General features: G+C 47.5%; 4 protein-coding genes and 1 non-coding gene across 5 annotated transcripts; 2 read left to right on the top strand and 3 right to left on the bottom strand.

The window, feature by feature from the left end:
• Positions 1 to 60,196: 60,196 nt before the first annotated feature.
• On the bottom strand, positions 60,197 to 60,358 carry LOC126027162 (U1 spliceosomal RNA). Its single transcript, XR_007502216.1, has one exon. It is a non-coding gene; the product is annotated as a U1 spliceosomal RNA (small nuclear RNA).
• Positions 60,359 to 66,763: 6,405 nt separating this feature from the next.
• SPNS3 (SPNS lysolipid transporter 3, sphingosine-1-phosphate (putative)) lies at positions 66,764 to 142,412 on the top strand. The gene is given in 15 exon segments (XM_049787433.1): positions 66,764 to 66,965; positions 73,496 to 73,561; positions 85,149 to 85,285; positions 85,764 to 85,915; positions 86,991 to 87,057; positions 87,727 to 87,875; positions 88,644 to 88,796; positions 90,071 to 90,260; positions 129,771 to 129,836; positions 139,979 to 140,077; positions 140,179 to 140,350; positions 141,567 to 141,670; positions 141,935 to 142,012; positions 142,153 to 142,267; positions 142,339 to 142,412. Coding segments are annotated over 15 exon segments (1,824 nt in total).
• An 8,567-nt stretch (positions 142,413 to 150,979) lies between these two features.
• On the top strand, positions 150,980 to 190,955 carry SPNS2 (SPNS lysolipid transporter 2, sphingosine-1-phosphate). The gene is made up of 13 exons (XM_049782571.1): positions 150,980 to 151,358; positions 165,087 to 165,152; positions 175,552 to 175,688; positions 183,572 to 183,723; positions 183,933 to 183,999; positions 185,423 to 185,565; positions 185,872 to 186,024; positions 186,118 to 186,307; positions 186,600 to 186,665; positions 188,237 to 188,335; positions 188,418 to 188,581; positions 188,993 to 189,039; positions 189,564 to 190,955. Exons 1-12 carry the CDS (start codon positions 150,995 to 150,997, stop codon positions 189,033 to 189,035), a joined length of 1,644 nt encoding a protein of 547 aa, XP_049638528.1. The 5' UTR covers positions 150,980 to 150,994; the 3' UTR covers positions 189,036 to 189,039; positions 189,564 to 190,955.
• A 174-nt stretch (positions 190,956 to 191,129) lies between these two features.
• MYBBP1A (MYB binding protein 1a) lies at positions 191,130 to 203,302 on the bottom strand. The gene is made up of 26 exons (XM_049782059.1): positions 203,094 to 203,302; positions 202,870 to 202,965; positions 202,001 to 202,084; positions 201,842 to 201,916; positions 201,654 to 201,761; positions 201,122 to 201,297; positions 200,834 to 201,001; positions 200,606 to 200,723; positions 199,019 to 199,311; positions 198,633 to 198,743; positions 198,035 to 198,160; positions 197,772 to 197,939; positions 197,564 to 197,681; positions 196,105 to 196,201; positions 195,861 to 196,012; positions 195,514 to 195,606; positions 195,286 to 195,438; positions 195,019 to 195,201; positions 194,782 to 194,942; positions 193,938 to 194,175; positions 193,659 to 193,784; positions 193,514 to 193,582; positions 192,872 to 192,985; positions 192,624 to 192,725; positions 191,917 to 192,065; positions 191,130 to 191,763 (listed from the first exon to the last, which is right to left on the bottom strand). The coding sequence occupies exons 1-26, from the start codon at positions 203,295 to 203,297 to the stop codon at positions 191,178 to 191,180; spliced, it is 4,068 nt and encodes a 1,355-aa protein (XP_049638016.1). The 5' UTR covers positions 203,298 to 203,302; the 3' UTR covers positions 191,130 to 191,177.
• Positions 203,303 to 207,389: 4,087 nt separating this feature from the next.
• GGT6 (gamma-glutamyltransferase 6) lies at positions 207,390 to 210,869 on the bottom strand. The gene is made up of 4 exons (XM_049787349.1): positions 210,733 to 210,869; positions 208,878 to 209,080; positions 208,684 to 208,797; positions 207,390 to 208,405 (listed from the first exon to the last, which is right to left on the bottom strand). The coding sequence occupies exons 1-4, from the start codon at positions 210,867 to 210,869 to the stop codon at positions 207,390 to 207,392; spliced, it is 1,470 nt and encodes a 489-aa protein (XP_049643306.1).
• Positions 210,870 to 225,847: the final 14,978 nt, after the last annotated feature.

The raw sequence follows: 225,847 nt of genomic DNA, 5'->3' as shown, positions 1-225,847 counted from the left end.
CCTGGGTCAGTGGTATACAAGGCAAGTACCCACTGAACTACCACTTTTTATTGAGGGGGGGTCACATCCGCCAGCACTCAGGGGCTACTCCTGGTTCTACACTCAGAAATCATTCCTGGCAGGCTCGGGGAACTATATGGGATGCCGGGGTTTGAACCACCATCCTTCTGCATGCAAGGCAAACACCTCACCTCCGTGCTAGCTATCTGGTCACTGAACTACCACTTTTATAATATCTTTTTTTATAAAAGATATATATTTTTTTTAAGTTTTGTTTTGTTTTGTTGTTTTTTTGGAGCACACCCGGCAGCGCTCAGGGACCACTCCTGGCTCTACGCCCAGAAACTGGTCCTGGCAGGCTCAGCGGACTACATGAATGCTGGGACTCGAACCACCGTTCCTCTGCCTATAAGGCAAATGCCCTGCCTCCATGCTATCTCTTCGGCCCCTATAAAAGATATATTTTATAATATATTTTATATTATATAATATAAATATCCCTATTTTTTAAAAATAATTCTCGGGTCTTTCCCTCAATCCCAGATCTTTCAATAAAAGTCCATGTCAGCATGTTTAGTTATCTAACTCTGAGGCTGGAGAGAGATGGTTTAAGGGGCTGAACACATGCTTTACATATGGAAGTCTGGGCTCCATTCCTGGCATTGGCATCAATTGATCCTGCAGCACTATCAAAAGCAAACCCAGAGCACAGAGCAGGGTTAATTCCCCCTTCTATGCACTACTGAGTGTGACCCCAAAACAAACAAAAGGAAAAAAGGTCTAGAGAGATAGTTCAGGGGAAAAGAAGTTTGCCTTGTATGCAGCTGACCCCAGGTTGATACCAAAGCACAGCCCCTGAACACTACCAGATATATACCTCTCCCCCCACCACAAAAAAAAGAGGGAACCCATAACAAACCAGTTGTATAATTCTGTCTCATTAACTTGACAATTGTTTATTGCCACCTAGTGTGACTTAGAGGTGATTCCATAACCTGGGATCTGAGACCAACTAGATTGATCAGATACTAATATGTAGTGAACAGTCAGCAAAAAACTAAGGAAATATAAGCAAGTTAGCATTGGATAGGGTAAGTGGTATGACAAACAGCATGAGTGAATTTCTGGGGGAGGTAGCTATTCTAGATAAGGTATCCTTTAAAAATGTAAGTACTCTTTATTATTTTATTGAAATCATTTGTGATCTACAAAGTTTTTTATAGATGAATTTCAGATATACAGTGAATCAGGTCCATTCCTATCACCAGTGTCAACCTCCCTCCACCAATGTCCCCAGAGTACATCCTATACCACCATCCTTTGACTCCTGACCTGCCAGTAGACCAGGCCCATTTATAAAAGTTTAAATTGTTAAAGTTTGGATTCTCTTGATTCTATTTTTGATGACTTTGGCTTGGATATTTAGTTCTGTCCTTTTTTTCTCTGCCAATGTACCTGAGACCACTTGGCCCCTGGCCCCATCCTTAAAAAGGTAAGTCCTTTTTTTTGGTGTTTGGTCCTGGATCAGCTGCTTGCAAGGCAAATGCCACTGTGCTATCTCTCAGGGCCAAAGATTTTGTTCTCTTTTTTTTTTTTTTTTTTTTTTTGGTTTTTGGGTCACACCCAGCAGTGCTCAGGGGCCACTCCTGGCTCCACACTCAGAAATCGCTCCTGGCAGGCTCAGGAGACCGTATGGGATGCCGGGATTAGAACCAATGACCTTCTGCATGAAAGGCAAATGCCTTACCTCCATGCTATCTCTCCGGCCCCCAAAAAGGTAAGTCCTCTTTTAAGAGATTATATCTGGAAGCTGGAGTGATAGTACAGTAGATAGGGTATTTGCTTGCACATGAGCAACCTGGGTTGATTCCCAGTATCATATATGGTCCCCCAAGCCCCACCAGGAGTGATTCCTGAGCATATAACAAGGAGTAAGCTTTGAAAACTGCTGAATTTTATCTCCCAAACACACACACACACACACACACACACACACACACACACACACACACACACACACCTATGAGGGAGAGAGAAAAGAGTATGTAGAAAAATTAGAAATTGGGCTGGAGAGATAGCACAGTGGTAGGGAGGGAGGGAGGGAGGGAGAGAGAGAGAGAGAGAGAGAGAGAGAGAGAGAGAGAGAGAGAGAGAGAATATGGAGGAGGGGCCAGAGCGGTGGCACAAGTGGTAGGGCATCTGCCTTGCATGCGCTAACCTAGGACGAACCCAGGCTAGATTCCCTAGTGTCCCAGATAATCTCCCAAGCCTGGGGTGATTTCTGAGTGCATATCCAGGAGTACCGTAGTTATTCAAGTATAACACGCAAAATTTTCTACCAAAAAAAGAAATCAAAGTTTGGGTGCGCGTTATAAGCGAGAGCTGGAGTGGGGGTGGCAGTGGCGGAAGGTCCAATGAGGGCGCAGACCAATTGTGAGTTCGCACTGCGCCTTTTCTGGGCTGCAGCCAGACACTGTACGGGAGGGCGAAGAAAAAAAAAACTCAAGAAAACTGGCCTATCTCTCATAACATCCTGGGTTAAAACATCATGGGAAGACATACCAAAAGAAACGATCATCAAGAGTTTTTTGAAGACAGGCATCAGCAATCAAATGGACGGCACAGAAGACGACCTGCTGTGGAATTCAGACTCAGAAGAAAGTGAAGAAACTGGAGAAACAGATGTTCCTGCCAACTGGGACACTGATGAAAAATTAACTCGAGAAGAATGAAAACAACTCTTTAGTGTATCTGATGATGAATCTGACTTTGAAGCATTTTAAATAAATATTGTTACCAGTCATTTTATTTTGGTTTTGTGTTTATACCAGTTTATGTTGTCAATAAATGATTTTTATCATGGCCGCACGTGTTCTACAACTTTTTTTTTGTCAATTACAATGCTTGGTGTGAAACAAAATTTTATACCAATTTTTAATAGAAAATTAGGGATGTGCGTTATACATGGGTGTGCATTATACTCGAATAAATACGGTAACCCCTAAGTGTCACTGGGTGTGGTGCAAAAATAAAACAAAACAAACAAACAAAACAACAAAAGAAAGGCACTTGCCTTGCATACAATAACCTGAAGTTTTATCTCCAGCACTACATATGGTCCCCCAAGCACCACCAGGAAAAACCAACAAGCAGTTGGGTCTGATCCAAGTCTCCTACCTAAAAGAGCTATTAAGGGTGAATTTTATCTTATTTATTAGACATGTAAGTGTGTCTAATAAAGTTCTAGTAAATAAGAAATATCTAATTATTATATGAAAAGATAAGACCAGAGTTCAATGGAGAGATCAAAGCTATGAAAACAAACTTGAAATCGATATTTGGTTTGCTAGGGAATGTATTGGGGTGTTTTCTCCTCTCTCACCTCAGTAGTTGTGATGTCTGAGGCTCACATTTAGTTGTGATACACCAGGGTTCACACTTGTGGTGGTGCTAGAGCCCATTCCAATGATATCAGGGATAGCACTCAAGGAAGTGACATAGAAACTGAGGCCTCTTGAATGAAAAGCAGATACTCTACCAATAAGCCATATCCCTGTCTATAATGATATTTTCCCCCTCATGTCTGAAAAGGAGCTCAAGGACTAGAGAGATGGTTCAATAAGTTAGAGCACATGCAGGAGCTCAACGTACAAACCCTGACACCTCATGGTTCCCTGAGCACTTCCTGGAGCAACCCCAAACTATGAACACTGCATTTGAACACTGCCAGTGGCACAACAAAAACAACAAACCCCCAAAAAATAGTAGAATGTGGGCTCAAGCAATAGTACAGTGGGTAGGGCATTTATCTGACACCTGGCTGACACAGGTTCAATCCCTGTCATCCCATATGGTTTCCCTAGCCCTGTGAGTAGTAATTCCTGAGTGCAGAGCCAGGAGTAATCCCTGAACACCACTGGGTATAGCCCAAAAGCAAAAAATAGCATTCAGACATTTTGGAAGAGGAGCTAGCCATGGAGGCTAAAATAAATCAACAGAAAGCACAAAATCATGCATATGGCATTAAAAGCTGGTCAGCAACCACTACACACTGCTGAGAGGCAGAGCAAGAGGAGGGCTGAGAAGGACAGTAAATTTGAAACCTGAGAAGCTGTTGTTGAATTTGATAAATTTTGACAGAATAGTGCTTGCTGATGGTCCTCAGAACAGAGTGGGATGAAGGTCGGATGTAAAGTGAGAAAACAGATCTCAGTGTTTTGAGTACTTATTTGAGATTTGTGGTCATGAACTGAAATTGGAACCAGTAGGTTCAGGTTAGCTGTTTTTTCTTTAATTTTAATATTCAGTTGCTCGGGTGCAGGCACAAACAAGACATCCAGCTAAGTACATTCAGAGTTGAGAAATATGGGGTTGGAGTGATAGCACAGCGGTAGAGCATTTGGTTTGAATGTGGCCAACCTGGACAGACCTGGGTTCAATCCCCGACACCCCATATGGTCCTCTGAGCCTGCCAGGAGCAATTTTTGAGTACAGAGCCAGGAGTAACCCCCAGAGTGCCACCGTGTGTGGCCTAAAATCCAAAAACCAAAAAATGAAAAAAAAAAGTTGAGTGGCCGGAGAGATAACATGAAGGTAAGGCATTTACCTTGCATGCAGAAGGTCTGTGGTTCGAATCCCAGCATCCCATATGGCCCCCTGAGCCTGCCAGGAGCGATTTCTGAGCATAGAGCCAGGAGTAACCCCTGAGTGCTGCTGGGTGTGGCCCAAAAAACAAACCAAAAAATGTTGAGAAATAGGTAAATGGCAAGATGAGACAAGACAATTAAGCAAGACTCAGTAGAAACAGAAATAATCATGAAAGGGAGCTGATGATAAATGTCTTGAGATTGAAGAAGGTACAATGCAAGAAAATATAAAGAGATTAGCTGATAAGAGAGTAAAGGAGGAAATCAAAGAAGTGAGGAATGAGTGCAATGAGAAGAACAATTGCTTTTCATGCAGCAATTGGTTAGATCCCCAGAATCCTATATGGCTCACCAAGCTTGCCAGGAGTAATCCCTGAGCATAGAGCTAGAGCTCAGCCCTGAACACTGCCAGGACTAATTCCTTGAGTAATGATGGCCCAAAGCCATACAATAACTAACAAACAACAACCAAAATAAGGTGGTACAGAGATGTGCTACAAGTGGTAGAGCACAGCTTTGCCTATGTAAGGCTCCAGGTTCAATCCCTGCACCACAAGGTCCTGCAGGAAGACACTCCTCCTCCAAAAAAAGAAGTGATGATTGGGGCCAGAGAGATAGCATGGACGTAAGGTGTTTGCCTTGCATGCAGAAGGCCTGTAGTTCGAATCCTGGCATCCCATATAGTCCCTGAGCCTGCCAGGAGTGATTTCTGAGCACAGAGCCAGGAATAACCTCTGAGTACTGCCGGTTGTGACCCAAAAACCAAAAAAAAAAAAAAAAGAAGTGATGATGCATAGGAATACTGGATAGGTCAGGGGTCTCAAACTCACAGCCCACGGGCCATTTGCGGCCCTCCGTACAACATTTTGTGGCCCTGCCCTAGAGGAATCTTTTTTTGTTTTGTTTTGTTTTAGTTGTTTGGGTCACACACCCCTAATATTCAAGGCTTACTACTGACTTTGCACTCAAGGATCATCCCAACTTTGCCTCCTGCAGCCCCCAGGTAAATTGACTTTGAGACTCCTGGGATAGGTCATTCACATGGGCAATTCAGTCTTCAAAAATGTGGACTGAAGGGCCTGGAGAGATAGCACAGCGGCGTTTGCCTTGCAAGCAGCCGATCCAGGACCAAAGGTGGTTGGTTCGAATCCCAGTGTCCCATATGGTCCCCCATGCCTGGCAGGAGCTATTTCTGAGCAGACAGCCAGGAGTAACCCCTGAGCACCGCTGGGTGTGGCCCAAAAACCAAAAAAAAAAAAATGTGGACTGAAGTAGGGTAAAGAGAAAGGCTGAGAACAAAGAACCAGTTACAGGTGGATGATCTATAGAAAGGATAAACTTCTTTATCCTTATGAGAGAATTTCCAAGATCCACATAAATGTCTAAAATAACATCCAGAACACAAAACTTCTCCATATCCTGTGGTGGTGATGGTGGTGTTCTTAGCAAGGTAAAATGCTTTTTAAATACATGTACTTAGTGCAGGAGAAATAGTGTAGCAGGCAGAGTGCTTGCTTGCCTTGCATGTGGCCAAACTAGGTTCGATCACCAGCATTCTACATGGTCCCCTGAGCTTGGTAGGAATAATTATTGAGCACAGAACCAGGAGTAAACCTTGAGCATCACTGGGTATGCACCCCCCAAAAAATACTTAGAAAAATGTGAGGGCAAATGAGAGAGATAAATGTTTGAGAGAAAACACAGGGACACTGGAGATATAGATAGTAAAGGGATTGAGCTGAGCTGGTGTGATAGTACAGTGGGTAAAGTACTGCTTTTTCATACACTTGATGCAGGTTTGATTCTCAGAGCTTGGGGGTTGCTCCAGGCAGTGCTCAGGGGACCCCAAGGTGTCAGTAATGGAACCTTGGGCTTCTCCATGTACTCCACATTGCACAAAAGTTTTGTGATACTGTTTTAATCTTATATCCCCAATTTGATCCAGGCTTAATCAGGTCTCATATGATCCCCAAAGCCTGCCAGGAGTGCTTTCTGAATGCAGAGCCAGGAGAAACCCTTGAACACTGCTGGGTGTCCCACCACCACCAGAAAAAAAGATAGTAAAGGGATTAAGGTGTTTGTCTTGTGACTCTACAGATGCTATGACAGATAAGGTTTAGTTGATTGGGGGGGGCACTGTCACTGGTGTTTAGGGATTATACACACAATGCTCTGTGTGTGTTTCTATTAGGGAGACATGGGAGACTAGGGGGCTGCCAGGGATCAAGACTGGTATTCCTGCAGGAAGACAAAAAAAAAAAAAAAAAAAAGACTGGTCCTGGTCTTCCTGCATGCAAGCTATATGCTCCAGCCCCTTGAGGGATCTCCAGTAACTTTTAATTTATAAATTAGGAATAAATAAATAATAATAAATAATAAAACAAATTATAACCATATGCCATAATAAAAATTATGCGAGTCTCTGTTGTTTAAAAGAAACTTCTTACTGCCGGAGCTATTGCACAGCTGTAAGGCATTTGACTTGCACGCAGCCAACACAGGACAGACAGACCCCCGAGCCTGCCAGGAGTGACTTCTGAGTGCAGTCAGGAGCGCTACCAGGTGTGATCCAAAAACCAAAAAAAGAAAAAAATTCTTATATAATTTCCAGACAATTATTAACAAGTTATTGAAATCTTGGAAAACACAATTTCTTTTTTTTTTTTTTTTTTTTTTTTTTTTGGGCCACACCCGGTGACGCTCAGAAGTCGCTCCTGGCTTGGGGGACCATATGGGACGCCGGGGGATCGAACCGCGGTCCGTCCTAGGCTAGCGCAGGCAAGGCAGGCACCTTACCTCCAGCGCCACCACCCGGCCCCAGGAAAATACAACTTCTAATAAGGGAAACTATTGTTTTTTTTGTTTGGTTTTTGGGCCACACCCGGCAGTGCTCAGGGGTTACTCCTGGCTGTCTGCTCAGAAATAGCTCCTGGCAGGCACGGGGGACCATATGGGACACCGGGATTCGAACCAACCACCTTAGGTCCTGGATCGGCTGCTTGCAAGGCAAACACCGCTGTGCTATCTCTCCGGGCCCTTTGTTTTTTTTGTTTGTTTGTTTATTTGTTTGTTTTTTTGAAACTATTGTTACTACAATACCAATAGAGGAAGGAATGACCTGGGTAGCATTGACCTATCAAAAAAGCATAGTTAGGGGGGCCGGCGAGGTGGCGCTAGAGGTAAGGCGTCTGCCTTAAGGAAAGACTTAGGTTCGATCCCCTGGCGTCCCATATAGTCCCCCCAAGCCAGGGGCAATTTCTGAGCTCTTAGCCAGGAGTAATCCCTGAGCATCAAATGGGTGTGGCCCGAAAAACCAAAAAAATAAAAAATAAAGCATGGTTAGGGAAAGGAAGGAAAGGGAAAGGGCTGGAAGCAGTAATTGAGAACAGAAGAATATTCTTTTTTTTTTTTTCAGCCATACCCAGTGATGCTCAGGGGTTATTCCTGGCTATTAGCTCAGAAATCGCTCCTGTCTTGGGGGACCATATGGGACCCTGGGGATCGAACCAAGGTCCTTTCTGGATCAGTCGTGTGCAAGGCAAATGCCCTACTGCTATGCTAACGCTCTGGCCCCAGAAAAATATGTTAAGTCTGAGGCAGGAGAGAAAGCATGGAGGTGGAATGTTTGCTTCGCATGCAGAAGGACGGTGGTATCCCATATGGTCCCCTGAGCCTGCCAGGAGCGATTTCTGAGCGTAGAGCCAGGAGGAACCCCTGAGTGCTGCCAGGTGTGACCCAAAAACCAAAAAAATAAAATAAATTAAAAAGAATATTCTAACTCTGCTGCTCTTATTGCTGTGAAGTGTCAGAAAACAGTATCATGGTATAAATGTTCTGTCCTTTCTATTGAGAAAATCAGGTTTTGTTTTGTTTTGTTTTGTTGGTATTTGGGTCACACCTGGCAGCACTTAGTGGTTCCTCCTGGCTCTACGCTCAGAAATTGCCCTTGGCAGGCTCGGGGGACCATATGGGATGCTGGAATTCCAACCGCAGTCCTTCTGCATACAAAGCAAACACCTTACCTCCATGCTATCTCTTCAGCCCAGAATCAGGTTTTTTTGTTTGTTTGTTTTTTGGGCCACACCCATTTGTTGCTCAGGGGTTACTCCTGGCTAAGCACTCAGAAATTGCCCCTGGCTTGGAGGGACCATATGGGACGCCAGAGGATTGAACCCTCGGTCCTTCCTTGACTAGTGCTTGCAAGGCAGACACCTTACCTCTAGCACCACCTCACCGATCCCCAGAATCAGGTTTCTGATACTTTTTTTTTTTTATGTTATTCAACTCAGGTCTCAACAGACAGTACTACAACACTAGCTACATCTCTGGTTCCTGAAGATCAGTATTTTTTGGGAGGAGAGGCCACACCCAGTGACTTTTAGGGGTTACTCCTGGCTATGCGCTCAGAAATTGCTCCTGGCTTGGGAGACCACATGGGATGCCAGGGGATCGAACTTCGGTCCATCCTAAGTTAGCGCATGCAAGCAAACAACCTACAGCTTGCGCCACTGCTCCAGCCCCAGAATCAGTATTTTTATTTTGTTTTGTTTAGTTTGGTTTGGTTTTTGGGCCACACCGCTGATGCTCAGGGGTTTCTCCTGGCTATGTGCTCAGAAATTTCTCCTGGCTTGGGGGACCTGGGACCCTGAGGATCGAACCCAGGTCCGCCGTGGGTTGGCCGCATGCAAGGCAAACACAGTACTATTGAGCTATCACTCCAGTCCCCTTGTTTTGTTTTTTTTTTTTTTTTTGGTCACACCCAGCAGTGCTCAGGGGTTCCTCCTGGCTCTATGCTCAGAAATCACTCCTGGCAGGCTCGGGGGCCCATATGGTATGCCGGGATTTGAACCACTGTCCTTCTGCATGCAAGGCAAACGCCCTACCTCCATGCTATCTCTCTGGCCCTCCTTATTTTGTTTTTTAAGAGGGTACTGTTTGGGGTCCAGAGAGATAGCACAGTGGCGTTTGCCTTGCAAGCAGCCGATCTAGGACCAAAGGTGGTTGGTTCCAATCCCGGTGTCCCATATGGTCCCCCATGCCTGCCAGGAGCTATTTCTGAGCAGACAGCCAGGAGTAACCCCTGAGTACCGCCGGGTGTGGCCCAAAAACCAGAAAAAAAAAAAAAAAAGAGGGTACTGTTTGGGGCCGTCGAGGTGGCGCTAGAGGTAAGGTGTCTGCCTTGCAAGCGCCAGTCAAGGAAGGACCGCAGTTCGATCCCCCAGCGTCTCATATGGTCCCCCCAAACCAGGGGCAATTTCTGAGCGCTTAGCCAGGAGTAACCCCTGATCATCAAACGGGTGTTCCCCCCCCCAAAAAAAAAGAGGGTACTGTTTGGCCCTCACCTCTCAGTACTTTTAAATGCCCAGCCAGTGAATTAGAAATTACAGGGACCAGGGTCCTTTGCTTTGCATGCAGCTAACCTGGGTTCGATCCTGGGTTAGATTCCCGACATCCCATATGGTCCCCTGAGTTTGCAAGGAGCCATTTCTGAGTGCAGAGCCAGGAGTAACCCCCGAGCGCTGCCAGGTATAGCCCCAAAACAAACAAAACAAAACAAAAAGATAATGGTGGGGTAGGCTATGCTTCAAGTGGTAAAACATACTTTGCACATTGAGGCCCTTAAGAAACTGGAGGGGCCGGAGAGAAAGCAGAAGCTGTGTTTGCCTTGCAAGCAGCCGGTCCAGGACCTATGTTGGTTGGTTCGAATTCCGGCATCCCATATGGTCCCCCGTGCCTGCCAGGAGCTATTTCTGAGCAGATAGCCAGGAGTAACCCCTGAGCACCGCTGGGTGTGGCCCAAAAACCAAAAACCAAAAACAAAACAAAAAAAAAAGGAAACTTATTGGAAAGAAATGAAAAGTTGAATTAAGATCTGGGCATTTGCTTGACATGTGGGAGACCCTGATTCAATCGCACATGGTCCCTCAACACTACAGAGAGTGACCCCCAACATTAGTCTGGGAATAGCTCTTGAGCACTGCTAAGTGTGGCTCGGAACCAAAAAACTAAGTACAAACAAAAGAAAAACAAATAAACCAGGAGTTCTTCTGGGCAGGGTTGATCTTATCTTGTACTTTCCCTTAAAGCTTAAGAATAGGTTGAACTGGGCCGGGAAGGTGGCACTAGAGATAAGGTGACTGCCTTGTAAGCTCTACCAAGGAACGGACCTCGGTTCGATCCCCCGGTGTCCCATATGGTCCCCCCAAGCCAGGGGCGATTTCTGAGCACATAGCCAGAAGTAACCCCTGAGCGTCAAACGGGTGTGGCCCAAAAACCAAAAAAAAAAAAAAAAAAAAAGAATAGGTTGAACTTGGGCCCGGAGAGATAGCCCAGCGGTGTTTGCCTTGCAAGCAGCCGATCCAGGACCAAAGGTGGTTGGTTCGAATCCCAGTGTCCCATATGGTCCCCCCCAGGAGCTATTTCTGAGCAGACAGCCAGGAGTAACACCTGAGCAACGCTGGGTGTGGCCCAAAAACAAAACAACAACAAAAAATTAGGCTTTGGTTTTAGATAAAATGGAAAGGGCTTCTGGGGATCAGCCCAGGAGAGAATATATAGATAATGCTGGCATACTTCTGTAACCCATTCTTCCTAATATTCTGTTTCCCTGATCTCTTTCTCTATAAAAATACACTTACTGGGGGCCAGAGAGATAGCATGGAGGTAGTGTGTTTGCCTTACATGCAGAAGGATGGTGGTGGTTCGAATCCTGGCATCCCAGATGGTCCCCTGAGACTGCCAGGAGCGATTTCTGAGCGTAGAGCCAGGAGTAACCCAAAAACAAAACAAAACAAAAATACACTTCCTAGGGGCCGGAGGGATATAGCACAGTGGTAGGACATTTGCCTTGCACAGCTGACCAGAATGGACCTGGGTTTGATCCCTGGCATCTCATATGGTCCCCCAAGCCAGGTGCAATTTCTGAGCGCATAGCCAGAACTGACCCTGAGCATCACCGGGTGTGGCCCAAAAACCAAAGAAACAAACAAACAAAAAACCCAAAAAATAAACAAACAAAAACAAAAAACCAACAACAACAAAAAAATCAATAACAAAAAACACTTCCTGGAGTTCCTGGAGTCAGGAAGTATACTCAAAAATACACTTGCAGGGGCCGGACTCAAACCAAAAAAAAAAAAAAAAAAAATACACTTGCAGGGATGATGCGGTAGTGCTAGAGGTAAGGTGTTTGCCTTGCCAGCGCTAGCCTAGGATGGACTGCAGTTCTATCCCTGGCATTCCATATAGTCCCCCAAGCCAGGAGCGACTTCTGAGCGTAGCCAGGAGTAACTCCTGAATGTCACAGGGTGTGGCCCAAAACAAAACAAAAAATACACTTGCCTTGTGTATGTAAGACCATGGGTGTAATTCCTGTACCTGGCACTGCATGACCCACCCAGGAGTAGTCACAAAGACTAACTATGTGAACTCCCCAATTTAAAAATTTAAAAATGCTTCATGTTGAGGCTGGAACGATAGCACAGTAGGAGGGAGTTTGCCTTGCACGTGGAAGACCCAGGATGGACCTGGTTTTGATCCCTGGCATCTCATATAGTCCCGAGAGCCTGCCAGAAGCAGGCTCTGAGAGCAGAGCCAGGAGTGGCCACTGAGCACTGCTGGGTGTGGCCCCCAACTCCCTCCCCCCCAAAAAAAAAGCCAACAACTTTATGTGACCCTTCAGATAAGACTTTCCCCTTTTTTTGTTTTGTTTTGTTTTGTTTTGTTTTCTGTATGGTGATGAAATGGTGCTATAGCTCAGTGCTGCTGGGGCCCAGCAGAATCATCCCTGCTAGTGATCAGGGAACTTACCCCAGCATAAAGATGAGCAAGCTGGGGATCAAATTTAGGGCATGGCTCATGTAAGACATATGCACTAGCCCTCTAGCTATCTCTACCATAATTCTTCTAAGTCTCTATAGTTTTTCACATCACTGACTCCAGCTTATTCTTACCTCTCTTATCCTAAAAGGCAAACTCAATCCAAACCTCAAAACAGATACTTCTCTTTGCTTCCACTCAGTTGTGATGGTCAGATTTCTGGAAAAAGCCGCCTATGGTTAGTCATTCCACACTGCTCTGGCTTCTGTCCACCTACAGTTCCATTCACAGCATGATTCTTTGTTGCTAAGGCTGGCAAACACCTGACACAGATGAAGAAGTAGAATTCAGAGCTGAAGAGGGGTGCTCCTGAGACAGATAAGGATTTCCTGGAGGAAGTTTCATCTTTCCCACAGGTAAGGAGAAGTTAGGGTTTGGGGAAACTAGATCTTAACCAGCTCTGCCCCCCACAGTGTGCTCGATGAGAACAGGAAATGAGAGCTGAGGCCTAGCCGGCCTCTATCTCTGGATGCCTCTCTGACCCTTCCCCTTCTTTGGGTCTCAGTCTCTCAGGCAGGACTGACAAAGATACTATCAAAATGGAGGGTGGGTGAGCTGCTCTAGAGTCTGCACGAAATTTGGAATCTTGGCAATTATTTCTTACTCAAAGATACACACACACACACACACACACACACACACACACACACACACACATATATATATAGGTTTTGGTTTTGGGGCCACACCTGCCAGCACTCAGGGGTTACGCCTGGCTGTGCTCTCCTAGCAGGTTCAGGGGATCATATGGGATGCAGAGGATCGAACCTGGGCCTGTCTTGGGTCGACCACTTGCAAAGCAAATCCCCTACCACCATGCTATTGCTCTGCCCCCCTACTCAAAGATTTTTAAAATGAGCACCTGCTGAAGGTACACTGTCCCATATGCAGAACAAACTCATGGAAAGTAAAAAAGTGGGGGCCAGAAAGATAGCATAGAGGTAAAGCATTTGCCTTGCATGCAGAAGGACAGTGGTTTGAATCCCGGCATCCCATATGGTCCCCCGAGCCTGCCAGGAGAGATCGATTTCTGAGCATAGAGCCAGGAGTGACCTTTGAGCACTGCTGGGTGTGACCCCCCCCAAAAAAAAAAGAAAAGTAAAAAAGTGAAATATCTATTGAGAGCCCAGCTGATTTTGGAAGGAATTCATAGTAATACCCAGTCTATCCAGATGTGTGAGTTTTGTTTTGTTTTTTTTTCCGGCCTTCCAAGAGTTACTCAGATAAACCAGGTGCTACCCCCTGTGATTTCGCCCAACAAGGCTGGTGGTCGGATGTAAGTGCTGTGGTATTGGGGCCTACCTAGGCCATACCTGGATGTACTTTGAAGCTCCAGGGGTACCCCCTAGAAATTTTCAGGGGGTCATGTGGTACCTGGCATTGAAAAGCATTCATCTTGGGGCTGGAGCAAGTACAGCAGGGAGGATGTTTGCCTTGCACATAGCCAATCAGGGCTCGATCCCTGCCATCCCTTATGGTCCTCTGAGCCCCCCAGGAGTGATTACTGAGTGCAGAGCCAGGAGTAACTCCTGAGTACTGCCCGGTATGGCCCAACAAACAAAACAAAACAAAACAAAATAAACAAAACAAAAAAAGTCATTCATCCTGAGCCCTATACTACCTCCTGGCCTTAGATGTGATATTTTTTTTCCACTGAGCACATGCTGAAGGCACACCAACCCACCTCAGTTTATAGATGCTGAACAAACACACAGAGAACAAGAAAATGAACTAGCTTACAAACAAGTAAATGTTTGCTCACTTCCATAGATGCAGACACAGAGAAGATGGGAGAGGGGATGACAGATAATAAGTGAGAAGTGAGCAAGTATTGATACGGGTAAAGGGGTCAAGTAATAGACTAGAGGTTTTTTTTTTTTTTTTATTTCTTAGACTAGAGGTTTTTTAATTATTTTTTTATTATTTTTTTGCTTTGGGGGGCCACACCCAGCAATACTTAGGGTTACTCCTGCCTCTACACTCAGGAATGACTCCTGGCCTTATTCAGGGGACCATATGGAGCACTAGGGATCAAACTTGGATAGGCCTTCTGCTAGGTAAGTACCTAATCTGCTGTGCTATCTCTCCAATTAAATCTCTTCTAATTAAATGAAATTTTTTTTGGTTTTGGATTCCTGTTGTATAAATATAAAATAGAAGTTCAAGTTTTGGGGTGAGGCCTTTCTCAGCACAGTGCCTGTAGCCCCTTGTCCGGTGGGTCTGAAGGCACAAGATAACCATGTAGAAATTTACAAGCGGGGCTGGAGAGATAGCATGGAGGTAAGGCATTTGCCTTGCTTTCAGAAGCATGGTGGTTCGAATCTGGCATCCCTTATGGTCTCTGGAGATTGCCAGGAGCGATTTCTGAGCTTAGAGCCAGGAGTAACCCCTGAGCGCTGCCAGGTGTGACCCAAAAACTGGAAGGAAGGAGGGATAGAAGGAAGGCAGGAAGGAGGGAAGGAAGGAAGGAAGGAAGGAAGGAAGGAAGGAAGGAAGGAAGGAAGGAAGGAGAGAGGGAGGGAGGGAGGAAGGAAGGAAGGAAGGAAGGAAGGAAGGAAAGAAGGAGAGAGGGAGAAAGGGAGGAAGGGAGGGAAGGAGGGAGAGAGGGAGGGAGGAGGAGGAAGGAAGGAAGGAAGGAGGGAGGGAGGGAGGGAGGGAGGGACGGAGGGAGAGAGGGAGGGAGGGAGGAAGGAAGGAAGGAAGGAAGGAAGAAAGAAAGGAAGGAAGAAAGAAAAGAAAGAAGAAAGAAAAAAAGAAAGAAAGAAAGAAGAAAAAGAAAGAAAGAAAGAAAGAAAGAAAGAAAAGAAAGAAAGAAAAGAAGAAGAAAGAAAGAAAGAAAGAAAGAAAGAAAATAAAGAAAGAAGAAAGAAACGAAGAAAGAAAGAAGAAAGAAATAAAAATAAAGAAAGAGATAGAAAGAAAGAAAGAAACAAAAAAGTGAGAAAGAAAGAAAGAAAGAAAGAAAGAGAAAGAAAGAGAAAAAGAAGAAAGAAAGAAAGAGAGAAGAAAGAAAGAAAGAAAGAAAGAAAGAAAAAGAAAGAAAGAAAGAAAGAAGAAAGAAAGAAAGAAGAAAAAAGAAGAAAGAAAGAAAGAAAGAAAGAAAGAAAGAAAGAAAGAAAGAAAGAAGAAGAAAAGAAAGAAAGAAAGAAAGAAAGAAAGAAAGAAAGAAAGAAGAAAGAAAGAAGAAGAAAGAAAGAAAGAAAGAAAGAGAAAAATTCACAATCAGATAAAGTTTCAGGAGTCAACCAGCTTTATTACACAGCCCTAACCACCATGTGAATTTCTCCACATGGCTTCTATGCTAAGCACTTTTTTTTTGTTTTTTGTTTGTTTGTTTGTTTGTTTTTTGGTCACACCCGGCAGTGCTCAGGGGTTACTCCTGGCTGTCTGCTCAGAAATAGCTCCTGGCAGGCACTGGGGACCATATGGGACACCGGGATTCGAACCAACCACCTTTGGTCCTGGATCGGCTGCTTGCAAGGCAAACACCACTGTGCTATCTCTCCGGGCCCTATGCTAAGCTTTTTTAAGCAGCCTCCTTCTTGCTGCCCTCCATGATCCTTTGCTTCTTTTCTTTTTCTTTCTCCTTCCCCTCAGGACACTTTTATTCCAAATCTCAATGGGTGCATGGGTGGTTCAATGGTAGAATTCTAGCCTGCCAAACCTCAGACCCTTCTCAAGTTGTGGGTGGATCTGACCATCCAGATGGGATAAAGAGAAAGTTGGGGGAGGAGATACCCCCAGCTTATTCCTGGCTCTGCATTCAGGGATTACTCCTGGAGAGGCTCGGGTGACCCTGTATACTGGGGTTTGTGACTCGACCTCAAGTTGGCTGCATGCAAGGCAAGCTTGCCATACTAGCTCTTCTAACACCTAGTCTTCCATTAAAAAGTACCCATAAGAGGCCGGGTAGGTGGCGCTGGAGGTAAGGTGTCTGCCTTGCAAGCGCTAGCCAAGGAAGGACCGCGGTTCGATCCCCCGGCGTCCCATATGGTCCCCCCAAGCCAGGGGCGATTTCTGAACACATAGCCAGGAGTAACCCCTGAGCGTCAAACGGGTGTGGCCCAAAAACCAAAAAAAAAAAAAAAAAAAAAAGTACCCATAAAAAAGTACCCATAATATATCAGAAACCTTCTGAATGGCAAAATTCTTCTATATTGACAGCAAAACCCAGACAAGGCTCTTTATATGTAGTTTTGTGGAGGGAACAACACCCAGCAGTGCTCAGAGACTTCCTGGCAGTGTTTGAGGATCAGGCAGTGCTAGGAGAAGAACCCAGCCTCCTTCATGGAAAACATGAAGTAAAAGAAGACTTTTAAAATTCCTCTTAAAACCTTCAAAAAGTGACATTCACTGGTAATTTTTTTTCTCATTGGTCTCCATTTTAAAAACCGTGCGTGGGGGCTAGTACCATATATATTTAAAATAAAAATGAGAGGATGGACTCTCAGGCTGGGAAGAGACCAGTATTCTTTTCCTATTTGTTTACTCTCAGCGGCCTCTTGGCCTCTTCCTTCGTTCATTGTGTAACTGTGGTTGCTACCATACTAGGTTTCTGATTAGTTCCCACTCAAATGCATTTCCCTATATGGAACAGCAGGGAGTCATTTTGCAGACTCCAGAAGGCTAAATCACAGACCAAAGTGGTGTCCAGGATTCAGCACCCCCCTCCCGACTATTTCTAATGACATAAAAGGAACATGCATATCTCCTTTGAATATTGTAGATATATTCCCTCAACTGCTACAACTATTATTGAATATCCCTGTAAATGGTGACAATTGTGTCCACTGTCTTAAGTTGGATTGTTTATTTTCCCCACTTTTTATCTTTTCTTCTCTTTGTGAACTGTTCAATAAGAAATTTTGGTGAAATAGTCCCTCAGTTTAATGCTTATGTTTGAACCAAGTCACGGGAATTGTTGGACTTGTTTTTGCGGCCCCCATATGTGCTAACGCCACATGGCATTATTCCTTGTTGGCATAGGCACATTAAAATGGAAAATACTATACATACAAATAAGTTCTTATCTAATAGAAATAGGAACACACACAAATCTTGTAGTGCAATAGGACCTTACACCCTGAACATTGACATGATGACCTGGCACAGGCCTCAGAAGAATGGGCATTCTCCATTCACCCCTGAACCAGGGAAACCATCTATGAAACATCCAAAGTTGTCTGTGACATCACCTGGAAGCAATCCTCTACCAGGGAAGACCCTACTGCTGCTCTGACATTGATCTACTCAAAAGAGTCTTCCCTTAACACTGAGAAGACTTAAACAACAGCAACGACCTGCTTACTGGACAGGGCTTTCTGCATTGCCCTTTAATTGTGAGTTGAAATTAGAGGACGCTCCCCACCATCCTGACTTTAATGTAGGATATACAGATTCCAGGATCTTCAATAAAGAAACATGATACCAACAACAGAGACTGTGTGAAAAATAAAACTGTATTGGCACTACAGACAATGACATGGATGGGACAAACTAGTTTGCCTGGAGCCTAGAGTTGGTCTTATGCCAGAAAACTTCAGATGTAGGATCTCCTTGTATTTAGGCCAAGGCTTTTCCTTTCCATGTCCCCCCATACTTTGGTGGGTCTATGCAAATGATAATTGCCACTCTAACACCGTTTTTGCTGTGCTCCTTTGACTCTAAATCTTAAAAAAAAAACCACTTAAACTTTTTTTTTTTTTTTTTTTTTGGTTTTTGGGCCACATCCGGCGGTGCTCAGGGGTTACTCCTGGCTGTCTGCTCAGAAATAGCTCCTGGCAGGCACAGGGGACCATATGGGACACCGGGATTCGAACCAACCACCTTTGGTCCTGGATCTGCTGCTTGCAAGGCAAACACCGCTGTGCTATCTCTCCAGGCCCTTAAACTTTTGAGTTTAACTTAAACTAATATGTATGTGCATGGAAATGTAAAAAACTACTATGCCTTCAAGTTTAAGGAGTTACATAAATTTTATGGCTTTAGATTGCTTTGTGTACCGCTAAGAAATGTTATAATGTACTACAATCTGGGGTCTTGAGGGACAAAGTAATTGTACGTGGGTTCTGTTTTATTTTTCTTAATGTTCTTTGATTGTAAGTTCAAAATTAAGGTGTCAATAGGGGGATTTCTTCTGAGAACTCTGTTTTTGGGTGATTGTCCTTCCACTGTAACTTTACCTTGTCCTCTTTCTTTGCATCTTTGTTCACATAATTAAAAAAAAAAAAAAAAACCTTCAAAAAGTGCTGGAGATTCTCCAGTAAGCTGGTGGAGTGGTAGCACAGCAGTAAGGTATTTGCCTTACACGTGGCTGACCCAAGTCGGACACAGGTTAGATCCCCGGCATCCCATATGGTCCCTTGAGCCTGTCAAGAGTGATTTCTTTTTTTTTTTTTTTTTGGTTTTTGGGCCACACCCGGTGACGCTCAGGGGTTACTCCTGGCTATGCGCTCAGAAGTCGCTCCTGGCTTGGGGGACCATATGGGACGCCGGGGGATCGAACCGCGGTCCGTCCAAGGCTAGCGCAGGTAAGGCAGGCACCTTACCTCCAGCGCCACCGCCCGGCCCAAGAGTGATTTCTGAGTGCAGAGCCAGGAGTAACCCCTGAGCACTTCTGGGTGTGGCCCCCAAAATAAAATAAAATAAAAAGTGCTGGAGAGAAAAAGAATACAGGAAACAGGTATTGCATGGCCACAATGACTGACTTCATAGTTCAAATCCTTCATATGCACCTGTATAGGAGAATCAGGGATTCTTCTGATTATAGAACCAGGCATAGCCCTGAACTCTACAGAACGTGATCCTCACCGCGGTTTGATCCCCCAGCGTCCCATATGGTCCCCCCAAGCCAGGGGCCATTTCTGAGCGCTTAGCCAGGAGTAACCCCTGAGCCCGGAAAAAAAAATAAAAACAGAATGTGGTCCTCAAACTAAGACAATAGTGACATTTTGGGGAGGGTTGGAGAATAGGCTAAGCAGACGAAGTATATACTTGGCAGGCAGGAGGCCAAGGTTTACTCTTGGCACTTCATGGTTCCCCAAACTCTGCTGGTAGTAACCCTGACCACCAAGTTAGGAGTAACCCCCAATCATCACCAGGTGAACTCCCCAAATAAAAATGCATATTAGTATGCAAAATTCTAGAAAGTGACAGAAAGGAAGCCAGGGCAGAGGGAGAGAGGAAAAGATTTACAAAGGGCACAAAAACTCCTACTGCTCGTTACTTCACCTTTGGGGAGATGGTTTCGTAGGTATTACATATGACAAAATTATAAAATGGTTTACTTTATTTTAAAATATTGCATTTTTATTTATTTATTTATTTATGTTTGTTTTTTGGATCACACCCAGCAGTGCTCAGGGGTTCCTCCTGGCTCTACACTCAGAAATCGCTCCTGGCAGCCTTGGGGGACCATATGGGATGCCGGGATTCGAACCATCGTCCTTCCACATGCAAGGCAAATGCCTTGCCTCCATGCTATCTCTCCGGCCCCCTAAAATATTGTATTTTTTATTTTTATTTTTGGGTTACCCCTAATGCTTTAGGGTTCTCTATTTAGAGATCACTCCTGGCAGGGTTCAGGGGACTATATATGGTGTCAGGGTTTGAACCCTGATTAGCTGTGTTCAAAGTAACAACCTTACTCTCTGTAATGGGGACTACTAGGACCATTTAAAAAGTGTTCAGGGGCTGCTAGGGCCTCACACATGATGCTTGGGGGCCTCCAAGATTAGACCTGGAGGTGTATAGGGCCATATAGTACCAGGGATCTAACTAAGGTCCTGTACATGCAAGGCATGCATGACCCCTAATCCCTGTACTATATCCCCAGCATTTAATGTAGATGCTTTTTAAATTTTGTTTTGTTTTTGGACACACATAGCAGTGCTTAATGGTTACTTCTGGTTCTCCACTCAGAAATTACTCCTGTAGGCTAGGGGACCATATGGGATGCTGAGGATTAAACCTGGGTGGTCACATGCAAGGCAAGTGCCCTACCCATGCACTGTACTATTGCTTCAGCCCCTGCAGATGCTTTTATTGTATTTTGTTTTTTGGTGGGGAGGGCCACACCTGGTGACACTCAGGGCTTACTCCTGGCTAGGTGCTCAGAAGTCACTCCTGGCTTGGGGGACCAAATGGGATGCCAGGGGATCAAACTGCGGTCTGTCCTAGGTCAGCCACATGCAAGGCATACGCCCTACTGCTGTGCCACTGCTCCAGCCTCTCCAGATGTTTTTGAACATAAAGAACAGAACAGTCAACTTGAAGTGGCATAAGCACATTAATTAATTAATGTGGAAGGCCAGAGGATACAGCTATAGTTTGATCTTAGTCCCATATAGTATATTTTGCTCTATCATGGCTTAAACTCAGTCATTGGAGTGCAAGGCATGTGCCTTAATACCTGTACTATCTCTCTGGCCCAAAGGAATGTATTTAAAGATAGAACTAACTCATACAATCTCTGAGGATAAAGACCTGGGCTTTGAGGTTAGATAGTCAGGAACTACATCCCAGTGTGACTCTAGGCCTGTTATCAGCAGAGCCAGCTTTTTGCCTGCACTGGGCACAGCCAAGAGTGTCCCTACTCTGATGACTGTCATTGTAGCTATCACATTTCATGACTCTCATGCCTAGAGCACCTTGGCTTTTGCGCTGTCCCTGAGGTCCTCTTCCTCCTGTGGCTCTCTGCTGATTCAGCAGCTGCACCTACTGGAAGCACCAAGACACCACACCTGGAATCAATCCCAGGGATCTAGAAAGAAGAATCTAGCCTCTAATACAGGGGTGACGAACAAGTTCAACACAAAGACCCAAAATTTTAAACTGTGGGAGTCAGAGAACCACACCACGCAGTGACCTGCCAAAACAGACAAACACTCACACAAAAGCATATAATTTTAACAATAATTTATTAAACACATATTGCATTTTGCCATTTTGAGTGAGGGTAAAAATCCTGGAGTGATGGTGAGGGTGTGCTGCGTCCTCCACACTAAGAACTAATGGCAAGATGTGACACAACATGTGACACACGGGTCCCCCCCGCTGGTGTGGGACTATGCGCTTGGAGATCTCTCCTCAGAGGTCCCTCCTCAGAAGCAGCATAACAAAATCCAAACTTGGCAAAGAGCCACAGTATACAAAATAATGATAAGAGGTAAAGAGCTGCATTCATTTTGGCTGAGAGCCGCGTGTTCGCCCTCCCTGCTCTAATAGTAAATTGGAGAGGAAGAACTCATATAGAAAAATTGTTGGGGCCGGAATGATAGTACAGCAGGTGGGCATCTGCCTTGCATGTGCCTGACACAGATTTAATCTCTAGTACCCCATATGGTCCTCTGAGTCTGTCAGGAGTAATTCCTAAGTGTAGAGCCAGGAGTAACCCCAAGTATGGCTGGGTGTAGATAACCCCACTTCCACCACCACCAAAAAAGAGAAAATTGTCTTGGCCTGCAGAGGATAGATTTTCAAAAGTCAAAAGTATTGGTGAGGGCCCGGAGAGATGGCACAGCGGTGTTTGCCTTGCAAGCAGCTGATCCAGGACCAAAGGTGGTTGGTTCGAATCCCGGTGTCCCATATGGTCCCCCGTGCCTGCCAGGAGCTATTTCTGAGCACACAGCCAGGAGTAACCCCTGAGCACCACTGGGTGTGACCCAAAAAAACCAAAAAAAAAAAAAAAAAAAGTATTGGTGACCGAAGCATTAAAAAGTTCTACTCGGGAGCCGGAGAGATAGCATGGAGGTAAAGCATTTGCCTTGCATGCAGAAGGACAGTTGTTCGAATCCAGGCATCCCATATGGTCCCCCAAGCCTGCCAGGGGTGATTTCTGAGCGTAGAGCCAGGAGTGAGCACTGCCGGGTGTGACTCAAAAACAAAAACAAAATGAAAAAGAAAAGAAGGGGCCGGGCGGTGGCGCTAAAGGTAAAGTGCCTGCCTTGCCTGCGCTAGCCTTGGACGGACCGCGGTTCGATCCCCCGGTGTCCCATATGGTCCCCCAAGCCAGGAGCAACTTCTGAGCGCATAGCCAGGAGTAACCCCTGAGCGTTACCGGGTGTGGCCCAAAAACCAAAAAAAAAAAAAGAAAAGAAAAGAAAAGAAAGAAAGAGGGGCCAGAGAGATAGCATGGAGGTAAGGTAAGGCGTTTGCCTTTCATGCAGGAGATCATCGGTTCGAATCCCGGCATCCCATATGGTCCCCTGTGCCTGCCAGGAGCAATTTCTGAGTATGGAGCCAGGAATAACCCCTGAGCACTGCTGGGTGTGACCCCAAACCCCCAAAAAACAAAAAAAAAAAAAAAAAAAAAAAGAAAAGAAAACAAAAGAAAGAAAGAAAGAAAGAAAGAAATTGCTCCTGGTAGGCTCAGGGGACCATATGGGATACCAGGGAATCGAATCACGGTCCATCGTAGGTCAGCATGTGCAAAGCAAATGCTCTACCACTTGCACCATTGTTCCAACCCCAAATATGTTTTGTTTTGTTTTGATTTTAATTTTTTAGGCTATACCTGTCAGTGTTCAGTGCTTACTTCTTTTTTTTTTTTTTTTTTTTTTTTTTTTTTTTTTTTTTTATTTTTATTTTTAATTATGAGAACAAGGGTGCAAAGAAAGAGTTACCGTGGAAGGACAATCACCCATAACATAATTCTCAAAAGTCCCCTTGCTGATATCTTAACTTTGAAATTTCAGCCAAAGAAAATTAAGACAAATAAGACAGAATTCATGTACAATTACTTTGTCCCTCAAGTCCCCAGATTGTAACACATTATAATATTTCTTAACTGTACACAAGGTAATTTAAAGCAATAAAACTTATGTAACCCCTTAAACATTACAGGCATAGTATTTTCTTACATTTCCATATACATGCATATTGGCTTAAGTTACCCTCAAATTTTAAGTGAGTTCTTTTTAAGGATTAGAGTCAAAGGAGCACAGTAAAAATGGTGTTAGAGTGGCAATTGTTGTTTGCATAGGCCCACCAAAATATGAGGGACATGGAAAGAAATAACCTTGGCCTAAGTACAAAGAGACCAGACCCCTGAAGTTTCCTGGCACAAGACCAAGTCTAGGCTCCAGGCAAGCTAGATCGTCCAATCCAATACATTGTCTGTAATGCCAACACACTTTTATTTTTCACACAGTCTCTGTGTGATTCTGTATTAAAGTTCCTGGAATCTGCATATCTTACATTGAAGTCAGGATGTGGAACATCCTCTCCTTTCACCTCACAATCATAGGGCAATGCAGGGAGCCCTGTCCTGTAAGCAGGTCGTTGTTGTTGTTAAGTCTTCTCATTGTTAAGGGAAGTCTCTCTTGAGCAGGTCGAAGTCTGAGCAGTGTAGGTCTTCCGTGGTAAAGGATTACTTCCAGGTGATGTTATAGACCAGCCTGGATGTTTCGTAGATGGCTTCCCTGGTTCAGGGGAGGATGGATTATGCTCTTTCTTCTGAGGTCTGTGCCAGGTCGTTATGTCAATGTTCAGGGGGTAAGGTCCCTTTGCACTACAAGATTTGTGTGTTCCAAAATCTATTAGGTAGGATCTTATTTGTATGTATAGTATTTTCCCATTTTGATGTGCCTATGCAAATAAGAAGCAATGCCACGTGGTGTTATTGGCGCATATGGGGGCCATAAGAACAATTCCAATGATTCCCATGACATGGTTCAATCATAAGCATTAAACTGGGGGACTCTTCCACCAAAATTCCTTATTAAGCAGCTCAAAAAGAGAAGATAAAAAGTAGTTAGAATCGTCACTGTATAAGACAACATTTAGTAAGAATCATAGCTGTCAGAGAAAAAATACAACATATTCTAAAGAATATGTGTCCATTTTATGTATCTTGAAATGGTTTGGGGTTGTCACACAAAATGCACAGCTTTGGACTGTGATTAGGATTGTACACTACTGAATTAAAGAGAGTAATGTAGGTTAGTATTATTTCAGAGGGGGTTAGAGAGTTAAGGAGTAAAAAAGAAATTTGTAGGGGTGTGGTAAAGGGCAGAATACAAAATGAACATTCTGTATACGCAAAACATAACTTAAGAATAAGGAATATTCTGAATACACGAAGGACGCGCGGGGGCGTAAGCCCCCGCGCGGTTCTGCAGATTTTGGATGCCTAGGGAGGAATTTCTCACCCCCTCCCCCCAGGGCCGGATTAACCAGGCGTGGCCCTGAAGACCCGCCTGGTGTGGGGGAAGTCATGCTCGCCTGGACTAAGTGGTCAGCCCAGGGGTCCGGTGGCTAGCTGTCCTGCCCAGAGCCCCAACATACCAGTCAAAGGAACCCAGAAATCCTGGCATGCGGAGTGTTCTGGCCCAGCCGTGCCTCTGCAGATTTTGGATGCCTAGGGAGGAATTTCTCACCCCCTCCCCCCAGGGCCGGATTAACCAGGCGTGGCCCTGAAGACCCGCCTGGTGTGGGGGAAGTCATGCTCGCCTGGACTAAGTGGTCAGCCCAGGGGTCCGGTGGCTAGCTGTCCTGCCCAGAGCCCCCAACATACCAGTCAAAGGAACCCAGAAATCCTGGCATGCGGAGTGTTCTGGCCCCAGCCGTGCCTCTGCAGATTTTGGATGCCTAGGGAGGAATTTCTCACCCCCTCCCCCCAGGGCCGGATTAACCAGGCGTGGCCCTGAAGACCCGCCTGGTGTGGGGGAAGTCATGCTCGCCTGGACTAAGTGGTCAGCCCAGGGGTCCGGTGGCTAGCTGTCCTGCCCAGAGCCCCCAACATACCAGTCAAAGGAACCCAGAAATCCTGGCATGCGGAGTGTTCTGGCCCCAGCCGTGCCTCTGCAGATTTTGGATGCCTAGGGAGGAATTTCTCACCCCTCCCCAGGGCCGGATTAATTTTTTTTTTTTTTTTTTTTTTGGTTTTTTTTTTTTTTTTTTTTTAATTTTTTTTTAATTTTTTTTTTTTTTTGGTTTTTGGGCCACACCCGGTGACGCTCAGGGGTTACTCCTGGCTATGCGCTCAGAAGTCGCTCCTGGCTTGGGGGACCATATGGGACGCCGGGGGATCGAACCGTGGACCGTCCTAGGGTAGCGCAGGTAAGGCAGGCACCTTACCTTTAGCGCCACCGCCCGGCCCCCAGTGCTTACTTCTTGCTCTTTATTTGGGGATCAGTCCTGGAAGGATTCAGGTGATCATATGAGAGGCCATGAATCAAATCAAATCAGCTGTGTACAAGACAAGCTCCCTACCCACTGTACTATCACACTGACCCTGATGCCAAAACAGTAGGTTTAAATGTTGGTTAAACAGTAAACCTGCATTTAGACTGAAAATAAAATTTGGGTTGGAATAGTAAGATGCAATAATATAAGCTATGAGTTGAGAGTTGTCCAACCTGGGTAATGTACATAGAGTTTATTATTCTCTTTACTTGGGGATGTTTGAGGCCTTCCATAGCAAAATATTCGCAAGCCATAAAACAATGCACTTCATGGTTTGGAGAAGGGCACCACTAATCCCAGCTTGTACCCAGTCATATATGTCACAATATGTGCCTAAAATAGTCAAAAGCAGAAGGGGCCAGAGCAGTGGCACAAGTGGTAGGACATTTGTCTTGCACACGCTAACGTAGGACAGACCTTTCGATCCCCCAAAGTCCCATATGGTCCCTCAAGCCAGGAGCGATTTCTGAGCATATAGCCAGGAGTAACTCCTGAGTGTCACTGGATGTGGCCCAAGAACAACAATAAAAACAAACTAACAAACAGAAAAGGGGATAAAGCTGAAGAGATAGGACAAAGAATAAAGCACTTGTCTCACAATGCAGTCAAAAGGGGAATGAGCAATAAAACTTGACTAAGTTTGCCCTACATACAGTCCCCTCCCTCCCAGGAGATTCACAATGCATGAGTAACAACTCTTCTGAATTTACCTGGAATAAAATTATGTGGTAAGAATGAGATTGCTTTTGGTAATTTGAGAATTCATTGAATTTCTAATGGCCTTTGTTGATACCTGGCAGTATGCCCTGTCTTAGTTGGGAATCTCCCAGAAGCAAACCCTGAAACAAAGATTTGAATGTGAGTTTTATTTGACAGGTGATCCCAGGAACACCTGTAGAGGAGCAGGGAAATGAAGCAAGGAAACCTATAGAGAGCATTGTAAGCTCCCTCTGTGGGCAATAGCACTAGATTCCAGAAGGGACATCTGAGACCATCATGGAACATAGTCCTCAGGATTTTCCCACCTCCCAGCTCAGCTCCAAGGGCTAATGCACCTGCCTTGAATGCTGAGGACAGGGTTCCACCCTTAGCACTGGATAGTCCCCAGGACACTGCCAAAGACAATGCACAAAAGGCCAAAGTAACCCCTGAACATCACTGGGTTTTATTGAATAATAAAACAACAGCAAAAAAAGTAATATCAGCCCAATCAAAGGTCCTTAATATTTTCCCAAAGTTATAATTTGGGGGGTGAAGGTTTTCTTTTTTTTTTGTTTTGTTTTGTTTTTGGGCCACACCCGGCGGTGCTCAGGGGTTACTCCTGGCTATCTGCTCAGGAATAGCTCCTGGCATGCACGGGGGGACCATATGGGAGGCAGGAATTTGAACCAACCACCTTTGGTCCTGGGAGGGCTGCCAGCAAGGCAAACGCCACTGTGCTATCTCTCCGGCCCCAGGTGAAGGTTTTCTGAAGTAGTACTCAGGCTGTGAAAAGGTCACTTCAGGGAATAATTGGCCAAACTGTGCGGGCCTGACAATGCAATGCTCTAGCCTGGTGAGGAGTGCTGCTGAGGCCACCAAAGAGCACATCTGGTAGAAGTACGCCAGGCAACTACTCCCTGGCCTGCCAAAGTTTTACCTAACAAATTTTGTAACTTTGAGCTTTTTTTTCAAAGTTTTTTCTAATACATTTTTTGGGAGTTTTGAGTCACATCTGGCGGTGCTCAAGGGTTACTTCTGGCTTTGTGCTAAAAAAAATTGCTCCTGGCAGGTTCAGGGGACCATTTGGGATGCCCAGAGCTAACCCAGGTTCATCTCAGGTTGGCCGCGTGCAAGGCAAATGCCCTCCTGCTGTGCTATTGCTCTGGCCCTCTAATACATTTTGTAACTTGAGCTCTATGTTTTCTAAGACTAATAATCAATTTTAATTAATTTTTGTAATTTTTGTGTATAATGTGGGGTAAAGTTTGTTCATCACAGTAATATTTATTGTGTATTTTTTATTCTTTGGGCCATGTGACTTAGTTTTTTTGGTTTCTTTTGGGGGGGGGTTTGGTTTTCGAGTCACATCCGGCAGCACGCAGGGGTCACTCCTGGCTCAACACTCAGAAATCGCTCCTGGCAGGGTTGGGGGACCATATGGGATGCCAGTATTCGAACCACCGACCTTCTGCGTGAAAGGCAAACGCCCCTACCTCCATGCTATCTCTGATGACAATTCTTTGAAATATATATTGTCATGCCATTTTTTGGTTTGTTTTGATTTTGATTTGGTTGTGCCTAGAGCTTACTCCCCTGCTTTGTGCTCAAGAATCACTTCTGTTGGAGTTTAGGGGATCATTTGGGGTGCCAGAGATTGAACCCGTGTTTGACTGATACTTGCAAGGGAAAGGACTCTACTCACTGTACTATCCCTTCAACTTTGTTATGCTCCTCCCTTTTTTTTGGTTTTTGGGCCACACTGTGTGGCACTCAGGGAATTACTTAGTAGTGATCAAGTAGGGTACCTTACGCACTGTGCTATTATTCCACCCCACATACCCAGAGAAGTTCAGAGTTAACTCCTTACTATACATTCAGAATTACTCCTGGTGGTGCTGGGGAGTATGCCATGTATTTTTGATCAGCATTCTTTCCTCTTAGTTTACTTCGCTCAGAAATCGTTCTGGTTTGAGGACCATATAGGATGCCGGGGATTTAACCCAATCAGTCTCGGTCAGCCATGTGCAAGGCATATGCCCTACCACTGAGCTATTGATTTGGCCCCTTGGAGGCACTTTGAGTAAGTACTCAGGGCAAAAAAAAAAAAAAAAAAAAAAAAAAAGTACTCAGGGCTTACTTCTGGCTTTGTACTCAGAATCACTCCTGGAAGTGCTTAATAAACCATATGGGGTGTCGGGGGCTGAACCTGAGTTGGCCATGTACAAGACAAGTATCCTACCCACCGCTATCACTCTGGCAGTGATGGTTTGTAGTTTCTTTGGTAGCAAACAAGCAGACTTAATACAGTTTCTTTGGAGGCAAACAAGAAGACTTAATAAAAAATTTGTTGTTATGGGGCCGGGAAGGTGGCGCTAGAGATAAGGTGTCTGCCTTGTAAGCGCTAGCCAAGGAACGGACCGGGGTTCGATCCCCCGGCGTCCCATATGGTTCCCCCAAGCCAGGGGCAATTTCTGAGCGCTTAGCCAGGAGTATCCCCTGAGCGTCAAACGGGTGTGGCCCAAAAACCAAAAAAAAAAAAAAAAAATTAAAAAAAAAAAAAAAATTTTGTTGTTTTGTTTTTGGATACGTGATGGTGCTCAGGGGTTACTCCTGGCTCTGCACTCAGGAGTCACTCTTGGACAGCTCAGAGGACCTCTGGGATGCTGAGGATCAAAACCTGGCATTGCTGCAAGCAAGACTGGAACCCTACCCATTGTACTATCGCTCCATCCCCAGACTCCAAGAGTTAGACTGGCTTTCTTGACTGAGGGCTGAAACAATGCCCAACCATTGACAGGCCTCCATCTTTCTTTTTGTAGCCTGGGAGCTACTCCTGATGCTGTATTGTGAAGACCATCTAACCCCAGCTTCCACATGCAAAACATACTCTCCAGTTATCTTAGTCATCTCTACAGCCCAGAGGGCCCTTTATTTTTTTTAAATTTTTATTTTTATTATTATTATTATTTTTGGTTTTTGAGTCACACCTGGCAGTGCTCAGGGATTACTCCTGGCTCCATACTCAGAAATCACTCCTGGCAGGCACGGAGGACCATATGGGATGCCGGGATTTGAATCAATGACCTTCTGCATGAAAGGCAAACGCCTTACCTCCATGCTATCTCTCCGGCCCCTAAATTTTAATTAATTTTTTTTAATTTTTAATTGAATCACAGTTACAAAGTTGTTTGTGATTGAGTTTCAGTCATACAATATTCCAACACCCTTCATCTGTGCACATTTCCTGCCACCAATGTCTCCAGTTTTCCTATTCTCACTCAACCCTACTTCTATGGCAGACATTTTTATTCTCTCTCTTTCTCTTATATCCTTTTTTTCTTTTTGGCCCTGTGGTTTGCAATACTGTTACTGAAAAGATGTATCATTTTTCATCCTTTCTGCACTATTTCCAACTACCTTGTAGAGTGGTTCCTTCAGAGCCCTGTTTCTTTCTCTAACAACCACCTGCATCAGAGCCACCTGGGGTTACCTATTATTAACATGCTGCTTTTCTGGGCTGCAGAGTTCAGAAGACAAGTATGTGTGCTTTGCATGCAGGAGACCTAGGCTACCCCTTGCACTAGATGGTCCCTCAAGGACCTATGAGTGCTATCCCCTGAGTGGCGTACATTTTCCTAAACAAAGCCTGTGTGCCCTTGAAAAAGAATAAAAAATAAAAACAGGAACAGTTTTCTGCTGCTTCTTCTTAACTATGGAAAATGAGGCCACCCAAAAGGAAAATGACTTTGTTTGTATGCGGGTCACCTGGGTAGATATCATATAGTCCCCTGAGGACCACTAGGAATAATTTCTGAGTGCAGAGGTAGGAGGGATTCCCCTCCCCCCCCAACAAAACAAAATAACAACAAAGCCCAGAAAAGCCTGGGGTGGGAACAGAGGGAAAGAGGAGCCAGAGTGAGTGTAACTTCGATTCCTGTGAGCCCCCTGTCTATCTCCCAATGACTTCCATCATCTGGAGGAGAAAACCCCCCTACTGGCCCCAGCAGGAGCCTGTGGAGGGAGCTTGTGGGGAGGAGACTTTCTATTAATGTGTCCTCTGAGAGCTAAGATTACCACCCTCACCTGCCAGGGCTGCTCAATAGAGCCACACACATCTCAGGTCTCCCAGCCTCAGCAAAGGCCAGCAGCACAGTCACCCTCTGTTAAAGAGGCAACCTGGGAGCTACAGATAGCAGGGCACGTAGAGTGTTTGCCTTGCACACTCTCTCTAGGCTCTCTCTATGGTTCACCCTATCACCAGGTGTAAGCCTCCCCCCCAACACAAGAGGCTGCTTATCCGGAGGGTGGGCTATGTACTTCCATCTCCAGCTCCTATGAGAACCCTTCTTTTGAATGAACACAGCAGGGTTAGGGAGAAGAGTCAGAAAAGACCAGAAGCCCAGGCAGAGCCTGATGTAATGGGGGAGAGCCAAAGAGAGGTTAGGAGCATAGTGTCAAGAGAATACTACACAGAACTTCTTCAATCTCTAGTTCCCCTCCGTGGCCAGGCAAGGACTGCAGGGGCCAAAGGCAAGGGTGTAGGCAGGGCATGTGAGGGAGAGAAGTTGCCAAGTCCTGGGAACAGACATCTATCCCATCTGGCAGTTCCTCTAGGCTTCCCCTTGGAGGCAGATACAGCTTTGCTCAAGGTCAGATACTTTGGGCCCAGAGAGTGACCCTATCCACCAGGTACTTAGCACTGTGTTGTGCTTTCAGCAGTGCATGCCTGTGTGTGTGTGTGTGTGTGTGTGTGTGTGTGCCACATACTCAGGAATTACTCCAGGTGGGGCTCAGTGTGCTGGGAATTGAACCTGGGTCTTTCTCATACTATCTCTCTAGCATCACATCAATGCCTCTTAATTCTATTATTAGATTTTTGTTCTGAAGTTACACCTGCCTGTGTTCAGGGCTACCTTCTGCACTGCTGTTGTGGAGGGGCTCAAGCCCAGCAGTGCTAGGGTACCATGACATAATGCCAAGGAAGAAAGCAGGACTTTGAAATGTGAAGCATTCGCTCCAGCCTGTTGACTTATCTCATTTCCGTGGTCCTTAATATCGTTACTTTTTTTTTTTTTTTAAAGTACTGGGGATTGGGGCCGGGCGGTGGCGCTCGAGGTAAGGTGCCTGCCTTACCTGCGCTAGCCTAGGAGACGGACCGCGGTTCGATCCCCCGGCGTCCCATATGGTCCCTCAAGCCAGGAGCGACTTCTGAGCGCATAGCCAGGAGTAACCCCTGAGCGTCACCGGGTGTGGCCCAAAAACCAAAAAAAAAAAAAAAAGTACTGGGGATTGAACCCAGGGCCTCACACATGCAAGTCAAGTGCTCTCCCACCGTGTCACATTTCTGGCATTCTCTTTAGAGTCACTACATTAGGACCCATTAGCTTGGCAAGATTTAAAAATAGGCCAGAAATATTCTTCTGGTCAACCTCACATTTTATAGATTGAAAACTAAGGCCTGTGGCAAACAGGACCTTGCCCAGAAACCTATGAGGCTATTTAATACATTCATTACCTTACATGGAACACTAGGATAGGAAAGTTATCTACTCTTTAATATATATATATAATATATAATATATACTGTCTGTATATATTTTCTGATACTTTGGTTAATTTAATGATTTATCATAAAATCTGAAATCAATATATCTACTGCTAACCATGTTCTCCCAGTAAACAATTCTAAGACAAAATTGTCAACTGCTTATTTTTATTTATTTATTTATTTATTTTGTTTTTGTTTTTGGACCACACCCAATAATGTTCAGTGGTTACTCCTGGCTCTGCACTCAGGAATCATGCCTAGCAGTGTTCAGGGGACTCAGGTTAGCCATGCACAAGGCAAATACCTTACCAGCTGTACTATCTCTCCAGCTCTGTTTCTGACTTATCCTTCTAGAAATAGTTTACATAAATAACACTTAACTTTTGCAAAATCACAAGCTATGAAATGAAATAAACAAATAAAATAAAAGAGCAAGAGATAGGGACTGGAGAGTTAGTACAGCTGGTAAGGTGCTTGTTTAACAAGTGCCAACTCAGGTTTAATCCCCAGTACCCATGCAGTCCTTTGTGCCCTACTAGGAGTGAACTCTGAGCACAAAGGTAGGAGTGGTTCCAGAGCACAAGATAGATGTCAGTCCTGAGCATCACGAGGTGTGACCCATAAACAAAAGGGCTAGGAATGTAACCTAGCAAGAGAGCACTTACCTTGCATGTGTATTTGTGAGGTTCAGGGTTAGATCCCTGGCACTTAACACAAACACATACACAATAATAAAATAAAATCACAAGTATTGTTTGCTGAACTCAGTGCTTCACGTTTTGCTTTGCACATAACAAATCTTATTTAAGACTACTTAATCTTAGTATATAGCTGCCTCATTCTTTTTAATTACATTGCTGAAGCACACTTTACAAAACTAGTTTATTTGAATTTCAAACTTTATGAAAACAATAGTCCAATACATGTGGGTGCATCTTTTATGTCTTTGGGCACCTGCACACTTGTAGAACAAACTTCTAAAAGTAAGACAAAGAATTTGTATATTTACCTTTGTTTTGAGGCCACACCCAACTCATGCTCAGGGCTTACCTGTTTGAGTTTGCTTTTGTGGTTTTTGTTGTTTGCCGATCTGATAGGTTAAATAAAAAAGTATCTTGTCGTTTTACTTTACATTTCTTATATTATGAATGAGGTTGAGCATCTAAGATAGAAACCCAGAGGACAGTGTGTAAGGAGAGTAGGGTCTGGCCCTCACCCCAGGCTGAGCCACAGTGCTCCCCCGGCCTAATGCAGGAGACCTGACTGGGCAGCGCTGCCCTCAGCTGTCCTGAGAACGGTCGCCCCACCCCCTTGCCTGGGATGAGTAACAGTTTCTCCTGGGCGACTGGAAGAGGCATGTTTTATTCAGGCACCCTGGTTTGTCCTGCTTTTCTGTCCCTGAGGGCTGGGGCTTGGCCTCTGATGCAAAAGCAGGCGGCTTTGCTGTAGGGAAGTGGCGAGATGAGACCTGTTTTATTAGAAACCAAGCTGGGATTGGCAGCGAAGGGAAGAGACTGAGGGGGTGCACATGAGCACTGAGGAACAGAGTCAAGCTGGGATGGGGTGGGGTGGGGGCAATGCTACAGACTGAGATTGCCAGCCTGCCCTTGCTGGACTATGAGGTGGCAGAGAGAGGCACTAGGGAGAGTTGGGACAGAAGCTGAGGAGTGAGTTGGAGAGGAAATGCCTGTTGGATGACTCTCCTGCCAATGGTCACAGGATGGGAGAGGTCACAGGTGCACTGAGGCCTGGCTCACTTCCTCAGGACAGAGAGTTCATTCCAGCAACGGCCTCTGCGGTGAGTCCTACTCTCTGGCTGACAGCAATGACACAGTCTGGTGTCTCTCGGAGGAAGACAACTAACAGGGAACTGAGGCTTACTTCTGATTAGCAAGGTCATCTGTGGATCTTCTGGCTTCTGAAAGGCTGGTGTGGGAAGTGGGCTGTTGGCTGGACTGGCCCTCGTTAGAGAACAGTGAAATCATATGAGGGCCAGAATGGGATCTGCTAAACGCAGCCCCAATCCAGTCCGCTGGAGGGTGTTTGTGGCTGGCCAGAGAGTAAAGCAGAACGGGCCTGCCTGGAGGTGCCTGAGAACAGAGGAAAAATCCAGGCCCCTGTCCTTTGAGACCCCAGAGCTCAAGGTTTGTACCTCCCTTGTGTAGCTCAACAAATGCAAATCCTCTGCATGTGGATTATTTGTGCCTAATACCCCAATGTTTATTATTGCTTCAGCCCCTGATCATGAGCGATTTTAGTTTTTTTTTTTTTTTTTTTTTACTTTAAAGAAAATGTATCACAAGGACAGAGTGGTAGCACAGCGGTAGGGCATTTGCCTTGCATGCAGCTGACCCAGGATGAACATGGGTTCGATCTTGGCATTCCATATGGTCCCTCAAGCCAGAAGTGATACCTGAGTGCATCGGAGTAACCCCTGAGCACCGCCTGGTGTGGCCCCCAAAAAACAAACAAAAAAAAGAAAATGCAGGGACCGGTGAGGTGGCGCTAGAGGTAAGGTGTCTGCCTTGCAAGCGCTAGCCAAGGAAGGACTGCGGTTCGATCCCCGTCCCATATGGTCTCCCCAAGCCAGGGGCAATTTCTGAGCGCTCAGCCAGGAGTAACCCCTGAGCATCAAACGGGTGTGGCCCGAAAACCAAAAAATAAAACCAAAAAAAAAAAAAAAAAGAAAATGTATCACATAGTTGACCATAATACATTTGTTCCCAGATAAATGCGAGAAAAGTTATCAAAAAAAAAAAAAAAGGGTCAGAGAGATAGTGTGGAGGTAGGGCATTTGTCTTGCATGCAGAAGGACGGTGGTTCAAATCCCGGCATCCCATATAGTCCCCTGAGCTTGCCAGGAGTGATTTCTGAGTGCAGAGCCAGGAGTAACCCCTGAGCACTGCCAGGTGTGACCCAAAAATCAAAACAAACAAACAAACAAAAAAGAAAGGTATAGACTCTATACTCTATACTATAGAGGGTCAGAGTAATAGCACAATAGGTAGGGTGTTTGCCTTGTACGTGGTTGATCTGGGTTTAAACCCTGGCATCCCACCCATATGGTCCCCCAAGCTTGCCAGGAGTGATTTCTGAGCATAAAGCCAGGAATAGCCCACTGAGCACTTCTGAGTGTGCCCCCCAAATGTAATAAAAATAAAAATATAAAAAGGAAAAGGAAGAGAAGAAAGTTAAAAAAAAAAAAGAAAGAACAAAGATGATGTATAGTAGCAAGCGCATTTGTGAAAATTATTGCATCTCCAATGAAGTCATTACAATGAATGAAGTCATTCAACACCAATGAAGTCATACAATAGTAGGTTTAGTAAGCTCTTATTAGTTGATTATGAGTAATTTTTTTTTGAGTCACACCCGGCGGTGTTCAGGGGTTACTCCTGGCTCTGAGTTCAGAAATTGCTCCTGGCAGGCTCGGGGGACCAAATGGGACACCGGGGATTGAACCCAGGTCTGTCCTAGGTCGGCCACATGCAAAGCAAATGCCCTACTGTTGTGCTATCACACTGGCCTTTTCCAGCCCGTAATTTTTTTTTTTTTTTTTGGTTTTTGATTTTTTGGGCCACACCCGGTGACGCTTGGGGGTTACTCCTGGCTATGCGCTCAGAGATTGCTCCTGGTTTGGGGGGACCATATGGGATGCCAGGGCATCGAACCACAGTCCCTCCTAAGCTAGCGCTTGCAAGGCAGATAGATGCCTTACCTCTAGCACCACCACTCCAACCCCAGCCCGTAATTTTTTTTTTTTTTGGTTTTTAGGTCACACCTGGCTGCACTCAGGGGTTACTCCTGGCTCTATGCTCAGAAATCGCTCCTGGCACACTCAAGGGACCATATGAGATGCCAGGATTCGAACCACGGTCCTTCTGCATGCAAGGCAAACACTCTACCTCCATGCTATCTCTCTGCCCCCCCCCAGCCTGTAACTTTTAAGGATAACTATAGCCCCCAAAATTCTTGAAACCTCTTTATGTTGCCAAGGGGAAAACTATCCCGACCAGGCTGAGTAGGGTTCCCAAAGAGGCTTCTGTGAGGTGGGCAGGACAGCCTTGTAATGTGTCTACAACTTCCCTCTCTACCCACCTCAGTCACTGGGCAGGGCCTAGAAATATTGGACAGGTAAAAGTCTGCAGTGGGTTCTGCACAGTGCAGGTCTCATGTCTCACCAGCCCCACAGGGTGGTGGACATATCACACCTGAGTTCCATTTGTTCTGCCTGGTGTGTTAAGTGATCCCTGTCACCAAATTCTCAGAAAGCAGTGGAACCCAGAGTGAGGTTTGCCTTTTTGCAGGAAAAGAAAGCCAGTCCTAAATCTTATGTAGGGTTTCCAAATCTGTTGCCTTCCCTCACAGAAAAAGAATATCAGAAGGTTGGAGCACTTGCTTTTCACATGACCAACCTGGGTTCAATCTGGGCATTCTAGAAGGTCCCCCAAGCCTGCCAGGAGTGATTCCTGAACACAGAAGCATGGTCTCAGAACAAAAACCAAACAAAGGAAACATTTCAGGAGAAGTAAAGTGAAGTAAACAAGATTGGGAAATAAGAGGAGAGAATATGGGGCCAGAGAGATAGCAGAGTGGTTGGGTGTTTGCCTTGCATGTTGCCAACTAGGATGAACCTGGGTTCAACTCCTGACATACCATATGATCCCCAGAGCCTGCCAGGAGCGATTGCTTTCTGAGCTCAGAGCCATGAGTACCCCCTGAGTGCTACTGGGTGTGGCCCAATCCCCCCCCCCAAAAAAAAACAGAAAACAAAAAGAAGAGAGAAATGGAGGGATTTTTCCAAAAGGAAAAAAAAGGACATTTCAGGCAGATGAAAGCCATTTCCCACAGAAATGGTCGCGATGCACCTTGAAGTAACACCTGAAGTCTGCAAGACAGAGAAGCTGACAAATGTGCCCTAAGGTAGAAGAAGGAAGTCTACTTCTCAGGGGGATATGCAGACAAACGCCTATCTTTTCTTCTGCAAAGTTAGTTTCTATAGTTTTCCTAAACTGCCCCTCCCCAAAGTCTGTTGCTAGGGGAGTTTGGAGTGTTGATGGTCTTTTTATATTCTTAGCACGACCTTTGTTCCGGTGGTGAAGCCTCTTCTCCCCGGGGGTCTAGCCAAATTCTGGGCCTTGATTCTGCATCTCAGTGGCTTTCAGGGTTGGACTTCTAAGATGGGTCTTGTGTCACAAAGGCCTTCATGCCACCGGGCTGTTTAAGCTCCAGACAATATTTTTCCTTATATACATTACCAGGGTTCCAATATCTCTGCCTGAAACACTTATATGCTGAAAAGTAAAGTCGCTAACATGAAATTCAACATGAAATTCATCTTTTTGTTTTGTTTTGTTTTTGGGTCACACCTGGCAGCGCTCAGGGATTACTCCTGGCTTCATGCTCAGAAATCGCTCCTGGCAGGCTCAGGGGACCATATGGGGTGCTGGGGTTCAAACCGATGACCTTCCGCATGAAAGGCAAACGCCTACCTCCATGCTATCTCTCCGGCTCGAAATTCATCTTAATTTTCATTTTGTTTTTGGGCCACACCTAGAAGTCCTCTGGGACCACTCCTGGCTCTTAACTCTGGGTTCCTGCCTAGTGCTGCTCAACAACCATGTGTTACTTGGTCTCTTGCATGCAAAAAAAAAAAAAAAAAAAAAAAAAAAAAAAAAACCAGCTGTGCTGTCTCTCTGGCCCCTAGGCATTTTGTGGGTTTTTTGTTTGTTTGTTTGTTCTTGGGTCACACCTGGCAGCGCTCAGGGGATTACTCCTGGCTCTGTGCTCAGAAATCTGCTCCTGGCAGGCTTGGGGGACCATATGGGATGCCGGGAATCAAACCAAGGTCCATCCTGGGGCTGCCTCATCCAAGGCAAACGCTCTCCTGCTGTGCTATCGCTTTGGCCCACATTTTGGTTTTCTGGCTGGGGTTGAGGGCATGAAGAGTTTCAGCCACATCTAATGGTACTAGGGACTACCCTAGTTCTGTGTTCAAGGCTCACTCCTCGTGGTATTTAGAAGACTACGTGGTACAAAGAATGGGTATAGGTCAGCTACATGCTAGGCAAGTGCCTTACCCCCTACATTCTGTCCTGTGGGCTATTCATTTTCTTTTATATTCTTTCTTTTCATTTTGGGTCATACCCGAAGGTATATTCCTGGCTCTGCACTTAGGAATTCCTGAACTCCTGGTGGGCATAGGGGAACCATATGGGATGTCAGGAATGGAACCCAGGTCAGCTGTACGCAAGGTAAATAAATGCTCTATCTGTTGTACTATCGCTCTTAAAATGTTCAGTCTGGCCACCTTGGTGACCTCCCATAACTGGTGGAGCCTCCAGACGACCCATATGTGCAAACAAAAGCCACATTAAGAGAGAAATGGGGGCCCAGAGAGATAGCACAGCGGCATTTGCCTTGCAAACAGCCGATTCAGGACCAAAGGTGGTTGGTTCAAATCCCGGTGTCCCATATGGTCCCCTGTGTCTGCCAGGAGCTATTTCTGAGTAGACAGCCGGGAGTAACCCCTGAGCATCGCCGGATGTGGCCCCCCCTCCAAAAAAAAGAGAAATGGGGTCAGAATGGTGGCGCAAGCGGTAGGGCATTTGCCTTGCATGTGCTAACCTAGGACCTCGGTTCGATCCCCTGGTGTCCCTACATGGTCCTCCAAGCCAAGAGCTATTTCTGAGCACATAGCCGGGGAGTAACCCCTGAGCTTCACCATCACCGGGTGTGGTCCCAAAATAAAAAACAAAAACAAAAAACAAGAGAGAGGAGAGAGAGAGAGAGAGAGAGAGAGAGAGAGAGAGAGAGAGAGAGAGAGAGAGAGAGAGAGAGAGAGAGAGAGAGAGAGAGAGAGAGAGAAGTGGGGGTTTTAGCTTGGTTTCCAGTTAGCTGAGTTACAGCACTCAACAATTGGGCATTGACTCCACTTACCAGGGTTAAGAAAGCTGAAGTGAGAGTGTGAGCGACTTGCCTGAAGATGCACAGTAATTCAGACACAGAGCAAGAATCCCAGCCCCTTACCCTTTGTGACTCCACTGCTTGAGGTTTTTGCCTCCCCCACTGACAATCCTCTCAGTCCAGAATTCACAAGTGATTTTGAAAACCCGCCTTAGTCACAGTGAAAGCTGTGGACATTTGCATCGAGTGTCCTCAGCGATCCGATCCGTTAGGCTGGCAAAGAAAGCAGATGGAAGAAAAGCCGGTTCCAGGCATTTTCTGCGGAGTCTCTGGACAGAGGGAAAGTCAGTGGGGAGCGGGTGGTGGGGATGGTCAGACCCGCTGCGTTGATTCACGCAGTTAGGTGACAGACGGGATGCAAGGTGGTGGGGGAAGTCCAAAGTTGTGGACTCCAGTCCCCCACAGTTACCCTGGTGGGGGTACACAGTGCGTTTCTTACCCCTCCTGCCCACCGTGTTCCAGGGCATTGACTTGCTGTGCTCACAGAGGGGCCCAAATAGGAAGCTGGAGAAGCAGGCTTTGCAGGTAGATTAAGGATAGAGGCCAGGGGAGGTGTTTGGGGACCCCGGCTGGGAGGGAGGGAGGAAGGGAGGGACAGGAGGAAGAGAAGCAGGAGGAGAGAGATTGAATCAAATTGAGACATGTAAATAAAACCGTATTTCCCCCTTGACTCATAAGGATCCTTTATAAAGAAGCCTTGACCTCAAGCTCTCATCTGAAGTTGGCAGAGGCTGCTAAATAAATACTTGAGTTTTGAGTTTTTCTTCCCTTTTCAACATCCCACGTGCAGTTGGAGACCCCGTGGAGATGGGACTTGTGCTTTAAGCTAATAGGGAAGTAAGGAATGCCTGGAAACTATGACAGGAATCTTTGGAATCTTTGTGTAAAATTATAAAGAAATAAGCAGACAAAAATGAATGAACAATAAATGAGACTGGAGATGAGTGTTTGCTTTGTATTCAGCAGAACCCAGTTCCATCTCTGGCATCCTGCATGGTCCACTGAGCACTGACAGAAACGATCCCTGAGCAGGTGTGGCCCCAACACAAAAACAAACAAGCAAGAAGAATAAATGGGAGATGTTGGGTAAGGCTCATGTCCCCACATAATATGTCCTTAATTTTCCTTTGCTTGGCTTTCTGTGCTAAGCCTGTGTATGATTCCAAGGGAAGGTATAGTGGTGTGAACAAAGATGAGAAGAGCAGGCCCCAGAGGATGTGATGATGTAATCAATGTTTTCTTCTTTCTGCTTTATGGATCCCCCTAGTGGGTGCACCTGGCTTTGTGCTTCAGGGTTGCTTCTACCAGTGCTTATGGAATTCTGAGGTGGTGGGGTTTGAACCCAGATTTCCTCAATAAACATCTAATCTGCTTACTGAGAACCAGCTAGTGCCCAGGTTCTACTTCAAATTTTGTTTGCTTTTGTTTTTGAGCCACACCTGGCACTGCCCAGGGCTGACTCCTGATTCTGCTTTCAGGAATCACTCCTGGCAGGCTCGGGGCAATATATGGGATGCTGAGGATCGAACCCTGGTTGGCCACACTCTGCTGTGCTCAGGAGTTACTCCTGGCTCTGTGCTCAGAAATTACTCCTGGCAAACTCAGGGTACCATATGGGATGCCAGGGATCAAATTGGGTGGGCTGCATATAAAGCAAATGCTCTACCCACTGTGCTCTGCTTCAAGAGGCAGTTATTTTAACATTGTAAGTAAGGGACAGCAGGGGGCCAGAGAGATAGACAGTGGTGGGGCATTTGCCTTGCACGCAGAATGGACAGTGGTTTGAATCCCGGCATCCTATATGGTCCCCTGTGCCTGCCAGGAGCAATTTCTGAACACAGAGCCAGGAGTAACCCCTGAGCACTGCTGGGTGTGACCTCCCCAAAAAATAAAGTAAGGGACAGCAAAATAACGTCAATGAAAAGGTACACAGGCCCACATGATATGAGGTATATGCTGGTTTAGGAAGTTATAGCTGTGTCCATATAATGTAGCACATGGTTGTGCACAGACAAATGCCTGTACTTGTCTGCACAGAGATAGGCACCCAGGGACTGGGTACACACTCCAGCACTCATGTGTCTCTGGTCCATGTCTGGGCCTCCTGACACATAGATCCTTCATGAGCTATTGGACCAGCTGATAAAACAAATCATCAGTCCTTGGGGCCTATACAGCACATAGGGCATTTGTCCCGCACACAATCAATTAAGTTCAATCCCGAGCACCATAAATTGTCCCCCAAGTCCACCAGGAGTGGCCCCAGCCTTTTCTGGGGGGTGACACCTGGCAGGATTTGGGCTAATCCAGGAGCAGTGCTTGAGTAGTTTCAGGTACCTTGCTGTGCCAGGGATTAAACTCAGGCCCTGATCATGCAAAGCATGCACTCCAGCCCACTGAGCCAGCTTTCGGCTCCTATCTTCACAATTTATGTCACATGATAATGGATTGTTTGCTTTTGGTGGGAATGTTCACATACCTGGGAATTGGTGAGTCTGTGAGAGTTTCACCAACATGTCTGGTTTGTTCAAGATTTTTTGCACAAAAGAATGTAAAAGAATTACTTTGTTTTTTGTTTTTAGGTCACACTAGGCAATGCTCAAGGGTTACTTACTCTTGGCTCTGTGCTCAGAAATTGCTCCTGGCAGGCTCAGGGGACCATATGGGATGCTGGGATTCAAACCATCACCATCTGTCCTGGGTCGGCCAAGTGCAAGGCAAACACCCCAAGAATTATTTTCTTTTCTAGATTTTTCTTTTTTTGGGGGGGGGGTCACACCCAGCAGCACTCAGGGGTTACTTCTGGCTCTATGCTCAGAAAGCACTTCTGGCAGGCTCAGGGGACCATATGGGATGCCGGGATTCGAACCACCGTTCTTCTGCATGAAAGGCAAACACCCGGGGCCGGGAAGGTGGCGCTAGAGGTAAGGTGTCTGCCTTGCAAGCGCTAGCGTAGGATGGACCGCGGTTCCATTCCCCAGCGTCCCATATGATCCCCCCAAACCAGGGGCGATTTCTGAGCGCATAGCCAGGAGTAACTCCTGAGCGTCAAACGGGTGTGGCCCAAAAACCAAAAAAAAAAAAAAAAAAAAGAAAGGCAAACGCCCTATCTCCATGCTATCTCTCCGGCCCCTCTTTTCTAGATTTCTATTCTTTTTTTTTCCCATACCCTGTAGTGCCCAGAGTTTATTCCTGACTCTGTGTTCAGGAGTGAGAACTGGCAGTACTCAGGGGCACCATATGTTGTGCACAGAAATCAGAATCCACATGCAAAGCAAGTGCTTTAAACCCTGTACTCTCTCTCGGGCTAGATTTCTGTGGATAATCTCAATCTGAGCTGCAAGTGCTTGTTACAGGCAGAAAAAGTGCAGAGGAAAGAGATGGGATTTTCCATCTGTGGGTGGCTGGATTCAGTGGACAAGGTCCCACCTTATTGACCACTATGTACTGTGGCCTCACTGACTGTGACCTTTGTTGCAAACCTCTAATTGTCATGGTCTGACTATCAAGGTCCAGATGGACTTTTATCTGCCTGAAGAAGGTTCTAGATAGAAAATACTATTTGAACCTCAACACTCCACATGATTCCCTGAGTCTACCAGGAATAATCCCTGAGTACAAAGCAAGAGTTAGGCTCTGACCACAGCAGGTGTGGTCCCAAACCACCCCCAAAATAAAAGCTGGTATAGGTGGGGCCGGGCGGTGGCGCTAAAGGTAAGGTGCCTGCCTTGCCTGCGCTAGCCTCGGACGGACCTCGGTTCGATCCCCCGGCGTCCCATATGGTCCCCCAAGCCAGGAGCGACTTCTGAGCGCATAGCCAGGAGTAACCCCTGAGCGTCACAGGGTGTGGCCCAAAAACCAAAAAAAAAAAAAAAAAAAAAGCTGGTATAGGTTCAGTTATACAAAATCAAATAAATATTATTTAAGTTGGAGTTAGAGAGATAGTATAGGGGGTTAAAGCTTTACCTTGCCTGTTTCAATCAAGTTTAATTTCAACCAAGTTCAATCCCTGGTCTCCAAGCACCACAAGATGTGATCCCTGAACACAGAGCCAGGAGTAAGCCAAGTATAACATATATATTACATTATATAATATACAAAACTATATATTATATATGTGTATTATATGTGTATGTATAATATATATATATATATATATATATATATATATATATATATATATATATATATATATTACTTCTGGCTCTGAACTAAGGAATCACTTACTCAGGGGATCATGTGAGGTGCCAGTGATTGAACTCATGTCAGTTTTGTGCAAGGCAAGTGTCTTCCCCACTGTACTGTTGCTCCAGCAACAGTTGGGTGGTGGCAATCACACCTAGCTGAGATCAGGGCTTATTTCTGATTCTATGCTCAGGATGTTCTTGGGGTACTATATGTGGTGCCAGGAATTCATGCAAGGGAAGTACCTTCCCACCTGTAGTATCTTTTTGGACTGAAATATTTGAAAGTGAATAGCGGTGATGGATGAACAACTCTGACTATATTAAGAACCATTGAATTGTATGACCTAAATGGGTCAATTGTATGACATATAAAATATCTTTTTTTTAAAATTTTGGGCCATACCTGGTGGCACTCAGGGGTTACTCCTGGCTATGCGCTCAGAAATCACTCCTAGCAGGCACGGGGGACCATATGGTATGCCAGGATTGAAATCACCATTGGTCCTGGGTTGGCCTCTTGCAAGGCAAATGCCCTACTGCTGTGCTATCTCTCCAGCCCCATTTTGTTTTATTTTTAGAGTGGCACTCAGAATTACTCCTAGTTCTGAACTCAGGAATCACTCCTGTAAGTGCTTGGGGGGACCATATGGGATGCTGGGGATCAAACCCTGGTCAGCTGCATGCAAGGAAACTCTACCTGCTACAAACTCCATATCCAAGAGTTAATAATTTTAAGGGGCTTGAGAGATAGTACAATGGGCGGGGCATTGCATTGCACACGACTGACCCAGGTATAAGCCCCAATAATGCATGTGGTGTCCTGAGCACCTCCAGGAGTAATCCTTAAGCCTTGAGCCAAGACTAAGCATTGAACACAACTGGGTGTGAACCCTAAACAAACACTAAACAATGATCTTTAAAGGACCAGGAGATAGCTCAAATGCATCTATACACAGGACATACACAGGGTACCACATTTGATCCTTGGCCCCATATGACCTCTCAGGTGCCCAGCTGTTGGAGAACTCTCACCAAGCAAAACAGAAAACATGGGGCTGGAGCAGTGGCGCAAGGGGTAAGGCATCTATCTGCCTTTTCCACACTAGCCTAGTATAAACTGCGGTTCAATCCCCGGCATCCCATATGGTCCCCCAAGTCAGGAGCGATTTCTGAATACAGAGCCAGGAATAACCCCTGAGCATTACCGGGTGTAGCCCAAAAACAAACAAACAAAAAAGCCAAGGAAACAAAAATTAATGATTTTAAGGGGACTAAAAGATGACTCAAGGGTTTAATGAGCATGCCTGAAAAATGCAAGGCCAGGAGTCCAAACCCTGGTCTATGCTTTGAGAAGAAACTGCTCAATGGGGCTGGAGAGATAGCATGGAGGTAGAGTATTTGCCTTGCATGCAGAAGGATGGTGGTTCGAATCCCGGTATACCATATGGTCCCCCGTGCCTGCCAGGGGCAATTTTTGAGCATAAAGCATAGAGCCAGGAGTAACCTCTGAGCACTGCCGGGTGTGACCCAAAAAAACCAAAAACCAAAATCCAACAACAAAACTGCTCTATGGATCCTTAATTAGAAGGGCCTGGAAGATGGTTGAGCCACTTAGGAAGTGCAAGTATGAGGCAAGTGTGAGGCCCTGAGTTTAAGCCTCAAGTGCATGTACATGTAGTTCTGACCATCCCAGGAGCTGAGCTCCCCAGAGAGAATATTAAAGAAATAAATAAAATAAGTTGGAGAGAGTACAGTGGGTCGACCCAAGTTTGATCCCGGGCATCCCATATGGTCTGCTAAGCACCAATAGGAGTGAGCAGCTCATGAAGAGCTAGGAGTGAAGGGCCTTTCCCTCACACTCAACTTGCCCAGAAGATGCACCTCCACTAGAACATGAGTATATATCCATATATAGTGAGTATACATCCATAGCAAGAATTGGGAAGAGAAACCTAGAGACAATCCAGAGTCCAATTCCATAACTGTCAGTGGAAACCAGACTAGCTCCTTGATGGCAAATTCTGGCTCCAAATGCATTTGGAGACTCACCTTCGAACTGACCCAAGGTTACTTAGTCCTTCCACTGCAATTTAACCAGAGCGTCCTGCTGTAGTCTGTAGCGCCACCTGGTGGCTCATGAACATCACTGCTCCTACTCGTAGAGATATTCATTGGTTCCCAGAAACAGCAGAGGCAAGGAAGCAAAGAGAAATTAGTTCACCTAATTTCATTTCATTGAGAAGGTTCAGAAGATAGCATATAACTGTCACTAATCACACAGAACTTATTTTTTGGGTCACACCAGGCGGTGCTCAGAGGTTACTGGCTCTGGGCTCAGAAATCACTCCTGACCGGCATGGGGGACCTTATGGGGTGCCGGGATTTGAACCACCGTCTGTCCCAGATGGGCTGCTTGCAAGGCAAACGCCCTACCGCTGTGCTATCTCACCGGCTCCCAAAGAACTTTATTATTCTCTTCATGTGTTTATTTATTTTTTTGGGGGGGACACTCTTGACGGTGCTCAAGGCTTACTGCTGGCTCTGTGCTTAGGGATCACTTCTGTTAAGTTTGGAGGACCATGTGTGGTGCTTTGAACTGAACCCAAGTTGGCCACATGCAAGGCAAACAAGTGTCCTACCCACTGTACTATGGCTCTGATTCTCTTTATTTATTTATTTTTGTTTCTGAATTGCTTTGGTGTGTGTGTGTGTGTGTGTGTGTGTGTGTTTGTGTGTGTGTGTGTGTTTAGACAGAATCAGGTGATGCTGGGATGAAGAACATCACAGGGCCAGGGATGGGACCAGTTTCCTTGTATGCAAACCATGAGCTAGGCCCATTGAGATATCTCTTCAGTTCCAGTTCTTTATTTTATTTTTTTTATTATTTTATTTTATTTTGTTTTTTTTTTTTTTTTTGGTCACACCCGGCAGCGCTCAGGGGGTTACTCCTGGCTCTGCTAAAGAAATCGCTTCTGGCAGGCTCGGGGACCAGACCATATGGGATGCCAGGAATTGAACTCAGGTCTGTCCTGGGTTGGGCACGTGTAAGGCAAATGCCCTACTGCTGTGCTCTCTCTGGCCTCAAGTTCTTCTTCTTCTTTTTTGTTTTTGGTCACACCTGGTGGCGCTCAGGGGTTACTCCTGGCTCTACGCTCACAAATCGCTCCTGGCAGGCTTGGGGGACTATATGGGATGCTGGGATTCGAACCACCAACCTTCTGCATGAAAGGCAAACACCTTCCTCCATGATATCTCTCCGGTCCCAAGTTATTATTTTTTTTTCTTTTTCTTTTTGTTTTTGTGTCACACCCGGCAGCGCTCAAGGGTTACTCCTGGCTCTATGCTCAGAAATCGCCCCCGGCAGGCTCCAGAGACCATATGGGGTGCCAGGATTTGAACCACCTTCTTTACCGCTGTGCTATCTCTCCGGCCCCAAGTTCTTAATTTTTAATTCAAATAAAAGATTTTAATTTTGGTTTGGAGGCACACCTCAGGCTTTTTTTTCTGGCTCTGTGTTCAGGAATCACTTGTAGTGATGCTCAACAGACTATATACAGTGTTGGGGATTGAATATGGGCTAGCTGAGGCAAGGCAAACACCTTACCCACAGCTATCTTTCCCTTCGTTTTTCTTTTTGTTTGGTTAGTTAGTTTTGGTCTTTGGGCCACACCTAGTGGTGCTGATGGCTTACTCCAGCAAGAGAGAGAGAGAGGGAAAGAGAGGAGAGAGAGAGGGAGGGAGGGAGGGAGGGAGAGAGGGAGAGAGAGAGAGAGAGAAAGAGAGAGAGAGAGAGAAAGAGAGAGAGAGAGAGAGAGAGAGAGAGAGAGAGAGAGAGAGAGAGAGAGAGAGAGAGAGAGAGAGAGAGAGAGAGAGAGAGAATGCAGAGTAGAAAAGAGGCTGCTTAGCTTAGAAGCCATGTGGGAAATGCACATGGCGATTAGGGCCATGTAATAAAGCTGGATTTCTCCTGAAATTTCAACAGACTGCCCGTGAAATAATTTCTTTGCCATTATTCTGCTACCTACAGACCCGCCGACTGGAGGGATTGCAGGCACTGGGCAGAGCCAAGAGAGGCCTCACCACAACACTAGGACTTTATATTTAATAATTAATACAACAGCCAGGCTCCAAGGAATTGGTAATAAAGCAACTAGAAAAACACAGCGAGAAGGAAGATATTGAGACAAGCAAACTCTTAGCATCAAGAGGAATAATGCAACATTATATTTTATCAATAGAGCTGGAATGGAGAGGGCTACTTTATGCTGGCGGTCAGAGAGGACCTCTTGGAGGAGGTGACATTTATTCTGGTAGAGGGAATAAAAAGAAGCTAGTTGTGCAGAGCTCTGAAGCAGCAACATTACAGGTGAATTGTTTACGTTTTGGAAGTAAGGAGGAGTTTTCAGGTCTGCAGAGAAGAGCAAGCAGCTGGTTTTCAAAGGGTGAGCAGTATGAGGCTGAAAGAGGTAGATTGAAAGGGCTGGTGAGAACCCTGGACAGAAAGTCTCCTCATTGGGGCCGGAGAGATAGCGTGGAGGTAGGGCGTTTGCCTTGCATGCAGAAGGATGGTGGTTCGAATCCCAGCATCCCATATGGCCCCCTCGAGCCTTCCAGGAGTGATTTCTGAGCGTAGAGCTAGGAGTAACCCCTGAGCACTGCCGGGTGTGACCCCAAAACACAAAACAAAACAAACAAAAAAAAGTCTCCTCATTTCTCACCCCTCTATGCTGAAATGTTGTGAGCATGGCAAGTTTATTTATTTGTTTGTTTTTAGCTGCAGAGTTTTCTGTTGTTTGTAGGCCACACCTGGCGATGCTCAGGAGGTTACTCCTGGCTCTGTGCTCAGAAATCGCTTCTGAAAGAAAAAAAGAAAAAAGAAAAAAGAAAATCGCTTCTGGCAGGCTAAGGGACCATATGGGATGCTGGGGATTGAACCAGGGTCTGTTCCAGGTAGTCTGCATGCAAGGCAAATGCCCTACTGCTGTGCTATCACTTCAGTCTCCTATTTATTTATTTATTTATTTTTATTTTTATTTTTTTTTTGGTCTTTGGGTCACACTCGGCAGTGCTCAGGGATTACTCCTGGCTCTCTGCTAAGAAATCACTCCTGACAGGCTCGGGGGACCATATGGGATGCCGGGATTCAAACCATCATCCTTCTGTATGCAAGGCAAATGCCCCACCTCCATGCTATCTATCCGGCCCCTCTTTTATTTTATTTTATTTTATTTTGGTTTTTGGGTCACACTCGGCAGTGTCCAGGGACTATGCCTGGCTCTACACTCAAAAATCGATCGCCCCTGGCAGGTTCGGGGAATCATATAGGATGCCGGGATTTGAACCATCGTCCTTCTGCATGCAAGGGAAAGGCCCTACCTCCGTGCTATTTCTCCGGCCCCTAATTTATCATTTTTTTTGAGGCAGCATTTTGAAACACTCCTGGTGGTGTTCAGGGGCTACCCTCCCCCCCCCCCTTTTTTTGGTTCTTGGGCCACACTTAGTGGTGCTTACTCCTATCTCTGCACAGAGGCAGATAGGAGATAAATAGGAGGCTTTAGTCTCCTTTATTCATTTTTTTTGGCCACATCCATTTGATGCTCAGGGGTTAGTAGTCTCCTTTAGTACTCAGGAAACTATATGGATTTCTGGGGATGAAACCTAGGTTTGCTGCATGCAAGGCAAGTGCCCTACCTGCTGTACTATCTGGCTCCTGAACTGTCAATCCTTCTGAACAGCGGGATCTAATGTCTATATTACAAAGAATTCCCAGCTGCAGATGGAGACTTACTAAAAGAGGGGCCAGTTAAGCACCAGTCAAAGAAGTGTGGTGATTTAGACCAGGTTGGGAGTGATGGAGACATCAAAATAAGGGTGGATTCATGATCTTGTAGGGCAGTAGGCATGGAGGAACTGGGCGTGGGGAGGGAAGAGAGCAGTAGCTGCAGGGAAATGAAGTTAATCTGGGAAGACTGAGGAGGAATTCTGTTATGGCTACAGTGAATTGGGCAAGGAGGGGTGTTGAGAAGAGGGTTCGAAATGCCAGTCTAAATCTGGGAGATATAGTATGAAGTTAAAGTCTTGCTTTGCAGAGGTTGCCCCTATTTAGATCCCCAGATATGCATAGAGTCCCTGGAGTCCCACGAAGAGTGAAAAGTGACCCCTGAGTACAGAGCCAGGAGTCAACTCTGCATACTACTACTGTGACTCAAAAAATCCTAAATAAATAAAGTGAATTTATGAATGAGGTCAAGGGGTGGATTTGGCCCATGGAGGATTTGGCCCAAGGAGAGCGAGCAGTCAGGCTGAGGGGATTACAGGGACTGGTCAGGCACTGTTTAGCTGTTTAATTGAAAGGAGCAGAGGAAGCCAGTGACAACCCAGAGAGCAGGTGGGCACAGAGATGTGACATTTGTGCTCTGCATGCTCTGGTTTTCTGATTTAACTCCTCAAGCACTGCTGGGAGTGATCTTTGAGCATTGAACAGCTGCTGGGTGCTTGCTGGGGTCACCCTCCAAAATCATACAAAACACAAAAGTAAAAAACAAAACCCCAAAGAAGCCAAGTTTCTCAGCACCTTAGTTTACACATTTCCCAGTAACATCCAGCCTGTGGGTACAGGTGCAAAGTGCAAGATTTGTTCAAGGCTGGGACAGATCAGTCCAAGAAGAGGTGTGTTAGTTAGGTGATCTCGCTGTGAAAGCTGAAGAAGGAGGGAAGGGATGGCCGGAGATCTTGTGAGGGACAAGAAAGACTAGGGAGGAAATTCTAGAGAGGACAGTGGGCAGGAGAATACTTCATATTACAATTTCTTTCGTTTTGGGACCACACTCAGCAGGACTCACAGGCTCTGAGCACTCCTAGCGAGGCTCAGGGGACTGTGTAACCACACATCTTCCTTCCTGTTGTCGTTGCTCAGAAATGGCTTCAGCTAAACAGGACTTTTTCTGTAAAAGGTTTAATAGAACCAAAACAGGTAGGAAGGGGCTCCTCAGAAGCCCAGACAGCCATTATTACAATCGCTAATATCACTCCCACCAATAACCCTCCACCCATCACTCCCTACCAATAGTCTCCCTCAATAATTCTCCACACCCACACAGTATTCTGGCAAGGGTTCTTATGATCCCAGGGTAACTGCTTCTCAATTTTGACACCAGAGTTTCTTTTTTTTTTTTTTTTTTTTGTGGTTTTTGGGTCACACCCGGCAGTGCTCAGGGGTTACTCCTGGCTTCATGCTCAGAAATTGCTCCTGGCAGGCACGGGGGACCATATGGGACGCCGGGATTCGAACCGATGACCTTCTGCATGAAAGGCAAACGCCTTACCTCCATGCTATCTCTCCGGCCCATGACACCAGAGTTTCTACTTGAGAGGACCCTTTGCTTTTAAAGTGACAGACCCGGGGCCCGGAGAGATAGCACAGTGGCGTTTGTCTTGCAAGCAGCCGATCCAGGACCAAAGGTGGTTGGTTCAAATCCCGGTGTCCCATATGGTCCCCCGTGCCTGCCAGGAGCTATTTCTGAGCAGACAGCCAGGAGTAACCCCTGAGCACCACCGGGTGTGGCCCCAAAACAAAAACAAAAACAAAAATAAAAAAATAAAGTGACAGACCCCTTATCAGGATCCATCTCCAAGAGGACTATATGAGGTGACAGGGATTGATCCCTGGTCAGTTGTGAGCAAAACAAGAGCCCTACCCATTTACTATCTCTTGGACTTAAATTCTATTTATTTATTCTATATTATTTTTATTTTTATATTTTTTTGATTTTGGGGTCCCACCTGGCAGTGCTCAGGGGTTACTCCTGGTTCTGCGCTCAGAAATTACTCCTGGCAGGCTTGGGAGACCATATGAGATGCTGGGGATTGTACCTGGGTCTGTCCCAGGTTGGCTGTGTGCAAAGCAAATGCCTTACTCCTGTGCTGTGGCTCTGGCCCCTAACTTCTAGTTATTTTTAATTAAAAAATTTTTTTTTTGCTCTGGAAGTTTCAGACCCAGAGGCCTCAGATGCAAAACCATAAACCAAAAACTAAAACACTGTTCTATAGCTGAAGTACAGTCTCAGCCAAAATCACAATATTACTTTATTACTTAATGATTCATTCGTTTTGGGTCACATATTTTGGTGTTCAGGGGATACAGTACTCCTGGCTCTGATCTTAGGAGTGAGTCCTGGTGGTTGCTGGGGCAGAGATCTTAGACTCGTGTGTGTGTGTGTGTGTGTGTGTGTGTGTGTGTGTGTGTGTGTGTGTGTGTGTGTGTGTGTGTAGGGCTTACTCCTGGCTCTGTGCATTACTCTGGGCAGTGCTCAGGTCACCATATATGGTGATGAGAACAAACCCCAGTCAGTCTCATGCAACACAGGTGTACTTCCTGTTATTTTATTGCTCCATTCCTAACTTAAGTCCGTTTTATATCTCTAGTCCTTTTTTTTACCTTCTCTTTCTTTCTTTCTTTCTTTTTCTTTCTTTCTTTCTTTCTTTCTTTCTTTCTTTCTTTCTTTCTTTCTTTCTTTCTTTCTTTCTTTCTTTCTTTCTTTCTTTCTTTCTTTCTTTCTTTCTTTCTTTCTTTCTTTCTTTCTTTCTCTCTCTCTCTCTCTCTCTCTCTCTCTCTCTCTCTCCCTCCCTCCCTCCCTCCCTCCCTCCCTCCCTCTTTCTCTCTCTCTCTCTTTCTTTCTTTCTTTCTTTCTTTCTTTCTTTCTTTCTTTCTTTCTTTCTTTCTTTCTTTCTTTCTTTCTTTCTTTCTTTCTTTCTTTCTTTCTTTCTTTCTTTCTTTCTTTCTTTCTTTCTTTCTTCTTTGTTTTTGGTGGGGTCCACACCTAACAGATACTGTGGATTACTCTGGACAGTGTTTGGGCGATCATATATGCTGGGAATTGAACCTGATACTCCAGCCTGCTGAGTAGATACCCAGGCCCTATTCCTCTTATTTTGTGCCTCCTTGTCCTGTCCCTTCCCTACTCCTTTCTCTCTGGCTTCTCTGTTCCATCTTTCCTTCAGCTAGGTGGCTTCCCACGAAGGCATTCCCCTCATCACCTACTTGAGCTCATCACTCATCAAGGCTTGAACCCTATGAACAGTCAGTTCCTGTTTAAATGTCCTTTCACACTTTTGTGTATATGCATCATCAATAGTTCTATAACCTGTTTGTTCTATAACCTGATATTCAATATGATCAACACTTCTTAAAGAAATAGAGGGGGATCAGTTCAATAGTATAGCAGGTAGGGCCTCTGCCTTGCAGACACCCCACTGGGACTCCATTGCCTACACCCCATATACGCCCCTGAGCACACCATGAGTAATTGTTATTGTCATGAGTAATTGCATTGTCAGGAGTAACCCCAGAAAATAGATGGGTGTGACCCCAAAACAAAAAACAATAACCCCTAAAACGGCTGCTCAGGGTTTGCTCCTGACTCTGATCCTGGATCACTCTTGGTGAGAGGTAAGTAGACCGTATGTGGTGTTGGGGTCTGAACTGGAGTCGGGCAGGCGCCTTACCCGCTGTCCCATCTTTCCAGTCCTCACAAGGCTTATTTCCCCAATTCATCGCCCATGCACGAGCCTGATTACTCAGAGCTGCGACATCCTGTGATGTGATGCCCCTAGTCACGCGGGAATTTGGAGGCAGGCCTGGACCTTCGAACTCCCAGGGCTGCAGTACTCCTGATCGCCGCACGATGGTGCTGTCGGAACCTAATCTCGTCCTCTCCCAGCTCGTGTTCCGAAGATGCGGCCCGGTTGGCTCTGAAAACCTGCTGAATTCAGCCTGCTCCCCATTGGGAACCTCGGGGCCCTCTGGGCTCAGCAGCCAGTTTCAGGAACCCTGAGTCAGGGCAGTTTCTGTCACCTGCCACCTCCCAGAGCCAGAGCCTTACTTCCCCTTTCTCTTTGGTCATTCTAACTGCACCCCCTTTCTCGTTGGCTTGCTCATTCTTGTAGCTCCAGGGAGCCTTTCAGGTTAGGTAAGGCATGTAGACATCTGTGAAGATGTTGTTTGTTCATCCACTACCTACCCCTTTCTTCTCAATGAGAGCCCTCATGGTATCCAGCTTCCCATTTTCTCTTTTATTTATGTCTGGAGGGCACATCGAGTGGTGCCTGGGGACCATGCAAGACCATGAGGGACCCCTCATGCAAAGCATGTGCTCCTGACCTCTGAGCCATTTCCCCTGATCCCAGCTTCCCTTGGTGCTGGGGTGCAGATGTATGATTCTAATCTGATCTGGGGTCCGGAGGGAATGTGAGCTGTGAGATTTCTAATAAAATTTTTCTTTGCTGATAAATACACATGAAGCCTTTGGGAAAGAAATTCACCTCCCAGATATTTATATATTTGCTTTCTTTTTTGGATTTTGAGTTACATTTGGCTATTGTTCAGGAGCTACTCCCAGCTCAGGGGTCATTCTTTTTTTGTTTGTTTGTTTTTTTTGTTTTTTTTTTTTTTGTTTTTTTTTTTGGACCACACCCGGCGGTGCTCAGGGGTTACTCCTGGCTGTCTGCTCAAAAATAGCTCCTGGCAGGCACGGGGGACCATATGGGACACGGGGATTCCAACCAACCACTTTTGGTCGTGGATCGGCTGCTTGCAATGCAAACGCTGCTGTGCTATCTCTCCGGGCCCCTCAGGGGTCATTCTTGATAATGTTCTGGGACCATTCTATGCCCGGGATGGAACCTGAGTCTCCTGTATGCAAAACATTTGCTTCAGCCCTTTAAATAATTTCTCTGACCCAACTCTGGAGAATGTAATGATATCATGGTACCACTGAGTCAGTCAACCCAGAATTTTTTCTGCTCTTGTCACATAATTAATATATAATTAATGTTTTTGTTTCGCAGTTACTGCTTGCAGTGAAAAACATCCTGGCCAGTCTATCCTCTAGATTCCCTGGGAATTTCTGAAATGTGATTTCTGTCACCTCTTTCTGTGAGGCTATAATTTTCTTTTGTTTAAAGAAGGAGAGGTTGGAGTCAGAGAGATAGTACAGCGGTAGGGCGTTTGCCTTGCACATGGCCAACTCAGGAAAGACCCCAGTTCAATTCCGTCCCTCCCATATGGTACCCCAAGCCTACCAAGAGTGATTTCTGAGCCAAGAGCCAGGAGTAACTCCTGAGCACCACTGGGTGCCCCCCCTAGAAAACACAAAACAAAACAAAACAAAGAGAGGGGAACAGGAAGGAGTAGAGAGATAGTACAGGGATTAGGTCATTTGCCTTGCACGTGGCCAATCCAGTTTGGGTGTCTCAAACATTGCCAGGAGTGATCTCTGAGCACAAAGTCAGAAATGGTTTATGAGTAGTACTGGTTGTGACCCTGAAACCCAAAACAAGCAAACAAAAAATTAAAAAAGGAGAGAACCAAAAAGATAGCTCTCTGGCTGACTTGTTAATTTAATTTAATTTTTTTGGTTTTTGGGCCACACTCGGCAGTGCTCAGGGGTTACTCCTGGCTCTGTGCTCAGAAATTGCTCCTGGCTTGGGGGACCATATGGGATGGCGGGATTTGAAACACCATTCATCTTGGATCAACTGTATGCAAGGCAAATGCCCTACCACTCTGCTATCGCTCTGGTCCCAATTTTATTTTTTTTACTTTATTTATTGATTGATTGGTTTTTGGGCCACACCCAGCAGTGCTCAGGGGTTACCCCTGGCTCTGCACTCAGAAATAGCCCGTCACAGGCTGGGGGACCATACGGGATACCGAAATTGAACCCAAGTTCATCCCAGGTTGGCCACATGCAAGGTCAACATGCTGTTGTTCTGCCCTCCTCTTTTTTGTGCTATCTTTTTCTTTAATGTCATAACACATATATTTTTTATTATGGCAAAAAACATACACACCCACACACAAATAACCTATTAACCATTTTTTTTTTTGTGGTTTTTGGGTCACACCCAGCAGTGCTCAGGGGTGATTCCTGGCTCCAGGCTCAGAAATTGCTCCTGGCAGGCACGGGGGGACCATATGGGATGCCGGGATTTGAACCGATGACCTCCTGCATGAAAGGCAAATGCCTTACCTCCATGCTATCTCTCCGGCCCCACCATTTTCTAATTTACAGCTCAGTGCTGTATTTTTACATTTATTTATTTATTTATTTATTTATTTATTTATTTATTTATTTATTTAGGTTTTGGGGCCACACCCGGCAGCGCTCAGGGATTGCTCCTGGCTCAGCACTCAAAAATAGCTCCTAGCAGGCTCAGGGAACTATATGGGATGCTGGGGAATCAAACCTGGGTTCACCCTGGGTCATCCCAGGTCGGCTGAGTACAAAGCAAATACCCTACTCCCTGTGCGATTGCTCCAGCCCCCAACTCAGTACTGTTTTTGTTTTGTTTTGGGGGGTCACACCCAGCAGCCCTCAGGGGTGCTCTATGCTCTATGCTCAGAAATCGCTCCTGGCAGGCTCGAGGGATCATATGGGATGCCAGGATTCAAACCCCCAACCTTCTGCATGCAAGGCAAACACCTTTCCTCCATACTATCTCTCCAGCCCCCGAGCTCAGTACTGTTAAGAACACTCAGGTTGCAGCTGGATTGATGGCTCAGTGGTAGGGCATTTGCCTTGCACATGGCTGATCTAGGACGGACCCAGTTTGATCCCCCAGCATCCCATATGGTTCCCTGAGCCAGGAGCAATTTCTGAGCATAAAGCCAGGAGGCCCAAAAACAAAAAACAAACAAACAAAAAAAAACAACACTCAGCTTGTTCTTAGCTTGAGAGATGGCCCAATGAACTGAGTACATACTTTGCATTCAGTATACCTCAATTATTAGAAGGGAATATTAAAATGTAAGTTTAGAATGAACTGCTGATTTGCTTAGATAGAAGGAATGCTCGGAGCTAACACAATCTCTGGAACCACGTGATCCTGTCAGGACTCATGAGAGTGACCCCAAGCACTGAGGCAAAAGTTGTTTTTGTGGGGCCGGGCGGTGGCGCTAAAGGTAAGGTGCCTGCCTTGCCTGTGCTAGCCTTGGACGGACCGCGGTTCGATCCCCCCCGTGTCCCATATGGTCCCCAAGCCAGGAGCAACTTCTGAGCACATAGCCAGGAGTAACCCCTGAGCATTACCGGGTGTGGCCCAAAAAACCAAAAAAAAAAAAAAGTTGTTTTTGTTGTACATTCAGGTGTAGACTGAAAACAGCAAAGAAACAAAACTTTCAAAATCCAAACAAAATTCCCTTTGCCTGGCAACCTTTACCACCATTCATCTCCAGCATTCTTTGATCAGTTTAGACTAATATCCATTCAACAATAACCTCATTGTGCTTCCATCCCCGTCTCTGACAGCCACCTTTCTACTTCTATTTTTTTCTTGTTATTGTTCTATGACCTAGAGCAGCACAACTGACTGTAGTACACCAGGGATCACACATTTTCTTCTGGTGCTGAGGGTCCCAAACAGCAGAATTTCCACATACATCTGGAACACTGGGGATCTGAACTTCTGGTCACACAGACTATTCACTCATAAAGGAGAGTAACTTCGTTTTTTGGTTGCACTTAAGTGGTGCCTAGGGGCTACTCTTGCCTCTGTGGTTGGTGGTCCCTCTTGGCCGGCAGACTGTGTAGTACTCCCACATGCGATGCATGTACTCAGCCTCCTGAGTGATCTCTGGGTCCAGGAAAAGGGATTTTGTTATTTCTGTTCTTTGTTTTGACCACAGCAGGCAGTGCTCAGGCCTTACTTCAACTCTGCTCTGGATTCACTCCCAGTGTTGCTCAGGGGATCATGCAGTGCTTGGGATTGAACCTGGGTCTTCACATGTGTACTAATCCTTAGAGCCATCTGTGCAATCCCCAAGGAAAGTGACTTTGAGCATATTATATATTGCAGAAACTTCAGAGTCTGGATATGTTATGGCTGGGAAGAAGGGTGCCTGCCACATGTGATGAATGGTCTTCAGCCAACACAAGTGTAATCTAGCCTTTTCTGTGACTGAGAATGCTAGAACATGAGTAAAGTTTTCTGTCTCAGCTGTTTTCTTCTTCATAAATAGTGTGTCAATGTCCATTGGGTATTGTATGTGTGTATTTGTGTGTGTGTGTGTGTGTGTGTGTGTGTGTGTTTGTTGCTGTAGTCTGAGCCCAGGGCCTCACACATGCCAGGCATGTATCCTACCGATGAACCACTTCATGACCCCTGGAATTTTCTCTCTTCTCTTGAAAGGTAGGGCTTGGGGTCCTGACTCTCAAGCAGGAAGTAAGAAGGCAGTAGCAACTTATCTGATGACACCAGCCTGGAAATATGATTGGGGTTTACTTTCTGGCCCTCGGGGCCAAGGTGGGGAATGTCTTCTTTTTTTTTTCTTTTTTCTTTTTTTTTTGGCTTTTGGGCCACACCCGGCGTTGCTCAGGGTTACTCCTGGCTGTCTGCTCAGAAATAGCTCCTGGCAGGCACAGGGGGGGACCACATGAGACACCGGGACTCGAACCAACCACCTTTGGTCCTGTATCGGCTGCTTGCAAGGCAAACGCCGCTGGGCTATCTCTCCGGGCCCGGGAATGTCTTCTTTTTAAAGCTGAGACAGACTTACAAACTACAAGCTACAAAACTGCACAGACCTCCTGGAATCATCTAATCCCTCCAGATAGGAAAACTGAGGCCTTGTTGGATCCAGTTTAGTATCTGATTAGCTCTGACTGTACCGCCCCCTGCTGGCACTTAATGTTAAACTTGATTCTCAACATCCCCCTGGGGTAAAACTGCTCCATTCATATCGTCTGGGGGATGGGGCGTGTGTGGTTTAAATACTGACTTGAGAGCTATTTAGGAAGCCAAGGAGGCTGAAGCAGTGGCATATTCTCATGCCACCCTCTTAGTTAAGCCTGGTTGAGCAGTCTGGGGAGTTTTCCTCATGGGCTGCCCTTTCTGTCTTGGAAGCCAAGGTAGGTTGGTGTTCTGTCTGGGCCCTCAGTATGGTGACCTTGATTGTTTCTGGGGCAACAGCTGAAGAATGGGCAGTCCTTAGTTCCTGCCACCCACAATACTCTTGTGTCTTTTCTGGAGAGTGTGCTTGTGTGCCCAGGTTTATATTCCCAAACTCATATTTGAGGATGTAGCATCGCCTGTCTCTGAAACCAGAGTTTTCTCTATAGGTGTCAGGAAAAACCTCATCTGATTTACCAAACACACAGGATAGAAACACCAGGAAAATTTCTAAGACTGTCTTTTTTAAATCATGACAATCTCATGAGGAACTCTTTGATCTTTATTTTTGGGTCATACCCAGTAAGGTTTATGGGGTAGCAGTTATCTTCTGGTCCTCCAAGCAGGCATTTGTTACCAGGGCATAGCTTTGTGGGTTTTTTATTTTGGGGAGGGTCATGCCAAGCAGTCCTTAGGAGTTACTTCTGCCTCTGTGCTTAGGGATCTTTCCTGGTGAGGCTCAGGGGATTATATAGGGTGCCTGAAATTGAACCTGGGTTGGCCATGTGCAAGGAAAACGTCTTACTCATTATTGCTCCAGCCTGTTTTCTTTGGGGGAGGGCACATCCAGTGATGCTCAGGACTTATTCTTGGCTCTGTGCTCAAGGATCATAACTGGGAGAGATTGGCTATAGGATACAGGATATAGAATATCACATAGGATACAGGGGTGAAATCCAGTTTGGCCATATGCAAGGCAAGCATCATACCCACTATACTATTTCTTCACTCCCGTTTTGTGCCTTTTTTTTTGGGGGGGGGGCACATTCGGCAGTGCTCAGGGGTTACTCCTGGCTGTCTGCTCAGAAATAGCTCCTGGCAGGCACGGGGGGGGGGGGGGCATATGGGACACCAGGATTCGAACCAACCACCTTTGGTTCTAGATCGGCTGCTTGCAAGGCAAATGCCGCTGTGCTATCTCTCCGGGCCCCGTTTTGTACCTTTTTAACTTCCTTACTGGGGTTCCAGAGGATTAGTTTGTCAGGATTGTAAACTGGAAATATGTCAGCATCATCTTGGTGCAGCACTGGGGTTTCAGCACACAGCTCAACTTTGTCAGACAAGCATTCTAAGCTGTGGAGTCCCACCCTACTCTGAGCTATTGTTAGTGCCTTGTTTTATAGATGGGAAAATGGTGACTTGTCTAGGATCTGGTGGCTAGTGAGTGGTGGGTGTTGGTTGCAGGCTCAAGGGTACAGGACCTGAGTCATGGAGCTGAGGGCCTGCCTGGGCTCCTGTGGGAGGCTCATGCTTGGAAGTTTCCTTTGTTTCACCAAGAGCATTCACATGGTGAATGAATTTACAGGGTGTGTCTGCATGGCAGAGGTTAAGATCTAATCACCACCATCCTCAACATCCACAACATTAGTAGTAGTCTACACTTGGGGCTGGAGCACTTTGCTTTGCTTCTAGTGATCTTAGATTCTATCCACCACACCCCATAATCCCCCCAAACAATGGGAGCCACCCTGAGCACCCCTTGGGAATAATTCCCAAGCACTTCCACAACATTAAAAAAAATGAAAAGTAGCAATCACTCACTGGATGCTGCAATTTATTCTCCAAGTTAACCCCGCAGCATATTCTCAATCATCTAAGAAGACACTGAAAACTCAAAGTAGCAAAAAATTGGAATTGGAACCCAAGTCTGTCAGATAACAAAGTTCTCTTTCTTGTCATATCACCAAATTTTTGTTTGTTTTGTTTTATATTACATATACATATATATAAATATATATATAAAAGTTGAGAGTCGTGAGCGATAGCACAGTTGTTAAAGCTCTTGCTTTGCATGTGTCCAACCTGAATTCAATCACTGGCATCCCATATGGTCTCCTGAGTACCATCAGGAGTGACACCTGAGTGCAGAGCCAGGTGTGACTCAAAAAAAAAAAATTGAGGTCTGGATGATGAGATAATGCAGCAGGTAGGGCATTTGCCTTGCACATGGCTGACCCAGTCTCCGCTCCTGGCACCCCAGACAGTCTCCAGAGTCCTGCCAGGAGTGATCCTGAAGATAGGGCCAGGAGTAAGCTCTGAGCACTTTAGACTGTGGTCCCAAAATAAAATTAAAAAAAGTTGAGGTGAAATTATCAATGTTAACATTCAAAGTATTCCATTCAGTGTTCCCCTCCTCCCAGGGGAGAGCGCAAACGCACCCCCTCCACCGCAAATTATGCAGTCGAGTTTCCCACATTTGGGGAAATCGCAGGGGTCAGCACATCCGGAGTGCAATGGATAAGCCTCGCCCTGGGGAAACCACCTTCGTGATCATGATATCTCCCCTGCCAGGTAAGTATCCACTCAGTAGTTTTGAATCCATTTGCAATGTTGTGCAACTCCCTCCATCTCATTCCCTGACGTTTTCATCCTTCCTGAAGGAGACCTCACCCACCAAACATTTCCTCCTCTCAGTCTCTGTTCCTTAGAGATCTATCTGTGTCCATGGGCTTAACTGACTGAGATAGTTTCCAGAAATAGAATCACACAAACCTGTGTCGTTTTTATTTCCTTGGGCCACACCCGGTGATGCTCAGGGGTTACTTCTGGCTATGCACTCAGAAATCGCTCCTGGCTTGGGGGACCATATGGGCCACCAGGGGATTTAACTGAGGTCCGTCCTAGGTTAGTGCGTGTAAGGCAGATGCCATAAGGCTTTCGCCACTGCTATGGCTCCTTTCTTCTTTTTTTTTTTTTTGGTTTTTGGGTCACACCCGGCGGTGCTCAGGGGTTACTCCTGGCTGCCTGCTCAGAAATAGCTCCTGGCAGGCACGGGGGACCATATGGGACACCGGGATTCGAACCAACCACCTTTGGTCCTGGATCAGCTGCTTGCAAGGCAAACGCCACTGTGCTATCTCTCCCGGCCCTATGGCTCCTTTCATTACCGCTCCAGCCCCACCTGTGTCTTTTTTGAAATTCAGTGGTGGGTGATCTTCATTCTTTTTCAGGCCCAGATAATATTCCATTGCAAGTACAGTTTGTTTATGCATTTGTCTACTGTTGGATATCTTAGGTGTTTCTACCTTTTCTGTTGTTTGTGTAGAAGCACTTTCCTGTTTTCAACCATTTGGGATCTCCACCTAGTATTAGAGTTGAGTCATATGGCAATTCTATTTTTAGCCTTTTGAAAAACTATTATTCTGTTTCCCACAGTGGCTGAACCATTTAATATTCATACCAGTAATGTATAAGGGCTCCAATTTCTCCATATTCTCAACAATACTTGCTTTATTTATTTATTTATTTTTGATTTTTGGGTCATACCCAGCAATGCTCAGATGTTATTCTTGGCTTTGCATTCAGGAATTATTCCTGGCAGTGCTCAGGGGAAAATAGGAGATGGAATGGGTTGAGCATAACTCATTCGTGTGCAAGGCAAATGCCCTACCTCCAGTACTATCTCTCCACCTCTGTATTTGTTTTATTTATTTATTTTTGGTTTTTGGGTTACACCCAGTGACGCTCATGGGTTATTCCTGGCTATGCACTCAGAAATCACTCCTGGCATGGGGGACCATATAGGACACCGGGGGATCCAATGGCGGTCAGTCCTAGGCTCGCACGCAAGGCAGTCAGGGGTTACTCCTGGCTCTATGCTCAGAAATCGCCTCAGCAGGCTGGGGGGACCATATGGGATACTGGGATTCGAATCACAGTCCTTCTGCATGCAAGGCAAATGCCTTACCGCTGTGCTATCTCTCCGGCTCTCATTCACTGTTGATGGGAATGGTCCACCCTTTTTGAAATATGGACACCTTGGGGCCAGTAGCATGGAAGTAAAGCATTTTCCTTGCATGCAGAAGGACTGTGGTTCGAATCTGGGCATCCCATATGGTCCCCCGAGCCTGCCAGGAGCAATTTCTGAGCATAGAGCCAGGAGTAACCCCCGAGAGCTGCTGGGTGTGACCCAAAAAACAAAAAAATAAAATAAAATAAAATAAAAAAAGAAATATGGACACCTCTAAAAAAAATTAGGCATTAAAATTCCATATGATCCAGCATTTCTTCTTCTAGGCACCCAAAAACTCAATTTGGAAAAGAAATCTGTGGGACCAAAGTGAGAGATTGGGAGTTAGCCTTGCATAGTGCTAACCTGGAATTGATCTTGATACCCTATTGTTGGGTTACACCTTATTTTACCTAAAACAAAGTTTATCCCTGGTTTCTTTGTATCTGTTTGTTTACATCTTGGTTTCACCCAAAACAAAGATTGTCTTACTTGTAAACCTGGGTGGTTTACTGCCCCACCCAGAGATGATCTCTGTACTCAATAAAAACAGCAGTTCTAGCAGGGAGCAAGCTTCATACTAGGTAGAAGAATGCCAGACTATTAGTGTTTCACCCTCAGCCTACTCTGGATTGTTTCTTGTGTGACTCTGATTCAGACTTATTTACCTTGTGAATATGGTGCGGGGGGGGGGGGGGCATGAATTTACAACATGGTTCTCCAACCCCTCCAGGAGTGATCCCTGAGCACAGATCTAGAAGTAAGTCCTGAGCATTGCCAGGCATGCCCCCAAAACAAAACAAAAGTACAAAGACATTTGCACTTCTATTTTCATTGCAGCACTATTCACAATAGCCAAAACCTAGAGATAACTCAAGTATCCAAGATCAGATAAATGGATGAAGAAACTGTGGTATATGGTATATGTACATAATGGAATTCTACTTAGCTGTTAAGAAAATAAAAATGAGGGGCTGGAGAGATAGCACAGGGGTAAGACGTTTGCCTTAGGTGCAGAAGAACGGTGGTTTGAATTCCAGCATCCCATATGGTTCCCCAAGCCTGCCAGGAGCAATTTCTGAGCACAGAGCCAGGAGTAACCTCTGAGCGCTGCCGGGTGTAACCCAAAAAAAGAAAAAAAAATGAAATTTGCTGCCATGTGGATAGAGCTGAAGAGTATCATGCTGAGTGAAGTTAGAAGGAGAGGGACACAGAATGATCTCTTTCATAAGCAGGAAATGAAGCAACAAAACGGGAATTGCAAATGTTTAAAGACAAGAGAAACAGAACTTTTCTTCAATAAAAAATATAAACCTTTGTGTGTGTGTGTGTGTGTATGTGTGTGTGTGTGTGTGTGTGTGTGTGTGTGTGTGTGTGGTTTTTGGGTCACACCCGGCAGTGCTCAGGGGTTATTTCTGGCTTCAGGCTCAGAAATTGCTCCTGGCAGGCTCGGGGGACCATATGGGGCGCCGGGATTCGAACCGATGACCTCCTGCATGAAAGGCAAACACCTTACCTCCATGCTATCTCTCCGGCCCCAGAAAATATAAACCATTTTAATAACAGCTTGTATATATACTTTTGTGCTTGTTGTGTTTTGGGGACATACTGGTAGTGCTCAGGGCTTACTTTTGGTTCTACACTTAGGGATCACTCTTGGAGGGGCTTGGGGGTCTATTTGAGATGCTGTGGATTGAACCTCTGTGTACTATCTCTCTGACCCTAATAATAGTTTGTAAAACTATGATGCCCAGGAGCCAGAGAAATGGCACAGAGGTAAGGTGTTTGCCTTGCATGCAGAAGGTCGGTGGTTCGAATCCCGGCATCCCATATGGTCCCCCGAGCCTACCAGGAGCGATTTCTGAGCATAGAGTCAGGAGGAACCCCTGAGCACTGCCGGGTGTGATCCAAAAACCAAAACCAAACCAAAACAAACAAACAAACAAAAAAACCCCCCAAAAAAACAAAAACCCAAAAACCAACAAAATCCCAAAAAACAACAAAATCCCAAAAAACCACCAAAACAGCCAGTGCGGTGGTGCTAGAGGTAAAATGTCTGCCTTGCCAGCGCTAGCCTAGGGCGGACCACGGTTCAATTCCCCCATGTCCCATATGGTCCCCCAAGCCAGGAGCGACTTCTGAGCGCATAGTCAGGAGTAACCCCTGAGCGTCACTGGGTGTGGCCTAAACCCTCCCCCCCCCAAAAAAACCCCACCAAAACAAAACCACAAAAACTATGGTGCCGAAAAAAAATAATTAAAAATTTGAGGTATTAGATATCTAGCTGATTTTATTATCATATAAACATTTATTTATTTATTTAGGTTTTTTTTTTTTTGTGGTTTTTGGGTCACACCCGGCAGTGCTCAGGGGTTACTCCTGGCTCCATGCTCAGAAATTGCTCCTGGCAGGCACGGGGGACCATATGGGACGCCGGGATTCGAACCGATGACCTTCTGCATGAAAGGCAAACGCTTTACCTCCATGCTATCTCTCCGGCCCCGATTTATTTAGGTTTTTGAGCCACACCTGGCACCCTGCGGTGCTCAGGCATTAGTCCTGGCTCTGTGCTCATAATTGGCTCCTGGCAGGCTTGGGGGGACCATATGGGATACTGGGAATCAAACCTGGGTCTGTCCTGAGTTGTCCATGTGCAAGGCTGTGCTATTGCTCCAGCTCCCAAGACTCTATCATCATATAAACACCTTATATCTCATATATGATATGTCATATGTGATTTTATATATCATGTTATCAGCTAAAGTCAATCTGGTTCCTATATAGAACATTATTGTTTTTTATTATTTGTTTGTTTGGGGCCACACCTGGAGGTGCTTGGGGACTACGCCCAGCTCTGCTCAGCAATCACTTCTGGCAATGTTTGGGAGTCCATATTGTTCTAGGGGTACCAGGGACCTTTTAGCTCTCTCTCTGGTCCTAGAACATTCCCTAACAGGCCAAATTACAGAGACAGTAAAAATCAGACGTTGCCAAGAGGGAGAGAGACAGTGGGATGAAGAAGTAGAATTCAGAGCATCTTTAGAGAAGTGAAATTTCATTGTGAACCCATAATAGTGATTGTGTCATTTGTCCATACCCACACAATATTCAACAGGAAGTGTGAAACCTGATGTAAACGATGGGCTCCTGGTGCTAGTGCAGTTCTTGAGTCAATGAAGGCTCATTAGTTAGAAAGAAAGGCACATCAGACTGTCCGTCTGCTCCCTGAATCAAGGGTGCTGATATAAAGGATGGTGTGCAATTGGGGAAAATGGATCTTCTTTGGACCTTCTCTTGGTTTTGATTTGTTTAGGGGGTCATATCATATATATGCTGGGGGCTAATTCCTGCTTGTTACTGGGGTAGGTTGCTCCTGGAATCATGTGGTGCTGGGACAGACCTTGACCTTTTACAAACAAGACGAAGTTCCTAGCTACCTTTAAACCATCTCCTTGGTCCCCATCTAGTGTCTGCTAATCTATAATTCTGTTGAGCAAAGATGTTGAGTTCTAAATCTAAAGCTTAAAAACTGACCATAAAATGAAATCTATGAAAAGTAAGTGTTCCATAACCTGGGTTTCCCTGCTAATCTCATAATTAGATTCAGATCATGATTTCCTTTTCCTTCCTTCCTTCCTTCCTTCCTTCCTTCCTTCCTTCCTTCCTTCCTTCCTTCCTTCCTTCCTTCCTTCCTTCCTTCCTTCCTTCCTTCCTACCTTCTTCCTTCTTCCCTATCTTTCTTCTTCCCTCCCTCCCTTCCCATCTTCCTCCCTCCCTCCTCTTTTTCTTTCTTTCTTTCTTTCTTTCTTTCTTTCTTTCTTTCTTTCTTTCTTTCTTTCTTTCTTTCTTTCTTTCTTTCTTTCTTTCTTTCTTTCTTTCTTTCTTTCTTTCTTTCTTTCTTTCTTTCTTTCTTTCTTTCTTTCTTTCTTTCTTTCTTTCTTTCTTTCTTTCTTTCTTTCTTTCTTTCTCTCTCTCTCTTTCTTTCTCTCTCTCTCTCTTTCTTTCTCTCTTTCTCTCTCTCTTTCTTTCTTTCTTTCTTTCTTTCTTTCTTTCTTTCTTTCTTTCTTTCTTTCTTTCTTTCTTTCTTTCTTTCTTTCTTTCTTTCTTTCTTTCTCTCTCTCTCTTTCTTTCTTTCTCTCTTTCTCTCTTTCTCTCTTTCTCTCTCTTTCTTTCTTTCTTTCTTTCTTTCTTTCTTTCTTTCTTTCTTTCTTTCTTTCTTTCTTTCTTTCTTTCTTTCTTTCTTTCTTTCTTTCTTTCTTTCTTTCTTTCTTTCTTTCTTTCTTTCTTTCTTTCTTTCTTTCTTTCTTTCTTTCTTTCTTTCTTTCTTTCTTTCTTTCTTTCTTTCTTTCTTTCTTTCTTTCTTTCCATAGAACTATTAATTCATGAACTGAGAGTTGCCAGGAGGGTACTCTGTCCTTTGAGCATGGGTTGGGACAATCTTACCCCACCTTCAATATGTTTACCAATTGACCATCTTCCTGATGGCAGACTGCCTGCTGTCTTCATTTCCCCTTAAGGTCCTGAGTTGGAGCAAGATGTACACTTCACTTTTAGCCTAGTGCTGGCCTTCAACTATCTGGGCCATTACCCAGATGCCTTAATTTGATTTCAAGTCCCGTTTTGTCAAAGGCCTTTTCTATGTGACAGCCCACGCAGAATTATGGAACCTCATTTTATCCTCAGAAGTTTCTCTTCCTCCCGGCAGTCCCTACAGTCATTGACCAAGGGATCTAAGTGTTCAGACTCCGGGGTGGGGTACAGGAACCAGGAATCCTCTTCCCCCTCACCAGCCGCAAGTCTGGGGCTGGTGAAATTTCACTGGCAAGGCTGTGGTGGGCTCAACAGGAACCTGTGATAAGAGGCTTTGCAGTTAGAATGGCTGTTTTGAGACTGAGAACCCACAGGAAGTGACTTATGCAGAGTCAGTATCTGTTCCAGCACTGGGACAAAGCTACAGTCAGGCAAGGCTGAGGGCATGTCTGCTGAGTGTCCAGAGCCTGGACCACACCTGCCGTTTCTAGGGTCAGGTGATCATACTAGGACTTCAGAAGCAGATCAATGTTCTCCTCTGATCAAGCCTGGCCCCTGGAGCCTGCCCACCTGGAGAGCTTATGTGGCTGCTGCAATTCTCTGCTATATCAACATGCTGAATTACATGAACTGGTTCATTATTGCAGGTGAGGAAGGGGACAGCATTCTGGGGCATCTACCTGCCTTGCTAGTGGCCAGGAGGGGCATGGGGAGAGGCAATTGAGTTCCCAATCTGCCCCAAATGAAGTGGGTACACATGAGTATGGGGCCATGGTGTGGGGTGGAGGAGAGAGCTGGCCTTGTAGGCAAAGGTTCTGGGTGGAGTGCTGTAATGGACTGTAGAGGACAAGGCAGCTTGGCCCAAGTCCTAAGCAATAAATGACTTGCTGGCTATTTTAGGACTGCAGACTGCAATGCAGGCCTTGCACATTCTGCTTTCCTTCCTACAGGCTCCAAGCCTCAACTTTCTTGGCACTTCCTCATTCATTCATTCATTCATTCATTCTAGATTAGTTTTTTTTTTCTTTTTCTTACCAATTCATTCAAGATTCACTGAGCACTTACTGTGGGAAGTCTGTCTGGTGAGCCATAAGGGAAACAGGCTTATAGAGACCTGGGCCTGTGTCCTGAATTCAGGCTTTGGATCACTGGTTTTGGGCTCACTGTGCAGAGAAGAACTGTGAAGGAAGTGGGACTTGGGGCTGGAGACAGCACCAGTCCCAGGGTTGGTCTTTGAAGAACTTAGAGGAACACAGGACACAAGAAGCTCTAATGCAGGACAGAGGGGTGGGAGGGTGGCTGGGCAACGCAAGTTGGATCACTGAAGAATTCTTGCAGAAGTCAGAGGAAAGTGCATTTGAGTCGGGTCTTGCAGACTGAAGAAATGGGCAAGGCTGGGAATGGGCAAGGAGAAGGAGCATTCAGAAGGGGGTCAGCAGGAGCTAGAACTCATGATCTGATTCAGATACTAATCAGAACTTGATCAGATGATAAGACAGAACTAGGAGCTTGGAGTTTGGATTTTCAACTGTGGCCAAGAGGAACCAGAAAATTCTTTTTTTTTTGTTTTGCTTTGTTTTGTTTTGTTTGGGCCCTACCTGGTGGTACTCAGGGTTTATTCCTGACTCTGTACTCAGTAATCTCTCCTGGAGGTGCTAGAGATACCATATGGAGTGATAGGGATCAAATCCAAATTTGGGATTGCTACATGTGAGGCAAATACCGTATCTACTGCATGCTATCACTCCAGTCCCAGAGAGCAATTTGTTATTGTTGTTGATTTTTGGGCCACATCTGACAATTCTCAGGGGTTACTCCTAGCTCTGGGTTCAGAAAGTATTCCTGACTGGCTTGGAGAACCATGTGGGATGCTGGAGATTGAACCCAGGTAGGCCGTGTACAAGGCAAACACACGACCTGCTGTGCCATTACTCTAGCCCCAAGAGAGCTTTTCTGGGGGGGGGGTGAGGGTGGGGGAGAGGTTGGAGCCACACCCAGTGGCACTCGGGGGTTACTCCTAGCTCTGCATTCAGAAATTGCTCCTGGCAGGCTCAGGAGACCATATGGGATGCTGTGGATTAAACCCGGGCTGGTCCAGGGTTGGTCCAGTGTTGGCTGTCAGCAAGGCAAAGGCCCTACCCACTGTTCTCAATGTTCTATCAAGACAACATTTTTTTTTTTTTTTTTTTTTTGGTTTTTGGGCCACACCCGGTGATGCTCAGGGGTTACTCCTGGCTATGCGCTCAGAAGTCGCTCCTGGCTTGGGGGACCATATGGGACACCGGGGGATTGAACCGCGGTCCATCCAAGGCGAGCGCAGGCAAGGCAGGCACCTTACCTCTAGCGCCACCGCCCGGCCCCAAGACAACATTTTTTTAAAGAAGGGGATTATTTGAGGAGCTGATGGAGACAAGAGGTAAGTGGAGGTTAGGCCAGAGGCTATTTATTGCAAGGGACCAGGTGCAAGCTGAGTTGGAGGCTCAGTTGGAATATGGTCCACAGCAGGAGGAGGGAAGAGGCTGGAGACAAATAGAGTGAACAAATCTGTAGATGTTGCTCCGTGAGCAACCCAGGTGAGCTCCTACTCTGCTCACACTTCCCGGGAAGTCCCCTGGCTAGCCCCTTCCCTTGGGGACTTCCTCTGTCTATAAAGAAGGGCAGGAATACAGGATGAAGAGGATTTGGGGAAGTGAAACCATGCTGAGTGCCTGGCGGGGATGGTAAGAAAGACTGCTATTCTCACAGGAACTAGATTAGCTTGGAGGCAAAAGATTCTGAGTCTACTCTTGGCTGTGGACTTTGCCCAGGGCACCACACAGCTGAAAAGAGTCTGGGGGAAGAATGAGGGGGGGTTCCCTATCCTGAATGATGCAGAGTGAATGAGATCATAGAGCATTTGGGAGCAGCTACTTACTTGCTTACCTATGTTGTCTAGTTTTCCCTCTTCAGTGAATGGCTATAATTAGAACAGGAAAAGTGGGGGAACATATAGTTTGGTGTGCCTGATGTTTGGTCACTGAACCCAAAATAAATGTCAGCAGAAAACCTCTTACTTGGTTTCTATGATTCTTTTATTTATTTATTTATTTATTTATTTATTTATTTATTTATTTATTTATTTATTTATTTATTTTGGTTTTTGGGCCACATCCGGCAGGGATCAGGGGTTACTCCTGGCTCTGTGCTAAGAAATCACTCCTGGCAGGGACCATATGGGATGCCAGCATTCGAACCATCATTTGTCCTGGATCGGCTGCTTGCAAAGCAAACACCCTACCACTGTGCTATCTCTCCGGCCCCTATTTTTTTGTTGTTGTTGTTTGTTTGTTTGTTTTTGGGTCACACCCCGAAGCACTCAGGGGTTACTCCTGGCTCTATGATCAGAAATCATTCCTGGCAGGCTCGGAGGACCATATGGGATGCTAGGATTCAAACCACCATCCTTCTGCATGCAAGGCAAACGCCCTACCTCCACCTGGCTCCTATTTATTTGTTGTCTTTTTTTGTTTTGTTTTGTTTTTGTTTTTGGGTCACACCCGGCGGGCGGTGCTCAGGGGTTACTCCTGGCTGTCTACTCAGAAATAGCTCCTGGCAGGCACGGGGGACCATATGGGACAGCAGATTCGAACTAACCACCTTTGGTCCTGGATTGGCTGCTTGCAAGGCAAATGCCGTTGTGCTATCTCTCCGGGCCCTATTTATTTGTTTTTTAAGCCACATCCAGAAATGCTCAGGGATTACTTCTGGCTCTGGGGGTACCATATGAGATACCAGGAATCAAATCCAATCCATCCCAGGTTGGCCACATGCAAGGCAAACGCCTACTACTGTGCTATCATTCTTGCCCATTTTCATTTATTTTTTTTATCCTTTTATTTTTTATTTTAGGTCACACCCAATGGTCTTCTAAAAATTTCTTGATTCTTTTTTCTTAGAATTGTGTAGATAGATAGATTTTTAAACAGATAGCACAACTTCTCTTTTTTTGGAATTGACCGTACCTAGAATTCCTGTCTCTGCACTCAAGAATCACTCCTGGCAGTGCTGAGGGGACCAAATGGGATGCAGGGGATCAAACCTGGATTGACTGTGTGCAAGATAAACCCTCAACCTCCAGCTCTCTCCAGCTCCCATACTACAACTTCTTTTTTTTTTGTTTGTTTGTTTTTTGTTTTTTGTTTTTGGGCCACACCCGGTATTGCTCAGGGGTTACTCCTAGCTGTCTGCTCAGAAATAGCTCCTGGCAGGCACGGGGGACCATATGGGACACCGGGATTCGGACCAACCACTTTAGGTCCTGGATGGGCTGCTTGCAAGGCAAACACCGCTGTGCTATCTCTCCGGGACCCCACAACTTCTTGATTCATTCACCTGTAGTTGGGCATTTGGGTTGTTTACATATTTTGGCTATTGTACTAAGTACAGTGATGAACATAGGTGTGCATGTGTCCTTTTGAATTAATGTTTTTTGTGTTCCTGGGGATAAATGCCAAGATTTTTTGATCTCTTTTCACCTGCCCACAGGCTTTGGAGATATGTGTGTGGGTCTCTTCCCACTGGGCTTTTCTTGGGGGGGGGGGAGTTATGTGACACAGAATGGCCTCCAGATGGGATTCAAGTCCCAGCTCCTTTATTCTGTTTTGTTTTGTTTTGGGGCCACTCCTGGCTCTGTGCTCAGAAATCTCTTCTGGCAGGCTCCAGGGACCATATGGGATGATGGGGGATAGAACCTGGGTCAGCCGTGTGAAAGTCAAATGCCCTATCCACTGTACTATCACTCTGACCTCCCAGTTCCTTTTTTTTTTTTTGGCTTTGGTTTTGGTCACACCCGGTGGCACTCAGGGGTTACTCCTGGGTCTGCACTCAGAAGTCGCTCCTGGCAGGCATGGGGGACCATATGGGATGCCAAGATTCGAACCATTATCTGTTCAAATCTGCTGCATGCAAGGCAAATGCCTTGCTATTTCTCTGGCCCCCCTTTTTATTCCAGTTGTACAACCAGGGGCAGTGAGTGTCTTTGTTCTCTCATCTGTACAATGGGGACAGTAAGAGTCCCTCCTGTTAGTAGTAGGGCGTGCCCCCCAGGGGGGCATGAGGCTCCATAAAGGGGGGCGCTTTTGACCTCAGCAAACACTGTCATTACAAGCTAAGCCCAGTGTTTATGTCTCTGTATGTCTCTGGAGCTGAGAGTTGCTGTGTCCTGCTTCAAACCCTGCTTCAAAAAGCTATGCATTGCAAAACATGTTCATTGTAGCCATTAATCCAGACCATCGCCTCTGATTAAAAAATCAGCTCAAATTATTTTATATATTTTTGTTTTGAAGGTTAAAGTTTTTTTTTTTATAAAGATACTATTTACAGTTGTGGGGGGCACAAAAAATGTTTTCTTCTTCCTAGGGGGCATGACAGAAAATAATTGAGAAGCACTGTGCTAGGGAAACAAGAGCAAGCATGCAGTTCAGAACCAGGCCCTTAGCCAACTTAAATTCAATGAAGCTGTGATCGCTGCTCTTCCTAACAGAAAAAATAGAGATGTACAAGGCAGAGAAGCAGGTGCTTCAGCCTTAGCCAGCTCTTTTCAAAGTGCCATCATTGGGGCCCCTTGGACAGATAGAACAGGAGGCAGGACACTTTCAATATCCAGGTTTGATTTTTGACATGCCATATGCTCCTCTCTGCACTGGCTCAGAATGACTCTTGAGCTCAGAGATAGTAGTAGTAAGATATCTGTGCACCACCAGATGTGGGACAAAGAACCAAAAACAAAAAAATGAAACAAATAAAAAATAATAATAAAAGTAGGTGTGGCCCCAAAAAACAAAAAAACAAACAAAAAATAATAATAAAAGTAAAATGCTGGGGCCGGCGCGGTGGCGCTAGAGGTAAGGTGTCTGCCTTGCCAGCGCTAGCCTAGGGCGGACCGCGGTTCAATCCCCCAGCAACGCATAGCCAGGAGTAACCCCTGAGCGTCACCGGGTGTGGCCCAAAAACCAAAAAAAAAAAAAAAAGTAAAATGCTGCATGAAGTGGAGGGGGTTGTAGGGAATAGAATTTGGTTTCTGGGGGCCGAAGAGATAGCATGGAGGTAAGGCATTTGCCTTTCATGCAGAAGGTCATTGGTTCGAGTCCCGGCATCCCATATGGTCCCCCGAGCCTGCCAGGAGCGATTTCTGAACGTGGAGCCAGGAGTATCCCCTGAGCGCTGCCGGGTGTGACCCAAAAACCAAAAAAAAAAAAAAAAAAAAAAAAAGAATTTGGTTTCTGGGGCCCACTTCTCTCTCCAGTAAGCTGAATGTCTACTGCACCAATTTGGGGCTCAGCAAGATCTTGGATGAAACTTCAGGGACCCCACTGGTATAGAACAGAAGCCTGACACTGCTAGGTACAGTGAGGGAAGTGGGAAGTGAGTGGGACCTGTCTCTGAACCGTGTATGCACCCTCATCACTGCATGCGAGGGTATATTCTCTAGGAATGGATGAGTTTGCACAGGCAGAGCCTCAGTGTGTTGCACAAGTCAGAGACTTCCCATCACTCTTCTGTTCAAGTGAGAAACAGCATGCACTGTGTCCTCAGGGGCTGCCTGTCTGTGTCTGTAGTGTGAAATCCTGCACACCTGAGGCTGGGTGTGTGTTTGTCTCTTAATGCAAAAGTGTGTGTGTGTGTGTGTGTGTGTGTGTGTGTGTGTGTGTGGTTGACTATGCATTCCTTTCTTGACTCAGGTGCCTGTGTATATCTAATGCTTGGTCTGAGAGTGCATTTCTCTGGGGATGTCTTTGTGTTCAGATGTGAGTCTGATCAACTCTACCTGCATCTTCGTGGGTTTTTCTGTTTGTTTGTTTGTTTATTTTGGGGCCACACCAAGCTGCATTCAGGGGGTTAGTCCTGGCTCTACAATCAGAAATTACTCCTGGCAGGCTCTGTGGACCATATAAAATACCCAAGATTGAACCAGGGTCGGTTGCATGCAACGAGAAAGCCCTATCTTGTTGTACCATCACTGTGGCCCTTTGTGTTTTTGCATGTGCTTGATATGTGTGTTTGTGTGTGTACAGGCTAAAGGTGAGAAAATAGTGGGCACCTGTAATGTTTTGGTAGATGGGATCCAGTTCCCAAAATGGGGCAGCTACCTTGGCAGCCTACTGGTCATCTTTCTAAGTGATATTCTTTCTGCCCACAGGAGTGCTACAGGACGTGCAGAAGTTTTTTCAAATCCATGACAGCAATGCTGGTTTGCTGCAGACAGGTAAGGAGGGAGGCATGGTGCTGAACTCTGTGAGCCGAGGGGCTTTTGGCAAAAAGGACTGTACCTGGCTCCAACTGCTGGGCAGTGGGGTGTTGGATTACTGGTCCCACCCTAATCAATATTCATATTTCACCCTAGGGTGTGATCTGGTAATGGAAATATTAGATTATTCCCTACTTGTATCCCCTTCTCACCCAAGGGTGTGGCCTAGTTCTTGTCAATAAATGCAGGGGTTTGAGGAAGGCAGGTGCTCATTCTTCGGTCTTCCTCCACTAGGCTACTTTCCTTCTTAGGAGCAGAAGGCTTGTGTGGTGGGATTTCTGGCTTGAGTGCTAGATTTCCTGAACCTGTTCTTTTTTTTTTTTTTTTTTTTTTTTTTTGGTTTTTGGGCCACACCCTGTGACGCTCAGGGGTTACTCCTGGCTATGCGCTCAGAAGTCGCTCCTGGCTTGGGGGACCATATGGGACACCGGGGGATCGAACTGCGGTCCATCCAAGGCTAGCGCAGGCAAGGCAGGCACCTTACCTCTAGCGCCACCGCCCGGCCCCCTGAACCTGTTCTTGTACCTTTTCACTGTGTGGATTATTTCCTGTGTCAACATTTGCTTCCAGACCTGTGTCTCACCATATCCTCATTTTGGAACTTGGGCTCTGCTTACAGATGTCACCCTTACTCAACCTGAAACTGTAAAAGGGAATCAAACAGGGACTTTGCCCCCCCCCCCTCCGCCCCAACTTGTGAGATATTAATTTCATTGCTTCTCATGTGGATTTCACCATTCTGGGTTTTTAAGCTTCAACTCTTTGGTTCAATGTGATGTCATTTTCTTGGGCTTTGGTTGAAGGACCCTGATTTCTCCTCATGCAAATTGCTTCAATGGTGGCTTTCCTTGTTTTTCATTTTGTATCTATCATGAGAATCAAATTATTTGGGCTGAATTCTCTAGCCTCACATTAAAATTTGCTGAGGCATGGGCTCCCTTTGAAAATTTCTGAAGAGCTTTCTAATAGTTCTGTTTTTTGTTTGCTTGTTTTTGGGCCACACCCTGTGACAGGGGCTACTCCTGGCTCTGCGCTCAGAAATCGCTCCTGGCAGGCTTGGGGGACCATATGGGATGCCGGGATTTGAACTACTGTCCTTCTGCATGCAAGGCAAATGCCCTTCCGCTGTGCTATCTCTCCGGCCCCTCTAATAGTTCTGAAAGGCCTATAAAGCCTATAAAGCAGTATATTAGAAAGGCATTTCTGGTGATCACACATAGTCAAACCCAAAACCTTGAGGTTGTTGTTATGTTGCACCCTACTGGTGCTAGGCCAGTAGAGTGTCTAGCTGTTTTTCTTGAGGAGATTGGCTTACAAAGTGAATCAAATAATATTGAAATGGCGCAATCAGGAGACAGATTGTAGGATTCTCATTCACCCACCCTCCATCTCAGCCTTTTAGAAAGTGTGGAATGAAGACCGAAGTGAAGGAACGCTAGCCTAGGATGGACCGCAGTTCAATCCCCCAGCATCCCATATGGTCCCCCCAAGCTGTGGGTGATTTCTGAGTGCATAGCCAGGAGTAACCCCAGAGCTTCAAATGGGTGTAGCCCAAAAAACAAACAAACAAAAAAGAGTGTGGAATGAACCTGCCACCCCCCAAAGGATAGTTCTTAGGGAAATTAGTAATAACACAGAAATGAATTCTCCCCATCATAAAAATAATCAAATTTCAAACTATGAAAGTTTGAATATGGATTACCTCAGTAGTGTGCTTGGACTATGGTCCTCATTCTTTGTTGTGTGTTGAATTCCTTGGCACCTGGATTGATGATGGGTGTTGGACCCAACAGGACTTTAACACTATAGCAAAGACCTGTTTGAGTGCTTTTCAATATTTATTTATTTATTTTTTTTTTGGTTTTTGGACCACACCCGGTGACGCTTAGGGGTTACTCCTGGCTATGCGCTCAGAAGTCGCTCCTGGCTTGGGGGACCATATGGGACGCCGGGGGATCGAACCGCGGTCCGTCCTAGGCTGGCGCAGGCAAGGCAGGCACCTTATCTCTAGTGCCACTGCCCGGCCCACTTTTCAATATTTATTTATTTTTTTCTTTTCAATATTTATAATGGAAGATGTGGTTTGATGAAAATTCTATGAGTAAAATTAATAGTCTAGATCACTCTGGAAGGAGGGTTGCAGGAGTCACATTGTGTTATGATATACTGATAGGGAAGGACAGGACACAGAAGAAAATAAGCAGGCAAGACTACCCTGTGCTGTTTTAAAGCTTGTCAGGGTATGTACGTTGAAAGCTTGGGAAAAGATTGACTCAGATACCGAGTTCAAGGATAGCTATACAAAGATTACTCAGGGAGATATAGAGTCAGATGTCAAATTTGTGGGAAAATTGACAGCGGAAATTAAAAGGCAGGTTAGAAATATGGAAATTTAAAATCTCTTGACAATGCTAACGAATATTGTCAGGCCCAGTTAGGAGAGAGAAGATGTCATGAGATTTCTACTTGCCTGTAGAAATGCTGGGGCTTACAATTATCCTCCTCTGCTCCCCCCTCTGCTGAACCTCTAACAACATATGCTGTTCAGAGGCAAACTCCAGGAAATCAGATCAATGGCCTTCACTCAAGGAAACCACCTGGTCCTTGCCTGATGTATGGGAAGGGATTTCATTAGGCAAGTGACTGTCATATAGTGCCTAACCATTTCCCCAGCTACCGGGAAAGGGGTCCAAAGCCTATCTCATGAGGCCAGGTCATATGCTTTAAGTGTGGCCTTATGGGGCATTAATGAAAACAATACAGGTCACAACCTCTTTTTGTAACCACTCAAGGACCTGCTCACTTGAGACCAAGACTATGTGGTTAGACTAATTAGTGTATCTGGAGCCTGTAGATGATCTTTTGTTTGTTTGTTTTTTCTTGTAGATGATCTTAAGGCAAGATGCTTCGTGGGTAGGGGTTTTCTGTTTTTAGGTCAAATGTTTTTTCTTTATATTTTCCCAACTTTTGCTGAGTTTATGCAAAATAATGCCAACCATTATCTTTAGAGGCATCTGCCCTAATCTTAGAACCATGGAATATGAATTATTTTTTTCTATAGTCAGTTAAGGGAAAATGTTGGATTACAGGTCCCTCCATAATCAATATTCATACTCTACCCTAGGGTAGATCTAGATTTTTTTCTATAGTCAGTTAAGGGAAAATGTTGGATTACAGGTCCCTCCATAATCAATATTCATACTCTACCCTAGGGTGTGATCTGGTGGTGGGATTACTAGATTATTTCTTTTCTTTCTTTCTTTCTTTTTTTGTTTTTGTTTTTTTTGGGCCACACCCGGCGGTGCTCAGGGGTTACTCCTGGCTGTCTGCTCAGAAATAGCTCCTGGCAGGCACGGGGGACCATATGGGACACTGGGATTCGAACCAACCACCTTTGGTCGTGGATCGGCTGCTTGCTATCTCTTCGGGCCCTACTAGATTATTTCTTACTTAATTCCTCTCCCACTCTAGGGTGTGGCCTGGTTCTTGTCAATAAAAGCAGGGGTTTGGGGCCGGGCGGTGGCGCTAAAGGTAAGGTGCCTGCCTTGCCTGCGCTAGCCTCGGACGGACCGCGGTTCGATCCCCCGGCATCCCATATGGTCCCCCAAGCCAGGAGCGACTTCTGAGCGCATAGCCAGGAGTAACCCCTGAGCATCACCGGGTGTGGCCCAAAAACCAAAAAAAAAAAAAAAAAAAAAAAAGCAGGGGTTTGAGGAAGGCAGGTGCTCATTCTTTGGTCTTCCTCCACTAGGCTGCTTTCCTTGTTAGGAGCAGAAGGGTTGTGTGATGGACTTCCTGGCTTGAGTGCTGAATTTCCTGAACCTGTTCTTGTACCTTTTTCATTGTGTGGATTATTTCCTGTGTCAACATTTGCTTCCAGACCCGTGTCTCACCAGATCCTCATTTTGGAGCCTGGGCTCTTGTTTTAGTAGGGTACATGCTGAGCCCATCTCCTAGGACTGAGAAGACCCTGAGGATGGGTGGTGGTATTTGAGCATAAGAAGTCTGTGAAGTGGGGCCGGGTAGGTGGCGCTGGAGGTAAGGTGTCTGCCTTGCAAGCGCTAGCCAAGGAAGGACCTCGGTTCGATCCCCCGGCGTCCCATATGGTCCACCCAAGCCAGGGGCGATTTCTGAGCACATAGCCAGGAGTAACCCCTGAGCGTCAAACGGGTGTGGCCCAAAAACCAAAAAAAAAAAAAAAAAAAAAAAAAAAAAAAAAAGAAGTCTGTGAAGGGGGCCAGAGCAATAGCACAGTGGTAAGGCGTTTGCTTTGCGCACAACCAACACAGGACGGATGGTGGTTCGAATCCTGGTATCCCATATAGTCCTCGGAGCCTGCCAGGGGTGATTTCTGAGCACAGAGCCAGGAGTAATCCCTGAGCTGAGCACCGCCAGGTATGACCCAAAAACCAAACCAAAACAAAAACAAAAAAACCCCAAACCAACAAAAAACAAAACAAAACAAAACAAAACAAAAACAAAAAAAAGTCCGTGGAGGAGAAAGAGCTGGTACTAAGCTTGTGCTGAATGGTCCCCAGGTTGTGAGTGTAAAAGGGGCTGAGAGGCCCAGAACCTAACCGAGCAGATAGTAAGGAGGGTTCTCAGCTCTTCATTTTTTTTTTTTTTTCAACACAGACCTAGAGTCTAGCAGGATTTAAGGAATGGGTTCAGAATCTCATTAGTATACACAGACAGACACATAGACAGAATCTTGGCCACAGGAGCCTACTATAGCTGTGGGAAGCAGTCACATATCCGAGGTGGGGGTAGCTGGGTCCAAGAGACACTAACCTCTCCCTGTGGGTATGTGGTGGGCACCACACAAACACACAAACATGTGTGTATACAACATCACACACACATGCACATGCCCTTCACAGCACTCATGTGGCTCCCCTCTGCAGACCCTCCCTATTCCCTTGAACACAGCTTTCTTTTTTTTTTTTTTTTTTTTTTTGGTTTTTGGGCCACACCCGGTGATGCTCAGGGGTTACTCCTGGCTATGTGCTCAGAAGTCGCTCCTGGCTTGGGGCACCATATGGGACACCAGGGGATTGAACTGCGGTCCGTCCAAGGCTAGCACAGGCAAGGCAGGCACCTTACCTCTAGCGCCACCGCCAAACACAGCTTTCTTAGTGGGGTACCTGTACCTCTGTCAATATAAGAACTACACTAGCAGAGTTGTGAGAATATCTATTTACAGAGCTTCAAGCTTGAGAATCTATTTTCTCAAGGAATCTTTCTGAGAACAAACCTATGGGTGGTCTTGGCTTCTCCTTTCCCACCTTCCGTTCAAAAGTCACTTGTCTATCATTTTGATCAGGAAAATACAGTTACCCTCATTCTGTATTTTACTATGGCTTATTGCCTTGTGGTCACAAATCTCCAGGAAAAAAGGAAAAATATCTTTGGGATATGGGCCAGGCAGATGACTCAAAGGTCTGAGTATACTTTTTGCATGCAAAAAGGAGATGTGATTTTGATCCCTGCTACATCCAGCTACTGAACTGGAAATAGCTCTTGAATATGACACATTGTGGCCAAAATAAGCCACTTCAAACAAACAATGTACAGTGGGTAGGGTATTTGCCTTGCATGAGGCCCCCCTTCCTTACTTTTGTTTTGTTTTGGCTTGTGGCCACACCCAGCACTACTCAGGGATTATTCCTGGCATAGTTGGGGGACCTTATGGGATCGAGTCTGGGTCAGCCATATGCAAGGCAAGTGTTGTACTATCACTCTGAACTGCCCCCTATCTACTATACCATTTTTGTTTTGTTTTGTTTTGTTTTATTTTGTTTTGCCACACCCAGCAATGTTAGTCCTGGCTCTGCACTCAGGAATTATTTCTGGTTGGGGCTGGAGTGATAGCATAGCTGGTACTGCATTTGCCTTGCACAGGGCCGACTTGGATTTGATCCTGACATCATATGGTCCCCGAACCTGCCTGGAGTGATTTCTGAGCTCAGAGCCAGGAGTAGCCCCTGAGCACTGCTGGGTGTGGCCCCAAACAAAAACAAAACAAATAAAGAAATGTTTCCCGGTGGTGCTGGTGGGGGACGGACTATATAGGTTGCCAGGGATTGAATCCCTATCAGTTGCGTACAAAACAACACTTTACCCACTGTACTATTGCTTTGGCTCCAAGGCCACTCCCATTTTGATTCCCAGCACTCCATATGGTACCCCAAACCACACTAGAAGTAATCCCTGAGCACAGAGCCAGGAGTAAGCCCTGAACACTGCCTAATATAGCCCCCAAATAAACAAAACAAAACAAAACAAAAAAATCAAAATAAAATCACCAAAATAACCAATCAACCAAGCAAGGATAGAAGCCACCAGGATACCCCTTGGATATTTAACTTTTGCTGGGGAGACCCTGGGAGCAAAGCAGAGTCAGTAAAATCCAGAGAGATGTTTCATCCTGGCCACAAACCTTGGCAAGTTTATCTAGCTATCCCACCGAGCTGTGTCAGCTACTGATTTAGGATTCTGAACTCAGAAATGAGATGGGTGTCAACACATGCATTTTCATTAAAAACAAAACAAAACAAAACAAAAAAAAACCCCAGCAAAACAAAGCTGTTTCACCTTCTTCAGAAAGCCAACCAGTCTAGGCAATTGATGACTGGCTCATTAAATTCCAAGTGAATATTTCCCATAAATGTAATGAACTTACTTTATATCTCTTAGGATTTATATGTAAATGCAGTTAAAAAATACACTGGTACTGAAAATGACTCTTTTGCAAATATTTAACTTTAGGATATAAAACATACTAAATGTCAGGCAGGAGTAACCACTAAGCGTCAAATAGGTGTGGCCCAAAAACCCCAAAAATAAAAAAGAGAGAGAGTGTGGAATGAATCTGTAGGAAGGGGTACCAAGTAGTTCCTGTGAATCTACAGAGGTGAGGAAGCATGAACAGATCACAGCTGTGGGTCAGGGGTATTTTCCAATTGCTTTTGTCTCAAAGATCAGGCTGGTGCCAATGCTAACTTGTGTGTGTGTGTGTGTGTGTGTGTGTGCGCGCGCGCGTGTGTGCATGTGTGTGCGTGTGTGTGTGTGTGTGTGTGTGTGCGTGTGTGCCACACCGGTGACACTCAGGGGTTACTTCTGGCTATGCGCTCAGAAATCGGTCCTGGCTTGGGGGACCATATGGAACGCTGGGGGATCGAACTGCGGGTCCATCCTAGGCTAGCATGGGCAAGGCAGATGTCTTACCGCTTGCGCTACCGCTCCAGCCTTGAGTCTAAATTTTTGTTTGTTTTTGGGTCACACCTGGCAGCGCTCAGGAGTTACTCCTGGCTCTGTGCTCAGAAATTGTCCCTGGCAGGCACCGGGGACCATATGGGATGCCAGGATTTGAACCACTGTCCTTCTGCATGGAAGGCAAATGCTCTACCTTCATGCTATCTCTCTGGCCCCTACTTTTTTTTTTTTTTTTTTGGTTTTTGGGTCACACCTGGCAGCACTCAGGGGTTACTCCTGGCTCTATGCTCAGAAATCACTCTTGGCAGGCTCGGGGAACATATGGGATGCCAGGATTCGAACCACTATCCTTGTGCATGCAAGGCAAATGTGCTACCTCCATGCTATCTCTTTGGCCCCCAGACATAATATTCTGATGACTAAGATATATATGTATGCACACATATGTACAAGTACATAAATGCCAATGACCATTACATATGTACACACATGCATACCCACATATATACTCATATATATATTCGGATGAATAAGAGAAGACTTGGTTAAGCTGTAAAAGTGGGGTGGTCTGGGCCTGGAGAGATAGCACAGTGACATTTGCCTTGCAAGCAGCCGATCCAGGACCAAAGGTGGTTGGTTCGAATCCCGATGTCCCATATGGTCCCCCGTGCCTGCCAGGAGCTATTTCTGAGCAGACAGCCAGGAGTAACCCCTGAACACTGCTGGGTGTGGCCCAAAAACCAAAAAAAAAAAAAAGAAAAAGTGGGGTGGTCTGGACTGATCCTCCATCTCACTAGAGGTTAACTAATTTATGAATATTTATAACCAACACAGATGTGGACTCTACCACGTAGTGTTTTTAAACTCTGCAAACTGAGCCAGTTAACCCAGGCACTTTTCCAAGTGTCTTACAATACTAACTTCTCTTCACAACAATTCCATAATGCAGGTAATAGATATAATTATTTTTTTTCTGGGGCTACACCCAGTGGTACTCAGTTGCTATTCCTGGCTCTGCAGTCAAGAATTATTTCTGGTGGACTTTGGGGAACCATATGGGATGCCTGGGATTGAACCCAGATCAGAAGTGTACTAGGCAAGTAAGTGCCTTACTTGATGTACTTATCTCTCCAGCCCTTGAGGCAGGTAATATTTTGATGCCCACTTTACAAAAGATAAGAAAGGCACAGAGAGGCCGGGGTCTTGTTAAAGTTATACAGTTAGTGAGTAGCAGTACTGAGAATGAAAGCATGCCGTTGCCCATAGTCCTTCTATCAAGCCCCTGCTCTATGATTACTCCCACTTTATCACAGAAAGGATTTAAATTTAAGATCCTAAGAACAAAGGAATGTCTGTCTTGGGGGTTAGTGGGCAGAATGGGGATACAGAGCTGACTGTATCTGTGGACATTTAAAGGTTTTAAGAGCTCATATTTTGCAGAGGATCCGCGTCCCAAGTCCCATGAAAACACTAAAATGGCTTGGGAATAGCTTTATAATTTTAGGTGAAGAATATATGCATTCACAAGACATAAAACAGTCATTTGAGATGATTGTTACATCGGACTTATCAAAGCTAAACTGTATGATGGTAGTTGAAACTGCACATGCAATTAAATAGTAATAATAAGGGCAATGTTTACTGGCCAGGGCCAAAGAGATAGCACAGAGGAAGTGGACTTGCCTTGCACATGGCCAACCCAAGTTCGATCCCAAGCATCTCATATGGTCTCCTGAGCCTGCCAGGAGTGATTTTTCTTCTTTTCTTTTCTTTTTTTTTGGGGGGGGGGTCACACCCAGCAGTACTCAGTGGTTATTCCTGGCTCTATGCTCAGAAATTGCTCCTGGCAAGCTCGGGGGACCATACAGGATGCAGGGATTCGAACCACCAACCTTTTGCATGCAAGGCAAATGCCTTACCTATGCTATCTCCCTGGGCCCAGGAGTGATTTCTGAGTGTAGAACCAGGTGTGGCCCCAAAACAAAGACAAAAAAATTTTACTGGCCATTTACATAAAACCAGTCATTCTGTGCTTCATTTTATTTTCTCAATACTTTTAGGAAGGAAGTATTATTATAGTCACATTGTATAGTTATGGAAGGGGGAAAGGAGAATAAAGGAATTTGCCCAAGTTTACACCACATCGGAAGAGAGAACAGGTTATAGGTCAGGTTTAATCCCCAAACTTGCATTTTAAATCCTTAAATATGAAGAAACTGTTCTCAAACAACAGAACCCCATATTAAAACCAAGGCAGAGGATGGGAAGAGAGAAATGAATTGCAGCTCTGTCTCTCTGGGCATAAGGACAATGCAGATTAAAATTTTAGAGACGCAATCGGTTTTTCAGTCAGAAGAACAGAAATAACGTGATTGATCCTGTGTCATAAAGGGTGCTGGCAATAAATCCGTGGGAGTGTAAACAGAGACAACTATTCTGGCGGCCTAATAGCAGGAGCTATTAAAAATTTAAATGCTACTGAGACCAAACACCATTCTCGGAGGAATCCTGTTTGAATTGCCTTGCTTTGTAGGTCAAAATTGGCCTAATTTCCTCAAGACGGTGGTTCAACCCAGTACTGGAGCGAGCCTTATGGGAGTGGGAGGGCCTGGGAGCTGAGCTAGGATGGAGCTGTGCATTCTTTGGGCCCAGGAAATGTCAGTCATCTGTTCTCAAAGGATGGAAACGCAGGCGGAGATGGGGCCCCAGAAGCCTCCTGGTCTTACCTTGTGAGGTTGGTAGAGGAGGGTCCCGAAATCGCTGTTCTTGGCCTGGCTCAGGTACCCTCCAGCGAGGAGTTAGGAAGCAGAAGCAGTCCATAGTGTCGTCCAGCAAAAAATAATAAAAAAAGTGGCAGTTCCTTTGTCTTCTCAGGATAGCAAACGCTTTCATTAATTTACTTGCCAATTTGTAAGAGCCTTTGACTGTGCCAGGGGACTGTTTTATCTACTTAAGAAAACCAATTATTCCAGCTCCAGAGACTTTTTTTTTTTTTTTTTTGGCGGGGGCTGGGGGGCTGGGGGCTAGGTGGGATGTGAAGAGGAGGAAGGGAGACCCAGCCCCAGGTGTGCTTGGGAGGGGGGGCGTGGGGCCCAATGCAAGCCTAGCTGGTCAATGCTTGGGCCTGGCCCTGGGTGGAAGTTCTGTTGGGCTCCCTGTGGGGGCTGCATCCCTCTACTCCTAAATGCAAGGATTAGGCAGAGTACAGCCCTTTGAGCTACCTCTTCAACTCCAAGGACTTCAACTCCAAGGCCTCACACATGTCAGGCAAATCCTCTCATGCAGAATTCGTCAAAACTACTGGATTTGTCTTAATTTCTCAAAAACAATTTTTTGGGGGAGTAGCACACCTAGAAGTGCTCTGAGAATGCTCCTTATTTTTTTTAGAGGTGGGGTCACATCTGGAGATGCTCAGGAGTTGGTTGGTTGATCCTGACTCTACGCCAGGAATTATTCCTTTTTTGTTTTTGTTTTTGATTCATATACAGCAGCGCTCAGGGGCTATTCCAGGCTCTAAGCTCAGAAATCGCTCCCAGTAGGCTCAGGGGAACAAATGGGATGCCGAGATTCAAACCACAGTCCTTCTGCATGCAAGGCAAACGCCCTATCGCTGTGCTATTTCTCCGGCTCCAGGAATTATTCCTGACAGTGCTCTGGGGACTATAAGGGACACAGAGGGTTGAACCCCTCTCAGTCACGTGCTAGGCAAGTGCCCTACCCACTGTATATTTCTCTGGCCTTTGAGGATGTTTCTGGTAGGATGCCTGGGGTCTCGCCTCATGATATTTGGGGATCAAATCCAGACCTCCTGCATGCAAAGCATGGGCCTTGGTCCATTGATATATCTCTTCCACCCAGGACTGGATTTTAACCCCAGTGCTTACTCTACATTGGGCATCTCTGCTTTGTGTAGCTGCCTTGTAGGGATGTGAGAACAGATCAGAGAGATGGGGCAGGTTTTGAAGCCCAGCTTCAGTACATGGGTATGTACTCCATGTCCACTTAGATCTTGCCTTTAAATAGTGCCCCAGAGAGAGTGAGGATGACTGCAATGTTAGGGTGATGAGCATTTAGTTGGAACTAGTCACCAAGGTTGCACAGTGAACAAATGACAAAGCTGGGCACCCAGGCCTATCCTCATCCCCCTTCCCAAATCAATGATTCTGGTTAGTGGGTTTCCTGTTAAATGAGAATTTGGTGGTTAACTATCTCTCCCTTCTGGCCATGATCTGGTTCAAAATGCCAGCTTGGGGCATCTGAGTTAGGTCCCTTCTTCTCTCCCCACCCCCATTCCCCAGGACTGCAGATTAACCCCTGTGTATCTCCTCAGTTTTCATCGGCTGTGTCCTGTTATCTGCACCAGTGTTTGGCTACTTGGGTGATCGTCATAGCCGCAAAGCCATCCTGAGCTTCGGGATCTTGGTCTGGTCTGGAGCAGGCCTTGCTAGCTCCTTCATCTTGCCCCAGGTAGGTACCTCTCCTGCTCCAGCCCCACTACCACCTGCTTTCCCATTAATCGAGGTGGGCAGGGTTATTTCTGCTGTGTTCTAGGCTCCAGATTGCCCTACGGGGTGCCCAGGGTAGAATAAGGTACTGATAGACTTTCTTTCCTAAGGAATCTTTTTTTCTCATGTATCTTCAGCCACTACTTGCTCTGGGGCATAAATAGCAAGCACTCTTGTTCTGGAAACTGACCTGTTTAGCAAAGGCAATGAATGGACAGGCAAAGGACTTCTCTGGGCGTGGGGCAGGCAATGGCTATGGGCACCAGTAGAGAGCATCTGCGTGATTGGGGGGATTGGGTAGGAGAGGCTAGTAGGATGGCTGGAGCCCTAATTCCAACTCCCTCTTCTTTGAGAGGCTGCAAATAATTACATCTTCTTGGTTTCTTTGACAAATGTGTGTGTGCCTTGTCCTTCTCATGGTCTTGTGCTCACTGGCTCAGCATTCCTGGCTCTTCTTCCTGTCTCGGGGAGTCGTGGGCACGGGCACAGCCAGCTACTCCACCCTCGCCCCCACTGTCCTGGGCGACCTTTTCGTGAAGGATCAGCGGACCAGGGTGCTGGCTGTCTTCTACATCTTCATTCCAGTTGGAAGGTTGGTATCACCTCAGATCTACTTCTCCCAGTGGAAAGGGAAGCTCAGTTTAGGGCCAGAGACACAGTAAAGAGTTAAGATACTCTCCTTACTCTCGGCCAACCCCAGTTGGATTCCCAGCACTAAATATGGTTTCCCAAGCACCACCAGAAGTGACCCCTGAGCAGAGAGCCAGAAATAGGTTCTGAGCATTGCTGAGTGTGATCCTTCAGCCCCCTCCACTCTCTCTCTCTCTCTCTCTCTCTCTCTCTCTCTCTTTGGTTTTTGGGTCATACCCAGAAGCGCTCAGGGGTTAATCCTGACTCTACACTCAGAAATTGTCCCTGGCAGGCTTGAGGGACCATATGGGATGCCGGGATTTGAACCACCGTCCTTCTGCATACAAGGCAAAAGCCTTACCTCCATGCTATCTCTCCAGCCCCCTCCTCCACTCTCAATTAAATAGGTAAAATAAAAATAAACACCACACACACACACACACACACCACCCCCCCCACCCCCCCACCCCCACATACACACACACACCAGGAGTCCGAACAAGCATGGGCTGGGAGAGGTAAGGGTTCAAATGAAACCTGACATTACTCCTTCCTCATGTGTCCCCTGACTTCTCCAAGCCTCAAATTCCTGTAATGCTGATGGTTCTGCTGTATTGAGGCTTAGCAAGCCTCAGGACACTCCTTAGAGACTGGTCCTGGCCTTCAGGGGTGAGAAAGATCAGTCCTTGATCAAATCCTTCAGGGAGGAGAGGTGGGAAGAAGTGTTGGAATTTGCAGTCAGATCCCTGAGCTCTGACCCAGGTTTCCTGAAATCCCTTGGTGTTGGGTGCGGTGGGGTGGGGTTGTCCTAGCATAGAGAGGCACTGCATTTTGGGGAATGTGCCAGGAACCAGAGGTCATTGATGACTAGAACAAGGGCAGCAGATATCTGGGCCTCATGTGCTCTCTTTGCACAGTAAAAGGACTCTGAGCTCTAAGAGTTGGCTCCTTGGGGTGGGTGTACTCAGGTCAGGCTGGCCTTGGGGTTCTGCGCCTGGCCCCTGTCCTCACTGTATATTTTCCTTGCCTTTCTGCAGTGGTCTGGGCTACGTGCTGGGGTCGGTTGTGACAGATTTGACTGAGGACTGGCGTTGGGCCCTCCGTGTGAGTCCAGCTTCCTTTTCTTCCCTCTGTTTTCCTCCTGGGTAGGCAGGGACTTTCCAGCCTGCAGTGGCCTTTGCCACTTGGCACCCTACCCGGCGCCACTGGAGGTGGTCCCACGTCGGCAGATCAAAACCTTTGGGGTCTTGCCTGGAACAAGGTCCTTGGAGTTCGGCCCTGGCTTCCGCTCCTGACCTAACTGTGGGGCCTTGCACAAGCTGCCTCCGCTTGAGAACCTTATTTGGCCCATCTATAAAGTGGGAGCAGTGAATGCTGCCCAATGGAATCTTGTGGGATAATGAATAAATGAGGAAGCTCCAGGCAGGCTTGGCAGGGCCACTGGAAATGCAGGCACGGAGAGGGGAAAGACCAGGATGTTGAACAAGTGGGATGGAGTAGTCAAGCTCTAGTTCTCACTTCTTAGGCTCAGTCACCCCTATGGACAGAAGTTTGTCCTGGGGGTCTCCAGGGAACCCATTTGTCCCCAAGAGGCTGTACTCTTAGGGGTGATAGGGTGAAAATTGGTGGCATGTCCAGCCCTAGATAACCTATACTCAGGAAATGAACTCATACCCAGTCTCCAGAGTATGGGCAGGGCCACAGTTTATACCCCAGGATCTCCAGCTCAAAGATTCACAGTAGTCCTATGCTTACTCGGCCTTTTCTCCTCAGGCCATGCCCTGCCTGGAAGCTGTAGCCTTTATCCTGCTGATTGTGCTGGTGCCAGACCCACCCCGGGGGGCAGCTGAGAAGCAGGAAGAGGTGGTTACTGGGGATCTAAGGAGCAGCTGGTGTCAAGATGTCATATACCTGGCAAGAAAGTGAGTGTCTCTGATGTGGCCTGCATGCTACCCGAACCTCTGGGTTGGTTTCAGTGTCATTGGACTTTCTCTCTCTTCCTTCTATAAGCCCCTCCCTGGTTCTTCCACTGTTCACAGTGCTCTTCCTCTGAACTCTGCCTAACTAAGCAAAGCCAAATGAAGCCACTGTTCCTTCTTTTGGGGCTCAAACCCCATAGCTTTACTTTATGACACAACAGAGTCTGGGAAGGAGAGGAAGAGAGGAAGGGGGCAGGTGGCCTGAGCTCCAGCCTTGGCTCTGCCATCACTTTATCCCTGAGTGACCTGAGGCGGGAGCTTTAGTGATTGAATGAATAGAATTCTCCAGTCTTGCCTGCTCCTCAGGGCTGCTGGGAGGATGCCAGGAGTTAATCGCTCACCTCTGCAAGCCTCGCTTCAGAGCATCCATCCCCTACTCAGGGATGTCGGGGAGGTGGAAAGCAGTGCTCACATGCCCAGTCCTACTGTGTGCATTGTGGCTCTTGGGCCACTCCCAGTTCATGTGACTGTCTCATAGTCTCATAGCACACAGCAGTGCTGCCTCGGAAGGAGGGGGAGCAGGGCAGCTGTTGGACGTTTTAATCCTGCTGAGAGGAGGGAGGAAACTTAGGAGCAGAGCTATTTTGTGTGGTGCTCAGGTTGGGTGGTGCTGGAGGCTTCCTGGTGCCTGTAGTGTGGTAAGTGAGTGGCTGGGAAATGACAGTCCCCAGCCCATCCCTCCTGATGAAACCAAAGTGCCTTCTCTTGCAGCCAGAGTTTTGTGTGGTCCACCCTTGGAGTGACAGCGATGGCCTTTGTGACAGGTGCTCTGGGCTTTTGGGCCCCCAAGTTTCTGTTTGAGGCACGCGTGGTGCATGGGCTGCAGCTGCCCTGCATCCATGAGCCATGCAGCAGCCAGGACAGGTGAGGAGCTCTGGGGCATCTGGGCTCCCTTCTGGGTGAGGGGTTCTGTGTGAGGGCTTATTCGTGTAGACTTATTCAGCTCTATAGAGCTCACAAGGTGTTGAGTTTCTGTGATTTGATCTGTCATCTGTTTGACTAGACTGTGATCCAGGGGTCTATCCACTCTGTGACCTAAATAATTGATCCAAAACCTCCTAAAGGGGTTGAAGATCTGCCAAGGCCAGCTCAAACCAGGACTGAGTGAGAAGCATTCATCTGGGATTTGGGGTCATTTGACTGGACTAAACCAAATTCCACACAACTCAGAAGGCTGGGGAGTATCAGGGATACCTTTAAGTTCAGGTACATGGAGCTCATGACTAGGTCCTCAGGTTGTTGTCCTGGAAAAGCTGATGGAGAATATGGGGCCAGGAGTGGGAAGGGGAGGGAAGCTCTGGTTCTTCAAGCTTATCTTGGAGGACCAGGTCAGAGGCTGCTCCAGAAAGCACAGGTGTCCATCCTCAGAAGGAGTGCAAGAAATAACAGGATCCGAAATGGCTCCAGGAGGAGGTGGTGGCCATAGTATGTTCCAGAGGGGCTGCTTGAGAGGTGATGAAAGACAGAGGGAGGACAGGATGCAAGTATGGAGTGTGTGGATCCTGTCAAGAAGGCCTGTAGTATCCAGGAGTCCAGGAAACAGAAGGTGACTTGCATCCATTCCCTTTAGGATTAGGAGCTATAATTGAAGAGGTGGGGCAATGAGGGACCCTAGAATTAGAAGTTATGGGACAGTCATTTGGGTAGTTAAGGGTAGAGATCATTAGAGATGAAGTATAACAGGGGTTGGGATACTCAGTAGACCATCCACATGGCCAAGAGGATCCTCAGGTGGGGCAAGTCTATAGGTCTCAGAGTCCCAAATCTTAAGGATATTGGTCTAGGCGCAGGAGTCTTAAACTCAATTTACCTGGAGGCCGCAGGAGGCAAAGTCGGGGTGATCCTTGAGTGCAAATTCAGTAGTAAGCCTTGAACATTGGGGTGTGTGACCCAAACAACTAAAACAAAACTAAACAAAAAAAATTCCTCTAGGGCAGGGCCACAAAATGTTGTACGGAGGGCCGCAAACGGCCCGCAGGCCGAGAGTTTGAGACCTCTGGTCTAGGGTGAGTGAAAGGTTATCTCCTCTATGTTTCTCATAGGTATCAGATCTTGTAACCAGGACAGGGTGATTGGGCCCTATCCTGGCTCCATCTGCATGACCACCCATAATACCTCTTCTCTCCTCTTCCCATCAGCCTGATTTTTGGTGTGATTACTGTTGTGACTGGTATCTTTGGAGTCATCATGGGAGCAGAGGCTTCGAGGAGGTACAAGAAAGTCAACCCCAGGGCCGAGCCCCTCATATGTGCCTCTAGCTTGCTGGCTGCAGCTCCCTGCCTCTACCTGGCACTCATTCTGGCCCCCAGAACAATCTGGGCCTCCTATGTAAGTGAGGGTTTCTTCAGAGATGGGCTGGGTAGATGGGGAAGAAATATTTGTTCCTTGAACACTATCTTGCTTGCTTGTCTGTTTCTTTGTTTGCTTGTTTCTACTCTGAAGAAGATTGTGTTCTTTCTTTCGTTTGTTCTTGTTTTGGGGTCACACCTGGCAATGCTCAGGGGGTTACTCCTTGCTCTGCCCTTAGGAATTACTCCTGTCAGGGTTCAGGGGACCATATGGAATTCTGGGGAGCAAATCTCAGTTGTCTGCATGCAAAGCAAGTGCCCTATGGCTCTGATCTCATGTTTTCTCTCTTGAACACGTACTTCTCTCTTTTTTCCCCTTATGTCTTTCTAAATAAGTTTCAACAAAAACTGCCTTCTCTCTCCTCTCTCTCTCTCTCTCTCTCTCTCTCTCTCTCTCTCTCTCTCTCTCTCTCACACACACACACACACACACACACACACACACACACACGGCCTTGGTTAATGTGGATCTTGCTTTAAAGGAGACAGACCAGAAAATGTCATATTTTGCAGAATCACATCCCAACCCTCTATGGACTTCTCACTCTCTTTACACCAGGAACATGGGCCTCTCCTTCTAGCTTGTCTCTCTCTCTCTCTTTTTTTTTTTTGCACACCCACATCTGTGCCTCCTCAAGGCTTGCTGCAAGACTCAACTTAAAGACCACCTCCTCTCAGAGCTTCTGTCTTCATGTCAGAATTTGTTGTTCCCACTTGGGCTCAGTGTTAGTTTGTGTGTAAGCACACAAACACTCACACACAGACACCTATGTATCTGAATGGAGCAGCAGTATCCCTGGCTCCACAAAGCCTCAGCCCTACCTGTCCCACTGTATGCAGAGGGACTGCTATGCTTGAGAGCTGGTATTTTCCAGCCAGGCCAGCTGGCCTCACCTCTCCTCTTTTGCTTTGCCCCAAGACTCTGGGAGCCCACTGTTGCTGACCTGAGTACCCTTGCTCTGGCCTGTGTGCCAATAGGGTTCACAGACAGGGTAAACATGGGAGGCAATGCTGTAACTTTTTTGTTCTACCAGTGTGGATAGGTGTCCCCTCAAGCACTTCTTTAGACACTAGCATGAATAATTTATCAGTTTTTATAGTTTTTAGAGTTTTTTAATTTGTTTTGGGGCCACATTCAGCAGTGTTCAGAGCTTACTCCCAACTCTGTGCTCAGAGATCATTCCTGATGGTGCTCAGGGGACCAGATGAGGTGCTAGAGATAGAATCTGGGTTGGCTGTGTGCAAAGCAAATGACCTACTTGCCATACTATTACTCTGGTCCCTATTGTTTTTAAAATAAAAACTTTCAAATTCAACTTTTATTCAACCAGTTCCCAAAAATGGCACTGGGGAAGGGGCTGGAGTATAGAGGGTAGAGAGCTTACCATGTACGTAGTTGACCTGGTTTTGATTCCTGGAAACCCATATAGTTCCCTGAGTGCAATCAAACCCACTAGGAGTGATTGATCCCTGAGTGCAATTGGATGTGGGTTCCCCCCTGTCCTAAATGGCACTAGGGAGATAGGGAGCTCTAGTTAGTATAGTCCTTCCAGTTCATCTCATCCCTCCTCCATATCCTGATGTTCCCAGGGTTGGGCAGATGAGGAAGCAGGCCTAGAAAGGGACTAGGACAGGAGAGGTAGTAGATGATTCAGATTTTATCTTGACAATGCATATGATCTTCCAAGCACTGCCAGAGTAACCCCCGAGTACTGCTGGGTAGAGCTGCAATCCCCCATCCTCAACATACACACAAAAAGAAAATAAAAAAAACAAAAGAAAGAATGGGACTGGCATAGCTGTGTCTGGACTAACTTTTGCCATGGCCAGTGCCTCTTTGGCTGACTCCTCTTTGGGGCATTATTGTGGGCTTGGGAATTTTGCATCACCTGCTTTTTTGCTGCAGGCGACACTACCACTTCTGTCCTATCGTGGCTTCTTTTTGTTTCCTGAGGGTGGTCTTTATAGAAGTTTCTTTCTTTTTTTTGGGGGGGTGTCACACCCAGTAGTGCTCAGGGGTTACTCCTGGCTCCACGCTCAGAAATTGTTCCTGACAGGCACAGGGACCATATGGGATGCCAGGATTTGAACCAATGACCTTCTGCATGAAAGGCAAATGTCTTACTTCCATGCTATCGCTCCAGCCCCTTATAGAAGTTTCTTGCTAGATCTTATTGCCTTGAACAAGTGTTTTGTGTGCTTCTTTCACAAATCCCCCAAGTCCTGAGCCCTCAAACTATCTTCCCTCTGGTGTCCATCTGAGTCCAGGAGGAGCTCTGGAAGACAGTTGCCCTTAGCCACCTCCTACCATCAGCTCTCTTCACCCTGATACTGTTGGCTGCTTGCTCTGGCCCCTTCCCACTACATCCCTCTGAGCCCCAACCACCATGTTTCCAGACAGCTGGGAGCTGTACTTCCAGACAGAGTGAAAATACACTCTGTGAGTGCCCCTCAGGGACCTGATGCAGAAAGGTCAGTCTGGGAGAAAGGCTGGGCGGAGAGTCTGGGAGGAAAGCTGCAGGCATTATTTCCTGTGCATGTATGTGATTACATTTGTATGCATGTATATGCTTTTGTGCATGTATGTGTTTGTGTGTGCATCGTGTGTGTGTGTGTGTGTGTGTGTGTGTGTGTGTAGTACAGAATTACTCTCCATTCTTCAGTTAAACCCAGTCTTCTATATAAAAGGGCAGCCACGGTGGCCATTTCTGTTTCTGGACAGTTTCTTTTCCAGGTCCCTAAGGTGTAATTGGCACCTTTGTTGAAGTGTGGATGCTTCTCACCCAAGGTCCTCAGCCTTGGGCTTCAGCTAAATTTCTTAGAGAGCAGAAAAATCCTGTTACCATTCTGTCTCCACATACTCTTACTTCACCCTTAGGGCGCCCTGGGGAAGGGCTTTGGCATTTTCACTGACAGATGGAAAAAACAGGCCCAGAGGCAATAACAAATAGCATTATACCAGACAAAACCCAGACTTACATCCAAAATCTGAATCCTTATTTCATTGACCCTTATTGGTACAGAATATTCAATCCCTGATGAGCCACAAAACCATCACTGGTTTTGTTGTGTTGTTGTTGTTGTTGTTTTTGTTTTGTTTTTGTTTTGGGTCACACCCGGCAGCGCTCAGGAGTTACTTCTGGCTCTATGCTCAGAAATCACTCTTGGCATGCTTGGGGGACCACATGTGATGCCGGGAATCCAACCACCATCCTTCTACATACAAGGCAAAGGCCCACCTCCATGCTATCTCCCCCCTCCCCATCACTGTTTTTGAACAGAATACTTCAATTGCCTGGAGGGATCAGCACTAGTCAGAAGGTATAAAAGTGTTGAAAACCCTGGACTAGAACGATAGAGCATTTACCTTGTATGCGCTGACCTAGGTTCAATCTCTGGAAACCCATATGGCCCCCAGATCCCACATAAGTGATCTGAGTGCAGATCATAAGTCATAAGACAGCCAGGTGTGGCCCCAAAATAAAACAGATTGAAAACCCTGTATTGGCTGAGAGAGCAGGAGGGTACTGGGCCTATTATTTACAGCCTGCTAAGGAGGGCTGGATGTAGCTGACTTGCAATTAGTCTGGGCCCTGGCAGATGGGCCTGATCCCCCTGCCAGCTCTACTTCTGCCACTGTCTTGGCTCTGGTAGGCTGCTCCTTGGCTGTGCTTCCGGGACACAGCTGTCCCCCCTACTGTAGCCTGGCATGTCTCCCAAGCCAATGGTTCTTCTAGAAGTGACATTGCCTCTTGGTTGACAAAGGCAGCTGGAGAAACTCTGATAGAGCCCTGCTCCTGGAGCGAGGGCTGGAGCAGGAAGGTGGGTGCGGATGTGGCTTTCCTTCAGTGCTAGATAGCGCATATGTGGGCCTGATGGGTACCCCAGCTGCACTGAACCCCATAGCCTGAACCACCTTTCAGAAGTAGTGTGGCTCTTTGCAGGTCTTTCACCATATACCCAGCCCAGAGATTTGTGTTTGTAAGAGTTTGTGGTATGTTCTTGTTTGAGACTCATCCTCCAGGTCCCCTCTGCCTCTCACACTCCAGTCACCACCCCACCAAATCTTCTTTTTCTTTAGTTAATCCCCTCTCTATTGTTATGGCACAAACCTTGCTGTTTTTGTCCAAGCCGATTACAGCAGCAGGCTCCTGGGTTCTTATAACTTCCTGTTTTCCATCTTCAGAGTGGAAGACTCCAACCCCACTTACCTTCCCTGCTCTAAAACCTTGCATCACTCCCTAGTGCTTTTGGAACTAAGTCTAACTTTTTATCCTGGCAAAGCTTCTCAGAATGTCCTAGACTCTTAGTACCTTATCTTCCCTTCAGTCCTGTCATGTAAGCCTTCTCCCTATTCCTGGGACCCATCCCATGCTCCCCCTGCCTAGACCTCCTTCTGCTTCCTCATCCACCCCTTCTCTACTGCCCCAGTCAATCCAGCATGTGAGGGTCTCATGTATACCATCTCTGCATGGAGTCTTTGCTGACTTCTAGGCTGGACCTCTCTTCCCATCCTTAGCTCCTACTTCCTTGGGTCCTCCTGGGGCCCTGGTTGACTTCCATTTTTCTCACCACTCTTTTAAGAAGCTCAGCATTAGGCACTTGGGATGGGTGAATGGTTGAGGTATCAGGCATTTTAACCTGTGTATCTCTCCAACAAGTATAAGTGGAGAGTTTCTAAACTGACCAGCTCATTTACAGGCTGAGGCATAGTTGTGCATGAAAAAGTTAAGCCTATCTCTGTCCTAAGGAACCTGACATTCTAGCGCAGGGAGAGACACACCAAGAAAGAAAATTAATCAAGAGCACAAGATTTAAGATTCTTTTTGTTCATAACTTTTTTTTTTCTGTTTTTGGGCCATACCCAAAATGGTGCTCTGGCTCTGTTCTCAGGGATCTCTCCTGGTGGGGAACCATATGAGATGCTGGGGATCAAACTTGGGCTGGCTGCATGTAAGGCAAGAGCCCTACCTGCTGTACTATTACTCCTGTCCAAATTTGAAATTCTTTACAGGGAAGTCTTGATAACATAGACTTAACAAAAGTGGAATAAGGGAGAAGGATAGGACATGTGAGGTGTTGAAGGGAGAGGGTTTTGATTTCTTCTCAGGTGGCCAGAATGGTTCACTGAGCCCTGGTGCTGAATACAGAACTGAACAAAGTGCTGGAATGAATTGCTTGGAGTTTCAGGGCATCGCTGTTTCAGCAAGAGGGAACAGCAGCTGTAAGGGCTCTGGGGCATGAGTGTCCCTGGTGGCATGCAGGAATTATAAGGACTCTGATGAGTGTACATTGAAGGGCCAGAGGGAGAAGACAGTAAGGTGTTGGCAGAGAGATCACACAGTGTATATTAAAATAACAACACCTGGGCCCGGAGAGATAGCACAGCGGCGTTTGCCTTGCAAGCAGCCGATCCAGGACCAAAGGTGGTTGGTTTGAATCCCGGTGTCCCATATGGTCCCCCGTGCCTGCCAGGAGCTATTTCTGAGCAGACAGCCAGGAGTAACCCCTGAGCAACGCCGGGTGTGGCCCAAAAACCGAAAAAAAAAAAAAAATAAAATAACAACACCAGAGCCTGTAGACATCAGGTAAATACTGAGAGTCTTCTACTGAAAATGAATAGGTTTGGCTCTGGGGAATGGAAGACTCGGATATCTTCTATAATCTATTGGGATGAACATGTGATTTGTCCTTTATACTATTATTGTTATTGGTACTTTTGGTTTGGAGATCACTCAGTTTATTTCTGGCTCTTTACTCAGTGATCACTCCTAGTGGAGCTTAGAGGACCATATGTGGTGCTGACTGTGTACAAGGCAAACACCCTATCTCCTGTATCTTTCTAAGTCCCTTTATTCTATGCTTGTGGTATGTTATAGTAATTTATATTTGTATGTAGTTTTTGTTTGTTTGGGGACTCCAAGCAGAAATACTTAAAGTAGTTTTGGAGAGGCAAACCTGGGTTCCTCCATGCACAACATGTACTCCCAGTTCATTCAACCATCTCTCTAACCCCGATCTTTTGAAATAACCTTGTATCTCAAACCTCTCTTGGTTATGATCTATAATAATTTTTTTTGTGGTGCACTTTTTGCTTTTTTTTGGGGGGGCACACTCTGCAATGCTTAGGGCTTACTTCTGGCTTTGCACTTAGGTCACTCCTAGTGGGCTCGGAGAGTCATATGGGATTGGACATTGGTCTGCTGTGTGCAAGGAAGGGGCCCTATTCTCTCTACTATTGCTCCAGTCCCATTTTCATATGATGCTTAATTAGTTTGCTTGTATTTTACTGTCGACTTTTGCATCTGTATTCATAAAAAATGTAGTTTCCTTATGATGTTTTTTGTTTTTTGTTTTTTGTATCATAGAATGAGTTGACAAGTGTTTCTTCCTTTTCCAATTTCTGGAAGAATTTGTGTTAATTCATCTCTAGATGTTTGTTAGAATTCACTAGTGAAGCCATCTGTTCTGGGCTTTTGTTGGTAGGAAGTTTTATGATTACTGACTCAATATTTATTTGTTGTAGGTCAATTAGGACTTTTAATTTCTTTTTAAGTCAGATCTAGTAGCCTGCATTGTTCTAGGAATTTATGCATTTACTTTGGTTAATCTACTTTGCTGGTATATGACTGCTCACTGTAATTCTCATAATTCTTTTATTTTTTGTAAGTTCAGTATTAATGTGCTCTTTTCCTTCTTTATTTTAGTAAGTTGAGCCTTTTAATTTGGTTTGTTTTATTTGGAGCCATATTCTGCAGTGCTCTGGGGCTACTCCCTGATTCTGTGATCAGGAGTTGCTCCTGATGGTGCTCACAAGATTGAGTGGTGCTGGGATTGCACCTGCGTATAAAGCATGAGCTCAACCCTCTGAGCTATCTCTATGGTCCAATAACTTGAGTATTCGTTTCCTTTTTGTTCTTTTTTGTTTCTGGGTCACACATGACCATACTCAGGGACTATTCCTGCCTCTATGCTTAGAAATTACTCCTGGCGGGCCGGAGAGATAGCACTGTAGTAGGGCATTTGCCTTGCAAGTGGCCGACCCAGGACAAATGGTGGTTCGAACCCCAGCATCCCATATGGTTTCCCCCTGCCTGCTGGGAGCGATTTCTGAGCACAGAGCCAGGAGTAACCCTGAGCACCACCAGGAGTGCCCCCCCCCCCACAAAAAAAAATTATTCCTGGCAGGCTCTGGAGATCGAACCTGGGTTGGCTGCATGTGAGGCAAATGCCCTATCTGCTATTCAATTGCTCCAGCCCCTCTTTCCCTTTTCTAATAATAGTCATTTTCACTAGAGATTTGTCAATTTTGCTGCCAATTTTTTTAGTGATTTAAAAATTCTTATTCTGCTATTTGAGTTATTAATTAATTAATTTTTTGTTATTTTGGGGGGGATTACTTATTCCCAGCTCTGCACTTAGGGATCACTTCAGGCAGGCTTGGGAGATCAATGGAACACCAGGGATTGAACCCACATTAATTGCATGCAAGGCAGGTACCTTACCCACTATATCATTTCTCCGGCCCCTATTTGGCTTATTTTATTTTATTTTTTGGGCCACACCCGGCGGTGCTCAGGGGTTACTTCTGGTTGTCTGCTCAGAAATAGCTCCTGGCAGGCACGGGGGACCATATGGGACACCGGGGTTCGAACCAACCACCTTTGGTCCTGGATTGGCTGCTTGCAAGGCAAACGCCGCTGTGCTATCTCTCCGGGCCCGTATTTGGCTTATTTGTAGTAGAAATACTACTGGTTTCTCTTTTGAGAATATGTTGGCATGGGGATTGGTGGGCAAGAACCTGAGCCCAGGCAGAGAGGAGTTTGATTACTTCTATAATCCAGGAGAGAGCAGTGGAAGTAGTGAGAAGTGTTTGAAGAATGGGCATTCTTTGCAGTATAGCTACTGGATTCTCCTGATGAATTCATTGTGTGGTAGGAGAGAAATGAGTCAAAGGTGAATTCTAGAAGGTTTACCTGGAAGTGGGGAGAGGCTAGTCATGAAAAAAGGAAAGTTGGCAGGAGTAGCAGGGTTGGGGGAAAGATGAACAACTTGGTTTTGTACATTCTTTTTTTTTTTTTTTTTTTTTTGGTTTTTGGGCCACACCTGGTGTTGCTCAGGGGTTACTCCTGGCTGTCTGCTCAGAAATAGCTCCTGGCAGGCACGGGGGACCATATGGACACCGGGATTCGAACCAACCACCTTAGGTCCTGGATCGGCTGCTTGCAAGGCAAATGCCGCTGTGCTCTCTCCAGGCCCGGTTTTGTACATTTTGAGTTTGTAGTGAAAGGTCAGCATTCAGATGGAGGTGTTAGAAAAAATTGGTTGCAGGAATCTGGCATCCACAAAACATGCAATCCCTAAACTTCAGTGACTGAGAACTGACTATAATCTCCCAGAAGGAATATCATTAGATTTAGGGAGTTATGGGGACTACTATTAGAAAAGGTGTCCGAAAGGGCTTGAAGTGTCAGGAAAAACGAAGTAATGACATTTGTGCATACATGGATAGACATAAAGAGTATCATGATGCATGGAATGAATCAGAGGGAGAAGGACAAACATAGAATGATCACACACATATCTGGGATATAAAAATACGTAGTATAAGAATAATACCTTAAGACAGTAGAAACAAGGGCCAGGAGAACTGATCCATGATAAGAGGCTTACCACAAGAAGGGGAGAGTGCAGTTAGAATGGAGAAGTGATCATTATGACAATAGTGGGAAATAATTACTCGGGACAAGAACCTGGTGCTGAAGAGAGGTAAAGTGATATGCATGATACCCTTTTAGTATCTGTACTGCAAACCACAGTTGCTAAAAGGAAAAAGGGGGAAGAAAAAAAGTGAGAGAAAGGAGATATAGAAGAGGAAAGAGAAGAGAGAGAAGTGTCTGCTATCATGGCAGACTGCAAAGTGGGGGGCAAGAGGAAACTTGGAGGTGGGAAATGTGCATTGGGATGGGTATTAGTACATTGTATGACTGAAACTCAACTATCAACAACTCTGTAACTGCATATCTCATGTTAATTCAATCAAAACAAACAAATAAAAATGGCTTGAGGAATTCGGGCCTGAGAGATAGCATGGAGATAGGCGTTTGCCTTCCATGCAGAAGGACGGTGGTTCGAATCCCAGCATCCCATATGGTCCCCCGAGCCTGCCAGGAGTGATTTCTGAGTGTAGAGCCAGGAGTAACCCCTGAGTGCTGCCAGGTGTGACCCAAAAACAAAAAACAAAACCAACAAAAAAAATGGCTTGAGGAATTCACATTTATTAGCTTCAGACTCCTTCCTTCCTTCTTTTTTTCCTCCCTTCTTACTCCCTTCTTCTGTTCTTCTGTTCTCTGATTAAAAAACAAAAAGTTCTCATATTTATTCTCCCACACATAGCAATGCTAAAGGACTATTTCTGACTCTGTGTTCAGAGTTGCTCTGGAGGTATTCAGGAACATTCTATGCTGGCGGTTGAATTCAGGCCTCCTACGTGTAAAGCATACACTGAACTTATTGAACCATCTTTCTGACAACTCTTCCTGTACTTTTTCTACAAGACCGGGGAGATGGATAGACTCCAAGATTTTCCAAGGAAAAGTCCATGGGAATGTGATATGTGTGCTAATGTATGCATTCATCAAAGTGTGAATAAATTTAGGTCTGTAAATATGAATGTAGATATGTGTGCTCCTGTGTACTTGTACAGTTGTGTTGTATATCTACAGAAGTAGTATGCATACTCTGTGTATATATGCATAAGAATATATGTATGTTATTTTGTATGCATTTCTGTGCATATCCATGTGTCAGGCATGCAGATGTCTGTGTGAGATGTGTGTGTTTGTAGTTTTTCTTCCATGGCTTTTGTAGCTGTGAAAAAGAGGTTTTTTTTCAAACTTTAATTTATTTAGGTGCTGTTATTTACTAAGTTTTTTTGGGGGGCACACCCAATGATGCTCAGGGGTTACTCCTCCTGGCTATGCCCTCACAAGTTGTTCCTGGCTTGGGGGACCATATGGGATGCTGGGGATTGAACCAAGGTCCATCCTGGATCAGCCTCTTGCAAGGCAAACACCATACCACTGCGTTATCGCTCCGGCACAATTTACAAAGTTTTCAGGCATACAATTGTTCCCATCTCTAATCCTACCACTGAATGACTCCATCCATCTACCAATGACTCCAGATACCCTGATGCCTCCCAACCTGAATACTTGGCTGATACATTTTAAATTTAATTATTCTAGCTTGGATCCCATGTTTTCAGTAGTGTGGGTACTACTCCTGAAAGCAATAGTATATATGTGTGTGTGTGTGTGTGTGTTTACACCTTACTTCTATATGCCCAAGGCCCCTACATTACTTTCAGAATTTTAGAAAAAGAAAAATAGAGTTGTTGATTTTATGTGTCTGCCACAAATTTCCTGAAGTAGGGGGTCAAGACATGTTTCATGGCCATGAGATTTTTCTGTGCATGTAAAGTCTGGGTTAGGCCTTTTGTGGGGCAACCAGGCCTAGTGGCCCACCTTTGTGGTGAAGGGAGTGGAGTTTTCAGTTGTTCATTAGGATCCAGACACTCACAGCAGGACTTGGCTTTCACCCTTCCCCTGGCCTTCTTCCCAGCATTGCTGCCCTTCAGTGAAAAGAAGGGATTTGTGCTCAGATCTGAGATTGAGCCTATGGTAGCAACTCTACTGGCCTCTGACTTGTGGACAGACTGAGGCAGTCCTTGTCTTGTTGGACTTTATGGTTCAGACCACCAGATGGTGGTCAGAAATAAGGGAATAGAAGTGAGTCTGCTAGTCATGGATGTCATTTCTGCTTCTTAGCTATGTGGCTAGATCTTTTTGTTATTGTTTTGTGTTGGTTTTGGGCCACACTTGGTGGTGCTCAGGGCATACTACTGACTCTATATTCAGGTATCACTCTTGGTAGTCTTAGAGAACTATTTTGGGTGTCACAGATCAAGGCAGGTTGGCTACATGCAAGGCAAATGTCCTACCCATGGTACTATCTCTCTGCCCCTCATATATGGCTATATCTTGATCTGCTGAGTCTCATTTTTCTCTGCTATAAAACACAAATACTAGTTCTTACCTCTTTTACTTCTTGGTGTCACTGAGGAGCACATTTTGTGCCTGTTACTATGGATATATAGTGGAACTTAGTGGTTTAAGCAATGAAACTAGGGTTGGTAGCTCAGAGGGGAACAGAAACCTGGCATGTATGAGAGCCCAAGTTCAATTCCTGGCTTCTCTTGATCCCCTGGCCATGCTTCCTCCAGGGCCACTGGATGATTTCTATTAAAAACACACATGCTGGGCCCGGAGAGATAGCACAGCAGCGTTTGCCTTGCAAGCAGCCGATCCAGGACCAAAGGTGGTTGGTTCGAATCCCGGTGTCCCACATGGTCCCCCATGCCTGCCAGGAGCTATTTTTTTTTTTTTTTTTGGTTTTTGGGCCACACCCAGTAACGCTCAGGGGTTACTCCTGGCTATGTGCTCAGAAGTTGCTCCTGGCTTGGGGGACCATATGGGACACCGGGGGATCGAACCGAGGTCCGTCCAAGGTTAGCGCAGGCAAGGCAGGCACCTTACCTTTAGCGCCACCGCCCGGCCCCCAGGAGCTATTTCTGAGCAGACAGCCAGGAGTAACCCCTGAGCACCGCTGGGTGTGGCCCCCCCCCCCCAAAAAAAAAAAAACACATGCTGGAGCCATAGAGATAGTACAGCAGGTAGGACACTTGACTTTTACATGGCCAATTTGGGTTCAATCCTGGCATTCCAGATAGTTCCTCTAGCACTGCCAGGAACAATTACTGAGTATAAAGTCAGAAGTAAGCCCTGAGCATCACTGTGTGTGGCCCTAAAACAAAATAAAAACCAAAAAACCAACACACACCAAAAAATCAACAAACAAACCAAAAAACCCCACGCATAACAAGGGCCAGAGATACAGCCAGGAGGCTGAATATATGCTTTGCTTGTGGGAGACTTGGATTCAATCCCCAGCACCACTTGTGCATCCCCTGAGCATCACTAGGTATGACCCCCCCCATTCCTTATCCCCTAGTACAGAACCTGACATAGCAAGTATTACCAGGTATGACCCCAAAATAACCCTTCAAAAAAAAACCTACCAAAACATCAATTTTTGTGTTTGACTTTGTAATTTGGGCAAAGTGTGTGCATGTGGAGGGGGGGTGTTGGATGGGTTTGGTCCATTATAGTCTAAGGACAACTGATGGTTGACACACATTTTGGGGGGGGGCTCACTTGGAAATTCTCAGGGCTTACGGCTGGCTCTGTGCTCATGAATCTTCTGGTGGTGTTTGGGCAACCATATATAATGCAGGGATAGAACTGGAATTGACAGTGTACAGGACAAGCACTGCACTATCTCTCCAGCTCTGATGCTGGCTTTTTACTGAGTCTTAAGCTGATGCTATTGGAGCAGATTTTCTCCATGTACTTGGGCTTCTGCACAACATGGAACGTGTTTCCAAAATCAGGTCTTAGAAAGGCCATAAAACCATAAACTGACCTCCCTTTTGAAGGCCTCAAACTCACTTTTGCTGCTTTTTTTTCTCCACTTGGCCACAATTTCCTCCTCAGAGTGGAAGGGAAAGATTGTGGATTCAGGGGCCGGGCGGTGGCGCTGGAGGTAAGGTGCCTGCCTGCCTTGCCTGCGCTAGCCTAGGACGGACCGTGGTTCGATCCCCTGGCGTCCCATATGGTCCTCTAAGAAGCCAGGAGCAACTTCTGAGCGCATAGCCAGGAGTAACCTCTGAGCGTCACCGGGTGTGGCCCAAAAACCAAAAACCAAAAAAAAAAAAAAAAAAAAAAAAAAAAGATTGTGGATTCAGTCTTTTGATTAATTTAAATTTTTATTTTTGATCATTAATTTTTAAATCATCATGAATTATAGAGTTTCAAAGTTATTCATTATTAAATTTTAGGTATACAATGTTTGAACACCAATCCCTTCACCAATGTCCACGTCCTTTCATCAATATCCCCAGTTTCCCTCCTGTCCTCCAGTCTGCTTCTATAGACATGTTTCCCCTCCACCATTGTCCTAGTGTTCCTAATTTGTCACCCCTACCTCCAATCCTAAGGTAAGATTTCTACTGAAGAACAATTATTCTGCTCTTCATTTTGCTTGTCTTTTGGGTTTTATTATTCCCTTGTACATAAGGGAATATAACCTTGTATAAAAGGTTCCTTATGTACCACATATGAGAGAGATCATCCTGTGTCTGTCCCTTTCCCTCTAACTTCATCAACATAAAGATTTTTTTTTTTTTACAGCCTAGTAGCATTCCATCAAGCATGGAATTCTTTAGCCATTTGTTCTTGGATACTTGGGTTGTTTCAGATTTTGATTATTGTGAATAGTGCTGAAATGAACATAGGACTGCGTAAGTTTTTTCTGGATCTGGCTTTTGGACCCTTAGGTTATATTCCTAGAAGTGGGATTGCTGGGTTGTGTAGAAGGTCAATTGCATAAACAATTTTTTGTTTTTGTTTTTGTTTTTGGGTCACACCTGGCAGCGCTCAGGGGTTACTCCTGGCTCTACTTTCAGAAATTGCCCCTGGCAGGCACGGGGGACCACATGGGATGCCGGGATTTAAACCACCGTCCTTCTGCTCCAAGCTATCTCTTCGGCCCGCAAAAACAATTTTTTTTTTTGAGTTACACCCGGTGGCGCTCGGGGTCACTCCTGGCTCTGCACTCAGAGTGGCTCTTGGCAGGCTTGGGGGATCTTATGGAATGCCGTGATTTTAACCACCGTCCATCCTACATCAGCCTCTTGCAAGGCAAACGCCCTACTGCTGTGCTATCTCTCCTGCTCCATCAACTGCAAAATTTTTGACGAACAAACATATTGACTTCCAGAAAGGCTAGATCAGTCAGCACTGAATGAATGTCCATCAACAATGAATTAAGGTCCTTTCCCCCTACATCCTTGCCAACACTGGTTGTTGTTCTGTTTGATGAGTGTCAGCATCTCTGATATGAAGTGTTATCTCATTGTTTTGATTTGCATTTCCCTGATGATTAGTGATATAGAACATTTCTTTTTTTTTTTTTTTTTTTTGGTTTTTGGGCCACACCCGGCGGTGCTCAGGGGTTACTCCTGGCTGTCTGCTCAGAAATAGCTCCTGGCAGGCACGGGGGACCATATGGGACACCAGGATTCAGACCAACCACCTTTGGTCCTGGATAGGCTGCTTGCAAGGCAAATGCCGCTGTGCTATCTCTCCGGGCCCAGAACATTTCTTTATATGCTTTTTTAAATTTTGTTTGTTTGTTTTTGGGCCACACCCGTTTGACGCTCAGGGGTTACTCCTGGCTATGTGCTCAGAAATCGCTCCTGGCTTGGGGGGACCATATGGGACGCTGGGAGATTGAACCGCGGTCCGTCCTATGCTAGCACTTGCAAGGCAGACACCTTACCTCTAGCGCCACCTTCCCAGCCCCTTTTTTGATATTTTTTTTTTTTTTGGTTTTTGGTTTTTGGGCCACACCCGGTAACGCTCAGGGGTTACTCCTGGCTATGTGCTCAGAAGTTGCTCCTGGCTTGGGGGACCATATGGGATACCGGGGGATCGAACCACGGTCCGTCCAAGGCTAGCGCAGGCAAGGCAGGCACCTTACCTTTAAGGCCACCGCCCGGCCCCCTTTTTTGATATTTTTATTACTTTGAAGAAGTTTCTATTTATCTCTTCTCCCCATTTTTGATGGGATTAGATTTTTTAGGAGGTGCTACACCCAGCAAGACCCAGGGATTATTACTGGCTCTGCATTCAGAAATTATTTTTGGTGTTCATGGGGTCATATGGGATGCCAGAGATTGAACCCAGGTTAGCTGCATGCAAGACAAATGCCCTACCTGCTGTACTATTGCTACAACCCCATTAGATATTTTCTTTTTGTAGTGCTTGATATATATGTATATATATTGAATATTAACTCTTTATTGTATGAGTAGTGGGCAAAATTGTTTTACCATTCTATGGACTGCCTTTGTAGTCTTGTCTTCATTTATTTTGAGGTGTAGAGGCTTCTTAATTTAAGAAGCAGTTCTATTTGTTGATCATTACATCCACTTGTTTGGTCAGTGGTGTTTCATCCTTAAAGATATCTTTAGCTTTACTGCCATAAAGAGTTCTGCCAATGTTTTCCACAATGTACCTAATGGATTCTAGTCTGATATTGAGGTCTCTTTTTTTTTGAAATAAAACAAATTTTACTTTACTGAGGAAGGGGAGGCAGAGAATACGAGAGAGATATTAATGAGTAATGCTCTCAAGAAAGAACACAGAGCTGAGAGAGCCCTGGAACACAGCCCAGTATAAATGTAGGAGACGTGGGCTTCATGTGCTCGCTCAGGTACCATGTACTCAGGCAACACATGTGTCTATTGAGGTCTTTAACCCATTTTGATTTGGCTTTTGTGCATGGCATTATAAAAAGGTCTGGCATCATTTTTTTGCATGTGGCTGACCAGGACTCAGTTTTTTAAAGGGGACCAGCAGTGATATGGAAGTATTTGTAGTTGCATTTTAGAGACAATGCCATAGGGGTCCAGAACAATAGCACAGTTGGTAGGATTGTCTTGCACATGAACAACCCGAATTAAATCCCTGACATACCATATGGTCCCCCAAACCTGCCAGGAGTGATTTCTGAGTGCAAAGCCAGGAGTAACCCCTGAGTGCTACCAAGTATGCCCAACATTCCCCCCAAGGCAATGCCACAGAACCCCTAATGTTCTCTTCCAGGGGGCTCAGGGCTCAGCTCCTGGTGACTTTCAACATTGCGGGGATGAGTGTCTGAACTGTGGCTGTGAGACTCTCAGCTTGCTCATCTAGTGTCCCAGATGAGAAACTTTGGACTGAATCTTCCCTTTTCCACACTGTCTTACAGCACAAGGCCAGTGTAATGAGCGGCAGGGCCATAAGTCTCTCTTTCTACTTCTTGTGTGCCAGTCCTTGAGGATATGGCACTAAACCAAATAAGCACAAATAAAAAAAAGAAAAATGTCAAATAAATGGTATACTAATTGGAGATGAATTTTGTGGAGAATTAACAGCCAATAAAAGGGACAAGAAGAGCCAACTGAGGGATGTGCAAAATAGACAAGAGGCCCCACCAAGGGTCAGAGTTTGAGAGGAGCAGCTAGTGGGATATTTGAGGAAATGTGGGCATCTAGGGAAGGGCAGGGGACCTGAGATCAGAGGTAATGCCATGGAGGTACAAAATGGGCAGGGCCCCTTTCTTCAATGACTGACTTCAGATTTAAGTGAAAGGGGAAGATGTTAGAGGATTCCCAGCATAGAAATGAAGTGGTCTGGTTTATGGTGTATATTAGTTGTCTGTTGCATCTCACAATGCCCTAAAACACAGTGGCTCAGAGCAACCATAATTTCTTCTCTGTCTCTATGGGAGCTCTCTATGGTGCTTAGGGGACATGCAGTCTTTGGAGCTAACTCCTCCTCAACCATTAGCTTTCTCTCTCTCTCTCTCTCTCTCTCTCTCTCTCTCTCTCTCTCTCTCATTCTCTCTTTGTTTTTGTTTTTTCCTCTGTTTTTATTTATTTATTTATTTATTTATTTATTTTTTGGTTTTTCGGGCCACAACCGTTTGATGCTCAGGGGTTACTCCTGGCTAAGCGCTCAGAAATTGCCCCTGGCTTGGGTGGACCATATGGGATGCTGGGGGATCCGCAGTCCTTCCTTGGCTAGCGCTTGCAAGGCAGACACCTTGCCTCTAGTGCCACCTCACCAGCCCCGTCTCTTGCTTGTTCTCTCTCTCTCTCTCTCTCTCTCTCTCTCTCTCTCTCTCTCTCCTTTTTCTGGGATTTGGGGGATAGGCCACATGAAGAGGTACTTTTGGAGACAGGGATGTTACTCCTGGCTTTGTGCTTGTGACTGGGACCATGTGGTACTAGGGAATAGATTGTGATCAGCTGTGTATAAATCATCACTTTAGGGCCGGGCGGTGGCGCTAAAGGTAAGGTGCGCCTGCCTTGCCTGCGCTAACCTTGGACGGAACGCGGTTCGATCCCCCAGTGTCCCATATGGTCCCCCAAGCCAGGAGCAACTTCTGAGCGCACAGCCAGGAGTAACCCCTGAGCGTTACCGGGTGTGGCCCAAAAACAAAAAAAAAAAAAAAAAAAAAAAAATCATCACTTTAATCCCTGGACTCTCATTCCTGCTTTTTAAATTTTTGTGGGTTTGGGGGTGTGTTGCTTGTTTTGATGCAGGATTATTGATAGGGTTCCAGACAATCAGTTATGGAGCCATGGATTGAACTTTGTGATGTGAATGGTGTCAGGAATGAAATTCAGAGCTTCATATATGCAAGGAATGTACTCCATTTCCAAGTTACCTCTCCAGGTTTAGTGTCTCCTTTATATGATATTTGGATGGTACCTTGGAGGTACTGCTGGATTCTGTCCATATGCTTGCCTTTACTCAAAAGATTGGCTGGACTGAAATGCTCAGCTGGTCTCTCTCCTGCCTGGCTGTTTTCTGGGGCTGCTGGGTTCTCCTCCAGGCCACCTCTTTGTCACCACTAGGCTGGATTGGCTTCTCCCAGGCCAGTCTCAGGGTAGCATTCCAAGAGTGCAGAAGTGGAAGCAGCAAAGTCTCTTAATTAAAGCCAAGGTCTTCAACAGCACACTCCCATTTTCATCTGATCTGACTAGGGGAAGATCAGGGGCTATTCAAGATTCTGTGTCACTAAGAAGTATGATTACTGGGGACCATTTTATAGTTCTCCCTCACTTGGGTTACTAGGATCACTCTGGCTGCTGGGTTGATAAACAGACAGAACTAGGGAAGCTGGTTAGAGACTTTCCAATAATAGAGGCAGGAGGCGGTTGTGGCTTGGACCAGAGTGGTTATACAGGAAGTGGGGAGAAGAGACCAGTCTGGATGTATTTTGGAAGTAAAATCAACAGGATTGCCTGACTGACTGGTTGGGTGTGGAGAATGAGAGAGGGAGGAGTTGCGGGTGACTCCATGGTTTTCGGTCTGAGCAATTGGAGGCTTGGACTTGCCACCTACAGTGGTGGAAAAGACTGAGGGAGGTGTGGGGGTGGCGAGGGAGGGTGTGATTAGAAATTCAATTGTTTTTGTTTTTGCACCATACAGGATCAGGTGCTGGGAGGCCCTCAGTACTGAGTATCTAGCCAAGGCTACTGCATGCACTGTGTACCTGAGTCCTTTGAGCCATCCTGGGCTCTGAAAACTCAATTTTAGACATGCTAAATTTGAGATGCTTTTTACATTTAGACAATGAGCTGGAGACAGAGACAGTTGTATATAAGTCTGGAGTTCAAGAGAAAGGTTGAGGCTGTTATTTAGAGGCATGAGGTCGAATGAGCTCATCCAGGGAGCAAGCACAGATGGGAAAGAGATGAGGGCACAAATCCAAAACTCAGGAGGCCTCCACATGTCAGGGATGTGTCTGTGTAATGCCACCACAGAGAAATCATGAACGGGGTCTAGCAAACCCTTCTACTATGTTGCATCCAATGAATGACCTGTATATTTTTTTTTGGGGAGGGGGGAGAGAAGTTAAAAAGATAAAGCAAAAGCAGAAAAGCACAAAGGGAAAAAAGCAATAATCAAGGAACCAGACAATAGTAGGGCACTTACTTGCCTTACATATGATCAACTCAGGTTTGATCCCCAGCATGCATATAGTCCCTGATCACCACCCCTGAGTTAGGAGTAAGCCCTGAACACTGCTGGATATGGCTCAAAACAACAGCAAAAAGAAAATCATGGGCCCAGAGAGATAGCACAGCGGCGTTTGCCTTGCAAGCAGCTGATCCAGGACCAAAGGTGGTTGGTCCGAATCCTGGTGTCCCATATGGTCCCCCGTGCCTGCCAGGAGCTATTTCTGAGCAGACAGCCAGGAGTAATCCCTGAGCACTGCCGGGTGTGGCCCAAAAACCAAAAAAAAAAGAAAAAAAGAAAAAGAAAAAAAAGAAAATCTTAATTATTTCCTAGAACAAACTACTCTTAATATCTCATTTTGCTTTCATTTTTTTTTGGGGGTGGGGGTCACACCCAGCAGCGCTCAGGGGTTACTCCTAGCTCTATGCTCAGAAATCGCCCCTGGCAGGCACAGGGGACCATATGGGATGTCTGGATTCAAACCACTGTCCTTCTGCATGAAAGGCAAATGCCTTACCTCTATGCTATCTCTCCGGACCCATGCTTTCATTTTTTGTTATTTAATTAGATGGTATCATTCTGTGTCTCTGGATATATATATATATATATATATATATATATATATATAAATGTACAAATTTATATTTTTAAGCACGTTTCTCTGAAATTGGGGTCATATGGTAGTATAATGTAAATAGAAACAGATTATTTTTTGAGATGTAATTCACATATCATATGGCTTGTCCATTTAAAGTGCACAATTAGGGCCAGAAGGTGAGGCACTTGTTAATGCAAGCACTTATAAGTAAGTGCTGTGACCCTGGTTCAAATCCTATGCACCACATTTGGTTTCCTGAACACTTTCAGGGATCACTCCTGAGCTCAGAGCCAGGAATAGCCTCTGAGCACTTCTAGGTATGCTCCCCAACCCTATAAATATATGAAGTTCACAATTCAATTTGCATATTTACAAACCACATCAATTTTTGAACATTTTCATCACCTCAGAATAAAGCTTCACACTCTTTATCAGTCACTCCAATTCTTCCTCACTTTTCTCTATGCCAGCCCAAGGAAATTACTAATTTTTTTTTTTTTGGGCCACACCCGTTTGATGCTCAGGGGTTACTCCTGGCTATGTGCTCAGAAATCGCCCCTGGCTTGGGGGGACCATATGGGACGCCGGGGGATCGAACCGTGGTCCTTCCTTGGCTAGCGCTTGCAAGGCAGACACCTTACCTCCAGCGCCACCTACCCGGCCCCAAGGAAATTACTAATTTATTTTCTACAAATAGATGTGTCTATTCTAAATATTTAAGTGGAAGCATATAATATTTTATACTAATCTCTATACAATTTTTCAAATAAATTGAAATGCTGTCAAAGAAATTGTATATGTTTAAATTTTTATAGTTTTATACAGGATCAAACCCAGGGAGGCCTGACCTCCCTGAGTGAGGTACAAAACTGGTTGGTGCCCAAATGCTGAGTAACATCCATATTTCCTTCACTCTGATTATTACTTATGTTATTATTTCTACTTTTTCTAGACTGTGACACTCAGTTTTTTTCTCTAAACACAATCTTTATTCAACTGACCCTTCAGCCCCATGGACTTCATCAATACTGGCTCACTTCTCATGTTTTCTTGGAAACAAATGACATATACTTACAGCATCGATCAATATAGCAAATGCACTTTTTCTTTTTTCTTTTTTTTGGCCACACCCTGTGACGCTCAGGGGTTACTCCTGGCTATGCGCTCAGAAGTTGCTCCTGGCTTCTTGGGGGACCATATGGGACGCCAGGGGATCGAACCGAGGTCCATCCTAGGCTAGCGCAGGCAAGGCAGGCACCTTACCTCCAGCGCCACCGCCCGGCCCCGCAAATGCACTTTTTCTTAGGATTGTCTTACTTTTTTTTTTTTATCAAGTTGACTTTATTGAAAGAAAGCAGCATGTTACACATATGACATTTAAAGCTAATTGCTTATGTTGTCAGTAAAGAGTCTAGTCAACCACAAGCTATTAGCAGCTAAACTTTCGGGATGTCAAAAGTTATATGTGGGGGGCCGGAGAGATGGCATGGAGGTAGTGCGTTTGCCTTTCATGCAGAAGGTCAGTGGTTCGAATTATGGCATCCGATATGGTCCCCCAGTCTTCCAGGAACGATTTCTGAGTATAGAGCCAGGAGGAACCCCTGAGTGCTGTTGGGTGTAACCCAAAACCCAAAATAAATAAATAAATAAATAAATAAATAAATAAATAAATAAAGTTATATGTGGTCTTTGTATATGTAAAGCCCAGGATGAATCTTCTGCACTCTAAAAATCTTGACTAGGGCTAGAGAGAGCTCAATAGTTTGCAGCATATTCTTTTCATGAAGGAGGCCTCATTTTAATCCCTAGCACTATATGGTCCCTGAGCATTGCTGGGAGTGACCTTGAGCGCTGAGTATAGAATAGCTCCTGAGCATTGCCAGGTATAACCTCAGAAACAAAACAGAGTTATGTCAGGACTTTTTGTTTATTTGTTTTGTTTTGGGTCTACACCCAGCGGTAACCAGGACTTACTCATGGTTCTACATTTAGGTTCTATATTTACTTCTGGCAGGGTTCAGGGAACCATTTGGGGTGCTAGGGATCAAACTCAGGTTGGCCATGTGCAAGGCAAGTACCTTACTCACTGAACTATTTTTCTGGGTCTGAGGATTTTCAGCTAACCTTAACCTCAGTTTTTGAGCAACCTGCTATCATTTGAAATATGACTGATTGAAATAGATTTAGTGATCATTATGGGCCTTTTCAAGTAAATTCTCCATTCCTGAGTACTTTTTTTGTTTGTTTGTTTTTGTTTTGGGGTCACACCCAGCAGTGCTCAGGGGGGCTACTCCTGACACTACTCTCAGAAATTGCTCCTGGCAGGCTGGGGGGGGGGCATATGGGACGCCGGGATTTGAACCACTGTTCTTCTGCATGCAAGGCAAACACCCTACCTCCATGCTATCTCTCTTGCCCCCATTCATGAGTTCTTATTTTGATTTAATTCCTAACTAGGTAGATTTTGTGCATAAGTAGACATTCTCTTCAAATAACTGGAGAAATGTGATTGTGTTCTTTTTGTCCACTCATCTTTGATTGATTATCATCTCTTTGACTTAGTTCTGGTGCAGGGTCTCATATAGGAAGAACATGTTTTCTACCACTCACCTACTTCCTTAACTTTTCTTTTATCTTGAACAATATTGAACTGGGTTTAAAGTTTGGAACTCACATTTTCTTTTTTTTTTTTTTTTTGGTTTTTGGGCCACACCCGGTAACGCTCAGGGGTTACTCCTGGCTATGCGCTCAGAAGTCGCTCCTGGCTTGGGGGACCATATGGGACGCCGGGGGATCGAACCGCGGTCCGTCTCCTAGGCTAGCGCAGGTAAGGCAGGCACCTTACCTCCAGCGCCACCGCCCGGCCCCGGAACTCACATTTTCTTTTCAATGCTGGAGACCTCAGGTTGTTGGATGATCCGATCATCTTAGAAAATGGACAACCCTGGGGCTTGGCTTAACCTCATAGCTTTACTCATGATGGGCATTTCCTCAGCCACAGTACCTTCTTCCAGACCCTTTCTCTCTGGGTATTCCTGACAGCAGGTCTTTCTGGATTCCATCAGCACATGCAGGTGGCCCTGGGATTTGAATTTGCTGTCTAACATTTGTAGGGGAAATACTTTAAGCCACTAAACCATATTTTAGCTCCCTCTTACCAAAAATTATCAACAGTGGAACTCTTTTTTTTTTGGGGGGGGGGCATACCCGTTTGATGCTCAGGGGTTAACTCCTGGCTAAGGGCTCAGAAATTGCCCCTGGCTTGGGGTGACCATATGGGACTCCCAGGGATTGATCAATATAGCAAATGCACTTTTTCTTAGGATTGTCTTACTTTTTTTTTTTATCAAGTTGACTTTATTGAAAGAAAGCAGCATGTTACACATATGACATTTAAAGCTCATTGCTTGGCTAGCGCTTGCAAGGCAGACACCTTACCTCTAGCGCCATCTCACCGGCCCCAACAGTGGGACTCTTGTGATAACATCAGATGACTCACATTTTCTTTGCCTGATCACATTGCCTGTTCACCTTTTGCATCTCACATGTTAAGGAGAAGAACATAGCCTGATTATCGTTGTTATTGTTTTTTTTTTTTTTTTGGGTCACACCTGGCTTAGAGCTTAGGGGATGATTTGGTGTCAGAGATATAACCTGGCCTCCCACATGCAAAGTGTGCAATTAGCCCTTTGAGCTATTTGCCAGCCCACATACTAATTTAAAAAAATCCTTGAAGCTGGAGAGATAATACAGTACTGGTATTCAATCTCTGGTATCTCATCTGGTCCCCTAAACACTACTCAGTTCTTGAGTAGTGCAGAGCTAAGAGTAACCCCTAAGTATCGCCAAGTATGCCCCCCCCAAACAATAAATAAATAGGGGCCGGAGAGGTAGTATGAAGGTAAGGTGTTTGCCTTTCATGCCGAAGGACGGTGGTTCGAATTCCGGCATCCCAGATAGTCCCCTATGCCTGCCAGGGGCGATTTCTGAACATAGAGCCAGGAGTAACCCCTGAGCACTGTGGGGTGTGACCCAAAAACCAAAAAAGAAAAATAAATTAAAAATAAATAAATAAATTCCTTAGTGTTGATTTACTTTTTCCTTATGGGTACTTAAAGTCTTCATGTTTTTGAAGTTATATCCTTGTTTTGTAACAAATAATTCCAAAATGTATGACAACACACATTTGTTCATTTTACTTTTATTTTTTGGTAGAGATGATGACTTAAGTTTTATTTTTTGATATATGGTGTTAGTTTCTTGGGAAGAGTCCCAGGGATCAAACTCAGTGTCTCTCTATGTAGAGCATATACTCTACCACTAAGCTACTTCTCAGCTCTTGAATATTTTTATTTTATTTTGCTGATGTTTTTGTGATGCTCAGAGGCTACTCCCAGCACAGTGCTTGGGGGACCATGCGGTGTTAGGGATCAAACCAAAGACTCCTACATGCAAAGCATGTGGTCCAACCTTTTGAGCTGTTTCTCTGGCCCATCTCTCAGGCTGATCTTTGTGGGATGGAGGGGAGGGTTCACACCTGGTGGTGCTCAGGCCTTATCTGTCAAACTATCTCTGTGGACTTTAGTTCTTAAATATCTTTATACATTGCAAAATCAGTTGCTAAAACATCACCATTAACAATTACAGAGGTTTTTGGGGAGTTGTTTTTGGGCCACACCTGGCAGGGCTCAAAGGTAACTCCTGGATCTGTGCTCAGGATTCACTCCTGTTTTTGCTAGGGGGACTGTATGGAATGCCAAGGATCAAATTTGAACCTTCGGATGCAAGGCAAAGTGTCCTACCCAACTTATTGCTCTGGGCCCTATTGCTCCAGCACAGTTATGGAATTTCCCCCTTTGTAATGACAACTGTTTTTTCCCACAGAGGCCCCACCCAGTGGTGCTAGAGTGCCTGGGGCAGTTTCAAGCAATGCTTAGCCCAGCAATGCTAGCCTAATGGTTTGAGCTCATACCCAGAGGTGCTCAAGGCCTATCTGGGATTTAATTTGACCTCAGACTTTGTAGGCCAGTATTCTATCACTTGATTTATCTTCTCACGTTAATGAGAACTTTTTTTTTGGTTTTTGGGCCACACCCAGTAACGCTCAGGGGTTACTCCTGGCTATGCGCTCAGAAGTTGCTCCTGGCTTGGGGGGACCATATGGGACACCGGGGGATCGAACCGCGGTCCGTCCAAGGCTAGCACAGGCAAGGCAGGCACCTTACCTTTAGCGCCACCGCCCGGCCCCCATAATGAGAACTTTTTATTTTTTATTTTTGGGCCACACTTGGTAGTTCAAGCATTACTAATGGCTCTGTTCAGAAATTACTCCTGGCAGACTTGGGGGACCATATGGGATGTTGGGGATTGAACCCAGGTCAGCCCCATGCAAAACAAATGCCCTACTCACTGTGCTATATCACTCTGGCCCTTGATGAGAAAATTTTAGAACTTTTCAGTCTCTCAGAAACCTTTAAATATATTACATGGCATTATTAATAGAGACACACTTAGGTTATAATTGATTCTGTGGTTTAGGAATCCAGGTATAGATTAGGCATACAATTAATTCTCTACTTCAGTGGACTCTTGCAGGCTATAATCAAGATGTCAGTGTTGGGGCTAGAGTAATAGTACAGCAGGAAGGGTGCTTGCCTTGCACACAACTCACCTGGGTTGTATCCTCAGCATTTTATATGGTCCTCTGCACCCGTCTAGAAGTGATCCCTAAATGCAGAGCCAGGAGTAAGCTCCAAGAACTGGTGGTGTGGCCCAAAAATGAACCAAAAAAGATGTCAATGTCTGTGATTTCATCTGAAGGATTGGCTTCCAATGGTTGTTGGAAACACTGAGATTTGTGTATGTTGAAGAGAATCAGCTTCTTGCAGACAGTTGGATAGAGTCTAGTTTTAGCACATGTTGAGAAGATAGTAAAGGAAGTCAATTCTTTCATAGCGGCTTTTCTGTGTGAGGCAGCCAAGAAGACGCCAGCCAACATAATCTCTTCAGGGCCCCAACCCGGTAAACTGTCCCCACCCAATGTCCGTGTGCATCTTCTAACCCATGAACCCCACTACAGCACATAGTAAAAACACACTACAAGTGTGGCAATGGGGAAACAATGCAGGGTGACCCCATGTGTAGAGAATGAAGATGGCAGCTCTGATGATCTGAAAAGTACCAACTAGCTAAGTATCCTCTTAGATAAGGTGTTTAGAAAAGAAATATGGAGGGTGTTCATGGAGCTCAAAGAAAACATAGATTGAGTTGAATAGAACACAAATAAGAATCAAGAGGATATGAAGACAGTAATCAGAAAACTTCATATTGAAATAACAGGTCTGAAAAACTCGGTAGATGAATTGAAAAGCTCAATGGAAAGCCTTTCCAACGGAATAACAGCAGCTGCAGATGGGGTCAGTGAGCTGGAGGATGAGATGCAGAACAACTCCATACATCAGAAGAGATTAGAAAAGAATCTTAGGGCCAGAGAGATAGCATGGAGGTAGTGCTTTTGCCTTGCATGCAGAAAGACGGTGGTTTGAATCCCAGTATCCCATATAGTCCCCCAAGCCTGCTAGGAGTGATTTCTGATGAGATCGGGCACACTCAGGGTGGTATGGCCGTAGACTAGGAGCGATTTCTGAGTGTAGAGCCACGAGTAACCCCTGAGGACTGCTGGGTGTGATTCCCCCCCCAAAAAAGAAAAGAATCTTAAAGCAAATGATCAGACAATGGATAAAGTACTCAAAGAATGTGAACAGCTGAAAATAGAAGCCTTTGATAAACTCAACAGAAACAACATAGGAATCATTGGAATCCCAGAAACCCAGGAAGAGAACAATAATAAGAGGAGTTGGAGAAAGAGTGAGAAGAGGAAGAGTAGGAAGAAAATGAAGAAGAGGAAGAAGAGGAGGAGGAGAAGAAGAAGAAGAAGGGGAAGAAGAGGAAGGGGAAGAAGAGGAAGAAAAGGAAGAAAGAAAAGGGGAAGAAGAGGAAGAAAAAGAAAAGAGGAGGAGGGGGCCGGGAAGGTGGCGCTAGAGGTAAGGTGTCTGCCTTGTAAGCGCTACCAAGGAACGGACCGCGGTTCGATCCCCCAGCGTCCCATATGGTCCCCCCAAGCCAGGGGCGATTTCTGAGCACATAGCCAGGAGTAACCCCTGAGCGTCAAACGGGTGTGGCCCAAAAACCAAAACAAAAACAAAAACAAAAAAAAACAAAAAAAAAACAAAAAAAAAGAAAAGAGGAGGAGGAGGAAGAAGAGGAAAAAGAGGAAGTAGAGGAAGAAGTTATTGGAATCCCAGAGACCCAGAAAGAGAATAATAATAATAAGAGGAGTTGGAGGAAGAGTGAAAAGAGGATGAGGAGAAAGAAGAGGAAGAAGAAAAGGAGGAAGACAAAAAGAAGTGAAAGAGGAAGAAGAAAAAGAAGAGAAGAAAAAAGAAGACAAAAAAGAGTAGTAGGAGGAAACTAGGGATGTGGTTCAATTTGTAGAGCAGATGACTTATAGGTGTCAATGCCTAGATATGATCCCAGATGATCATGTGTTCATACTCTAATATTTTCACACTTGTATGAATTCATGTATATCTGTATGTATACAAATATGTGATATATTTATGCATGCTCATATCTAATAAAACAACTATAAAAATAAAAAATAAATTCTTTCAGGGCCGGAGCAGTGGTGCAAGCAATAAGGAGTCTGCCTTCCCCGCACTAGCCTAGGACGGACCAAGGTTCGATCCCCCAGCGTCCCATATGATCCCCCAAACCAGGAGCGATTTCTGAGCTCATAGCCAGGAGTAACCCCTGAGAGTCACTGAGTGTGGCCCAACCCTCCCCAAATTATTTCATAGCCAAGTCACAGAAATGGTATTCAAATGTTTGCAGTATTTTGTACTCATTAGAAATCACCATGTGGGGGCCAGAGAGATAGCATGGAGGTAAGGCGTTTGCCTTTCATGCAGGAGGTTATCGGTTCGAATCCCGGAGTCCCATGTGGTCCCCTGTGCCTGCCAGGAGCAATTTCTGAGCCTGGAGCCAGGAATAACCCCTGAGCACTGCCGGGTGTGACCCAAAAAACCAAAAAAAAAAAAAAAAAAAAAAAAAAAAAAAGAAATCACCATGTGGGGGCCGGGAAGGTGGCGCTAGAGGTAAGGTGTCTGCCTTGCAAGCGCTAGCCAAGGATCAGGACCGCGGTTCGATCCCCTGGCGTCCCATATGGTCTCCCCAAGCCAAGGGCGATTTCTGAGCACATAGCCAGGAGTAACCCCTGAGCGTCAAATGGGTGTGGCCCAAAAACAAAAAAACAAAAAAACAAACAAAAAAAAAAAGAAATCACCATGTGGAGCTGGAGAGATAGCATGGAGGTAAGGCATTTGCCTTGCATGCAGAAGGTCGATGGCTCAAATTCTGGCATCCCATATGGTCCCCTGAACCTGCCAGGAGTGATTTCTGAGCATGGAGCCAGGAGTAACCTTTGAGCACTTATGGGTGTGACCCAAAAACCAAAAACCAAAAAAAAAAAAAAAAAAAAAAGAAATCACCATGTTTGGGGCCAGAGAGATAGCATGGAGGTAGGGTGTTTGTCTTGCATGCAGAAGGACGGTAGTTCGAATCCCCACATCCCATAAGGTCCCTGTGCCTGCCAGGAGCGATTTCTGAGCTTAGAGCCAGGAGTAACCCCTGAGTACTGACGGGTGTGACCCAAACACCCAAAAAAAAAAAAAAAAAGAAAGAAAGAAATCACCATGTTTGGGCTGGAAAGATTGCTCAATTGATTACCATACTTTGTAGTTAGGAGGTCCAGATCTAATTCCAGACACCTCATTGTCTCTGAGAACTGCTGGATGTGGTGCCTAAAGCAACCCTTCCCCCCCAAAGAAGTCATCAGTTACAAGCACATTCAAGAGCAAAGAATTACACAAAGGTGGGTTGGATAGTACAATGAGTAGGGTGCTTGCCTTGCATAAAGCTGACCTAGGCACTCCATATGGTTGCCAAGTATCACCAGGAGTGATCCCTTAGTGCAGAACCAGTAGTAAGTCCTGAGCTGCTGGGTGTGGCACTCCAAAACAGACCAACACAAAGCAACAATAACAAAAAGTTAGTTTTTGCCTTGTTTTAGAAACTGTTTGCCAAAACTCTGATATGCCTCAAAGCTAAATATTCTGCTATATCAACATTTATTCATCATAGTGTTCTTTATATCTTCTAAGTCAGTATTTTATCTCTGAATATTTCTTATATTTGTTGGATTTTTTTCCCTTGGGTTGGGTCATTTTCAGGGGTAGAATAGGTTAAGGTAAGGAAGACATCAAAGGGACCACAATGATGTTCATTCTTAAGTGCTGACCTATTTGTGTAGCCCTGAGCATAAACTCTCTTCATTTGTTTTTGGTTTTTGGGCCACACCCTGTGGTGCTCAGGGATTACACCTGGCTCTGCGCTCAGAAATCACTCCTGGCAGGCTCTGGGGACAACATGGGATGTTTTGGATGGAACCCAGGTCCATCTAGGTTGGCCGCATGCAAGGCAAACGTCCAACCTCTATGCTATTGCTCCAGCCCCCATGAACTCTCTTTAAATATGGTGTCGACATGAAAAAAAAAAAAAAAGCTCCACATCACTAATCATAAGGGTGATTTAAATCAAAACAAAGAGGCGGGGCTGGAGAGATAGCATGGAGGTAAGGCGTTTGCCTTTCATGCAGGAGGTCATTGGTTCGAATCCCAGCGCCCCATATGGTCCCTCGTGCCTGCCAGGAGCAATTTCTGAGCCTGGAGCCAGCAATAACCCCTGAGCACTGTCGGGTGTGACCCAAAAACCACAAAAAAAAAAAAAAAAAAAAAAAAAACAAAGAGGCACCTTCTCATGCCATAGAGACCAGCACAAATCACAAAGAACAAGAACTATCAAGTGCTGGCAGGGATGTGGGGAAAAAGTAACTCTCATGCACTGCTGGTGGAAATGCTGTCTAGTCTAGCCTTTATGAAAAACAATATGGGGGGGCCGGGCGGTGGCGCTAGAGGTAAGGTGCCTGCCTTGCCTGCGCTAGCCTTGGACGGACCGTGGTTCGATCCCCCGGTGTCCCATATGGTCCCTCAAGCCAGGAGCAACTTCTGAGCGCATAGCCAGGAGTAACCCCTGAGCGTTACCGGGTGTGACCCAAAAACCAAAAAAAAAAAAAAAAAAGAAAAACAATATGGAAATTTCTCCAAAAAACTGGAAATTGAGCTTCTATATGATCCAGCTATACCACTCTTAATGTTATACCCTAGGAATACAAAAACACAATACAAACATGCCTTCTGCACACCTATATTCATTGCAGCACTATTTACAATAGCCAGAATCTGGAAACAACCCAGATGCCCAACAACAGATGAGTGGCTAAAGAAGCTGTGGTACATAGACACAATGGAATACTATGAAGGAAATGAAGTCATGAAAATTTCCTATACATGGATGCATATGGAAACTATTATGCTGAGTGAAATAAGTTAGAGGGAGAGAGATAGACACAGAATAGTCACTCATCTGTGGAATTTAGAAAAATAAGACATTATTATATTAACATCCGGAGAAAATAGAGATGAGGGCTGGAAGGACTGGCCCACTATATGAAGCTTACCACAAAGAGTGGTGAGTGCAGTTTGAGAAATAACTACACTAACAATTATCATGACAATGGTAGTGAGTGATATAACTAGAATGCTTTACTTGAATACTAACAGGGGTTGGGAAAGAGGAAGATGGGGGGCACTGGTGGTGGGAATGTTGCATTGGTGAAGGGGGTGTTCTTTTTTTATATCTGAAAGCCAACTACAAACATGTTTGTAATTATGGTGTTTATATAAAGATATTAACTTAAAAAATGGTGTCTGGTCTATCACATTCTACTCCTAGCCATTTTTATTTTAAGTGGAGGCTGCACCCAGTGATACTAAAAAATTAATCCTGACTCTGTGCTCAGGGATCACTACTGGTGAATTTGGGAGACCATTTGAGGTACCAGAGATCAAATTCACGTAAAGCAAGTGTCCTATTTATTGTACTATTACTCTGACTCCATCTATTCCCTTCCTTGATAATCTTTATCCATTTTACTTTTTGCTTACTTCTCTCTAAATATTATCTCTTGTTTTGTAAAAAAAATTATTGATATTTACCATATTTTTCCTCTATATCTGTAATTTTGTTTTTATTGATATTGACACTGTTTCTATTAATTTATTAGTAACGTAATAATATGTTACCGGAACACACCTCACCTTTGGGTCTATGATATCGTTATATCTCATTCTATTTACATTTTATCTTTGAATTCTTTATTTATAGAATTAATATTTAATATATTTTGAAAAAATTGTAAGGAATTTCTTTATGCTTTCTCTGTTATGCCATCTAGATTGGATTTTTCCTGTTTTGTTGCATTTTGGGGCTACACTCAATAGTCTTAGATGCTATTCCTTTCTAAGAGGACCATGTGATTCTGGAGTCTAAATCTTGGCCTCCTGCAAGCAAACCATATGACCCAGTGCATTGAACTTTACCTCTAGTTCCTTAGATTTTTAAAAACTTCCTTGTCTGTTCTCTGTTTTTCCTTTTTCCCCTTTTTTTTTTGGTTTTTCAGGCCACACCGGTTTGATGCTCAGGAGTTATTCCTGGCCACACGCTCAGAAATTGCCCCTGGCTTGGGAGACCATATGGGACGCCAGGGGATTGAACCGTGGTCCTTTCCTTTCCTTGGCTAGAGCTTACCTCTAGCGCCACCTCCCCGGCCCCAATGTTTTTCCTTTTTTCTTTCTCTATTTTTTTACTTTCTTCATTTCTTCATTAGTTTCTTCCTTCCTTTCGTCTTTACTTTCCTCATATTCCTCCTTTTTTTTTTTTTTTTTTTTTTTGAGTCACACCCGGCAGTGCTCAGGGGTTACTCCTAGCTTTACTTTCAGAAACCGCTCCTGGCAGGCTTGGGGGACCATATGAGATGCTGGGATTCGAACCAATAACCTTCTGCATACAAGGCAAATGCCCTACCTCCATGCTATCTCTCTGGCCTCATATTCCTCCTTTCTTACCTTTTCTTTTAAATGTATGTTTGTACACTTCATGTGCTTAATGCTTTCCCCTCGCTTATATTGTAAGCAGCTCTGCTCAAACACTGAATATGCTTTGATAGACCGTAGATGGTTCTGTTCTTTTTTAAAAATGTAGTCACCATAAAATTTCAGTTCTTCATGACTGAGTTTCAGGCAAACAATGTTTCAATACCAATCCCTTCACCAGTGTCTACTTCCCTGGACCAGTTGACCAACTGGCCCCCACAATTGCCTCTCCTTCTCCAGTCTGCTTCTACAAGTGGTGCTTTTTTGGGGTTTTAAATAAGTTTTTGTTTTGTGATTTACAGCACTGTTACTGATAGGGTTTCATACATAACACTTTACCACCTTTCAGCACCAACTCCTCTTCCTGGTTGAATGCTTCCCTCCACCAGAGATATTCTTGATTCTCTTTCAGCTTTCCTTGTGAGCAATCTCTCTTCTGAAGTGGCTGCCTTCTGAGAGTTGAACATTAGGTTTTCTGTCGCCTGGGGCAATTGCAAAACTCTGGTGAGGCTGTGAGGAGTCTTTGTTGGAACACCTGTGATCTGTGCTCTCTTCTGGGATTTAGGTAAATGCTCTATCATAGGGTTCATTCTACTTAATTACTAGGTGCACCCCTTCTGTGTGGGGGCTGTGCTCAGTTCTTGAGTGGAGCCAGTAACACAAGTCATTGTTTACTTTCTCCACTTTTACCTACTTCTTCCTCAGTGGCTCTTTGTTGAGAATGAAAATTAAGGGGCCAGGGTGATAGATAGCTGAGGAATCAGGGTCTACCATAACTTTTTTTTTTTTCCATCAGAACTTCTTGATGTACCTTGGTGGCTACCCAAGAGCTGCCAGTTGTAACCATGGACACTGTTGGCCATTAGGCCCGGTGACATTTGAAGTGATTTCAGGCTCCAGCTTTGAGTATTTCCCCCAACAAAGAGTGTGAATTAAGGACCCTTCCTCTGGTTTTCCTCCCATCTGAGGACTCTAAAAAAATGTCTTTGGGGTGAGTTCCAGAGAAGGGCTCTATAGTTCATACTCCTTGCTTTTCCCCAACACCTTGCATCATATATTTAATATTTACCTCATAAGGTTTTGTTCTTTTCTTTGATGAAAACTTTTTTTGACTTGATATTTTTCTTTCTTTTTTTTTGGGGGGGGGGACCACATCCAGCTTTATTCAGGGGTTACTCATGGCTCTGTGCTCAGGAATCACTCCTGGCAGTGTTTGGGGGACCATATGGGAAGCCTGGGCCAGGTGAGCAATGCCTTATCCACCATACTATTTCTCTGCCCAAGTATTTTTTTTTATGAATTTCTTAATTTTATCCTGGGGATCAGTTCCAAGGCTTATATAGGCAGTGTGTGCTCTCTCCATGAGACCTCCCCGCTGGTCCCTATCTCTCTCTTTTGAGAGAGAAGCCAAATTTCTCCATCCTCACCCAGGTGTTCCCTGTGGTGGCCCTGAGGACCTGTCCCAGCTTCAGGTCATGCTCTTCCTTTCCTGTCCACTCAGGAAAATGGAGGCACCCTCTATGCACAGTTGCACCTGGAGAAAACTTCAGGCACTGTCACAGACTCAAAGACTTGAACAAGAGCCACGGGTAGTGGCCCAGTATCACCCAGCCTAGTATCCCTGGTGGCTGGGATGACCATCTGGAGTGTGTGTCTATGGAATGGCAGACAAGGTTCTTTAAAGGCCTCAGGGAAGACTATGAGGTCTGCTTGGCACCTGGAATGGCCCAGACAATAGGTCAGGAGGGCTCTGTACTGGGAGTCTCCTACTTCCCAGACTTGGATCTTGAGGGCTTTAGTATTAAGCCCGTTTACTCTCATCTATGGAACCAAATTAATGAGACCTTGCCAGAGGGTGTCCTGTGGAGGTCAGCAAAGCCCATTTGCCTTTCCTCTGAGCCCCTTCTTGCCAAGATCTAGCAGGTGTTCCTTAAATGGGCACTCAGCCCTGCCAAAGAACCCACAATCTCTGCTGAGCTCCTAGGTAGATGCTAGAATTCCTTTCTTCCCCTTAATTAAAAAAATTAAAAAATATTTTTAAGATATCCAGCAATGCTCAGGAATTACTCCTGGAGGTGCTCAGTGGACTATATGGGATGCCAGTGATTGAACCTAAATTAGCTGCATGCAAGGCAAGCGCCCCACCTTCTGTACTATTGCTCCAGTCCCTCAACTTCTCTTTTGTCTTTGGGAAACCTTGGTTATGCTCAGGGGTTACTCTTGGCTCTGCATTTACGAATTACTCCTGTTAGGGCTCAGAGGACCTGGAATGCCAGGGATCAAACCTAGGTAGGCCTTATACAAGGTAAACACCCTACTTGCTGTCCTTTGGCCCATTCTTTAATTTTTTAAATTAAGGAAAATTAGAGTTTCTGGCATACAATTTTTCAACACTAATCCTACCATTGGGGATTAATCCACTTCCCTCTATCACTGGCCCCAGGTTTCCTCAGACTCTCGCTTGCCTTCTTCACAAGCATGTTTTTAAATTTGGTTATAATAATTTAGTTCTCAAATTTTCAGTTTTGCTGGTTCTGTTATTTAGATATATAGATATGCCACAGCTCTACACTGCCAATGTGCCCAAGGTCCCTGATTCCTGCCTTTGCTACCTCCCACCTGCTTCTCCTTGACTTTAGATTATAGCAATGAGGACAAGGAAGGAGACAAGTGAAGTAGGGAAGTAAGACAGTGCCTCATTCCCCATTGCCTGCTACCAGGCTGCTACACTGCTGCTGGCCCCAGGTGGTGCCCTTGTACCCTGAACCCAGTCCTGGTAATTACAAGTTGGCAGGCTAAGGAACAAAGTGTGCCAGCCAGCATGGCAGCCTGCTGGCGGCCAGTCTGAGTGGGGGGCCTGGATCCTGACTGGCTCAGCCACTCTTTGAAGAGCTGATTTAGCAGCAGTGAGCTGAGGTGGCTGACTCTTAGTTCCCAGTCTCTACATAGTCTGGGGACATGTTTGCCTTCTTTTGAGAAGGGGACTACTAGGTTCATTCTCTGCAGGTGAGGAATCAGTTACTGTCCAGTGGAAGACTGAGATGGGTTAAGATAAAGACATGGATGAAAAGGAGCAGAGTAAAATCACAGTAGAAAGGATGTTTGCTTTGAATGAGGCCAGCTGGGTTTGATTCCTGACATCTCAGATAGTCCCTGAGCCTCACCAAGAGTGGTCCCTGTGGGGCCGGGCGGTGGGCGCTTGGAGGTAAGGTGCCTGCCTTGCCTTCGCTAGCCTAGGACGGACCGCGGTTCGATCCCCTGGCGTCCCATATGGTCCCCCAAGAAGCCAGGAGCAACTTCTGAGCGCATAGCCAGGAGTAACCCCTGAGCGTCACAGGGTGTGGCCCAAAAACCAAAAAAAAAAAAAAAAAAAAAAAAAAAAGAGTGGTCCCTGAATGCAGAACCAGGAGTAAACCCTAAGCACCACCAGTGTGGCCTAAAAATCAAAAATAAGAAAATAAAAAGGGGCCCGGAGAGATAGCACAGTGGTGTTTGCCTTGCAAGCAGCCGATCCAGGACCAAAGGTGGTTGGTTCGAATCCCGGTGTCCCTTATGGTCCCCCGTGCCTGCCAGGAGCTATTTCTGAGCAGACAGCCAGGAGTAGCCCCTGAGCACCACCGGGTGTGGCCCAAAAACCAAAAACCAAAAACCAAAAAAAAAAAAAAAAAAAAGAAAAGAAAAAGGTGAATACACAGATCCCTTTTTGCTCTAGGCTAGGGCAAGTGCTCCATGTTCTTGTCTCTTCTTCCTCTTTATGCCTACCTGGATATGCACATGGCCACAGGGAGCTCTGTGTTTGTGTGTTCATGTCCACCCATGCGCTCTTGCACCAGGCAGAAGAGTGAATGTGAATGTGTGTGTCCACTTTCGCTACTCTAAGGTCCCAGTGTGCTCATGTCCCCCAACTGGCTTGCTTTTAGCAAGTCACTGCAGGAGACTGATGCCTGGGTTTGTAGTTTGACTGAATCATTTGAATAGTTTGAATGGCCTCCCTGCATGCGTATGTGGACTGTGGTGTCTATCAAAGCGAGAGTCCCTGCACATGTACATATGTCTCTTTTGTTGTTGTTTTTTTTTTGTGTGTGTGTGTGTGTGTGTTTTGGGCATACCCAGTGACGCTCAGAGGTTACTCCTGGCTATGCACACAGAAATCGCTCCTGGCTCGGGGGACCATATGGGACGCTGGGGGATCAAAGCGCGGTCCATCCTAGGCTAGTGCTTGAAAGGCAGACACCTTACCTCTAGTGCCACCACTCCGGCCCCAACGTGTACATATATGTCAAGTGTGTGTCCACATTGGGTGAAATCTGCATGTGTTTTGTGCATGCTTGTGTGGTTGCATGGATATGTGGAGGACATATATGTATAAGTGATATGGTAGTTTGAGTGTGTGTGTGTTAGAGTATGTGTGTTTGTGAGAGAGTCTGTGAGTGTATGTGTGTGTTACTGAGTGAAAGAAAGTGTGTGTGTGAGTATGTATGTTTGTGAATGAGAGAGAGAGAGAGAGAGAGAGAGAGAGAGAGAGAGAGAGAGAGAGAGAGAGAGAGAGAGAGAGAGAGAGAGAGAGAGAGAGAGAGAGAACGCGCGCACACAAGTGCTTCTCTGGCCAGGGGTGCAATAAAGGACAGGTAGAATTCATTACTATTGTTACAGCTCAAGGTGAAATTTTCCTGAGTCTGGAGACAAGAGGCCAGGGCCTTAGGGGGGCTTTCTTCGGCCTCCAATGCTGCATTCCCAGGTCCTGTCACCCATGAGGTCTAAGTTAGTGTGCAGAAACATACACTCAGGCTCTGAGGGGACAAGGAAAGAGTGAGATTTCCCTGTTGAAAGTGTCCTCTGAGTTGGGGATGGGAAGCTGAAGAAGAGATAGGGAGACCTGGGCCAAGCCAGCAGAAAGGACAGAAAGAGAGAGCAGTTGGGAATATTTTGATGCAGACGAACCTGACTCTGTAACTGGAGGAGATTGAGGATAAAAAAGGCATGGGGGTTCCCTGCTTCCCTTCTCTGCACCTGGCCTGGTGACAGGATTGAGGGACCATCTCAGGTAAGCTTGGACAGCTACTAGTGTCAGAGCTGGGGCATATGTCCTGGATCGCTCAGTCACCCTGGTGAACCAGGACAGCAATGATGGGGCTAATGTGAGCAGGAGAGAACTTGGCTCTGGAGTCAGGGAGAGGTGCCTTCAGCCATCCAGGATGGATGTCAAGGTGAGCCAGGCCTTTGGCTCAGGCACAGCAGAAAAAACATTGAAGAGCTGGGCTGAATTTTTCACATGACTTTCCTTCAAGCCACGGTCTTCCTGGTTTGGGTTTTTGAATTGTGGAATCCAGGTCTGAATTGGTCACAGGAAATCATTGAACTCTGAGACCCATTCTCACACCCAATGGGGAATCATGCTCACCTGTTACCTCTTCTCTTTTTTTTTTTTATTTTTGGTTTTTGGGCCACACCCGGTGGGTGCTCAGAGGTTACTCCTGGCTGGTCTGCTCAGAAATAGCTCCTGGCAGGCAAGGGGGACCATATGGGACACCAGGATTCGAACCAACCACCTTTGGTCCTGGCTCGGTCTGCTTGCAAGCAAACGCCGCTGTGCTATCTCTCCGGGCCCACCTGTTACCCTTCTAGCCCCAGCTCCTTTCAGCCCATTATGAGTCAGCTACGCATCCTTCACAGACTGGGGCTACTTCCAGTCCAGATTTCACTCTTGTGGCTAGTGCCACACAGGAAGAGACAGGAGGCTTCAGTGAGGAGAGGACTTTGCAGCCTCAGCAGCCACAGTACTGGACAAGGCCAGGTTGGGGACTCTGAGGTGGAGTGCCAAGGGAGCTCCAGCTCTAGAGCTTTACCAGCTCCAAATATCCAGACTGTGGTGTGCTGGAGGTACCATGGCATTACTAAGTCATCCACAAGTGGAACAGTTGGGAGAAACTAAGGCCTAGAGCCCCCTAGACTGTCACAGCCCCCCCATGTCAGGGTGGGCTGTTCCCGCCCCTTTGTGGAGAACCCCTCCTTGAGCCCCAACCAGCCTCCTCAGGAGCCTTTTGTAATTATGGGATTAGAAGGCTGCCTCTCCCCTTCACCCCTCAAAGCCTCTGAGTGGGGACCAGGATTCGTGGCGCGGGCTGGTCCCCAGGTGTGTCTGAGGAAAACCTGGCATCCAAGGTGTTTGTGCAGCCTGAAAGGCCCATTGTGGGCTGCAGCCATCCAGTGAGCGACTCTATTTTGGGGCCAGGGATCCACCCTTCTCTAGCTGAAGGGAGAGAAAAGGGTGTATTTTAGTATGTCCTGGTAGGTGGGTGGGTAGTGGTGGGGGGAGACAGAACTGGGGCTACACCTCAGACAGCAGACTCTGGAGGGAAGGAAGCAGGAACTGGAGATGGGGGTGGCCTATCTAGTGGTGAGTGGGAGGATGATGTAAACCCACAAACCCAGTTGCTTTTATGTGGCCTTAGGAGGCAGGGCTGGCACACCCCAGCATGCTGGAATTTGGGCCTGTGGTCTGGCTGTGCCACACCTGAGATCTGCCCACCAGCGACTTCCTGATACCCACCCCTGTGCCCATGGCCCAGAGGGCCTAGACTGGTTAACTGGTTAGACAAAGAGGACACACACAATCTCTCTCTCTCTTTCTCTCTCTCTCCCCTCTTTCTCTCCCCTCTCTTCTCTCTCCCCTCTCTTTTCTCTCCCCTCTCTTCTCTCACTCTCTCCCTTCTCATCTTTCTCCCCTCTCTTCTTCTCTCTTCTTCTCTCTTCTTCTCTCTCTCTCTCTCTCTCTCTCTCTCTCTCTCTCTCTCTCTCTCTCTCTCTCTCTCTCTCCTCCTTCCTCTTCCCTTATGAGGATTCTGCCCACCCTGTCATTTTCCTGCTTTCCTGAATATAGTGGGTCCATTCCAGCCCCTGCTCCTTGGCTCTATTGGCTCCTTTGCCTGGTATGGCCTTGGGGGTCTTCTCTGCCCGCTCTGAACCTGCTCATCCTTCAGAGCTCCCTCAGGATCACTCCACCTCAGAGTCCCCAACCTGGCCTTGTCCAGTACTGTGGCTGCTGAGGCTGCAAAGTCCTCTCCTCACTGAAGCCTCCTGTCTCTTCCTGTGTGACACTAGCCACAAGAGTGAAATCCGGACTGGAAGTAGCCCCAGTCAGTGAAGGATACTAGCTGCCTCATAATGGGCTGAAAGGAGCTGGGGCTAGAAGGGTAACAGGTGAGCATGTTTCCCCGTTGTATAGTGAGTGCTCAGACAGTGCCCCGAAGTGCTTCTACTTCTACCCTGAGTGCTCACAGGCCTTGGGTGCCAGAGCCAGGCTGCCCTGGGCACAGCCCCATGACTTTAGGAATGAGATATTCCACTCCAGCCATAAGCTTTTGAAAGTTCTGAAAAATGAAACTTTTTTCTCCTTGTTCTTCATTAAACTCTTCTTGAGTGAGTGGAATGAGGATTGCCTTAATCCTTTGGCAGGAGGCAGGGGCTTTAGGGAACATGAAGAGTAGGCCTGGAGTGGCCCCCTTCACCACAGACATCAGGCACAGGGAGGAAAGGGGCATATGAGGTGACACCAGTCCCACCACTGCCCAGGGCAGGGGATGGAGACTGTACAGGTGTCAGAAGCTTCTTGGCCCAAACTGGCTTCGCTCAAGGTCTGCTGAGCACATCAGGCTCTCCCTCCTGCTCTGACCCAGGTCAGCTTCTCATTTTAGCCTGGCTCATCTCCTGAAGCACTTTGGGAGCAGGATGGCCTGTGACAGAGCTGTGGTAGGACTCTTTGGACTGAGCAGGAAGGCAGAAACAGAATAGACAATTCTGCCCCCTCCAAACAACCTAGGATTCCTGGCTGCCTTCCACAAGGCACCAGGATGACCTCAAGGCCATTCCCAGGAGGTAGCTGTCTCTGGGCCCTGAGGAGTGGGTTTTTCCTCTGCCTGTGTCTGCCCTAAGGAGAGCAAGCCTGCCTGAAGGCTGCTGAAGTGAAGCCTTTCCTGCCTCAGGTCATTCACCTCATTGCCCCTTCACAGATGGAAGAAAATGGGAACTGTGGAAGGTGCTCCAGAGCACAGCCCCTCAGAGCCTCACCCCACCCTCATTGTCCACAGGTGTTCCTGGCTCTCGGGGAGCTCCTGTCCTGTAACTGGGCGGTGGTGGCTGACATCCTCTGGTAGGTAGGGGCGGTCTGGGCCCTTGAGTATGTTCAGCTCAGAGCTGCTGTGAAGTGCTGGGGTTGGAGAGTACTTTAGAGACCATGAGGCAGGGGACCAAGGTTGAAGATGGCTTGGGTCAGGCTTCTCTGGCATGGGAGCATTTTTGACCATCAGCCCATTTTGCAAATGAGCAAATGAAAATCATCAAGGCCAGAGGTCTTGGTCACAGATCCAGGGTCACATAGCATTCAAAGGTTTCTAGCCAAGACTTGGTTCCAAGCTTTTACCTTCATGCTCCCTCTTTCTTTCCTGGCCCTTTTTTTTTTTGGCCACATCCCACAACTCTGTTCTGAACAAGCATCAGGACTGCCAGACTCTAGATCTATAGTCATAAGCCAGGGATCCCTGACTACCCCAATACACAGGTGACCAGCTGCATAGTGGGGACAGCTTAGGCAGTTTCACCTGTTTTTTCCCTTACCTGCCACCAGACCTCTCTGCCTCCTAGCAGATGTGAAGGGAAAGATATTGAGGACTGCTGAATAGGGCAGGGAAAGAACAGGCCTTTGGGCAACCTAAGAATCTTTTTGCTTATTCCTGGCAAATCACCATTGGCTGGGAACTATCCAGAGGATAGTGGAGTGTGGGGGCCTGAACTCAGGAAACAGAGCCAGGTTTTAGTCTTATATGCCACTTACTAGCTGAGTGTGACCAAGCAAGTCACCATGTTTCTGCTGCTCTGGGAGGCAAAAGGGGAAGAAGGTCCCTCCTATTGATTGGGAAGATGACATTGGATCGTCCTTGAGAAGCTCTTACCTAGTGTCTGGCTCAGAGTGCTGGTTGGGATCTGGTCACTTCCAAGCTTTCCACTTTCTCCTCTTCCATCTCCAGAAAAGCCCTGCAGCCCTGGATCTGACCTCAAAAGGCTGTGGGGGAAATGCTGTCACTTACTTCACTGTCATTCAGGACCGCTTGAATGCAACCAATTGGCTGACTGTGGGACACTCACTGGCTGGTATAGGTCTGGGTCTTAGGAACAGGGAAGCTGCCCTGCCTCTGACGCCTGGGTGGAGGGACTGAGTGGCATAGAGGATCTGTTTTGTTTTTTTTTTTTTTTTCTTTTTTTTTGGTTTTTGGGTCACACCCGGCAGCGCTCAGGGGTGACTCCTGGCTCTATGCTCAGAAATCGCCCCTGGCAGGCACAGTGGACCATATGGGATGCCGGGATTTGAACTGATGACCTCCTGTATGAAAGGCAAACGCCTTACCTCCATGCTATCTCTCCGGCCCAGAGGATCTGTTTTGTACCTTCTTCTAGCCAGAGTCTTGGGCACCAACCCAGACTCAGCTGCAGACCTGTTGATGACTTGGAGCCTCAGTTTCCTGATCTATAAAGGGTCATCCTAACTTACCTACTGGTATGTGGAGAGCAGGAGAATCTGTAGTGAATGAGAAAGCACCAGCATTGTACCACACTTCCACTTAGCTTGCTTTCTCTCAGGCATTCAGATGGCTCTGAGGCCTGCTCCCACAGCTTCCTCCACCTGCCTCCCACGATGACCTACCCCCCACGGTGAGGTTCCCTTTTCCACATGAGGGCCCCTCAGATATGTGCCTGCCCCCCAGTGTCTGTGTCTGCAAGAATGATTAACTTAGCAGAGACAGGCCCTTTGTAGAGCTGTGTGTGTTGGGGGCAGGGCTTGGAGGTAGCTCTGGAGATCAGCCATGGTTGATCCCAAAGCTGAACCAGCCACCTAGGGAAACTTCTTGTTCCAGCTTCTGCAAGCCCACCTTCTTGAAGTCCCTTGGCCAGACACTGCCTTTCAGCACTAGTGGTGGCAGCTGGGACAGTTACTGGAGCCTGACACTGGGTCTTCCAAAGGCTACTTCCATGCTCAAGAAGGAGATCTTGGGACAAATGCCCATGAGGGGCCAGTTGTGTAGCAACTGAATGGCAACTTGGAGTAGGGTGAAAAAGTAGTGGGAGGTAAAGAAGAGAACTTGGCATGTAGACATTGGCCTGGACAGAAGGGAGAGGGAAGGGGCCAGGAGGGAGGAGAGAGAGGAGAGTGAAGGGAGGAGGAGGGAGTATAGAAGGGAGGAGAGAGATAGGGCCGGTGAAGTGGCCCTAGAGGTAAGGTGTCTGCCTTGCAAGCACTTGCCAAGGAAGGACCGTGGTTCAATCCCTCGGCATCCCATATGGTTTTCCAAAGCCAGGGACAATTTCTGAGCACTTAGCCAAAAGTAACCCCTGAGCATCAAATGGGTGTGGCTCAAAAAACCAAAAAAAAAAAAAAAAAAAAAGAAGGGAGAGGAGAATAGGTAGTAGGCACTGGTATGGGAGCATGGGAAGTAGCAGCTGCTTTTCCCAAGGGGGAGGCAGGAGCAACCTTCGTAGGCAGGGAGGGAGTCAGCAGGTGGTGGGCTGGGGTTCAGAGGAAGCAGCCCCCAGCAGGATCAGACAGGATATATGTGGGAACAGTGGAGTGGCAGGACGTGTTTGAGGTTCCATCTGCCTCTGAGAGCAGCAGAGCACCAGGACAGGTCTCTGGACACTCTACCCCACTCCCCACCCACCCACCAGTTGCTCTGCTCTCCATTGGCTGAGCAAATGCCCCGGAGTCTGGATTTGCTCCTTTGGGCAATGGGAAGAACCATATAGTTGTAGGTGGCACTGCTGTGAGGACAAGGGAAGCTCCCATCTCAGTCCTATCTCAGGGCCCTAATGGGCCCAGAGAATTGCTTATTAACCTTCCCTGAGCATGAGGTTCAGGTTTGGGGAGCTCTCAGGCCCTTTTCCATAGAGTGTAATCCAGTAGCCTATATTAAGGCCCAGGGGTCTGCATTTATGAAGTGCTTTGTGGATGATCCTGATGGCACACACACTTGGAGAACATGGGCCCACTACAGCCTGTTCTACAGTCTTTGGACCTTTGCAAAATTCTGACTAGTTCAGCCCTTGCTCTCACATCCTCTGATGGGGTATCTCTCTCACTGTACCCCAGGAAACCCAGCCACTTGTCACTGACAAAACCCAGCTCCTCACCTCTAAGCTCTACCTCTGGCATTCTCCCCCTCACCTGGCTGCACCTCAGAATCCTGCTCCAGAGTGTGCTGGAACAATGGTATCTCTGCAGGCTGCACTCCCTCCCAAGCCTACCGCTGAGGTTTCCATCTCTTCCCAAATATTCCCACTGTAGAGGCCCTACTCCAAGGCCAGAGTCATCTAATCATTCCCCAGCCCCAGCAGCAGGGACCTCACTCCTTCTCCCTGCCTTTCTTCAGGGGTTCTAGAATCCAATTACCAGGCTCTCTCCAGCCTGCTCAGACATTTACTCCTGCCCCTGGCAGGTCATCACGCTCTTGTTCTCTCTGCCCCAGAAGGATCTGTCTTTTCTTTTTTTTTTTTTTTTTTTTTTTTTGGTTTTTGGGCCACACCCTGTGACGCTCAGGGGTTACTCCTGGCTATGCGCTCAGAAGTTGCTCCTGGCTTCTTGGGGGACCATATGGGACGCCGGGGGATTGAACCGCGGTCCATCCTAGGCTAGCGCAGGCAAGGCAGGCACCTTACCTCCAGCGCCACCGCCCGGCCCCCGGATCTGTCTTTTCATTGTCACTGGCATACCAGGAGTATCTGGGAGTGAGGACTAAGTGGGGAGCCTGCATCTGGTGGTTGCCACCTTGACTTTCTGGAAGCCCTGGGCCAGGCCGCTTCTGCCCCAGGCTATAAAGGGAAGCACTTTTCTGAGAAGGGAGAGGCAGGAACAGAGAGGTTTTTGTCTTAGAATAGTGTGAGCCTGGATTTGGGGGAAGCCAAAACTTCTTGCTCCTAAAATTACCTGCCGGACTTTTTGACTGCTGTCAGCACCCTGCCTTGTCCCCACGCACCACACCCTCACCCCATACAGCTATCTGCTGGCTACAAGGGGCCAGAACAGGTTGGGGGAGAACCACCTCTGCTGACATAGTTAGCAATGGCCAGACTGCACCTAGCAGGCTGGGGTTCTTGTGAGGGAGGAATCTTACCAATGGGCAATGGGCCAAATAGCCCCTGGCCCTGCATGGACTTCTTTGGTCATTTGGGGCCCAGCCGGTGAAGGCCCTGCCCTACTCCCCAGAACCGCTGTGAGTAATCACATAATTATGGGGTGAGCAGGAAGTACTTGAGAAAGGTGCAGTGCTGTGGTCAGTTCCTCCTCGGGCCTGTTGTCAGGTCCCCACAAGGGTGGAGGCTCTCTTCTCTCATCACCTGCACACAATGGCTCCATGCCAGTGACCCTTGAACCACACAACCCCCAAGAGAGATTCCTGAGCCTCTGTACCTCCCTCCCCACAACTCCATTCCCCAGAAGTTCTGCCCCTCAACTCCCCAGTTCTCTCCTTCCCGTTGGCGGGGCTACAAGGAACTTGGCCTCTTTATTTCTTCTTTCCTAAATGTTTGGTCACAAACAGAAATATTGCTGGCAAGGCCCTTTCCTATTCAGAACAGTGGCGTGATGCAAAGGCTAGGGCCTGTCGGGTGAAGGACGGGCCAAATTTCAGTCCGCTCTTTCCTGGTTCTCTGTCCTGGACAAGCTATTTCCCCTCCCTGTGCCAGTTTCATCTCCTTTATGGCAGGTGAATGATTATTGTGTCTTCCTCGGGGCTTGTTTGAGTAAACAAATTAGATCTATTTATTTATTAAAGTTGTATTAAATGTTTACAGGAACTTTTATTTGTAGATTTATTTCCTCTTAATTTGGGGGGGGGCACACCTAGTAGTGTTCCTCTTGGCATAGTGCACCAGGATTATTCCCCTGAGGTGCTTGGAGAACTAGGCAATGCTGGAGATTGAAATGGGGCTCCCACATGCAAAGCTGGTGCTCTGCCCTGTGGGCCATCTCCTGGTATAACAAGCTTTTCATAAATATTAGTAGGTATTATAATCATTGTTTTGTTCCCTAAGGGATTCAGATTATGGGCATTTATATCTTGGAGATAAGGCTTTGGAGTGGGAAACTCCCCTAGGTTACTACTCGAATCCCCTCTTCCTTCCATCCTCCCTCCCCTGCCCTGCTGCCAGTCAAGCTTTGGCAGAAGGGTGGCTGTGGTTCCATCTCTCACATGGTTCTAGCTGACTTCTTTCATTGGCAGACTTTCAGCTTGTCCCCTCTGTACTTTATGCCTGGATCTGTAGCTCAGGAGCCCCAAGAGAAAGTAGATAGGAACTTTACAGTTCTGAACTGTGGAAGGTAAAGGGGGTGGATAAAGAGGAACCATCTCAGTTCTGGGTGCTGTGTGTTTACTTGGGGGTGAACACAGGTGCTATGGGAGTTCAGGACTGGCATCTGAACCCTGGGAAGACTTCATAGAGGAGGTGACCCAAAGTTTAGTGCCAAATAACAAGCAGGGATGCACCACTTGGACTAGAGTGGCAAGGCTGGCTGAGCAGACGATGCCACGTGTCTCAATATCCAAGAGTTCTGTATCTCCTGAGCTGGAGGTGCTTCTATCTGTTGCCATGGGCTCAAGAGTGATAGTGAAGAACTCTCCAGGAAGGTATTATTATTATTATTATTATTATTATTATTTTATTTCCAGGAAGGTATTATTGATGATTCTGTTTGGGATGAGATTTTTTTGTTTGTTTGTTTGTTTGTTTTGGGGGGATCACACCTGGCAGCACTCATGGGCCACTCCTGGCTCTATGTTCAGAAACTTCTCCTGGCAGGCTTGGGGGACCATATGGAATGCCAGGATTGAACTACCATCCTTCTACATGCAAGGCAAACACCCTACCTCCATGCTATCTCTCCGGCCCTGGGGATGAGATGAAGACACTGATGAATGAATGATGATGAAGCCCAAAACCACACAACTAGTGAATGGGGGATCTGGGCTTGGGAGGCAGACATTCTGAGACAGCACTCAGATTTCATCTGGGGGAGGGTTTCCCAGACGCCATTCTCAGTGTCATGGATCAAGCCCACATCTTCACACAAGCAAGGCAAGTGCTTTACTACCGAGCTACATTCTTGCCTTATTTCCAACCTTTTTTTTTTTTTTTAATTTTATTTATTTATTTTATTTTATTTGGTTTTTGGGTCACACCTGGCGTTGCTCAGGGGTTACTCCTGGCTGTCTGCTCAGAAATAGCTCCTGGCAGGCAGGGGGACCATATGGGACACTGGGATTTGAACCAACCACCTTTGGTCCTGGATCAGCTGCTTGCAAGGCAAACACCGCTGTGCTATCTCTCCGGGCCCTTTTTTTATATATTTTTTTAATATAAATTTTTATTTTGATCATAGTGGCTTACATATTGTTGACAATAATATTTTAGGTACATATTTACATAAAATCAGGGGGGATTCCCATCGCCAAATTGTCATCCCTACGCCTCCGTTTCTATCCTACCTCCCTTTTCCTTTTCCCTCACCCCAGGGCGGCTAGAATATGTGGTCCCCTCTGTATCTAACCCACTACTTAGTAGTCTTGCACCTGTTTGGTCCTGATGCCTCCCTTATTTCCCCCTCTATCTGGAGTCAGGACTAGCTAGTTCAAGTTGCGTGGTTTTGTTTGAAGGAGAAAAAAGCAATAAACTGGGGTAAGAGTCTAATACCCCGAAAATGGGCGGAGTCCTTCTAAAGGCTCTCATCATCAATCTGGGATGGAGAAAAAGTAGGTGAAACACTCCACTAGTACCAAAAGAAGTGTCAAATATCCAGTGAGGGCTCCAGCTATATCGATAAGCACCACACAGAGCAGACAAAACAAACAAACAAGTAGAAAAAAAAATAAAACAAAAACAGACAAACAAAAATCACGCCATGGTCTTGAATTAAGAAACATGGCATAGCACATAACGAAAGAGAAGAAAGGAAGAGAAAAAAAAAATAAATAAATAAAAAAATAAGTATAATTGGGGACTACACTTTCAATAATCACACCCAAACAGAGAAATCGACCAAAATAGATTGGTAAATCAAAAATAATAATAACAATAATAAATGAAGGTAATATATATATTTATATCAAAAAAATAACCAAGGTTTTGTGCTTTTTGTATTTTTGTTTTTTTCCCTCCTGCACTGGCACAGTAAATATTGGGGTCATTCGAAAAAGAATTCACTTGGCCTAAGAGATATGGGATTTCTCCGTCCTTGGAGCATACTGTCATGGGATCAACTCTAGACATTGCTCAGGATCCTTTACTTTCCCGGTGGTGTTTTTTTTTTTTTTTTTTCTTTCTTTTTTTTTTCCTTTGGTGTGTGGAAGACTTCTGCTCTGTGTTTAGAGGTCTCAGTATCTGTACAGATCCTGAGGTGGGACTTATGATGAAGTCAGTCTTTGTGGTTCTAGAGGTTCTGTTACCTCAGTGTCATTTTAACCCATCTTCTGTGGTTGATGATCTTGGTCTTTGCACTGAGCCTAGGGTGGCACCTAGGATAGCGTCTTTCTTTGTGCTCCCAAAAGCCCCATTCCGTTACAATTGTCTCTGCCGGATCTTTGGGGCTGGGGATCATGATTCTTGTGCAGGTCATAGTTCAAACCCTAAACTAGGGCTTATTTATTGGTCCCAAGATGTATACAGTCTGGTCGTGGATCAAGCAGCCAGTCATCTGTAAATCCCGATCTTGGGTTTTTGTCCTACCAAAGGGAGCCAAGACTTCTGGTTTTGTCTTGTCGTTAGTTGGGAAGGTAGGCTAATCTGCTCTAAGGTCAAGATGATCGCATTTTCCCCGTTGTCAGGATATCATGTTAGAGCTGGGCCTTGTTGTTGGTCTCGTCGTATTAAGGCCGTCCTGGATGGAGTTTGTTTCCTGCAGCTGTTGTGGAGAGCTGTGCCGTTTCTATGTCGGAGATCCAGGGTTCAAGGCTGCATGAATGGTATCTAATCACCTGAGGTCTAATTTGATTCCACATGACATATTTTCTTTTTTTTTTTTTTTTTTTTTTTTTTTTTTTGTGGTTTTTGGGTCACACCCGGCAGTGCTCAGGGGTTATTCCTGGCTCAAGGCTCAGAAATTGCTCCTGGCAGGCACGGGGGACCATATGGGACGCTGGGATTTGAACCAATGACCTCCTGCATGAAAGGCAAACGTCTTACCTCCATGCTATCTCTCCAGCCCCCCACATGACATATTTTCAAGGCAGGAGATATCCCTATATTTTAAATAACTATGAGTTCCTATCTCTAGTAGATAAGAGCTCTCTTTTATTTTTTTTTTTAAATGTAAAATTTCCCCTTTACTTAGTGTGCCTTTGTAGGGGGAAGTGGTGCTAATTATAATGTCTGTGTATTCGTGGGTGGACTGATGGGATAACAGTCACAGGTCACCTACCAAAAAACGAAGAAAGAAAAAAAAAAAAAAAAAGGGGGGGGATTGAAACTGTATGTGCTCACAAATATATATGAAGGACAAACATTTAAAAAAAAGATAAATAAATAAATTAAAAAAAAAAGAAATAAAATGAGTTAGCGAAATTTTTATGGGACCAAAGTGGTGCAAAAGACTACCTTACATTTGGGGGAGGGCAGGTAAAGAGGTGGTGTATTACAGGTCTTATGCCTATGTTGGAAGTACAGTTTTTCCCATTGTCTTTTGGGTTTTTCTTGTGGTGTGTGGGTTCCCAGGCATCTTCCTAACCCACCCCCTGACCTTCTTCAGATTGGTAAATATTTGCGGCAGGGGTTTTTATATTTTTTTAATATAGGTCATTCTTACTTGTGTGAGGTGCTGTCTCACCATTATTTTAATTTTATTCTTTATTTTTTTTTTTATTTTTTTTTTTTGGTTTTTGGGCCACACCTGGTGGTGCTCAGGGGTTACTCCTGGCTGTCTGCTCAGAAATAGCTCCTGGCAGGCACGGGGGACCACATGGGACACCGGGATTCGAACCAACCATCTTTGGTCCTGGATCAGCTGCTTGCAAGGCAAACACCGCTGTGCTATCTCTCCGGGCCCTTAATTTTATTCTTAATGTTTTGGGCCTGGCCACTCCTGGCTCTGTGCTCAGGGATTGTTGCTGGTTGTGCTTGAAGAGCATGCTGTGTGGGGATGGAGACTGGAGCTTCTACATGGAAAGCATGATCTCAAGTTCTTTGAGCCATCACCTGGCCCCTCATTTTGACTGGGAATAGAGGTTGTTGGCTTGGACCCATTAGTGTCCAGAGGCTATTCCTGACTTGTTCCAGGGGTGGTGCTTGGAGTACCATATGCAGTGCCAAGGATTGAACCAAGATTGGCTGTGTGTAAAACAAGCTCTTTAATCCCTGTACTGTCTCTCTGTTCCCCCTTATCTTGATTCTTAATTTTTTTTTTTTTTTTTTGTTTTTGGGCCACACCCGTTTGACGCTCAGGGGTTACTTCTGGCTATGTGCTCAGAAATCGCCCCTGGCTTGGGGGGACTATATGGGACGCTGGGGGATCAAACCGTTCCTTGGCTAGTGCTTGTAAGGCAGACACCTTACCTCTAGCGCCACTTTCCCGGCCCCGATTCTTAATTTTTTCCAAGGATTGTTCTTGAGCTCTCCACCAAGGCTACATTTGTTTTCCTACCAGTTGGGCTTGAACATTTTGCTAGAGGGACTGTGCTTCACACTACCATGCTCAGGACCCCCAAATATGCAGATACTTGACTGTGGACCCACTCTTTACCCTGTCAACTTTTTGATTACTGCCTTTTGTGCTCCTGAACTGGAATATTGTTGCAGGCCTGTCACAGCCACACCTAGTTCTTGCATTGTTCCAGAACACCCTCAAGAAGGGGTGATCCTCATCAGAGTCCTTGGCACCCTCATCCCAGGGAATAGGATCTCACATCTCAGATCTCAGAGGCTTTGTGCTCTGAAGGGGGTGCTTTAGACCTTGGGGTTGCTGACTTTTTCCCATTGTATTTTGTTTTGGGTTTTTTTGTTTTGTTTTGTTTTTGGGTTATACCCGGCAGTGCTTAGGTGTTACTCCTGGCTCTATGTTCAGAAATCGCTCCTGGCAGACTCGGGAGACCATATGGGATGCCGGGATTCGAACCATCGACCTTCTGCTTGCAAGGCAAATGCCTTACCTCCATGGTATCTCTCCAGCTTCCCCATTGTATTTATTTGATCTTCTGATGAGTATGATGTAGCATCCCTTCTTTCCTGGTCTGAGGTGCTGCTCTGATGCTCCTGTGTTTTGCAGTCTGTGGTTGTGCCTCAGTGCCGGGGGACTGCAGAGGCGCTTCAGATCACCATCGGCCATATCCTGGGAGATGCTGGTAGCCCCTACCTCACTGGACTGGTAAGGCCAAGGCCTAAGGGTGCATGGTATGGGACCAAGCATAAGGGTGTAGTCTGGAGGTAGCCTGCTGGGCCTACCACTCCTGCCTCTGTCTTCTGCAGATATCCAGCATTCTGCGGTCCAGCCGGCCTAACTCCTACTTGCAACGCTTTCTCAGCCTGCAGCAGAGCTTCCTATGTTGCGCCTTTGTCATCGCTTTGGGAGGTGGCTGCTTCCTGCTGACATCACTGTACCTGGAGAAGGACCAGGTCCAAGTCCGGTGGCCTGGTCCAGGTATTCCCATCATTTCTCAGGGCTGAGTCCTATGGGAGTGAGGAGCATCCATCTTCCCTCTCACTTCCAAGCTCCTTGCCCATTTATTGGTTCCTTTCTTCAAAAGTAGTTAAGTGCCAAGCAAGCTTGCAGATTCTAGGGAATGTATGCCAAGTTTAAGCCTCATAGAAACTAATGGACATGAGAAACAACAAAAAAGCAAAAGCTAAGACATGCTTGAGGTGGCAGGTACTTGAGTGAACCATAAAGCAGGAAGCAGGGTGGAGAGGGACAAACTGGGGAAAGTTTGCTAAAGGATAGTTGGAAGGCCTCTCTGCTCAGGAGATACTGGAGCAGAGGTGGAGGAGGTGAAGAAGGAAGGGAACGAAGTAGCTCCTGGTAGAGTAAAAGTTTGAGGTTGGGGAAGTTTCTGGCATGTTTGAGCAACATCAAGGAGAACAAGTTGACTAGAGCAGAAGTAAAGGGGATAATGGCAGGGAATGAATAGTGACAAGAGTGAGGCCAAAGCAGGGGCCTTCTAGAGGATCTGGAGCACTGTGGCTGGAAGGCTGAGTCAATGGGAAGTGTTATGGGGTTTTCATCAGATGAGCCTTAAGACTTCTTTTTTTTGTTTGTTTTTTCGGCCACACCCGTTTGACCCCCAGGGGTTACTCCTGGCTAAGCGCTCAGAAATTGCCCCTGGCGTGGGGGGACCATATGGGACGCTGGAGGATCGAACCACGGTCCTTCCTTGGCTAGCGCTTGAAAGGCAGACACCTTACCTCTAGCGCCACCTCACTGGCCCCATGACTTCTGATTTGCACTATAAAAGCCACTTTTGCTCCTGGGTTGACAACTTTACAGGATCATACTGAAGCCCAGAAGCTCCCAGATCTTTGGAGATAGAACTGTGGAGCTGGGACACCGGTGGCCACTTGGAAGGTGGGGAAAAAGGATCGGATCTGGAGTCTATTTTGAAAATGGAATCTGGAGAATTTCCTGGCGGCCTGGGCCTGAGCCTGCTCCCAAAGTGCTTTCTTGGCTCCTCTGGGGTTGGCTGAGTTTTCTTCCTCCCACAGGAACCCCAGCCAGAAAAGATGCTGGCAGCAAAGACCCGGAGCACCTAGGCCTGCTTTCCAGCTCGGCTCCTTCCACAGTGGACCTCTGAGACCACACCCACCCTGCTGCACTTTTCCATCTGCTTTCTTGTGCTTGCACCTCTGTCTACCTCTGGCAGTATCTCGGGAATTCCTGCAGAGCCACACCTTCTACTTCTTCCCAGTTAGAGAGTTGCCATGGTCTGGCTCTGGGCTGGAAATTGAACCATCCGTGTCCTCTGTGGTAAGCCTGAGCTGGACCTGCTCAGCATCCCGTATGGTAGCTCTAGTTTGGAGCCCCCCCCACCTCCCCACAATTAAACAAAGCTATTATGAAGCCCTGGCTTCTGGTCTTGAGATTATCTGGTTCACTGCTGCAGGGCAATGCTTCTGCAGAATGGGTGAAGAATGTTGGAAGTGGGGAAGCTGGGAATTGCTCAGCAGAAGTCCCTGAGTGTTGTTCTGACTCCAGGATGGTCCACTGTCACCCAGTTTTCGCTCTTGGCAGGATCATGAAAGTGGAGGACATGCTTCTGGACACGCTTCCTCTGACCTGAAGGTGGAACCAGATGAGTGTCAGAGACAGGTGTCTACTCTGGGATGAGGTGGTATGTGACTTTGGGTTTCCAGGCCATCTCTGTGCTGTGTGTGGGGTGCTGGTGTGACTGCACTGAGGACTCCTGGTCATGGAACTAAGTAGCTTGCTGCCTTGCTCTTGCACCCCAGTTCACATCTGAAGCACAGAACAGCCCAGCAGGGGGTCTCTCTGTGGGACCACACTTGTCGCTGGCATTAGAGCAGCTGATCACAGCGGGCCCTATGGAAGCTGAACAGCTTCCAGGCAAGCAACAGTGGGAGGCATGTTCTACTTCTCTTTTGAGCAGAATACTACTCCCCTCTGGTGCCAACTAGGAGGTCACTATTCCCGCCTGATTGCCATCTTCACCATGCCAGCCTGTGGAGACTGCTGGGAGACCAGCAGCTGAAGCCAACTGTGATCCAGACCCACACACACCTCCTTACCCCTATCTGCTTCATTTTGGTCCCTTCTGATGCTCTTCCTGTCCTGTGTTGAAGTTGATGAATCCCTCAGTGCAGGATCTCAACTCATGATCCCCAGTCTTTGTCCTCCCCTCAGGAGACCAGAAATCCCACCCATGAGCTGATATAGTGACTTAAAAAATGGGTCACCCAAGTTACAAAGAAATTATTTATGAAATGAGGGTTTATATTGCAAAATAAGTGGCCAGTCTATGTGGTGAGGCCAATGCCAGGATCCTCCAGGTGGTCCCTGGTTGTGTGGCCTGGGCCAGATCCTGATTTCTCTAAATTCAAACTCTCTAGCTGTATTCAAGAAGTGTCCGCAGTGCAGTGCACTGGTGTCAATCAGATTTTGTGTGATTCTCTTAGGTTGAGCCTCGGCCAGCTGAAGTCCAGCCACAGGCACTGGCCATTCCTCTACAAAATCCTGGGGAAGAATCCCTGAGAGGCTCAGTGCCCAGAAAAAAGACAGAACTTCCCAAAAGGCACTGCAGCAACTACCTTCCCCACCTGGAGTCCTGCAAAACTCAGGACCAGTCCCACAAACATTCGTTAATATCAGTGGACAATGGTGGGCAATGACTTCTACTCTAATGCCACCTATTGACCTCACTGCCCAGGACTCGACAGTGACACATTTTGATAGTCACTTCTCTGGATAGACGATGAAATTACCTCCCCAGATGTCTATGAGGAAGTGGGTTAGGAGCTGGCAAATGGCAGGTGAAGGTAGAGGAAGGGAATCCTCAGTGGCAAGGTGGGTGGGAAGGGCCAGAGAATCCTAATGAGTCACGGAGGTGTGTGGTGTATCCTAGAAGCAGGGTGTGTGTCTGTTGTTGGGGAGGGGCAGTTGGTGGGAGGGACCCCAGAGGCCACAGCTGTGGCTGGTCATTGGGATAGTTTCATCTGACTCAAGTGCATTCTGCTGTCTGGGTTGCTGGGTAGGGCAGGGCAGGGTAGTGCGTCCTAGGACTGAGGGACACACTGTGCAGCCAGATATTTATGGGATGCTATTGTCCAGAGTGTTCTGGGGCTGGGCAGGAGCTCCAGAGCTGGCAGAGTCTTGAAATGAGAGACCAGGATTGCATCTGGGCCCAGACTCCCACTATACTTAGCTTCCCCGTTAAGTTCCTTTGCCCCCTGTGGTCAATGATCAGATGGGGGAGTAGGAGGGAGGACAAAGAGCTAGTCTCTGAGAGCCCGTCTCTTGGGCTAGAGGAGGAAGGAAGCAGCAGAACCTCCCTTTCCGGCTTAAGGGCACCTCTTGGATAACCCATGGCACTAACTCTCTGCACTTGTTTGTGGGATATGTCAGTGGGGGAAGAGGCCCAGCAGGAAGAGGCCCCTAAACCCAATGATCATCATTGATGATCTCCCCAAACAAGTGCAGCATTCCTGCTCCCAGGTGTCTGCCTGCACTGATTGAGCATGATTGTTTCTGCATGGGTGGATGAGCAAGTGAGGGGGCGTTGATCAGGAAGTGCCAAAGGAACTTCTTCCACTTTGACCTTAAGTTTAGAGGTTGAACAAGCGTATTGAGAAGACTTCCCATCCCAACTCCCGTTTGTTTCTTCATAATGCCCAGCGCTGATCTACTTCTTCCCTGAAGTGCTGATCTCCCCTTATCCGGTGTTGACTTTTTTTTTAAAAAAAATTTAATCAGCCCCTAAAGACAGAGGCAGTCAGAGATGACTGGGGCCATGATTTTATCTCAAACCTGGATATTAGGGAATGTGTGTTTGCATTTCCTGAATGATTATCTCAATTAGAGCTGTAGGTGTATGCAACAGAAACTCTTAAGCAAGACAGGAATTTAAAAAAAAAGTAAAGCAAAGCAATCAGGACATGAGAGATAGTACAGCAGGTAGCATTATATATAGCTAACCTGGGTTTGATTCCCACCACCATATATGTTCAGTACCAGGAGTACCACCTGGAATGATTCTTTTTTTTTTTGTTTTGTTTTTTGGGTCACACCCGGCAGCGCTCAGGGGTTACTCCTGGCTCTTTGCTCAGAAATCACCCCTGGCAGGCACAGGGGACCATATGGGATGCCGGGATTTGAACCACCGTCCTTCTGCATGAAAGACAAACTTACCTCCATGCTTATCTCTCCGGCCCCCTGGAATGATTTTTGAGCACATGAGCACAGAATCAGAAATAGACTCTGAGAACTCCTGGGTGTGGCCCCAGGCAAAAAAAAAAAAAAAGCATATTTGAAGATTACAGAATTGAGGGGAAGATAGGAGATTCAAGAGCCAAGTCTCTTGGATCATTTTATTTAAAGAGTTTTTACTCGAGTTTCAGACATTTCTAGAACTGAAGAGATAGTACAGCAAGTAGGGTGCCATCCTACTTGTGGCCAACCCAAGTTTGATGCCCAGTATTGCACATGGTTCCCCAAGAATAGACAGGAGTAAGTTATGAGTGCAGATTCAGGAGTTAGGTCTGAGCATTGCTCGGTATGCTCCTCAAACAAAAACAAAACAAAACAAAAAAGTAGCTGGACAATTCTCTCACTTGTTTACCATCATACTTAAGACTTAAAGATATGGAAAAGAGCTATAGTACAGAAGTTAAGACATCACGCAGTCAAAATCAATTCAGTTCCTAGCACCACATATGGTTCCCTGAACATTATCAGGTGTGATCCCTGAGCACTAGGCTAGAAGTAAGTCCTGAGCACCACTGGAATTGGTCCAATATTCCCCCCTTTTTATTTTTTGAGCCACTCTTGACAAGACTCAAGGTTTTCTCCTGATTTTGTGTTCACTCCCTTACTCAGGAACCTGTATGTGGCGCCAGGGATTTGAAGTAGGGTCAGGCACATGCAAAGTAAACACCTTAACCCCTGTACTTTCTCTTCACCACCTTCAAAAATTGAAAAAGCAATCTCTGGGTCAGAGAGACAAGTTGTACCCCAGGCCCATGTCTTTATTTATAACTTCATTAAGGGTGTTTTTTTAAAAGAGCAAACAAACAAAACCAAAACAAAAGAACTGGGGGGGGGGATGAGAACCAGATACCAAGACAGTGTCCATTACAATGACTTGGTGTTCCACCGGCACTCTCAGATGTAGTGTCTCCACAGGAAGGCATTCTTCATTTCTGCTAGTCTGAGTTTGTGATCAAAGGAAACTGAAGCTCCTATAATTTAGAAGGTTGAAACATGTTTGAGTGACAGAACAGGAACTTCTGTGTTTGTGGGGACCCAAAGCCATCTGTTCTGAGCAGGAGAGAGAGAGGCAGCAATGAAACATTCTGAGCAGAATTCAGGAGGCAGACCCAGGCTGGAGGTGGGGGCCTCCCACAGAACCCCACTTGGCCACAGCAATGAGAGGAGGTATCTTCTCAGCTGTAGGTGGTGGCCAATGGGGAAGGGTGGAGGCAAATGGCACATGGAAGTTAATGGAGGGTGGAGTTATCAGTGAGAAAATGCTTTCTTTTCCCCCTCAGAAGGGCCAGGAGAGTATTCTGGCTGGCTTCTGAGTCACTCAGAACCATAAACACATGATACAAATCAGCACACACTTCCTGAGTACCTGCTAAATGTCATTTACTCATTCAATCAACAAACATTTTTGAGCACCTACATAACTGTAGAGATGAATCAGACAAGGCAAGGCCCTAAGGCTCACAGTCTGTTGTGGGCGAGCAGTGGGTGGGTGGGAGTTGGAATCATGTACAATCAACCTGAGTTTGGCGTGATAGAGGGATATACAAATTACAAGTCGCCCAGGGGAGGGAGTGACGGTTGCTATTCTGGGTTTCAGAAGGATAAGCAGAAGAATAAGCTAGGTGGACAGCAAAGGCAAAGCGTGTATAAGGGTGAGGGGAGAAGGGGTGCACTGGGGACGCTCTCCGTGGTACTGAATCACCACGAATTAGAACCAGGAATTTTTGTTTTTGAAGGGATAGCAGGGATCATAGACAAGTATCCCCAGATCCTCCTTATTTCTTCACGTCCTGATAAGTATAGTAACTGTGAGGGAATTCAAGGAACTCCACATTCACTGCAGTGCAGTGTAATTTTGAGATGGACTGACTGTGGGATTTGAGATGGAATATTGGCCTGGGTCATGAAGGGAAAGAAAGGATCTTGGAGACCATAATAAAGAACTGAGGGGCCGGAGAGGTGGCGCTAGAGGTAAGGTGTCTGCCTTTCAAGCGCTAGCCAAGGAAGGACCGCGGTTCGATCCCCCAGTGTCCCATATGGTCCCCCCAAGCCAGGGGCAATTTCTGAGCGCTTAGCCAGGAGTAACCCCTGAGCATCAAACGGGTGTGGCCCCCCCAAAAAAATGATAAACCTTTGGGGCTGGGCAGTGGCGCTAAAGGTAAGGTGCCTGCCTTGCCTGCGCTAACCTTGGACGGACCTCGGTTCGATCCCCCGGTGTCCCATATGGTCCCCCAAGCCAGGAGCAACTTCTGAGCACATAGCCAGGAGTAACCCCTGAGCATTCCCGGGTGTGGCCCAAAAACAAACAAACAAAAAAAAAATAAGGAACTGAAATACTTTTAATCCTATAGGTAATGTGGAGGCATAGAGTGGTTGTGTGAAAGGTCATAATAGGGGACATAATGGATTATGATTTACATAATCACTGTCAAATACAGGGAAGAAAATATGTTAGAACAAGTGGTGCTGAGTTTTAACAGGATCCAAATGGAAAAAGGGAGACTTGAGTTAGTCTGTGAGTAATAAGGACATTAGGAGATAACAGAGAAAGACTGAACACCGAAATGTGGGAGTTGTGGGGGGAGCACACTTGGAGACAAAGGATGATGATACTATTTGCCAAGAGAAAAGTGATGCCTGGGTGGGAGCTGGGAAAAATAATGAGTTCAGTTTAGTATATTTGAATTTAAAGTGTGTGCAAGTGTTTGCATATACACAAGTACATGCAGCAGATTACATGTGCACAACATAAAGACAAGGCAACACCAAGAATTGGAGGTTGGGGTGTCAAGGACACATGAATAATTTGGTGGAAGCCCAAACATGGGTGAGAGACACTGCACAGGTGGAGGGTACCTGGCAGGAAGGGAAGACTGAGTCCCAGGTCTTAGAGATGCTTTTGTTTAGGGCATAGGCTTGAGGAAAAGAGTGCACTCCCAGGTGTCAGACTGGGGTGGGGGCTTGGTGTCTCTCAGAGTGTGTTGTGTAGAGCTCTACAGCTCTTACAAGATGTTCTGTGGTCAGAACATCTGGGAACATGGCAGCTTACATCCTTGTCCCCTCAAGATTCTGTGTGCATGTTCAGATTAAAGAGTTGGAGAAATCCTCAGTGAGGAAACCTCCTCCATATTTACCTCCATATACTTGTCCTATGACATTAAGCACTAATGCTATGTGCCCCATTTAGTCTCAAGTTATGGTCTTATTGGCCTATATTTTGATCTGTTTGTGGGGGGTATCCAGCAATTCTCAGAAGGTGCTCCTGGCTCTGTACTCAGGAATTACTCCTGGCAGTGCTTAAGGGACCATATGGAATTCTGGGGGTCAAATCTCAGTTGATTGGGTACAATGCAAGCTCTCAGCTTACTGTACTACCTACTGTAGTGAGCAACCTATTGCTCCAACCTCTTAAGTTCATCCTATTCATTTATCCTATTGAATGAATGTTAAAAAGCTGTTCCTTATTGGGCTCATTTTCTCATTAAGTCAATAAGAACACTGTCCTGAAGAGGTTTACAGAAGCATTGTGGGGCAGTGGGGGAAGCACTGAATTATGGGGAAGACACACCCACATTTAATGCATTTAGTAGGTATGTGACCTCGGGCACATACCTCTTCTTGTTTTTGTTTTTGTTTTGTTTTTGGGTCACACCCGACATCACTCAGGGGTTACTCCTGGCAGGCTCGAGGGGGGGGGGGACCATATGGGATGCTGGGATTTGAACCACTGTCCTTCTGCATGCAAGGCAAACACCTTACCTCCATGCTATCTCTCCGGCCCCACATATCTCCTCTTGGGCCCAGTTTTCCACCGCTGTCAGGAAGATTAAAAACCCTCCATGGAGGCTGGAGAGATAGCATGAAAGTAAGGCATTTGCCTTTCATGCAGAAGGACGGTGGTTCGAATCCTGGCATCCCATATGGTCCCCTGTGCCTGCCAGGGGCAATTGCTGAGCATAGAGCCAGGAGTAACCCCTGAGCGCTGCCGGGTGTGACCCAAAAACCAAAAGAAGAAAAAAAAAGAAAGGAAAAAAACCCTCTATGTCCTGTGACTGATGGCCCCATGTCCTGCCAGCAGCACTTGGGAGGCCTTTGTGACTTGCCCAGGGTTATACAGCCTAAGATTTCTCGACCTCCTTATTCTCTTGCCTTTGAGAATTGTTTCATGTGTTCATAGACATGCCCAACAAAGCCCACAGTGGGAATGGCAGAAGAGCTTACTGGCAACTCAGTTCCCACATTTAAAAGTCTCAAAACTGTGCCCTCTTACCTGTTCTGGGCCCACTTGGTAATGGAACAAGACATGGAAAGAGGACCCTGGGTTGTTTACAGCATGACTGTCTCTTCTTCCCAGCTGATCACAATTCCACAACTGGACACTGACTTCTAGGTGGTACATCCTGCAGGCAATTCGGGGAGTCCAGATCCAGCTCTGTGGTGCTCCCAGACTGTCCTTGCCTATTAATCACTTGTCATCTCAACACCCAGTAGAACATCCCCATCTGGCTCCACAGTCCCTAGCACAGCAAGCTGGAAAGAAGCAGCGAGTCAACTTCCAGAATGAAATCTGTTTTCTAACCCTCCTGTCCCAGCCATTATGCTGTCCCAATATGCCAAAGTGTATTTTTAGTTACTTCACAATTTAAAATACACCTCAAAGGCGCCAAGAAACACCAGTCTGGGGATGAACTGGAAGTACAGGCGACTCAGATGGGTGGTGGGGGTGTGCCTAGTGCTGAGCCATTCATTGGCTGTGCCATGACTCATAGCCACCTTCATTAGATGCACCTGGCTGTGGACACCACACTAGAACTTAGCGCCCATCCTCCATGTTGGGAGTTGAGCGCCCATATGGCATGTCAGCACCAATTCTCTACCGATTATCTGTGTCCATTTCTGTGTTCTTAATCTGAAGGGTCCCCCCACCCCACTCCAAGTTGTGCAAATGTTTCCAACTTGTGAAGCACAGGGAATAATTCTGCTTTCCTGGGTTCTAGTTGAATGTTTACATTCTGTCCTCAGCACTTGGTACAGGATTTTTAGTGCAATAAAAGCCTCAGACAGATGAAGGGGGAGGTGGCTCTGAATGTGTGTGTGTGTGTGTGTGTGTGTGTGTGTGTGTGTGTGAGAGAGAGAGAGAGAGAGAGAGAGAGAGAGAGAGAGGGTGGAGAAAGACAGAGAAGATGGAGAGAGACAGAAAAGATGGGGAGACAAAGACAGAAGATGGAGAGAGACAGAGAGAAGAGAGAGAGAGAGGGAGAGGGAGAGAGAGAGAGCGCAGAACTACAGCACCTGACAGAGGGAAGACCCTTATCCACCACACAGACTCCCAGGAGTCAGGACAGCTCACCCCCCCTGTTGGTAGCTAGTTGGTAGCTGTCAACCAGAGATCCAAACGGTCAGAAACGTACACCCTGAGGGACCTCAGCAGAGAAGTGGAGACTCAGAGACACAGTCTAGCCTAGGGTCTTGTCATGCACCAAGCACAGCTCCTGCCACCAGGGTTTCGTCCCTCCCTTAGACATACAGCTGCAAGCAAGGCTCTCAGCAGAGCAGGTCCTTCTGGTGGGCCCCAACCAGAGGGTTTCCCTGCCAGAGAGCCTCTCCCTGGAGCTGGAGGTGAGGGGCGGGGGGGAAAGGTCGCTGTGCAGGAATCAGTCCGGGTGTGTGTGTGGGGAGAGACTTAGTGGCTGAATCTGGCTTTCCGCGGGGTCCTGGACCAAGCCTCCAGCGGTTACAGTTCTAGTTCTTGCAAAGCCCCCACTGAATTAACTCAACCGGAGTGCCCGAAGCTCTCCTCCGGCTGCCCTTGACTTCCCTGCTTGAGGGCCCCTCGCCCCCAGGCGCTCCGATTGCAGCATCCCTGGGCTGTCTCCTCGTCTCCCTTAGGGTCCCACTGCCCGGTGGCCGTGGGGGGAGTGAGGCTGGCGGACACCGGGGAGAGGCTGAGCGCGCTGCCCCGGCGCCCTAGTCTTCGCTGCCGTCCCTCCGTCACCCACCCCTCGGGGATGCTCCGGGGCGTCCGGCGGGGCGCGCCCGGCCCTGGCACCCCCCTCGGGGCAGCACGTGCGGGGCGGGGCGGGGCGGGCGGCGGGCGCCGATTGGACGCCGGCGGGTGGGCGGCGCCGGGCGCAGCTGTCAGAGCCGGGCCGCGGCGACGGCGTTTCTCGCGGAGCCCAGCCGAGCGGTGGCCGCGCCGCAGAGTCCAAAGTGCAGCTGCAGCCGGCGGGGCCTGGCCGGGATGGTGCGGCGGCGGCTCCGCGGCGCGCGCGCGCCCTGAGCGGGCCCAGGCGGGGCCCGGCGCTCCCCGCGCCCCCCGCCGCCCCGGTCCCGGTCCCGATCCCGGCCGGCATGATGTGCCTGGAATGCGCCTCGGCGGCGGCGGCGGGCGGCGCGGAGGAGGAGGAGGCGGACGCGGAGCGGCGGCGCCGGCGCCGGGGAGCGCAGCGCGGGGCTGGCGGCGCAGGCTGCTGCGGGACGCGGGCTGGGGGCGCCTCCGGGGCCGCGAGCGCGGACGACGAGGTGCAGACGCTGTCGGGCAGCGTGCGGCGGGCCCCGTCCGCGGCCCCGAGCACCCCGAGCCGCGCGGCAGCTGCCAAAGGCCCCGGCGCGCAGCCACCCAAACCCGCCAGCTTGGGCGGCGGGCGGGGGGCGGCCGCCGCCATCCTCAGCCTGGGCAACGTGCTCAACTACCTGGACAGGTACACCGTAGCAGGTGAGCGGGGGTCCCCCCTTCCCGGCTGGCGGCCCCGCTCCGCCTCGAGGTGACGCGGTGGCCTTGGGTCCTGCGCCCCCCGCCCCCGGCGAGGCTTCCGTGGGGGTGCGCAAAGGGCCCTTGCTCGGGCGCACCGGGGAAGCGATGCCCACTGCCCGATGCGGTCGGTGCAGCACCCTTCCCTCGCGGGCCTGGATCTGGGGAGCCCCCGGAGGAGCCAGCTTGCCCTCGCAGCCCCGGTCGCCCCCGTCCCCGTCCCCGTCCGTCGTCCTCTCCTCTGCTCTCCTCTCCTTGGTGTCTTTCTGCGTCCTCGGCTCTGCGCCCCTCCTGCCAGCCCTCGGCTCCCCGGGCGGTGCTCCCCTTCCCCCAGCCCAGGCCGTGCGTCCGTCCGTCGGTCCGTAGCCGTCAGTTCCTTCCTTCCTCGCCGCCTGCACTCTGCTGCGTGCGTTGGGCCAGTGTGCGCGCCCATGCGGGTGTGCGCCGGGGGGACCGGGCCGTGTGCGCCCGTGAGCGCATGGCTGACAAAGGCTCCTCCGGCTGCAGGGAGCGGAGGGAGGGGTTGGGGCGGGTCCGCGGCGCTGGGGGACCCAGGATGCGGCTTGCAGCTGGCCCTGGCCAGAGAGGCCCTGACGATGCCTGCCTTCCCCTGCTCCCCGACTCTTGGGCCTGGGCTAGGGCGCAGACCACGGGGCCCTGGAGAGCGCTCCCCAAATCCTCTGGGCATCCCCGAGAGCCAGCCTCGGGGATGGGACTTGGGGGCAGATGGAACAAGCCGCTTCTAGTCCCAGATTCGTCGTTCCTGTGCAGGTGTGTGACCTTGGGCGAGTCTCACCTCTCATCTCTGTGTGATGTGTCTGACCTGGGCCTTTGGGGACAAAGGGTCCTTCTGGGTTTGTCAGGAGGACTTTTCCTAGATGGAGCAGCTCTTGGTAGAAACAGGGCAGCCTTGGGAAGGAAATTCTGGCCGTTGCTAGCATAAGTGGGGGCTCCGTCCTCATGGAGAGCTGTGGCTTGCTGGCCCAGAATTACTGATCCATAGCATAGTAAAATCTGGACCTACACAACATAGACATACAGATAACGGATGGAATTTGTGGCAGATTCTAAAGAAACTTAGTTGTGTTGGTGCCGAGAGAAACTCGCTGGCACAAACTGCCTGGATTCCCCTCTGCAGACCTCACTTCCCTCTTGTGAAGGGTTTTTATATCAAATAAAAGGGAGGCACTCCAAGGATACCCCTACTTTTGATGGCGAAGCCCCTGCGTTTTTGCTTCCTTTCACATGGGGAATTAATTGAACTAGAGGTGAATGACACCAATTACTGGATTGACTTGTCCCCAGGAGACTTTTTTGGGGGGCGGGGAGGGCAGCTACATCCAGCAGTGCTCAGGTTTACTCCTGGCACTGTAGTCAGGGATCACTCCTAGTGGGACTCAGGAGATCAAACTTGGTCTCCTGGTACGGAGATCAAACCTGGGTGTGTACGGCAAAAGTGTCTTATGCATGATGTGTTATTTCCCATGACTATTATCTTTCCTGCCATCCCCAACCCCCAGTTCTAAATTCTTTCTGATGAGCAGGAATCCTGAGCCCTGTACAAATTACCAGCCCCCCTGCCGTGCATGCCATGGTGTGGTGACCAGGGAGCAGAGGTGCCACCCAGAGGTGGGGAGAAGTCAGTAAACATTAGGTGTAGTAGTCAAGTGTAAAATACACTTTTCATCCACCCTCTCAACAGGACCCTGAAAGTCACCGATGCTTCTGGCACTGTAGCACTTTCCAGCTGTTTTTCTTTTCTTTTTCTTTTTTGTTTTTGGGCCACACCCAGTGACACTCAGGGGTTACTCCTGGCTAGGAGTTCAGAAATTGCTCCTGGACTGGAAGACCATATAGGACACCAGGGATCGAACCGAAGTCAGTTCTGGATCAGCCGCGTGCAAGGCAAACACCCTACCATTGTGCTAGTGTTCCAGCCCCTTCTTTTCTTTCTTCTAGCTACAGATCATCTCCTTCCATTTTTTTGGCGGAGGTTGGGGGGTGGAAACTGACTCCGTTGAGAGTTGAGGGTGGCATCAGAGGGGCCTGGTACATATCTGCCCCCATTCCTACAGGGACTCTGAGTCAGAATATCAGCATAAAGGAACAACATGGGACATTTCTGGTCTAAAGGAAGATGGTAATGGTGGCTCAGTGGGGTGAGGGGCAGCAGAGAGGAAGGCCCGGAAAGCCCTGTGCAAACACAGCCTTGGCTATGCATCCCTCCCAGCCTGGCCGCTGCAGGAGTTCATGCTCCACCCTGGCCCCTGCACGCAACTTACACACACACACACACACACACACACACACACACACACACACATTTCCTCTTCTGGACTCTAGAGTTGACTCCTCCCCACCCTGCCCCCAAGGTCAGTTTTTAGGAAAATTTTGTAACTATGGCAACTACTATATTTTGCTTTGTCTTTTGGAAGGGGATAAGGATAGGGTCAGCAGGGCTGAGTCTACCTGTTACTGGCTGGTCCCATTTCTAGCACTAGGAGGGGGTTGCAACATTGACCTTTAATCCCTTTTGGTGCTCACACCCACCTGACCCCTGACTTCCCCGTCAAAAATAAAGGTTCTTCCCCAGGTCAGAGCAGGTAGGTATTTGCTTTGCACATAGTCCTGAGTTTGATCCCCAGCATCCCACATGGTCCCCTGGTCCCATCATGAGTGATTCCTGAGTTCAGAGCTAGGATTAAACTCTGACATTGCAGGGTGTGGGTCAAACAAACAAAAAAGGGTTGTCTTTTTTTTTCCTTTCAATTATCCCATGCATTTCTTTGCTCATGACACACATACCAAGCCACATATTTAATTGAAAATGTTCTAGTAGGCAAGTAAAAATAAAAGAAGTAGATGAAATGAATCAGCAGTATTTTATGTGACTCATTATAGCCAACATATTTCTTTTATTCATTTGGAGTGGGGGATTTGGGAAGTCCAGGATTACCTCCCAGGAGTACTCAACCCCACTGTATGGGCCTGATGATTCAGAGCGCTGTTTGGCATTGAACCCCTGTTGTAGCCCAGGCTACTGAAGTAACACTAAGGGCTACACTGGTAGTGCTGGGAGATTGGAGGGGCACATAGTGCTGGGAATCAAATCCAAGACCTCCATATACAAGGCCTGTTTTAGCCTTATGTGCTACCTCTCTGGCCTTCCAATACCGTTTAACATGTGATCAATATAAAAACTATCAAGGGGACATTTTGCTTGTTTTCATAGGAAGTTTGGCTCCTGTGTACTTTTTCCAGTGACAGCACATGTCCATTGGCAGCAGCTGCTTTTCAGGTTCTCAGCAGCCCTAGCGGCTGGGGGCCACTACAGTGGACAGCGCAGATGTAGCATCTTTGATGCCAGAATTGAGTCTCCACTCTTCAGTTCTCCAGCTGTGTGACCTTGGGAGTGTTGCCTGAGTCTTCTGTGTGATTCTTTCTTCTTTCCACCTCCCTGGGTTGTGTGGAGTGAACAGGAATATCTCTTAGCCCCTGGGACAAGGTCAGCTTCCTCGGAGCAAAGGACAGATGTCAGTGGCTCCAGCTGTGCTCCAACTTCTGTTATGGACAGTCCCTTTCAGGACCCCTTTTCGAATTCCTCCCTTCTTCGCCAGCACAGGTCTCTATCCTGGGAACTCCAGTAGAGTCCCCTTTGCCTTGCTTTCCCAGCGCCACCCTCCCATCCATCTAATTAGGGTTCTCCTCTTCATGAGAACCCCCTGAGGGCAGCAAGACTCAGAAGCTAAGGGGCCAGGTGCTGTCTCTTGCTTTTTCTACCTTCGTGTTGCTGCATTTGACTGGAACTGAGGTAGCACAGAGTCTGCCTCTCAATATTTCCCTCCACCTCCTTCTGATGCTTACTTGGGTGGTCAAAGAATGAGAACCTGACACAAGACTACACAGCTGGGCAGGGCAGTTCAGGACAAGGCCCCAGGACAGTGTGCCCATGTCCTCTACTTCTGGCCTAAAAATTTGGAGAGGCTGTAAGGGCAAGAGGCTTCTAGGCTGATTAATTTTTGCTCAATTCAGCAGAGACAGTTTGAGTTCCCCTAGGGAGTACTTGATGCTGATTCCAAGGTCTCTACCAATCTGGCAGACCAGGTCCAGAGGAGAAAGCCCCTCAGGTTACGGGGCCTAGATTTTCTTCCTGGTAGCAGTACTGCCTCTGCCTCTGGGCTCTCATACTTCCATCTGTGAACAGAAGCAGAGCCCAGGGTGTAGGAGGTAGCATTCTGGAACCAGGCCCAGCACAAGGGATCTGGTACGCACCCTCTCCGTGGTTGGTGAGTGGCTATTTGAGAACTGAGATCCTTCTGCAACTTCTCTGGGGGTATCTCTTCCCTTCCTGACACCTTTTTTTATTTTGCTTTTTGGATCCAGCCCATGGCAGATTGGATACTAGAAATTGGGTGGAATTGGGGGTAGGTGAGGAGAGGCAGAACCCTGCCCTGGGGGAGTCATTTTTTTTCTGCCAATGAAGCTGTGACTGGTCTCCATGGCAACTGCTCACTAACACAAACCGGGAAGGAGAGACTCAGCCAGGGAAACACAGGCCTGGCAGGGATGGGAGCAGGGATGGAAGGTGAGGGTAATCCCCAAACACCTGAGCTGGGTTCAGAAGACTGCCTGGTCCAGTTTGACCAGAGCTGACAGATGGGGAAACTGAGGCCTGGGGCCTTTCATAGGAGAGCCTAGGCAGATAGAGGCCAAGTCAAACCCCATGCTCTGTAGCTATCTCCAATTTCTCCCCTAAACCCTCAGGGGGCCTCCTGTCCCCTTGGGTGGCCCTGCATGGGCACAGCCACATCAGCACTCTGTACAGTCTGCAGGGTGGGGTGTCCTGGACCGCATTCCAGAATGCTTGTCTGGCAGGACAGCACCCAGGTGAGCTGTGGGGCAGTGGAATGCCGCTCACTGCCTAGTGACTCAACTGCAGTGGTGCTTCCTGGTGCCCTCTTCCTCCTCAGCTCCCTCCAGCCATTTCTGCCAGCACTGCTTTGGCCGTTGATCTGTCAGAGGACAGGACCATGAAATACACTGCTTTGGTCAGGAAGCCAGGGCCAGTTCATGCCCCTTCCTGTGCCTTAGTTTCTCAACTTATGAGTGGGGCAGGAAGGCTGCAAGGCTGCAGGTTACAGCTTGGTCTGAGAAGCTTCTGGGTCAGAGCTGCTCAGAGAGGAGGAGTTCCACATTCATCCCCAAGACAGGGGAAGAAACAGATGATGGAAATAGGTCCCAGTCACCCTCCCCAGAAATTGTCCCTTCAGGTTACAAAGCCACATTGCACTCCAGGCTTCCTGGAATCCAGTCAGCAAATCCAAGCTCAATAGTACAGAGATTCCAAAGACTTCAAGGGGGGACCTTTAGCAGGGATGTTTCTACCTAGGGGAGGGGGCCCAAAACAGAGAGGGTGAGAGTCTCTTAGGGAGACTCAGAGGATAATATGGTCTAAGCCCTAGCTGCCTGTGGAGTAGCTACCTACTGGACCTAGAATCACTTCAGGACTGTGCTTCTTGGCAAGACTTTGCCAGACTTGCTTTGTGACTTAAGGCAGATCCTGATTCTCTCTGAACCCTGAATTCATCCATGTTGGATGATCTTGTCCCTCTCTTTCTGTAGGCAGGATCTTGCTCTCAAGGTTAGTGTTGGGGACAGGAGCTGGAACGAAAGTACAGTCAGTAAGGCACTTACTTGCCTTGCATGCAGTCAACCTGGATTCAATCCTCAGCATCCCATCTGCCCCCCAAGAATCACCAGGTGTAATCCCTGAGTGCAGAGCCAGAAGCATCACCGGTGTGACAAACAACAACCAAACAAACAAACAAACAGAAAAACCCAAGAGTAGTATGGGACACATAGCCTCAAAAAGTCTATTGACCCATCTCTACCACTTATTGCTTTTCTCTCCATAGTAAGCAGGTTTGTTGTTCAAACCTACCTAGCAGCCTACCCTAGTTTTTCCCATTGGGGTTCAATGGTGACTCTGTCATCCTAGAAAGTCCTTCCCCAACACCCTGAGCCAAGCCAGACACCTAACTCCTGGTTTTCAGTGTCACTTTGCTAGGCATTCATCACGGTTCCCCCTCCATGTAGATTGGCGGCCTCTCTCTAGTCTCCCCGGTGAAGTCTGATCAGCTCTGTGGTCCCAACATGTATGTGTACATGGAGAAATTATCCTATGCTTATTGACTGGGGTGACTGACTTGATTTCAGTTCTGACAGACCCCAACAGCATCCTTCTGGATTAGAGAGACACTGGTGGGTTTGGATAACTTTGGGTTGTCCAGCCAACCTGTGTCTGGACCTGAAGCTTCTCTTGCCAGCGCCAACCAGGGATTTGGTGAGCTGCAGGGCTTGTGTCTCCATGAAGGAAGTGGGAAAGTGCTAAGCACAGCCCTTATATACCCTGCCCACAGCCCTGGCAATGGAGCCTCCTTCCCCTGAGTACAGTGGCTTCTGTCCATTCAGGAGGTCACTGTGGTGGCTGGTCCTGTCCCTTCTGCATCTAGGGCACTGGAGGTGAAGGGTTGGCCTAGGTCTCACAGTAAACCCAGTGCAACTGTGCTCTGGTCTTGGCCACTCTTCAGCTGGGCACTTGCTGAAAAGGGGTGCTAAAGGGATATGGGCACATTACTGAGATTAGAGCAAGAAACAAGCAGGACCAGTGCACTAGCCCACCTCCTTACTTCCCATTGGACACCTCAGTCTCTGCCCTCCTGCACCCCTGCCTGAGGGTTCTCCTCTTTAGGCCTTTGCAATCTCTGTACTATTGAGCTTTGGATTTGCTGACTGGATTCCTGGAAAGCATGGAGTGCAGTAAGGCTTTGTAACCTGAAGGGACAGTTTCCGGGGGAGAGTGGCTCGGACCCTGTTTCTATCAGGTGAGGTGGGGAACACAGGGAAGCCTGGAAGTTAGTGCCAACTCAGCCTGAGTCCTGCCTGCTTCTGCCTCAACTTCTTCCGAATCTCATTTTTCTTTTGAGAAGTGGGAGCAGGAATCACTAGTCTACTGGCCATAGAACCACCCCAGGAGAAGGCTGGGGTTTAGCCCCTGTTCTGAGGTCTCTTATCTCTCCCCACCTGTTCTTCCTCCTCTTGCCCTTTTATCCTAGGTCTGAAGCCACATAGACCAAACCTCTGAGGATCCTGATAAGGGTGTAGATCTATTGTCTCTGGGCCTGATGGTCTTGGTAGTCTCTAAGATAGGACAAGGCCATAAGGCTGAGCTGGGAAAGGAGAGACTGTTTCATGCACCCAAATTGCTACGACCAAGTTGGTTCCAGGAAAGTAGGCCCCAAATGATAGACTAGAACCACAGGACGGAGGCCACACTGCTGCCTGTTCCCACCCACTCTGGGCTCAGTGGTGTGGTGGGTGGAGGGTGAGAGGGGTGGGAGGGAGAGAGGGGGGATTGCATTCTGGGGAGGCTCCTCTTGAGGCTGTCAGAGGCCTGGGCTTTTAGGTCAGGATTGTTTCCATCTCCACCAGAGTGTTCAATAGGGGAATAGTTCGGTCTCTCCTAATAGGGAGTGAGAGATGGGGTCCCTGGAGAGATGACCCCTAAGCTGTGTTGACATGAATGACCCAGAGGTATAGCATCATTGGGGGACTGTGGGAGGTTGGCTATGCAGAGAAAATGCATCTCTGGAGCTGCTTTTCAGATGGGCAGCCTGAGGCTGAGAGCAGGGCCTGAGGGCTATTCAGCTTTCCCTGGCATTGAGGCTAGGCTCTCACCTATGGACATTTGGAACAGTGTGTGTTTGAGAGCTGGGTCTCCACTCAGGGGCTCCTAGGCCTGGCCCTTTGATGCTGAGTGGCATAAGCAGGGCCAGTCTGTGGTGTCCCAGCTTTAGCCTTTCAGTCAGGTCAGCAGAGCCAGGCCCTCGGGCCCCTATAATTACTGGGGCAGGCACTGCGGCCCAGAGCTGAAGTAGCAGAAGACTTCCAGAATGATCCAGGTCTGAGGCCTCCACAGGAGACCATTGTTCCTCCAATAGGCAAGGCCTGTGTCTTCAGATCCTCAGGCCTTGTTTTTGTGGGCCATGTGGCTCCTGTGGAGGAAGGACCAGGGAGGCAGTGCTTCTTTTCCTCTCATCGTGGATTGGGGTGTGCCCTGCTCTCTAGTTAATGGTCACTGGTACCATTTAGAGACTCTATTGACTGCCCACAAACTGTGCCACACACACAGCCAGGCAATTTTCCTGGATTAACTCATTTAATCCTCATCACAACTCTATAAAGCAGAATTTAAAAGTTAGGTTTTACAGAGGGACTAAGTAAGTTGCCTGAGGTCACACAGTAGGGAGACAATAAAGTCAGGATTTGAACCCACATGATCTGGATTTTGGAAATTCATCTAAACTGCCTGCTGTTATGAGAGAGATAGTGAAGCTAGGTGGGTTTTGGGAGAGGATTGAAGCTGTGTTTGGGGGTGATGAGCACCCCTGAGCACCAGCGGCCTGGCCTGGCCCCGATGAGATATATACCGGTAAAGATGTGTGTAGAGTAGGGGGGATGGAGTTCTCCCAAGGACTGACTGGGTTTTGTTTTACACTAGGTTTTTTTATATGACTCTGGTGGTAGTAGATTGCCCTGTCTGGCGGAAGGGGAAAAAGCCAGGAGTCCTAACAGCTGGACCTGACCCAGCTAAGGGCCCAGCTGTGCAGGAGACGACTGCAAGTTTCCCTGTGACTTATTGCCTGGGGCATCTTGGATTCTATCCAACTCTCAAGGTGTTTTTCCAGAGTTGCATGTATCTCTACCCAAGAGTGAAGAAGGAATGTTGTTGACTTTGAGAGGCCCATATGATCTAGGCAGGTGAATACCCTCCAAGAGGGCCTGGTCTGATTTCATTCACGGGCACCAGAGGCCTGAAAACCATAAAAGGGGCTTGTCTGATCTTCCTGGGTAGATCAGCATCAAAGTATGGGCTTACTTGGGTGTCCTTAAGTGTTAGTGGGTGATATACTCACGAGCTGCTTCAGGTGACATTCTCAGGACCAGGTTTGCATGTGGTAAGGCTCAGCACATACAGACACATAGATTACTGTAGTTGTCCTCAGCAATGTCACTGAAAGTCTTAGGTCTGTGGATTTGAAAGAACTCCAGTTGATTTTGAGGCTCAGTCAGGCTGACAGAAGACAAGGAATTGTTCATTCCTTGAGTCCTGAAATCATTTTGTGGTCTCTGGAGGCAGGAAAGGGCCCAGTGCTGAAGCCACTATCAGGGCTTCCTCCCTGCCCTCTGGCCTGGGGAGCTTCAGGTAACTGGGCCCAGCTAATGGAGCTGTCCAGGAATCTAAGTCCAAATGGCTGGGAAACTGAGAGTATGTGGGCTTGAGTCACCAGGAGGGACTGGATTTTAGAGAATGATGGGTGAGAACACAGCATTGGGGTAGGAAAAGAAAAAAAAATTTTTTCCTCTTTGAGCCACACCTGGTGGTGCTCAGGGGTTACTCCTGGCTCTGCACTCAAGAATTACACCTGGTGGGGCCGGAGTGATAGCACAGCAGTAGAGCATTTGCCCTTAAACCGTGGCCGAGCCCAGGACAGAATCTGGATTCAATCCCCGGCACCCCATATAGTCCCCTGAGCCTGTCAGGAGAGATTTCTGAGTGTAGAGTCAGGTATTAACCCCTGAGCACTGCCGTTTATGGCCCAAAAACCCAAAAAAAACCCAACCAAAAACAAAACAAAACAAAAACAAAAACAAAAATTATATCTGGTGGGGTTTTTTTGGGGGGGGGGGAATCATGAGTTTGCCTGGGGATTAAGCCTGATCTACTGTATGCAAAGCAAATACCCTACCTGCTGTACTACCACTACAGCCCCGAGAAGAGAATTTTAAAACACTTCTGGGGGGGAAAAAAGTGTACAAGAATGTTCACTTGGGGCGGCGGTGGTGCTAAAGGTAAGGTGCCTGCCTTGCCTGCGCTAGCTTTGGACGGACCCGCGTTCGATCCCCCGGTTCTCCATATGGTCCCCCAAGCCAGGAGCGACTTCTGAGCGCATAGCCAGGAGTAACCCCTGAGCGTCACCGGGTGTGGCCAAAAAAAAAAACCAAAAAAAAAAAAAAAAAAGAATGTTCACTTGGATGGTTTGTGGGCTGTTGTGCAGGACAGAGGAAGCAAGAAGCAGTGCGAGAGCTATAATAGAGGATAGGGCACTTGCTTTGCATACAGCTGACCCAGATTAAATCCCTGACCCCATATGATCCCCGCAATCACCATTAAAATAATTCCTGAGTATAGAGCCAGGAGTAACCTTGGAGCATTGCTGGGTGTGGTCAAAAAACAAAGGAAAAAAAAAAAAAAAAGAGGAAGCAAGAAGGATGTTGGGCCAGACTCAGTCAGATCCCTGTGAAGCAGGAAGGACATTTGACCTGAAACGGGGCACTGTTGACTGTGGGCAAGAGGGGAATACCTTGGGGGCTTCGTTGAGGTACCTGGGCCAGGTGGGTGAGAAGACTCTGGTGCCCCTGCTTTTCCAGGTGTGCTCTTTGCACAGATGGGAGCCCCTGCAGGATTTAGAGGGACTCCCTGGATTGGAACTGCAGGCAGGGTCCAGCTGTGGGCTGTGTGTGCCCCAGGGGGCTGGTGGAATGGGCTTGGCTGGGCTGTAGAAGGCTGCTCCTGGGCGCAAGGCCCATCCTGTGACCCACCAAACCTCAGCCTCCAGGAAAGAGGCCTAAAAATAAGGCTGTGGTGAAGAAGGAACGGGGGTGTGTGGGCCCTGGCCAGCCTGGAGCACAGAGGAAAAACGTGAGACAGTTGGCCATGACGGTGACACACTTCTTCCTGCACCAGGGCTGTAGAGCCTCCCCTTCCTGTGGCCCCTTAAGAGGGAAAACAGGCCTGGACAATTCAGGCAGGGCCTGCTTACCTGATGGATCCCTGCTGCCTGCCTGTGGAGGGGTTTTTTTCCTGCTTAATTCTAGGGCCTTGGAGGGGGTGGGGGACCACATTCCCCTTCCCAGTGGTTTCAAGGCCCAATGTTTAGTACTTCCCCCAAAAAGCCTCCCCTGATTTCCTCTACTATGCAGGGCACCTGGATTTCTCCACATCCAAAAGTGCATCCAGGGTCCTTGGGAACTCCTGGGCAGCCCAGACTCTAAGATATATTCTCTGACTGCCTCTATCTAGCACCCACTTAACACAAGTGGGAAGGGAAATCTGTCTAATTAGGTGACGAGGATAGACCTTGGTGGGGAGGGGAAGCAAGAATGTTGTGATTTATATGGATCCTAGTGATAAATTCATGATGACATTTTGATCTGTTCCCCTCCACCTCCCCAATCTGGAGTATGGGGCTATGATGACTGCAGATCTAGGCCCTCCCTGGGCTGTGGTTGGGGACCTGCTGTATAGACTGGGGAGGGATTGCTCACTACTATCTCCTGACTCCATCCATTTCTTTTCTATCCAGTTCCTAAATAGTGATTGTTCTGGGTTTTGGAGATGACTAGCCATGCTCCTGCCTTTGGTGAATCAGGGTTTTGGGGGGACATTTTGGTAAAGACATTTCATTGTCTGTGTTCCCTTTCTTAGTCACCTGACTTGGGCATAAGAACCAGTTATGTGGAGTCAGTGTGGCAGGACCTTTGGTTTGGACAATGAACCTGATTTTTTTTGGGGGGGGGGCACACCCGGTGATGCTCAGAGGTTACTCCTGGCTATGCACTCAGAAGTCACTCCTGGCTTGGGGGACCATATGGAGGGGGGTCGAACCGAGTTCTGTCCTAGGCTAGCACAGGCAAGGCAGGCACTTTACCTCTAGTGCCACCGCCCGGCCCCTGGACCTGATTTTAAATCTTGCTTCTGATGCTATGGAATTACATGTGACCAGTTATTCCAGTGATTCTTTTTTTGTTGTTTGTTCTGGGGCCATACCCAGCTGTGCTCAAGGCTTACTCCTAGTTGTCCAGGGACCACTCCTGGTGGGGGACAGGAGAACATATGGGGTTCTAGGGCTCAGCATTGGATTGACCATGTGCAAGGCCAAACACTCTGACTTCTTCCACCAAGTGATTCTTGGAGCCCTGGTTTTCTCATCTGTAGAATGGATATGATAATTTTCATTCAATCCCAGACTAGGTAGTGCAGTACCTGGAACCAAATAGGAGCAATAAGTAGTAATAGCTTTTAGCTCTTGGTCATAGTAGGCCTGGATTCATATCCATGTTCCTAGTCCCCACTAAAAGTAACTATTCATGTGCCAAGTGCTAAAAAAAGGAGAGACAAGGGAGAGTGGGGACAAGGATGTAGGAGAGGAAGAAATCAGAGAGAACTTCCCAGAAGAAGGAGCATCTAATCTCAAAAGAGTGGCAGGACTTGGCAAAACAAAGGGGTACTAGGAGAAAAAAGAAGTGTGTATTGTTGCGGGGGGGAGGGACATGAGTGGTATGGGTGATTGAGTGTGGGGTGAGGATGATGTTCTGAGACATAAGGCTGGAGTTGAGTGGGGGAGAGAAGGAATTTGGCAGGACCAAATCTGCAGAGAGGGTCTGGGTCTTCTCTTGAATATCTGGGGTCTCAGGGTAATGTGACATTGTGACATGTCAGGATTGGCAGAGGCCCCAGCCCAGGAGTCGGAAGGGGCAGGTGAAGTTGGGAGGCAGAGTGAGAGACTCCCCAGAGTCAGGCCCAACTGGGCTATTTGCGAGTCTGGAGGGAAATCTGGCCTCAGAGTTCAGGTTGGGGTACCTTGGAGCCCACTTGGTAGCCCCACCATCTGCAGGCCCACAATGGGTCCCTGGGTTTTGCCTTCAAGGGAAGGCCTTGGCCCGCCCGTGGTTATTAAGTCATTAACTGGGCTGCACACAGCCTCTTCATTACGGGTAATTATGGTAAATCCTCTCTGGGCATGAGCAAGGCAGAGCAGCATCTCTCGGCTCTCAGGCTGCTAGAACACCAGGCCTGACTGACCCGTACCCCAACCGGACTCAGTATCCCAGGCTGGGTCTCAGGAGGGTTCTCCCCCTCTTGTGTCCCAGCCCTAGGCCAGGTGGGACCTTGCACTCTTGCATGCTCACTTTTGCCTCATGTGCCTTTGAGTATGTGCCTCAGTCTCAGCCTCTGCACAGAGGACTGGAAGATGGGCCCCCTATGGCTATGTGAGGACAAAGTGGGGAGGCCCTGTCCTGGCCATGTTAAATGCTTCATGAGACCCATAAGACAGGTGCAGGTCCTTGCCTCTGTCCCCTGATTCTTCATGCAGACCTGTCAACCTTCCCCTGTAGGGGAAGGTTCGGTGGAACGGTCTGGGAGCGCCTGCCTGCCTGTGGCCTCAGAGATAAGCAGAGTGGGGGGCCCCCTGGGGCCTGCGGGACTGGTGCTTCCTCAGAAGTCTTGGTTCAGAGCCACAGGCTGTGAGAGGTTGGTTGGTCTGTTCCCAATGAGGGGGACTGTGGGCTGTCCCTCCCCCCACTCATAGACTAAGACCTGAAGGGAGAAGCAAAGTGATTGGGACTTTGAGGGGCAGACAGGCTGGCTAAGAAACAAACTCCCACAATAACAAACTGGGGGTCCTGGCTGTAACCCGGGGACAGTTGTGTGTGTGTGTCTGTGTGTGTTTGTGTGTGTAGATGGGGCCATAATGGGCCCCACAGGTATCAACAGGGCTGGGCTGGAGCTGGGAAATGGAGTTGCCTTGCTGACTGCTTCACCTGTAAACTCCCTGTCTCTCCTCCCAGGCGTCCTTCTGGACATCCAGCAGCACTTTGGGGTGAAGGACCGAGATGCTGGCTTGCTACAGTCAGGTGAGGCACCCATGCCCTCTCCCCTGCCTCTACCCAGCAGCTCATTTCTCACAGGGGCTCATCCTTGCACCCCTGATCCCTTGACCAGCATCTAAACACACTGAGATACAGGACAGGGTTAAGGCTCTTTCTTGGCATACAGCTGAGAACCGGTTCAATCTCCAGCACCATAAGTGTGCACTACTAGGAGAGATCTTTGAGCCCAGAGCCCAGAATAAGCCCCGAACACCACTGAGTACAGCTTACCACCCTCCCCCAAATCCACAGTGTTGCCCCACTAAGGGGTTGTTCTTCCAAACTCATGCTCTTTTCTCCTAAACTAAATTATACCTGTGAGGTGGAGTTATGCTGGACATGTCTGAGAGGTCCTGGGCCTCCTGAGGACCCAGTCTGTGGTCTGGGGGTCCATCTCACAGGTGAAAATAATAGCCTGGGGACACTGATTCTTTCCTATTTGCCCCCAATTCCTTTCATTGCCTCACCCCAGACCCCTCTTAGCTGTTAAAACAGGGCATCTCCCCATGCCAGCTCTTTAGCAGATCCAGAACTCTGAGTGGGAACTTGAAAACTGGGGTCTAGGCTAGAGTGGGGCCCATAGGTCTTCAGGCCCTGCCGAGGGGCTGGTTTCTGATTAGAGGTCAGGCCTGAGCATCCCTGGACCAGGGCTGGGCAGCAGGTTAACACTTACTCACCCTAGCCATGTCCTGACCTCCCAGCACCCTGGCTTCCTGTCTTACAGTACCTAACCTGGTCCTGGCTCCTGGACCCTCTCTTATCATTGGCCTTTGTCTTGTTGGCTGTGCTTTTGGCAGGATGCTCAGGCCAGGGCAGAGATTCAGAACCAGGGCTGCATCCTCAACCCACACCTTGTTTTGTACGGGTTCTCTTGGGCTCAGTGAGACAGTGAGATGTGTGGGAGAAAGCTCACGTCAGCATTCCAGGCTAAGAGCCCCTGGCCCTGACACCCCCTCACCCCCTTCCTGTTTTCCTGGGAGAGAGGGTGGAGTAAGCCAACTCTGTCCAGGAACCTGCCTGACCTGTGCGGGTGGCATACGGCCAGCCTGCACACACCCCACCCCAGATCATAAAAGGCCCTCAGCTCAGCCAGGCCCAACTATCTGACCTCAATTCTTCCACTCGGTGGGCTCAGAAGTGGGTGTGAGAGCACCAGGGTTCAGTCCTGGTCAGTAAGAGTTGAGTCAGCTAGGACTAGAATCTGGTTGTGGTCTAGTGCCTTCTAAGAGTGACCAGATGCCCCTAGGACATGAAGCCCTCTCTCTACCTCTCCCCTCCTCTGAGGACTCTTGGGTTGGACTGGAGCAGTCAGCCTACTACCTTCAACCCTAGGACTCTCCAGCCTTCTGGCTCTGTACCCGAAGTGACTTTACTTACAGCCAGAGTTGAACCCAGATGGATTGTGGGAGGGAGCAGGCTACTGTGCTGCTGAGGGAAGGTCAGGAGGGACTAGTGTTTCTGCTCCCACTCTATAAGGACCTAGGGAGCACCAGCCCCTCCTTGTTGACTGGTTCAGGGAGTAAGGTCCTTCCACATCCATCCTTTCATTATCCACTGAGCACAAGGAAAGGCTGGCTGCTCTGAGAGATGCAGGCAGCTCAGTGGGCACATCCTGAGAGGTCCTTGAAGTCTCAGCTATCCTCTATTTGATCCTTCCCCCATACTCCCCATTGTCCCTTCCCCTAACTTTACTCTCTAAATGAAGGGACAAGGGTTAGAGGAGAAAGGGAGCAGCATATCGGGCCTGGCATGGATGCCCTGTCCTTGGAAAGACCATGCGGTGAGGCTGGTGGCTGCAGCTGGCATTCACCTTGTGGGGACTCTGAGCCCAGGTGGGTGTTTCCAGCGCTCTGAGACCATCCTATTCTTATCCATAGTCATAGCCTGTTGGCATAACTGGAATAGTTCTTTGGAGCAATGTCCTCACCTCTTTGGTAATATAAACCAACCAGCCAATAATGCTCAGCCAGGATATGACTCAGTGGGGCAACCAGGCAAATCACCTAATTGGCCTGGGCCCCAGGCACCTGTCTCTTCCCCAAGCCCGATAAGGTCTAAGCTGGGTGGAGGGCGCCAACCAGCTGTTGGTGCTTGCCCAGATCAAAGGGCCAGGGCTGAGATATGGGTTGCCTGCTTATTTGTGGGCACCAGAGGCGGTGGGCTGGGAGACAGGGTGAGGGGTGGCTGAGGGTCAGGCCTGGGCCTGCCCTGCTCTTTCCCCTTGGGACTAGAACTAGAGTTTGGCTGGGAGAAGAGCTCCCAAAAGCCCTTTGCAGACTGCTTCGGCTCACGGTTGGCCTCTGAGAAGCCTGCTGGAGCCCATAGCGGATTTAGAGCTTTGGACAAGGAGAAATGCTCAAGAGACAGCCATTGCTGAGCCCACTACTAGGGAAATCCTGTCTGAACCCAGCTAAACTCTCCCTATAGGAATGAACAGACTTTCTCCTCCCAAGCGTGGCTCTGAGGGGTGGGAAGTGAGTGCAACTATTTGTGCCTGGTGGCAGGTGGAAATGACTTCCCCAAAGAGGGGACATTTGAGTGGGGTTTTGAAGGGTAAATGAGAGTTTGATCAGGAAAAAGGAGTTATCTATGAGAAGCCTCCCTTCCCCCTATTTCTGGATAAAATGTGCCAGGAAAACACTTAAATTATATAGTTGAGCATGAAAGCTCGAGCTTGCAGGGTAATTTCCAGGTGCCAGAAGCAAAGAATTTAATATAGCACCTGCAGCAGGCGTTGATAATGAAATCAAGTGGTGCAGTGTTTCAGGACCAGTATATGTCTTAGAAGTTGGCTAAAGAATTTTTTGGCAGGAGAGTAAATATAACCAGTGGTGCTCCAGGGACCATACAGTGCTATGGCTAGAAACTGGGGTTCCTGTATATAAATCATGTACTCCAGCCCTTTGAGCCATCTCCCCAGTCCTGGCAACAGTATTTTTTTTTTAACATAAACACTTTTTTTTTATCATGAAAAAGTGTAAACACAACAAGTGGAGTGAGACGAGTATAACTGCTTTCCTTATAGCTACTGCCCAGATTTATCAAAGCATCAGCCTCGTGGCCCACGTTTCAGGTGTGATTTCTTTGCTCCAAGGATTGGGCAGAGCTGGCTGGGTTCTAGTGCCACACGAATGCTTCAACTCCTGCTCAGACCCAGTATGAGCTTCTGCTCCTAACCTCTGTGCCAGGCAGAGTTTTTGAATGGACTCTTTGCTGATTTATGCAAAGAGCCTGCTCTGGCCCCTGTTCTGTCCAAGCAAGGACCACGTACTTTTGCCCTTTCCTGTGAGTCTTTGTTTTCAGGCACCCCAGCAAAGACAAGGGCAAAATTGCTTCTGAGAGGAACCTTGACACAGAGCCTGTCTGGGACAGAAGACGATTCCTTCTCAAGACAGCTAAGCTCACCAGAAGCAGCATGCACTAGAAAGCCTGTCCTGGGGCTGGAGAGATAGCACAGTGGTAAGGCATTTGCCTTGCACTTGACAAACACAGACGGACCCTGGTTCAAATTCTGGCATCCCATATGGTGCCCTGAGCCTGCCAGGAGAGACTTCTGAGTGCAGAGCCACGAACAACCCCTGAACACCACCAGGTGTGACCCAAAAATCAAAAAAAAGAAAGCCTGTCCTGTAGGAGAGGCAGCCAGCTCAGAAGATGGGGAAACCAGCTCTTGAAGAGCTATTGGGAACACACTGGTCATAAAGGGGTTAGCATCAGTTATGCTTAATTACCAAGCTCTGCAGGAAAGGGTGGAATTTAGGAGACAGGAAAAGCACATTATTCAAAAAATAATAGGGCTAGAGGTCCGGAGAGATAGCACAGCGGTAGGGCATTTGCCTTGCATGCAGCTGATCCAAGACAGATAGTGGTTCGAATCCTGGCATCCCTTATGGTCTCTCGAGCCTTCCAGGAGCAATTTCTGAGACAGAGCCAAGAGTAATCCCTGAGTGCCACTGGGTGTGACCCAAAAACCAAAAATAAATAAATAAATAACAAGACCAAAGCGATGGCTCAAGGGGCTTAGATTTGCATGAGGGAACCTCTAATCCTCCTCCAAGCATTGAGCCAGGAGTAGTCCCTGAACACCACTCAATGTGCTTCCAAGCCAAACTAACCTCAAACAGAAACTAAAGACAAAATTGCCCCCAAAATAAACAAAACAGAGAAAAGTTTAAAGTATGTAAGTTCCAAATTCTAGAAGAGAAAAGTAAATATTCCCAGTATAATTGTTAATTGGACTCTGTTGAAGAGAGAAGCAAACTAGAAGATAGACTGAGGAAATCAGCTAGAATGTAGCTCAGGGAAAGATGAGGATGAAGTGCAGGTGGTGGAGAGAGGAGGGCAGATAGCAGACAGGACCAACTGGGAAGCGCAGCTGGTGAGCCTGGGGCCTAGGGAGTGGAAGGAGGTCTCTAGAGCAGGCAGGTCTCCATATGCATAAGTATATTTACTCTGAGTAAAGTGTGGGAATGAATGAAGCAGAGTTATGAAAGGCAGCTCGAAAATGGGGCTCCTGGGATCACGAGGAAGGCGAGTGAGTGATGGGCAGAGGAAGAGCCATCTCAGACTGAAACCAGACAGTGCCTTTATTAGGCCAAATCACTTTGTGGTCTCATTCCCCTCACCCTCGATCAGCCCAACAGCATCTTCTCACTTGGGACAAGCTTGAGATTCTAATGGAAAAGTGAGGTGCAGGCCTTCCTGTCAGGCCTCTCTGGAACCTGCAGAGCCTTCTCAGAACTCCTACTCTGAGTTGGCTCTGAAGGAGGAGTGGCTCCTATTACTGTACAAGTTTGAGAGGGAGGGCTCCCAGGGACCCAGAGGACCTGTCCTGCTTCCTCCCCATCATCTGGGTTGGCCTGCACTGCCGTCCACATCCTCGGGCAGGAATGACACTCTGACAGCACCTGCTCCCCTACCACCTCACAGTGACCTGAATAGTACCTTAGGCATAGGATGTGGGCTGTGGCAAGTCTCCCAATAACAAGTCACCTAGATCTGGATTTCATAAAAATAGCCCAGGTCAGTCTAGGGCAAAAGTAGGGGCTGAATATGGTTCTGGGACCACAGTGTTGGAGTTCAGCTCAGATACCACAACTTCTGCTCCAGAACCACCTCCAAGACTCAATTAAGGCTCACCACAGGCACTGGTGTCATGGGCACACAGGCCTCATCAGTGAGATTGTTTTAGGAGCTTCAGGATGTTTCTCTGTGAGCCACAGGGAAGTAGGAAGGCCTTGAGCTGTCACAGAGCCAGCGCATGTGAGAGGAGCCTGCTCTATCTGAAAGAATCCTCAGCATCATGAGGAGAGTGCTTTGCTACCCTACAGAGCTGAGTCTGAGCTTGGGCATTAGCACCCAGCCTGGTTCTCTGACAGCCCTGCTCCATTGTTCTGGGTTATGGACTCAGCAATGTGAGCACAGTGAGGGGTCCCCACACCCAGCCACAGGATGTCCTCATGGAAAACTGCTGGGAAGGCCATCCCTAAATTAGGGGTGGGGCAGCCTATTCCAGAAAGCTCTCCTCCAGTAAACAAAGACCATGCAGTGGGGCGACATGCCAGGGAAGCTTCCAGCCTGACCTGGTTTTATTCTCAGCAGAGCTACCTGCTGACCCCATCAGCTTCTCATCCCCCATCTGGTTGGCCTGTGCCACCCCCACTGGCCTGTGACATTTGAGGGTCAGGACAGGGTCTCTCTTGTCTGGCACGAGCAAAGGGAAGATAGAGATGTTTCTGACCCTCTCCTGAACTGGATACCCTTATCCTAAAGGAGGGTATAAAGCCAGGTGTCCTTGCCTGTTTCATCTGGTGTGTTCTTATTGCCTTCAATAGCTCCAGATGTACAAACATTAATAGACATGATGGCTGCTTGAGGTCCCTCACCTGCTGAGACTTGGGGATGGGCCAGAGGTAGGAGGCTTAGGGTCAATGTGTGCCTGCTTCTAGATGCCTCTCCTGCCCGGGAACGAGCAGGAATGAGCAGGCAGGAAGCCAGGGGCAGCCAGACCTGGAGGTGCTGCCTTCCTACCCTGTTGCAGGCAGGACTGGGGTTGGGCTTGGGGGGAGTGGACAGGGGAAAGGCCCAGACCTGGCCAAGACTAGGCTCATCCTCTTTAGTAACTTCTCCAGTTCTCACCCAGTTGGTGGGCTTACATGTCCCTTTTATTTTTAAATTTTATTTATTTATTTATTTATTGGCTTTGGGACCACACTCAGCAGTGCCCAGGGGTTACTCCTGGCTCTGCACTCAGAAATCATCCCTGGGGGCTGGAGAGATAGCATGGAGGTAGGGCATTTGCCTTGCACGCAGAAGGACAGTTTGAATCCCAGCATCCCATAAGGTCTCCCGAGCCTGCCAGAAGCGATTTCTGAGTGTAGAGCCAGGAGTAACTCCTGAGCGCTGCCGGGTGTGACCCAAAAACAAAGCAAAACAAAAAACAAAAAAAAGAAGTCACCCCTGGCAGGCTGGAGGACCATATGGGATGCTAAGAATAGAATCGGGTCCCTCCTGGGTCAGCCGCATACAAGGCAGATACCCTACCACTGTGCTATATCTTTGCCCCCCTGAATGTCCTTCTTGAAGGGGAGAACCACAGTGCTCTCAAAGTCAAACTCATTCTTAGTGTTATCCTTCCTACTTCGTCTCTGGATCACTCCTTTGACATTTCTCTGGCATTAGCTTGTTCTACCCAGTCCTAGTACACTCTGAACTTGCTCTCACTTGGGGATTTTTGTGATGTGAGTTAGAACATAGATTCTGGAGTCAGACCTATTGAGGCTTAAATTATGGTTCTGCCACACAAACCAAGTGGCATTGCTTATTTCAACGACTCTTCTTCCATCACATGAAGATAACAAGGAGCACCAAATGTGAACACCTGAACTTATGTCAAGGCACATCCTGAGGGCCTGTGTGTCATTACTGCTCCATAAATGCTACCTACGAGGATCACTAGCAGAAAGCATTGGACCTCATTAATTATTATACAATATTGCTTATGAGATTTGTAATTTGTATTTGAGCACCTCATCTTGCATTCTACTATTATCATCTGTCTGGCATTATCTACCCAACTCCTGTGCATCCTTTCAAGAGCAATGCTGGAGTCACTGCCTCATGAACCCTTCTTTCTCCACTGTGCTAGGATCCGGCCCTCTCTTACTTACATTTTAGGCCTCAATTTTAACTTTTTTGTTTGTTTGTTTGTTTGTTTGTTGGTTTGTTTTGGGGTCACCATTATTCCTGCTATGTTGCATGGGGTCACTCCTGGTGGTACTTGAGGGACCATGTAGAACCAGGGGACTAAACTGTCAACATCCAAAGCCTGACCTCTAACCATTTGAGTCTGCTCATTGACCCCATTTTGCTGGGGCTTGTCAACCAACCAGGCCAGCAGTTCAGTGTGAGAGTCCTTCGGTCCTAGGGATCACCTTGGGCCACCAAAATGGTGCTCAGAGTCTGCCAGGGCCATACCTGGCAGTGCAAAGTAGCTTCCAGTACTCCATGATGCTTAGGAGATCATGCAATGCCGGAAAGCAACCTGGCATAGGCTGCATGCAAGGTAGTACCCTGTACTACTTCTCTGGCTCTCCATTTTAGCACTTGTGGCCCAGTAGTTCATGAGTGGAGTATATGATTCCTGACTGGGCCCTGTCATGCCCCCACTCCCTTAAGTCTTTCAGCTCAACCTTTACCTTGCATAGCTGGGGCCCTGGGAACCCCCATCCTGCTCCTAAAGTGTGTGAGCCCCCAGGCTACCCATCTGATCCCAGGCAGGTCTCAGGAAACAGGCCCAGCAGGAAAAATTATTTTTCTATATGAGAGGAAATAATTTTTGCCTTGACTAAACAAGGGCCCATGTAGACAGGGGAGGCCCATTCTGGGGCGGGGTGTGGCTCCAAGCACCTCACTGGCATTATCTCACCTAGTGCTGGGAACAATTCATTGGGGAGTTGCTATTTTTATCTTGTTTTACAGATGAGGAAATTGCCTTGTGCAGCAGCTGGCTTAGATCTGCTCCTGAGAATTGTTATATTTTCAGGAATTGTGAGAGGTGGTTGTTAAACACCACCTCTATAGAAAATGAAATGATATAAATTTACAATTTACCTTAAAAACAAAAAATACATGCAATTCCTCAATTCCTAATTATTTTATTACAGTTCCCTACCAGCTCTATTCTAAGGAGGGTTGTGTGGAAACAGCCTAGGCACTCACCTTTGCCCAGGCCCTATGGATGGCACCACACCTGGGTAGTGAGAATTCAGGTGCAGAAGAGAATTTCCACCAGAAGAGCTGGCAAACTACACCTGCCTCAGGGCTTCCTATCCCTTTTGTGGGAAACTGGTTGTTAAAGGCAGACCAGCACCCCCACTGGACTAAAGGGATTGAGGTTGTGGACTACTCAGGACCACCTACAAGGAAGAAACAGTTTGGCCTGGCACTGCCTTTCTACTGCCCCTGATTCCACCTGAGGTCTCTGTCATGCAGAGTTGGGATGAACCAGGTTCCACGCTGTTTGTTATACTTCTTCAGCCCAGTCTCTTTCCCCTGTTTCACCTTGATCCTCTCTCTTTTCTCTGTCTTTCTCTTCTCCCACTCCTGCTTGTGGGAACACAGGCCTGCCAGGAGGCAGCAGAGCCTGGGCGCACACACACTTGGTGGGCAGAGGCCAGCCAGAGGGCACCTCATCTGCCAACCCCTGGCCTTTGTCCGGCCATCTGCCATCTGTCAGCGGTGGCACTGTGCTCTGGCAGAGGAAGCAGGATGCTTTGCCGAGAGGCACAGGGCTTGCTCTGCATGGCTTGACCTTCGAGGCCCCTCTCCTGTCAGGCACTGGCGCTCTCTGGAGCCCTCAGACTCGGATGCTCTCTTGTTAAGCCTAGTTACCTCTGTTCAGCATCCTCCTCTTTCCTTTCTCACTCAACAGGAGATATAGTCCCCACAGTGGCCACAGTCCTGAGCCCAAGCCAGCAGCACCCCCAGTGTCCTCCCGCCACTCCCGCCTCACTCCTGTCACTCTGGTCTCTTGGTTCTTCCTTAGATCTGCTGCCTAGGCCCTTTGCACTGGCTCTTGCCTCAGTTTTGCAGTTTTTGGGTTTTCTTTCTTTCTTTCTTTCTTTCTTTCTTTCTTTCTTTCTTTCTTTCTTTCTTTCTTTCTTTCTTTCTTTCTTTCTTTCTTTCTTTCTTTCTTTCTTTCTTTCTTTCTTTCTTTCTTTCTTTCTTTCTTTCTTTCTTTCTTTCTTTCTTTCTTTCTTTCTTTCTTTCTTTCTTTCTCTCTCTCTCCCCCTTCCTTCCTTCCTTCCTTCCTTCCTTCCTTCCTTCCTTCCTTCCTTCCTTCCTTCCTTCCTTCCTTCCTTCCTTCCTTCCTTCCTTCCTTCCTTCCTTCCTTCCTTCTCTTTCTCTCTTTCTTTCTTTCTTTTTTTTTTTTTTTTTTTTGGTTTTTGGGTCACACCTGGCAGCACTCAGGGGTTATCTCTATGCAAAGAAATCACTCCTGGAAGGCTTGGGAGACCATATGGGATGCTGGGATTCTAACCACCATCCTTCTGCATGCAAGGCAAACACACTACCTCCTTGCTATCTCTCTGGCCTGGAGTTTGTTTTCTTACCTCCTCTCCTTAAATATTATCCTCTGACCCTTTTATTTAAAACCAAAACTTTTGGTCTCCTCACAAAGACTTCCTATCTTCTGTTTCTGCTTGTCTTATGGCATGTCATCCTCTGACATGCCATAGATTTTCTTGTATTTTATTTTCATGTTTTCTCATTGAAATAAAATAAGAGGGAAGGCATTTAAGCCTTTCTGAAAGGACGTTATGAGTGAATTAATGAACCAATAAGCAAAAGAACGACAGTGTTCCCCAAGGTCAGCAAAGCTTCTGCAGAAGGAGCCTGTAGGTGTGTGATGGGGGATTAACCCAGTTAATTCTGCTCTGATTTGCTGTGTGGCCTTAGAAATGTCCCTTCACCGGGGCCAGCGTGGTAGCACTAGAGGTAAGGTGTCTGCCTTGCAGCGCTAGCCTAGGACGGACAACAGTTCGATCCCCCGGAGTCCCATATGGTCCCCCAAGCCAGGAGCGACCTCTGAGCATCACGGGGTGTGGCCCCAAAACAAAACAAAAAAAAAAGAAATGTCTCTTCACCTTCAGAACTTCTCTCACAATTGGGGGGGGGCTGAGCGGCTGAGATTTGAGCTGAACCCTCTATGGACAAACACAGAAAAATGGGGTGGGGCACCCTCACTCAGACATCCTTTCCTGCCTCCGCTGGCCTGATCGAGGCAGCATCTCAGATCCTGAGTTTCCTGTCACCTGGCCTCAAGCTGAGTAAGTGGACTGAGCCTCTGGGACTGCACCCTTACACTCTCTTCTCCCCACAGTGTTCATCTGCAGCTTCATGGTGGCAGCACCCATCTTTGGCTACCTGGGGGACCGCTTTAATAGGAAGGTGATCCTGAGCTGTGGCATCTTCTTTTGGTCAGCCATCACCTTCTCCAGCTCCTTCATCCCCCAGCAGGTAAGACCTGTGGGGATGTCCTGCCTAGCAACCCTTCCCTCCTGGGTGGGTTTTGCTGCTTCTTGGTAGACAGTGAGATTGGGGTTCTGCAACCTTGGTTAAAACCCTGGTATCTTTAAGTGCAGTGAGAAGCAAGGTGTTTGAGTGTTCTTTATTTTTATTTCTTTTTTTTTTGGGGGGGGGTCACACCTGGTGGCACTCAGGAGTTACTCCTGGCTCTGCACTCAGAAGTCACTCCTAGCAGGCCCAGGGGTCCCGTATGGGATGCGGGATTCAAACCACCGCCTGTTTGAATCAGCTATGTGCAAGGCAAATGCCCTACCGCTGCGATCTCTCCAGCCCTAGTGTTCTTTATTTATTGACATTTTGGGGCCATACTTGGCAGTGCTCAGTGCTTATTTTCAGCTCTGCACTTAGGGGTCACTTCTGACAATGTATGGGGGACCAAATGGGGTGCCAGGGATTTGAATTTAGGTCAGATGCATGAAAGGCAAGCACGATGCATGCCGTACAATCCTTCTAGCCTCCTTTTATTTTATTTGGGGGGGTATACTCAGTGATGCTCAGGGCTTACTCCTAATTCTGTGCTCAGGGATCACCCATGGTGGGCTTGGAGAAACATATGGGATACTGGGGATCAAACCTTGGAGACAAATACCGTACCTGCTCCAGACCAAGTCTGTTATCATTTTGTTTTTGTTTTTGTTTCTAAGCCACATCCAGTGATACTCAGCTGTTACTCCTTTGTCTCTGCACTCAAGAATTCCTCCTGGTGGTGCTTTGGGAACCATAGGGAATAACCCAGAATTGAACCTGGGTTGACTGCATGCTCATGCAGGGGAAATGTCCTAACTGCTGTACTCTGGCTCAGTCTCCATTTGGGTGCATTTAGAAATAAGCCTTGCAAGTCAGCCTTCCCTGTGCTGGCCTTTACCAGGGACTCACAGCCCTGGGGATGTCCTGATGCTGGGGCTGCTCTGATCTCATGAGAGACAGTGGCAGAGAGAGCAAGTTTGGCCTCAGTGTTAGCCCTGTGGGTCTTATACTGGCTCTGCTGTCACTGTGCTATGTGATCTGAGACGAGTCACGGCAGAGGTGGTTTTCTTGATAACCAGTTTACTCTACAGGCCAAAGTTTTGTGCAGGTAAACATCAGGTTAATGTAGAGGTGGTTTTTACTTGACTCCCCAAAACTGGGCTTGAGTGTCCCAACTTTGTGGTCCACTCAACTTTGTGATCTAGAGCTATTTCTCAAACTATGGGTCATGGCTCGATGGGTTGTATAACACTTTGGGGGAAATCACAGAAACAGTAAAAAAAGATTTCTGAATGTTCATGACCAAAAATTAGGGGCCGGGCGGTGGCGCTAGAGATAAGGTGCCTGCCTTGCCTGCGCTAGCCTTGGACGGACCGCAGTTCGATCCCCTGGCATCCCATATGGTCCCCCAAGCCAGGAGCGACTTCTGAGCGCATAGCCAGGAGTAACCCCTGAGCGTCACCGGGTGTGGCCCAAAAAAACAAAAAACAAAAAACAAACAAAAAAATTAATTAGAAATCAACCATGTAACAAATCCCAGGTGTTTCTAGCAGCCCTCACTCATGGTGTAATGCTCAGGCAAAAAAGAAAGGAGGAAAAAGTAATCCTGCTCTAGAAAAACACAATCTCACCCTGAGTTCTGTAAAGAATGCACCCTTCCATGGGGCTGGAGAGATAGCATGGAGGTAAGGCGTTTGCCTTTCATGCAGGAGGTCATTGGTTCGAATCCTGGCGTCCCTGTGCCTGCCAGGAGCAATTTTTGAGCATGGAGCCAGGAATAACCCCTGAGCACTGCCAGGTGTGACCCAAAAACCACAAAAAAAAAAAAAAAAAAAAAAAAAGAATGCACCCTTCCATGGGATAATTCTCAGCTTAAAGATATAATGCGTGGGGCCGGAGAGATAGCATGGAGGTAGGGCATTTGCCTTGCATGCAGAAGGACGGTGGTTCAAATCCCGGCATCCCATATGATCCCTCCCACCCCCGAGCCTGCCAGGCGCGATTTGTGAAAAATAGGGGCCGGGTAGGTGGCGCTGGAGGTAAGGTGTCTGCCTTGCAAGCGCTAGCCAAGGAAGGACCGCGGTTCGATCCCCCGGCGTCCCATATGGTCCCCCCAAGCCAGGGGCGATTTCTGAGCACATAGCCAGGAGTAACCCCTGAGCGTCAAACGGGTGTGGCCCAAAAACCAAAAAAAAAATAACTTAGCTGGACCATGAAACCTGCAGATGTTCTACCAAAGATAACTTGTTCTTTCTTCTGAAGACTGAAATACATAACTGTGTGAATTGGTAAGAGTCCCATTGCTAGGGGTGTTCAAGCGGAGGACTATAGTCTTCAAGAGATGTCTTGCAGAGGTCCAGTATTTTCTTTTTCTTTTTTTGTCCAGTATTTTCTTATGACAGTAAAAAACCAAACATCTCTAAGAGGTGTTGCATCTCTTAGAGAATTGAGAATTGCATATTAAAAAAAACCTATAAATTAAAGGATGAATAAATTTACAGGTGTAAATACAAACCATTTTCCAGCTCAAGACAAGTTAAAAACTCAGATGCTTGGGTGGGAAATGGTGAGCCAGAAAGGAAGCAGGACCTAGGCCAGGACAACTCAACCCTGCCTAAAGGGTGAACAAAGCAACAATTGGTTTGGACTCTCTCACCTCTATAGAATCCCCAATAAGGAACTCTGCATTGACTCTCTGCATAGATAAGGAAGCAGCCTGACCAGAGGACAGTTCACCCAAATTTCTAAAGCTGCAGGTCAAAACAAAGGCAAGTGCAGAGTAGAAAACACAAACTGAAGGAAGTTCACTTGAATACAAGGTCAATATCAACAACGAGCTTTAATATTTAGTGCTTATATCACTACAAGTTGCAAAAAATTTTTTTTTCAAAGGCTTATTCCACTTTCATGAGGCTGGGATGATATTCCACTTCCATTTGCCACAGAAAACTTATATACTCAAGCAGCCCTCCTGCAGCCAGTATCTATTCACAATCCGTTTAGAAGCATTTGCACTGGATAGCACAGGGCTGGACCCACTGCTCCCCTGCTTGCTGACCCACATCTACTGGAAGGTGACCAGGAGGCCAGAATAGAACCCCAATTCACACTGAGCACTTTTGCTTCAGGGGAGTAATAATTTTGATCTTCATGGTGCTGAGGACAGGGGCAGTGACCTCCTTTGGCATTTGGCTCGTAATGTCAGGTTATCACCAGAGAACTCTGTGTTGGAGTGTGAGTTCTTCCAGATGTCAATGGCATACATTATGATGGAGTGGAAGGTGGTCTCATAGATGCAGTATGCTTGTACAGGAGAGCTGAAAGGCTCCAGAACCACACCCTGCTGATGATGGTCACTTGGTTATTGAGCAGCTCATAGATCTTTTCCAGGGAAGAGGAGGGCGCCATGGGAGCTGCCTCTGGATTCAAGTTCAGGATGCCATAACACGTTTCTTGGTGTTAGGCATGATCTACCTCTTGGTTATGGTGGTGATAGTGTCACTGTGCTCCATGAGGATCTTCCAGTCCTAACCAGTCAGGTCTACACACAATGGCATGGAACAAAGCATAGCCCTTATAGTTGGGTACTGTGGATGACCAATATATCCCCAGAGTCCTTAATGATGCTCATGGTACCTTATCATAAAGGGACAGCACAGCCTAGATACTATGGCCATGGCCATAGCATTGAAGATCTCTAATGTAATTGGAGCTATTGTTTCATAGATAGCTTGGTGTTCACGGGGGTCTCAGTCAGCATCACAGGTAATCTTCAGGGCCCATGTGCAGCTCACTGTCACAGGTGGGTGGCAGCTCTTCTCCATGTTGCTCAGGGCTGATAATGCTGTGCTTGATGGGCTACTTGAACACCAGGATGTCATGCTTGTGCTGGGACTTTGCTGCTTTAATAGTTGTCTTCTATTCATGCTCACCATCAGGCCCCAGTGCTGGAGGCACCCCATAGTGGACAAGAAGGGTGGCATTGCCACAAGCCTACTTTGCACATGCTATAACTGATGTGGATGAGCTATCGGATGTGGAGAAGAGGAGAGTGTCAGAGGATGTAAAGCATGGGCTGCATTGAGCAAGCCATAAATGTTTTTAGGAGCTTTCATTCTGGGCTCCAAGGACACCAGCTATACTTTGGATGCATTCTTTTTTTTTTTTGGATGCATTCTTTACCCAGGCTGGGAGAGGGAAGATCTGACGGGAGCTCCCTCTCTTAGAGGTTTTTTTTTTTTTTTTTTTTTTTTTTTTTTTTTGGTTTTTGGGCCACACCCGGTAATGCTCAGGGGTTACTCCTGGCTATGCGCTCAGAAGTTGCTCCTGGCTTGGGGGACCATATGGGACGCCGGGGGATCGAACTGTGGTCCGTCCAAGGCTAGCGCAGGCAAAGCAGGCACCTTACCTCTTGCGCCACCGCCCGGCCCCTCTCTTAGAGTTTTTAAGACCTTCAAAGTGCTAGTGAATAGAGTAGGCAGTTGAAATACCCAGGATTAGGGAAGGCTTCCTGATGGCATTTGAGCCTGGTAGGAAGGGTTGGGAGATGAGGTCTACTAGTGAAGACAGCATGGGCAGGTGTGACCAAACCCAGGGTGTAGAAATGGAGTATGTAGAAAGGGGAGGAGGAGGTGGAAGAAGAGAGGGGAGGAAGATGAATAGTGCCTCTAGGTTGGAAAAGTAGATGATACCACATCTGGAGAATTGGGAATGCAGAGACTGGGCATCTCTCAAGGGCTGTATTGGATCCTGAAAGGCTTAGAAGATGTGCTGTGTCATAGTTACATGGTTGCAATTTTGATTCATGGGGGGCTTCATGGCAGAGGTCAGATTCTATGTTGTGCTTAGCTAGATGCTATAGTTGACCTTCTGAAGCTGCCCTGTGATGATGGACATGAGGGAATGAGAAAAAGAGAATGAACAGAGACAGAGTAACAGATCACTAGTAACTAATCTATAAATTTATTCTATCATAGTTTGAATCCAATGTCCTGGGATTGGGGCTTCTGCTTCACCTCGGGGACTTTTGGTGGATCTTGGCATAAAGTTATTTTGGCTGATAAATGCCCAGAATAGAGCCAAGAACATTATAAAAAAAATAACAAGGAGGGACTTAAACTATCAGTTCTCTCACTTTGGCTTTTCTATCTGAAATTAAGAGAGCAATCAAATAGGCTCCTTCCCGGGGGAACTGAATGTGGGATGAGGGTAACATCTCAGAGAAATGGTTTAGGGAGAATTGATGATAACCATATGGGTTAGAAATAAAATCTGATCTTTATTTCAAACCATTCTACAAAATAAATTCCAATAGGTGTGTGTTGGGGGAAGTAGATTGTAAAAACCTACAACTATACATCAATAAGAAAAAGACAAATAATAACCCCGAGAAAAACAGGCGAAGAATAGTGGCAGGCAATTCTGGGAGATGATACCCAAGTGGGCAATAAATGTGGGAAGCAATGGTGCTCAGCCTCTGGAGTAATCAGGGAAATGCAAATTAAAACAACAATGAACTACCATTTCACACTCCTCACATTGGCAACAATTAAAAGACTGACAATACCAAGTGTTATTAAAGCTGCTAAAGTGTGGAGCTTCTTTGGAGAATAAAATGGCAAGATTTTGTAAAATTCTGTGTACATCCCACAGCTCAGCCTTCTGCTTTCGAGGTACATATCCAATAGTGAAATGTCAACTCACAACACTATGTAACACATGCAGTCTTATAGGAGGGACACAAAGAAACATACTAAGTAATCTGGTTACCTGACAAAATGGGGATGTATTCAGATGGTGATACACTTAACTGCAAAAGACTGAACTTGATCTATATCATTCAACCTTGATAGGTTAAAAAAGATAAGGAGGGAACAGGAGCTGAAGAGATAGTACAGTGGATAGTGTGTGTGCCTTGCACGTAGCCAACCTGGATTCAATTCCTGGCATCCCATATAGTCCCCTGAGAACCACCAGGAGTAATTCCTGAGCTCAGAACCAGGAACAAACCCAGAGCACCGCTGGATGTGTCTGCAAAACAAATCAAAACAGGGGGGCCAGAGAGATAGCATGGAGGTAAGGCATTTGCCTTGCATGCAGAAAGACGGTGTTCCCGTGCCTGCCAGGAGCTATTTCTGAGCAGACAGCCAGGAGTAACCCCTGAGCACCACTGGGTGTGACCCAAAAACCAAAAACCAACCAAACAACCAAACAAACAAAAACGGGGGCCAGAGAGATAGCATGGAGGTAAGGCGTTTGCCTTTCATGCAGAAGGTTTGAATCCCGGCATCCCATATGGTCCCTTGAACTTTCCAGGAGCCATTTCTGAGCATAGAGCCAGGAGTAACCCCTAAGCTCTGCCAGGTGTGACCCAAAAACAAAAAAAAATATTCAAAACAATAAAGGAGAGAACAGTAAGTGGGTCTGCCTGGTGCATGAGCTGGAGCTTTAAATGTTCTTTTTCTGAAAGGACTCGGAAGACCCTTTTCATTCTGGTAGACACACACGTGGACAGGTGGAGGGAATGGTCTCCTAGCCAATGCCTGGCTCAAACTTCCTGGGGCCAGAGTGGTTTTGACACAGAAAAGTCTTACTGATTGCCCTGGTACCAAGGAGGATGGCAGCAGAAACTTCCAATTTCTCATCTCTTTCTAAAATATAACAAACAGGGGAAGAAGTTGTTCAGTGGGAGAAACTCATGCCTGTCTATATGAGGCACTGAGATTCATCCTTATCACTGCAAGAAAGAAAAGCAAATATGACAAATAAGAGATAAGAAAGGGTTTTAATCATTCTGTACTGGAGCAGACCTTGTTGAGCAAGATGGGATCATTCAGAAAGCATTAGGGAAATCAACATATTTGGCAGTTTCAAAGTAAACACAACCAAATGAACTGGTGAAATTCCCCATAAATTAAGTGGAAAGAAAGATGATAAAAAAACTTCTGTGACATTTATAGTAAATGACCAATATTCATGATACGTAAAAAGTGGGGTTGGAAGCAAGCACAAGGATGATAGGAATCAATGTGAGAAAGACAAACAGAAGAACTGGCAAAGGCAGTGGTAGAGGATTCCTAGAAGCCGAGAGCAGGAGCTGGGGAAGGCTCAGAGGGGAGAGAATGGGAGGGGACCCTACAGATAGGAGAGGCTCAGAGATAGCCGGGTGGCAGCAATGGTGCCAAGAGGGCAGAAAGAGCCGGGCAGATGGAGAGAGGGCATCAGAGGGACCCAGAGCATGTGGGCGAAGCTGGCCGGATGGATGGTCAGGGTGGGGCTGGGGAAAGATGGCCAGGCCATGTTCTCAGGCCCAGGGCAGCTGGAGGGGAACAGAGGAGCCAGGTCCACATCAAAGAGGCAGTACCACTGGCAGCTGGCATGGCCCCATCCTTCCCAGCATCTGGGCTATGCTCTTTGATGTGTGGATGGGGGGGGCATGAAGCCTACTAAGCTGCCCTGCCTTCAACTCCCCCATTGGGTTCTCCGTGTTGCCCTGTGTGGGGTGTGGAGTTCCCAGTGGAAGGGTCAAGAAGGCAACAAGGGGGAGATTTCACTCGGGGTGAATGATGGAGATAGCTTTTGCCCTCTGTGTTGATAGTGAATCTGAGCCTTACCAACAGCTCACATTTGTGAAAATCCCACCAGAGCTAAACAACCAGACTTAGTCAGACCCATGCTACTGGGGAAACTGAGGCTCAGAGTATTGTGCAGTTGTGGCAGAGGCCAGCAGAAGGCTTTTCTCACAGCTCCTGGGCCCTGCAGGGGATGGGAGAGGCACAGAGAGAGGGCCCAAGATGATCAGGAGAGGAGCTGGATGATCCCCAACACTCCCTGCCCTTTCCTCACAGCACTTCTGGCTGCTGGTCCTGTCTCGGGGGTTGGTGGGCATTGGAGAGGCCAGCTACTCCACCATCGCTCCCACCATCATTGGCGACCTCTTCACCAAGAACACGCGCACGCTCATGCTGTCTGTCTTCTACTTTGCCATCCCTTTGGGCAGGTAAGCACGAGAGGCTGGGGTTTGGGTCTGAGTGATCTCAGAATTCCTGTCACACCCCTCTTGAGGTCTGGGCTTCAGGGTCTGAACATAATGCGGGGCTGTGGACTGTGAGAAATGCCTGTATCTGCTCGGTGCCAGCTGCTGGGTGCTGGGGTGACGTTGACCATTGGGTTTCCCTTCTGGCCTGATTATACTTGTCTTGTCTACAGCGGCCTTGGCTACATCACGGGCTCCAGTGTGAAGCAAGCGGTTGGAGACTGGCACTGGGCTTTACGGGTAAGGACAGGCACAGGCCAACCTTGGCCCACAGCTACCTAGGGCCTCAGAACTGCATCCAGGCCAGGACACCAACTGCCTCCTCCTCCAGATTTTCCTGCTGCCCACCCCTATCACCCCCGTCCTATTGAGGAACAGGGGATGTAGGTGTGCAGGAGCCTGACCCAGCCCCTCACCATGAGCTCTGTCAGCACAGATGAAGTACTCTCCCACCATGTCAGGAAATTCCACGTTTACGAAGGTGCTTCCTGTCTCAAGCCTGGTTCTGTGCTGGCGGGTGGCTGAGAAAGGACCTCTGTGTGGGGCCCCTGGAACCTGGGGCCACTTCCTCTCCCCAGAGAGGATTTGGGGCAAGTGTGCCAAGGCCCCAGGACAGTGCAATCAGAGGAAACAGAGATCCCCAGCCTCTCGGAGGAACGGAAGCTTAAGACAAAGTGTTTTTTCCTCAAAAGCAGGAAGGAAGCAACCTCCGTGGAATTTGTAGGTGGAGGGCAGTGGGGGATATGGAGAGGAACTCCCCAGCTAGTGAGCCCTCAGGCCTGGGGTGGGTGGGGACAGATTTCCCTGTTCTCAGGAGCTCTTTCTGGGCAGTGTCCTGCAGTCCAGGCTGCCATAGTGTTCCCCAGCACTGAAAAGATTGGATACTCTCATTCTGGCCGAGCTAGACATAGGGAAGCCCCTGAACCTCTGTTCTCCTGGGACTAGATGGGTCCTCTCAAAGAACAAATTACCTGGTTAGCTGGAAGCTTTATAATAAACAGCTCCTTTTCCTCTGAGATGAGGGATCTCACAGAAGAGAGCCAGCATGAGGAACTTTCCCAGCCCCAAGGGGATCGTATGGTAGTATCTGACTCTGTCCTTGGAGCTTTCCTCTTCCAGTGATCTTTCTATATGTCTGTCCATCTCCCTGTCTTCCTGACTTACCCATCCATACAACATATATCCATCTATTACCTTCTATCTTCCATCCATCTATCCACTTCATCCATCCATATATCCATCTGTCCATCATTCATCCATCCTCCTTCTTCCTCCAAGTACCTATTCATTACCCTTTCACTCACCCATTCATTCTCCTGCCTTTACTAAGCTACCCATCCATCTATCTATACATCCTTTATCCATTTATCACCTGATTGGATGATAATTCAACATTCATCCATCCATTCATGCATAGGCACTCATCTTTCCACTCATCCATAAGGATCTATTTGTTATCTCTCTTCCACCAACCTGATCAATTTTTTCTCCTTTCTTTCTTCCTCACCCTTATCTGGACAGCCCATTTTGAACCTTCTCACCCTTTGCTGGCCTCTTCCCCAGTGACTGTGCTTGGAAGCCAGTCAGGAGGGCTGGTTAGATAATAAGCCCAAAAGAGGAGCCTGGAGCCTGTGCCCTGACCTGATTCTCCCTGCCCCATCAGGTGTCTCCCATCCTGGGCATGATCACAGGAACACTCATCCTTGTCCTGGTCCCTGCCACTAAGAGAGGTCATGCTGACCAGCTTGGGGGGCAGCTCAAGGCACGAACCTCATGGCTTCGAGACATGAAGGCCCTGATCCGCAAGTGAGTGCTTGTGGGAGGGCTGGTAGGGAGGAGGGAGCTAAGATGAGAGGACAGCCCACCCAGCACCCTCAGCCACACTCAGGAGGCTGAGCCAGCTGCCCACAGCATTGGCAGTGCCCTGGGGCCTTTTGTGCTCCTTATTTCTGCAGCTTGGGGTCCACTAGAGAAGGCATTTAAGACCTTCTGTTCATAGAGAAGGGATGAGGGAGAAAAGGTGTGAGGCAGCTTGGTGGGCCCTGATGCTAAGGCTGCCCTGCTGGCTGCAGGGATCCTGACCACTCGAAATCCTTACCTTGAACTCCCCAGCCGCAGCTATGTCTTCTCCTCCCTGGCCACGTCGGCAGTGTCCTTCGCCACAGGGGCATTGGGCATGTGGATCCCTCTCTACCTGCATCGCGCCCAAGTCGTGCAGAAGACAGCAGAGATATGCAACAGCCCACCCTGCGGGGCTAAGGACAGGTGGGCTGAGAAGGCGGGGGCAGGAATGCCAGCCTCTCTGTCCCGGCCTCAGTCCCTTCCAGCCTCAACCCTGTCTGTCCTCTGTCCCCACAGCCTCATCTTTGGAGCCATCACCTGCTTCACAGGCTTCTTGGGTGTGGTCACGGGAGCTGGTGCCACACGCTGGTGCCGCCTTCGGACACAACGGGCTGACCCCCTGGTGTGTGCGGTGGGCATGCTAGGCTCCGCCATCTTCATCTGCCTCATCTTCGTGGCTGCCAAGAGCAGCATTGTGGGGGCCTATGTGAGTGCAGGGTGGGGTGCAAGAACAGTGTGGGAAGTGGGGCCTAGAGGGCTCTGGAATGGGAAATGCAGTCAGCCAACCCTGGCTTGTCCAGATCCTTGCGAGCTCTGAGAGTACGCTGGGGCTGAGGGCATGGCTTAAAGACTGGGCAATCCATAAATTCCACAAGAGCCTACTTGCAGGGAGATGCAGACTCTATCCAGGGATGGGTGGGAGTCTTGGGGATTCCCTGCAGGCATGGGTCTGGGGCATGTAGGGATGCTGACAACTCTGCTCTGGTCTCTCTGCGCAGATCTGTATCTTCGTTGGGGAGACGCTGCTGTTTTCTAACTGGGCCATCACTGCAGACATCCTCATGGTGAGATGGGATTCAAGTTTCTTGATTCAGACTGATTCAAGTTTCTTGACCTCTTAGGCAGCTATATAGAGCAGGGTGCCTGGTGGGAGTGGAAGGAAGGAAGGTAAGCTTGGAGGGGACAGTGGTGTTGAGATCTGGAGGATTGAGTAGGGGGAAGGGAAGGAAGGATGCAGGACTAATTGGGTGGGAAATGGCTGGAGGCTCAAGTTTGTGCCATGGCCGGGAGGCTGGTGGTGCCAGGCTGGCATGGAGGTGCTGCTGCCTGCCAGTTCTCCTCCCCCGGGCTCAGCTTGCAGGAACCTTGCCCCACCCAGCTTAGCCTGGGTCCCAGGCACGCCTGCCCAGCACCTGCGGCTGGCCTGGGTGGACAGAGGCTGTGTTCACACAGCAACAATGGGCTCCAGACCCGCCAGTCATGGACAAAGGCCATCTCTTGTGTCCGTGGGCTGGACGGAGCTGCCTGGTTGGAACTGGGAGGAGCTGTGGCCCTGGTAACTAGCAATAGTCCGGGGTGTGTGGGCAGTGTGGGACACCTTGTCTTGTCCTGGGGTTCCCTGCGTCAGGGCAGGAAAGCAGGGGGTCGTGGTAGGAAGGACATATGGGGAGATGCGAGTAGGCCTCGGGCTGGGAGGGTTTGGGGCCAGTCTGGGTCAGAGTCTGCCTGGTACAGGGTCCTGTTGCCTGTTCCTCTAGGAAGCCCATCTGCTGTGCTTCCCTATATCTCTCCCACCAGAGGGCCTGGAGGCTGGGGCTGGGGTAGGGAGGTCTGGGGTGGGGTCTCAAACTCAATTTACCTGGGGGCCGCAGGAGGCAAAGTCGGGGTGATCCTTGAGTGCAAAGTCAGTAGTAAGCCTTGAACATTGGGGTGTGTGACCCAAACTACTAAAACAAAACAAAACAAAGAAAGATTCCTCTAGGGCAGGGCCACAAAATGTACAGAGGGCGGCAAACGGCCCGAGGGCTTCGAGTTTGAGACCCCTGCTACATGCAGGGATGAAGGAAGGAGAGCGCGAGGGGTCCTCTTCTCGGCCTCCACCCTGTAGCTGCTGATGGGATTGGGTCCCAGGGAAATCATGTCCTATTTTATTAAGTGTCACAGCTAAGTGACTAATTATTGCTAGAAATAGGGCATTGCACTCCACAGCATCCAGGTCTCCCCTCCCCCTGCTTTGTAATGAAGTTCACAAACTATCCAGGACTGGACTCTGACTAGATGGTACAGATGGAGCTCAGACAGTGCTTTACATGTGCTGGCCACAGCGCATCCATTCACTGACCTTTGGCTAGCTTGGCTTTGGATGAACTAGTGGGATATTGAGCACAAGAGGTTATGAAGCAAGGGTTCTGGGAGCCTGTGCTTCAGGGCCTCACATTCCCCAGACTGCTGAATCTGATTGCTCACCAATATCCCATACAGAACTTTTGGATAATGGCCTTGATCTGGAGGGTGTGTGTGTGGGGGGGGGGGAGGGACGAGACTGAGAGAGCCAGGTGTGGGGACATTGGGGCAGAAGTGAGTTGGGGTGAAGGCTGGGTGATGGTTTCTCCCCTAATCTCTGACTCTTCTACAGTATGTGGTCATCCCCACAAGACGGGCCACGGCCGTAGCCCTGCAGAGCTTCACCTCCCACTTGCTGGGGGATGCTGGAAGCCCCTACCTCATTGGCTTTGTGAGTTCTGGGTGTAGGGGTGTGTGTGTGGGGGGCGGGGAATTCCTGAAGGTGACCATGTGCTGACACCCTGTCCCTGCAGATCTCTGACGTGATCCGCCAGAGCACCAAGGACTCCCCACTCTGGGAGTTCCTGAGTCTGGGATACGCCCTCATGCTCTGCCCCTTCGTGGTGGTACTGGGCGGCATGTTCTTCCTGGCCACAGCGCTCTTCTTCCTCAGTGACCGTGCTAAGGCCGAGCAGCAGTGAGTGAGACGGGTAGCCCCTCTGGGATGGTTGGAAATGGGGAGGAACTTGCCCTGGGTGGGTCACTTGGCTACAGGGCCCCCATCTTCCTGTCATACTGTGACTGCAGCTTATCCCCGTATTTCTTGGTTCGAGAGATTGTGGGGAGGGACACGGTCTTCTTTAGCCTTTCCCTGGAAGTTTTCAGAACTGGGGCCCCTTTCCTTTCCCTCTCATTTTCTGACTTCTTTCTCCTGTCCTCTTTGCTCTCTCTCTCCTCTCCCTACCCCTGGGCTCTCCCACCTCCCCCTGGGGCTGACGAGGTCCCTGCCCAGCACTTCCGGTCAGCTGGCCCCTGCGATGCGATGCACCAGAGCTGTGCCTGGCCCCCGGTGATCCGCCACCTTGACCCCCGTCCGTCTCTCCCCCAGGGCGAACCAGTTGGCGATGCCACCCGCATCTGTGAAAGTCTAAGGCGGTGAGTGCAGGTCAAGGAGGCTGGATGCGAAAGGGCATGTTTATAGTAGTACCATTTTAGAAAAATGTTTCTTTCCAGGTATACCCTGGAATCCCACCTTCTTTGAACAAAGAAGTCCCCCAGTAGAACCTGCTACTTCTGCACCCCCTAGATGGGTTCGCCATCACTCACTTGGGTATATAGTAGTGGCCTCTTTTCCCAAGGTTGCTCCTGCCAGAGCACAGCCTTTGGATTTGGTCCTCTTCCTTCTGAAACACTGGCAACATCTAAGGATGGCCTCGTTCCTGCCCCCGACAGGGGTCAGTAGCCAGAGCCCAGCCTGGTTAGGTACATCCTGTTTCACCAGTACTGTCCCTCAGTCCTGCAGGTACAGGTGTTCTTTGACCTACCTTGGTGACTCCCCAGAAGTGCCAGATCCAGGAGGCACTCAATCCACAAATTAAGGCTTGCTCTCCCATCAGTAGTAAGGATGAAACCAGAGCCCCTTCCCATCTTCTCCTCTGACCTACTGCCCCTCCCTCCAGGTGCCGCTGGGACACTGAAGAACCCTCTCTCCTTCCCAAGGTGGGAGGTGCCCGGCAGTTAGCTAGTCCTGCTGGACTTTCCGAGAGCTTCCTGTGTGACCCACGGCTGGGCACCCATCCTCTCTGGCCATGGCTTCAAGAAGAGGCTGTGCCCTCAGCTAACCTGGAAGACAGTGTGCTTTGGAGCCGCGTGGTTGGACAGATGCCCAGCCCTGGGCTGGGACCACTGAGCCCTTGGAGCCCCCCGAGAAGGCAACCCTTAGTGGGTGTGCCAGGAGAGCCTGGCCTGGCACTGGCCTATGCGATCTTGGGCAAGTCCCTGCCCTCCCCAGACAGTGTGGACAGGGGGCTGCGCTTCCCCATGCAGCACACTGGCCAGAGTCCTCTGTGCAGCTTCGAAGAACCCACAGCTCCAAGACCTTACAGAGAAAGGGTGTTCCAGGCCTCTGGATGGCATCTCAGGCCCTGTATGCCTGAGGCTGTCAGTTTTGGTCCTGCTGGCCACTAGGAGCCTGTTTCCAACACCTAGGACTAGTTCAGCCTGGAGGTCTCCCAGGTGCAGACCATCTCCAGACAGGAAATGGCATCACCAGGGGTGAAGGCCCTGGTGGCAGCTGTGGACCATCTGTGCCCTCAGGTTTGAGATGTGGTGGGGTTATCCACTCCTCTGGGTCCCCCACAGAAGGAATGCTACCTGACACAGGCTGGGCCTTTCCCAAGACCTGTTCCCAGAAGTGGGAACCAGGGCTCTGACTGCCGGAGGAAGCAGCTATCCACTGTGCTTCCTTCCTACTCGGTAGAGGCAGAGGTCCTCCACTCAACAAGCTCATTACTCCTGCGCCAATTCCACCTCCATCTCTCATGCAGCCTCTAACCACTTGACACCCTGTCCTCAGCTACATACCAGGACTGATGCCAACTCACATCCTGGCATCCTCAATGGAGCTTCTATTCTGCACCACACCCGTCTCCTTGCGCACTGGCTCCAATTGAGGTGTCTGGCTGAGGGGTTCCTTGTAACTAGGAGACCCTACGAGCCAGTTCAGACAATGCTCTTCTGCCCTGTAGTTACTGGCTGGCGTGGCTTCAGTGGCGTGTAAGCTTGTGGAATGCCCACTCCCCACCAAGCACTGGGATACCCTGGGGGGGGCCTAACCAGGGGTGGGCTCCCCTGAAGATCAGCTTGGCCTTCACTTCCACCCCAGCCTCGACCGGGGCCCCAGCAATGTTTTCTTGTTGTACAAGAACCAGGTCCAAGTGTAGCCTCCTCTTCCTTCCGGAAGCCAAACTGCTCCTTTATTTTTTAGAGCTGCTGATTGTGAATTTCAGAGTCTTAAAAAAAGCCAAATATATTCCTCTTGTAAATGAAGAAATAAAACTATTTAAATCATGGCTGGTGGCTCCTGTGGCAGTGATCCAGGGATTTGGGGATAACAGTGGGAACAAATCTTAAATTGAGCCGGTTCAAACCACTAGGCCCTAGAAACCGATTCCCAGCCCCTGACCAGGATTGGGGGCTCTGCACCCCCAATGGGCAGGTCACACTCATTGAACAGAAGCCCCAAGAACTGGCAATTTTGTGTTCCGTGGGGCTCTGACAGGCAGACCCTGCATTCAGGACTGGTTCTTCCTTGGCTGAGCTTTCTTTTTGGCCCCATTCTGAGGGAGACTAGTGCTCCTGCTTGCCTTTTTCTGGGTCTGAGAAGAATGTGGGGACTTGCTTGACAACACTTCATTTGCAGGCAGTTTATTCTTAATCTTCTTCTTCTGTTGCTGCTCCTGCTGCTGTTGCTTTTCATTGGCAGGTTCTGTAGGGGGGAGGGCAGAGCCTCCATTTACATGAGAGAGCTTCTGTTTTTTCTTTGGCTGTTTTGGGGTCTTGGCAGGAGTTCTGGGGTTCACAATGGGCAGGGCCGGGACTGGACTCTGTGTATCAGGTACCCCATTCACCAGGGACTTGGCTGGGTCCTCGGCCATTGTCTTATTCTTCCTCTTTCTCTTCCTCTTCTTCCCTGGGCTGGGGGCCTGGTCCCCATTGGAGGCTGCAGGTGTGGCATTCTCTGGAGTGACCCTCTCTGCATTGCGTTTCTTGCGCTTTTTGGTTTCTGGCAAGAACCCCTTTTTCTTGCTCTTTGTGCTAATGGCGTTCCCAGAAGCACTGGGAGCTTCCTTGTTATCTTTCTTCTCTGACTTGGGGCGCCTAAAAGTGGGCAAAGCAACCAAGTGTCCACCAAAGGCAGGAACGACATGTTTCCTGTTCCTGGGGCTTGGATCCCCACAGCTCCCTGCACATCAGTGGAGGCCTTTTCCAGTTGTGCCTCACCCCCACCCTTTCCTAGGGGCCCCGACCTACTCGACTCCGAAGAACTTCATGGCCTGCCAGTAGAGGTCATGGAGACGACTGGACCCTGTAGCATGCTCTCCCTGCTGCAGCTTTTGCTGCAGGACAGGCTGCTGGCTCCGCAGCACATCCAGGATACTAGTCAGGTCTGTGGGCAGCTCCTGCAGAGGGACGCAAATGTTGGTTCCAAGAACGCTCCCTTTATGTGTCCCTTCCCAATGCATACCTCCACAGCCTTTTCATGTGGAAAGGTGCCCCCCACCAGGCCAGGTTCACCCAACTTCTCAGTTTCCAGCAAGAGGCCAAAGCTGTGTCTTCTCCTGCCTCACCATCACCCTCAGTGACCCCAGGGCTGTCCTTCCACCATACACTGGATCCCTGGTTTGCAGGAAATCCCTCCCTCCTGGCACTGCTTCTCCTGTTTCACTAGTCTTCGAACCCAGCAGCTCCTTTCTCCAGGGTTCTGGGGCAAGCAGGGTCCTTCCTAGCAGCTGCCCATCTGGGCAGCTTCCAGTATTGCCAGCAGCCCCTTGGCCCCTTCACATCTTTCTGATTGGACACAGCATCCCATCCCCACTGCCAAGCATGGGGTGAACCCTCCCAGGACTCACACCTTTTAACCACCCTCAAAACTGATTCTCTACCCCAGCATCTGGGAAAACCACCAACAGGACATCACTCCTAAGCATCTTGCCTGGCGAGTACTCCCCAGGTCTTACCTCGCACCGAATTTTCTTCAACAGTGTGTTGAGCAGTTCTAAGGAAGAGAGATCCCTCTGCAGTGTCATCTTGCTCTGGGACTGGCCCAGTACACGCATGTTCTGGGGAGAAGGAAATGGGCAAGTGGCTCTGGAGAGCTGCCAGGAGCAAACATCTCTTGGGGTGACCCCAATACACTCAGCAGTTTAACCCCAGTATTCCCAGAGAACTGCAGAGTGTGGGAGGGGAAGTTTGTGGCTGAGGTTACCTCGGTGACCTTTGCCAGGATCTGGCTGATGAGCTGCTGCCAGTCAGTATCCTTGAAGCACAGCCTGAGCTCCCTCATGGACAGCATCTTCTGCATCAGCTGGCACGCCTGGCCCTGGGCAGGGAAAGTGGATCCCTTAGTGTGTGGGATCAAGATTGGGGGCTGGGGGACTCAGTGCTAGAAGGTCCTCCTGGAGCCATGTGAGGGGTTGCCAGCTGCTGTGCTCTGGACCCAATCTGCAGAAAAGCTAGGGCTCAGCAATGGCTCCGGCCCGTCTCCTGGGGCAAGTACAGTGTGGTGGGGGAGGATGAGGTCTGAGTGTGGCACTTCAGCCACTTCCTGGCTCCCTGACCCAGCTCAGTCTCCTCCCACCACCCTGTCTCTGCCCCTGTCAGCCCTGGGAACAAAGGAGATGACAGCTGTGGAGAGAAAGTTACCCTCCTAAATCCTGCTGCACTGTACCAAAGGTGAGGGAGAGGATGCCCAGGTCAGAGGATCCAGAGTAAAAACCACCCTGAAGAGAGCAGGTGCCAGGGTCCAAGAGGAAGCTGGCAGGGTGGACCCCAGAGATCTGCCAGCAGCCTGACTGACTGGCTGGCAGGACATCAATCAGGTGTTGGGCTGCCCTGGCAAGCGCCTCACCTGCTGGCGTGGTCGTGTGGGGCCTGAGAGGTGCCGGATGACAACAGGAAGCAGATTCTTATTGAGCATCTGTGGAGGGAGGGAAGAGCCACGTGGTGAGACCTGGGTGTTGCCTGGGTACAGGGCAGGGCTGCCTTCTACTTACCGGGTGCCGTGTGAAGAGGTTGAGGAACATGGGAACTGTGAGGGGGCTGTTGCGCTTGGTCAGGAAGGCGGTCAGTGCTGATGAGTAGACTGGGGTCAGGAAGCTCAAGTCCAAGCCGCTGGAAGCCTGGGTCAGGTTGGTGCAGAGTTAATGTAGTGGAAAAAAGAGGGATCCTTGGGAGGGGCAGACCTGGTTGGCTTAAGGCAGCTGAAAACAGGGTTCTAGGGAAGCCCTTCCCTGATATCAGTGACTCCTCCTGCAGCCCTCTGAACCCCTTACCTCAGGTTTCTCAGGTTTGGTAGAGTCACCAGCACTGGTTGTCTTTGCCTGGGCCTTGTGAATAGCATTGCCCTTCAAGACACGGAGCAGGAAGAGCGAGGCATTGAAGTAATAGAGGGAGACGGAAGAGTCCAGCTGACGGCCAGCTTGTTCCACAAGCCATGCCACCCGGGGATGCAGTGTCTCTACAGCACTGTCCAAGTCACGGCAGTATTCTCGGGAACTGCACAGGTGGTGCCTATGGGTGAAAGGGCAGAGCTGGGTCTGGCTCTACCCTGATCCCTGGCCAGTAGAGCCAGAACACCCAGAGACAGGTCCCCAAGTCTTGCCTCATACTTGCAAACAGAAGCCAAGAGAAAGGAAAAGTGAGCAGGGTCTGTGTGTTCAGAATCCTGCATGGCCACTGCAGGCCTGGGGTTGAGATAGGCCGTCCCACAGATCCAACATGCTGGTAGGACGTGCTTAAAGGACAGTGCCATTATTTCCTCCACACTATGTGCCCCTGCTCTGGAAAGCAGGTCTGTATCTGTTAATACCAGCACTCTAAGCTTTGTAGAGCGCCCCCTGGTGTTCTGTCCTAATAGGTTGCCCTGCCCTCAAGTCAGTCTCCTAGCTGGGGAAAAAACCCTGTAGCCCATGCAACATCAAAATTTCTCCCTTCACCTCCAGGCTGGGCTTGGTCCACCCCCACCTCCACTCCCTGCCCTTTTACCCCCTGCCACAGCTCCATGGCACTGGTCTGCTTTGACTGCTCCAGTGACCCAGAGATGAGTGGCTGTGAAATGGCAGAAAGAGAACAGACTATGGCTCTCTGGAGTTGGGTTCTGGTGGCCCTGGTGCTCACGTGAAGATGCGAGCTGTCTTATGCAGGAAGTCCTGCTCCTGCTTGGCGCTACTGCTGCTGCGCATGTTGTAACGGATAATTTCCAGTAGTGGCTCAAGCAGCTCCAGGACCAAGGGGTTCTCAGGCTGCTTGGTCACCAGCACCTCGATCAGATCCAGGACCTATGGCCAGGATAGGTGGGCTCAGTCGGGGGTTACCTGTGCCCAGAAGGCGGGTGACACAGATACCAGAGCTCACCCTGATCTGGAAGTTCCGCCGGAGTGTCTTCTCCTTGTTCAACTTGCTCTTCTCGTCTTTCCGGGCCTGGATGCGCAGTTTCTGCTCGGCAAAGAGGCTGGAGAGGCTCTGGTCCAGAGCCATCATGGCCTCGTCCCCCAGCTCATCCTCTTCCTCCTCCTCCTCCTCGCTGTCCTCACCGCCCTGAAGGCAGATGCATAGTGAGCAGCCCTGCCTCCTTGGGCACACATGACAGGACAGGCCAAGAACCCTTTCCAGGCTACTAACCAATGCCTTGCCAGCCTGCAGCACTGCCATCAGCTGCTCCCGGAAGCCCTGGTCCACATCCCCGTCTCTTTCTTCCTCGTCACTCTCCTCATCACTCTCCTCGCTCTCCTTGTCACTCCCCATGTGTTCAACCTCACTGTCGGAATCCTGGGCCTGAGAAGGTAGAGATTATGCCTGCACTTTTTTACCATGTCTGCCTCCCCTGCCCAGCCCCTCATTGGCAAGCACCTCTGCAGCCTCCAGCTTTTCTTCGGAATAGTCTGTGACCACCACTTTCTCCTCATCGTCGTCGTCGTCCTGGCTCTTCTTGGGACGCAGCACCTGTGAGACATCCCCGACAGCTGAGTCTTTTGTGCCCCGGGTCCCACTCAACCAATCCAAATAGAGAGGCAGCAGGAGCCCAAGAGATGGCCAGGCCTGTTTTCAGTGGTAACATCTCCTTGCCAAGCCTACTGACCCTTTCAAGTCCCCACATTAACCCCCCCCCCACACACACACACCAACAATCACATGGCAGCAGCGTGAGCAAGATGCTTGAGGTGCACCTCTTCAATTCAGGAAACACTAACACTCACATCCAGGATGAGCTGCAGAGCCCTTGGGGTCAAGTGCGAGCAGATATGGCCAAACACATGCCGGGTCACCAGGCGCACCAGGTGGCTGGACTGAGCCAGAAGGGAAAGCAGGATCTCCACCAGCACTTCCACCCACGTTGGCTCCTGAGGGGCTACAAGTGAGCAAAGGGCTGAGTCACACCGCACCAAGTGGCATCCTTTCAAGTTCCCATGTCTCCCTGCCCTCTCCAGAGCAATGACCCACCGGTGGTCTTAGAGCGTTTCCGATGGGCCTTCTCCCGAAGGCTCTTCATGATGCAGGTCTGGATGTCGCCCAGGAGGTCACAACTCTCGTCAGGGGACTGTGGGCAGAGTAACAGAAATGAGGGAGGGGACAGCACAGCAGCAGCCCAGCAGAAGCCGCAGGCACCAGAGACCTAGACACTCTCAAGCCAGAGGGGCCAGAGAAATAGCACAGTGGTAGGGCATTTGCCTTGCATGCAGCTGACCCAGGACAGACCCCAGGTTCGATCCCTGGTATCCCATTTGGCCCCCCGAGCCTGCCAGGAGCCATTTCTGAGCACAGAGCCAGGGGTGTGACCCCAAAAACCATATAAATGATTAAATAAAAAGAAAACCAGAAGGTAGTGGATGCCAGGTTAGCCCAAAAGTGCTTTCAGATGTAACAGAAGCCTCTCAGGGAATAAAACCCACCACACAAGTGACTATTGGGGGCCTGGGGGGGTGGGGTGGAGAGGGTAAGGAAGGTGCCTGACAGAAGGTCAGAGGAAGCCAACAAGAGATTCCAGCCCCCTAATTTGAAATTCTAGATTGTTTCCTACACACTTGGCTTGGCAGTACAAAGAACAAAACATCACTTTAATAAGATTGATACCAATGAAATCTCATCTTTCTAAGCTCAAGCCCAGACTCCAGTCTTTTACCAGGGTACTTAAGGACCCAAGAGAGACACTTCTCCAGTCAAGACTTGGTGATAGATGGGCTTGGCGTGCCCAAAGCCTGGCAGCAAGAGACCGACAGGGGCAGCCAAGAGGCAGCATCTGCCCATAACTCAGAGGTCTGAGCAGGAGGAATGCCCCTGGATCCCCCACTCTGGAGTGCTACAGGCATCAAGTTCTAAAGGGGTCCAAAACAGCTTAGAGTTTCTGATTAGAGAGGCCATGCAGCTGGTTCCAGAGAAACTGTTACTAGATGCAGGAATTAATACTCTCAAGAGAGAGAGGGTGCCAGGCACAAAGCTTCCAAGAGGAATGACAGGACAGAACAGACCGAACAAAACCTGTGAGGTAGGGAGAGAGTTCCATTGGCTGAGAGATTGCTCCCCATGACAAATGTCCTGGCTGGCCTTCCTGTGCTACTTACTGAGTGTAGCCCCAAAACCAAGAGGGGAAAAAAACCCAATCAACCCTGCTAATCTAAACCCATCACCGATTCTGGTGGGTGAAGAGTTCAATAGACAGGACGCCAGTTCTAGCTACCAACAGAAATGTGCTTTTGCAGGGTGAGGTCTGCCAGAGCAGGAGGGGCCCCCAAGGTCACACTCTTTCCCTTCACCCCTACCCTCTGTTAAATGAAGCACCCTGGGCTTCAGGGAAAGCCAAGTCCTGCTGCCTCTCACTTGCTGCAAGGTGCCAGGGTCCCCAGAGAGAGGCCTTGCATGGTTTTCCCTGGGGCTCCACCCCCCATCCTTCTAGGGGCCGTACCTTGAAGAGGTGGATGCCCACCAAGAGGAGCAGGTGCTGGTAGGCAATAGTTTTGGGCCTGGTGTCAGCTGTGGCATTGGAAAAGTGTGTCTCCAACTCCTTCAGAGTCTGCAGCATCCTGTGGGGTTGATGGATATGTTCTTAGGCTACTGCTGTCAGTGTGACAGGGCCTGATGTGTGCCCCTTCATGGCTCAATATGCCCCTCACCGGTCCCAAGTCTGGCGCTGTGGCTTCGTGAAGGGCCTCAGGGGGACCACGTGTTGGCTGTGGTTCAGCAGCATGTCTGCAAATTGCACCAGGCGGTACAGCCAGGTACGCTTGTCCTGGACCTGACCTGCTTTGATCTTGAAGTGTGTGCTGAGGGTCTGTAGCAGGCTGTTGGGGAGGAAGGGCAGAATGTGGCATGGGCTGGGCTTGAAGCACAGTGACCCCTGCTACCCTCCCTCACAGAACCCCAATCCCAGGCCCACCTGAAGAAGGCAGAGGTGACCACCTCCCGGGTCTGGGCATCCAGAGGGAAGGAGAACTGCTGCTGGGTCTCTGCAATATGTGACACTGGCTTCTTGGTCTCGAAGAATGAGTGAAAGATGCAAAACCTGGGGTAGGGGAGAGCCAGGGTGACCTGGTTAGTGTTTTGGAGGACACCTAGTGTCTAGAAAGGGCCTAGTGCTGGCAGTGAGCTAAACTGGTAACAAGCGAGGGACCATTTTTCAGGTCTGGACCCCAGCTACACACTCAGCTGAAACTGGGGAGACAGTACCACTTCCTTCCCTCTCTTAGACAGAGATGGACTGGATACTGAGGGATACTGGCCAGGATCTCACCATCACTCCTACCCTAGGTAGTCCTGTAGAAAGGTGGGAGAAATAGAGAAGGTGGATACAAGATCTGTGGGGCTAGGTGCAGGCACTGGAGTCAAACAGGGCTTGGATAGCTGGCCTGCTCCCTGCAGGTGACTTAACTCAAAGACTTTTGGTTTCAAAGGACACACCTGAGGTCAGTCAGGGCTGAAACCTCCATTCTCTGGCCATGTCACCCACCAGAATTTAGGAAGCGAGTACAGCTCACCTAGCCACCTCCTCCAACAAGTCGTCCTCCTTCTCCACATGGAAGTATTCCACAATGCTGATCAGGCGGAAGATGATCCACTTCCGTAGGCGGAACACACTGTGCTCAGGCCTGGGGAAGGGTAGAGGGCTCAGAGCTGTTCTTGAAAAACAAAGATGGCTCCTCCCTGCCCTATCCCAGAGCTAGGAATTCTGCATCTCCCAACTGATCACGACCCATCACCCGCTTCCACCAGCGAAGATCACACATTGGAAATGGGTCTTAGATAAAAAAGACTTACTCTGCCCCCTAACCCTCTTTACCCTATTTGAACTCAGGACCCCACGGGAGGAAGAGGCCAGTCTGATAGGCCCCAAAAGCCACCTCACCCCCCACTATGTACTCACCCATACAGAGATGCATCTTGGTTTTTCTTCTGGTTGTTGGTGTTGAAGTCTACCAAAGAGTCTAGGTTGGGCTGGAGAAACATGTCCCGAAGCCAGGCCACATAGTCCCTAAGCGCAGGAGCGCTTAGGGACTTCACTACACGCCAATTGGAAGGAATGATTGGCAGGCCCTGGTGGGTGATTGAGGTGAAGGCCAACACTGCAGTCAACTGCCGCTCAGAGTCATCTTGACAGCCTTCCAGGAAGGTACTCACATACTTATCCATCTCTGGAGTAAACCTGTACTGTTGTCGCTGAAAGGCAAGCAAGGTACTGGGTCACCAGCTGGAGGGAACCACTGGCCTTTCATAGATCAGAATGAAGCCTCAGCAAGTCCCTCCGCTCCATGTACACAGAAAGGTAGAGGTATCCTGTTGTGCCCACAGTTTCTATCTGGATTCATGCCTTTTCTCCACCCTCCATGTCTCTGGCCAAGAAAGCATCCCTTCCCACCATTCATTCACTGGGGCAAGAAGTTTCCTGGACTTGAGGCAGTACACTGGCTGAGATCAAACTGAGGAATAAAAAACCCCAGGTTCAAATTCTACTAGCTGTGCCAATATGAACTCAATTTCCCACACCTTATGTATGCACCATTCATTTTGCTTTCTAGTCCATGTTTCTCTGTGGCAATGTTTATCTTTACAACCTTTTCCACAAAGCGACTTGTTTTACAGACGAGGAAAACGAGGCACAAAAAGCATAGGAGTACTTTCCAGGACCTGGGACCTGAGCGGTGCAGCTGGGCTTCTCAGCCCACACCCTCCTTTATGGTATTGCTTCTTGCACCTGCCTGTCCCTGATTCACACAGCCCAGCAGCCAAACCTGACAAAGGGAGATGTGTGGGCCCACTGCACTTCTGGTGTCCTCGACCAGCATGCAGAGCCCAGGGGATGTGAACTCAAGTACTTTTCTTTTTTTGTTTTGTTTTGTTTTTGGGTCACACCTGGAAGCGCTCAGGGGTTACTCCTGGCTCGACGCTCAGAAATCACTCCTGGCAGGCTCGGGGGACCATATGTGATGTCAGGATTCGAACCACCGTCCTGCATGCAAGGCAAATGCCCTACCTCCATACTATCTTTCTGGCCCTTCAAGTACCTTTCTAGCTCCCTCATCTCAGAAACCAGAGAGGCAAAAACAGGAAAGGAGGCAATGTGCCATAGTCTCTCTGGTTCTGTGCAATGACATCATGACCAAATGTTGGCTCTTATCTTCAGTCATTGATGGAGTGTTTAGCTTAGCTTGGGGTGCATGAGAGCACCCCTGTCCAATATCAGTAATGTCCATTGTTTTACTGTGGGCATCAAGGGGGTGAGCGCGTAGGTTTAGAAGGGCTGCTGGTTAGCCCTGTCTCTGCCAAGAGACCCTGCACAAACTCACTTCATATAGGAAAGAAACAGGGATGAATGCAAGGGAGTAAAAGCAACTCAGATATTCCTTACCTCCTGACAACAGCTGTGTTTATCCACTCCAAGGACAAAGAATAACCCTCTTCCCAGAATTTGGCTGACCTGAGTCCCACCCCTGAAGCCCTGGGGGAAGCCTACCTTGACAGTAACCACGTGCAGGCCATAAAATCGGATCAGGTCTCCCTGCATCATCAGCTGCATCTGCTCCTTGGACAGCAGGGGTAGGGCAGCACCCAGGAGACGGAAACACATGTAGCTAAGGGTAGAGCTCGGTTAGAGTACACAGCTTCTCTGGATGAACCACAGGCTTACCACCCCCTACTCATGCATAAGAGAGGAACTTAAGGCAGACAAGCACCTGCATACCTGGCTGGCCAGTATTCCTTCTTAAGTAGCCCTTGCTCGATAACTTTCTCCCAGAATTGGGGGAACTTATTCTCTTGGAGTGCCAGGTGGAGCAGGTCCAGGGCCACACTGGGGAGTCGGTGCTCCTTCTTAACTGAGGCAGCTGCCATCTTCAACACATCTACCAGCCTGAGGAGGGTAGTGGGGGCTCAGGGGACACCAACTTACAAAGGCCAGGGTGCCCAGGGCCAGGCTGTCCATCTGGGCATGGCCAGATACAGTCCAGATCATCACGCAGGCCCCTCCTACCTGGGGATGTTCTCAGTTGAGAATAGGTCAACTGATCCCATCAGCTTCTTAAGCTTTGCAGGAATCTTCTGCCGGGCCAAGATGAAGAGCGCCAGATACTCAGGAGAGCTCAGCACTGAATTTATGTCACCTGTGAGGACCTTTGGCATGATCTCCTGCAGGGTGTCCAACGGTGCCTGGGCAGAGAGACAGACTGAGCAGGGTGGCTCTCAAAGCACCCTGAGAGTTTCTCTCTGTGGGGCAAGACTGCTGGGCCTGGTCCATTTGCCAAGCCTATAGGTGAGGTGGACCAGCAACAACTGCTATCTTGCTAGGTGACATAGGACGTTTGTCAAAGACTCAAAACCCCAAGTCCCAAGAAGTTTAGACTTCAACCAGTATCCACTAAAATTAACGGTCTGAGTCTACCTTTTAATTATTGCCTTGGGGGTGGGGTTCCATAGAACAATTGTTCTGTAGACAAGGAGCCCTAAGCAGAATAAAGGATAGCACTATAGCATTACTCGTGGTCCCACTACCGCTAAATCCATACCTCAGAGAGAATATCCACCAGGGCCTTCTGCGGTTGCTCCTGTAAATGGTTGGGGTGCTTGGCTAGGGCCTGCAGCAGCTGCACTGATTTCATCAGTGTCTTTGAGTCCTGGTATCCAGAGTGACAGAGGGTTGGAATCTATCACTCCCAAGCCAGCCCCAAAAATCCCATGCCTCCAAAGCTCTTACCTTCATTAGCCTACCAGACTGGAAGAGGGCTAGTACACCAAACAAATTTGCAAAAAGAGCAGATCTCATCGTTGCCTACAAAAGGATTCCAGGAACAGTGAGAAGGGTCTGAGCATACCCCACACCAAGCTATCAATCTCTCTGGGATCACTCTCTCACCTTCTTAACCTTTTGCAGGTTGTATTTCTCTTGTATTTGATTTAAGATGCTGCACAAGGAGATGTCTTCAAAAGACTGTAAAAGCTGGCAGGGATGGAGATGCGAAGGAAAGAAGCTCAGGGAAGTGATCACAGTCCAATAAACCTCAACCTCCTCCACTGTCACCCTTCAACATTTGTCTAGAGATTTTGGACCCTTGTTTCCACCCAAGAAGGCCTTTGGAAGTTTTTACAGCTGAGTAGTTGTAGGCTCACTCTTCCCTTGAGCCTTTGTCTAAAAGCTGTTCCACCGAGCTTCCCAGACACCAAATTCCACAGCCAGCTGAATTCTATTAAGGTGGATGGTAAAAGACTGGATCTTGGGGCCAGAGAGATACCATGAAGGTAAGGCGTTTGCCTTGCATGCAGAAGGACGATGGTGCGAATCCCGGCATCCCATATGATCCCCCGAGCCTGTCGGGAGTGATTTCTGAGCGTAGAGCCAGGAGTAACCCCTGAGCACTGCCGGGTGTGACCCCCAAAACCACAATAAATAAAAAATAAATAAAAATAAAAGTCTGGATCTTTGTTGCCCTCTGAACTGTCTAAGCTCCTTAAAGGGGGCTACCACACCTAAAGGCTCCTCAATAACTTACTGCTCCCAATAAACATACCGAAGATGATGGTCCAACTATTACGAGAAGAGAAATCTGCCTAACTCGTCACCCTCCTTTTAGCTGCTTGCTCCAGCTCCGTATGCGAACACAGGCTCAGATATCAACTCTTTCCTATGAACACCCGTCATCCCACCCGAGAACCCCAAGGTGTCTTTTTCACTTTTTGACCCTTTGGGCCAGTACCGCAGAGAGCCTTCCTGAATCTACTACTCACCTGTGCCAGGGCCAGACTGTAGCAGGGCCGAGCAGTTTCTCGCCCGATTCCCAGGCCGGCGACGAGGCGTTTCAGGGCGTACTTCATCTCGGACCCCTGCGGAATCAAGAGCAACAAGAACCGTCCCGCAATCGCTCAGCCGGGCCTCCAGATCGGGGCCCACCACCGCCTCGGTCGGCCGGGTGTGCAGAGCACAGCCCGCCTGCCACCCCATCCAGCCCTACCTTGGGCCTGGCGCGCAGGTACTCCAGCAGCTTCTCCGTGGCCTGCAGGCGCGTCTCCTGCTGCGGCTTCGCGATGTCCCAGAAGAAATCCAAGAACTCGCGACTGTGCTGCAGCAGCCCATGGCGGTCGACAGGCCGGGGGCGGCTTTTGGGATTCTCTTCGGGAGGCTCGGTCTCCGGGACCGCCACATGCTCCGTCTCCATCTCCGTCTCCGCCATGCTTCCTTCCCAACACGTGGGCTCTGGACGCTACCACTTCCGGGTCGAGCTCCCGCGCACGCGCATCGCAGGAGGCGGCCTGGCAGGGGCGGGGCGGGGCGGGGCGGGGCGGGGCGGAGCGACCCGACCCGGATGGGTCAGACCCGGGCACGTGCTCGGGCTAAAAGCTCAGGAGTTTGGACTTAGTGGAATGTGATGAGACATCCTGAGAAACGTTATTTACCAGATTTTTAAAGGATGCGATACGAATTCAGATAAGTAGATCTTCGAAGAGGTACACAGGAAGGTTTAGATGAGTCCTGAGAAAGAAGCTTCTGTCCCCTCCTTGTTGGAAAGTGTCACTCTCAATTTAAATATTTTTTAAAACAAAATATTTTTGTTATTATTATTATTATTATTATTTTTTAGAATAGCATTAATGTTCCTTTCCCCACCCCTTTGGAACTCAGTTCTGTTGTCATGTTCCAGGTCATGTTTGTTTTCATTCTTCTTTGTTCATCTCTTTTCTTTGTTCCTTTATTTACTACATATGAGTGAAATCATTTGGCATTTGTCTTTTCCTTCTGATTTATTTCACTTAATATGACATTTTCTTATCTAGTGTGGGTTTTTTGGCTTGTTTTTGGGCCACACCCAGTGGCACTCAGGGTTTACTCCTGGCTCTGAGCTCAGAAATTGCTCCTGGCTTGGGGGACCATATGGGATGCATAGGGACATACCTGGAAGCTATCCAAAACACATACTCTAGGGGTTTTATGGAGGTACGATCCATTATTAACCCCATTTTCAGTCCCCCTCTCCTCTCTGGAAAGAAGGAAGCAAGACTTTTTAAAAGCCCTTGGTCCTTCCTATAACCAGTCCCCATCCTCTAGCTGTCAGAATCACATTCAGAGCCTCCTCGATGAGAGGAAACACTTAGAACCCTTATTATAACTTAATAGCACAGCGGTGTTTGCCTTGCAAACAGCCTATCCAGGACCTAAGGTGGTTGGTTCAAATCTCGCATCCCATATGGTTCCTCATGCCTGCCAGGAGCAATTTCTGAGCAGATATCCAGGAGTAACCCCTGAGCACCTCCGGGTGCAGGGCCCCCCCCCAAAAAAAAAACTTAAAGATTTATGAGAGTGGAGACTGGAGTGGTAGTAGCATGGGCAGAGTGCTTGTCTGTTGTACGCAGTGGACCTTTGTTTGATGCCTCACATCCCTTTGGTCCCTAGATCCTGAGTAATTCCTGGGCACAGATCCAGGAACACAACTGGATCTGTGGCACAACAACAACAACAACAACAACAAAACCAAACAAAATAAAAAACAAAAACAACCTTATGAGAGTTTTGAAGTCCTGATTCAGGAACAGAGACCAATGACATTTCTTGTATTTTATAGATAGCAGTGATATCTGTGCATCACAGATACAAATAATGAATTTAAATTGACAGCTACAAAAGGTTGCATACAATAATTACTTTTCCATGATGTTTGAGAAGGAGGCATGAAGAATATAGTGGGTGCTAGAAATAGTCTATATTTTCATTTTGTAGAAGGAGACATGGAGAATATAGTGAGTGCTAGAAATAGTCTATATTTTCCATCAGGATGGCATTAAGTGGAATCAGAAACTGTATTTTACCTCATTAAATTTTAAAAGAATTATAAGGGGGGACAGAGCGATAGCACAGCACTAGAGCATTTGCCTTGCACACAGCCCACTTGAGATGGACCCAGGTTTAATCCCTGGCATCCCATGTGATCCCCTGAGCCTACCAGGAGCGATTTCTGAGCACAAAGCCAGGAGTAAGACCTGAGCGCCACTGGGTGTGGCCCCCAAAACAAAACAAAATGAAACAAAATAATTATATGGTTGATTTATGTATTTTTTAAAACAAAATTTTTTTGTTATTTTTTAGAATAGCATTAATGTTTCTCTCCCCACCCCTGTGGGACTCAGTTCTGTTGTCATGTTCAAGGGTTTGTTTTCATTCTTCATTGTTCATTCCCTTTCTTTGTTCCTTTATTTACTTTACTACATATGAGAGAAATCATTTGGCATTTGTCTTTTCCTTCTGATTTATTTCACTTAATATGACATTTTTTTTTATCTAGTGTGGGTTTTTGTTTATTTGTTTTTGAGCTACTCCAACCCCTTTCTTATCTAGTGTGAGAGGATTTTATACCAGGGGACATTTTCATCAGATTTCATCCTACATTCTGGTGGCTATGTGGGGAGTGCCAGAAACAAAACTAGAAGACCCCCTAGGAGAGGCATACAAATCATATAAACAACATGAAGACAGTTTGAACAGGTTGAGGTATGAAGGGCTCTTAGGAACACTTGTTTTGCACAAAGTGGTCCTGGGTTCAATCTTCTGCACAGCCAGGGATGACCTCTAAACCAAAAACTCATAAAACATCCCTCAAAAACTAAAATCGGGGCCAGAGTGGTGGTGCAGGCGGTAGGGTGTTTGCCTTGCACTCGCTAACCTAGGACGGACTGCGGTTCAATCCCCCAGCGTCCCATATGGTCCCCCAAGCCAGGAGCAATTTCTGATTGCATAGCCAGAAGTAACCCCTGAGCTCCACCAGGTGTGACCTAAAAAAAAAAAAAAAAAAAAAAAAACAAAGACAAAAAAAAACAACAAAAAAAAAACCAACCCTCCAAAATAACCCCTCTAAAATTCATATCACCATATCAGAGTTAATTTGAGGTGGTAGGTGATGATGAATGTGGACAAGAAGAAAAGAGAGATATGCCAGGTTTGTGGCTTAAAAAACTGGGTGAAGGGGCTAGAGCAGTGGTGCAAGTGATAGGGGTTTGCCTTGCATACATTAACTTAGAACAGACTGAGGTTCAATTCCCCGGTGTCCCATATAGTCCCCCAAGCCAGGAGTGATTTCTGAGTGCATAGCTAGGAGTAACACCTGAGCGTCACTGAGTGTTGTCAAAAAAAAAAAAAAAGCAAAAAACAAACAAACAAGCAAAACTGGGTGAAATCTAGTACCATTTTTTGAGTTGGGGACAGATTTTCTTGTGTCTACAGGGTGGGCAGGGGCATGGGGGAATCAGATGTTCGGTGAAGTCAGATGTCTTTTACAATGGCAGGGGATTTTAGAGAGCTACTGGCTAGGCCTCTTGGCTTGAGAAATTGTCTCTGGAGGTTTGTATTTTGTAGAGACTTGCAGTCCATCAGGAGGCTTAGACCAACCTTGGCTTTTAAATTTCTAACTTGCAGCTCCAGCACTTTATGAACCCCCTGAGCTCCACCTACTCTCCCTCTCAATCCCTTTCTTTCTCTGTAGTCTGTTTTCTGGACATGTGTATAGAGTAGTGTAGGAACAGGTGAGCTGTGTGGGTGAGCTGAGCCCTGTCAGGCTCTGCACCCTTGGGTATGGGGATTCCCTGTGCTCTTTTATTTTTCTTTTTTGGTTTTGGGGCCACACCCGGTGACACTCAGGGGTTACTCCTGGCTATGAGCTCAGAAATCTCTCAAGGCTTGGGGGACCATATGGGATGCCGGAGGATCAAACCACAGTTCGTCCTAGGCTAGCACGCACAAGGCAGACGCCTCACAGCTTGCACCACATCTCTGGCCCCCATGTGCTCTTTTCTTGGCTGGGGAAGGGGAAAAGTTCTGACCTAAGAACCCAGTGACCAGTGGAAATTAACCAAGAAGCAGAAAGGTTCTTGGCTTCCAAGATCTTTATTTTGTTTTCAACCTCACTGAGGAGATTAGCAGAAGGGAGTCTAAGGATGGAGAGGTCAAATTCAGCTCAGGCTCTGCCTATGTTGTCTGCTGAACCCAGAGTGTAAGCAGAAATTTCCTCTTCAGCCACCGGATCTTCCCAGAGTTTGAAATGAACTAAGCACTGGCCCCAGGCCCTGGAGCCCTTTTCTCCTCATCCTCTGGTTTCTTAGCTGACAAAAGCCAGATCTCCAGGCCAGGCCAAAGGTGAAGAGCCCAAGCTGTGGTGAGTAAAAGATCAGCACACACTTCCTATGAGCCCCATTGCTACTGGGCTTGTTCAGTGCCTATTTTCAAGGTCTGAAGGTCCTTCATTCACTGTCAGACTTTAACCCCATTATAACCCCTCAAAGGAGCAGCAGTCTTTGGGGACACCAGAGACGTGGACATGCTCTGCATGGACTGCCACCTGGAGCACTGTCTCCTGGCTACAGACATTGGTGCATGTTGTCCGTGCTTGTTGGTGTTGAGGCTGGGCCCCAGCTAGGTGTGTGAGCAGGGTATGAGTTATGACTCTAGTCACTGTGGGGCTCTCTGAAGCCACCAGCCCAAACACATCAACCTCTGTGTCATCTGAGCTATCACGAAAGATGAGTGGGCAGACCCAGGGGGTAGCTGAAGATCCGGCCACCAGTTTGCTGAACAGAACCCCAGTGCTCAGAGACAGGTGTCCGGATCCAAAAGAGCCATTGAGTGAGGAGGCCAGAAGGAGCACAGAGCCGCTGCTGTCCACGATGGCCAGGACACTGCTCCCAGGGGGTGCAGGATCTTGTGGGGGGCAGGGGACAGGGCTGGGTTCTCCTTTGTGTAAGGCTGCCTCAAGCTGCGCCAATAGTTCAGGGCCAGCAGAAGGGCTGGGGGTGGTGAACAGAAGGCCCTGAGGCACAGGTAGCAGCAGAGCTGTCTGCAAGGTGGGCAGGGACCTGGCTGGGGGTGCTTCCAGACCCAGCTCTCTGACCAGAGGACTCAGCAAGGCATCTCCTGCAAGCTCTGGGCTGGGGGCAAGTGCTGCCTTGCGGAGTACCTTTGCCAGTTCGGGGTTCGTGGCTCGGGCTCCAGGGCCCAGGGGGCTTCCGTCAGGATGGCAAAGTAGTGGACAGAGGCCTTTTGCACCCTGGGTAGCCAGAGCCAGGGCTAGGGCTGTGTCCACCAGGAAGCCCTCTTCAGCCAGAGTGGTAGGGCCTGTGAGCAGGTACGACCAGGGAAGATGGCCGAAGTGTCTGTGCAGCAAGGCCAGGCTGGGCAGGGCCAAGGGAAGCCCCAGACCAGGGACAAGTGTCTGGACTGGGCCTGGCATCAGGGCGCTTGTGTTGCCTGAGGAGCTATTATGGAAGAGGCCCCAAAACATGGCACCTGGAGAAAGACAAAATGATCACATAGGACTTGGGGCACATGGCAACCTCAGGGGAGAGAGTGCTTGCTTTCTGGGAGTGGGAGTTACTGATCAGCTCAGTAGAAGGCCAATTACCAGGCCTGGGGGCAAGCTCCAGGAAGCTGTGGCTAAGCATCACCCCTAGACTGGAGACTGCCACTCTCACTAGGCAGCCTTGAGGTCAAGGCTGTGTGAGAACCTGGGCACTGCCCAGGCTTAACCTTGGGGTAATGCAGGGGTTGGGGAAGGGGTCACTAACCTAACCCTGTAGCATGAGGGTGCACCACTGCCAGACACAAAGCTGCTCCGATTCCGGCGTCCACAACATTGCCCCCAGCAGCAAGGAACTCTCGGGCCAGGTGGGTACACGGGGCTGCAGTAAGGAAGGGATCATGTTGGAGGAACAGGGACCATTTCCAGCTCTGTCCCTCCCCTAAGGGCTCCCACCCAGACCTGCTGGGCTAATGACGGCTCCATGGTGGTAGACTCCAGGGCTGTGGGTGTGCCTGCTGCGTGGAGGGGCCACAGTGCCCAGGGGTGCTGGAGAGGAGCCCTTGGCTTGAAGTTGCTTTGCAGCCAGGGAGAAGACAATGACGACCAGCAGCAGGGCTGCAACTATTCGGGGCCAGGCCCCAGGCAGACCACCAGCCTGGTTCCTGCAGAGAGGGGCATCCTGAGCTGGGACTATGGCCTGTTAGGTTACACCTTATTTTTACCAAAAACAAAGATCATCCCTGGTTCCTTTGTATCTATTTGTTTGCAACTTGGTTTTACCCCCCCCAAAAAAAGATCATCTTACATGTAAACCTAGAGTTGAGCTATTTGTCCTAACTCTGTCCTTACTCCCTCTACTAGTCGTGGTCTCCGTATTCAATAAAAAGGACCTTCTGGCAGGCAACTGACTCTTGATACTAAGTAGAAGATTGCCAGACTACACGTGTTTCATCCTCAGCCTGGTTTGGATTATTTTGTGTGCAACCCTACCTCAGATCTCCATCTCCGGGGATGGAGATATGGTACATGAGGTGAATTTACAATGGCCAACACAAAACAAATGGCCACACACTGAATTCAGGGAATAATGTACAGAAGAGTTGGTCTTGGTTTTGTTTGTTTGTTTTTGTTGGTTTGTTTGGTTTTGCACACACACAGAAAGCTCTGGGATTATTTCAATTCGGAATTACCTCTGGGATGCCAGAAATTGAACTTGAATTGGCTGCATGAAGACAAGTGTCCTACCTGATGTACTATCTCTCTAGACCCCAAAAGAGTCAGTCTTGGGGGCCGGGCGGTGGCGCTAAAGGTAAAGTGCCTGCCTTGCCTGCGCTAGCCTTGGACGGACCGCGGTTTGATCCCCCGGTGTCCCATATGGTCCCCCAAGCCAGGAGCAACTTCTGAGCACATAGCCAGGAGTAACCCCTGAGCATTACCGGGTGTGGCCCAAAAACAAAACAAAGCAAAAACAAAAAAAAAAAAGAGTCAGTCTTAGACTGGAGAGATAGGACGGGGGTAATGTGTTTACTGTGCATAAAGCTGAGATGCATGAAGCTGGGTTCACTTCCCCTCTGGAGTGATTCTAGAGTACAGAGCCATGAGTAAGCCCTGAGCTCCACCATATATAAAAGGAAAATCATAGGGGCCAGAGAGATAGCACAGCAGCGTTTGCCTTGCAAGTAGCCGATCCAGGACCTAAGTTGGTTGGTTTGAATCCCGGCATCCCATATGGTCCCCCGTGCCTGCCAGGAGCTATTTCTGAGCAGATATTTCTGAGCCAGGAGTAACCCCTGAGCACCGCCGGGTGTGGCCCAAACCCCCCCCCCCAAAGGAAAACCATAAATTAAATAAAATATTCTATCTTTGGCAAAGGAAGAAAGGCAAGTGTATAGCATGGATGAAGATGTGGGGTGATAAAAGCTTTCTCAAGGACAACTGTGGAAGAAGTCTACAAATGCAGAGCTGGAAAGTGAGACTAGTGGGGTGTGTGGCTTGAGAGAGGCTTGGAAGACTTGGACTTAGACTGTTGTAGCTAGGCCCAACCTGCCCAGCAGGTGCCTCCCGAAACAGAGATGGGGGGCAGGGCCAGCCTGGAATAAATGACTTCTCAGAGCTCAGACTTACAGCGGACTGATTCAGGTGAGGCTGTGGCTGCAACCTTGGCTTGTCCCTATTCAACCAGAAAATTCCTGGAGCAAAGCCAAGCCCTGGGTTTCCTGCCCAACCTCTCCCCCACCTGCTTCTTGGGGCTCCAGAGAGAGGAACTTGCCAGCTTCAGGCCTGGAGCTAGTACCCAGTACCCTCTCTGACTCACCCAGGGTAGTTCTGAGGCCTCCAGGGGTCCAGAGCCAGAGACTCTGAGATTTCCTCTTCATCCTCCGACTCCAGGCTGGACTCCCACAGCTGCAGCTTCTGGTAGAGCACAGGTCTCCCTGCCATGGTGTCACCCATGGCTGATTCTGCCTGCAACAAACCTTTTTGGGAGGCCCAACCTGAGCTTGTGGGTGGGAAGTGGTGACAGCCTTCAGGGAGGGTGATGACGGAATCTAAAACAGGTTTGGGCAGGGAATGGATAGGGAGGTTCACGTGAACCTACCCTATCAGGGCAGAAGGATCCTGAGGTTCTCACACACTGTGGTCCCCTGTGGGAGTCACGCCATGGGGAGGAGGAGTCCAGTGGTAGAGGCTTGGCCAGGCCACAGATCCTGGTATCCAGAATGCCCTTGTCTGCCTCCCTTTTAGAGGGTGGTTCTGCTCTTTGGCCTATTTAGGACGCTCATTTGAGGACTTGAACAGAAGCAGCTACATTCTGGCTGGGATTTGTGTCAGAGTGTGACCAGACTCCAGCATAGGAGGATCCAGTGGTATTGGGTCCAGGTCTTGGGAACTTGAGGTCAAGGCACAGCATGAAGCTCTGGGAGCTCAGGACGGAGGTGGAAAAAGGACTGTCATGGAGGCTTTGTCCAGCAGGTGGCACCACAGAAGTAGATGCTGATTAGGAAACTCCTGGAATTCCTGTTCTTCCACTGAGAGCTGTGGGACAAGTCATGGATCCCATCTTATTGGTCCCACCGCTATCCTTGCTGACTTCTCTCTACCTCAAACCCTTTCTTTTATTCATGGATTGGTCCACTTACACCTCAGGAAGTGATGTTGCTTCTGCAAGTAAAGAAGTTGAGGTTGACACAAGGAATGCCCTCTCCCTCCCTGCCCAATTCCAGGCTCTGATTTTGCCCTACTCTTTCCATCTCTTGTCTCTTTCTTTCCCCAGTACCTCACTCTTGCTGAGCCTTATCCTCCTGTAGCCTTACATGTCTATATCTCTATTTGTTCCTTTACAGCAATATTTAAACAGGTTGACTTCTTTAAAATGTCTCTTCTAGGTACATATGGACTCATTCGACATATACTGGAATGTTCATAGAGGAACATTCCCGAGGAAGGACCCATGATGGAAACTGGTCCACACTCACCATCAGTGGAATGGACAGTGCAGCTACACAATGGAGTATCCTGCAGTGAGAAAAGGGGACTTTCCTGCTGGGTGCCAGAATACAGCTGGGTCTTATGGAGACAAACAGGTATCAAGGCATGAAGCAACTATCTGCTTATATTTTTATACAAAGTACAAGATCAGACCAAACCAGTTTCTTCCCTTAGAAGTCATGTGGGACGGGATTTCTTCTGAGAACTCTGTTTATTGGTGATTGTCCTTCCACGGTAATTTTACCTTGTCCTCTTTCTTTGCATCATTGTTCTCATAATTAAAATAAATAAATAAATAAAATGATAAAAAAAAAAAGTCATGTGGGGGCGGAGGTTGGAGAATGCTGAGTGCTAAACTGACTGCCTTGCAAACATGAGGACAAGAGATGACCCCCGGTGCCCTCTGCATGGGCCCAGAACTATCCCAGCAATTCTGAGGTCTGAGATCCTCATAAGAGGTGCTCTGTGGCACCACAGCCAGAGAGTACTTAATAAGCAGTAAAGCCCCTAGGAATGACTACAGCCAAAATGTGCAGGACCATCTCCACTACAGAATGGCATCAGGGTGACTATGTGTTCAAACTCTGCAGCTAAAGGAAGTCAACTCCTCACTGACCACTGCAGCCACTTGTCTGAGTAGCACAACTTCCTGATGACCCTAGTGGACTCTACAGCAGGACACATGCATGAGACCTCTGTCTTCTTGACAGGAACAGAAAGATGAGAACGGGAATAGGTAATATAGGAGCGTAGTCAAAACAGAGGCAGAGGGAGCAGAGATGTGAGTAATGTTTTGTTTCTGGGTTTCTTTTTTCTTTCTTTTTGGTTTTGGAGTCATGCCCAACAGTGCTCAGGACTTATTCTTGGCTCTGTGCTTAGGGATGAGATCACTCTTGGCTGGGCTCAGGGGAGCAAATGCAGTACGGGGGACTAACCCCAGGTCAGCTTTATGCAAGACAAGTGTTATCCACTGTGTTGGGGCCAGGGTGGCTCCAGTGTGTCATTTCTGTGTTGAATGCATGTCAAGTGTGAATCAAGCTGGAACATGTCATTTCTGTGGAGCTGTGAACAACATGGACTTCAGTAGATCTGGATCTGGTTCTGTTCCTCAACTCACAGTGTCAGTGCTTTTGCAATAGTATGTGGTATCATTGCTGGTCCTTTGGCCTTCGGGGGTCTATACTTCATAACTGGGAACAAGCATGTACTGTCCATCGTGGACATTGGGATGAAATGCATGTATGGGTGCAGGCTTCTGGGTACTGAGCAGACCTTACAAACCTGAGCTACTTTTCTATTTTGCAGGTCTCCATCTCAGCGATGGTACTGTTACAGGACTGGCAATGCCCACTCCTGCATATCTGTATACAGATGAATGCTCTAATTTCAAGCCTACAAACATACACACGCACACACAAATGACTGGAGGGCTCTTAGTGTGAGTATAGGGCTATAGATTTGGCTTTTTCTGCTTTTCTTATACTACTATCCATTTATTCTCTCTCTCTTTTTTTTTGAGCTTTATATTAGCTGGAAAGTCTTCAAAACATTGTTAGTTTTTTTTACTCTATTTAAAGAAAATGTATCACAAAGTTGACATAGTTGACTATTTGTTTCCAGATAAGTGAGAGCAGAGTTATTTTACAAAATAATAGAAATATTTTCAAAAAGGAAAAAAGAAAGAAAGAAAAAAGAAATCAAGTATCAAGAACATTTCTGAGGTGGCTGGAGGGCTAGCACAGCGGTAGGGCATTTGGCTTGCATGTGGCTGACCCCGGAGGTACCTTGTTCAATTCCCGGTATCCCATGTGGTCTCCTGAGCCTGCCAGGATCGATTTCTGAGTGCAGAGACAGGACTAACCCTTGAGCACCACTGGCTTTGGCCCAAACACTAATCAATCAATCAATCTTTTGTTTTTTTATAAAAGAACATTTGTGAAAATTATTGTATCTCCAATGAAATCATTTATACAAAGACGGAAAGTTATGTAAGTTCTTGTTAGGCAGTCCATTCTATTAAATTAGTGTATTCCTATAGGGATGAAGCATCAAACAAATGAAATTGTCTAGAATTCAAAGCACTATCACCGATACTGCAGTTTTTGTGGGGCATGTTCTCAGCTGCCAGACCTCCTGGAAGAAGCTGGATGCATGGGGAGGATGTGTAGGGATGCACTTGCTTCAAAATGCCCGGTGTTATCAGCCCAAATACTAGTGTTCCTGAGGTTTGTTCAGATTAGTGTCCCAGTGAGAATCATAGAGGAGTAGTGAGGCAGGGCCATAGGGAAGAAGGTGATAAATTTTTTTTTTAAAAAAGAGGTGATTCTGGGTGCAGCAAGTATAGCTTTGGCAGGGCAGGGCTTTGGCCCTCCCTCTCCTCTCGAGATCAACAGCTTTCTGCTGTATGGCCAGTGTATCCGATATGAATTTTTGTGACATGGTTTACGTCTCTGAGAAAAGAGTGAGCCTATGGCGCTGGCCCGGTGTAAATATCAGCTTTTAATATTTTTTTTGCTAACAAAATCATATATATATATATATATATATATTTTGGTTTTGGGGTCACACCCGGTAGCGCTCAGGGGTTACTCCTGGCTCCAGGCTCAGAAATCGCTTCTGGCAGGCATGGGGAGGACTATATGGGATGCCGGGATTTGAACCAATGACTTTCTGCACGAAAGGCAAATGCCTTACCTCCATGCTATCTCTCCGGCCCCACAAAATCAGATCTTTTGATTGGAGATGTGCATGTGTTTGTTGTTTTTGGGTAACACCTGGAAGTACTTGGGGGCTTATTTCTAACTCTTCACTCAGGAATTAATTCTGGTGGGGTTTGGGGTCCATATGAGCCACTGGGGTCTGAACTTGGGTTGTTTATGTGCAATTCAAGTGCTCTAGTCCAAAATTTCCCAGGTGTGTTCAATGTACAGCTAAGGTTAAAAAAGTGGGTATGGGAGAGATAGAAAAGCGTGAAGAGAGCTAGCAAGCTCTCTGATCAGGGTTTGATACCCAATATCCATATAGTCCCTGACACACTGCTATGAGTGATCCCTGAGTGCAGAGCTGGGAGTAATAGCCAGATGTGCCCATGAACATCCCCATACCCTAATGTAGTCTTATTTATCCTGACAACAGGAATCCCTTAGAAAGATTTGCTGTTGTTGTGTTGTTCGGCCTACATCCAGCAGTTACTCAGGGCTTACACATGCTTCTTTGTTTCCTGTTTGTTTTGGGGCCACTCCCAGGAGCAATCAGAAACTGAGCCCTGAGCCTCATGGAAGAGAACATTAGGGGTTCTGTGGCATTATCTTTTTTAGGGGGTGGTTGGGTCATATCTGGTAGTGCTCAGGTACTACTTCTAGCTTTGTGCTTATAAATTATTCCTAGCAGGCTTGGGGAACCATATGGAATTCCAAGGATCAAACCCAAGTCTGCTGCATGCAAGGTCCTACCACTGTGCTATCACTCCAACCCCATCATGATTTACACCTGCTTCTGAGCTCAGGGATCACTCCTAGTGGACTTGGGGAAGCATATAGGATGCCAGGGATATAGAAGTGTGCAAGAAAAATGTCTTACTTACTGTGTAAAGTTATCTTAAAGTATCAAGAGCAGGGTTAGAGTGATATAATAGCACAGCAGGTAGAGGTTATTGCCTTCCATGCAGCCAACCAGGGCTCAATCCCTGGCATCACTTATGATCCCCACAGTATTCCAGGAGTAATGTTTGAGTACAGAGTCAGAGTACCCCTGAGAGCTACTGGGTGTGGCCCCCAAGCCAAAAACAAACAACAAAAATATCAAGTGTTAGGAAATGGATCCAGAGTCTGGAGTACATGGAGTGTGTGTGTGTGTGTGTGTGTGTGTGTGTGTGTGTGTGTGTGTGTGTGCTTGCCAGGAATATCTACCAGTACCATTTATTGGGTGTGACCCTCCAGAAAGAAAAAGAGAAAAGTCAGTATTCTGGTCCTTCTCCAATTGATATTTCTCAAAGGGAGCCTCAGTCCTCATGACGGCGTGTAAAGCTCCCCAGGATATTGCATGATTTAATCAAGTTTGGGAATTGCTGTTGTGCTAATCCCCTCGCAGGTGCATTTGTCAGCCCTCTGCTGTCTCAGGTACCTGTAATGGGTAGGCTTTGAGGAGCCTGGAAACAGCTGAAAGTCATCCTGAAGCCTGTCTTTCAACTGTTAATGCTCTACCAGCCAGGGTCAAATATGGAGGGCAGGCAGAAGGGCACAGCAAGAAGCAAGCTTGGGTCCAATCTGCTTTAGTTCCAGAAGCATCATCCTTTGGAGTGTTGGTATGCATGTGACCTTTTCTCAGACTTTTTAAGATCTGACCCCCTGTGACATACTGAGATTGGAGTATCATTATTCCAGGTTTAGAGACTGTGCAGATCTGTGGATAGAATATTCCAATAGAATAAACGGCTTATCCTGCATGGCGACATTCTGTGATATGATCAAATTTTTATTGCTTTTAGTTTGTGTTTGATTTTGTGGTTACATCTGGTGGTGCCCAGTGATAATTTCTGGCTCTGTACTCAGAAATTTTCTTTTGGCAGGCTTGAAGGACCATTTGAGGTGCCCAGGTCAGTTGTATGCAAGGCAAGTGTCTTACCTGCTGTACTATTGCTCTGGCCCCAAAATTTTAGTTTTTTTTTTTTTTTTGGTAATGCCATGAGGTTTCAGTTGTAGAAATTCTCTGAAAATGGTTTTGAAACAACTCAGGAAAGAGTCTCAGCAGGCAGAGGGGTTGACAGTACCTGCCTTTTTTTTTTTTTTTTTTTTTTAGTACCTGCCACTTGTGAGAGTGAGTGTGGCTCTGGAAAAAGCAAAAACCACACATCTCAAGTTTGTTAGATACTGGCCCTCAGTAATTTCTGGATGCCTCTGAGGCCCATTAGATATAATGAAGATGTAGGATGGATAGATGATGGGAGGATTTATACTTATATTGACTTATAGTTACTTCATATAGGTATATTTCATATAGGTAGATCTAGTAGAGATGTTGATTTATCTTGTGTCAGTTTCTGTACTTTCTTTTTTGTTTTGTGTTGTTTGTTTGTTTTTGGGTCATACCCGGCTGCACTCAGGGGTTACTCCTGGCTCTGCACTCAGAAATCACTCCTGGCAGGCATGGGGACCATATGGGATGCCAGGATTCAAACCACCAGCTTGTGCAAGGCAAATGCTCTACCATTGTGCTATCTGTCTGGTCCCAGTTCCTGTACTTTCTGAACATGCAGTTGGGATAGGCTTTTATATACACTCTTCATATTGTCTCTTGATTTGGGTAAGTCTTTCTGAGGGTGGGAACCGAGTGGTCATCTCTGGAGCACCCCCCGTAAACAGAGTAGGGTCTAGAATACCATGCTCTAGGAAGGGCAAAGAGGATCCCTTCATCAAACAGTTGAAAGATGAAGGGATCCTGACTCCAAGTCACTCCAGCTTAATTTAGTAGTTTGTAAAATTCAAAAGATTTAGAAATCATGAAAAATTATGTTAGCTCTAGTGTGAAAAAAGTAAAATTGCAGCTATGATGAGAGGTGTTTATGGAGGAAAATCAAATCTGTTCCCATAGGACTCTAATAAATTTATTTTTGTTGAATTTGGGCAGAAGTGTGTCTTTTTCCTTTTGGTCTCAAATTCTGACATGCACTGCCTCCGTGTAGTCACCAGAGGGCAGCAAAATCAGAGGACGCGTCAGTGGAAGCCAGTGGTGCCCAGAGGCAAGCAGCCCCTTTGGCTCTGTCTGGCTCATTTAGGATCCTAAAACTCAACAGGAGATGGGTGCTCTCCTGGCTCAAGCCTGTTCCCTGCAAAGTGTATCTCAGACTCAACTTAGAGTGGGGTAAATTCAATTCTACTGAGACGTTACTTGTCCATTTCTTTGTCGCGTGTTTCTAAGCAAATACTGGAATCAAGCTGCATCTCTATGCCCTCTTCTTTGGGAAGCGTATCGTCTTTCCATCACTGCTTTTAGCGCATGCCAAAAAAGCCCCAGTTGCTTTGGGGGCTAACAGGGTCAGGACCATGACCACAAGATGGCAGCAACACAAAGGAAGCTGTGAGGAGCAGGGGAGAGGGGCAGGGCACCTGGACGGCCCTGGGTGGGGGCTGTACCTACCTTAGCCTGGCCTGGCCTGTGTTGTTGGGAAGGGACAAGCCAAGGGACATCCCAGGAGAGAAGGGATTCAGAAAAGGGCCGTTCCGCTTGTCCAGATGAGAAGTCTTGTCCAGAGAACTCTAAAGAGCAGACTTAGCTTGCAATCCTGTATAGCCATGGTGTTTGCTTTATATTTCTGGGAATGCAGTTTTGCAGAGTATGTAAAGCAGACAGGCAATGCATATTTTTTTAAACTAAAAATTTATTTCAGCTGCATTTAGGGCAGCCGGATAAATACAAGTTTTGTTTGTTTGTTTGTTTAGTTTAGTTTTGGAATTATAACTGGCAAGTATATACCTGGCTCTGTACTCAGGGATCACTCCTGGTGGAGCTTAGGAGACCAAATGGAGGCCAGAGATCAAACTAGGGTTGGTCACATGCAATACAAGTGCCTTACTATCTCTATACAATGTCCATGTTAGTCTGAATTTAGTTCTGGGGGACCTTTGAGCAAACAGGTCCCCAGCTGCTGTGAAGAAGTGAATACTACAGAAAATTTCTGTAACCCCTGTGTATTAACAAGTCAGTTTAAGCCATTGCACCTACCTGTACCATATTCCAAGGAGATGCAACCTGCTGCTGCAGCCAGGACACACCAGTGGCCTAAGCTCAACCCCAGGGAAAGAGATGTCAGGATTTCATGTTTGAAAGTGTGACTGATGTGTGAGAACCAACAGCGCCACTGCCATGTTTCTTCTTGATCCTCTAGAGCAGAGTTTACCAACCTGGTCCCTCTTCTGAAGCACATAACAAAGAAGATGAGCAAGGACCAATTTCCCCAATTCTCCTGCAAAGCCTTTGCCTTTTCTTTTTCTCTCTGCCTGAAACTTGGGTTCTAGACTGAGACTGCAGGGATGGGGAGAGGACATAAAGATGGTGTGGTACATCATCCTAACTTAGATGTAGTATATGCACAGAAACCAGGATCTCTATCTATAGAAACTTGACACCAACAACAGAGATTGTGCAAAAATTTTTTTTACTGGGACCACAGAGAATGACTCGGGTCAACCTAGTATGCCTGGAACTCAGAGTTGGTCTCATGCCAGAATACTTCAGGGGTAAGGACTCCTTGTATTTAGGCCAACACTTTTTCTTTCTATTTCTCCCAAATTTTTTTTTTTTTTTTTTTTTTTGGTTTTTGGGCCACACCCGGTGACGCTCAGGGGTTACTCCTGGCTATGCGCTCAGAAGTCACTCCTGGCTTGGGGGACCATATGGGATGCCGGGGGATCGAACCTCGGTCCGTCCTAGGCTAGCGCAGGTAAGGCAGGCACCTTACCTCCAGTGCCACCGCCCGGCCCCTATTTCTCCCAAATTTTGCTGGGCCTATGCAAACAGCAAAAATTGCCACTTTCACACCTTTTTTTTTTTACTGTACTTCTTTAACTCTTATCCTTAAAAAAAAAAAGAACTTACTAAATCTGCTATTGCTTTAGAGTTAATTGGTGATACAATAATTTTTCACAAATATACTTGCTAATGAACTTTTTTTCCTTTCCTTTCTCCTCCATATTTTTTAGATTTTCTTTCTATTTACTCTTTTTTAAAATAACTTTGCTTTTGGTCATCTTGAAACAAATGTATTATGATCAGTTATGTCAGATATGTGATGCATTTTCTTTAAATAAATTTAATAATAAAAAATATATATAAAAGATGGTGTGGTGACAGCTCTATGGAGTCCTCAGATTCAGATTCATGACCTGGTAGAACTTTCCATTGATTCAGTGTTAGGACATATCCTTCTTTTGTATTCTCTCCCCCTTCTCTTTATTGTTGTTGCAATGGCCTGGTTGGGTGCTCGCACATTTTCTTTCCTTCCTTCCTTCCTTCCTTCCTTCCTTCCTTCCTTCCTTCCTTCCTTCCTTCCTTCCTTCCTTCCTTCCTTCCTTCCTTCCTTCCTTCCTTCCTTCCTTCCTTCCTTCCTTCTTCCCTTCCCCTCCCTCCCTCCCTCCCTCCCTCCCCCTCCCCTCCCTCCCTCCCTCCCTCCCTCCCTCCCTCCCTCCCTCCCTCCCTCCCTCCCTTCCTTCCTTCCTTCCTTCCTTCCTTCCTTCCTTCCTTCCTTCCTTCCTTCCTTCCTTCCTTCCTTCCTTCCTTCCTTCCTTCTTTTGGTTTTTGGGTCACACCCGGCAGCACTCAGGGGTTACTCCTGGCTTCATGCTCAGAAGTCGCTCCTGGCAGGCTCAGGGGACCATATGGAATGCCAGGATTTGAACCACCAACCTTCTGCATGCAAGGCAAACACTTTACCTCCATGCTATCTCTCCAGCCCCACTCGCACATTTTCAATTGTGCTGTTCACTGGGAAGTGTACCTGCATGCTTGGCTGCAATACGCACTGGGTTTGTACTTCTTTTAGTCTTAGTTCTTTTTTTTTTTAATTTTTTTCTTTTGAATTATGAGAACAAAATATGCAAAGAAAGAGGACAAGGTAAAGGTACAGTGGAAGGACAATTACCCATAACATAATTCTCAGAAGAAGTCCCCTTGCTGATATCTTAACTTTGAACTTTCAGCCAAAGAACGTTAAGATAAATAAAACAGAATCCATGTACAATTACTTTGTCCCTCAAGTCCCCAGATTGTAGCACATTATAGTATTTCTTAACAGCACACAAGGCAATCTAAAGCCATAAAACTTATATAACTCCTTAAACATTAGAGGCATAGTATTTTTTACATTTCCATGTACATGTATATTAGCTTAAGTTAACCTCAAATTTTAAGTGGGTGCATTTTAAGGATTAGAGTCAAAGGAGCACAGTAAAAATGGTGTTAGAGTGGCAATTGTTGTTTGCATAGGCCCACCAAAATATGAGAGGCATGGAAAGGAATAACCTTGGCCTAAATACAAAGAGATCCTACCCCTGAAGTTTCCTGGCATAAGACCAACTCTAGGCTTCAGGCAAGTTATCATCTGATCCAAGACATTGTCCGTAGTGCCAACACACTTTTCACACAGTCTCTGTTGTTGGTATCATGTTTCTGTATTAAAGATCCTGGAATCTGCATATCCTACATTGAAGTCATGATGTGGAGTGTCTTCTCGTTTCACCTCACCATGAAAGGGCAATGCAGGAAGCCCTGTCCTATAAGCAGGTTGTTGTTGTTAAGTCTTCTCAGTGTTAAGGGAAGTCTCTTTTGAGCAGGACAATGTCTGAGCAGTGGTAGGGTCTTCCGTGGTAGAGGATTGCTTCCAAGTTTTGTTATAGACAAACCTCACAATTAAGGGGCAATACAGTAAGCCCTGTCCAGTAAGCAGGTCATTGTTTTTGTTAAGTCTTCTCAGTGTTAAGGGAAGTCTCTTTTGAGTAGATCGATGTCAGAGCAGCTGTAGGGTCTTCCCTGGTAGAGGAATGCCTCCAGGTGATGTTATACACAACCTTGGATGTTTTGTAGTTGTCTTCTCTAGATCGGGGGTGAATGGAGAATGCCCATTCTTCTGAGGCCAGTGCCAGGTCTTTATGTCAATGTTCAGGGTGTATGGTCTTACTGCACTACAAGATTTGTGTGTTCCCATCTCTATTAGATAAGAACTTATTGGTATATATAGTATTTTCCCATTTTAGTGTGCCTAAGCAAACAAGAAATGAAGCCACGTGGTGCTATCAGATATATGGGGGTGTAAGAACATTTCCAACAATACCCATGACTTGGTTCAAACATAAGCATTAAACTGAGGGATTCTTTCACACCAAATTTCATATTGAGCAGTTTACAAAGAGAAGATAAAAAACATGGGGGGGGGGATCGTCACTGTATAAGAAAATATTCAGCAAAAGTTATAGCCATCAAAGAAAACACCCATAAAATGTTGAAGAGACATAAGTGTCCTTTTTATGCCTTTTAAAATAGTTGGGTGGGTGTTAACTCCAGGGCACCACTTGGTCTGTGACTTAGGACTTTACCGTACTTAAGTTAGAAAGGGTAAATGAGGAGTAATGATAATAGGAGTTAAGGAAGTTAAAGAGAAATATGATCTTATGAAGGGGTATGCAAAAGGGCAGAGTACAAAATGGACATTCTGCATACATAAAAAAAACATAATTCAATGATAGTGAATACTATTAATGTTTCTTGTGCGCGCGGGGGCCATAGCCCCCGCACGATTTTGAAAATATAGACTGGACAGAGATTACCAGTGACTTCAAGAAGCTGGGAGGCGAGAAGTTCAGGGCCCCACCCAGATCCTCCTTAGGGAGCTGAATGGATAATGGGGGAAAGCCTAGGGTACCTTCAAGCTTCACCAAGGGGCCCAACTCACCGGCTTGCCCAGGCATGTGACCCGGGGAAGCCCTAGAGATCTGGAGCAAGGCGGTAGAGGGGTGCTGGGGTTACCCAAGTCCCGCACCCCCACTAGGCCTGGTTAAGAAGGCCTCCGGCATGGCAGGGGCCTGCCAAACCCCATACTGCTAGACTCCCGGCTCCCAGGAAGGAGAGATCCTTCAAGAAGCTGGGAGGCCAGAAGTTCAGAGCCCCACCCAGACCCTCCCTAAGGAGCTGAATGGATAATTAGTCTTAGTTCTTGTATGCATATTTTCTGTGCATTGTGCTCTTTGCTGAGGTGCACAAGTTATGAGCACAAGTCGTGAGCACAAGTCTGGTGCTCACCAGGGTTATCTGCTTACTAGAAAACATATTTTCTGGCCACGGTGCTTGCCTTTTTTTTTTTTTTTTAAGCTGTGGTGCTCATTGGAAGTCACACCCTGTTTTCTGGTGATTCTATTTTCTTTTTTTGGGGGGGTTGGTTTTTGGGTCACACCCGGCAGTGATCAGGGATTACTCCTGGCTCTATGCTCAGAAATCGCCCCTGGCAGGCACAGGGGATTATATGGAATGCCAGGATTCAAACCACCGTCCTTCTGCATGAAAGGCATGCTATATCTCTGGCCCCATGGTGATTCTATTTTCTTACAATTTTCTTACACATCCCTGACTGTCAAGCAGTCATGGGGGTAGATGTAAATAGCAGGCACATAAGGCTCAAATAGAATGTTTTTAATGTTGTATTCAGTGCATGTGGGACACTGGGCACTTGAACTCATGGCCACATGTTTACTAGGCAGGTGCTCTCAGGCACTGCACAGCTCTTCTGGGCCACACAGAGATTGCTTAGAAACACAGGAAAAATATAATGAAGCAATGGTAGGATTCATCTAACTTGTTATATTTCAGACACCACTGTCCTTTGTTGTTTGATTGTGTATTTCAAAACTATTATTGTTTTGATCTCATTTGTAAATGTGTGTGTGTATGTTATATCCAGTTGTGCTTAGAGATTACTTCTAGCTTTATATTCAGTGATCATTCCTGCTGGGGCTTAGAGGAACAAATGTGGGTGGTGCCAGGGATTGAACCTAGGCTGGCTGCCTATAAGGCAATCATTTTACCCATTGCACAATTGTCTGGCTCCTTATTTGGAAATTTTTTGTTTTTGTTTTTGTGTTACACCCTGCAGCACTCAGGGGTCATTCCTGGCTCTACGCTCAGAAATTGCTCCTGGCAGGCTCAGGGGACTATATGGGATGCTGAAATTTGAACCACCATTCTTCAGTATGCAAGGCAAATACCTTACCTCCATGCTATCTCTCGGGCCCCCTTACTTGGAAAGTTTTGAGCCATTATTCTCTCCTCTATTTCTCTCCTTTCCCTCAAACTCACATACCTAATATGAAACTCGACTCTCTGATCTGCTTACACCTTTCTGCTAAATGTTGACTTTGCCCTAATTTAGTAGATTATTAACACATCACCCTTTACCCCTCCTTTCTTCATTGTTTGTAATTGCTAGTTGGTGCTAATAGTAGTTATTTAGTTATTGTGATATTATGACACACAACAAGAGATGAGACAATTAAGTACATGATAATTTAATTTTGATTTTTATTTTATTTATTTATTTATTTATTTATTTTTGGGCCACACCCGGTGGTGCTCAGGGGTTACTCCTGGCTTCCTGCTCAGAAATAGCTCCTGGCAGGCATGGGGGACCATATGGGACACCGGGATTCGAACCAATCACCTTTGGTTCTGGATCGGCTGCTTGCAAGGCAAACACCGCTATGCTATCTCTCCGGGCCCAATTTTTATTTATTTATTTATTTATTTATTTATTTATTTATTTATTTATTTATTTGGTTTTTGGGCCACACCTGGCATTGCTCAGGGGTTACTCCTGGCTGTCTGCTCAGAAATAGCTCCTGGTAGGCACAGGGGACCATATGGGACACCGGGATTCGAACCAACCACCTTTGGTCCTGGATCGGCTGCTTGCAAGGCAAACGCTGCTGTGTTATCTCTCCGGGCCCTATTATATATGTTTTATTCTGTAGCTAAGCAGCTAGGGATTTTGGGGGGGGAATTCTTAGAGCTAAAGGAACCCACCTGTAAGTCTGTCTTATTGGAGGGGAGACTTCTACAGAAGAGACTTCTTTTTTTATTAATATCTTTATTTAAACACCTTGATTACAAATATGATTGTAGTTGGGTTTCATTCATGTAAAGAACACCCCCCTTCACCAGTGCAACATTCCCATCACCAAAGTCCCAAATCTCCCTCCTCCCCACCCCACCCCACTTGTATTGGACAGGCTTTCTACTTCCCTCATTCATTCACATTGTCATGATAGTTCTCAATGTAGTTATTTCTCTAACTACACTCATCACTCTTTGTGGTGAGCTTCAAGTTGTGATCTGGACCTTCCAGCCCTCCTCTCTTTTGTCTCAGGGAATTATTGTAAAAATGTATTTTGTTTTTCTTAAAACTCACATATGAGTGACACTATTCTGCATCTATCTCTCTCTCTGACTTATTTCACTCAGCATAATAGATTCCATGTACATCCATGTACATGGAATTTCATGACTTCATCTCTCTGGACAGCTGCATAATATTCCATTATGTATATGTACCACAGTTTCTTTAGCCATTCATCTGTTGAAGGGCATCTTGGTTGTTTCCAGAGTCTGGCTATTATAAACAGCGCTGCAATGAATATCGGTGTGAGGAAGGGATTTTTGTATTGTATTTTTGTGTTCCTAGGGTATATCCCTAGGATGGTATAGCTGGATCATATGGGAGCTCAATTTCCAGTTTTTGGAGGAATCTCCTTATCGCTTTCCATAAAGGTTGGATTAGACGGCATTCCCACCAGCAGTGAATAAGAGTTCCTTTCTCTCCACATCCCTGCCAGCACTGCTTGTTCTCATTCTTTGTGATGTGCACCAATCTCTGTGGTGTGAGGTGGTACCTCATAGTTGTTTTGATTTGCATCTCCCTGATGATTAGTGATGTGGAGCATTTTTTCATGTTCCTTTTGGCCAATTGTATTTCTTCTTTGGCAAAGTGTCTATTCATTTCTTCTCCCCATTTTTTGATGGGATTAGATGGTTTTTTCTTGTGAAGTTCTGTCAGTGCCTTGCATATTTTGGATATTAGCCCCTTATCTGATGGGTATTGGGTGAATAGTTTCTCCCACTCCGTGGGTGGCTCTTGTATCCTGGGTGCTATTTCCTTTGAGGTGCAGAAGCTTCTCAGCTTAATATAGTCCCATCTACAGAAGAGACTTCTAACACAGAGACCTTAACACAGAGCCAAGACCAAGAGATATACATCTCAGGAGATTCCAGTTCGATATAATAAAGAAGTCAGTTGGGCCAAGCCTCCATACCCATATCCAACCTACCACCAGAAAAATCCAGCAGCCTCTGCCCACACCCACCATCTTCCCAACAGAAAATTGGCCCAACTTCTCTACCAAGCTCCA

The sequence above is a fragment of the Suncus etruscus genome, chromosome 1 (genome assembly GCF_024139225.1).
Source record: "Suncus etruscus isolate mSunEtr1 chromosome 1, mSunEtr1.pri.cur, whole genome shotgun sequence".
NCBI lineage: Eukaryota > Metazoa > Chordata > Mammalia > Eulipotyphla > Soricidae > Suncus > Suncus etruscus.
The sequence above is the reverse complement of the archived record's forward strand: the minus strand, read 5'-3'. Positions and strand labels throughout refer to the sequence as shown.

Coding starts and splice junctions, on each gene's coding strand:
- SPNS2 (XM_049782571.1), top strand. CDS start 150,995: ATGATGTGCCTGGAATGCGCCTCGGCGGCGGCGGCGGGCGGCGCGGAG. Junction 184,000..185,422: donor ACTGGCACTGGGCTTTACGG/GTAAGGACAGGC, acceptor CTGCCCCATCAG/GTGTCTCCCATCCTGGGCAT. Junction 186,308..186,599: donor GCAGCATTGTGGGGGCCTAT/GTGAGTGCAGGG, acceptor CTCTCTGCGCAG/ATCTGTATCTTCGTTGGGGA.
- MYBBP1A (XM_049782059.1), bottom strand. CDS start 203,297: ATGGAGACGGAGCATGTGGCGGTCCCGGAGACCGAGCCTCCCGAAGAG. Junction 201,762..201,841: donor AGTCTGGTAGGCTAATGAAG/GTAAGAGCTTTG, acceptor TCTGGATACCAG/GACTCAAAGACACTGATGAA. Junction 198,744..199,018: donor CAAGATGCATCTCTGTATGG/GTGAGTACATAG, acceptor ACCCTTCCCCAG/GCCTGAGCACAGTGTGTTCC.
- GGT6 (XM_049787349.1), bottom strand. CDS start 210,869: ATGGGTGACACCATGGCAGGGAGACCTGTGCTCTACCAGAAGCTGCAG. Junction 209,081..210,732: donor AGGCCTCAGAACTACCCTGG/GTGAGTCAGAGA, acceptor CCCTCTCTGCAG/GAACCAGGCTGGTGGTCTGC. Junction 208,406..208,683: donor CCCTCATGCTACAGGGTTAG/GTTAGTGACCCC, acceptor GTCTTTCTCCAG/GTGCCATGTTTTGGGGCCTC.